Source organism: Thermobia domestica, chromosome 15 (assembly GCF_964235325.1).
Source record: "Thermobia domestica chromosome 15, izTheDome1.hap1.1, whole genome shotgun sequence".
Lineage (NCBI taxonomy): Eukaryota > Metazoa > Arthropoda > Insecta > Zygentoma > Lepismatidae > Thermobia > Thermobia domestica.
Genome location: NC_137468.1, coordinates 143,961,576 through 144,249,933, shown reverse-complemented (window position 1 = coordinate 144,249,933; position 288,358 = coordinate 143,961,576). Strand labels below are relative to the sequence as shown.

At 35.5% G+C, this 288,358-nt stretch overlaps 3 protein-coding genes and 1 non-coding gene across 5 annotated transcripts; 1 reads left to right on the top strand and 3 right to left on the bottom strand.

The window, feature by feature from the left end:
* Positions 1 to 10,231: 10,231 nt before the first annotated feature.
* Positions 10,232 to 46,798, bottom strand: Ost48 (dolichyl-diphosphooligosaccharide--protein glycosyltransferase non-catalytic subunit Ost48). The gene is made up of 7 exons (XM_081740237.1): positions 46,617 to 46,798; positions 37,929 to 38,093; positions 33,723 to 34,048; positions 27,968 to 28,102; positions 25,086 to 25,244; positions 19,757 to 19,987; positions 10,232 to 10,663 (listed from the first exon to the last, which is right to left on the bottom strand). The coding sequence occupies exons 1-7, from the start codon at positions 46,762 to 46,764 to the stop codon at positions 10,508 to 10,510; spliced, it is 1,320 nt and encodes a 439-aa protein (XP_081596363.1). The 5' UTR covers positions 46,765 to 46,798; the 3' UTR covers positions 10,232 to 10,507.
* TRNAQ-UUG (transfer RNA glutamine (anticodon UUG)) lies at positions 29,479 to 29,554 on the bottom strand. The gene has a single exon. It is a non-coding gene; the product is annotated as a tRNA-Gln (tRNA).
* LOC145671286 (uncharacterized) lies at positions 46,787 to 102,269 on the top strand. The gene is made up of 6 exons (XM_081740238.1): positions 46,787 to 47,263; positions 60,624 to 60,933; positions 64,228 to 64,347; positions 71,658 to 71,798; positions 85,126 to 85,278; positions 101,881 to 102,269. Exons 1-6 carry the CDS (start codon positions 46,959 to 46,961, stop codon positions 102,046 to 102,048), a joined length of 1,197 nt encoding a protein of 398 aa, XP_081596364.1. The 5' UTR covers positions 46,787 to 46,958; the 3' UTR covers positions 102,049 to 102,269.
* A 20,246-nt stretch (positions 102,270 to 122,515) lies between these two features.
* Positions 122,516 to 271,942, bottom strand: LOC145671284 (NECAP-like protein CG9132). 2 transcript variants are annotated; one of them, XM_081740236.1, is made up of 5 exons: positions 271,843 to 271,942; positions 150,856 to 151,061; positions 142,904 to 143,094; positions 134,077 to 134,360; positions 122,516 to 129,068 (listed from the first exon to the last, which is right to left on the bottom strand). In XM_081740236.1, exons 2-5 carry the CDS (start codon positions 151,016 to 151,018, stop codon positions 129,032 to 129,034), a joined length of 675 nt encoding a protein of 224 aa, XP_081596362.1. In that variant the 5' UTR covers positions 151,019 to 151,061; positions 271,843 to 271,942; the 3' UTR covers positions 122,516 to 129,031. The 2 variants fall into 2 exon arrangements, with proteins under 2 accessions (XP_081596362.1, XP_081596361.1); XM_081740235.1 differs by lacking the exon at positions 271,843 to 271,942 and adding an exon at positions 162,748 to 162,905.
* Between the last annotated feature and the right edge of the window lie 16,416 nt (positions 271,943 to 288,358).

Sequence of the window (288,358 nt, the reverse complement as noted above, 5' to 3'; positions counted from 1 at the left end):
GCTTATATTTCATAAATAAATATTTAAATCCAATAACCCAAGAATAATGTGTAAAACAAATTCTCATATAAAAAATATGCAGGAAAGATAATTTCCTCTTGGGGCTGTTTTTTTATGTTTATTTTCTCTAATACAGCATGCGATTTTATTGATACTTCCTTCAACTTGCAGAAATAACTCTGTTTGGGGTTGCAATACATCAAGTTTACGCGACGTAAAAGGGGTAAATTCTACCCCAAGTTGCACGTTTGAACATGCTCATACAAAATAATTTTCCAGTGAAACCTACCGAATAAATTATTCAATTTAATTAAAATATGTGTACATTTATCTTCTTTATCGCATTTATTCATTCATTCATTCTTTTATTCATCCATGTCGTACATTATTGGTCAGAGACCAGTATAGGACTTGTCAAATAATAAGAAGACATTTCAATATAATTGATATTACATATCACCCAAGTATTCATTAATATGATAATACATTTTGTTACACAAAAAATTAAATAGTTCATTTTTGAAATTCCGTATGCTTTTGATATCCTTTAAATAACTTGGGAGCTTATGCTCCTCACTTGTTGCGACTGAAAGTAGTAGGGTAAACGGGAACAAATACCCCAGACTTTGGGATTTCCATATTTAAAATAATATAATAAGAAAATTAATTTTCTGTGAAGACGTTTATCAAAATTGCTAGATTTTGACATAATAAAGAGTATAGTTTGTTTATGGCTTAACAAACATCCCAATGCATGCAGTTAAAATAGATCAAGACCCCCTTATTCTCCCGATTTTCTGAAAGTTATTTCCGCGATAACTTTCGTGAAAAGTATTCGCTTTTGAACAACATAGTATATATATATTGCTTGCGATTTAAATTATTGAAGAATGGGGATAATCATAGGTAGGTTATCCCGCTGGCACTTGAAAGTCTCTTCAATGGCAACTTTCGTTTAAAAAAAAAAAAAAAAAAAATGGTGCAATATGTGCATTGTAGTATATTATTTCTGATGCCTCAAAGTTGCCACGATTTTCTTGAGTTTAAAATCAATCAAGAATGAAGAAATTAGTCTTTTGAACATGACTTTAAAATACATTTTATGATAAGTTATATTCTAAAAAAAGTCAAAACATCGGAATCACAAATAAGAATACTGCATGTAATCAAAATCTTATTCGATATTACGGCAGTAAGGGGGGAGTCGAGCTGGGTGAGCCCCCCTCGCTATGCCACTGCCTCAAAGCATAATCATGGGACATTAAACTAAAAAAGACCGTGTCAGAAGAAAATCGGCGATGCTTATTATTATTATTTGCCTGAAAATGATTTGAACGAAAAGGAAGAAAAGTCAGGTAAATAAATTTGTCTTTCTCTGTAACTTAAACCAAAATATGAGTACCTTGCACTTATTTTATCAAAATGTAAATGGTATTAATACAAAAGAACGGTCTTTCTCGGACGAAGTAAACTGTGAGGATTACGATATCTATTGTATCACAGAAACATGGCTAAAGGAAACAAATGTGCATTTTGTACAATTATCTAATAAATACAATATCATTAGGAGGGATAGGAACCTGGCATTAGAAAACAAATCTAAGGGGGGTGGATATATGATTTTAATAAACAATAAATATTCATACTCAATGATACAAGTCCCTGACGATAGGTTAGACGTAATAGTACTAAAAATTTTAATCCCTGACCATAAACCACTTTTACTTTGTTTGCACTATTTTCCACCTACTTTACCGTTAAAGAATTTTACAAATTACTGTGACTGGTTGAGTTTACTTGTTAACAATAAACGGTAATTTTATAATATTAGGTGATTTTAACGCTGGAGGAATCGACTGGGAAACTGGGACTGTAACCGCTAGCAATTATTATGTTAAGAAAAAAGCAGAAAAGGTAGTAGAATTAAGCAACCTTCTTCAATTGAATCAGCTAAATAAGTCATACGATGTCATGAATAAGGATAAAGTATTGGACCTGTTGCTTACGAATATAGAAAATAGTGCAATAAATTTTAATGTTGAACCAATTACAAAAATTGATCGTTTTCACCCACCATTTGTGTACTCATGGAATATTATAAGAAATAATAACTTTCAAAAGAATACAAAACAGACCAGCAATTATGACTTTAAGAAAGCGAATTTCTTACAGGTTTATCACGGAATAAAGAATATAAAAGAAATTAATGATCCTACCAACAATGTCGATAAAATGTCTGAAACCTTGTATGACAATATATACGAAGTTTTTGATTCTTACGTACCGAAGAAGCTGTATAATAATAATACAACATATAGAGACCCGTGGATGACTAGAGATCTTAAATCATTGATAAATAAGAAAAAATATTTTGTAAAGGCTAGACAATCAAATAATAAAATTTGGTATCAGAGGTACCCCGACTTAAGAAAGGTGGTCAGAAAGAAATATCTAGAGGCTAGAAAAGTTTACTTCTTATCATTGGAGAACAGTATTTGTAAAGACAGTGTGTACTTCTGGAGATCTTTCAAAAAATCACACAATAAACAAATACCAAAACAGATGAAGTATAATGATACATCATTATTAGAAATTACTGACATAGCAGAATGTTTTAAAGTCGTATTTTATAATTCTTTTAATTTTGACTCCAACCAAAGTAAAAAATGTAAGGTTACGAAACTGACAGAAAATAATGATAATTATATGTCGATTTGTATTCCATCCAATACGCAAAAAGATGTAATTGAAACAATTAGTAAAATTAAAGGGAGTACTACACCTGGACCTGATAACGTTCCATATTATGTAATTAAAGGCTGTAGCAATGAAGTAGCGTCAAATTTAGTAAACATATAACACGTCGTTAAAGAGTGGAATATTTCCTTCAAAATGGAAGCAGTCATACGTAGTGCCAATATACAAACATGGTGATCAAAATGACGTTAAAAATTATACGCCTATAAGTTTAGTAAGTGTTTTCTCTAAGATTTTTGAAATAATTGTGCACAAACATTTATATTTTAATGTAAAGAATATATTAAGTGATATGCAACATGGTTTCTATAAAGGTAGATCAATTGCAACAAATCTTATCCATTTTACTGATTATACATACTTTGCATTAAAAAGTAATCTACAGGTAGATGTTATATATATCGATATGTCAAAGGCTTTTGATTCCATTGATCACAAATTACTTCTAAGTAAGTTATCAAACATTGGCCTATCATTGTCATATATTAATTGGTTTGAAAGTTACTTATCAAATAGAACTTTTAAAGTAAAGATAGGAAATGTAAAATCTAGTCAAGGTCAAATAGGGAAGGGATACCTCAGGGATCTCCCCTGGGGCCACTTCTTTTTTTCTCTATTTATCAATGATTTATCAGCAAAAGTCGAATACTCAAAAATACTTTTATACGCAGATGACATAAAGCTTTTTAGAGTAGTTAATAACGAGTATGATAATTATCTGCTGCAGAAAGATTTAGATACAGTAAATCATTGGTGTGAAAATAATTTATTAATGATCAACTCTGAGAAAACTAAACATATGACATTCACTAATAAAACTCAATATTTTGTTAGCAAGTATAAAATCAATGGACTAACAATAGACAAAGTTCAGCAAATTAAAGATCTCGGTATTTTGTATGACAGACAATTAAAATTTGCTAATCACATAAATGACATTGTACAATCAGCAAGAAAAAAAATAGGTTTTATATTTTATCAATGGCCTGATTTTATAAATGGTAGTTCGTATGTATACTTGTATAAGACACTTGTTAGATCTAAATTGGAATTTGGTTCAGTTGTCTGGAATAGTCTATCCAACACACTTGTTAACAAGATCGAAGCTGTACAGAAATGTTTCGTAAGAAATATTGACTGATAACTGACAAAGAAACAATAAAGGCTCTGTTGTTCCTGCACAAAAAAGACGATAAGCATTGCTTCTAGTTCCAGAAACTGTAGAATTTATTGACAGTTCTTCTAACGCAAACACTATTTCTATGAATGTTCAGAAAATTTTCTGTTGCTGCTGTATTTGGAAGTACAGCAGGTTTCAGAAAGAAGTATGATATTTGGAATATTTTTTCTTCTTAATGGGCTCTCGCGAAAGAAAACTGATTTCTTTGATAGTATCCACTGTGTTTCGTATATAAGAAACGGAACATAGCTTATTAACAAGATTATGCTTGTGTGATGCACAATGGTAAAAATACACTTTTGGGAATTGTCGTCTGATAATGCTTTGTACACCGTTACTACATCCAGCCATGGCGAAACAACTATCGAAACCCTACCCTACAAGTTCATACTGAGATAATCCACGTTCTTCCAATGCTTTTTAGAATTATTCTAGCAATATATGCGGCGTTTAACTCTCCTAATGGAATGAAACCTACGAAATCTTCTCGCATCTGATTTTCAACAGTATCATAAAACTGAATACCTAGAGACAATTGTTCTATACCCCCAATATCAGCTGTCTCATCTGCAAGCACACTATAATAGTGGAAAGAAACAATTTTAGGCTTTATATATTGCTCATACAAAGTGTTGCCTGCAACTGATATAAATTCATTTTGAGTCTGCACAGATAAGTATTTTGCATTTTGAGCAGCAGTTTCAAAGTGTTGCTTTAATGTTATATCTCCTGAATCTACTTTAAATTGGAGAAGATCGTAGAAATTGCTAGATTTAGCATTCTTTCCTCGTAAAGAAAAATCATGTGTCGCACAAAAGACAATTGTCTCAATGATTGATGACAGTTTTTTTCGGTTTTCCTCAACTTGCTTCCGAGCCGCTTCATCAATTTTCAAATCAACGGACAAACTTTTCGTAGACATAACATTCGAAAATAACTGAGCACGTTCTGTGGACGCCCGATGCCATTCAGATTGTTCGTGTTGTCGACCAGATGAAAAAAAAAGTTGTATTTTTTAAACGGTATTAGTATAAAAGACCCTTGCAATCCTCTTTTTACCTGAGATCGAAAAAGAACACACTGTTTGCACAATCCCCCTCGCAACTTTCTAGAATATGCTGGCCACGAAAATTCAACAAACCACTTATACAAAAAGGGGCGTTTTCCTGGCATAACATCTTGTTTAAAATCATATGTTTCGGTCGGGTGGCACGGTGATCAATATTTCATATCGACCAGTGTCCGACAAACTTGACTGCAAATTTAAGTCTACATAATTGCCAATGTCTTTTGGGTCACAGGACGTCTCCTCACCTAATAAAGTTGCACAAGGGGACATTTGGGGAGAAGGTACGCTAACGATATTGCCCTCTTTTTCTTCGCTCAGATTTTCAACACAGAATATCACGTTTGGTGTTTTCCAATTTTGAGGACACTTGCTGTTTTAGAAAAACACCGAGTTTCATTTGCTTATGCTTATGCATGATTAATTATTAAAAAGCAATTCTTTCTAATTCACTCACCTACACATGAGATATTAAATAAATTATAAACTAAGGGGAAAACACCCACTAAACTCTGAAAGAGACCAGAGATCGAAAACCACACACATTTATCTTTTTCCGACACTCCCGAGCAACTTTGAAGTTTTGAAAACGAAAACCGCCTATATGACACAGCAGAAACACGGATTTCCAATAACTGCGCACAACCAACTATGCAAAACTAAACCTTTCTCTTCTTGAAAAGGATCAATCTCCATCCTCCCCGCTAAAAATAACATTGTACTTTTAAACCGCAGGGTCTCATAGGAAAAAAAAGGCTCAATTTCTTTCTGCTCAGAACGCTAAGAACAAGGAAGACAATGTTTGACAGCATTAGAATCATTGTCCCTGCTGCCCCATTTGCAGTTTTGTCTTCTCGACCCCTTCCTCTCTCTGTAATCCATCAAGATTCTTGGTTTAAAAGGAGGTGGGGTCATTCAAGATCACCTTGCTACAGCCAGAGGGCATACAGGTGCAGAGAAGTCGGTGACATTATTGCCTTCACAAACAGAATTCTTGGGTCATACTTTTCCGATTGTTGCAAAGGTCAGGCAAATGAGTCACAGAAACACTTTTATTCTGCTTTACAAAGGAAACCACTGCAGAAGTATTAAAAGATGCGCCTCTTTATTTTCTATGGGAACGATTGAGGATAATTTGCTTGATTCTTTCACGGTTTGTGATTTTGAAAACAGGAATTATCGTGAAGTGCTACGGAGGGAACATACGATCCTGTCTCCGGAAATTCCTTCTAAGTTTAATATATATACTTGACTACTTCAGATTTCCAGGGGGGGTCGACCGACCCCTTCGACCCCCCTGCTGACACCCATGGAAATATTATATATATATATATATATATATATATATATATATATATATATATATATATATATTGGTCTAGGAATTAATTCGTGCGGTTGGTACGCACACATTGAAGCTGTAGTACAAACACAAAATACATAAATACCTTAAGAAAAATATTGTCCATCGCTAGCCACCACTTTCGCCCATCTGTCAGGCAATGTACGGATTCCGTGGCGAAAGAAGTCCTCATTCTTGGAAGCGATCCAGTCAGAGACCCATGTTTCGATATCTTCTGAAGAAGTAAACCGCTGTCCAATCAAATCGTTGTTCATGCAATCGAACAAGTAGTAGTCCGAAGGAGCAACGTCTGGTGAATACGGCGGGTGGGGTAAAACTTCCCATCCGACATTTTCTAAATAGGTTTTGACCGGTTTTGCGACATGTGGGCGAGCGTTATCATGTTGAACAATAAGTTTATCATGTCTGTTCTCCCATTCTGGTCAGAGCTTGCTTCAAACGCATTAATTGTCGTCGATAACGTTCTCCATTCATAGTTTCACCCGGTTGCAGCAGCTCATAGTACACCACACCTTTCATATCCCACCATATGCACAGCATAACCTTTGCACAGTGAATATCTCGTTTTGGTTGTGATGGACCTGGTTCACCTGGTTTCACCCAGGCCTTTTTTCGTGTAAGGTTCTCGTAATGGATCCACTTCTCATCACCCGTAATAATTCGATGCAGAAACCCCTTTCTGCTCTGTCGTTGAAGCAGCAATTCGCAAATGGTTTTTCGTCTTTCAACGTCTCTGTCTTTCAATTCATGTGGAACCCAATGTGACATCTTTTGAATCATTCCCATGGCTTTCAAGCGTTTGGAGACTGTTGTTTGATCAACGCCTAATGCTGCTGCAAGTTGTTCCTGCGTTTGACACGAATCCTGCTCGAGCAATGGTGTCAATTCTTGGTCTTGAAATTTTTTTGACTGTCCAGCACGCTCTTGGTCTGCCAAGCCGAAATCACCACTTCTAAACCGTGCAAACCACTTCTGACACGTTCGCTCAGCTAAAGCATGGTCACCATACACTTCCACCAAAATACGATGACTTTCAGTCGCACTTTTCTGCATGTTAAAGTAATGCAGCAGGACACCCCGCAAAAACACTTTATCAGGCACAAATTGCGCCATGTTCACTTAACTACAAACTGGTGTTGTTGACGCTTTAATCCACTGCCCTATACTACGAACGATACGCGATGACAGGGGTTTGCAACACATGTGTGGATACACGGAACTGTGGGACGCTCCGTTCGTTGCGCCATCTCTTGTCCACCCGCACGAATTAATTCCTAGACCAATATATATATATATATATATATATATATATATATATATATATATATATATATATATATATACAGTATATAAAATATGTGTGTGTGAAAAAGAGTGGAGAAATTTAGCTGGGTCGCCCGGAAAACGTATCCGGAAGTGTTAGAAATAGCAGGGGGAAAAGTTTTAGATGTAACTGAAAACAACAAGAGAAACTGGTTGAGACATCACGTAATTAATTTGGAATTGTATCATGAGCCTGAGAAGGTATGGTGGCGGGAAAAGGAGGGACGGGACCAAAGAGGCTATACATGATGGGCGATATTAAAACAGAAAATACTTAAGTGAACACGACACGGTTAGCTGAAGAGCGTGAAGCATGGAAACTCAATTTATGACAATAATCTGTCAATAATGACAGGATACCTACGATGAATAAATAACTCTATTGTCAGAAGAGATTGATAGTCACTGTTTTGTCCTTAAACCAGCCATTTCCTACTGCCCGATGCGAGACGTAGGGGCGTGTTTTTGTAATCAGGAACAAGACAAAGAGAATAAGTTAAGCAAACAAGAGGAAAGAAAGGTAGGGGAATGGAATGAAACAAATATGAATAGTCTACAATTAGTCATTACTACACGAGTAGTGCTTCTGCAAAACCACTGACTATACCTCGTCTCTCTGTCACAGCTGAATTTTGTAACAATGACATATTTCCTACTTGTTCCGTCTGTGTGGTTTACTGAGAAAAGGATCAGCAAACTATGACGTCACAGAGCAGTGTTAAAAATGACTGCTTTAAACAAACTACAAAGTTAGAGCAATTAATCTACACACATTCCACACAAGCTCCGCTAACGAAATCTGCACTCGTGGCCCCATGCAGTGTAGTCGCTAACGCTCTCGGCTTTAGTGCGAGCAATCCCCGGTTCAATTGCCAGTGGAGGCATTCGGTCGAAAGGGAGTAACAACTTTCTCACGTCAGCCATCTTGAGTAAGTTTTTTTTTTCTGTTTTCCTCATTCACCAGGAAAATATCAGAATAGTAACTAATATACAGATCCAAGACAGTTTACTTCCTTCCCTCTCCCATTTTCCCGGATAGTGTGCTCGTCGAGGGAGGGTCTTAAAGCCATAGATGCTGGTGATGCTCAGGAATATGTATAAATAAATACACAAAATGAAATCTGCACTTCTATGGATTCTGATAAAGTACGAGGGTCACTACGAAAGTTTTGAGATACGCATTGCTGTGGCACAGTATTTGAATTCCAACAATTGCGTTCGGTAGTGGTATCCAGAGTGAAGAAGCGAAGCAAGTTTCAACTTGCCTCGCTTATCGACGTGGCCGTATCGCCTTCACTTGTTTGTTGATGTGAGCAGTATTCGGCTGTCTAGAATGGAGTTCGAAAGGGAACATTTTCGGGCAATGATCCTTTACGATTTCAAAAGTAGTTTGATCGAGACACAAAGCCTTGACTGTTTGCAGGGGGCATTTGGGGACCTTGCTCCTTCCCGTGCTACAATTTTTCGGTGGTTTGGTGAATTCAGAAGAGGCCGGACATCGCTTAAAGATGATGAGAGCTGGACATCCGGCAACAGCTGTGTCAGATGAAAACATTGCCGCTGTGGAACAAATGATTCGAGAAAATCCTCGAACAACTTTCAAGGACATTGAATCTACACTGAACATTGGATCGCCAGCAGTAACAAAAATTCTTCATGATCATCTTCGGTTCAAGGTTTCATCTCGTTGGGTGCCTCACACTTTGAACAGTAGAAGCGCATGCGTGTGGAATGGTGTGAAGAAATGCTTGCAAGATTTGATGGAGACAATTCTCGACGCGTCTCTGACATTGTTACTGGTGATGAGACTTGGATCTATCAATCTGACCCTGAAAATAAACGCCAGTCTACAGTTTGGATCTTTCCAGACGAAAATCCACCCACGAAAGTGAAGCGACTGCGAAGTGTGGAGAAGAAGATGGTCGCAACTTTCTTCTTCAAATCTGGCCGTGTTGCAACTGTTCCACTTGAAGAACAAAGGACTGTTACTGCTCAGTGGTACAGCACTGTTTGCCTAACAAAAGTGTTCCAGAAGCTTCGGGAACGGCGTCCAAGAACTGGACTGCGTGGGATCCTGCTTCATCATGACAACGCGTCCGCACACACGGCCAACATCACAATTGAGTTTTTAGAATCTACGGAGATCAAACTTATGACTCATCCGCCGTATAGCCCTGACCTGGCCCCGTGTGATTTGTTTCTGTTCCCCAGGATCAAAGATCGCATGCGTGGGAAGAGATTTTGCAGCCCTGAAGAAGCTGTAGTGGCTTACGAGAATGAACTTTCAACACTTGAAGAAAAAGACTGGCAACACTGCTTCTAAAAGTGGTTTTCGAGGATGCAAAAGTGTGTACAGTGTAATGGTGAATACTTTGAGAAAATGTAAGTGTTAAATTGATTTTAAGTATGTAAGTTATTTCACATCTCAAAATTTTCGTAGTGACCCTCGTATTCCGCAGTTGCAAAATTCGTATGCGAATTCAAAATGAATAAATAGATACCCATGATTTGAGTTCCAAATATAACACAAAATGAAACAAAATATTTTTCGAGATCTTTACTCATTATATCAAACGCATTTTAACAATCTTATTTACAATTAGAATAATTCATACAACCATTAAGTCCCTCTCATTCGTCGTGATAATTATGAACTGTAAAGAAACAAATCAATCACACTGTATATCAAATGCAACAAACATTCAAAATTCTTATATTGTGTCCGGGAATGCACCTTTTTCAACATTTAAAACAACACTTCACACGAAAACAAAGAAAACAGGCAGACAAAAATGCGTTTAATAATGAACTGAAAACATTAGTCTGCTTTCGGTTTCGTTTCTTCTTTGTAATGAAGAAATACGATGCTGAAGAGAAACACCCCAACCATCATGCTGAATGCACTGAAGTAGTACGGATACGCACTTAAAATGAAACGCTCATATTGTGTATGTTCCAAAGGACGAACTGATACCTATGGGGACAAAATAGAAAAAGAATAAATTTAATATTTCACATTATATACATCACATAACAACTAGTTTTTTTTAAATAAATGAATATCTATTTTACTTTCATTGTTGTCCAATTTAACTATCTCTATTTTACAACGAATTACTCATCTCTCAGTCAATTTTTCTTGCAATATTTTCTCAAGCAGTCCCTCTGAGAAACACCCATAGGCTTAAACCCTTTTTCAAATTAACCCATTATTTTTGTATCAATAGTGATTTTTTTTATTATTATTATTAGGAATCGTTACCAAAATTTAATCAGTATTTGCGATCACTTGTCGTTTTCAGTAAAATTGTAAGTTGCTTCTATTATTTTACTATATGTAATGACTAGCCTTTGGCTACCTGGGGACTCCGCCCCCAAACCACCGCGTTTGCTCGGCATACGGCCTCGCCCCTCTTAAGCCCATAATTCTACTGATTTTGAAGTTTCTTTTCCTTTTTCAACACTCTAAAAGATAAGATTTTGTATCCCACGAGAACGCCCATTTAAATAACATGGGAATTTCTTCATCTCTCCATTAGACGCCTTAAAAACTAAAAATATTCACTTTTGGTCATTTTTCTGTGGGTTAACCTAGAAAGGCTACAATCATGCCACATTTCATTCTATTCCTACAGGAAGTGCCTGAACATTTTGGGATGTACTAGATATCCCATATAAATAATTTAGGAATGATTTTTCAGTTTCCCATAAAACCACTCTAAATTTGGAAATTTTTATTTTTGGTGATTTACGTAGGTAACCCTAACATATAACCATACCGAATTTTAAGTTTTTATTCCAATTTCAAGTAGCTAAAACATGAGATTATAAGTATATATATATATATATATATATATATATATATACAAAAAAGCCCATTTAAATAACATGGGGAATTTCTTCATCGCCCTTTAAACGCTCAACTCTAATCAAATCAACCCACCAACAACTAAGCATATACTACTAGGTTAGTGCACTAATCACCCTACCAGGGCTCATAGTGGTCTGCTCTCTTGTAAATAGCTGAAAAGTGCCCAAAAGCACACGAAAAAGTGACAAAAATCTAATCATGCCCCTTTTTTCCTTTGTCAATTTCTCCATCACCTCTCTCTTTGTCTGTTGTGTTGTTTCATCTTTTCTTCTTTACTTCTTCTTTTTGAGCTTCTTTCTTAGGTTTTCTAAGTATGCTTTGTAGTTACGGTAAGCAGACTTAGCAGATGTAAAAAGCTTCTGAGTAAGTGGAACCGGTTCTAGCCTATTTCCGAATTTCTTCATCCCAGACATTATATTGAAGTTAGCATTGAGAGTTCTCAAAGCCATGAAATATTCAAACCACACAAACACACACACACACGCAACGTTGAGCGGAGCGTTAACTAATACGAGAGAAAACTAAAAGACTATTATGACAGAAGAAAGAATAGACACAGAAGGGTTCTCAACCCCACCTTGAGAGCTTAAGTAACCACTGTGCTTTAGAAAGAATAAAAGCTGAAGTGAGAATAAAGCTGACTCTTTCACATGTGGCAGCAAGTACTCAAGCTTTCAGAATAGTAATGAGTAACAAATTTCTGCCCTTTTCCATTTATTTTTATATTTTTCTTAGAAAACTGCCAATGCAAAATATACATCACAGGAAAAAGTTACTTTACCTACCAAAAAGTAACTTTTAGTGACAAATTTGAAAGAAATTAACTTTTAGTAACCAACTTGAAAAAAAAAAAAAAAAAAAAAAGTGACTCGCTATGAGCCCTGCCCTATTAATACCCTTTCATATATTTGAGCGGCTCGTGCGGATATAATGGTACGTCACACTTTCTAACTTTCGAGTAAACGTTGAAAGGAAGTTCAACATTTCCATACTAATCCATACAATGACACATGCGAAACAAGTTTTCCCCCCTGCCATCTGCAGGTGCATTTCCAAAATTAGACTACCTACATACTGTTCCATAGTCCAATCATAATCCATTCGACCTAGTAATTCAATTTCACCGGAATTGGCGCTTACCATTACGTTCGCCCGAGCAGGTGTGTCCAAAAGGTACTTTACAACATCAATGTCATAAAGCTCTATTATAATGAACTTAGAGAAACAAAGTAAAATTTTACAATATCACAAAAGTAAAATTTGTCTGATATATCAATTCAAATATGTTTTTAATGTAAGGTAATGAATAAATGTTTTGCTTTTCCAGGTGACAGGAACAGCAAAGTGAAAAAAGTTTTTTCTCTGTTTTTCCAGGGTGACAGGAGCATCAGAAATGAATCGAAGAATGGCCTCAGCACAGGAAAAAGCAGTGTCTGGCTTGGTTTATTGAAACGAAGTCAGGCACCCTAGTTCAGAGAAATTTCAGTACGCGATACGGGAAACCACCACCCTATGGACATCCATAAGAAAATGAAATAGGAACTTCATGGAAACCGACAGTGTGGATTTGAAGCACCATGTAGGCAGGCGAAGGAGAGGTAACGAACACATAGAGAAAATTCATAGGTTTTCCAGCGTTCATCACAGAAATCCATTACTAAAGTACCAGAAGAACTGCGAATGCCTCCTACGACAGTGCACAGGGTACTCCAAAAGTGTCTTCATCCGTTTCCTTACAGACTGCAACTGTAACAGGAAATCAAACCAGATGACAAGCCAAAACATGCTGCACTTGCTGACGACATTATTGCACGTGTAGATTGGGATAAACAATTTCTGAGACACGTTGCATTTTCAGATAAATCAACTTTTCATGAGTGCGGGAAAGTTAGTAAACATAACGTACGCATCTGGGGCTCGACCAATCCACATGCTGTAAGGGAGGTTGTGCCTGATAGTCCCGAAGTTAAATGTCTGGTACTGCATGTGAGTTGACCACCTTAAATTATTTTGACATGCTTGAATTGTACCTAATACCCTAATTGCATGACCAGCAACCTCATGTTCTATTCCATCAAGATGGTGCACCTCCACATTGGGCTTTGCCAGTGAGACATCTCCTTAACAGGATTTTCCCACAAAGTTGGATTGGAAGAGATGTTCCGATTCTCGATCCCCTGACATTACATCTCTTGAGTTTTTTCTTTTTTCTGGAGTTATGTCAAGGGCTAGCGTACCGTACGCCCATACATGTTTCTGATCTGAAGGTAAGACTACTGATTTGAAGGCTACTGAGACAGTTTACATGTTAGAACGGGTTTGGACTACGAATGGGAAAAACCGGTTTTTATAAAAACTGAAAACTCCATTTCGGTTTTCTCCAAAACAGGTTCGGTTTTCACCGAAACTGGTTTCAGTGAAAACTTTTGGAAAACACACAAAACTATTTCTGTGGAAACGGAATCGGTTTCTGGAGAACAACAAAGCACTATTCTGGTCAGAAGTAGAAACAGTTTTGAGAAAACTGAAACCGGTTTTGGAGAAAAGCGAAACCGATTTCGGCGAAAAACCGGTTTGTTTTTCTAAAACAAACAGAAAAACCGGTTTTCGTGCCCACCACTAGTTTGGAGCGAGTTGGAATATCGACTAGATACTGTACGTACCAGTAGGGGTGAGTATATAGAATTTGATTAAAGAACCAGAAAAAAAAAATCAGTTGGTGCTTCAGACAAACTTTACTTTGTTGATCTAATTCGAATTATGCGATATTGAAGTTGTAAAGTACCTTTTGAGACACCCTATATATATATCAGGTTGATAAACAGATTTGTCTCTTGACAAATGATTAGCACTACGAATCGAATATATATATATATAAATACTGATAAACCTAGACAGATTACGATTTTACTGGAAACGTCAAGTGACGACAAGCACTGATTATAGTGATAAGGGTAATTTAAAATAATATGAAGACATTGTAACAAAGGACTAAAACCTGTATTTGTCCCTAAGGATGGGTGTTCGAGGGTAGTACTCAAAATATTGAAAAAAAAATTGACTGAGGAACATTAATATATGAGTAATTCATTATATTATGATGTGTTCCATGTACTCGACAAGTAATTATCTCTATTTTACCCAAACATATTTATAATGTCACACGATCAATAAATTAGTATTACTAAGTTATCTTTCGATGATCTGCACTTTTTATGAGTTGGTTTATTTTTTTTAACAATATTCAAAATAACTATAAAACGAAATATAAAAAATTGTAATCTATGGCGACTTAAGAATCCGCATAAAACAAAGTGCCTTTAAGAACTCCATTTATTATTGCGCAATTTTATCAGCAGTCAAATTTTACGTTAGATTACAGGTAGTTAAATGCTGTAGTATCATCAAATATCAGACATTGGCCACTTAGATTAGTAGTATTTTATCCTTATTGAACCGCTATAAAGTCCAAATTTTGGTATTGTTTAAATTTTATTTGAAAATTTTAAAAATTCACCGAGATGCGACTGACTTCACAATCAAAAGATAAAAAAAAAATAATATAAAATTAAAAACAAATACCATTTTCTTATATTTTAATTCATATCTGCTAAATTATTTGGCAATACTTTCAAATTGAGTATGGTAAGTATAGCAGGCTGAAAAAGGCAATCAGATGTGCAACTACTGAATTATTCAAACTGCTATCGGAAGTAAGTATAAGTATTTGACTGTATTGACGAAGAACATGATGGAAGCGCGTATAATTAATGGGCCTATAATTAACATCTTAAATTATTATTATAATATAAAAACATTACATGAGCTCGGTCTGTTCGTGACTCGCCTGCAGAGGACGCTATCTAAATTGGAATCCCTCTCCGCCCCCTTCCCCCCCCAAAAAAAAAATCTATGCGATACTATTGGAAGGATTCAATGTCTCTTGCGGCTACGCAGAAAACTCCTGTTCAAGTGCGTCAGATGAGGCCATTAATGGTTATCTGCAAAAGTGCCTATGATAGAGGTATCATTTACGATAATGTGGGACTGTGTTCAATTTGATTCAATTCCTTATGAATCCACGTAAATTAGATGCATTCTTTTCTTCTGTAATGCGAATGGAAATGTAATCCTATAAGAAGTATTAAAATATAGAACTGAAAACATTTTTCTTTTCTTTTCATCATTCTTTTTCTTCTTCTTCTTCTTCTTATTATTATTATTATTTCTAGAGTAAAGATGACTTGCGAACTATACATATGGAATTTCGATATTTTGCTTGTACCTATTGTTGGGACTACTTCCAGAATAACTAATTCAAGAGTTTTCAAAGCTTTCCTTCTCAGGTCTCCCTCATATGCTAAGGATTTCCCACGAAGGTGGTTGTCGAAGGAATGAAACAGGTGATAATCTGTTGGCGCAAGGTCCGATAAATATGATGCATGGCGAAGTGTTTCCCAGCCAAGATGCTGAAGCGTTTCCTTCTGCCGAAATGCATGTGCACACTTTGTAACTGCGGAGAGTAGAAGTTAGCAGTGATAGTCTGACCAGGTGGAAGGAGCTCGTAATGCACCACTTGCCGACAATTCCGCCATACAGAAAGCACAACCTTTAGTGGGTGCAGAGGTGGTCTTGAGGGTTACAAGGTGACAACCAATGTCTGGTACCCTTGGGAGTGTCATAGGGGTTCCACTTTTCATCACCAGTGAGCCAGCGTTCAAAGATGTGCTCAGATGCTGGCTGAGCAAAGAAGATTGTCACTCGTTGTTCCTTGTTGGATGCTGACAATGTGAAAGGTACACACTCGCTTAATTTGTGTGACTTTTCTATTCCACGCAGGTGCAATCTGACTGCTTCAGCGGAAACATGGAACTTTTCTGCAAGTTCATTACACCATAGAACACTGTCGTCCTTGATGGCTGCTCTCAGGGCCTCGTCATTCAACACACATGATCGTTCACTCCGAGATTAATTTGGAACCCATGCCTGGTAGTGTGTTCATTTATGGCATTTTCTCCAAATACATGACATATGCGGCAGCTGATAAACCCACTTTAAAGTCATACAACGAACACACGCAAACATGCTGCTTCGATATCTCCATTTCTCTTCGACATTGCGCACATACAGAAGTTGTAGCTCATCCAATGTTCATGTATTACTAGAGGTCAATGGTCAAGCTTGGCAGGGACGTGTGTTATTTCGCTTCCTTTCTGTGAGCGCATGTTTAATGGAACGTCAAAAGTGGCAAGAATTTTTCTGATTATCTTGTATTACGTCACTTTCCTTTTGTCCACTACTTGTAAATAAATTTAACCCATTTCCGTGTACACTATACCTGTAAAATTTTGTAGATATGTAAAGTCGATGATAATATTTTCACATAATCTTTGCTTTTACTTATCGCTTAACTGTAAAATTACTTACGTGATTACCGAATATTTAGACTAGTATATTTAATTAAGCATTACTTCAACAAATGGAAGACTGGTTCAGTGCTATTTGAGACGTTTGTGGCACTTCTAACGGAGAAGTTAGAAACTATTTATCGCCTTCCAAGTAAAATAATAATAATAATAATAATAATAATAATAATAATAATAATAATAATAATAATAATAATAATAATAATAATAATAATAATGAGAAGAAGAAGAAGAAGGAGGAGGAGGAGGAGGAGGACTTTTATAAATGCATTTTTTGTGGGGTAAAATGAAATAGAAGACTAATAAGAGCATCGGACGCTCCACGTAGATTTAGTAATTCATGAATATAACCTAAATAAATCTAAAATGAATAAAGCAACTTATCTGAACATTAAATCACGCCCAATGGTTTGAGTTTTACTTCATGTATTCTATTATACTCCACCAAAATAATATTTTTCTCTTTCTCAATGCATTTTATAAAAGCATTGTGTACAAATGCTCATTTATTTATTTATTAAAAACTTATGCAGTATCCATTTCAGGGCACGAAATTTCAGGTGTAAATCTGGTAGATATATCAGAGAATTTGGTTGTCAGTTGTTAAAGTATAGGTCAAATGCCTATCGCCAAACAAATAATATTTGATCACCGACGGCGATCCGAGGATCGGAAATTTAGGGCCCTGATGTGACCAATCTTCCGAATTCCAGGCATCGGAGCGTCTAATGGCATTGAAAATAGCTACTTTGTAGACCAAATGAAGCACAAAAGGAGACTTCGTAAACTAAATAAAGCAAAGCAAAGCAAAAAAGACTTTGTACACCAACCCGCCTCTGATAAGGAACTTCACAAATCAACTTTCAGTCATATGTTAGAAAATGTAACATTTTTTATAGTGATTTACTCCTACCAAGATGCCGGTTAAGTCCAGAAATAAAAAAAATATATATATATTTATCTATTTTCCAATCTTCAGAAATTATCCAAGGCATTAATTTTTGAATATTCTGTATAAAGACAACTCAATTGTAAAGATTTCAACAGAACAAAGCTTTTATTTCTGGTCCTGAATGGAGATTGGCTTTTTTCAAAGATACAATAACATCATTAAGATTTGACATCTCAGGAACATTATATATAATATATGTAACATAATATATAACAAAACCACTGCACTTTTACTACTTCTCTGACTGTGGATTAGTGATTTATCCCTACCAAGACGCCGGTTAAGTTCAGAAATAAATAAATATATTTATCTACTTTTCAATCTTCACAAATGATCCAAGGCGTTAATTTTTGAACATTCCGTATAAAGACAACTCAATTGTAAAGACTTCAACAGAACAAAGCTTTTATTTCTGGTTCTGGATGGAGATTGGCTTGTTTTCAAAGATACAGTAACATCATTATGATTTGACATCTCAAGAGCATTATACATAATATATTAAAAAACCTTTGCACTTGGATAAATTTCAGTTCTCTTTGACTGTGTATTAAAGAACGATGTAATTAGAGCATTTCTCTTCTTTTCAACACTTTTCTGAAATGTCCTTGTGCTCTTTGCATTTCTCTTCTTTCAATGACATGACACCCAACAACATCCCTTGAGCGATTTGTGCCTCCTTCAGGTCTTCTTTTTTAAGAGCCTTCCGAAGTCTATCTGTGGCTTCACCAAGCAGAGAATTTGCAGATTCTTTGGTCTCACTATACTTCCTCCTCCTTTCACTAAGCTGGCTTCCAATTTCTTCTATGTTCTTCTTAGCACTTCTTGCATTTTCCAGTTTCTGTTCTACTTTTTTCAACTTCTTTTCCTCTTCTCTAAGTGTGGCACTTCTTTCCTGGGCTAGTCGCTGTTCCTCCAGAAACTGTTGGTAATGCTTATGAGCATTTTGACCCAAGGTAATAATCTTTAGACATTGGAACGAGATGAGGCTTGTTGTCATAAAACTTTAAGGCATCTTTCACATTCAAAATACTGTTTACGGTTCTACAAGACATCTGAATCTTTTCCTCTGTCAGAGCATTTTTTGATACGGGTTGACTGCATGAACATTTATATAGTCGTTAAGCCGTAATATTATTTTCAACTCGGAATGTTAAAGCAAAAAAGTCTACTGTAGCGAAATAAAGATTTAGAAACTGGGTTTGAGAAGTATAAATCCATACGTAAAATTCTTTTACTTTGCCGGGTTTTTAAACGTTGGCTGGACTATGATCAAATTCCATGACTTTTGAGTTAGATGAATTCTCTCACTTTCCCAGTTTACCAGGTCGATGGAAACCCTGTTGAATAAAGAGAGATGGTAACCTGTTGCAAATTCCCTTGTACTTAACAAAAAAAGGTAGAACAAACACAGAAGGGCTTCCCTGGCAACCTCCTTCTACGGAGACAGAAATCCCTCCTACACAAACACACACACACAACTGACTGTATTTATTACCTTGTATTTATGTCATTTTCTATTCATCGTTATTATTTTCTTTCAGTTAATTACTGAAATTTTCTAGTACATTGGCCCTAACCCAAACAATATAACTAAGTAAGGATTAAAAAACCTTAGTAGACTAATGTTTCAAAAATGGAGACTGATAGAGACTTTGGTCAAAAGACTCGCTCCGATGCCTGGAATTCTGAGTTTGTGATCAGCTGAGTTTGACCTCGATAACTGAGTGAAATTAATGTAAAAGCAATATCCCTGGCTTATGGAGGTACCTTGAATCCCTTTTACCATATATATATTTTAAAGGAAAATAGCAAGCATACCTGCGTGGTGCTAAATAAGTGCGTGTAACCGATTCGGTTGTAATCAACTTTAAATTGGTACACTCCGTAGACATCAGGAATCTTAAATCTTGCTTCGTAACGTCCTCCTTTCACTCTCTTCAATGTGGTACGTATAAATGGGTCAATACGCACAAATTCCAACTGAACATCATCAGCGTCGAAAGGTACCCATTTACTGTTATCTAATTTTTCTATTTCGATTGCATACACCTGAAAATAAATATATAAAAAACAACATTAATGAATTTTGTATGACATACAGAGAATATTTATACGGAAGAGAACAATATCATTAATTTCAATGTAGATAACGTTTTATTATCAAAATTAACAAGACACACAATACGAGTAACAATAATTTTAATTAGAACTACGAAAAGGTAAATAACCAAGCATAATTTACTATTTACAGAATGGTTACTCATGAACATTTTGTTCTAATCTCATTTCATCTTCCTCAAAATTCTTCTACTCTTCCAATTCAAAGTAATTACTTTTAATTCTTGATTTATCTGCAGGATTTTTTTTTTTTTTTTTTTTTTGTGTGTGTGTGTGTGTGTGTGTATGTATACATCAATAACTTACATCCAAGTCTTATCCGAAATATCTAAATTTGTATTTAACTTTGCTTTTGTAATTCTAACGAACAACATTTCAAAAACCCATTTTTCATTTTGGGACATACATTTTCAATTACTTTGGTAAACAATATGTGATACCTACTTAATTTCTAATGTTTAAGTGGCTCATAAACAGGATCATTATACTAAGTGTCTCCTTTATGTTCTTTGATTCTAACATGTTAAGATTTATGGGTCCAATGTAAAATTTGATGTTGCTCCTGAAATTCAGCGCGACCAGTAACGTACAAACTTATTTCTTATCCTGCAAGAAGGTATCAATACACAAAACGATCGCAATATAGTTTAGTTTTTGAAGTTTAGCGTTTCTTTTTTACAACCGAGACTACACAAGACGTGGATCTACTTTTAGATGGAATCCGAACCACAGCAAGTGTTCAAATTTCAGTATTCTCCTACTGGGGAAACAAGCCCGGGACTCCATGTACCAGAGGTGCACGCGGTAGCCTCTCGACCACTAGATCCCAATCGCCTTCATATAAACTAGAACACATAAAAGATAGCGAAATGCTTCCACTGGTCCATCCATTATTTATTAGTTCACAAAGAACTACTGAACATAATCTGGTATCAATTTAGTATCCACTACAATAACTTATCCTATACAAGATCCAGAATTTCAATATCATGAAGACTACAACTTATTTAATATTACAATAATGGCAATTGTCAATAAATATAATTGGATCCACACAAAGTCTATTCACATTTTTAACGTACCGTTTCCTATAACCAGAATTTTAAACCAGATTTCCTTCTAACATGCATCACACCAATGTCCTAGAACGACAATGGTGGTATTGTAAATTCTTGTTATATCTCAAGTTCCATACCACGTTTCTCATATATATCAATCGTTTTATAGATGACAAACGTATTTACTGAAGATGTGGACAACCAACCAAAATACGTAGTAGAGATACTGAATATGAAGATGCTGAAAATGAGAACTGTTGATATATCCTAATACTTTGAACAAAGGGCAAAACTGTATACTGAAACATAAATCTAACTAAATTTCAATTAGTGTACATATTAAAATACCGTTAATCTTACATTTCTCTCGCTTAGACACCCTACCTATCTCTAGCATAAAAACAACTATAAAAGCAAAAGCTTAAATTAATTATGGCGTTTATTGTCAGGAGGCCTAGTGGAAAGGCAATGGAAAAATGCTGAATTGTGTTGAAGATTCAAGAAAATTACTTCGATCCGAAAAATCGGATTCAACCAACGGACACGACTCGTCACGAATTTTACACATCAGGCAGAAGGGGACCAGTTTTCATCGAAATACTGCGTAAATAAACCCATAAACTCGAATATTTTCGCAGAACCACCCCAAATAAGTTTAATAGATAACTACATCTGTATCACAAATATGTTTAGTAGAATTCAAATACATTTATACGCTGTAAGTAGGTGTTGTAAATTATATACACAACACACTGTGTAGATCTGAAGGTTTCCGAATTACTGCCATTTTAAAATATGTAATTTACTGTTAATAATTGAAAACTTTTTTCTTTAGTTCACAGTTAGGAACAAAGTGCAATGAATTATTTTAACCATAGTAGTTTTATTTAAATATTAATTAATTTTTATTTTCTACTTTTTAGTGTATAGTATGGGCTATGCCAAGTACCTAATAATAATAATAATAATAATAATAATAATAATAATAATAATAATAATAATAATAATAATAATAATAATAATAATAATTTAATTAATAATCTCTAATGTACTATGGATAGGTATGATGGTAAATTCCCTCTCTTTCGCTCCAATTCTATTGCTTTCCTTTCCTCTCCTTACAATATATACACATATATATTCGGAATACTGACGATGAGAGATTTTATTTGATGCTCATATTATACGAAAAGTAAAACAAATGTTTAGATAAACTGCAGCTGATTTCCGCCCTACTAACATTTTATGATGTCATATATCCTATATTACATGAACTATCAACACGATTCAAACGATATTTCATTTGATTCAAACGTTTGAGCTTCACGGTAGAACTTTTATTTTATTTTAGCCAAACATATTTCTTTCTGGGCATCTCCGGCATCTATGACCTTAAGCCCATCACGTATGAGGGATGACATCCCTCAATGAACACACTACGAGGGGGGCTGGAAAATTCATGAAATCACCAACAAGAAATAAAATTTGAAACATATCATTGTAGTTATTAGAAAGGTCATATATTGTGATGAGAACCTCTCATTCTGTATATGATCATTTTATCATTGTTATTTCCTTTGTTACAGGTTCTGTAAGAAGATATGACGGAGGATCTAAGGAGATTCGAGATGAACGAGCTTCGCAGTGTCATCAAGTTTTTTGTGCTGCGAGACAAATCATCTATGGAAATTCATAAAAATTCGCAGGATACTTTGGATAACACGCTACTGGATGTACAACAGTAGCGTTTTAAGACTGGTCATCGTGAGATTGAAGATGAACCTTGCTCAGGCAGGCCTTCATGTGCAGCGTCCATGGAAAACATCGACAAACTGCATGATATGATCATGGTCGATAGGCACATATCAATCAAAAACATTGCTGCGTGTGTGGGGATGTCGCGTGAGCGTGTGGGTGTCATAATAGCAGAATATTTGGACATGCGGAAGGTCAGTGCCAAATAGAACCCAAAATGTTTGAATGCTGACCAGAAGAGAACACGGGTGCAGATGTCACATGAAATTTTGCAAAAGTTTCAAAACCCTGTTGAGTTCTTGTGCAGTCTGGTGACAGAAGATTCAGACTACTATGATCCAGAGACTAAACAGAAATCCATAGAATGGCGCCACAGTGGATCTCGACCGGAGAAGTTCCGAAGCCAAAGATCAGCTGGGAATATGCTTGCATCGGTGTTTTGGGATACGGATGGTGTCATCCTTATCAAATACCTTAAAAAGGTGAAACCATCAATGCTCTTTATTCCAGCTATTTGATTGAGCTGAAGGGAAGACTGAAGAAAAACGTCGGGGAAAAGTGAGCAGTGGTGTTCAGTTTCTCCAGGACAATGCACCCTCTTACAAGGATCATCAAACCTGCAATTGCTGGTGGATCTGGGCTTCACCTGTGCACCTCACCCACCCTATTCACCTGATCTGGCCCCCTCCGACTATCACCTCTTCCCACATTGTCAAAAAACATCTCAAAGGCAAACATTTTCCATCTGATGAGGCACTCAATGCAAAGGTGGAGGGCTGGTTTGCACAGCAGGACAACAGCTATTCGCAAGGGTTAGAAATGTTGCAACATCGTTGTGAAAAGTGTATTGAGCTTGGGGGGAAGGGATACATTGAATAGTGTATTAAAATGGTTCTTCCAGGTAAATTTCTTCTTGGTGATTTCAAGAACTTTCCAGCCTCTCCTCGTGTTCGGGAAGGGGGAAGGAACGAAGTGGACTGGGACCTGGATGTTTGGTATCATTCCAGTATTTGTCTAATGTGAATGAGGAAATCCTAAGCAAAATCACACTCAGGATGGCTGGCTTTCCGACCGAGTATCCTCACTGGGAATCGATTTAGGAGTTAGATTTCTGGGCTTTCGGCGTCTAAGGCCATTGAGCCCGTCACGTTTTGAGGGATGACGTCCCTCGGCGAGCACCTATCCGGGGAAATGGAAGGAACAAAGTATTGGGGAAGGAAGGAAGCGGCCTGGGACCTATAAGTTATTCACACCAGCAAATGCCGGGGTGGTACCTGAGGAAAATCCAGGAAAACCTCATTCAGGGTAGCTGGCCTGAAAAAGCGTTTTACACTTTTTCGACTGAGTGCCCCACCAGGAATCGAACCCAGGACCGCTCACACCGAAGGCGAGAGCGTTAGCGACTAGGCTACGCGGGGCCACTCACTGGGAATCGGAACTTCACAGTGAAATTAATGAACATGAACATGAATACATACATACCCAGAAACGGACATGCCAAACACAATATCCTCTTTTTGGCTTCGCCGTAGTCGGGTAGTTAGACAAGAACCTTAACTTGTAATACTTTACTATGTAAAGGAACTTCGCCCACCCTATACATGCATCCGTTTTGAAATTATACTTTTTCTAGCAATTGACGCCATTATCATTATCCAATGTCTTTAGTTTCTAAAGGAAGCGTTTTTATTTTTCGTCAGAAGTTTACTTGAATTTCCTCGTTTCATTGGTGTCACGAAACATTTCTCAATGTTTCGCACTATCACCCGTATTCGCCTTGTATTTCACAAACGCTTAATTAAAAATTGAATTTGATATGTGAGAAAACAGCTCACTAAAGGATTACGTGGTCCGAAGTCATATTCTATCAACATATTTTCTTCATAATAAAATCCTAAAAGATAATACAGGATATGTCATATACTGCAGAAACAGAGTTTGCCCTTGGATTCCATTCTATTCAATTCAGTCAAAAGCATTGTTCCTACCGACCTTAAACTAATTTTCCATTTATCCTTCATTCTCATTATTGTTCTATTCAAAGGTCTCTCCGCAACAGATTTCTAACCAAAACTACCTACATCCAGTGCAATCGATGGGACCCACTGATCATTTTATTATCTCTATGTAATATTCAGTGGCTTGTATCTAATGTTATGTACGCATTTTATAAAACACAGCTGAAGATTAAAAAGTACAATAATTTCGTAACTTACCACATCGTCCATAATTGTGTATGAGTGAGGAGGAGCCTTTTCACCAACTCTGTGATGTGTTACTTGCTTAACACGAATTACTCCATGTTCCTTGAATACCCATTGGCTAAGGGCAGTAGCTACTTGCTGGTTTCCTGATTTTTCGAACCTCTTTCCACCCTATGACAACACAAAAGCAACGAATATATTGTATGTAATTTGACTAACAAGTTAAATGTTTAAGTATTACACTGTAAAATCTGAGAGATTTATATCTTGGCTAAAGTTTTCTCGACTTGTTCTCTCCATAACGAAAAAATCGGTAATAAAAGAAGAAACAAAGAATACAAGGAAATAATTAAGGAAAGAGCATTTTCCATATATTTAAAATCTTACAAAAATATACGCTATAAGAGGCTTGGAACTTCAATAGTGTCAACCACATACAGTAACAACTTGAAATCCCAATCTAATCAGTTTGACTTCCAAGACAATTTTGCCTTTTTAAAATAATAGAAACTGGATTAATCCGTTACCCTGGGTTCTACAAACTCGAATTTTCAAAATGATTTTAACAGTGAATACAATGGATTTTAAAGTACATATTAACAAACAATAATAATTCATTTTTTTTTTTCAAATATTAACAAATTAAAATACAGAAATGGCACCAAAAATAGCACGAACTCTTTTCACTACAGTTTCTTACAGCGAACTGAATGCCAAAGCATATGGATGCCTAGTCACTGGGGAAACATATGCACAACGTTCGAATTCCAACTTGTTCGAGTTCTGGAGCATTCAGATTCCGGAGATAATACATTTGACATCTATGAAACTTGCACTGCCCTTTGTCGTTGTAACCAACGTTGTGTACAACTCAGTGGCAGCGACATGAGAGTGGTAGTAAACCTGCAGCACCGCCAGTTCTCTTGATGGTTTGAATACAGTGGTCTACTGCCTAAGAATCTATTGAACAATTCCAAAACGAATGCTACGAAATTGTTGCTTGTCTTTGGAATCATACCATGGTCATCATAGCTTAAATCTGGGTGATGAGGTGAATGTTAGAACATTCCAGCCTCATCGAATGGACAAATCAGCATAGGGTAAACTACGTGCGTCCAAGCATTGTCCTGTATGATACAGACACTGGGTACAGGTTATATTCCTAAAATGAACAGTAATAGTGCGCACTGATGGTTTTACTCGTAGGGTACAGTTTACCTTAGCACAGCCCTATCATAGTCTTGTACATGAGAACCGCTACATTCTTCACATTGCTGAAGTTCAGACCAATTTTCGATCTTCGTGGTGATACGTGATTACACCATTCGCTCAACTGGCGCTCCAAATAAATAATAAAAAGTAACATCCAACCTTTTATCCTTTAGGATGAATGATCTCTAATATGAAAAGAACTGGTGGAAAAGAGAATGCGGTAGCAAATGGGAAAACCACGAAGAAAAACAACGCACACAATATTCTCCACCACGAACTCACATGACCTGGAGTCAAAGCACGCACCTCTCGTACTTCAATGGAGCGCTCTACCACTGAGGCATTGTACCCCATAGGTTATCGCTCCTGTTTTGGCTTCTACAACCTGGTCGTTCTCTCATACAGCGTAAATGATGCTGCGTAAAAAGTCTTATGTTTTCCGCTCATAGCGCTCCAAGTGTGTTTATCACATTATCATAGCCATCTCTGCAGGTGAGAGAAATAATTTTGTTGAAAGAGCAAAAGTAAGTTAAACACCGATGTGATGTGGCTTGAACCTTATGAGTCAATATGTGGAACAGAAGAAAATTTCATAGTTCAGGCTGGGCAGAAATATTTTCCACTTCTTTTCTAGTTTCCACTTGAAAAATTATTCAACCTCAAAAAAACTTCGGAATTTTTAACTCAACTGACAGAGATAGATAGACATATATATATATATTGAGAGAGAGAGAGAGAGACACGGCGAGTTCAGATATCTTTCCTACTTCTACTATCGATATTCAAAAATTGTGTTTCGTTTTTTAAAAGACCTAAAAAGTCTGCCCTTAATTTATGGTTCTGAGTATCATTAGTTTAATTTAATAAACTTAAAGTTACACAAGAAGTCCATTGATGAAAATCTTAACTCTGACTCAGTACTCAGCTTCCTCGCAGCTACTTTTGGAAGAAGAGAACCAAGTTTGAGTCATTATTTTTGAACATTTGGTTGGTATCTAACATCTAATACACCTTTTATTTTTCTATTTGTTTCTTGACGTTTACTGTCCTTTTTCACCACCGAGGGTATATGAGACATGAACTTACTATTTAAGGTGGAATCTAAATTGCCGTAATGCGTTCAAGAATGCTCTTCTACCAGAAAGGGCTAATAAGCTTTTGTGTGGGATCACAGAAGGTAAATAAATAGAAATACATGAATAAATTATTACTATTACATAGGTTTACATTGAGAAGAAATAAAGCTTCCTTGTGGTTACAAGATTACTATATGCGCTTTGAGCGCCAGAGGAATCCCCGGAAGGAATTCATGCTTTTGGATTCATCATACCCTTGGCTGAAACGAACGTTAAAATCATCCAACCCAATAAGAACAAATAAGGTACAACACGAACATTGACACTTCGATTTTATAGATGAAAGCAGCACGTGTTGAATTTGTTTTAACGTTTAAACGATTGTGAAGGCCATAAAAGCTGAGAGAGAAGGATAACAGAAGGATAGATACACACAATGGTATCTTCTACGTATTATATTTTCTTTCAAACGTTCTCTTGGCCTTGTAAAAATTTAGCCTAGAAACTACTGATTTAAAAAGGGCGGTAATTACTACTAACCCTACAGATGCTTGCAGGTTCAAGGAGCATTGGAATTCTTGGAGGTTAGTTGAAACCTTTACTTACCATTGCTTTCTGCACTGGTGCAGTGAATGCTTCATCTGAGAAGAAATACAAAGATCCTGAGAATACAACTCGAGCATTGTTCCTAGCTTGTAATGCTGCGATCAGAAGAGTGTTCTTTCCAACTGCATGAGGATACTGAAAATAAACATCAAAGCATCACTGAGCGTAAATGCAAAGATAGAATTACTGCCATATAGATTTTTATTTTAAAAAGGCGAAAACAATGCTCCTTTTTCACAGCATATTGAAAACGAGAGTATTAACATCACCTAATCTGTTCAATAAAGGTATTTTTCTGTCGCTTAACTTCCCACATCGCAACGCTACCATGTACAAAAGAAACGTCTGAAGGGTTTAGATAAAATAAAAACACTTTCCGGAAGCAGAACAGACTAATGCAGCTGCAAATATAAATTCCATGCTTCTATACAAATGCTAATGAACTTTCAAGGTTACAATTCTTATATTGTACACTGAGAAATACATAAGCATGTATAATGATTAAAATGAGAGGAAGTAAGAGTACCAAAAATAAATAATAAAAATTTTAAAACAATCCTTTAAGATGGTGTTCAAGGATCACCAACTTTAATACTATAATTTACTATGAAAGTAACGTGGTACAAAATAAATAAGAATTACATTAAAATAAATACCAATGCAATTTTTTTTTCTGACGTCTGCAGGCTATGTATAAAAGAAAAAAAAGGAGGAAAGTACTACAGAACAAACATACTTTAAATTTTAAATCTACATATCGGATCGCACAATAATTTTAAATATATATCAACTGCGGACTACTCCATCGCGAAAAATGAATTTTTACAATGAACAGCAAACTGACTTTTTGCAACTTAATCTGAACTCGGGTTACATATATCAAATAGAAAAAAATGTAAGAAATTACGTATAACCAACTACAAAATTAAACACTACACGAATACTACGTATTGTTAATCACATGTGTAAATTTCTCCCTATTTCTAAAAGTATTTCAATAAGTAAATAAATAAAAATAATAACCAAAGAATGGCTGGAAACATTAAATACCTGGAGCTACAGTACCAAATAAGAACGACAAAATGAAAATGAAACGAAATTTGTACTTTCACGTCCTACAATTATGCCCTTTAGGTTAAAGCAGACAGATGGTACATGAAAGTGAATGATTATGAAGAAATTGTGAAATGATGGTGTGGGAGGTAATCGAAGAACCCTGATAATACTACGGACACGATGCCGTTTACCAAACTCACATGGCCTGGGATTGATTTTATTTTTATTTATACATACTTCTGTGCATTACCAGCTTTAAGTCTGTCACGTATAAGGGATGAAGTTCCTCCCCGAACACACTATCTGGGGAAGGAGAAAAGACGAAAGGAATAAGAAAATAAGGACGCCACTTGAGACTTATATGTTAGGTTCCACTTCGCATTTGTCTAGTGTAAATGAGGAAAACTTAGGGAAAACCTCCTCAGAATGGCTGGCTTGAAAAGTTGTCAACTTTTTGACCCAATATGGCCTGGGATCGAACCAGAATCCCTCGCACCAAAGGTGAGCGCTCTACCACTGAGCTACCATGTCCACTATATGATATTCGAAATGACTGACGAAAAGAATAAATAATTCCCTAACAACTGTAAGAACAATTCATACAGGTTTCGATATTAATATCTCGATATACTAGTTTCGGCAGCATAACAGCTGCTACTTTCTACTATGAGATAATAATTAATAAATGATAAAAGGTACGGTGAAATGAAGGAAAATTGCTCACTAACCTGCGAATGGAAATAGAAAATAGTACTATAGTTAGGGGCACAAGTTTTTTGCACTAAGAATTTGGAAATTTTGCGTTTCGTTTTTCATATTTCGCGTTTTGTTGCATTTTCTAAATAAAATCTCGCATTTTGTAGCTCTGTGGGAAAGAATTCTATAAAAATAAACCATTAATTACCTAAAAACAAAATACACTGAATATTTCACTTGACAATGTCAATTTCATTTATAGAAAATTATATTTTTCAAATCAAACTGAGGAAAATCAGTGATTAAAGTTATTATGAGTAGGAAAGTTTTGCTGTCTTCTGAAAATATAGGCACAAGTTGCATTTAAGCATTAAATATAAGCATGCTACATGTCACTTGTCATCAGTACACACTTGGAAAAAATCTCTCATAATTGGCATTGCTTGTTGGAAGCTATACATATGTAAGTGCATTTACAACAAACTTCAAACAATCATCACTCCGGAACTCCCCATCCAGTGCGATGGTGATAGCTAACAGACAACATGTTCCCTATAGTCGTGTCCTAATCACCCAAAATGCACAGTTCATGTCACATTCTACCGTTCCGTCAACAGAAAACTAGCGTTTCTAAAGTAATGAAAACGTATTTTTAAAATTTCGCGCAAAACCGTCAATTTTGCGTTTTATCGCGCAGTGGAAACCAATGAAAACACACATATCATAAAACGTCAAGAAACTAAAAATTACTTAATTCTGACGTATTTCGTTTTATCGCGCATTGAGAAAAAATCGTGACTCTAACTATAGTAAACAAAACTTCACTAATCACTAAAGTTCAACAAATAAGGACAAGGTATCTCTGTGCTGTTCTTTCCCAGACTTAGTTTGTTCTATGTACGAGATGTGTTAGAAAAGTAACGAGACTGGGAACACTGTGCACGAACCGACAACGTTGTTGCTTCCACTTTTACAAGGCAGTTAACCCTTGCTACTGATTAAATACAAGTTTGAACCTGAGCCAGTGACTACACGATTGTTCAGAGCGTCTGAAGTGAAGTTGTGTTTGTGAGGTACGTTACGAAAATGAGCCGTGGAAAATTTGAACAACGTCATGCCATCAAATTTTGTGTAAAGATTGGCGAATCCAATATTGTGAAGAGCTTATGGCGAACATTTCCTATCCAGGAAACATGCATCATTCAGAAGGCCAAGAACAAGTGGAAGACGAACCGGGAAGACCTTCAACCTCAAAAATAGATGACAAAGTGAGAAGACCTTCAACCCCAAAACCACGTAACAATCTGGAAAGCGTTAAGTCTCCTGTGACATCCAATCGTCGATTGACGCTAAGAATGATTAGTAAGAAATTAAATTTTAACGTATTTACCGTCTATCAAATGTTAACAAGGGATTTGGACATGACAAAAGTGTGCGACCACACACTTGGATGCTGCACCACGACAACGCACCACGTCATACGACAGTCTCCATCAATGAATTTTTGGTAGAAAAAAGAATTCCGGTGGTTCATCAGCCCCCTATTAAGTCGAATCTCAGTCTCTTGCTTAACAACCACTTAAAAAGGCCGTATTCGTTCTATATCGAATTCCTCTATCTCGGATTTAAGCTTTTAACAGACATTAATAAGTTCATCACACTTTATCTTCCGTGCTTTAATTCTGGTTCTTAATACTCTTTCTCTACTTTTTAGCCTATGATTAATGAGTTTGAAAGAAAGAGCTTGTTTAGTGTTAAGCACAAGAGTTACCATATTTGTTTACCGCTGCTAGGTTTTCACGTGATCCATTCCTTTTCAATGGCCTTCTAGAGGTACTTAGTTCTCTCTCATACATAACTATATAATTTTCAAACACTGATGAAATTTGAAACACTATTGTTTAGTAGTTGCCTGCTGCAAAATATACTGAGATGGCTACCAGTGTTTATTATGAGATTACCAGTGCCAAGACTTGCTTGCGAAACAGCCTTTAACCGTTCGCTCTCTGAATTTATATCATACGAGAATTCATGAAATTATACCTATCTTTTTTTCTGGATTATTTTGCACCGAGAAACATTACAATAGACCGTGAAACAAATTACATACTTGCTATTACAGAGCGCAGCATCTCTGCTATGGCAGTACGCTAGCGCCAGCCAGAAATCGTAACTACTAGCAGGGCAGACACGATGAAACGCGAAATGAACAGTATTTTTAATATATGTGGTTCTAGTATTTACTCTTATACTTTACACTTTGCTTAATTGATTTTCTCATAGATAAGACGCATACTAATCGACAGATCACATCGAGTTGAACAAAAGGAATATTTAAGTGCAAATTCTCATGCTTAATTTTTAAGAAAATGATGATAAAAAAATTTATGGAGGTAAAAAGTATTCTTCATGTGAGAAATAATTGACAGTTTTTATTATGCTGATACTCTTTTTTTTTTAAATTTATATATTGTATAATTAATATTTTTTGACAGTGTACGTACTTCTTTATTAAAATTAAATTAATTTGTGATAGTTTCCATAATGTAACGTTATTATTTTAAAAATTTGTAAACAATCACATACTTAGCCGATTTTTTTCATCCTAGAACGTCGGAAAACTAATTGTTGTAGATATGTTATATTCAAATTTCTATTTGTTTCTGTAATTTGTAAATTTCAAATGTAAATTTGTATTTTTGAAATATGTTAATACTGTTTACTTGAAACAATAAATGAAGGCGAGACAACTATTTTAAATTTGTAATATGTAACAATAAGATATTGTTATAATTTACCGTTTCATTTTTAATTTTTCTTAATATATATATATAATCACTATTATTATTATTATTCTCTTTCGTTTCTTCTTATTCCCGAAGTAGTTCAAGTGCTAGAACGTTGGCTTCGCATTCGGGAGGTCATGGGTTCGATTCCCGCTGCCGACCATCCTGACTAGAGTTTTCCAGGATTTTCCTCAGTCCTACAAGGTAAATGCCGGGTTGGTAACTATTAAACAGGCCTGGCCGACACCTTCCCAAATCCTTTCTATTGTTATTGTTGTTGTTAGATATCCAATATAAAATGGTCTCTGAGCTATATCTGGTAACTGTTAAATAAATAAATAACTAACAAATATCAATTAAATTAAAAATTATCCGAGATTTTTTATTCTGCAATTCGTTGTAACAATCTAACCCATAATTCATTTATTTTAAGTCCATTTGTCCAATTCATTAATATTTCTCTCTCAATCCTTCGCGCTTCTTTCCAGTTTCTTATTAATGTTCTGTTCTCTTTCTCTAAACCTTGTACCCCTTCCCACTCGATATCATGTCCTGTTTCTTTTACATGTTTATATATCGCGTTATTCTCTCTTTTACGTCTCACGTCATTCTTATTTTACTCTTTCTTTAAGCTTTTTTCATGTTTCTCCAATATATATATATATATCACATTTCTTACATTTCACTTCATGTATTAATAAAACAGTTATAATATAAAATTTTAAAATGAAACGGTAAATTTAAAATTATATAGAAAAACAACAATTATAAATGTAAATTTATAACAATAATATAATATTATGATGCACATATGACAATTAACGTCTGAGGAAGATAACGTTACGTTATGGAAATTGTTACGAATTAATTGAATTTTAATAAAGTACAGAATTCAAACAGTGACGTACATACTACTTGTAATAAGACGAACGCATTGAATTCAACCCTTTTCTTCTACTTTCGTGAACGTGCGACACCATTAATCACATTTTCACCGGATAAAAAACGAATACTGCCAATAGGTTGTGTTGCCAAAAAAAAAAAAAAAAGTTACATTTCACTATCGAACAAACGAAAATTCTTTTCTCTTGCCATTTACCTGTTACAGTAAGCGCAATTGTATACTTAAGTATAAACAAGAGACCAAAGAAAACATATATATTCACTTAAATTATTCACATACACTTAAGTAATGACTCTGAAAACAAAGACCATACCTCTTTGATTGGCTGGTCTGGAATGTAGGAATACGCAGAGCTCTCTGCGGTCAGTAACTGTAAAACCAATGGATTGTCGCTGTCCCCTACGAGACCCGTTCCCTGATACAACAATGGTGGGATGTTCTTAGAACCAACGATCACTGGAGCATCAATCAAATTAGACGGCTCAGCAACAATAAGCGTATGCTTTCCATCATCGTTGATATCGTAATTGAGATGATCTATCACAGCTGCTCCTTCTTCGTCTACTTCGAAACCACATTCAGAGGCCAATTCCCTCATCACATCCCCGGACATCGAGCTGCCAGCAACAAGAACGTTACCTGAAAAGGTAACAGATATTTCATGAGAAACATTATATATACTACAAGAGTAGATCCAAGAGGAGGGCTATAGGGGCTATAGCCCTCTCCCTTTTGACGCCCAGGTATACACTGGATAAAATGGGCTTCAATCCTACTTTATTTACATTGAATGAAGCGGCAAACTATAGTTTAGCCCCTCCCTTGATTATATCCTGGATCCGCTGTTGTCTACATACATAAGCCCTTAGTCAATACTATCACAGTCCCTACAGAAATTAATAACTCTTGCTTATGTTATGCTCACTAAATTATCAGAAACCACGAACATTTTCTCAGCCAGCTCTAAATCATACACCGAAATTCCTCCCCCTCTACAAAATCTTTACATTCTCATTGCAAGGATTGGTTTCTTCAAACATTTCGTGCTTGCACTCAAGTGTAAAACTTGTCTTACATTCGAAATCAACTTAACTTTCCAACATTCCATCATATACATACCACATACTTTACACCACTTCCAAAAAGAGATTCTTTCAGCCTCGTTCACATCCACTCACTGTCCAACCTTCTACGCGGACACAACTCTAACCTCTCTTTCGATCCACATCAACGATTATCGACACCTGCACTGCCCAAATTCTCCACGTAACAGTCGCAGTGTCTACAGCCTATCAAACCAGTAGGCTACCTATGACTGGATCTTCCGCGTAACTGAACTGGAAATCCTTTCCCCAGACTTTGCTATGTCTCTCAAAACGACATTTACATTACCACCTTATCAGCGGGCCAGAACACTAGTCTTAATTCCTGTCAATTGGTACAGTAAGTTCGTTTCCCATATATCTGTTTTAGCTTTACCAATTTAGCTTTTATTTTTACTATCATTTTCTTACTATATTATCTCTTATTGTTTCATTCTTTTTATTCGTAAATTCTAAAGGAAAAAAATTACAAATAATTTAAACCTAAACAAGTCCAAGCAGACTACAACAAAGTTGTAGTTTAAGTAGCTGCTAGTGCTGCATTTGTCAAAAATGAAGTAAAATAGTTAAATAAAATAAAATAGTTAAATTAAATAAAACAGATAGACTACTTAAAAAACATTCCTCTTGTTTCGGAACTGGTGCGAAAATTTTTTTCGGAAGACACCATGGAAGGACACTGCATCGAAGTTCTGACTTTCCGTCAATGACTACAGATGATACGTACACAGTGAAATGTCTTGAGACATTAATTTGACATTTATAGATTTCTCCTTTTAAATGCTAATTGGTTTACTGCACGATTTCATAGCTAACCAGGAACTTTCGTTTCTTAATCATATTAAGTAACATCTTACTGAATCTCAATACTGATGTTCTGAGTCACTTCCATGAAAATTATTACTTTGTCATACAAAATGAGGAGTATCACTAACGAATATCACTGGCGTATATACAAAGCTACAATGCATCCATCAGCAGTGTGCTATAGTAAAATCTGAAAAAAAATAAAACCAATGCAACTTTCATTTAACATAAGACATCGACGAAAAGAACCGATTTTTTCACACACCATATTCTGTATCGATGATATTCAGAATGAAAAATGTACAAGTACATTAGGAGTCGAACACGGGTACCGCTCAATCATTACGCTACCCAGTCTTTCTATGCCAGTAACATTTTTACTTTTAGAGGTCGCTGCTCAACCATTGGTAATCATGTGGTCTGAATTAAGACACAAATCCCTTATCTGTCGCTACGCTATCTTATCAATACGTTGGGTTTCTACATAAGAAACTCAAGGAAGCACAAATGGCAGGGGAGTCATACGCAATAAGTTACTCACCGTTACCCAGAGAGGCACAATGACTTGCCATCGTCTCACGGTTCCAATGGTTCACGGCATCGTCGAATCCCTATCATCAATAATCATACTAACCTACACTGACGGAACTTCATTACACATCAATATTCTTAACCGACTGCCTCAGTTTCCTTAAATTCCTAAACATTGCCCTGATTCTCAAGTGTCAAGCACAAGCCAACCAGCTCAGTTTCTCTTAATTAAAAATAACTTAGCATCTGAAAATAGCCACCATACTCAAAAAAGAGCACTTTCATAGGTGCCCACATGGTCCCATCATACGCCAACCTATTCATGGGGCGCCTAGAACAACAAACATTCCTCTCAACATCACTCAAATCTTTATAGTATTTCGATTCTTACATACGCTTTTCCTAACATAAACCTACGGTCAACCAACATTGGTACTATTTCTACAATTCATACACAAATCGAGTACTGCATGTAACATTTAGGTGTTAACAACAGACGAGAATCACCTTGCACTTCTTCTTTTATCTACTTTCGCAGGGAAAGACCGTGACTAATATATATTTAACACTTACAGCATTTGGAACTTTCGTGTTCTTGAAGAATTATTTCCTTCAGATTTCCGTCTATTTTTCCATAAATGACTCTTATTTAGAAGACAGTGTACAAATATTTGAATCATACAGCTGTTATTCGCTTTTGAATCACACGGCAACTTCTTTACGGCCACAAAGTATGAAAATGACTTCTTTCTGTGCAAGCTCATGCGGTTTTGATTTCATGTTGAGCTAAAGGTCCACGTCTCATACAGCTTCAGTGCTAAAAAGGAGACGTCTAACTCTAAAACAATTAACCAAGAAAATGATTTCTCGAACTCAACTTTTGCTGCGGGTTGTGTTTGATGTATAGATTAAAAGCCATTTTAAACTGAGAATATTAGGGGGAAAAAAAAGAAAAGAAAAAGAAATTGGCCAAGATACAATTTCAGCATTATTCTTTTGCGACTCAGCAATAACTACAAAACATGAATAAGATGAGCGACAGTGAATTTCGAACACTGGGATTACGGTAGCTCAGTATTCCTAAACTTAATTAATTTATTATAACCTTCTTCCTAACCTAATTTCTTTAAATCCTCGTATACCATTATATATAATAATTAAATCGGGAGAGCTCACTTCTGTCGCGTGTGGTCCTTGATTCGATGCTGTGGTGGAAAAACACCGTGTGAATAAGTTTTCTCGGGGTTCTCTCGTTTCCTTTCACTATCGTTATTCCATCATTACAATTCATTCTATCACATCACAGTCTTCGTTAGCCTCGGTGCATCATCGCGGTACATTAAACTAAATAATAATAATAATAATAATAATAATAATAATCGAACCCAAACCACTTGATTGTGAAAGAGTAAGTTCAACATTTCTTTAGCTCATTCAGTACATATATATATAGAGAGAGAGTTTTATAAGTTTTTGTTTCATAAAACGTTTATCCAATGTTGCATTTTTTCGTTGGTCGTACTTAGAAAACCAAAAATTGAAGTGCAGCAATAGCATTTGGACTTTATACAAAAGCTGTACCTCATTGGTTGGACGTCATTTCCCAGACGTTGAAATGGGAGTACGTAGCTGTCGAATGGGCACCCCAGCCACCTCATGTTAATCCCATGAAGAGCTCTCTTGTGGCTATATGGTTAGCTTACGCACGCCTTTGGCGTAGGAGACTTGGGTTTGACAGCTAGTGGAACACCTCATATTGTTCGGATCCCACGATACGCTGTACGTTTCCTATAGCCTGACTGTTGAAAGGATATTGCACTTCAATTCAACCTATCAATCAACATAATGAAATTTGTGATCTGAGCCATCTCTGGGCGAGATTATGCTTTACAAATGGTTTGGTGAATTCCCCACAAGCTTAAAAAAAAAATTAAAAAATAAAATAAATAAATAAAAGCAACATAATGTAGCAATTGAGGAAGTACGTTAAGAGTGATAGCAGACACATGAAGGACATTTTGTATGGAGATTCACCAGGTCCCCAACTGGTTCCAGAGCTTATATTCCTACAGACTTACCTCCTCCATCAATAAATTCAGTGACGGCTTCAACGCTCAAAGCACCTCCAAATTCTTCAACTGATGGAGCAAATATAATTAGATGCTGATAAACAAATTCTCCATACTTGGACAAAACAAGACTTGGATCATCTGCAGATTTAAACGTCAACGTGTATCCTCTTTCTGGAATACAGAAAACCAGGAGATTGCAGAATGTATAATTGAATAATAATACACACATACATCATATTGTTGAGTTGTAATTCGTCAAATCGTTTCAGATGTTGGATCTTAGTAAATTTTAAGTTTATAAAGTATAGACTTACTAAGTAAGCTTAAACTATCTCAAATCATTTCACATCACTTCCTTTCCGCACCACCATTTCTCAGTGGAACATAGTTTGTATTCGTATTATTCATATAGACCTAACATATAAATTTAGTATGTGTGTGTGTGTTTGTGTTTATGAACACGATGGCTCAAGTGCGTAAGAAGTGTGGAAAGGGGGGCCCCTTAACAAGTCAGGTACGGGAATTTGTGTTTAATCTTAGGGAATATTTCGAAAAAGAACGTGACAACGACGGTCCTTTATTGCCATTAAATAAAGTGATTGAAAGAGTAGCTTCGGCTTTATACATTAGCCCTGCAACTGTAAAAATAGTCACAAAAGAGAAGTGTCCGAAAGATCTCGCTGACTCGACGGAAACTATTTATCCCAGGTAAAAAGAGTAATAGGCCATGTACAGTCACAAATTTGGATGATTTTGACATAGATTCTATTCGACGTCATATCCACGATTATTATAAGAGGTAAGAATACCAAACAAGATAAAAACTTTTGGTGTCTTTAAAGGAAAGTGGATTGTTCAAGGGAGGGAAAAGTAGTCTGAGCAAAATTTTGCACAACTTAGATTTCACTTGGAAAAAATTTTCTGAATGAACTGTTGAGGAAATAGTGTGGATTGATGAAACATGGGTGAATGCAGGACATGCTAGGTCTATGGGTTGGACAGAAAACTCAATTCGTGGTACTTCTAAAACCCCAATAGGAAAAGGCGGTCGTCTCATTCTTTTACATGCAGGGTCAATAAATGGGTTTGTTCCACATTGCATGCTTCTCTTCCAGTCGAATAAAACTGGACTACCACGAGGAAATGACATCCTAAAAATTTAAGTCGTGGTTTCAAGACTCTCTTCTCGTGAATATTCCCCCTCGCTCCACTATTGTTTTGGACAATGCATCGTTTCACAATACAAAGGTAAATAAAGCGTCTACCACATCTACAAGGAAAGAAGCGGTGTTAAAATGGCTTGAAGAAAATCGAATTCCTGGTTTTTGTTCTTAAATGAACAAAGCTGAATTACTTCAGATTGTTCGAAGTTACAGACACGGTAGGACGTTTTGAGATCGACGAATTAGCCAAGACAGCAGGACATAAAGTTATCAGGTTGCCCCCTTATCTTTGCCATTACAATCCAGTGGAGTTGATTTGGGCAAAATTAAAAGGTTACGTTGCGGAAAACAACAAGACATTCACCATGCAAAGTGTTCGCGGTTTAATATTGGAAGTGATTAAAGAAATTACTCCAGCAAAGTGGAAAAAAGTCGTGGATCATACTTGGCAAATAATTTTGAACTCCAAGGAGGAAGGTTTACTTGAAAGCACTGTAGAAGAATTGGTTATCTCGTTGCAAGACAGTGATAACAGCAGTGACGAAGACGCAACAGATGATGAAACTATGAGTGATAATTCAGAGACATCGTACGGAAGATCTGATGTACAAGCTTTGATGGACTACTGCGAAGTAGGATTTCTTCAGTAAATGGCATTAAACTGTCTACAATTGAATGCCATTCTATAATTTTCCAGTAAGTAGTTTTCAGTTTTTATTTTTTTAAGATATAACATTATGTGTTTAGAAGTAGTGATAAGTTTATTTATGATTTTGTAAACAATCTTAACACAATACTTTCTGATTGTTTCTTTTAACTTATACTTTCGTCAGTTATGATGTTAAACAACATTTTTACTGTAACACATAGGTGATTCTTCTCCCAAAAAAATCCCCTTGTTGTATTGATTTTTTTTTTTTTTTTTTTTTTTTTTTTTTTTTTTTAAGTTAGCTAGCTATGGTGTAGCTAGCACCCATTGCGAGAGATTTGATATTGTTATGGAGGAAAAAGAAATTTCTGTTGGGCAAAGAAATTCTATGGTTACAAAAGATAAATGTGGCAACCGCGCTAGATCTACGTGAGAGTTGTCAGAGCTCTTCTTAGCGCGGCCTCACTCTAGTACTAACAGTAAATATGTAAATATATTAGCAAAATTATTAGTATCATGTCTTACCTTTGATGGTACCAAAAGTATTCAGTAAAATTTGGTTTTCCACCAATAACAGTTTAGTTCAGTCATTTGTTGCTACTCTTCAAATAAGCCTTCAGTAGAATCAACACCAGCAATAGCGTAAAAATTCTTGTCAAAATTAAGAAGCTTAATGTTCGGAGCTCCGAAGACTAAGTAACGCTTACTATTTTAAGTGCTGAATTCAAACTTCAGTATTAATGGAAGTTCCGATGCACAGTAAAGCAAGCTGCATTTTCAGAGAAAACCCGTCGTGAAAGAAGTGTTCGGGAAATTCCCGCAATTGAACCCACAAAGCATCGGAAGTGAGTACTTCAACAAAAAATCTATTTACTTTACGCTGGGAGATATTTAATTTCATTTACGATATTTTGAAACATTTACTTTATAAAATATGAATTTTAGGCCTATCTTTGTTAATTGTTTTAAATTAATTTTCGGAAAAGAACCGTCTTGCAAATTACCCGTATTTAGAGATGCAAAAAAGCCGGCTTTTTTGAATCGATGGTTTTTTGCACATAAAAAGCCGGCTTTTTGGGAAAAAAACACGAGAATTTTGGAACTTTTGGCTTTTTTCATTTTCATGATTTTTCTATTTGAATAGCTTTCTTATAGTATACTCTAAAGTTAAATAAAATTTCATGACCTATATACCATATTTCGCTCTGGAATTCACCATCATGATGGATGGAGCACATGTTTTATGAATTAAAGTAAACATACAGTACATAGTATTTGAAGGAAATTGCAGTGGATATTTAACTTTATTTTAACTTCTGAGTAACCGACATTTTTTTCTTCTCTACGTCATTTCTTTTTCAGTCATCCGTGTTTCATTTCTTAAAGATTAGCAGGCCTACTCTAGCTCCTAGCACATAAGTTAAACTTATGTTTTTCAATATATCCGTCAGAGCATACGTTTGTCAGTATATCTATCAGAGCGTACTTCCACATTTTTGTTATACTGTAGCTGTGCAATGATTTAGCAATAATCTTTCGGATACAACCATGAATACAGTTTTATAGAAATAATCAGTAGCGGATTCAGAAAAGTATTTTGGGAGGTGTTTCTCTGCTTAATGTTTGTTTTTTCTAAAATTTCCTAATTTTTATTTGGGAGGAGCTTGAAGTTTATGAGTATAGGCATAACTAATATTTCGTTTTGTTTGTATCCAGCAATAATCTTCCGGATACAACCTTGAAGATCATTTTATACTGATAATTAGTGGCGGATTTAGAAAAGTATTTTGGGAGGGTTTTTTCATATTAATGTTTAGTTTTTCTAAAAATATCAAATTTTTATTTGAGGAGAGCTTTTCGATTCTTTTAGAAATTCCGTAATTTCGGGATACAGGATTCAATCTGTAAGACATCCCCACCCTAACCCCCTTCGCAAATCCGTCACTGCTGGTAATTAGTAATAACAACGATTTAAAAACGATAAAAGAAGTCGGCCAGGATTAACAGTACACGCACTATCTCTACATTCACGGATGGAATTTTAAAAAAAAGTTTTGTCAAAATGTTCGAATTCGGGGTTGAATCCTGGACTTCCCGATAGAAGTGCAAAAACTAACCACTCACTCATGGTTGTTGTGCAGTTGTGCTTAACTTAAATATATTCTCTCTATATATGGCTTATGGAATCCGAAGGTTCAATGCCGCGTTCACAAAAGCTCTCTACTGACATCTATCCTTAGCCAACTGGATCAAGTTTTTACTTTCTATTCCTATTTCTGCGAGGTCCATCTTACTGCCCTCCCATCTGCGCCTAGGTCTTTCTAATGCAAGTTTTCCGATTGAATTTCCAGTTAAAACTTTGAAAGCGTTCCTACCTTCTTTCATTCTGGCTACATGACCTACCCACCTGAGCCTCCTAGACTTGATGACCGTAACGATGTTTGGTAAACCGTATAAATTATGCAGTTCTTCGTTATGAAGTTTCCCCTCATTCCCGTTCCTCTTGTGTCCGAATATTCGTCTCAGGATTTTATTTTCAAATACTTTCAGTCTGCATTCTTCTCTCATCGCAAACGACCATGTTTCACTGCCATACAGAACAACAGGCATGATTATCGTTTTATATATTTTAAGCTTTAAATTCCTCGACAGAATTCGCGACGACAAAATACTTTGAACTGAATAACAACACGAATTTCCTGATTTCAGTCAACATTTAAGTTCTTTGTGGATATGATTTTGGTCTGGTAATATCGATCCTAGGTATTTGAAAGTATCCACTTTGTCGAAAGTATTGTTTGATATTTTAGCGCATCCACAATTTGCCGTATTACGATCCCGGTGAACTTCCATGTATTTAGTTTTCTCTGCATTTACTTCTAAACCCATGTCGCTGCAAGCGTTTAGTAAGGCCTATGCATTTCTTTCTATTGTTCTCCCATCATCCCCTATTAAATTTACATCATCAGCATACGCCATAGCCTGGTGAATACCATTCAGCTCTAGGGCCTGGTTGCTATCTTTAATTTTCCTTATAGCGTGCTCCGGAACAATGCTGAATGATAATGACGATAGTTCATCTCCTTGTTTCAAACCATTCTCGTCGACGTTGAAGCTCATGGATAAGAATTTTTCTACTCGGACTTTACTCTGGGATTCATTTAAACACATTTTAATTAATCTAACTAGCTTTTTCGGTTTTCCGAATTCTGTAAGAACGGTACAATACTTCCCCCCTATCCGAGTCGTAAACCTTTTTAAAATCAATAAACAGCTGATGTACTGGTAATATATTCCCATTTCTTTTCGAGTATTTATCGAATAGTAAATATATGGTCGATAGTCGATCGATTTCGTCTAAATCCACACTGATAATCACCAATAATTTCATCTGCGTATGGAATCAATCTTGTTAATATAATGTTAAGGGAAATGCCTCGCTAATTATTACAGTAAGTTTTGTCGCCTTTCTTGTGAATTGAAACAGTGATTGATTCTTTCCACTCTTCTTAAATGTATTCCTTTTTTTTTTTTTTAAACAAAAAAAGTTGAATTCCTGTCCTTAAAAATTCAGAAACCTTCAGGACTGGGTAAACTGTGATGGTGGTTATAAGCCTAGGAAACCACACGATAAGATGAACAGTCTATTACGCATATGATTCATGAACAGAAAATTCGGTACTTGCGCGATTCTAAACAAGCTTAAGGAACAGTCAGTGCAATATAGAATTCGAAATTTACCGATTTTGCAGATCCGAAGCACCTAATAGGTGGTAACAGATTATTACGTATGTGATCAATAATGAAAAATTTGTTCGAAATATCCATACAATGTATATGAAAGTTAAAACTTAAAGGTTTCAAGAATGTGCAGCACCATCCGAAGCCAAGCTCTTAATGTGCAGCCTTTAAGTTTATCATATAAATGTATTTCTCTCATGGTTTATTTTATTTTGTTTCAAAAGGAGGGGGTGTGATATTTTGAAGTAAAAATACTACATACAATTTTGCTAATTATCTGTGAATCATTTTTAAAAAATAAAAGTACTTACTTTTGTGTATAAGAGGTTAAAAAATTATTACATCTATTGGCTAATCCTTAGGAATTTATAATGTAAATTTGTTAAGATTTTTTTTAAAGAAATCTTTTCGAAATTCATGGTTTATTTTAGCTTTTTTATATTATTACTAGAGCAATCCAAAAGCATAAAAAGCATAATACCAATTTAGACATATGGTCGGTACCTTGAATATGGTTGTGGTTATTTACGGGTCCATAAGAAACTAATTTTAAAAGCATAATTTTAGAAAATAAAACATAAAGCATAATTTAAAATATATAGCACAATTCTTGGAAAATACTGTTTAACTGCAAGTTTAACACAAGCCTACTATATTATTTTTAAAACCAATATTTACAAAGCAAAATCATTGAGAACGTAACAATGCAACAATGAAAAGCTAATTTTTAATTCTGTAAACTTTTCGGTGTAATCCTCTGATGTGGAGGAAAAAAAAAAAAAAAAAGGAAATGAATAAAACTTTCCACCAACAACGAATAGTACACAAGAACTCCACTCTATATTGTTATGTGTATCTCTTGAACTTGAGCACTTTCTGTATTTTTTTGGTGATATCTTTTACTTTCACTTTTTGTATATACGATGCACCTCTAAGGCGCACACAAGTAAAACAAAAACTGACTCGAGTAAAGCATATCTCTTTACAATGCATTAAGTAGAAATTTCATTAAATATGAAATAAACTGGTTGCATAAAATATTAATAAATAGATCAAGATATTTAGAATATTTAATGTATAGTAAATATTTAACATTATACACCATTAATATAAAACAATGAATGAAATTAACATTAAAGCATAAAAAAGCATAATTTGGAAGAAAAATAAAGCATAATTACACAAAAAATAAAGCATAATGTGGGTTGCTCTAATTATTACCTACAACAACCACTAACTAAATGAGTTTTTGTGCTGTAGAGAAGCGAAACAAAGTCTGCTTTATCAATTTAAAGCACAATTTTGAAAAAAGCCCAAAATTTCCCAAGCAAAAGAGCGAAACAGAAAAAAACGAGTTTTTTTTCCCAAAAAAGCCGTTTTTTTTCCGAGCCCTTGCATCTCTACCCGTATGGGCCACTAAAATTAGTACAACACACATTGGGCCGCGGAGAACTATGCATCTGAATCAATTTTACACGAATCCCGAAGGAACACTTCGCGAATGTACCTTGTAAGTGTTATTATCTTGTTACTTATATCGAGTGTTAGATGTGAATTTATTTGTTATATTTATTGAGTATAAACCTTTAGTTTAGTTTATGGATATTGTTTGCACTTTAAGTAAAACACCCTATTAAGCATATTCGATGTAAAAACAGATCTTACTTTTACAATATAAATAAAGTTTGTTTTGTGTTCTGTATGCATTGACTTTGTTTAATTATTATTGGAATAATTATATTTTTAAAATTTGAGGAAATTAGTCAACAGTCCTGTTACCCTCAAGTGAACTTAGCTGGACCACATCATTTTCCGATTTTCCCCAATTTGAAACCAGTACACACGAAAATTTCTACGGTACAAACGCAGTAGAAAAGATTCGTACAGAAAAATCTTATGATTTGTAGAAATTCATCAGTAGTCCTGTTATGTTCACGTGAACTTAGCAGAACCACTTTATTTTTCGATTTTGAGACGATAGAAACGAAAATTTTTACGGTACAAACGATTCGTGCAGAAAAATCTTTAAATATGTAGAAATTTATCAGTGGTCCTGTTATGTTCACGTGAACTTAACAGGACCAATTTATTTTTCGACTTTTCGAATTTGAGACGATACAAACGAAAAATTTTACGGTACAACCCGACAGAAAAATCATCAAATTTGTAGAAATTTATCAGTGGTCCTGCTATGTTCACGTGAACTTAGCTGGACCACTTTATTTTTCGAATTTGAGACCCGGTACAAACGAAAATTTTTGCGGTACAAACCGATACAAACGCATGGTATGCAAATATTTATAATTTTCAAAAGTGGTCCTGCTAAGTTTACACTCGTCCAATTAGTCGCGGTTTCGAGTTCAAATGGAGGACAATTTCTCTCGGATGTAAGGCGAGAAACGGTTTGGATTCCGCTTTAAGCTTATGTGACCTCTTCCATCATAACCTGGTTGTTGCTTAATAACTCCAAGGCGAAACAAACTTATTTTTGTCCATATATGAAAAAATACATAGAGCAAATAATTTAACCAAAAGAACCTGGTTTAACCCCCCCGCCATTTTTTTTAAAAATTTTTTATTTTCAATAACAACCATGGATTTTGCCAACCCTGCAACCTTGACACACCAACGCTAAGCGAGTGTCTTAGCGAAAGGGAGTAGAATTTCTTCAGCCGATAGCAGCAGCGCTTCAAACGGAAGACAATGTGGTATATGTATAAAAAAGTTGTGCCACTACAGTGAAGCATTGAGAAATTTAATTTATACTGCTCTTCTACCGTGAATCAAACCTGGAACCATTTGAACGCGCTAGCGACTAATCAGTGGGGAGAGCTTTATCATTGAGCCACCGCACCCCCAACACATGTAATTCTACATGCAGTGAATAATATTACGTATCACTACCAGAAACGGGCAAATTCCGACCATTAGTGCAAGGTACTTAAACTAACGTTATCAGGTAGCTTTAAACGATTAAATAATTGTTATAAGCTAGTATATTATGTAATTGTCATCAATTTAACAAGTTACATAAATATATTATGCAAAATATTAATAAAAATATTATATAATAAAAATATTTCTAAAACTAATTGATCTACCGGCATTTGTTACTCCTAGTGACAATGGAAAATCACTCACGTTGCAGGGATTTAAAGAACATTGAATGAGTTTCCTTGATGGCTAAATTGTCCAGAAGTACAAGTGTATTGCCTCCGCCTAAAGACAGAGACACAAATTGTAAAACTGCAAAAATCACTAACACCACACATTTCCACACACTCGCCATCTTTGACAACAACAGGACAACACGTTGTCTTGATTTTATTGGTTAATTTGTATTATCATAAGGAACGTTGGAAAGGAACAGTCTGTGTCCACATTTCGCAATGCGCATGGCTAGATTCCGTTGTTTTGTTGTGAGTGTGATTGATAAAGGAGGGAAAGAGCTATAGAAAATTATAAACGAATAAGAAATTTATCATGTTGACCGATGTGCCATGTATATCATACATGGCTTTATATATTCTTTCCTTCCATATATTACAAAGCAATTCTCGGACGTCGACGCACTGGAAATTAAATGATAAAGAAGGTAAAATTGTAGAAGCAAATAACTTTCCATCCCTTGTAAACCTGCCAGGTATAGATAATAAGCAGCAAATAATAGATGATGATCCAATATTTAATATCATAACTTCAACTGTTCATTTTGGAACAACATGGACTAAAAGAAGTATGGAATATTATTGTACAGATTGCGACCAAGTTGATTCCAAAGTAGACAGGTGAGTGTTATTGTGTTATGAACCCTTAGTCCGGTGTAGTGGTACCTGTAATAGTATTGCAATGTTCTGTAGTGTTATTTGAGTTCTACCTTATTTCTACAAAGAATGACAAATATGAATGTGTAATAATAATAATAATAAAAACAATGATGCTTGTGCCTATTGGGAGAATTACGAGAGTACAAGTATTACTATGGTTTTTAGTACAAAGTTGTTTTGTACTACAAATGGCTGATGTTACATTGGTCAAACAAAATATTATGATGGGCATTTATTCTGAAGTTGGGCGTCCGCTTTCGTTAAGTTTTTTTTCGCTGTTATCTCCTTTCCACACTTTCTGCAATTTGTTATTAGGTTCATTAATCCGTGCTCTTCACAAACTTTTAAAAGATTTTGCTCGTTATCAACGTATTGCTTCACAAATGTTAAAACTGCTAGTTCATTGCCCTTGTACATTCGCCATGTTGATAACATAAATGCTCGTTTCTTTCCCACAATGCAACTGTTCGGTTACCTTGCGCCAAGTAGTTCCCTCCGCTCGCCGTATAGTCCCATGTTTATAACCGCTTGTATATAACAAATAAACAGGTTTTTCGAGACTCTCATATATTATCAAGCACACAAACGATCAAATTATCCATATCTTTCCTGTAAATTCTAAAAATTTCGCTGGGAACGGACGCCCAACTTTGGAATTTAACCCCACGTTTGTTCCTTATAACTTTGAATGTAGATAAGACACAATGATAACAAGTTTATTGCCCGCGTAATCATAGCTGCTGTATTGTGTGCTATATTCTTTTGCACATACATACTTGAATTATTATCAGAAAATCCACTTTCTTGACGAAATGCACTTACATAATATTTATTGTGGGGGGGGGGGGGAGGAATTTCATGTCTGAATACAGATCACTTAAGGAGTACGTACTTAACCGTTATGGGTATAAATACAGCATCCGAACATACTCCATAAAAACTAGTGCAGAAAACACAAACCTGTGCTAGGTTGCCCCTAAAAGCAATAAATGTATTTAACAGAGGCAGAGAAAAGTAAAGCTAGTGATCCCGCAATGGGGACCAAGCGCGTTAACGATTGTGGGGTATGTGCATAAGCGAGGATAATGGAAACTATGTTCCTTATGCTGCTAGATCCCTTACATGTAAAGAGCTTTATCGTTACAAATCATGATTTAACACTAGATTGACATAGGAATTCAATTTATGATGATTTTCTTACGTACTATGACATGCCTAGAAGCATACAGCTCATGTTACGTTTTCTAACATTATTAGAGATGTCAGACGTTGGGTCCGCATATATTTTCAGAAACATATATGTATGTTAAGGAAAATTAGGTATTCTGTAAATTTTACAAATCTGATTTTTTCGTCAACTAGGATGGCATCCGCTGTATTGGAGTCTCAGTATCATGTAGAATGTTTTTTTTTTTTTTTTTTAATTTTTTTTTTTTTTTTTTAAATATGTTGTCGAATGTTTACTTGACTGTGTACAAAATAATGGCCTATGTTTAGCAGAAGGGGTCCAGCACTTTTCTCTAAAACATTTTACAATTTTCGTAATTTCTGTTCACATTCGGGTAGTTTAGGGTGGGGTTGGTTACAGTAGTTTAAGTTAGGTTAGGCTAGTTTAGGTTAGTTTAGTTTATGTTATATTAGTGTAGGAGTCCCGCATAATTTTCTAAAAAAAAAAAAAAAAAAAAAAAAAAAAAAAAAAAAAAAAAATGATAGAATTTCGCTTATTTATACTAATATTACGTTAGTTTAGGTTAGCTTACGTTAGGTTAGGTTAGATTTGATTACGTTATGTTACGTCTAAGTACTTGCATAACTCATTTCTCCTGTAAATTTTGTGTTTTTTACGTGCTTCTGGACCCCTTGTACTAAACATACCCCAAAATAATTCTTGTGGTACCTACGTACAGGGCGTAAGTTGCATATAATGTAGGTGGTTTATAATAAAATCTAGTGAATTTAATTAACTGTATATTTAGTTATATGAGGTATATTTTGATATGTGAAGCAGTCATTTAAATATATAGGGCCTACATAGTATGTACACTTTCCAAAGAAAAGTAAATGACTTGTGATCTAAAGAAGCGCCGTGTAGTTTATACTCTGAAGTGATGTATTTTGTTACTTCGAAGCAAAATATTTAAAGAAATTGCAGAATTGACTGAATCAATACATAGTTATCAGCAGAAGCTGAAAAGTAGCTCATATCTTTTCTTATATTGGAAGAGAAAGTACGCAGTTAAGTTTGTATGGTAAGTGACCCACTGGAACAGTGAGTAAAATGTGAAAGAATAAAAAAAGAAACTTGTATAATTATTGCGAATAGTACCTGCTCTTGCACTCTGTGTTTGCATTTGCCTCCGCTTGCTGCGGCCGTGCACTCCTCAATAGATTAGGAAGCAAATGCCCTCTTTCAAAGCGTGCTTTGGTAAACGTGAAAGTAGGTAATGAAATCTTCTTGCTCACCTCAATCATAGGCTGGTGGGCAACATGGAAACTTTAAAACTTTTCTCTCCCTTGGGAGAGCTGTTTTATACTTTGATAAGGTCCCTTCTTCATAACTGCATCTAGATATTCTATCCATCGCCTTCTTCTTCCTGGTTTTCCTTCTGTCTTTCCCTCTGTCAACACAGTGATCCGATCGGAGTGCCAATTAAGATGGCCAAGCATGCTGTTTCTTCTTTTTCCTATTATCTTCATTACCTGTCGTCCTTCATTAGCTTCCTTTAGTACGTCTTCATTCCTTTTTCTTTCGGTCCATGATATGCGTATCATTCTACGCCAACACCACATTTCAAATGCTTCCAGCTTGGATATTTCAGCTTTTCTCAATGTCCATGTCTCTGATTTGTAAAGCACCACACTCCATACTAGTGTCTTAATAAATCGTTTACGAACATCCAGCGACACATTTCTTGATGTTAGTAGTCCTCTTTTCTTATAGAATTCTTGTTTGGCCTGCGCTATTCTGGAACTTATGTCTTTTTCACTTCTTCCGTCCGAGGATATTAGACTTCCTAAATAGGGGAGCGTCTTAACGTCTTCGATATTCTGTTCATCTAGCCATACGTTTGCCTCTTCCTGTCGTCCTCTTGTGCATTTTTTTTTTTTTTTTTTTTTTTTTTTTTTCAGTTGGTCGTTGAAGTTTGAAAGTGCTTCCTGCAAGTCCTCATCGTTCTCCGCTATCAATGTTATGTCATCAGCAAAACTTGTGCTGAAAACCTGAGCATTTACTTTTACGCCTTTCTCGTTTTTTCTCAAAGAGTTCTGTCATGGCTTCTTCTATATAGATGTTGAACGGGAGAGATGAAAGTCCACATCCTTGTCTCACTCCTTTACTTATTCTTGCTTCCTTCTGATCTCTTCCTATAACAGCTGTCTGGTTCCTATAAAGTTGGTATATTATTCTTCTGTCTTTGTAATCCACTTTCAGATTCTTCAATGCTCTGCACATGATATTCCAATGTATTTTGGCAAAAGCTTTCTCTATGTCTACAAATGCTGCCACAATTGGTTTGTTTAATCTGATGTGTTGTTCCATGATCAACTGTAGACTCAGTATTGCTTCCCTTGTTCCATCTTTTCCTCCTGAATCCAAACTAGTTCTTCGATTTTCCATTCTATTCGTAGTGCGATAATTTTACATAGAATTTTTGACGCATGGGGGAAAGCAAACTTAACGTTCTGTGCTCTTCGTATTTCCGTGAGCCTTTCCTCTTCGGGATACGGACCAATATGCTTTTCTCGAAGTCTCTTAGTATTTTTCCTGAGATGTACATTTCATTAATAAGATTAAATAATATTTCGTGGTTGCTATTCCGAGATTCTTAATCACTTCCGTTTGTATTTGATCTATTCCTGGGCTTTACCATGTTGCATTTTCTCCAAAGCATTGTCAAAATCGCACTGTAAAATTGATGGTCCTAATTCATTTTCATCGACGTCTTCTTCCTTCTCTATCTCTTCGTTTACTCTGTCTCCCTTGTAGAGTTCCTCAATGTATTTCTTCCATCTTCTTGTTATCTGGTCCTTTTCTATTAGCGTTGTTCCGCCCTTGTCTATGATAATGTATGTGTGTTTCTTTTTCTCATCAAACTGTTTTCTAACCTTAGAGCTCCTTCGTGGCTAAGCGGTTAGCGTACGCGCCTTTGGCGTGGGAGACCCGGGTTCGATTCCCGGCGGGAGCTCATGTGTTTCGGATTCCACGTTAATCAGTAGGTCATATAGCCTCGCTGCTGAAAGGGACGCTGAACTAAAATCAACTCAACTGTTTTCTAACCTTTCTATATGCCGTTTCTGTATTGCTTTTGACTATATTTTCCTCAATTTCTTTGCGCAAGTTGTTTATTCAGTTTTCTCTGACCTTATTTACTTCTCTCTTGATGTGATTTCTGCACCTTCTGTATTTCTTTTCTTTGTTTGTTATCTTGAACGGTCTTCTTTTCTCCATCATTTCCAATATTTCTGCTGTTATCCAGGGTTTATATTCAGAGTGTCTATCGGTCACGAAAATCAAAACGTTCATGAAAGTCAAGAAAAAGTCACGAAATGTAGCTTTTGGGTCACGATTAAAAAAAAAAAAAAAAAAAATGTACAAAATATAAGTACTTATAGACTGGAAAATTTTCTTCTATAAAACGTCAAAATTCATCCCCAAAAATGTCTATGGTCGGCTTTAGACGCTACCAAATCTCAAGCTTCTATCGCATGCATGAAAATTCGGCCAAATTCGCTCTTGAGAATGTTATTAAATTTATGGTTTGGGAAAGACCACGAAATTTCATTTTGAAATTTTAGTAGACACCCTGATATTGGGTTTCTCTTCCTATGTGCTTGTAGGCAGCTTTTATAATCCCTGCTTTCATAGCTTCTCATTTCGAGTCGATGTCATCACCTGCGAAAGCTACCTTAGGCGTCTCTTTGTCGCATTTGCAAATTCCCTTTTCATGTTTTCATCTCTTCTTAGCTTGATTGTGTTCCATCTTTTGTTTGGTACTACCACTCGTTTCCTCTTTAGTCGGATTTCGCTCTTCATCAAAACTAAATTATGATCTGAGTCAACGTCTGCTCCTGAGTAACTCTTACTGTTCTTCACTTGATTCCTAAATGCTTGTCGGACCAGGATATAGTCTATTTGATATCTTTCTTTGTCTACTGGTGTCCATGTGTATCTTCTTCGTAGTGATTGCTCGAAGAGAGTGTTCGTTACAATCAGATTATGGCTTTTGCAGAACTCAACTAATCGTGCACCTCTCGCACTCCTTTCTTCTAGGCCGAAATTCCCAGTTACATTCTGTTCTTTGCCTTCGCCGACTACTGCGTTCCAGTCACCCATAATGATTAAATTTTCCTGATCTTCAACTTTCTTCAATAATTTTTCTATTTGCTCATAGGTTTCTTCTACTTCCTCTGTGTAGCTTGATTTAGGCATATATACTTGGAATATCGTCATATTCCTCGGTTAAATTGCTCCTATAACTTTCATTGTATCTCCAATTGCCTATAACTTCAACTGCCTTTCATTGTATCTAGCTGCCTATAACTTTGTATCGTATCTTATTCAAGACAAAACCGACTTCTGCTGTACCGTTTACAGTTCCTGAGTAAACCATTGTGAAGTCCCCGCTCCACATGTCTCCTCCATCAGGCCATTTAACTTCGCTGATTCCCAAGATATCTATCTTCATGCGTTCCATTTCTTTCTTCAGGTTTTCCGGTTTTCCACACTGTGACAGCGATCGCAAATTCCAGGTTCCTATCCTGCAGAGGTTTCGTTTGATGACGACCGAAGAGGCCCTGCTGTGTTTCCCTCCACTGCCGGGGACAATGCTCTGTGTAACAGTAGTGTCGTATTCCCTAATATTACATTCTCTTATTTCTCTTTCCATGTTGTCTTCTAGGGACTGAGTAAAGTGGTGGTGTCCCAGGTCCTTCCACCTCGCGGTGAAACAGCCACAGAGGACATCCTGTCCCTGCCTGTTTTTGTCCACATCTGAGCCGTGCCGATGTCAATCATCTTCAGCCTCAGTGTGGTAATAGTAGAGTTGCTGCCCACTACCATAATTTCTCTCTTCATCTGACTCCTACCTCTAAAGAGCTGTCCGGCATGGGAACCCCTTTGATAGCGAAACTTTGCAATCTATCCTGTAGAGAGCAAATGTTCCAAATTGTCAACAAAAATTTGTATAGGCAGATGGAAGTCGGTATATAAAATCTTTATTGAAAGTAAGTTGAGACATGCCCCAGGGTTTCGAAAATTCTATCTTTAAAGAAAGAACATTTCTGTAATGTTTTAATTCCCTGTTTTGTATTCACAAAGTGGCAAAAGTAAGGACACGGTTGAACCGTTTAAAATGAATTTTCAATCATAACCTTGGTTGACCTGGATCGATTTCGAAGGAGGGAAGGAGTAGATTTTTTGCAAACAATGACGGCCGTACTATTGAAAGAATTTTTTGAAGATAATTAGCACTTGGGTCGAGTCGGGTTTCTGTCTTTCCATTTTGATTCAAATATGCATCCTGCAGGGCGGAAAAGGGAGTTGAAATATATCCAGGGTTGGACCCACCTTAAAACCCACCTGGGTTTTTGAGCTTTTTGTTTGTATATTATTGGTACAACTAAGGTGATCACATTGAAAGTGAATGTTATAAGATTTTATACTTTCTTTGGGCGAATTAGATGCTTTCATGTTAAGGTATACAACAATATTCAACATAAGACCTTTATAAGGTTCTGAATGCACTGAATGATTAAAAAAAAAAAAAAAAAAAAATACCTTACCTTAGCCTGAGATAATTATAGAACAAATTAATGTATGGATTTTACTTATAGCCTATTTGAAGTAAAATATGCAATTTTATATTTTAGAAAATACTTTCCGTGAATAGTGTGCTCGCCGACTTGGAGACGCCGAGGGACGTTATCCCTCATACGTTTGACGGGTTTAAGGCCATAGGTGCCGGTACTACCAGTAGTGTATTCGTGAAACTATTAGTATTTATTTTTGATTACCTTTGCTGGTAACACAAGTACTATTTCAAGTGCTGAATTGAGACTTCCATACTACTGGAAATTTCGATGAATAGTAAAGAAAGCTGCATTTTCGAAGAAAGAAAAAGTCGCAAAGAAGTACTTGGAAAATTTCCGCAATTGAACGCACAAAGCATCGGAACTGAATACTTCAACAATAAAACTATTTATTTTACGCTGGAAGATATTTAATTTTAAACATTTACTTTATAAAATATGAATTATATCTTCGTTAATTGTTTTAAACTAATTTTCTGGAAAGAACCTTCTTGCAACAAATTCCCATAATTGAACGCACAAAGTATCGGAACTGAACTTCAACAGTAAAACCATTTATTTTACGCTGGAAAATATTTATGTTGTATAACACATTTTGAAACATTTATTTTATAAATATGAATTATATTTTTGTTTTAAATTAATATATTTGGTGTTCATATTTGGCGAACGTCACTGAGGCAGTGCCGTAGCTTAGATTTTTTCTAGGGATCAAGCATTAATACGTGTATTTTGACCCCCTAGAAAAAAGTTGTTTTACTAATTCGTGGGCCCCTCTTTCCATCTTTCCTTTATTCTTTATGGGTCCCCCGGAGCCTGTGGGCCTTCCCGCAAGGCAAGGTCTGTGGGACCGGAAGTTACGCCCCTGGGCCCGTTCCATACAAGACAAATCAATTAAGGGGACAATATTGACCAATTTCAAAGCCATACGAATAAATATTATTTCTAGGACTCCTTATAGTACACATTTTTTTTTACTGAAATGGACCCATGACCCATTTTTCTTTTATTTATCTTTTGTGTGCTGTTTTATGTAATGTAGTAAACCTGTTTGATGCTTCATTTATAAATTCATGATCGTATCGTATATGAAGTAAGATAATTTTGTCTTGAAGTGGCCCCCACAAGTTACGGCCCTGCACTGAGGCTACTGGGATGATTTAATATACATTTGTTCGTTCGTCTGCCTGTATCATACATACTACAGGGTACCACTTTCGGTCTCGGAAGTTTAAAGTTTCAGGGTACAAGCACGAGCACATTTCTTGTATAGATTTTGGCGGCATACCAACGTAAAATTTCAAAATGGCTGTCATTTCTTTCAAAATAGCAGGTATCCACGTTACAAAGCGCAATTTTGGTTTTTTAGGTTGAAATTTTCAGAGTACGAGCACGAAACACTCTAAATTAGCTGTGTACATTTTGGCGGCGATCCAACGTAAAATTTCAAAATGGTGGCCATTTTAAAAAAATAGCAGTGAATACAAAATTGTTGCAAGTTGTGACGATGATAATCTTGAAATATAAATCACATTTTAACACTTTTTACCCCAAGGACATTAAAATATTTCGAAAAAAAAATTACCGAACCCAAAACCCGAAAAAAACCATATGGGCCCAGGTGGGTTGGGCTTTTTAAGAAAAAACCCGGGTTTTTTCAAATCCTGAATATACGTTTCATATATTTGCCATAAATTTGTTCTTCCCGTCCGAAGGAGCATTTCAGCTAGTTGTTAATACTGTAGTGTAAATAAGAAGTATACGTAACACACATTTGAGAACAGAAAACATTCTTGATTACAAATATCTTACTACCAAAGGGTCTTACCTATTATTGTATTATTTTTGTCTTATTGAGTGCAGATAACTTGAAATCAAAAATTTATATCATACACAATTCACGGTGATATGCATATTTACCATGAGTAATTGTGTAAATTTAAAGCAAATCATACTGATATTTCTTATGGGAAAGTTATGATGAAAGGATAATAAAGAAATCTATTCAATTTTTATATATATAACTTTTTAAAAGGAAATATATTCACTCTCACGGAATGTGAAATTTTTGCAATTTACAAAATAATAGCATATTTTGCATGCGCATATTTTACTGTTTCAAATGGTTAAAAAGAAGTACGATCTGATTACCATGATTATCTTCCTTTCGTCTAAATAGTGAATTCTGAGGATCACTGTTATCTCCCATTGTTATGTGCCTAGAGAACAATAATGTAGTTATTGCTACTGAGTAACTCTCATATGTGAGAAACATAAAAAAAAAAAAAAAAAAAAGACTCCCTTTTTCGTTTCTGTTCTAATAGCACGTAATGAAAGAAACTTTAAACACCGTAGTTTACTGGTTAAAAGAGAAATATTTAATTACTAGCAGCGTTCACCCCGCTTCGCTGCGGTCACCCCGGAACGCAATAAACTTTGTTACTTAGATAATTTTTACTTTTTCGCTTTCAAGTGATATGATAAAAACCATAGAAGATTGCAGTAAATCTTAACATTATATCGCCTGTCATTTATGTTAACCCGCCCCGCTTCGCTGCGGTCATCCCGGTGCTGGCATATTGTAAAAGTGTCTGTAAAAATAAGCAAATCAATTAAAAAATTTTAAACAGAAGATTCAAGCTATTTTCCGCTCTATATCGCCTGTCATTTATGTTAACCCGCCGAGTGACACGGTCATGCGGGTTGCATATAAATACGTTTATTTTTACCTATGATGAACTAATAACAAAGGATTTGTACGTTATGGACACTTGAATGGTCAATTATCTCAAGACACTGGTAATTAAAAATTAAAGTGATATGATAAAAACCATCTAGGGTCCAAATCCTAATAACCCCCCAAAAATGAAAGAAATTGGTTCAGCCGTATTAGCGTGATGAGCGGACAAAGGATTTTGTACGTTCTCTTTTATATATATAGATTTATATATATATATATATATATATATTATATTATATTATATTTAAATCAAGTAGAAGTGGTGTAAGTTTAAGGTTTCGATTTAAATGAATAAATAAAAAAAAAAAGAGACGAAAACAATTTTTAACAAAGTGACTTTTTTTATAAGTACTTTTTTTATAAGTGACTTTTTTATAACAAAGTAAATATTTTTTCAACCTTGTCCTGTACCCGATCCCACTTTTCTCAATATTTCAACCTTCTCTCCGACCATGTACTCCTGCCTATAAAATGTAAGTTAAAATATATTTGTCGTTACGTTTTGATACGTCTTCCTAGTTCTGGAAAAGAAGAACAGTCCAAAATATTCCGAGAACATACACTATGTCAATTCAACATTTGTAAGTTTTGTATCCAATTACTTTCATAGAACTCAAGAGAGCTTTCCGTGAATTGTTTTCTCATGTAAATTCAATATCACTTCAAGGATTCACAGGATCCGTTACGGTTAAACTACATAATCTCATCCGTCTCCATTAGCCTGACCGGCATAGCTGTAAGACGTAAAACTGAAAGTTTTTTTGTATAATTTTATAGAGTGAAGTAGTTGTAAGTGATATTGAATTTGTAACTAAAAACAATTCACGAAGAGCCTTCTTAATTTGTGTGAAAGTGATTGAATACATAAGTGTTTCGTGGACATAGTGTCAGTTTTTCGGAATATTTGCGGCTATTTTTCTTTTCCAGGACTAGGAGCAAAAGATCAAAATGTAACAGCAGTGATATTGTGGCTCTCATTTCATAGAGACGAGTACATGGCCACAGAAAGAGCCGAAATATTGTGAAGAATAAAATATTAAGTGGAAGCATCGATTCGGGTACGGAGTAAGATTTTAATTTTAGATATGATAAACATTTTTACAAATTCAAACCATAAGAATTCAGGCAAAATAGCCGAGTAAACGAATGATAACACAGCGCTATGGTCACGTTGACGCCACGCTATGCAATGTCTTGCTCCCTCTGTACGTGTGGGAGACCTCTGAATACTTGCTGCCGGGATTTAATTCATTTCCATCGACAGCAAAGATTTTATGTTGATTTATCTGTTATCCTTGTAAAAATAATTGTATATATACACAATATTTTTTATACTTGGATCTGTATTTTGTGTAGTAAATTCTTAAAACATACAGTACATTTCATTAAATAGAAGCATTTGTAAAGTACTGGCCTATATTAAAAGATAAGAAAATATGAATTACAGTCGGTTTTAGTGTAAGAAGTGTGTTTTTTAATAAGAGGGGCAGGAAGTGAATAATGTAGTCCTTCGATCAGCCCTTCCGCCACATTAGGCCAGATAGTCGGGAGTCTACTGTATATAAAACCCTACACATTGTGTCTATCGGTCACGAAAGTCATGAAAAAGTCACGGAATCAGAAAACTGTCATGAAAGTCAAGAAAAGTCACGATATTTACCTTTTGGGTCACAATTTATTTTTTTATCTATACAAATATAAGTACAGACTGAAAAATTTTCTGCTGTAAAACGTCAAAATTCACCACCAAAAATGTCTGTGGTCGGCTTTTGACGCCACCAAATTGCAAACAAAGCACGCTTCTATCGCATGCATGAAAATCCGGCCTAATTCGCTTTTGAGAATGTTACGAAATTTTATGGTTTGGTAAAGAAAAGGTCATGTTAAAGTCACGAAATTTCATTTTGGAATTTTAGTAGACACCCTGCTACAGCATCTAATAGTGATCTTTTTGGTGTTAGTTGTATCAATTACGCTGCCAGCGACAGTTTTTCTGTGTTTTGCGTTTTGTTTTGAAAACTTCTAGGAACGAGCGAGGCGACATGTTGGCAGTTTGTAGGTGATCCATCAACAATAAATGTTTTCAGTTGGGAAAGCTTTGAGGTGGTATATATACAATTATTTATTGTATGATACAATACAAGAAGAATTTTAGAAATGATCAAAAAACAAAATGCATCAAAAGTTTGCGATTTTGGCCCAAAATTTACGATTTTGGATCAGGCGCCACGAAATTTTTGAACGGCCCCTAAATCGAGTTTTCGTATTTTTTACGGAATAATGACATCATACTGAGTTAAGTGGTAGTTTGGGTGAATGAAGATGAAAGAATTGGTAGAATAAGAAAATAAGAAGGAATGGGAGTACCCCGACAGGGTGTCTACCAGTCAGGGAATTTGCAGGGTGAGGGAAAATGTCAGGGAATTTCATTGTGTGTCAGGGAAAAATCTTTTCCAGGCTGTGAGGGGTGAAGGAATGCCACTAAAATAGTCATAAATTTCGGGTAAATGAATTGTTTCGTTTGTACGTTTGTAAAATATTGTATAAGTTTATAAACCATGATGAAAACTTACAGTTCACTTTAATTATAAGTTATTTTTCATGAATTATAATAAGAAAAAAAGGAATGACAGAGTCAGGGAAAATTATAATTTTGTCAGGGAATTTGATTATGCTTGCTTGGTAGACACCCTGCCCGAGAAAACCCACGAACACGAACTAACTTGGTCGGGAATCGAACCAGGGACACCATGCTCCAGAGGTAAGCGCTCTACCACCGTGCCCTCCTGTATATAGTACAGTTGTTTGGGTTATTGATAGTTATCAGTATACAAGGATTGTTTTTGAAACAAAGTCTGTTTTGGAATAAAGACGAAACTAGTAAATATTGTGTTAAAGAATCTGAATTTTCGTAAAGTTCCCAATATTTGTTCGTAATTACGTTGCTGCTTTAAGCATTTATCGTAACGGACAACGAGTTTCTGGGTACCCTCCTCATAGAACCTTGCCGTCTATGATGATAGCCAGTACTTTACGATTGTTTCCGTTTCTTCATCATTGTCTAAACCCTTGCATCCAAGGAAGGTCTTCAGATGACGGAAGGGATTGTAGTCGCTAGGCTCGAGATCTTGACTATATGGAGTATGATCGAATTCTTCCCAGCTAAAAGATTTGATCAGATCTCAGGTTTGAGCGAGCATATTTTTCCCACCTGCCTTAACACTTTAACTGAAGCTCGTTCACATATTTGGCGATAAATATTCGCAGCTATCATCTCCCCTATTGTTAGGAATTAGATGATTAACCGTATTTCACACTAGCGGCTCGCTCAGTTTTTTTAGAAATATGTCAGGTTCACACTACAAAGCGTAGAGAGTGACGCTATGGCGCCCCCGTAGCAAAGGATGCCGGGAGCCTGCGCGCGCTCCCTCATTCTCAAGGATAGGTGAAATTTCAAACTATACGTATTTACAAAGGGACCTTACTTATGGAAATAATCACCGCATCGTGTCTTTGGTAGCTCAAATAGAACAACCACTCGACAGACGGAAAATCGGGATTTGAGTATCTATTAGTCGGACGGGCAGATTTATCTGTGGCTTTTCCTATATAATTTAGTAGAAATAACGCTGTATTTTTAAATATCACTCTGGGATCATGTATAATGTTCTTGGAGGTGGATGTCGCATCGAAAGAGAGAGAAAACTGCTATTTCACGTTGGTTTAATGGTGAATCAAGATAAATTCTAATTCTTTCTTTTTCTGTCTCCCTAGATTAAACAGTACAAACACAGATGAAAATATTAATTTAACTTCGCTGGAGGATGAAGCTATTATAAAGAAAAGTCTTCATGATACCTTGTCGGATGTTACAAAAGAAGATGATGAGAACGATGAAGTTCTGGATTGTGGAAAGCCCGTGAACTTCACTCATTATGATGAATTAGTAGGGGTTGCCAACAGACATAACCATCCTCACGTTCCAGAACCAAAGGTCGCAGCAATATTTAAACAGAAAAATGTTAAAAAGGGAGAAATAGACATAGATGTTCTAGAAAGGAGACTGAAAAAAGCTAAAAAAGAGGTAACTTTATTGTTAAGACTTTTTACCTTAATTACTTAATGCTGTAATAAATAGCATGTATATTAATAATTAAAAATAAAACTGTGCAAACGTAAGCATCCAAATAGTAAACAGCAGTTTGATGCAGTGTTTCAGTGATCAATAATGTCATCTTTCTCGTGCCTAGTCCTTAAGAAATTACACTGCTTGTAGAACTACACATTTTGGTCAGTTTCGTCCGTTGTAGAGAAGACGTTAATGTCTCTTGAATCGTTGTTGTTAAAATTCCTTGTCAGAAATTACTCCGTGCTTTTCTTACCCTACCCCTCTTTCCGAAAAAAAAGCCACGAACCCACAACTGCATTAATAAATAAAAGTGTTAACTTAAAAAAAAAAAAAAAAAAAAAACGTTTTTCTAAATACTTTCAAACCATGTTATTTTAAGTAAGATTTGAAGCTTTCCTGGCGGTGTATATGATAAAGTTCCTCTCGGGCAATCAGCCAAGTGAAAACTGGTGGATAGGCCAACGTTTCGAGAGCTGTCATCGTTCTCATCATCAGGGCGATTATGTAGAGATCAGTGGATATAAGTAATATATACTCTGGACTGGTGAAAATGCTGGTTCCTGATTGGCTGATTCAATCTGAAAACTGGAGCTGTGATTGGCTGGCTATGTTCCGTAGTCCGTGGTACTGATTGGCTGAGGGTTATCTGGATGTTTGTGTGTCGTTTTCTTTGCTGTGGTAATGATGACCAGGTTCCACAGGGGGCTGAGTTGAAATCCAGTGTCTCTATTAACGTTGTTCGGTTCATGAACTATGGCAAGAGATTCGGCTACTATCCTGGTCCAGTAATTGGTGCTCTTGGTCTTGAACAGAAGGCCATAAAGTTTTATTTAAGGACACATCCATCATTACCAAGAGCACCAATTACTGGACCAGGATAGTAGCCGAATCTCTTGTTATAGTTCATGAACCGAACAACGTTAATAGAGGCACTGGATTGCAACTCAGTCCCCTGTGGAACCCGGTCATAGTACCACAGCAAAGAAAACGACACACAAACATCCAGATAACCTTCAGCCAATCACAGCTCCAGTTTTCAGATTGAATCAGCCAATCAGGAACCAGCATTTTCGCCAGTCCAGAGTATATATTACTTATATCCACTGATCTCTACATAATTGCCCTGATGATGAGAACGATGACAGCTCTCGAAACGTTGGCCTATCCACCAGTTTTCACCTGGCTGATTGCCCGAGAAGAACTTTATCATATGTTATTTTATTCTTTCAGAATGTGTTTTTATAAATAGCGTGTATTAAAAGTAGATATATGGTAGGTAAATATATCCCTTATTTGACCTGAAGACCAGTAGCGTTGTTTTTTCTAACTTGGCGACACTAACTATACCTGTGCACCAGCTTCAATGAAACTGAACAAAATACGTAGTTTTACAAGCAACGTGATTTCTCAAGGAATGAACATGAGTAGGGCTCCCGGATTTTGAGAGTTAAAAAAAAATGACATCCTATGAAAATTTACAGTAAAATTTGAGACACCCTATGGAAGTTAACACTATAGTCATAGTTATTCATTGCTTTTGGTGGAAACGTCAGAATTAAGTAATAATTAAACAGTTTCCAAAAGTAAGTGACAAACCGTAGATTATGACAAATAGTTTTATGAGATCACACAGTGCGACTTATAAGATTGTATTGTTAGTATGTGCGTGCGTATGTCCGTTACTCCACACGATAACTTGAAGAAAGACTAATCTTTCAGTTCTGTTTTATTATCTCGGCCAGGTTCGTTAATAGAATCAATCTCTGAACAACATCTTGGATAACGATGACGATCCCGTTAAAAATCGATAACGTCCCCTAACTTTTATGCAACTTTCACATTAACAAAGAAATATATTTTACCTACAATAAAAGGATATGAAAGTGTTTTTTTTTTTTTTTTTTTTTTTTTTTTTTTTTTTTTTAATTGCTTGTTATTCTTTCTTTTAGGAATGACCAAAATTTTCCGAAATCGGAAATTTCACTTTCTGGATTTCGGAAAAATTCAGGTATTGGGAATATTTTAAATTCCGGATTTTTTCCGAAATCCGTAAAATTTTTCCGAATTCCATCCGTATTTTCTTTATTGTTTCATATGTTGATTAAACACATATTATTACTTACAAAAAATTACTAATAATTGAACACATGTATCGACTTCAAAGTCATTATTCATTTAAATAATATACACATCATAAGACTTTGTTAATCTTCGGTATATTTTCCTTCTAAATCCGCACATTTAGCGCAATGCTTATGTGGAAATTTTCTGTTATGTAGGTGCTTTGTCCTTGAATTTCCCAAATATATTTTGGTTTGATTTGAGTTTAGCATCACTTTCACAGTAGTAAGGCTACATGAGACATGGGCTTATAGCTTAACGTGAGATCGGAACCTCATGAGCCCTACCGAGAATCGAACTGGGATCTGCCGCGCAGAAGGCGTGTACGCTAACTATATAATCACGAAAGAACTCATTTCCAGAATGGAATCAGATCGTTAACCCATAGGTAGGATTTCCTTTTGTGGAGTGAAATGGAGTCTTCTTGTGCCGAATCTGGCTAATAAGGTGGATAGTTTAACTCGGTAATTTGTTTCTGTGCCACAAACTGTTGGACAGTTGCCTTGTGTCTTGGGTGTTCCTCCCTTTGCTCGTCAGTTCGAGCAGACTTGCTGGTACCTTTTCTTTAGATGCTGAACCACAATCTTATTATGTAATGTGTGTTCACTCCTACCGAGGTCTATAGCAATCATCATCGTGACTGTGCACGGTTTTCATTCAGTTTTTGGCAGACTTTTTTCAAATTTTGTCGTCATTTCGACTGGTTGAGGGACGACCCTCGTTTAGGTTACCCATCATATCATCCTGATCATCATGGTAACAAAGATGCAAAATGAAAACATTACTACGATGAAAAGCTTTATTACTAAATATTGTAGGCAATTTTTCAGCATTTTGACGGTTTCTGATGGAGTTTTCCGATTTTACACAAAATTTGATTGCCATATTTGTGCTTAATTTTCAAATCCATGATGAGGGTACAACACTGGACTGATTTAGAAACTGTAACTTCGTCATTCGCACCGAAACAGACGCCAATTTGATTGAACACTCACCACATTAGGCAGGATTTGTTTTACATTGTTGACAATCAAAAATACTTTCTAGACACATTTTATATTAAAATTTGGCAGGATTATTTGTTTATATTTCAGACTTACATGTATTAGTTTCACTTCATCCTTTCAGAAACCGAAGTCTGTCCAGTTATACAACAAAATAGGAAACTTCTGGAGGATTAAAGGTGATACAGAAAAGTCTATAGAATGTTTTAGGAGGGCCTTGGCAGTTTCACCCAATAATGCTGAGGTGGGTATTTACGATTTATTTTTCTTTTTGGAGATCAATGGTGTTCTGTATAACTTGTTGCACTTTTAAAGTGTAATATAGATAATGTCTGGTACATGTTTATTAAAGGGATAACTCATTAACCTGATTCATGCATGTATAATACAAAGTTCAAAATCGAAACAATATTAGCAGTCTGCTTGTTAGTTTTACCGGTTAATTTTTAAATAATAATAATAATAAAATTATTACTATAGTACTGGAGCACATGACGTTTAGATTAGCCCTCTCCCCAAATAAGAACTAAAATTGCTCAGTTAACCTAAAAAATAATTATTACACACGTAAAATATATATTTATAATACCGTAGTTATTCAACAAAGTCTTCACCATTAAAAGTCAGTAATATTCTTTATGTAGGAATGAAATGTAATCTACTTTTTACTATTACCAAATTACACACCTGTGGACAAAATGCTCCTTCATGCAGCCTCTGAGCCTAACCAGAAAATTCAGGGAACTATTGCGACTGAATACGTTGAAGCCCACATTTCTGAATAACCTGTTTATAACATTGTTCTAGTTTGTATCGAGGTTACCTTCACCCAGATTTACCGTGGCATGTTTAATCCAGATTTACCTAGTATAATACAATTCGAAAACATTTTTTGTCGATATACAATGAGTTTTTCGAAGAACTTTGGCTTCATTGATGTTATACAAGGTGTCCCAGACTTCTTTCCTTGGTTACAAACATTCATAAGGCACAAAATATGATACATAGACAGATACTTTTTATTGTTAAATTGCATGTAACGTATTCAAGTTTTTGTATACACAATTAATAGATTTATACATGTGATCCTTTCGTTGCTTGAATGATATCCAAGCTATATTTCAATTTCACCCTTCTGTTGGTCAGCGTTACGTAAGGGGTAAATGTTATGACCAGTAATTCTGCGCCGTAATGCTGCGATGTCCACTGGTGTTTAGTAAACCTGGTCCTTAATATAACCCCAAAGGAAGAAATCCAGTGGTATTACGTCTGGTGATCACTTAGGCCAGTATATGGAACCATCACGCCCGATCCATCTTTCCAGAAAAGTTGTATCCAAATAGTCGCGGTCATCTAACCCCCAATGAGGTGGCGCACCATCTTGTTGGGAAATTAAGTCCGGAATGTCTTGAATCTGTGGCACAACAAATAACATGGTTCCTACTGGTCACGGAAGTCGAGGAAAGTGATGCAGGTCAGGGAAGTTCAGCGGAAAAGACTGGAAATCAGGGAAAGTCAGGGAAATTGTATGAAATATGTTTTCTAAATTTAATTGTATACCAATTTCAGCTTAGCCAACTGTTATAGTGGACGTTGTGCAAATTTTTATGGAAGGTAAGTGGAATGTACGTATGACCAATTGATTACTATTTGTATCTATAGAATAAATATTCTCATAATATAAATATTAACTGTTATTTATTTCTTCTTTATATATCAACGTCATCCGATACCTATCATGAAAGTCAGGGAATTTCCGGCCAAAGGCCAGGGAAATAGATTTCTCCAGCTCAGTAGGAACCCTGAATAACTGCATCATATCAAAATAGATATTGGTTGTGATGGTCTTTTCACTGAAGAAGAGAGGTCCTATGATTTTATTGTGCATAAGACCGCAACACACGTTCATCTGAGGGCTGTCTTTGACGATCTCAAATAGCGTGGGGATTCTCGGATCTCCAGATCTTAGCATTGTGTCGGTTGACAACACCGTTGAAATGAAATGTGAAATCTGAGAAAAGGACACTTTCAGGTAGTGAACATCTTCCTCAATCTCAGATAGCATGGCAATAGCAAACTCATAATGAGCACTCTAATCCATTGGTTTTAGGAACTGCATGATCTGGACTTTGTACGCACGGAAAAGATGTTTGTGTAGGATGCGGTGGAATGTGCAACTCACGAGGCTCTGGGGACTAACTTCCTTGGGACTTCTCACGAAGGCGTCTGTCACTGTCTTAGTTGTCTGCGCATTAGGTCCAGACCTACTTAGGTTCTAGGGAGATCAGTGACGTTGGTTGTTTCCTTAAACTTAGCATACCACATCTTGATTCTAGTGGCTTTCTATGGTATGTCGTCTGGAATTGTCTCTGGACTGTTTTTGGTGACTGTGTCTCGTGATACCAAAGGACACATTGGGCTTTCTCCTGAGTACATGTTTCTGCAAATGGTGTCCGATTCCGCTGTTGTTACGTCACTTGGTTCTGTAACAAACAAAATAAAGGATTTTTCTATAGTCATATTTTGTACTTTATGAATCTTTGTAATCAGGGAAAGAATTCTGGGACACCTGGAACTTAGATGTTCTGTTAGGCCAGAAACCACTGAAGCTTTCTTCTTCACTCTCGCCTCTTTGTTCTTTCATTCTTGTTCTTATGAGTTCGTCTTGGATCACGGGGCCGCGGTGGGTCAGTGATAGAGCACTCACCTCTGGCGCGTGGAGTTCCTGGTGCTATCCTAGTTTCTTTGAATGGCTTTGTGGTTGACAAACACCGTGTACGTGGATTTTTGTTCAGGTTCTCCCGTTTCCTGTGACTCCTGAATTATTCTTGTTGCGAAGAGGTAGCGCAGAGCAGACTTCGTATCGGTGAAGTTTTCGGGTTTTCATTCAGGTCTTGAGGCACCATTTGTCGAGCGTTTGTCATTTTTCCCATTTGGTGTTGAACAACTGTTGAATGGTTAACGTTAAGTTCTTCTGTAATCCTTCTTTAACCTTATGACGCCAACCTTTCAAAGATTACGTTAATGTCAACCTGGGGTCCGTGCGGACCTCAACCAATAACGTTGTTAGTAGGCACTTTTCGTTAGGTTTTGTTTTTATTATATTGTTAAATACAGTTGCTTAATTTTATTTACTATAATACAGTGAAAATAAAAACAGTATATATATATATATATATATATATATACTAGAAGAGTATACTAAACACACAATTTTTACTCTCCTGTTTAGAGATCCTTGGTTTCCTAACGCACACAGCCATATTATATATATATAATATAGATAGGTAGATAGATAGATAGATAGATAGATATAGATGTATTGTTGAACAGTTGTTATACGATAGATTCTACTGAAATTTTCTATATAGTACATTCACTTTATTTCTACTTATTTTCTGATCGCTCACGGCTTTCAACCATTTCCCTGTTGATATTCCTTTTGCAACGTCTCATTGTACCAACAACTGTTGTTATCTGAAGACTCAACTCTCGGCGAGCCCGGTGTTTGTGAAATAAATCTTCATAGTTATATTTTCTCCCTTATTTAACCATGCCTTTACAAGTTACTTCACCAGTTCTTTTACATTGTCTCGTTGAAGCTCTACGTGCTGACAAACATTTATTTTGTCCCTGAATGAATATGATGTTTCAGTATTGTACACTCAGTAAATATTTATCCCGTATTTTTCGGGCATACTTGGAATGTAAACACACACAAAAATCTTCCACATGTAGGTATCAGATACTGATTATAGTTTAGAAATTTCCAGATCTGTACAAGTCATGGAAATTCAGAACGAATGTTTCCCAGAATTCACGGAATGCTGATATATTGTCTGTTTCGAGTTTCTCTTGACGAGTTTGAATGCTATGAAATCAACAAAAGCTAAGAAGACAGTTGAAACGATTCAGCGACGTCGTTGCATGAAATATTGGACGTCCATTTTCATTTGACCACAATTCATTGAAGCCATCTCTTGCCGATTTTTGCACTAGCGCCAAAATAATGAAGTCTATGAACGCATATATTTCAGTTTTATTCCTTTACTCTCTGAACATAGATTTGAGGTTGTGTTTCCTGCACAATCAGATTTACTAATTGTGGAGGTTGACAACTTCGAAGACACGTCGTTCAATCTGAACACTTAAATCCGCTGGTTTGAAGCCCGTTGATTCCTTGCCCACATTTGCTGCCAACATCTGGTGTTCTGATAGGTCCTGTACACTTAGTTTCTTCCACATGGAGCTGTAAATTTTGTTGTCTTTGAAATGAAATAAAATCTACGTTTTACTTTCCACGGTTATGCCTTTTAGGCTAAAGGAGACGGTTTTAATGAGAAATGAATGAAAAATGGTGCAAATGAAGAAAGTGAGAGGAAACGAGAGAACCCCGAGAAAAACCACGAGCACGTGTTTCTTCACCACAAAGTCCACACGGCGTGAGCTGGGATCGAACCACGGACCCCAAGCAGCAGAGATGAACGCTCTACCACTGAGCCACCCGCGCCCCCTCTGACAACACAACTCACTTGTCAGAGGAATATATATTTATTTTTATTTAGGTTGTCATTGTTAGGAACCGGGACAGGACGTTTGAGCGCGGACGTTTCGGCGCTGCCGTTTGGGCGCGAAGCCGTTTAGGCGCCAGACGTTTGGGCGCGAGGTACATTGTAAAAATCACAATTTACGAAATATAAAGTAAGCTAGGCTCTGAAAACTAAGCGCGAATCAAGATATATACATTTCCTACACTTCTATCTTTATCTCACCTCATTTCTCTATCTATTTTCTATCTTATTTATTCATCTAAATTAAATAGTTTAATGCGTTTGTGGCATTTGTTGCCTAACCTCGTCATGGATTGATTTTTCGCTTGTTCACGATTCTTGTACTTCTGATCTAATGTTGATCTAATTTTTGTATTATATAAGAAAGCTAGGAAATGAAGGAATCAGACGAACTGTTAATAATTTTCTTAATGTTAATTAAAACATATTGATTTAATTTTTGTATTTTTTAAAAAAAGTTAATAATTACATACGTATGAATATTAAAATTTTGCTTTCTTTCGTATTACGTTTGCCAAACTCTTCTCTTCCTTATGTCCAATAAAGAAGTACCAATAAAAGATTTCCGCGCACTCGAGTTGAGAGAAGTGGCCCCGCGTAGCGTAGTCGCTAACGCTCTTGCCTTCTGTGCGAGCGGTCCCGGGTTCGATTCCCGGTAGGGGCACTCGGTCGAAAAAGTGTAACACGCTCTTTCAGGCCGGCTACCCTGAATGAGGTTTTCCTCGTTCACACCAGGCAAATGCCGGGGTGGTACCTAATTTATAGGTCCAGGCCGCTTCCTTCCTTCCCCAATCCTTTCTTCCTTTCCTTTTCCCGGATAGTGTGCCCCCTCAAACGTGACGGGCTAAATGGCCTTACATGCCGAGAGCCCAGAAATCTAAAAATCCTAATCGAGTTGAGGGAAAGCTGTTAATACAGGGTGTCTAAGACATTGAGTTTAGGAACTGTAGTATGCTGTATTTCTGGTATCACTTTATTTTAAAAAAAATTAACATTCCAATATAAAAATCAAAACTTAATACACTTTCTTTTTTCGTCCCATTGTAAGCATTTAATCTGCACTAAAGAAAGTGGTGAAAGGAAAAAAAGAACGATTTCAAAGTGAAAAATAATAGTTAAGTGTACATATATTGGTCATTTAGCCACTAGAAATGTGTTTGACATTCACACTTATTGCATAACTACAGTAGAAGTCCTGCTTTAAGTTTTTTAATGGAATAGGCTCACTATGTACGTAATGCAGTCAATCATATCTAGTCTAGTCTACTTACCTTTGGCTTGAAAAGTTATCAAATAAAAAGCATACTTAACTTTGGTTGAAACTAAAATTTACAAAATTTAATTGTTAATTCAGTTTTTAGAATTTTAAAATTTCAGTATTTCTAGTATGTAAAACAAAATCCAGTATAATTCAAGGACTTCCACTACAGTAGACACCTTGTGATATCTTGATTCGAACTTAGTACTCAGCGCCTAACATAATGACTTTTTAATTTAACTCGCGCCCAAACGTCTGGCGCCCAAATGGCTTCGCGCCCAAACGTCCAGTGTCCAAACGGCGGGGCCCAAACGTCCGCGCCCAAACGGCGGCGCCCAAACGTCACGTACCGTTAGGAACTACCAATTAGCAAGCTTTATTTCTCTGTCTGCGCATATGGGAGTATGGAAAAACGTGGGGTCCGCACGGACCCCAGGTGTGCTAAATACGTTTTGCTTCTGAAATATTAATATAATTTCTAAATACAAAAGCGTACAACAAGTAAATTGTTATGAGTGAATTGAAAACATCTTAAAAAGAGGTGTCCTAAGTCGCGGATAAGAATATGATACAAACAGAGAAAATATATGAGCATAATGAAGCCTGGGGTCCGCACGGACCCCAGGTTGGCGTCATAAGGTCAGGTTCACGAGTCTGCATGACGAAACTTTTAAAATAAATGTTGAGCTGTACGTTTACTGATGGTTATCTGGCCAAATGCTTGATTGATATTGCAAGCAGTTTCTACAGCATTACTTCCCAGTTTAAACGTGTACAATAAAATTGCTTGAATTTGATTCCTTTCAGTCATTAATTAGACAATTTTAAACAAAAAGAACAAGCCTAATTGAAGCAATAAGCAGAGCGAACTTTGCTCGTGAAAATGGTGTATTATATGACCATTGTTAAATATTTTTTTCCCTAAAAATTAAACATCAAATTAGTATTAGTTTATTATTGTACAACAATTATTATTGCACTAACCAGATAGAATGAAGAAAGTAGGAGGAAATGGGAGTTCTGAGAAAATCACTGTTGATGTTTGTTTATCACAAAGCCGATTTGATGGGAGCTCGAATCGATCCAGGGACCCCATGCACCACAGGTGGGCGCTATACAACTGAGCCACCGCGGCCGTAATTATGAATATGATTCTTTCAATGCGGCCAACATTGGTAATAATAAAGCACTTTGTGTGGTAACAGAGTGAACAGTGACTTCAAATACAAAAAATGTAGAAGGAAAATCAGTATAAAGCATACTCTATTGGTAAAAGTCAGGTAAGCCGAGTAATTTCCTTGTCTCGTAGTTACAACTTTGTCCCGATGAGGCGAAACAGTTGTTTTATAGTATAAATAAGTGAACACACTTGGGAGTTATTCTGTAACATTTACGCGTATAGATTATTGTGTGTGTTCAGTTACCTATCCATTCCTCCTTACCTTCAGATTCGACTGAAGAGAATATCGTGAGTATTGAAAGCTTTTACCGAATTGAAACTAACAGCAGAGAGTAAGAAAGGAAAAATCTTATCATAACTTAGTAGTAACAGTACTTACGTGTCTTCTAGTTGGAATATCTGCTAGTGCTATTGTTCTATCTTTTATTAGCATGCCAAATATAATATATCTTGCACTGTTACTACTGAGAGAATATTAATTTCTGAATTGTAGTATTTGAAATTAAGGTGTATATGTATATCAATGACTGGATTCTTGTTTTCAGGTGTTGCTCAATTTAGCCAGAGTGTTGTTTAATTTACAATATTTAGATGATGCCATATATTTAACAAGAAAATCACTTGAAGTGCAGCCGCCTGATAAGAATGCCTGGCAACATCATTTTACCCTGGGAGAGATATTGAAGGTAAGTGTGTAAGGGAAAACACTTTAGTGTCTGGATTAAATAACAATAAGTGTATGTTTCTATGCATGTCAGTATTGTATAACTTCAGCGCTGAAAAGTGCCATCATGAATCATGGACATTGGTAAAAAATACTCGCTAAAACTAACTATGTAGTCTACGGAACCCGGAGGTTCAATGCCGGGTTCAGAAAAGCTCTCCATTGACTTCTGTCCTTAGCCAACTGCATCCAGTTTCTACTTTGTATTCCTATTTCTGCGAGATCCATCTTAATATTGTCTTCCCATCTGTGCCTAGATCTTCTTAATGGTCGTTTGAAAGCCTTTCCTCTTTCATTCCGACTACATGACCTGCCCTCCTGAACTTCCCTGACTTGATAGCCCTAACAATGTTTGCTAAACGGTATAAATTATACAATTCCTCATTATGAAGTTTGTCATTCCGCATTCCCATTCCTCTTGGGTCCGAATATTCGCCTCAGGATTCTATCCTCAAATACTTACAGTCTGTGTTCTTCCTTCAGAATAAGCGGCCATGTTTCGCAACCATACAGCACAACAGGCATGATTATCGTTTCATATATTTTAAGTTTCAAATTCTTCGACAGAATTCGCTTAGACAAAAGATTTTGAACTGAATAACTACACGAATTCCCTGCTTTCAGTTGACATTTAATTTCTTCGTAGATATAGTTATGGTCTGTTAATATTGATCCTAAATATTTAAAAGTATCCGCTTCGTCAGAAGTGTTATTTGATATTTTGATGTATCCATAATTTGTAATATTAGAGTCCGTCGAAATTCCATTTTAGTTTTCCCTGCATTTACTTCTAAACCCATGTCCCTGCAAGCATTTAATAAAACCTGTACATTTCTTTCTCTTGTTCTTCTATCATCCCCTATCAGATTTACATCATCAGCATACGCCATAACCTGGCGAATATTATTCAGCTGTATACCCCGGTTGCTGTATTTGATTTTCTTCATACCATACTCCAGAACAAAGTTAAATAATAATAGTGACTACGCATCTCCCTGTTTCAGGACATCCTTGACGTGAAACTTCATTGGCAAGTATTTTCCTACTGGACTTTACTTTGAGATTAATTTAAACTCATCTTAATTAATCTAACTAGCTTTTCCGGTATCCCAAATTGTGTAAGAGTGTTGTACATTTCTCTCCTGACCGAATCGTAGGCCTTTCTGAAATCAATAAACAATTGATGTACCGGAGTATGGTATTCCATTTCTTTTCGAGTATTTGTTGAGTGGTAATCAGGTTTGTCGCGTTGACATTTTTCACTCTTGTGGCAACTCCTTGTTCCAGATAAAGAAAATGAGTTTGTGTGTCGTGTTTCACATTATTTTTCTTTCTTTCTGGCTAAAATTAGCTCAGTGAATATTTCTTCTACACCTATAGATTTGTGTTTCTTTAATTTCTTTGTAGCAATTTCTATTTCTGTTCTGGTTAGTATACGGTTCTGCTGTGTTAGTTTTCCTTTCTCTAAGTACATTAGCTTTTGACTGCGTGTTAAAAAAAATAGTCAAAGAAGTCTTCTCATCTATTCAAAGTGTTATCTGTATCGGTAGAATTGTTCCGTCGGATTTAATGTATAAGCGCCTTTCGTAAATTCGTTGATGTCCTTATACATGTCCAGAATGGTTGGTTTTGATTTTACTATTATCTTCGAGTTCATTAATTTTAGCTTTCAAAATATCAGGTTTCTTTGTCCTGAAAGTTTTGGAAGTTCCCGCCTGATGTCAGGGAAATTTCATGTAGTTATATCGTTCGGATTTTGTAGCCAAAGAAGTTTTGCTTGTTTTCTCTTCTCTGCTAGTTTCGTGAATTCCTTGTCGAACCATAGTTTGTTCCTATGTATTTCCGCGTGCCCCAATTTTTCTTTTGCTGAAAATTAGATGCTGTCTCTAATTTTAACCCAAGTATCCTCAACACTAGTGCATTAAAAGGATATTCGCACCATTGAAAATGTTAGCTCTTTGTTTTATTTTATGTTCTGAGGCACGCTTCAGGCTTGAAGTTCAATATGCCTCATCCGAAATGTAAAAGTAAAATTTTCTAGACACTCGAAAGTAAATAAATAAAATAGTAATAATAACCTCAAGTCTTTATTTTGCCACGTATAGGACTTCAATATAGGATTCTAGAGGTAAGTTTAAAGAATTGAAAGAAGTTAAAAGTTGAGTACTATTGTGTAACTTCAGTAAATTTTATTTGCCATACTTCTTAGTAATAATTTGTAATTTTGTTTATTTTTTGTAACGACATTTTAATGGTTCTTACAGTATTATTTTGGATGAAGCTCCACGTTTTAATATTATCTTCTATACACCGCTTTACTTAACTCTCAAACTTCTCCTTTTTCACAATCTTTACAAATAACCGACCTTCTCTGTTTACTGACAATCGGATGCTCTGTTGACAGGTAATAAACGATGGAAGTTAAGTGGGTGTGAAACTACTTTGGTTTCTTGTATTGTAACCCTGCTATCCAGTACTAATTGGAATCCACAGGTAAGGTGGATTTATATTTTCGTGAACACAGCAAGAAAAGTGGTCTTCTCGCTAAGAAGTATAGTTAATGGGTATAAGAAAGATTTTGATAAAGGTGTGTTGTGTGAAAGAAGCTTTCATAAATTCTAAATTATTTATAATATTGGGTTGACGGAAAAGTCATGACGTATTTTCTGTTTTTACAAGAATACTGTATTTATATGAAGAACAAAGATCCATCAATTATGTATTATCCGTTTTGCTCGATAATAATCTTTCTGATAGCTTCATAATTTTTCATTCGTGAAAAAACTGTCTTTTATTGGCGCAGAAAAAAAAAAAAAGTGCTGATTTATAGTTTCATCTGAATTCAACATTATACCACGCATGGAGGTTTGAAAACAGCAAAACAAGTGGATGCCTTACGGCACAAAGACAGGAGAATATGTTTGATGTGTCAACACATCCCATTCAACCTTCATTAACTTAACAAGTGATCAAATCTGGTATGATTTCCTGTTTTGTGACGAACACTACTTCTTTACGATTAATGAATTGTAGACGTTTCTGGATGATGGATTCGTTCAAAGAAAACAGAACCTTCCTCTGATGAATATCTACTTCCGATGTCATTTGAGGCGAATAGTCACGTCTGGACCAAGACTGTTTACGCACTAAATTATTGTAAAAATTCCATTGCAGTCGCTTCAAGAAAGAATCGTTTTCATTGTGTTCAATGAGCATATCAAGCCATCAAATGAATTTTGAATTCATGAGAAAAGCAAACATCGAGCTTGTTTACATATCCCAGCTTCATCAGGTGGTTATAAATGATTGATATTCTATGTTCCTTCAATCTCTCCTGTCGAGTAACGTTGGCTTGACGCGATCAATACCTTTATTTTGTCATCATCAGTCTCGGTGAATCTCCCTAATCGAGAACATCCTTGAGATCGAAATCACCAGCACGTAATTTTGTGTACCGTCGTTGGCACTGACATTCTTCTAGAGCATTGTCACTGTGCACTTTACATAACTTTTCACAAGTTAACGCGCATTTTTCAGTTTACTGAAGCAAAACAGTAAAATATCGCGAAAATGCACAGTATAATCTTCCATCTTCAATGTATAAAATCTGGGAAACTCACCCAAATCGTACATTTTCTTAGAATAAGCTACAGCTCTCAGCTATTAAATTACATAGCAATAACATAGATGCGAATACCTGTAGTACTTCCCAAAAATGAATTAGGGTAATCTGTTACTAGAATGTTGCAAGACTTTTCTGACAACCCAATATATTGCTGTTTACTCAGTTTTTATATCGTGATGATTACGAATGGTACTCTAATCAAAGTTGATAGGAGGAAGTTTTAATATTCAGCAGCTTATTTATTTGATATAGAAATAAATGTTTTAGGAAGTACCTTAGAATGGAATGTGGTAAAGTCAGATTGGTAGAATGAAATAGACAATTCAAATTTAACATATTTTTCATTCCATGGCAGTACTCGTAACTGTGACAGCTAGTAACTTTGCAATCAACTGTTTCACAGGAAGAGTTATTTTGGTGCTGACGTACTAGTTAGTTGTTACAACCACAATGTGTGGTTGTCAAGAATTGTGTATGAGCAGTTAAAGATTTTGCAGTTGTTGAGTGTCAAAATATACCATATATTTATATTGTAAAGTTTTTCTTGTGTAGGTAGAGCAAATTACAGTCGAGAATCGTTTTCCTACTACGGTTTTTAATACAAAATCCACTGTAAACCGTATATTACAAAAATGTTGCTATAATGTAAATTCTCTAACACTGGGTAAAGAGAAGTAACCCAAGGCCCGAGCAGCCTAAGGCAGGATCTACACAAGAGCTCCGAAGCAAGCTAGGTGACTGAGGTTAGGATGCCCAATAGAGCTCCGAGCAAACTAAGAGGGCAGAGTGGAAGCCTAGAATTCCGAAGCAAAATAGAGGCTTTGAGATAGGTATCTCCTAGAGCTCAAGAGAAAACTAGAGGAGGAATGACCAGTCGAAGAGTGATATCTTCCCTTCGAATCCTGTCGGTTATATAAGTGTTCCACGTGAGGCGGTGGCGCTGCTGTTCCCTCGTCATGTGACCAGTGATGTCGCTGTTGTCTCTGTCGTCTGCAGTCATAGAAATCTATAATAAGACGCACATATTGGATGTTCGTAAAAACAATCATGCAGGATATTAATACTCTGGTAAATGGAGGAAAACTTAGTAAAATTGGAAGAGTGAAATCTGAGCAACTGGACCTGGAACTGAAACCGGTCTATCACATACCGTATCTGTTCGTTAATCATTACGCTATACAATCTGCTTCCTGACCAACCACCCATTGAAGAGTTGAGCAGCAGCGTGTGAATATAAGAACAGAGAATGTAAACATATAGCAAAGTTTTGGTAAACCAATCTCATCAACAAGATCTATCCCTAATCATAGTTGTTTTGTCTACAGCGTAAAAGTTGATCCCAGTTTCTATCCTCATCAGCAGAGCTGGATTTTGGGGCCCTAAGCTACTAAAGATAATGGGGCTCTTTATGTGTCCAGAGAAACGGAGGACCCTATATACAGAAATGAGGAAACCAATAATATTTTAGGAAGCAGAGTAGCAGAAGGGGCCCCATTACTTACATCATAGGGGCCTACATAAGCGAAGCACTGTTACTATATGTAGATCTTTATTTATTGTTTTCCTTATATTTTGGAAATGTACATTCAATTTTTTCCTTGAATTTTTGGGGCCCCCAAGAGTATGGGACCCTAAGCTACTCATCAGCATTCGAAAATTTGTAGAGGGGAAGTTATCCCTGCCAAAAATGGAAATTTCTTCAAGGGGGCATATATATATATCCCCTCTACAAAATTTCGAATGCTGATGAGGATAGAAACTGGGATCAACTTTTACTTTGTAGACAAAACAACTACGATTAGGAATAGATTTTGTTGATGAGATTGGTTTATCAAAACTTTGCTATATATTTACACTCTCTGTCCGTCCGTGAGACGAAACAGTCTCATAGATTGTTAGGAAGGGCATCTGTGGTCTATTTCCATACTGGGAAGAATAAACGCTTTCACTCATTTTAGTAGCACTATGCACCCTTTAAAATAAAATTTTTTTAAAAAAAGTTTATTCGTTTCTTGGGCGTTCAGGAAATCGTCAGATACAAACAATGATCAATTGTCGACTTTCTAAACCGTGTCTCCTCCTGAAGAAACAAAGAAGGAAATGAACTATAAAATCAGAAACTGTAAGGCAAGAACAGCGGAAAATTAAAAGAATAGATAAATAAATGTATCTAATGGGGTTAAAACCAGGTTCAAAAATTCCGAATCCCAACACAAAGAAGTTAATATGAACAGCTGTCGAAATAACTGTAGAATTACCTTTCGCGAAGGAACTCCTTAGAAACCCTCATTTTCTTTCACTTTTGTTTATTTGTTTGTTTTTAGTCGAAAAGTATGTGTGGTTTCTTCAACTGAAACAGAATTTTCTGCATTTGCTAAGGCACTATTTTGTTCTGAAAGTAACAAAATAGGAGGTGATTATTTGGAACGGCAAACAGCGAACTATGTTGGGAATGTCTCACTACTCCGACTCTCCCCCCTCCGAACGCACTGTTACCCAAACATTCTATTTTAAGGAACCTATTAAAATACAGCTGCGCAAATATAGTTTGAAGAAGTGTACAATTAGTTTGTCCGTTGCTTAAAATTCGTTCGAAGTCGATTTATGCTTTAGAAGTGAGAAAAAGGCTTCAAACAATCTGGGTCCAACTGACGATTACTGGTGTGAAACGAGACAGGTAAAACTGAATGTCAGTAACAATGTGTATATATGTAGTTATTTCCAGAAAGGCTGAGAGGTGTTTTGAGTTGAGTTGAGTTGACTTTGAGTTTTACGTCCCGTTCAGCAGCGAAGCTATATGAGACGTGGACCTACTGATTAACGTGGAATCCGAACCACATGAGCTCCCACCGAGAATCAAGAGGTGTTTTGAGTACCAGGAAGATAACAATATAAAGCGCTTTTCTGTAATTTCCAAAACATCTCTCGAGGATAAAATGTACATCTTTCAGAGATGAAACTTCAAATCTGTTCAAAACCACCAGTAAACGTTGCAAAGACAGTAACAGGTAATAGAATTATTTCAAGGATAAGAATATGCCGTTAAAGCAGGGCCGTGCCGTCGAAAATCAGCGCCCGGGGCGAGAGTATACGACGGCGCCGCCATACATATATTCCAAGCAATTTTTCCTATCTTTTTCCTTTTTTCTCCCGAATTTTTCGCCCCCCTTACTTCAGCGCCCGGGGCCGTCGCCCCGCTCGCCCCCCCCCTCCCACGGCACGGCCCTGCGTTAAAGTATATCAGATTACATGTGAATATGATGATACTTATATTAATGAGAAAACAGTAGAAACTGGGATTAAAGAGCACATGAGAAAATCCACGAATATCGAAACTTTCATATTTGTCTTTTATAAACACTTAAGAGAAAAGTATATTACAAAAATCTAAATCTCAAGGAAGAAATATGTACAAGCCGTATCACATTGACATTGTATCGCGGAAACTGTGGTGATCACCACGGTATCCACTAAACAAACACATATTTCCTAAATGATTAGTTTCCTAGCTACCTTTGCACTGTTGTGACCGCAATGATTCGTCAAACCTGGGCTCTACATCAATCATAGAACTGTTTTGCTTAACGTGCGACACATCAGAAGATTTCGGTACAATGCGTGGAGTTGCCTTCCGAACACACACTTGAGAAAGCGTCAAACATCAGAAGAGCACCATCAGTGTTGCCAAACATTGAAGAGAAGATGAACGAGCTACAAAAAACAGCACTTAAACAAACTATAATACGAACGGTAACAATAAAAACGTGAAAATATAAAATAAACAAAACAAAACTTAGCGACAGTTCGACAACAATATACCTTCAGATGTCCGTAAACCACGAGAGATGACACTGACAGAATTTCATGAATGAGGGTTGACGAGCGGAACACATCTCACGTTCTATTGAGTGTAGAAACCTGTAGATCTAGGTCAGGTTTCACGATTTCTTGCGATCACTATAATTAATCACTAAGCGAAGGGTGTTCGTTTGATAATCAGCCAATGCCGGACTCCGACACGTCCAGTCTGTTAATAACAATTTTGGCAAGTATTCGAAACACACGATACACCTAGTACTATCGTAATTTTAGATAACTATACGTACCGTGTCATATGTAGGTGTTTGAACTGACTAACGCTAAAGCAACTTAAGACGATGAAAATAGTAAAATTAAAAATCACGGAAAATTTGGTTTATGCAAATGTAATTGAACAGTTGAAACAAACAAACAAAACTAACTACTAGTACAGAAAAAATTACATGCATATTAATCTTTTAAATCCTGCAGGCTTTCTAACCCGAAAATATTATTCAATAGAAATTTATTGTAAACATCCAAATAGTGTAAGAGAAATCTTATTTTGATGAGTGGTCTGTTTGATTAACGTGTATTTTTTATGTACGTTTCTACGATCACTTTAATATTTATAACTCCCTTCAAATACGTTTTTACATTTATCGTCGCACTATGAAATTATCGTATTGTAATTGATGTTCGATCGTTTAGAGGAACTGAGTGTGACGCTGACCACTACCTAGTAGCAGCGATGATAAAGAGAAAGATTATCATTGAATAAGGGAAAATATTCAGCATCTGAAAACGGAGAAGTTTGGTTTAAAGAAATTAGAAGAGGGCCAGGCGAGAGTGGAATACTAGATTGAAGTGTCGAATACAGAAGGTCTGTCCACACTTATGGGAACGAAGTGTAACGTCTGCCAGGGGCGCTAGAATCGCAAAGACAGTAAGCACAGCAGAGCAATCAGAAACCAGTTGTGGGGAGAATTCGGTAGCAGGAAGTGAAGTGCTCCGAGTGTAAACTGCCTCCAAAAGTGACCCCATTCTGGGAGGGGTACATCACAGTTCTTTTCGACATCGGATACAGCTACAGTGTACAGTGGAAAGAAAACAACACCCCCGTCCCAAACGTACAATGGATGTGGTTCGACAAGTGCAGAAGTTGGTGACCCAGGAGAATCCACCGCCACAAAGAGACATTGCCAGGAGTGTTAGAAGATCCAAATCAACTATGCAGAGGGTAACCAGCCATGATTTACGCCTGCAAGTGAAGAATAAGCCACGTGTTCACACACTCATAGCCAAACACATCTGTGAACACAGGGTCCATTGCAAACGGCTCCATAAACGGTATTTAGCGGATGACAAATGGAAATATGTGGTCACGTTAGACGAGGCCTAGATCTATTTGTCAAACTCCAAGGGGATTCGAGCCATTTACTATCATCCAAAGGATGCCAAGGACCATGCCAATTGGGTCCGCACGTGCCGCGAAAGTTTTCCCCATGGCTTCATGGTGGTTGCAGGTTTTTGCCATAAAGGGAAACTTCCCTGCATAGAGTTGCATGAAATGTGAAAATTAACGCAGGATACTATCAAGAACACGTTCTGGAGCCATTATACCGCAGCATATTCCGTCGTTATATGGTGCTGAGGTGTCGAAAGTCATCATTCATCAAGACAAAGGAGCCAGCCACATGGCTCGAACAACTGTGGCATACATAGCCCGCAAAGCGCGTGAAACTGGAATCCATGCTATCCCATATTCAGACATCCCTGTCAAGTCTCCCGACGCTGCACCAATGGTCTTTTTTGCTTTCGGGTGTTTGAAGAGAGTGATTTCCTTACGTCGCCCACGCACATTGACTGGCTTGTGGAAAGTTTGCAAGGAGGAGTGGTCCAAACTTCATCAGATTTCTCTGAACAGAAGTCTACTCCAATGGAAACTTCGGTGTCGGGCTACAGTTTATATTCAGGGTCGTCATATCGAGTACAACCGCTAGTGGAAATATGGCTTTACGCTCTAGCGTAGGGGACAAAATTGTTTCTATAAATGTGGACCAACCTTCTGTATTTACGCTTCTATGACCACTTTAATATTTATAGCTTCCTCCAAATAATATTTTTTCACATTTATCATCACACTATAAAATTATCTTAGCGTAATTGATGTTAGGTCGTTTAGAGGAACAGACTGTGACGCTGACCACTACCTGGTATCAGCAATGATTTAGAGAAAAATTACAATTGAATAAGGGGAAATATTCAGTATCTGAAAACGGAGAGATTTGGTTTAAAGAAATTAGAGGAGGGCCAGGCGAGAGTGGAATACCAGATTGAATTGTCGAATAGATTCTTCATTTGAGAAGGCTCGGAATGCACTAGTGTTAAGGATGGTTCGGTTATTGAAAATAGCATTAAAATTACAACAAAATAAAAGTTGACACACGCGGAAATACATAGGAACAGGCAAAACTTAGTTGGCTATAAAATTAGAAGATATAACTACACAAATCACGGTGGTGGTGGTAGTAGTTATTATTATTATTATTATTATTATTATTATTATTATTATTATTATTATTATTATTATTATTATTATTATTATTATTATTATTTACACGTGTTAATTCTATCCCAGATTAAGTAATTATTTGGAGAAGTGTTTGTTATTCACAATAATTTATTGGTTCTTTTTTCTTTTTTCAAATAAATTATTTGAACCATCACGTGAGTAATTATTTTATAGGATATTTGAATTTTAACGGCATTAGAGATAGTATCTGCAAAGATCACGAATGTTCTGAAAAGAAAATTGTGTATGAGAAAAGCAACGAAGTTAATCTGTATACATATTCCATGCTTAATAACACAGTAGATATTTTCTGAATAGTCAATGTTATTATCTAAAAGGTAAAGTATAATAATTAAAGTACATGCATTGTACATAACTGTTTTTAGTTTTCTGTAGTTGTATTTGTAAATTATCCTTAGTCAAGTTCAGAATCGTTAAACGTTATGATTTTGCCTCGCGCTTATCTGATATGCTTCTGATCTGGTATTAGTTGAACAATATCTGGGTGCGAAATTTTCTTGGGAATTTCCCGGCGTTATCAAAGAAAGAAGAAGAAAAAAACGATTAATACAATCCCGCCTTTACCCAAGATCATGCTGGAAATTTTTCGAACTCAAATACTACAATTACTCGCCCGGCCTTCCATGCGAATTCAAAATGGTTGTAGCTTTTGTATGAAATGGCATTCTCTTAATTAACCCCTCAGTGGCACAGAGTTTAAATCGCCGTTTAACCGTACAGGCGGAAGGGTGTTTAAATTTCGTGTTCTTAATTCCTATTCCAGAAGCATGCTATTTGAAATAATAACCCTACGAGAATACGTTAAATAAGTAAGAAGTTAGTCTTTTTAAACACTGCACTGTAAAAGTCACTATGACGTAATGATCTCGGAAGCATATGAAGAAGGAAAAGTCATTATCACATAGTAGAACAGCACTGGCGATTAACTAGCAAGTAGTGGTAGAAAGGTTGTAGTAAGTCTTTTCGTACGAACTGGGTAGTATCGTGTCAGCAGCTACTTGTATCTACCATGCATCAGTTCACAATTGAGAAAAGTACATGGTGATTTTTATTTTAATGATACTGCTATCTGTGATAAACATTTCTTTTTATTATGATTAGAACATTACGATCTTCGATCTTTAATAGGTATAAGGTGAAGGAACCTTGATTAAAGAATGGTCGTAATAGATAAGATTACTTTGACGGCTGCTTTGTGTTGTGTATATATATATATATATATATATATATATATATATATATATATATATATATATATATCGACCCTCATTAACTTTTGAGCACCTACCTAATAACGTGTAGATCCTTCCGCCTTTTATGCAGCAACCATCCCAAGTAGCAGGTGCTTCGTAGGGTTGAGATGGAGTATGCTAAAATGGCAGAAGTCAGCACTGTGTTTCTCGAACCATTCCTGCATAGAACATACACAATGGCTAGATACGTCTTCATCTTCGGAGATAATATTACCATGCAGGTAAAAATGATACAATCACCCAGTGTGCCAGGAAATGCGATACCAAACACTATTTATGATGTGTACATCTAAAACCCCAAGGTGACCTAGCTCTTGCAATGTAAACATTTCCCATATCTTACACTTGCTTTGACAGTATGTACGAGGGCTCCAATGCTTCATAGGGTTCCCTTTAAACATGAACATTCACACATCCACGAAATGGAATAAAAATTGTGACTCAGAGCACGAGATCATCTTCCAGCTGTCTATCGTACAATTTGTATATTCTTTACATCAGGCAAATCGAGGCCTGATTACGATTGGGCGACGTTTGAGGCGTCTGCTGGAATAGCCCATATATGCTAGTTTACTGGGCATGGTTGTATTTGTAGGAAGATGCTTCATCGTGCTGAAGTTCGTGCCAGTCGCAGAAGGCAACGCTCACTTTGACAGTCAACAATGCGCTGTCCTCAGGTTCGCTGACTTTTGGTCACTTGTCCAAATTGAGATCAGTCTTGATACATTGATGATCTCGAACACCTCACTAATGCATCCTAGTGCTCCTCAATAGTGCTTCAGGACCCTATGGTCTGACTTTCGTCAAACATTGATAAAGTTTTGTGTTTATCCATGTCGCGCGAATCGTCACTACTGACCAGCGATGGCGATTTTAAAATCGAGGTTGACTCGAGCTTGCTAAATCCAAAGGAACTCGCACTCACTAATGTTAGCAAGGCTTTTGCTGGCTCAGACTCTCACTCATTTACTTAATTGGGCTCGCGCTTGCTAAGGGATTGACTTATCCTGAATCGAACTCGCGCTCGTTCGTGCTCATTAACCTCACTGAAGCTTATGCTCGCTATCAAGTAATAGCGCTTGTACTTAAACTTGTTCGCATTCAGTTATTGAGCGTGATGTCAATTGAACTGAGAACAAGATTCGCAAGTTTGGATATTTCTGCCACTGTCTGACTACCTAGGGTTGTAGCTAAACTACCTGGGTGCGCGATACACCATCACGAATCTTAATGTAGTAACAAAGTTGAATTTAATATTCGGAGGGCTGGTGACAATTTAGTGATTGGTTGGTGTATATATATATATATATATATATATATATATACACGAGGGGCAGTCAAAAAGTTCCTGGAATGATGATATAGTTTCGGTATTTGTGAATCAATCATAATGAATCTTGTACAGCACAGACCTTAGATTACCTAATTATGAATTTGACAAGTGTGAACGGGCCATAGCAGTCAGTGCATGAGCAGCGTAGCTGAACGGCGGAGTGTGTGTGTGGTGATCAGTTGTCGCAGTTCGAGCAACGCGCAAAAATATCAAATTCATGTGCAAATGGGAAATATCATATGCTTCGATAGCCTTAAAAACAGCTTACAGTGACAGTGCTTTAAAGAAACGGCACCGGTACCCGTTTCGCCACCGCAGAAGAGATCGAAACCAAGTCGACGGCTGAACTTTGGAAGATACCAAAAGAGGACTTTCATCCAGCAATGGGAAGAGCGGTGGAGCAAGTTAGTGTGTTCCGAAATTGCATACTTTGAAGGCGATTAAGAACATGTGTATTTATATTGTGATAATGAAGAGCAACCACAACATTCCAGGAGCCTTTCGACTACTCTTCGTATGTACACGAGGGAGGAGGGGAATTTCCTTTATCTCTTCCCTATAAATTTAAATTTGTGTGAAATATTTCCTTTTTTAAGCGAAATTAATTTCAACTAAAAGCAATGAGCTTAGATTGTAGTTTGGTTAAGAATACAGACTTATTAAGGCAGTTGTATTTGTTTGCAGGCGTATGGACATTATCAAGAAGCAGCGCTGTACTTACGCCATACTCTTGAATTAAAGCCTGGATTTCAGCCAGCAGTTTCAGCACTAAGGGACATGGAATCTGTTCCTGATAGTACAATTCATATATACACCCTGCTGATAATTGTATGTTTGGTAAGTATTAATCGATATTTTCTGAAATAATTATTTAAACTACCAAATAGCCTACTAGTTAGTACTTGCTCCAAGTTTTGGTTTCGATTCTCGATGGAAAAGAACACTTCATTAGCGTACCGTGCATAACCAATGGATATTGGTGTAACTAATGAATTTTACACATAGATTTTATATAAAACTCGTTTTTCTAAAGTTTAATGTTACATCTAATTTCTGACTAATACATAGGGCGTAGAAAACCTGGAATTATCATGGAATCGAACCTCAAAGCGTATATATTTTCTAAACTTACAATTTTCACTTATTATGTTCATTAGGAGAACATGTAAAATAAAATAAAATAAATGAAAAGTTTTAATTCATTAAAACATTCAATGAAATAGTTAAATTTTATAGTATAACTTAACTTCGTTAAAGCAACTGAACTGTTTGTTCCCAAAAAGGTTCTTGCGCGATCCTTTCTGACTTAGAAAATTCCCATTCTTTTTCTTGCTGAAAGGCCAGCTTAGTTTCAACCTTAGTTTGTGTAAACAACTAAGCTCTCAACAAATGGAGCTGAGACCATTTGTACATTTTTTTTTCTCAAAAAAAGGCCAATCACAAACGAAGAATTCAAGCCACCCCAGCTAAGTGCTTTATACAGTTCAGTTATACTTTTCAAATACTTTTATAAGAAAGTATAAGGCCCCGTTTTTTGCGCAGGGTGAATACCAAAGAAAACTTAAACGCGTGTTAATTATATTAAATAAAATGTGTAAATACCAGATTTCATGTCTGAAAACTAAGGAGATTCAGAGATGTGGTCATCTTATTATAGTAACTGTAACCCGGACCGCTTTTTATTCCCTCCTAGGTTAAGTTTCAAAAGATCCTGAAACACATGTTTCATTATAGTTTAAAAAAAAAAAGCTAAATAAATAAAAAGTTTCATATTTCAAAGTAATTTGAGATAATGGGCATCCTATTATAATTATTTCTCCCTCTTCTACGTCGAATTCCCAAATATCCATCCTTGGTGTTATGCTACGTTCCAAAACCTTGGTCCTGTCCAAATTTCAAGTTTGCAGTTTGTGCCAGCTGAAATGCTCCTTCTTTGCACTGGAGGAAATAGATTTATGTAAAATATTAGGATAAACATTTCAATGAAAATGTAATGACAAAAATCCGTAATCTCACCTTTACCCACCCCTATACCGATGGGGCCTGAACTTGTACTTAAACGGCATCGGGTATGTCACTATTAATCTCACCTATCCCGAAAACCATGGATTAGGCACTTAATATCAGTCATTTTGGATTATTTTTAATCTCGAAACTTTGTTTGTATGAGAGCTCAAGACAACTAATATGTGGTTTATGCTGATTCATTTTTTCTCTTTTATGTAATTTCATATAATACAGTGAGTGTCATAATCATGAATAAGCTGAGAGGCCACCCATAACTCCACCTTCTTTGCCCACTTTACGCTCATGTCTTGGCCATTTTCCGACAAAACTAGCTGTCCATTGAGTCTAGATAGATCCTTTAAATATATACCCTCGTCTACTACCGGACTGGGAAGTCATTCGGAGTTCTCTGTTGAGACTGCGACCTGCTAATTTGATTTCTCGCAAATATACTTATTACCTAGAAGCGAAATTATCAATACTTGGAGATGTTAAAAATCAGCATAGCCGAAGCAGACATAACCGAGATAATTTTCTACAAAACCTTAATTCTTAATCTTTCCTTAACCAACAACCTGTCTTTCTTTCTGAAAACATACTACCTGCTGTTCTCATTGTATGCCTACAAATCCTGCTGATCGCAACACGAAAAGACCCAAGAAAATACGTCCGATCTTAGTGTATGCTCTTTTGATCCAAGTCCCCAAATCACAAACTGACGGGGTCTGGTTTAAGTCGGAGGATTATATCCTCTGTTCGAAATATTTAAAGAATAGCTAATTTTTACAAGGGATTTCTGAAGTATAATATAGCAAATACTTTTGTCAAGATACCTAACTTCACTTTAGACATTCACAATAATTCAGAGGTTGATTCATTTATATTGTACTGATTTTAAATGTGCCACTTACCTAGGAAATACCGTTGTGTTTGATCTGAAGGTCACATCTACTGACTATTGCCCGGTATCGGAGTTTCCATTGCAGGAGACTACGTAGCAACTGGACCATGGGTATTGAATCTAACTCCTCTTTACAGGCTTTCCACTGACCGATGACGGTGTAGACTCGACGATAGGACAGGCACAACTTGAGGACTCCGAAAGCAATTTGGGCTGGCTTCTGAACTCTTGACAGGGATGTCAGAGAAAGGAATTGCCGAAATTCCAGTTTCCTGTTCCATACGGCGATAGAATTCCAATGGTGTTTTCGCTGTATGGCGGGATGTATTGGTGCAGTTCAACTTCACGCATTGTCCGTACACTGCTGAGATTTCATGCTGGTATAGTCCGCAGCAAAAAACCTGCAACATGAGCATGTAAGTTTATTGTGAAACTACGCCTAACAGCGCAGGGAATCAACATAACGTCTAAGTGGCACGAATCACGCCAGGAGAAGCCTCGGCGTCCTCCCCTGCACATTTATTTTGAAACAAAAGACTTCATCATTTCACAATAAACTTACATGCTCATGTTGCAGGTTTTTTGCTGTGGACTCTACATTTCAGTCGTAACATGAGTCTGTATGCAACATTGATTTTGACGTTTCACCCCACCTTTCGAAGATGCAGTTCCCCTGTAAGAGAAACTGGCCACAATCCTGAATCCTTTTGAGAAACGATTCGTCGTCGCTGTGATAAGCCGAGGACTCTGTGCTGCATATTTCCGTGTATATACGAAAATTACGCACTTGACACATTTCTATGATGCGCGACGTCGTAAACTTAGCGTCGGATAGTTCCACAGTGAACCCTCCCCGGATCTATTCAGTTTCGACGGCATCATACTGCGTTCTACCACATTGCTTCATTGCGTGACTAACGAGATACTGTTGTTTGCCTCATGGCAATCTCACAGCGGTGGGTTGCGCATGTACGGTACAGCTGCACATTGACTTCGGCTCAATATAAATGAATCAACCTTTGTATTAAAATGTTACGTGATAGTTCAATGATTTACATGGGTTTGGCAACCATTACTTTTTTTTAAAAAAAAAAAAAGGTTGGACAGATTTACAGGGATTTCCTCATCTAACATTCTCAACCATACACGTATATTTTTTCTTATTAATTATAACAAAAATAGTACTTCCACATGAATATATTATAGGAAACTACAACAAAAGGAAAAGAGTTGTTTTAGTTAGATGAATAAAATCTTGTTAAATAGAAATCCAGAAATTGCATAAATTTGATTCTTAGTACTTAAATTTTAAAGTTCTTTGGTTCTTTAGATTTGTCAGTTCTTTCTCTTCAATAAGTTGAAGTTCCCAAGTGCTGGAGGATTCAAAACGATTTCTTACACAGCAGTGTGCTTTTCTTCTGTCTAAGGATTTCTTTAAAATGTCAACACTTTTTCCTGGTAAATGTTTGTGTTTCATTGAAATATGAAGGGCTGCTGAAAAATTCGTAGCCCATCCCAGAAGTGCAAGTAGAATTATGTATAGTTTTAAAGAACATATCTCTGTCTGTACTAATGCAAATTTTCATATTAGTCATGGCACAAAATTTCCGGTCGGCAGGTCGCCATTTGCGACTAGAAATTTGGAGCTGGCGACCAGTGTTCAGTAAGGATGGTTTCTGCCTAAACTCACAGGGCTGCGAAGTTTCTGTTTCGCACTAAATGAGAGAAAACACGGAATGTGAAGTCTCCACAACGGAAATGTTATGCCCTAATGTAATCTTTTTCTTCGTCAAACCAAAGGCCGTGACTGGGGGGAAGGGCTCTTGTAATTTGTACATGAGAGATAACTGTTGACTATAATTTTTGGATTGGCGAGTGCGTGTGATTTTGAAATTTTGCGCCTTGTATTAGTAACGAAATTTTTATTGTATTTTCAAATCTGTGAAGTGATCATCTGTACCCAAGCAGCGAATTTCATAAACATCGAAATCAGAGCTGTCATCAAATTTTCGTTCCACCAAGAAAAGACACCGAAGCAAATTCATGAGAGCAACAGTGAAATGCTATGAGACTTCACTCTCATATTGCAGTGGTGAAGGAGTGAGTGGCACAGTGTAAACACTGCGATTTCTCAACAGATTAGCTTCTGTACGGGAAAACAAAAACAGTGACTGTCTGCGAAATCGTAGATGAAATGCATGACATTATTCTTGAAAATTGCAGAATCTCAAAAAATCGTGTGACAGAAATTATGAGCATTTCTCGGAAACGCGTCGGTAGCAAAATTGTAATGACTTGAGTATGCAAAGCTCTCGGTAAAATGTGTTCCCAAAAATCTGTCAACAAATCAAAATGATGAAAGAAGAGGGCATCAAGGGGTGTCATCTCCCAGTTTGACCGCAATGCCGAGCGATTTCTGTCACGAATAACATTGTATTACTGTGATCCTAAAACGAAACAACAGTCTATGGAATTGTCCCTCAGGTTGCTCTCGCCCCAAGAAGTTGAAGATGCAGTAGTTGACAGGGAAAGGTTTGCAACATTATTCTGGAATAAGGATGGAGGTTGTACTCATAGACTTATCTACCTAAGGGTCAAACTCTTAACGCAGAGTAATACTCTGCATTACTCACAAAAATAAAAGACAAATTGAAAGTCCAGCGCCGCAGAAAATTAGGAAAAAGGAATGGTGTTCCTTCAAGACTGTGTCCCTGACCATCGGGCACTGCAAACACGATCTACACGATACTACACGATCTAGGGTTTTAGTGTCAAGATTGTCCTCCTTATTCTCCAGATCTAGCTCCGTCAGACATATTCCCCAAACTCGACTTGAAGACTCCCTTCTGAATCTGATAAGGTAGTGATTAGTGCTACTAAACAGTGGTGGGAGGATCAGGTTTTTTACGTCTGCAAAAATTGGAACACCATGAAGAAAGTGTATTTAAAATTTCATCATTCCATGTGCATTTCTGGATTGAGCTACGAGCATTTCAGCAGCCTGTATCCCATGTAATGTGGGTTCCTGTCACCACGGCATGGCGCGTCCTCAGGTTGCGGATCGAGGAGACGGCCTCTAGATATAAAGGTTAGCTGCGAATATACTGAATAAGCAGTCGCGTCCTCCAGCTTGGGGGTTTGGGTAAGGCTAACAACCTCATCTTGTAAAAAAGGCACTTGTTCAGAAATATTCACAAAAGCCTCGGACAAAGACTAACTTGGCACGATCTCAGCAAAAGAAAATGGACATGAGATTTGGAACATGGAATATTAGAAGTCTTTATAGGGCAGGCGCGTTAAAATCCGTAACGAGTGAGTTAGAGAAATACAAGATGGGCCTAGTAGTTCAGGAAGTTAGGTGGGAAGGAAATGGATCTGTTAATTCCGGAAATTTTACGTTCTTTTACGGAGGAAGGAAATAAAAACCACCAATTAGGAACAGGGTTTTTCGTTCACAAACGAATATTACCAGCAATTAAGCGGGTTGAATTTGTTACTAACAGACTTTCTTTTATTACTCTTAAGGGACGGTGGTGTGATATTGTTTTAAATGTACATGCCCCAACAGAAGATAAGGATGACGATATAAAAGACAGTTTTTACGAAGAAGTGGAACGGATATTTGACCAACTCCCGCGATACAATATGAAAATTCTATTAGGGGATTTCAGTGCGAAGGTAGGACGAGAGGATATTTTCAAACCGATTATAGGGAACGAAAGTCTGCATAAGGAAAGTAATGACAACGGTGTTAGACTCGTGAACTTTGCAACATCCATAAACCTAATCGTGAAGAGTACAAAATTCCCACATCGCGACATTCATAAATACACATGGACCTCACCAGACGGAAAAACAAATAATCAAATTGATCACGTTTTAGTAGATAGAAGAAGGCAATCTAGCATAACTGATGTCCGGTCGTTTAGAGGGGCTGACTGTGACACTGATCACTACCTGGTAGCAGCGATAATAAGAGAGAGATTATCGTCGAATAAAAGAAATATTCAACGTCCGAAAACGGAGAGATTTAATATAAAGAAATTAGATGAGAGTCAGGTAAGAGAGGAATACAAGATTGAAATTTCGAATAGATTTTCGGCTTTAGAAGATTCGGAATGCATTAGTGTTTAGGACACTTGGACTGAAATTAGAGATAGTATTAAGATGTCAGCAAAAGAAAAATTTGGACACGCGGAAATACATAGGAACAAACCATGGTTCGACCAGGAATGCATTAAACTAGCAGAGAAGAGAAAACAGGCAAAATTACGTTGGCTACAAAATCCGAATGAAATAACTACACAAAATTTCGTAGACATCAGGCGGGAAACTTCGAAAACTTTTAAACAAAAATACACGATTTTTTTAAAGCTAAAATTAAGGAACTTGAAGATAATAGTAAAAGTAAAAATTATCGGGACATGTATAAGGGGATCAACGAATTTAAGAAAGGCTATCAACCTCGTGCTTATATATTAAAGAAAGCTGACGGAACACTTCTCACTGATACGGAGAGCATCTCAAATAGATGGAAAGATTTCTTTGACGATTTGCTGAACACGCAGCCAAAAACTGATGTGCGTGGAGAAAAGGAATACACACCGCAGAACCGTATATTCCTGAACCTAACCGAATAAAAGTAGACACCGCTATAAAGAAATTAAAGAAACACAAATCTCCGGGTGTAGACGAAATTCCGGCTGAGTTAATTTTAGCTGAAGGCGAAAAATTGTGGAACAAGATACAAAAAATTCTCCTTATCTGGAACAAGGAAGAATTGCCACAAGAGTGGAAAGAATCAATTAATGTTCCAATTCACAAGAAAGGCGACAAAACTGACTGTAATAATTATCGAGGCATTTCTCTTCTGTCAACATCCTATAAAATTCTTTCAAATATTCTATTAGCAAGATCGACCCCATACGCAGATGAAATTATTGGAGATTGTCAGTACGGATTTAGACGAAATCGATCAACTATCGACCAAATATTTACCATTCGCCAAATACTCGAAAAGAAGTGGAAATACAATACCCCGGTATATCGACTATTTATTGATTTTAGAAAGACTTACGACTCGGTTAGGAGAGAAACATTATACAACGTTCTTTCAGAATACCGAGAAAGCTAATTAGATTAATTAAGGATGTTTAAATGAATCCCAAAGTAACGTCCGGGTAGGAAAATTTTTGTCTACGAGCTTTCACGTCGAAAATGGCCTGAAACAAGGAGATGCGTTGTCCCCATTATTATTTAACTTTGTTCTGGAATACGCTATAAGGAAAATCAAAGATAGCAACCAGGGCCTAGAGTTGAACGGTATTCACCAGGTTATGGCATATACTGATTATGTAAATTTAATAGGGGATGATAGAAGAACAATATAAAGAAATGCAGAGATCTTATTAAACGCTTGCAAGGATATGGGTTTAGAAGTAAATGCAGAGAAAACTAAATACATGGAAGTGCGTCGGGACCGTAATACAGCAAATTATAGGTGCGTTAAAATATTAAATAATACTTTTGATAAAGTAGATACCTTCAAATGTGTAGGATCAATATTAACAGACGAAAATCATATTCACGAAGAAATTAAATGTCGACTAAAAGCAGAGAATTCATGTTATTATTCAATTCAAAATCTCTTGTCGTCGCGAGTTCTGTCGAGGAATTTGAAGCTGAAAATATATAAAACGATAATTATGCCTGTTGTTCTGTATGGTTGCGAAACATGGTCACTTACTCTGAGGGAAGAACATAGACTGAAAGTATTTGAGAACAAGATCCTGAGACGAATATTCAGACCCAAGAGGAACGGGAATGGGGAATGGCGAAAACTTCATAACGAGGAACTACATAATTTATACGGTTTACCAAACATTGTTAGGGTTATTAAGCCTAGGAGGCTTAGATGGGCAGGTCATGTAGCTAGGATGGAAGAAAGTAGAAACGCTTTCAAAGTCTTGACTGGAAGATCAACCGGAAAACGACCATTAGGAAGACCTAGGCGCAGGTGGGAGGACAATATTAAGATGGATCTCGCAGAGATAGGAATACAAAGTAGAAACTGGATCTAGTTGGCTAAAAATAGAAGTCAATGGAGTGCTTTTGTGAACGCGGCATTGAACCTCCGGGTTCCATAAGCCATAGAGTTAGTTAGTTAGTTAGTGATTGAACCATATCATTTGCTTACAATGAATACACTCATCCCTTGTTTTTACGGATAACGGGAGATATCGGTCTTGATGTTACTGATTGTTTGCAAGTTCCGACTTCCAAGTCTGTAGTGACTAACATATACAATTACATTTTATATATATTATACACTAACAGTACCAAGACGCGATTATTCAACTCAAATTTAGAATTGACTCATACCAAGTTAACCGGAGGTGGAGCATGACACATAGATCTCCAATTTTTACTTATTATTTCATTTTGGCCAATTTCTGACTTTATATGTAATTATCCAATCCGGCAGAGCAAAATACCTGTATACTGTAAATATGCACTATTGTTACGACTTGCTTTTCACAACTCGGAACATTGAACTATTTGTTCAAACATAGATACATTAATCCAATATACTCTAGCATTTGGGTACTTTTGAGGATCTTTGTACTCTTTGCACTAGACCAAAGTTCGTATATACAATGGTACATGTTAGGGAGACAACCGAATTTTACGTTTTGAGCATGATGAGCAGTTAGTCCTGCATGTAATAATGTATATGTCGTACGGCCATGTAATGATAATTGTAAATAACGTGCTATATAATCGATATAATACAGCAATATTATACGTAAATATAAACTGTTATTGAGTCTATTGTGGTTCATTACGAGCATTATAATCTACTTCAGATAACAATAGAAGTCATAACAAGTAAAATCCCCAGTAAGAAAGTTCAAGAACAGAAATACATAGAAAAATACTAGGCCTATGTACGATTTTTTTTTGGCAAAATGTAAACAAACACAGATTTCAGTTATGAAGCTGATTAAACGGATAAGACTTCATTGCATAGTACGTGATTAGTTTCTACATGTATGCAAAATAATTTAGTTTTAGAAGTTTCATTCGTAAAATATTTTGTTAATCGTCAGATCCTCATAAAACATCTTACTTGGTCTATTAAGCTTGGCTATTAACACAGTTGACGCCATGTTGAAAAATTTAGGTTCAAAACCTGGAATAGTGTTATTTAAAGAGTAGAATATTAAAATTGGAGATTTATTACTAAGGCCCGGATTTTTATGTCATATCAAACAGCAAAATATGTACATAAAAATGTAAGAAAAATGCCCAAAATATGTTATTAAATGTGTAATATCCATGTAATACTTTAAAAAAAATCGAAAATATATCCATATATCAGTAGTTTTAAGCATATATATATATATATATATATATATATTATAATAATAAAATAATGTTATGGTAAGAAGTAAAAATAACATACTGACATATTCTATTTTGCAACTTTACAGTTCAAGCTATAATACTACGAATTCTTTTGAACAGGTAACTTCCAAAGTATATATATATATATATATACATACATATATATATATATATATATATATATATATATATATATATATATATATATTTAATTGTACACAAACACACACTATCATTTAAAAACGCTGTTTATGAGTCACATATATGTTAAAAGCGATGTGTATTGTACAAAATTTCACTGTATAAATATATATTGCAGTTTTTCGTATGCAGAAAATCTTATACGATTTTGATTTACAGTGCACAAAGAAGTGCTTTTCAATGTTCTCTGAGTTCAGTGATAGCTGTTTGTCGCAGACTATGTTCTTATACGCTGAAGAGGATCTTTCAACATCACATGATATTGTAGGGGCGTATATCAACAAAGAGAATATTTTGGGGGAATATATCTTCTGGGATGGGAATCGCGACTTCTCCGCAGAGAATCTTACACACACTACCAAAGGCTTCATATCCGGAATTCCTTTCTAAAACCAGCTCAAACTTTGTAAATTTTGTCACCAGCTTCACCTCTAACAATTACAAGTTTTTTCCTTACACTGTTTACAATATCGAAAGACTCCTGCAATGAAAGTCCTGAAGTTCCTTTATGTTCTCTGAAAGGAAGCCAAAGTTGCTAGCAATGTATGCTATGCTTGAGACAATTTCAGGATCATTAAAAGCAGCTTGAGCTTCACTCACTGAAATCGCGCACTCTGATGGGAGCATGTCAACTACAGATTGTTTGTGCTTAAAATGTTGGTTGTAAAACACGACCGCCTTTATCCAAGTTCCTAACGTGTAACTACGGGTTCAGGAGGTAAAGGTAAACCTGAAAAGTGCAGAGGCGGATCCAGGTCGACTTCTGGGGGGAGGGGGGTTGTCATACTGCTACTTAGAACTACTTTTAATTGTGGGAGGGTTTTATTTATATATAAAAAATGAAAAAAGTTTCTTCTTCTGGGGGGGGGGAGCGATTGCCCCTCTCCCTGGATCCTCCACTGGACAAGTGTTGTCTGTAACATTGCACTCACTGTGGAGCTTTCACAAAAACCTTTTTTGTACTGGATATAAGTTTGTTTACCCGAGAAAATTGCTTCTCACTTCCTCCGCCACATATTGGAATGGGTGAGCAAAACAAGTGAAATAAATTAATTTCGGGTACAATATTTTTAAATCTCTTGCAGCTTTCAGCATATAAGCAGCAGCAGCAGCTCAGATAGTGAGTGTATAAAACCAACACTCTTTCTTGAACTCAATGGGGCCAAAGTACTTTCAACCCACTGTTCATAAATCTTGCTATTGTTGCATGATCTGTACGGTCTAATGTCTGGGAAGAAATTAAAAATGGTTAAGAGGGAGCTTCAGCGTCTAATTTGCCAACAATTAAATTAGCTACATAGCGGCCCGCTAAATCTGTAGTTTCATCTGCGGCCACCCAGATGTCCGAGTCCCCTATTTTACTCCGAATGCTCTCTATACTTTTCTGGTAACAAATATCAAGGCAATTTTTCCGCAACGTCGATTCATCTGGAATTTGACGCTTACAATATTTTTCTAGGAATTCCCGGTATTCGTGTACGTGAAGCTTATACCAGGGAATATTAGCAGCCACCATTGCAGAACACATGTCTTTAAAAAATTCGTTCGTTTTAGAAGCCTCCTGCTGCATTTGGGTCAGAAAAATTTGCTTTCTACCGGAACGCAGTTCCTTGTTTCGAGTGTGGAGAGCGTTTCTCTTATGTTGCTCTAACTGCGATTTCATAGAGCACCCGATTTTTTTGTCACATGCTGTACATTCTACGACTTTGCCATCAGTCGTAAATGCTTCATCTATTCCAACCCGCGATTTTAATTTCGCAGCTAGTGAAGACGCGGCCGATGCCATCTTGTCGCCGTTATCGGATAAACACTCGTTCAGAATGCCAGTCACACCAAATTCTGCACGTCACGAGTTCACAAATAATTTATTGTCTACTGTCTGAATTTCTTTGTTGTATATTCGAGTACAAAAATAAAGTCAATTCGTTTAACACTAAAATAAATAAATAAACCAACAACAACTTCAATACGATTGCGAATATCTTCTAATAGATGCTCCAACTACAATTACGATGAAGAAAGTGTTCTGCGTATTTAATTATGGAGTGGTTCTATGTACGACATTCTACCAGACACTATGAGACGATTTGAATAAACGAAGTCACTATGGGTGGGAAAGCGAACTGCACTTGCTAAACTAAGAATATACATCTATTCAAACGTGACCACATGAATAAACGTGCCAACAGTCAGTAAGATCAAAATAATCCGAATTTGGGTCAGTTTCCCTTTGTGTCTTCCCCTACATATGCTCTACACTGTCTGGCTGCCTATCAAATATTTTTCTTTGATAGTTATCTTCTTTTCTTGCCGTTCCAATGACAATTGCAGCGTTCTGTGCAAATTAGTCAGCAATCTTCGAATTCTATTTTTCAACTTGTTTCTGTCTTATCTGAATTTGACAGAAGCAGAACACGTTTCGGCTTCTGTGATCCACTGTTACTCATTCCCACGGTTACTATATATTTTACCCCATCTGTCTTTCCTCGAGTGAATTGGGTGAAAAACAAAGGATAAGAAGAGACATGCTTTCCCCTTATGTTGTGTTTCCTCCCACAGAAAGATGAAATAAATGTTTGTTCCAGTACGGTAAAAATAGCAAGGATACAAATGTCACTTCTGTCGCTTTAGGCAAGTGATTTCGGATACCTTGGTGTGTTCTATGCACCGCCTAAGAGAGAGGAAAGTCCATGGGTAGTGGTTCTATCAGATCACTTGGATTCTTTGAAATCCGCGCGAAAGCTGAAACATCCTAAGCACAAATCATTTCTTTTAACGGTATCGGTGAAAAGACAGAACATTCCATGGGATTAACTTGTCTATAATGTTGTCAGAAATAGAACAAATTTGAAGGAAGAAACCAAGCAACTGGCTTTTTCCGTTTGTTATACTATTAAGTAAACTTTAAAAATGAATATTCTTAAGAAGTTCGCGATAACGCAAAATATGTAGAAAATATGTACCATCATAACATATGTAATATGTAATTAACATTGTGTGAAATATGTAAAATATAATTTACATATATCAATGTAAACGTCTTGATCGATGTACATTTGTATTCTTATACAGCTACATACAGCCAATTAAAATATGTAATTACATAAAAGTCCGAGGCTTATTTATTACACATTAATTTTAGAAAATAGTTTAAATAACAAAGTAGAAGTAAAAATATACCGTGAATATGCAGCAATAAAAAAACATAGATTTTTGTCTCGGTTTTGAGCGTGAAAAATGTTTAGAAAGACTAAAATGCATATTGGAGACCAACTACCAAGATTGTATGTTTGAAATCTTAAGCTGCCATCTTCAGCTTCTGCGTCTGCTTATGCGAGATGTATTTCACTTCCTAATCGGTGTATACTCAACCAATCTAAGAAAATTTTGATTGTTACAAATTTCATGTTTCTTCTTCAATTTCTTTAAAAATATCTTAGCGTCGTTGGTACTCAGCAACCAAGTCATTCATATTCCACTCTACTTTTATGAACGCCATCTCGTTGAATAAAATAGAAAGTCTTCTGAATAATAATGGGGATCCTTATATGAGAGATCTCCTCTAATTCTTTATCGGTGTGTAACGTACCCAAAATGGCTGAAACGTTCTCCCGTTGAACGGTGATACTGATCGGTTGAATAAGGAATGATTTAGATCGTTTATCTCCCGATATAAGTGAAATACGATGGCCTATTTCATTGATAAAATTAGCTCCTTCTTGATCCCAAGTATCACTTGACTCGATGACAATTGGAACAAACCAATATTTATCAAGGAGATTAATATATTTATTCCTTTTGTCACTCTCCTTACGAGCAGTTACGAGACCTGCGCGTGATGATGAATATGTAAGATTGGAGGGAGCATAAGTATCTGTGCAGGTGAAGTCCCAAACTAGAGCTTTCCCTTAATTAATATTCACATTGGAGGTAAATGCAAAATACAGCTTCTTTCAATGAAAAAAGGGTATTTAGTTATTAAACATAATAATTGGAATTCGAAATTATTTGTTATCAAAGCCAGAATTATTTTATATTCTGGTGGCAGGAAAACACACCGTTATACAAAGTGGAGTGTTATACAGAGGTGACTCCCAAAGTGCGAATATATATATATATATATTGTAAGCCATAATTATTCCTTACACTATAATGCAGTAAATTCAGCCTTTTATAGTTTTAAGTTACAATTTCAAATTGAATCGGTTGCTCCAGAATTTTGTACATTGTTTCCAATATCAGTTAAAGGGAAATCCATAAAACCCAGGGATATATTTAGTTACTGACAGAAAAAAATAACGGCGTAATTGTCAAACAGAGCTTCAGATTCGTAGTTCCCGTTTTTCGCACGATAAGAATGATGAAAAATATTTAAGACATACGCGTATTTGTTCTTAGTGACTCAAGAAACTTGACACAAAATCGAGATCTAACTATAATTCTCGCGTATGAAAACCGTAGATTCATCCCATTTTCTTGAAATCAGACATGTCATAACCGAATTTGATACTAAATATGATTTCGCCGAAAGTTGAGACGTAGCTAAATCATTCTTGCCCCAGAAACAGTAGATTTATTTCATTACATGAAAATTCTTAGACCTTTAAGTAGAGTACTGTTCTCAAAGTCGAGATCTACCTAAATCGCTTCTTAGTATCCGAAAGCAGCAGATTCGCCCAATTTGACACACCCCTTCCGGAATCAACGTAATCAAATTCGCTTTTAGGTGTTTTTTCATCGAAGTTTAAATTCGTCTGAATCGCTTTCTTTGCACGGGAAAGCGTAGAATCAGCTTGTTTCATAGGATTTATTAACAGAATTGTTGTCACCTCCCAAAAAGTAGTTCAGAAAAGTCACTCATAAATGACCTTTCCCAATGTCGAGGCTTAGCTGAATCGGTATCTCGCACCCATACCATGAAATAGTTACACAGAATAATCTAATTTAATCGCCTTTCACTGCGGGTGCTTCTATTTTTACTCCTTGTGTCATACTAATTCATATAAGTGAATAAATTTAAAAAGAAAAAATGTCTTTTCTCTGAAACAGAAGCTCCATATTTCTCATTTTCAGCCTTCTTAGTGATTGAAATTAAAGAGTAACGAAGTTACATCTCATTAGGGCTTCGAAGATACAGTACTCAATCAATGGTATTTCGCATTAATATACATATATTTGTACATGTATTTTGTTTTCAGTGTCCAGAGAAATCTTATAGTACAGTTTAACGACAATTTAATGCTGTTAAAATTGTTCGAATAGCTTTTGTTATTTGTATAGCCGAAAATTTGTTTTCAAATATGCGAATAATTATTCGTTATTTGAACAATTGCTCAATTCCGAATAATCTTCATATATATTATAATTACATTTTGTGAAACAGTCGCATATATCATGTTTAAACATCTGATAAATGTAGAAAAATCTATTTCATCACACACTTCTACACCTAACACTCCTTTTTCGACAACGACAAACACATTCAATGTTACCAGAACACAGAACAGGAACTGGAGACCACAGTTTAGCACTTTTTTTTTTTTTTTTTTTTTTTTTTTTTTTTTTTTTTTTTTTTTTTTTTTTTTTAAAGAAAGAAGTCCGTCTAAGTTCAACATCTTACGCAAATCTTTTCGGAATTAGTGATAAAAAATTGAAATAAGAATTGTTTGAATATCGAAGAAAGAGTATTCCATTATTCAAATAATGAATTATTCAAATGTTACGGCACTGCTTACAATTATCCAGTCTGGTGAGTTCTTGACAGTCTAATCATTGGAGAAACTTTTTTTTTTTTTAACTCGCTTTTGTTTAATGAGAAGGCAGAGTTAATATTCAACACTACTTGCTTTTTACTTGTAGTAGTCGTGTTGCATTCTAAAATATAAATGATTTTTTTTCTTAAATTCTTAGAGAATGAGATTAGAAAAACATAGTGTCTCTGAAATTGGTGAAATTGACTTTGAATTATCCAAACATAATTTTCGAAAATTCCAATCAGATATACGAGATGTATTCAAAAAGTATCGAACCTTACTTTTACCCATGTAAACCAATGAAGCGCGGGAGACTTCCTTCATTGTAGATGTAGGGGGGGACACTAATGCTCAGTCGTGAGTTTTTTCCCGCCCACAGGAAGCGTCAGTCCCTGGCAGTCGGCCAATGAGTGAAGACGTGTAGTGAGCGGTCGTCCGATTTCAGTTTTTTGTAAAATGACAGAAAAACTTGAGCAGCGATATTGCATTAAATTGTGCCAAAAGTTTGGCGGTACCCAAGCGGAAACCATTCAGTCGGATCGGTACATTCAATTTTAAACGAGAATTTGGGCGTGAGGAATGTGTCCGCGAAATTTGATTCAAGCTTTCATCGACAAACACAACATTTTTGTGTGTCGTCAGGCTCCCTATTCACCTCCATGTCTCTTTTGGGTATTCCCCAAGCTGAAAATGCCATAAAAGGAATCCGATTGGAGTCAAGAGAAGGCATCATATGGAATGCGGCGTCATCACGGTTGCTCACTATTCCAAACACTGCGTTCCAGAAGTGTTTCCAACAATAGCAGGAGCGCTGGGAGAAGTGTGTGCATTACCAAGGAGACTAGTGTTTCGGATTTCCAAATCAATAATTGTATTTTTGTTAACCAAAGGTTCAATACTACTTGAGCACTCCTCGTAAATTTTAACGTTGGGTTAAATAAGAATTTCATGGAAATTGTATTTTTATGAACGAATACATACAATTCACTTTTATTTTTATTTATTTATTTATGTATATATATATATATATATATATATATATATATATATCGATCTGGATGACTGGAGTTCGGATAATTGTAGTTGCACGTATTGGTGAACTTTAGTATTAAAGTACATTTGTTTAGTTAATGATACTGAGTAACAGAAACTGTATTCGTTTGTTTCCAGGTATTGGGTGTATTACTAGTGATTCTGTCATCGGTTGATGGAAATTTGGAAGATTATTCCGAAGTGAAAGCTCAACGTCATTTTAATCGTGCCATGGCAATGAGGAGTCTCAAGATGGGGATTTCTCCTCGAGCAATGCGATCAAAGAGAAATAGTCCAAGTAGTTAGGTTGTGATTTTAAAAAATGTGTACCACAATTCTGCTTTAAAACACGTCATTTTAGATGCAGAAGGTGCCACTGTACAAGTGTTTTTAAAAAATACGCAATAAGATTTTAAAAAAATAATAATAATATTATGTTTTACCGAAACTTGTGTTGTTAATTGGTATGTAAATAGTTTGACCTATTTTTTCCTCTTTTTTTAATTTATTAAATTTCATATCATTCACATACGTGTTTTGTTTTGCAAGTTACCCCTATTTTGACCGAAGCAACTTGTATTCTAGCTGTCTCCAAGATTGTAGTAAGTTAATCCGAAGATCCATCACTCCGAAAACAAAATGCCGCCACCAGATGTTATTCAGTTAGGGTTGTGGGTATTTGTATCTGTATTATCCTTCCATTTTTTTTTTTTGGGGGGGGGGGGGGTACCCAAAGCTCTTAACCCCAGAGGCGTCACAACTAAACATTTATTCACCTTGCTCGTATTCCGTCCCTTATTTGAAGGCTTAACTTCACCAAATGACCGGGAGCGATAAGTAGCAATAAGAGACTTAGTGTCTTTTCGTCCTCAGGAAACGAAGCAATTAAAAAATAAATAAATAAATGTTATAGCTGAGTGGAAATCTTCATGTATTTGAGAGAAAAAAGATAAAACTAAGCAAGCTTGTCATTATGATGGTAGCAAAAGAATGGTATATAGTATGGTAAAAATGTTTAACGTCTTATGCAGTATGGTAAATGTGGTATACTCTTTACAGTCAGAATGATCAGGGAATAGTTGAATATGAGTCATCTCTCTGCTCAACTGTTGATCCATGAATTGGGGATGCTAAAAATCTGCTTCAAACTGGTTCCGAGAATCCTTATACAGGAGCGAAAGGACATGCAGGGGACATATGCATTGATTTTTTGAATTGATTACAAATGATCCACATTTTCTAGAACGTGTTCATCTTCAATTGACTCTCTTCCTTCTGACAATGCCTTAAACCAACGAAACACCTGGGCCCTTGACAAAACACTGTCTCCGTAGACCTGGCGTGGTTTTGTAAAAGTTTCCGTTGCACTATATCCAAGTCTGAAGCAAAACGTGATCGCACACCGTTGTTCGATATTCGTGTCACACATTGTCAGAATGCACAAGCAAAGCCTGCTTCACTGAAACAATCGCTACGGACAACCAACGTTAACACTAGTGAGTCCCACTTACATTGATGATGTGTCATGTTCGTCCACCTTCCCTCCAAGTCCCACGTCACCAGCGTCCCTGGTTCATGCGCAGAATTGCTAGTTTCATTATTTACCTACACTGTATATATAAACCCAAACTTTTCACCAACAACAGGTTGATTTCCTTGCGAACAACAGCAACAAGAGAGAATTCATAGATATTTTATAAAGTCACTGCCGAGAATCAAACATGGATACCTATGGAGTCAAATCTGGTGTCGCCAGTCTCATTTCATTGTCTCAATAGCCATAGATAAAGCAAATACTGGATCGAATATTGATCTTCCTATTGTTTTTCGCTGCAAAGTCACTCGTAGCAAAATATATTTGTTCAGACCATCTTCAAAGCATGGTAAAGAGATGGTTCAACATTCCGAATCAAAAGGCCGATGGGAATTTCTTGTTTTTGTTCATGCCGTTTCTGGATGTGATACCACTTCAGGCATCTACAACTCCAAGGCGGAATAAAAGCTCTAAACACTCTTCACAAAGATTCTGAACTTCGGTCGACTGTGAAGGATTTCGACTTGCCTTCGGGTTCGACAGATGAAATTGCTTCAGCAGTATAATTTTATTTCACTTGTACGGTTGCAAGGACAGCGGGAACCTCGATGACTTGAGGTATTATAAATCCAGTAATTTAATAGTTACACAATAAGTATATCTAGTTTTTAATCTTGGTGTGCTTCCCCTGACCATAGTGATGCAGCTTCACAACACTCAAGAGTCCATTTACAAGTGCAACATTGGCTGGGGAATATGCTGAACCCAATATTATGACAAAAAAGAATAAATTCCTAGTTCTGGTGATTTCTTCAAACCAGCCCGCACTACTGGAACTATTGCAACTAGTATTCTGTGCATGTAAAACAGCATGCTCTGACGAATAATGTAAATGTATAAAGTCATAACTGACCTGTTCGCCGATGCGTGTCAAATGTCAATTTTGTAACAATCGTAGAGAATTCTTCGATAATGATTTGGAAGATAATGGTACAGCCCGGACTTATATGGAAAATGCATGTTTATAACAACATACAGAAAGATATGGAAAATGTTTTCCTCTTTCTGACGAACTTGTAAGAATTCGTGAGAGACGCATGTGATGGTGCATATAAGTGCATATTTTGAGTGAATTTCGATATGCATGCATAGTTCGTAAACTTTTCAGGATGCTGCATATTTCCGAATTTTATTGCTGCATAATAGCGTATTTGAGAGTATATAACAAGAAAGTATGTTATATTTGAAGTGAACTGACTCACTTTGTAAACGCAGATGTAGAATAAAATGTTGTATAGTTGTCGTGTATCCTATCCTAAATTAGTCCACCTGACTTATCTTGCACACGGTCTTCATTGCGTAGCAGAAACAATCAGATGCTAATATCCAGCAGTAGACGCTTTTGTATCAAATGTTAAAAAAAAAAAAAAAAAAAAAAAAAAAAAAAAAAAAAAAAAAAAAGTGGGATCTCCATCGCACGTACTTATCTTTCACGAAGTTGCGAAAAATGTTTCAGTACCTTCTCAACCAGTGGAGCTCGTGGCTAGAAGCTGTGCCGTATTATGCAGATTACTTAAATCAAATGAAGACAAGTGTAGACTCACTCAGTCCCTATGATGCAGACGCTATTTATGTGTCTCAAAAATGTTTCTCTACAAGTTGCATTGAGAACAAAATTAAGTACATACACAACCACTTCTCGAGAATATCTGAAATTATCAGACAGTTGAAATCCCGTAAGAATGCTTTGCAGTATTCACTCTCCTTGTTGGGCGAATTATTGCCGACTTTGTTCAGTGAAACAACTCATGGTCCTGTGAAAATAGCGTCAGATAAACTTTGTAAGGTATTAGGCAAAATACCGGGTACAAAACAATGTGCCATTGCAAATGTACTTAATGGTGAAAAATGGAATTGGAAGAGAACGTAACACAGGAATTTATTTGGTGTTTTTCGTATGTACCAGTGACTTCTGCTGATGTAGAAAGAAACTTTTCGACCTACAAAACGTTTCTTACTGATAAACACAGAGGATTGACAGAAGAAAATCTAAGGAAGTTGTTAATAGTTCATTGCAACAGAGATCATTATGATAAGATATTTTCGTAAGAAACTGAAATTTTATTTTTTTAGTGTATATTCCAGTGCATATGTTAAATTTTTAAATGCATATTTTTTACATTTTTCGTAAATAATTGCATGCATATTTTGGGGTTTGTTTGTGCATGGAAATCCGGACAATAATGAGTCTCTACAAAATCATCGGACTAAGATATATGAACCAATCCGCGTTGTGTAGCCATAGTTCGGCAACATGTTGTGCAACCAAAATTAGTTATATATATACCATATATATAAGTAATACTATAATTTACCTACTTTTTGTCTCATAGATTTCACGTGGAAAGCAGTGAAACAAAATCATTTTTTTTTAAATATAGACCAAAAAATGACCTTATACACTCTCAATCGTCATTTAATTTTTCTTTCTTATATTACGGTACAATGACGGCTCGACTATGATCACCCTAATTGTTGCTCGTCTAATATGATACTTTCAAAATCAAGTTACATTGAATATCAGTATATATTTACAAACTTTTGGTCTTGTTTCCATGCAGTGCTGCCTTTTTTATAACAACAATAGTTCAAATAGACGGAATTTTTAGTTGAACTTCCTGAAAATTCCTTCCATTACTTTCCTATATCAAACACTACGATCTACCGTACACGAATTCCTGTTTTGATGTTACTCGAAAGATGTATATAAGCTGCAAACAATTCTGTTTGCTAAATGCTTTGTAAAGTTTCTTTAAGCAGTTTGGATAAGCACAATAATAACTGCAAATTATTATTCTCTTTGTTTTCAATGAAATAGTGTGTATATCTTTCATATGTATTTGTGTGTACTTCGACCATTTTTGGGGTTGTCACGTTACAGGCGAAAAAAAGATAAATTTGGGCATTAAATCTTAAAATATTTCCGCAATTACTTCCAGTTGTTAGACACTACAGACAACTGCTATGCATCGTGTGAAAATCTATTTTATTGTGATTCCGGAAAGTTATAATCTGATTCACTCAACCCTGACTCACTTTGCTATATCTGTTTAAACCTGCAACTTCTTCGAAAACGTTCGAAGTTAAGCCATTTTCAGGTGGAAGTTTGATCACAATTTCTTTCTATTTTTGGGAAATTTATATAATTTGAATCAGAGAGCTATATAGAATGTTCCTACAATCACCCTTGCTTCTTTTTTTTTTTTTTTTTTTTTTTTAAGTAAAGACTGGCTGTTTATATTTAGCACGCTTTCTTGGCAACATCCTAGAGCGTTGCACTTTTCAAACACTCGGCCGAAACTCAGCTATACATGCTTGGGAGCAGATTCTAGAACAACTCGGTACCTCCACGGTCAAGGAGATACGGTTTGCATCCCTTTCTTCCGCAATTTGTCGAGTTTTCTCAATTACCTAATTCTTACCATCCAGACAAAAATATCATTCACCCTCTCTAGAACTAACATGGCCTTTTCGTTGTTATAGATGTAATATTACTAGTAATGGGACTAAATTACTCATCATCGCTATCGCACGATCACTCCAGTTACAGGGTTCATAGTGAAATTCTGGTATTGCTCTCTTTGACTCTCCAGGAACAAGTAAATTCTCCCTGAACTACAACACTTGTTATTTATGGCTAGGTTAGAAAATAAATCATTTTTCTGATCGGTCTCCATCATTTCCATAGCCATCCAACACACACTTCTTTTAAATTTTTGAAATACAGTATAAGCTTACTTTATTACTGTAAATACTTAGTATGGGTCAAACTTCCTGTATCTGAAATCAATAAAACACAGGGAATAAACAATAATTATACACTGTCGATATCTTAATATTTCTGCAACACTCATAAATATGAACAAGCAAGCATACATCGTATTTTGACTTATCTCTATCTGCAACCAACGAATCAAATTTAATAATTTCATTTCCTCTGTAGCATTTGAATTTTTCATTTAATTTGTTGCTCTTTCAGAGCTTGAAGTTTAAACGCTTTTCAAAGCTCTTCAAGTTTTTAATGGTTTTCCTTCTTCGGCCTTTGTCTTGATAGTTTAAAGTGTTCTTTATATCTTCTGTGGGCAGCTAATGACTTTTCTGTGAAATATTATATAATAGATTTCCCTGACTTTTGAAGTCAGTGTAAGCACTGAGTTAGTTTGAGTGAATGTGTTAGCTCGTCCAGATAAGACAAAGTAAAATATGTGACAGTATAATAGAAGGGCCATTGGCTTCAGTGTGCCCGGAAAGAAGTAAATTAAGATATCACACTTGTTAGTGTATCAAAACAGACGTCCAACGCATCTACAAGGAATAGTCTAACACTATGTAAACCTATAATGTTTTCATACCCGACAGTAGCTAGAGAACAATCTGTGATGGTGCACAATGTCTTGGGCCCACTCATGTAGGTGAATGTGAATATACAGTAGAACCAGTATACTACCGGGTTTTCGAGACGAAACACCCTAATTTGAAACTTGTACTGAACATAATAAACAACCCAGACAATTTTGTTGTGTGTTGGACGGTAGATTAGCTCTGGAAATTTATAATGTTATGTCAAGTTGATTTTTATTTTTATTAGTTTTTATTTCATTTTTGTTTGAAGTGCTGAAAAACGAAGAAATTGAAAAATTAAAACAAAAAAAAAAAAAAAAAAAAAAAAAGAAAGAAAGAAAAGAAATGAATGCTGAAAACGTACAAACCATGTGGTGGTATGAGAACTAGGGTCCATTATTGCAGTTCAACAACGTTTCCGCATAGAGTACCACAGAAATCCCTTTGCGATGCCAAGAGAATCAAGGTGAAAGGCAGCATTTCTAGAGACAGGATCTGTTGCTAAGACATCAGAGATTGTTAATAGCATTTCAAATACGTTTGCAAGAAATCCGTTCGTATGGCGTCACGTGAGTTTGGTGTCAACAAGATCAACTATCCACGGTGTGCTACACAAGTGCCTAAAGTTTTATGATTAAAATGTGCAATTGTTACATGAGGTGAAACCCGACGATAAACCTATGCAAACAACGTTTGCCGAGGACGCTCTTCAGTGCATCGACATAGACAACTTTTCGGCCAAGATAGTTTTCCGATGAGGCAATATTTCACCTTAATGGAAAAATCAACTGGCACAATGTGCGAATCTGGGGTAGAGAACACCCTTGAGACGCCAGAGTATCAACGAGACAATCCAAAGGTCAACGTTTGGTGTGACTTAATGGGGGATGAAATTATAGGACGTTTTTTCTTTGTAGATACGACTATCACTGGTCAGAGATATCTTGATATGTTAGTTAGTTAATTTTGTTTTCCCTCAGATAAGACCTCGACACCCACAGCTGCTCTTCCGGCAGAATGAAGCACCTCCACACTGACATGTGGAAGTTCGTAACGCATTGAGTGACGAATTCCTACAAAGATGGATTGGGGAAGGTGGTCCAATGCGACCTTGGTTGCCTGACGTTACTCCCCTGGATTTCTTCCTGTGGGGGGATTTAAGGACAGGTTGTACTCTATCAAAAGCAAAAGAGGATTAGAGCTGCAATTGGGACAGTTATGCCACAGATGCTAAAGGACACCTGGAAAGAAATCAAATGCCATTTAGACCTCCTCCTGCCACTTTTGGGGCTCATGTAGAAATAATATGATTGAACAAACAAAACTTCAAAACTTTCTGTATCCATTATTATATGTATCGAATACATGTTGTATTCAAGACATTTCAAATTAAGTTTTTCGTCTCGGACACCCTGTATTTATCTAGACATCCAGGTGCTGTCATTTCTCGATCATGATGAATAACAGTAGACAATTTTTATCTTCCAATGACAGTTGCCCTGTTTACAGGGCTTAAAGCATTGCGTGGTTTCATGAATATTAAAAGCATCCTGTCCCACGTGGTTCTGCCCTGTAAAATCCTATCCAATTTTAATCCAACTAAAAATCTGTGAGATTAGTTGGAAGCATCGGGTGAAACATACAAAGAGCCTGGAAATACAGGGTACTGGATTCTCATTAACGTAACAACTTCACGTGGAGTCACTTTCAAAGAATCCAGGGAGCTTTCCAGACCAGATAAAATTTTACCAGATATTAGGAAAGTTCTACAAGAGGCCAAGGACTAATTTTTTACCCGATGTGCTAATATCTTCTTTAATAGACTATAAAAAATTCTATTATCTTCACATATAAAGAAAGGTAATTATATTATGTAATTTTCACCATAATAAACACAGTACAATTTATTTACGCTCAGTTTGTACTAAAACGTACCGAAAAATCAAACGAATTCCACGGTTCTAATATTAAAACTATGAGGGAGGATCAGCAGGGTGTCTACTGAGTTTCATTTTCAAAATTCCAGTATATTCAGTACAACCATCAGCAAAATTCCAGTACCTAATACAATGATTTTTTTAAAACTTCTTTAGGAATAATCACATTCTTGATGATTTCAAGGTTGTAACTGTTTTACCATCAAAAGAATATTTTATTTGTAATGTATTTAGTCAGACTTTTTTAAATACCAATGATTTTTTTTTTTTTTTTTTTTTGCATTTTTAAAGGGCCTCCCAACCCCTCACAGCCCTCCGCCCCACCCATTGCTTTAAATGTCTAATTACAAAATGTATACAACTCTTGCTTTGGAAAAATTTACAATCTCAATGGATACAAAATTGTTTCTAAGACTATTAAAATCATTACAAAAAATATTGTTGACAAATTACTAGTTTCATGATTTTTCCAGTATGTGGATCAAAATTCCAGTATATTTCCAGTATCGAAATTCAATTCCAGTATAATCCAAGTATTTCCAGTATCAGTAGACACCCTAATCAGAAACTAAGGTTACAAGGCCGATATTTCTGGAGTTTCGTCTGTTGGAGAGGAATGAGGAGTGTGCGTAATTTTAATACATGGAGTTGGCAAATGTGCACTTTCAGCCACCCGCTTCCTACAGTGCTAGTTGTAGGTAAACACACATGGTAAGTCGTTTCAAAAACTGGTCTCGCGAAATAGTCCGCTCAGTTATTCGATTTCTGTGGGCGAAATACAGGGCCGTACTGCAATTCACGGACCCACCGGGAAAGTACTTTCTAGGGGGCCCACTCACATGTACGTACTGCCCCCTCCCCGACAATAAAAGGAATCTGGGAGTGTTACTCGGATCAAGTATGCTGAAATATTAAAATGCAAATTAAAAAAAAATAAAAACCTTTTTTTAAGGCAGCAATTTCTCCCCTGACACTGATTGATCTGACGTAATGTCCAATCCCCCATTCTTCTCTTGCAACTGTACAATCATCTGCACAAGCTCGATTACTTCATGTCTCCTCCTAAAATAAAAATACCGCACTTGTGCCATTAATTTTTCATACGCACCCCTGGTGCATATGCAAATACATATATGAAGCACCAGAAGTAATTTATAATTTATACAAATGCTATCCATTGTCCTGTATTAGCAGAATCGTAGCTAGGGAGTGGACGAGAGAGGCCGTGGCCCCGAGCGCTAATGTTAAGAGGGGTCATACGAACAAGAAATAAAAAGTGTTAGAAATGGATAAACGACCCCGGCGGCTTTAAGAAAAAAAAAATTAACTACTTAAAACATTAACATATTAAATTTTTTTTTATTTTTTTTATTTATTTTTTTAAAATTTTTTTTTATTTTAATGACTATTTAAAGTCTTTTAACAATTCTTCTCTCTTTTCTGGAGAGCAATTGAACAACTTTACATTTGATAAATTTTGAGTCGGCACTTCTCTCCCCTCCAAATCTTTTAAAGAAACGGAATTGTGATGTACTTTCGTCACAACAAAAGGCCCTGCGAATACAGGCATGTACTTATGTGTGACCTTCTTAAATGCATCCGATTGAAAATGGGTTTTAACCATCACCAAGTCCATTTCCTTAATTTCAATCACATTATTTTGCGACTTTCGTTTTCTTTTTGATAACAAACGGGGTTCCACCTGAATATGCCGTTTAGAATTTTCTGTTGTTTTCAATTCAGAAGGCCATGGGAATTTTTCCCTGAATCTATCAGCAGCCGAGAAAGAAATGAACACTTCAGCAGGCGTACATCCAATGGTACTATTGTAAGAATAGTTTAGTAAGTCTTGTGCCGTCTTAAGCACTGTTTTCCACTTAGTGTGGTTATGGCTGCACAATAATCGAATGATTCGATTGAGTTCTCGATGCGAACGTTCCACGATGCCATTCCCAGAAGGGTTGTATGGCGAGACCAAAATGTGCTGAATTTGATGATCATTACAAAAAGTCTTCCACGTGTTCGAGAGGAACTGTGGGCCCTGGTCGGATATAATAAAATTTGGATAAGGGAAGAGGTAGAAATATTCTTTTTATAACGTCCGAACAATCTCAGCAGCTGTGGCAGTCCTCAACGGCAAATAACATAGAAACCGTGAATAGACATCAACAATTGAGAGGATGTAGTAGAATCCATAACTACATGGCAATTTTCCCACGAGATCTATGCATAATTTGATATGTGGCTTATCTGCCTCAATATGTAGATCCTCACGAGCAATAATTCTATTGGAGAACTTCGTTCGGGCACACAATTCACAATTATTGATAAAATTTTGAAATGTACGTTTTTGTCCTTTCCAGAAAAACAATTCCTGAACTAATTTCAAACATTTACTAACACCAAAATGCCCCGTTTCATGAACCTTCCTAATCGTCCTCTCAATTAATGACTGGGATTACTAGCAGCCAACGTTTCGTTTTTGAATTTTGAATATATACCAAATTATTTACTAGCCGAATTCGAGATTCGACATCGTCTGACATTTTCGCTTTTAATTCATTACAGTACTTATCACCCGCTTGCATTTGCATCAACTCATTTACAGTGAACCACGCACTTTCATCATAACAAATAAAATTAACATGATACTCTTCAGGTTCGGCAGGGAGTTCTGGAGTATTGCGACTCAATATGTCGGCTATTTTATTGTCTACTCCCTTAATGTGCTCGAACCGAAGATCGAACCTCTGTAACTTTAACAAAATTTTTTGTGGTTCGGGGATCTAAGTTCTGTAACGTAAAAGCGTATGTTACTGCGCTGTTGTCACAATGGACCGTAACTTTTCTACCTAAAATATAGTACGAGAAATGTTCGCACAGAAACAATACTGCCAGCAACTCCAGTTGGAAGATCGAATAGGAAACTTCATATAACTTTAATTTTCTACTTGCATATCCGATAATAAGAAGCTCTCCAGTATCATCATACTGAGCCAGATAGCCAGCCAAATTTTCTAGCGACGCATCTGAAAATAAGTGAAACGGTTGGTCGAAATTAGGTTGACTGAGCGCTGGAGGCTCACTCAACAATTCTCTCAATTGTTGGAATCTATTCAGCAATTCCTCAGTTAGACAATATTTCTTGTCTTTCTTTAACAAATCGAAAAATGGCGCTGTTAGAGCGGCGAACTGAGGAATGAATTTTCTTCGCCAGGAAAGAATGCCTAAGAAGGACCGAAGTTTCTTCTTAGTTTTCGGTATCGGAAAATACTTTATCGCTTCATTTTGCTTGGGATTCGGCTTTAATTCCTTCCCATTCACAATGTGTCCCAAAATAAAATTTCAGAATTGACGAACTGACACTTCTTGAAATTTAGCGCAAAATTTCCAAAGGTTAGAATTTCAAAGAGTCGTTCCAAATAAGTAAAATGTTCGTCATAAGTAGAACTAAAGCGCATCACAAATCGTAAAGAGAAGTGAACCTATTAATAGTTCAGCCTTCATTTTTAGCTATAATTACCGGTATACTTTAAATGTTAACTGGACACAAGTCGAGCTTAGCCGCACGAAAAGAATAAAAAAAAAAAATCCAGATATTATAAATGAAGAGATTCAGTTCAGCTCTTGTGTTCAGGATACATTTTATTTATATTTCGATTCGCGGTACTTCCTTCAAAACAAAGTACGTCGATAAATTTTAAACAAGGCAGTACAAAATTACTTCGTCTCGGAATGAATGCATTTTAATTTCAAAATATTATTTCGAGGAGAGAAGTTCAGTCGAGCACTCATCGCTTTCCTTTAATGACAACTGCTCAATCTGTTTTCCCGCATTAAGACCAAAATAGCTAACAAAATGGGAAACTTTATTGTTATTATTATTGTTACTAACCAGCTTCACTGCAACAAAAGAATACGGCGATATAACGAAGATGTGATCGGAGTCCCTATTAGTACGTTTGAAAAGACAGAGGAATCACTGGACCCAAAAGGAATTAATTGACAGGTAGGTTATACTGTTAGATTATACATTTCTGATACTGCATACTATACTGATACGTAAGCAAATCCTGAATATTAAAAATTAGTCCTAATAATTCCTTTTTCAAAAAAAAAAAATATCCTTTTCCGCGAGTTTAACCATTTTTTAAAAAAAAGCTGAAATTATCACTCCCACTGACTAAACGAATTTGACTCAACTTGCCGTTCTTTTACACAATTTCAGTTCTTAGGTTCAATAAAGCCACTAAAAGAGAAGTTTCTAGATCAAGATTCTAAATTCCCATTTTGTTATTAAGTATCTATTCTATAATATTTTACCTCCTACGTTATTTATAGAACATCATAAAGCATAACTTCAACTAATAAAAGCACAACAAACGAAAAGGAAAACAAAGTTCAAGGTTACAATTTCCGTTGTAGGAGGAGCTAATACAGGCGGTGAGATCTTTGCCTGTCTTATTCTATGGAGTGCTTCTAACCACTTCCTACAATATTTTCCAATCATCATATGTCTCCGCCCCTGGCTAGAGCAATTTCCAACTAACCACTTAAACAGTTTCGATCTATTTACATTAACATTAATAAGCAGTATCAAGTTAGTTTTTCCTATCTCTTTTCTCCCCTTTCGAGATCTACTCATTCTTTTCTCAACAGTATCGAAGAGATCATCAACGTCATCACCACTCAGTATGTGAATCTTTATCGTATCGACTATACTAGACTTCGCTACCTTATCATATTGCTTTCTTTCATAACCGACATACATAAGAGAGCTATCATTTACATCATCATGAATTACTGGGGTTTCGTTTATCACATATTTACTGACACGTACATTAAATCTACTGCTACATACTAAATCTAAACCTAAATCTACATTTACATCATCATAATAATCATCAGTCTCATCATTTAAATTATCCTTAGTAACATCCATATGAGACTTAAGTTCAGGCGCTCCTAACGCAGCCATATCATTTAAACTATTACTTATTTTATCTGATACACCACACAAATTATTTACTAGAAGTGTATCCGTGTCTTCAATATTACTGTTTGTACATAAACCCCTAGCTCTGATTTCTAGTTTAGTAGTAGCGAGTTCCATTACTTCATCATTCTTAACCGTTGATACTGGTGACATTTCTGTTCGAAAAACTAACATATTAGACGATAATTCATTTTTCAGCACTTTCATCTCATATGAATATTCATGCTTAAGAGCTTTCACCTCAGAAATTACTTCACCGAATAACTCATCCATAGTACTGACTATGCGTTGTTGGCATGGAACACAAACCCAGCATGAATCTACTTTAATACTTCGTTCAACTCCGGGCTGTGATAGTTTCAAACAGTCAAAGTGAACTTCTTTGCTACAATTCGCACATGCCATCGTTTTTACGTTACTTCGATCTAGGTTTTCTTTACAATAAACACAAACTTGAAATTCCTGATCGTCACTGGCAGAATCACTTATCATCATCTATTTACATCATATTAATTGGGTCACGCGTTTAGCAACTCATCATCGTGATATCCACTCATTATTTAACTTTCATCTCGGTTAACACACAAAACAGAATACTTTATCAAGTAAACAAATATCCTAAAGCTGAAGTCGCCAATTTATAACACACCATTTTTACGGTCATAAAAGAAATGAATACATATCAGGCAGATCCTGGCTGGGTCGCCAATTTATAACACACCAATTTTACGGTCATAAAAGAAATGAATACATATCAGGCAGATCCGGGATTGGATCGCCAATTTATAACACTTCAGTTTCATATATTATAGCAAAGGGGTCGCCGATTTATAACAGTCTTTCCAGGGATGAGAAAATCTCAAGAATAAACCAATTTATAACAAACCATTTTTCTTTGGTTATGTTTTAACTTAATGTTTAGGTTATGTTAGTTAAAAAAAATTTCAGTTCAAGCATGCGCAACAAATTTTATCAAAAGATTCCAAATTCTTGTTAAGTGGCCAATCGAAATGAAAGAAGACTCAACGTCGTTAATTTAAATTGAATGAAAAAAAAATAATATATCAAACTTACATATGCTTAACTCTATTAGCAGTATTCGAAATTATAAAATTGAAATTTGGTCGTGATTGTTTATTGGTGCCAATAAGTCAACAGTTACATTGTAGTTCTCCAAAGCAACAGAATAGAGTCTGTTAGATATTTGCCTACATCGCAGTACGTTCAAACAATTACGATATTATGTTACTACATTGACTTAAATTCAAAATTGTATCAATTTTCATATTTCAATATCTTTACAATACATACTCAGTTCGTGATCACTTAAGAATAACAGTCCATATGCTCTAATTATTCATTTAACAAAATGACATTATCATTACTAAAATTATTATTAAGTAGACGTTCATTGTTTATAACCCTGTCATTAATTTAAATGAGGCGACAACATAAGCCCTACATGACTGCTACTACATTCTCATTATACTTTAGAACAATCAAGTAGCATGTATCAATCGTGCATAATACATCTACAAAAAAAAATCTACTATTAATGAGATGATATATTTACAAATGAAAAAAAAAGAAAAAAATGCTCTACTTCTACTTCTCTACGCCAGGGTTTACATATTTTATGAGAGATTAGAACGTCATTATCAACATTATTATCACTTTTAACTTCACAATATAATGTCATTAATTTTCAAGAGCAATGGATACACGATAAGATTTCAGATTGTGTTTAAGAACGACAAACTTGATAAATGTAAATACGTATATGTTTATCAGTAAAGTCGAGCGTCAGTTAGCTACATAGACTTCCGATGAGGCAAATATGTAAGAAATTCGCATTAATGGCACCTTTAAACTAAACATGTGCCCAAGACAGACTTGCACGGAAACATATTCGAACAAGATTTTAAATATATAGGGAAAAAAAACTACAACTGGACGTTAGCTGAAATCTGCACAGATCAAGTATGCACTCGCATATCATGAGACAACAACAATGAAAACCGGTACATTTACTATCCTAAATTACCAAAAACCGTCTCACATTTAAGACCCGAGTTATATGTACGAAATCATTTTCAAAATATAATTTCTTAACCTACATAAAGCCCTAACCTACGCAATTGGAAATACATGAAAAAAAAAATAATATCGCGAAACAGAATAACAAGACATTATTTCACCGTAAGCACACAAGTTCAATTTACCTAACCTAAACACGCAATTAAAATGTATATTCCCCGAAATATATCACAAGACAACACTAAAGTACATTATTTAACAGCAAGCACACAATTTCAATTTACGTAACCTAAGCAAGCAGTTGAAATATTATGTTCCCGAAATATATCACAAGACAACACTAAAGTACATTATTTAACAGTAAGCCCACAATCTGATTTCCTAACCTGACAATCAAAATAGATGTATATTATGGGACACGTTAAATTTAAGTCTTACCTAACCTAAGCAACCTAAACACATTATTTAATAAGGCACATGTTAAAATGACATTTCAGAGCTAAGATATTACTTAATCTAACAATAAAGGAAAACCGTATCAATTCTCACATGGAAAATATTAATATCAAACGGTGCGCTTAAAGTAAAGTTCACCAACAATTTTTGATGTTGATCACATATTCTTATGATATCATTCTATTGAGTGGTAACGAGATGAGCTGTCTAAACGCGTAACGCCTTTTACTTTAACTATACATATTTATTTCGAAACACTCCATTTGGTAAATTAGTGAGTCTGTTTATGATCGGAACAAGAAGAAAATAAGATAAAATGGATGAATGTTACCCAATTGGCTGAGGTTCCTACAAAATAGTCCTCTCGGTCCTTGTCACCTGGATCCCCGGCTTCAAAGGACAGGATAGGTTAGTAAACCTATTTATTACACGTTGCAGTCAATCTCTTCGGGTATTGGTTCCACGTCCTATTGAATATGGGACTTGGTCCCGGTATCTGGTGAGATGAACTCCAACAAACCTACTTCCTGCACATTACGCTATCACTCGTAATGGCGGAAGTAACACTCGATGGCTTTAGCCAAAACTTGTTTTATGGAAATTTTCACTTCGGTCAGACTCCTCAGTGTTCTTTTTTTCCAAATAATTCAGGTTAACACCAATTAGTAATTTATACTAGGTTTAGTTCCGAGAGATTATACTTTTGGTTACAAAATTTCTATATTTTAAGGAGCCGACCTAGCCATCGTTCTTTTTACATTGTAAAACGGCGTTTCACTGCGTCATCATCCTCGCGTCACCAGACCTTAATAAACGCGTTTTTCAATATTATATGTTCGACTGTAATTAACACAATTGTACCATAAATACATATCGATACAAGAATCTAACCTTAAAGATCACGAATATTTATATAGGTTTCCAATTTCTAACTTACTGGGGATCACATTTGATAATTTAGAAATACCTGTTTACTTCTGTCTGGTGATTATTTCTCCTCACCATGGCTACGATTCAATCACAACTGCTAACAAACCGCCATTTTATACTTTTTAGCATTTCTTTTTCGTCAAAGTGATTCGAATGCCCTCTTGCGGGAATAACCAGAAATGATCGTTACGTTCTTAACAGAAGAATGACGGAAAACAACAAAATAACACGAGCAATTAAATTTTCTCTAGCCAAAGACTTGTTTTGGATTGTTATTTCAATAAGGTAAGGTAAATTGAAGCAGAATAAAAGTGTAAATTAAATTTTTTTACTATATTAAATTCTAACCTGAGTTGAATTATTACAGTAAAGCGAAAACATTGTAAAAAGAAACAATTCGAAATTTTGTGATAAACTATTGGTGTGTTTGCGTATCTCATATGTGTTTTGCATATCGCATATGAAACTAATAACTCTTTTGTGCCATTTATTTCATTGGCAGCGAAACAAATTAACATAAAAAAAAAAAACGAATCTTTGGAGGCACTCGGGTGCAGTATTACAATACGGGTAAACATTACAATCCGGGAGCCAACTCAAATAGAATGTAAACAACCGTTAATCGGTCTGTTACAACACGTTGCCCCGAAAAAGTATACGCGCCCTATTAATTCAATATTGTTGTGGGATTACAAAAGAATTTATTTATTTATATTTTTTTTTCAATTCCTCGCTTCGCTCGCAATCCAAAAATTTCAATAAGTCACAACACGCTTTTACTTACTACTTAAAGAAACTTATTATATGTGATTTGTTAATGACGATGTGATATAGAAGTCCGCAAGCTACTGTTTGGGCGAGAATTTTAAAAATAAAAGTAAACAAGGAGAATAATAACATTTTTGAACTTGAAGCAGCGGTAGAATAGGGACTAATGGGGTCAGAACTTAACGAATTTCGTCTTTTTCAAAAACTGAATCCTAACAGTGATCTTTTTTTTATTTCATTGACATGAAATGCTTCCAACTTAAAGGAATTTAATGGGATGATTTCACCATCAACTACTTGTATCGCCAGGATAATTTTTGTGCATACGCATCTAGTTGTGTGATATTTTTATTTAGCTACATGCATACAATCATATACCCACATTATATATTAACATGCGTGTATGTGTTGGTGTATTTTCAATATGTTAATTAATAAGTAACCTTAACTTCAGAACTTTCATTCATTAAGAAATTAAATAATTACTATAATTTCAGACATATGTAGTAGCCAAACTATATTGTGGATTTTAAATACAAACATTAAACATATTCTTCATCTTCATCGAACAATATTGACAAATTCGCAAAGAAGGCTCCTCCTGAATTTCCGTTATATTTCAAAATATATATATATATATTACCGCACAACAATCGAAAATAAAATGATATTTGTGTGGTCACATACAGAATAAAATTTCAAAAAGTTTACAATTATTACTTGAAATTAATGCTGTCATCCATTTGGAATATTTTAAAGGCACATATTTTCTAATGTATTGAAATTTCATTTATTATCGATAGTATGAAACGTTATAAATAGTTGTAAATTTCCACAACTGTTCTTCAAGTGAATTTGTTTACAACCAAAGGTAGTTTTGTCAAGTTTAACAAAACTAATATAAGCCTCTTGAAAAAAAAAAAAAAAAAAAAAAAAAAACTCTTATTTGTAAAAGAATGCTAATGATCGCTTTTGGCTGTTGCAAGGTTTTGTCCAAGCAGCTTGATAAAAATTTATCGTAGCATAACGACAAAAGCTGCTTCTTTTACACGCACGTACATTATATATATAAATATAAACTTCGTGAGAGAGTGTAGGAGAGGGAAGCGCTTCGTCCCGAGCGCCGAAATCTCTAGCGACGTCTCTAATTGACAGCGATCAAGGGGGACCCCAAAAATTTTAAAAATTACTGGAAAAATTTTCACCATAAAATGTAAACAAAAAAAGACATGAGTCACTCCTATATAATTCATGGATCCTTTTGAACATTTTGAGAGAGGGTCCCCAATGTCTTAATTCGACCCTTGTATATTTTCTATACGGAAAACAACAGTGTTGTAAAATGTAAATTATTATTTACTTTCAAATCATGACATCATTCGAGATTTCAATTTAGTGGAATACTTCAGTATTAGCAAAATTATAAAGCAGAGTGGGAAATCAAGAATCTTTCAAAGGTTCAATTACGTAAAATGTGAAAGGCTGTTTTCGCAACGTAATGGGCTGGGAACGCTGGTCTGGGATTAGCTGACTGTATTTCCGGTACTCCTGCTATCATCCTTAGTTCCCTTACTTCCATATGCGACGAGTGCGTGACGTGTCTCTTTTTGTTCATATACCGCTACTCACGATACGAAGTGGAGGCCCCGCTAAAAATTCACCGTCCAGAGCCCACTGGGATATTTCCCGGTTTCCCGCCTGGCCAGTACGGCCCTGGCGAAAACCGCGGCTGAAATTCACCGGCAGCTGGTAGAAGTTTACGGAGAGACTGTAATGTCTCGTCGGCATGTCGCAGAGTTTGCCTCTGGTAGAGAAAACAGCCCAGAAGACCACAACACTGTTGAAGCAGTTTCGCTGGGATATCGACTACCCTCCCTCCAGCCCAGACTCGGACCTTGCTCCAACCAACTTTCACCTGGTCCCGCACTTGAAGGAGCACCTAAAATGTAGCCGCTTCGCATCGGACGAGGAGATGAAATACTTCGTGACGACGTGGCTGAACACTCAAGGACAGGGTTTTTACGAAGAGGGAATCTTCAAACTCATCCCAGATGCGACAAGTACCTTAACCGATAGAGACTATGTCGAAAAATAACCTATCTGTTGGCTGTATTAGTTGTATGAAATAATATATACATGTTTCACTGTAGGCTTTGCAATCTTACTTTCTGATCACCCGTCGTACTACATGAAACTGTGATAAATACAGTGAAACTTGAATATTCGATAACTATCCAAGTTAAACAAAAATTGTTTGCTTTTAGCGTCTCTCTTCGGCATCGGTGTCACATAAAATGTAGAGCTACTGTTCTACAAGCCATCTGAACATGTACTTCCACCAGGAATTGAGCATGGATTTTCAGCTCAACAGGCGACAACGCTCGCTAAATACAAAAAAGCTTACAAATATTATAATTTCCTATGAACTCCACACAAATTCTCATTTCGACAACTTGTTTCCCATTTATTCTTTCGAGTAATGGTTCAGCTTATCGCATTTTGAGAAGAATTATAGTGGATGTATACAACCAACTGTGCTGTTCATCGCGCTCCGTTTCATTTAAAATATGAAAAAAACTTTCCCATGTAAATACTCACTTGATTCACTTACAATGCAATTTTAACCAACGCATATATATATGAAAGTGCATTATGCAAGACGACGTATATGGATCAAACTAAACACATAATTACAAATATTATTAATAACTACAATCTATAAAGGATGCAGGCCAGCCGTAATCCGCTTACTTTCATTCTCCCCCCGTCTCAATTCTTTACTTCTTAATTTTTTCCCTTTTTGGCCTCTCGACGCTAGGACTCGACTGAGAATTAAACCCGGAACACGAACATACTACCAATTACATTTCGCGTAATTAAGCCAAGGCCGGTGGCATGGTTCTATAATCCAGCGCTTCTGGAAGGATAAGACTATACTGTAAAGGTTGATCTTATATGAACCATCATCACTTGCCTCACTCAACTGGCGATGAATTTCAAGCGGTGTCACGCCACCCAAACGAAGAAAACGAATGATTATACGCTGTTCTTGTAAAGTGTCGAAAACAGTCATCACTCTCACCACTACCGCTAGAATTGTATGTGCCGTACGATGTTGCATCTCTGTTACGCATTGACAACGTGTGCTCGCGTATTTTAAAACAAACAGCACGTTTGTATCTGTTACCAGTCCTGAGAAAATAATAATAATAATACAGTAGAGCGTCGATTATCCGAACGTCGGTCAACCGAACGACCGCTTAACCGAACTGTGTACTCGCTCGCACCTGTTACTCTCCCACCCTACCGTCCATCATCCCCCTCACTCCCAAACCAAGTTTCCCACAGTAGTCGCCGCACTGAGCCACCGCTGGCGGAACATTGCTTCTAATGGAGCGTTCACAAGACGCTGCTGACCGGCCAAGCCGCCAGTCGCTGTGTTTCAACAATCAGCACACTTCTGTCGGTTTGGCACTGGCTGTAGAAGTACAGTACAGTACAGTTCTATTATCCGAACAAACCAGTTTTCCTAACACCCATGTCCCCCAATTACTTCGGATAATCGACGCTCTACTGTAATAATAATAATAATAATAATAATGAGGAGGAGGAGGAGGAGGTGTCATAACTTGAGTGCATCTCACACGATTACATGAAATTTTACGTTTAAACTGTGCAAAAAGGAACTGAAAAAAAAAAAAAAAAACAATGTAATAATATTGAGTAAGTTGTTTTAATTACAGAATAAAGAAAATTTTACGGGATAACAAATACCGTACAAAATTACAAATATTTTATAAAGTGCAAACACAACATACGAAGAAAGAAGCAAACAATCAAATAACAGTACACAAAATGAAACCTGTGCTAAATATATCTTATTTTAGAGACCTGGCCTATATACTCAATTTCAACTTAATGTTTCTTGTTTTGAAAATATACACATAATACAATTAATAACCTTTATAATAATACCAGAAAAACTGAAATTCATAATTTTCTGCTGTTTGACGCTAAAGTTCAGAATCTGTTTATTTTCCAGGGTTTTTTTTTTTTACAGAAAGTTCACAGACAATACAAGGTACTATCCCAACATTCTACTATTCAACTGTTTCACAGTGAAATAGTAGAACAGTATTCAGCTGTTCTAGTTTTAACATTTCATTCTGATACAAGTCTGTGGAAAATTCTAATGTAATCTGACTGCTGTAAAAGTACATATCCTCTTCAACTTCAAATTTAATTTTACAGATGATATTACCTAATATAATTTCTGTTAATAAATTATGAAGATATGTTGAATATTAGAAAACATATCCAATTTCAAAGAACATCTTATTGTTCTTACACTGAAGGATACTCCCAGTTAAATATCCTGTGGTTATGCACTGTAGGTCAATAAATGCCAATTAATGATGAGTAAAATAAAAAAATGAAGAACAACGAACTCCAAAATGAAATGAAATTTCTCGTTTAACGTCCGACGGTTATGCCTTTTAGACTAAGAGAGGCAGATGATTAATTAAAGTGAATGATTCTGAAATAACTGATGGAATGAGAATATGCGAGGAAACAGAACTCCCAAAAAAAAAAAAAAAAAAAATCCGCGCTGCATACGCTGTTGACCGCCAGAGAAAACACTCCAAGAAATCCCTGACATTATGCACAAACTTAGATGGTCCGAATCAAACTAGGGACTGCTCGCACGAAATGTGCCGTTGTACCACGGTCATTAAGACACTATTTCTAATCCAATCATATACAGCACAATATCAATTACAATCCAAGACACTCAAAAATACCAGAGCGCTAACAAGCGGGAACTCTGTTCCTAGCGCTCCGTTGTTGTTACATTGTTGTATATCCTAACGACAGTTGATAATTATGTACGTGGTACATTATTTCATTCTTGACTGAAAAATCTTACCTTATACCCCACTCAGTTGCTGCTCCTATTTAGGACATTTCAGTCCTCTCTGGAACCATGTCCATACGCACGTATATGACGTAAGCTGGACATTCTTTGTGTTTACACTACATATATATTTCCCAATAACCTGCGAAAGGAAAAATAGTCTTCGGGTATTCCATGATATGCTTTTGTCAATTCTACTTAACTTTGTACGTTTATTTCCGAACATGACAAACATAAATCTCTTCCGCAAAAATCATGTGTCCAACCACTTCCAATATCTTAAATTCCTTTGGAAATAATGTAAAATTGTAGATTAAATATATCCTGTAATATTCGGGGCCTATTTTTCTTTAAATAGGTTGTTGAATATATATGTATGTATGTGTGATGTAAACACAGTTTCCACCATACACGCGCGTAAACATGGTTCCACAGAAGACTACAATACAGCGACGCAATGTGCTAAACAACAGCCAGCAGCTGTGGGTACAAGGTAAGATTTTCAGTTTTGAACTACCCAAGAACATACTTCAGTAACCATATTTTAGTTTTTGACCGCACTGAGTTCTGATTGTTTCTACGACTTCGATTCAGTTTTATTTTATATTACAGTAAGGTGACTCTAGGTGTTCATTGAAAGAATGAGTGCTTAAAAAAAAAAAAAAAAAAATCCCTACAGAATGGTAACAGGCACTCCGAAGATCAGACTAAGGCAAACGCATTAAAGATTTATACAGAGTATGGTGCGACTGAAGTAACTGTACGAGACTGATGTCGAAACAGGAACAAAATACCATAGTTCTCATCTAGCAACTTTCGGAAGATTTAGTACATAGTTTAAGAAAAATATAAAGCTATATCATGGCTTAGTCGTAATAGTAAGTTAGTTTAAAAATAAACAGAACAGAGTTTATTTATACTATACAAGTACAAAATCAGTCAAATGAAAAATTTTGTTTCCTTCTCCGTATATCGAAAGTAGCCAAGGTTCCATCCAACTCGAATTATCAGATTCTACTCAATTTATTCCACGAAACAAATTATGTCCAATTTACTAAATTACATAAATCTTCCCCAGATCAGATTTCACTTTATTGCTCTGTTTGAGGAATAACACAAACCCTTCTTTCCTAAATTTATGAACTTGGTATTTATCTCATATGAATGAAAACATCAAGTACAGGGACCTCCCATGTCGAATATATTTGACCTCCCATGACGTACCTAAGGTGCAACTACCTGCTATGTCGTGTTTTTGACAACACTGAGTCGACACCGAAATGTTAATAGCATAACTGTACAAGTCCGAACCATGCGCTAATACATTAATATTATTATACTCAAAAAACCTTTATAATGCTATGATCTGCTGTCTTTTACTAGTTTATTTCAGAATGGAAGAGACCGTCTGTAGGACTTCAAAACTGAAATATGTTCCTTTCGTGTTCAAAAATATTTTATTACACAGCTTAAAAAATAAAAACAAGGATCAGTTCCTTTGAGACAAACTTGATGTGGAGAGTCTCGGTTGATTTCATGTGGACAAATATGTAATGTGAATTAAATTTCATGTAACCTCGATGAAGAATCGTGAATTCCAATGAAATGACAACGAGGAAGGACAAAATTACAATTATTCACAGAATTATGCACTTCCGCATATAAAAATCAATTTTTGAATTATTTTATAGAATTCCATATCTACATATAAACTAAATTTATTATAAGAATTAAACTGCCGTTTTATATAATTATTAGGTTTCGTCAGCACCACACATAATAAGAGTAACCAAAGTTTCTTACTGGGCTTGTGATATACTGATAATACACTATCTTCGGAACACAACATACTTTAGTTTGCGATACTACACACAGGAATGTAACATTTAAAGTTGGTTAAAAAAAAAATGTGAAAAGTACTCCTTGGATGGGACGTAAAACTGAAAAATTTCATTTATATTTCGAAGAGGATAGCAAGAAGAGACATCTCTTCGAAGAGGATGCTGCTTGGGGAAGTTCTATGATGGTATAAAAAAAAAGCTTCCAAGGATTAAAATTATGTTGCATCATAATATTGGACAATCAGCCAACGATGTACCAACAGACAATTAGATGAACGATGAACACCGAATTTCTGAATACCTACTAGGACTCGAACACTGACAACTGACAATAAATAGTAATGTCACTCTTAAAAAGTCTCTTGTTTTACTCGGAAATCTTAGTTGCCATTTGAATAAGCTAAGCTACCGATTTTCGAGTTAACTATCATTCATACATTCATTCATTTCGTATTTATAGCTTCTAGGAGACATTACCGACGTTTTGATACGCTTTTAACTCTTAAACGAAGCATTTTTGACCCTTGTTTATTCGAATATTTCTTTCGTTTGCGAATGCTATTTATAATTAGCATACGTACACGAAATATATGTGTAATAGAAAATGTGTACCATTTCCAGTTTGATACTAGTATATCCATCATAGTTCGACGAACTAGTAGGTGAAGTAGTGCATAATCATTAAAAGGCAAAATTTTAGAACTTTTTATCGCAAAGCAAAATTAATTTAATTTTCATAAAAGCACAAAATGTTTATACAGGCTTTAAGACAAATGTGACAATGCTGTACCACGAACAAACAAATTATCTTCAGAAATCACACCAAGAGGGAGCTTAAAGGTAGTTCGCCAAATAATTTACTTCGAAAAGAAGGTATTGTCCAGAGAATAACTTCGTAAATCTTTAACTTATAGTCTAAGTCTCTCGCTTAAGAAACACAGCGAATTAAGTCTAATTTCACCAGATCTTCACACTAAAACATTTTCATTACGAAAACAAAATCAATGACATACTAAATGCATGAATTGTATTAATAACATATAAATATAAATGTCCTCAAATGCAGGTCGTTATATTCTATAGTTACAAGAAAGTAAATGCGACCCATCTATACATCATTATCATCTTTTCTGTAACAGACCTTTAGGTGATAAGCAAAAAACACTGACACACACAATATAATTGGAAATACTTATTTGTTTCAAGATTTTAGCATAAAATTAGGCAATCTTAACAAATACAAGAGACTCACAACTGATATGTTTCCTTTCAACGACTAACAAATTCACTCACATCTTGTCATTAAAACCACTGAGAGCATATTTTTAGTTACAAACTAAGTACACAAGTAATTTACAATCTCAGCAGAGAAACAACTCTTTAACTAAAATGAGCCAAACCATATACATTTAACGTTGAAGCCAGGCCCATTTCGAAAATATCTTTAAAACATTTTGGTAGGTACCATTTCTTCACCAGGTATATTACAAATATGAATATTTTAACCAGGAAAGATGATTAAAACAGAAGGTCGATTCTCTGCTAGTTCAACAATTTCTGTTTGTCTGCTTTCTCAACAGTACATAAATGGTTTTCAAAGTTCGTTTCAGTGTGAAATATGCATAGTCTCTTCAAAATTGGGTTGAAATCAGAAACATATTAGAGAAGAGAGCGAAACTGTACTAATGTTCTTACAATTTAAAAATAATAATCAACATAGTAATAATAATAATAATAATTTTTAACTGTTCCGGCTAGTTAACCAAAATATACATACTGTATATTGTCGAATATTTTTTGTGTATTAGTCAAGCTGCTTTTAGTAATTTCAATAATATTCTCCTTATTCCTGGTGAAAAAAAAAACAATAACGACAAAAATTAGAATCAGTCCTACTTTTCAAAACTCATTTATGAGTTCACTCTCTTCCAGTTTGAAGTTCATTTTAATGAAAACCATAGAATACTTCTTTATATTTTTAAAACAAATAAGAAAATGAAAATAATCATTCACTGGATTCGCTTTTTCTCTCTCTCTTCTCCTTGACTACATTTTCATACTAGTCATTAAACAACACGAAACACAAACATTAGACTAATACACATTGAGACGTATACTATTTGCTTCAGAATTTAATTCTTAATACTCGAGAGGGGGAAAAAAGTACAAAATATCACACAGATACACGCACACATCCACGCTTCCATCCAGTGCATAGGGTGATCTGTAAACATTTAGAAACAAAACAGAGCGATGCTTTCTCGCTTGTCTTTTCATTTTAAATTACAGTTGGAGTTTAATTCACAAATATACATTAAATACTCATTTTATATATATATATATATATTATTACAATTTAATACGTGAATGGGCACATACAGATCTCAATTAAAAGAAGAAAAAATTCTCAATACAAGCCTGAACACTTACATCCTGTTAATCTATATGAAAAAGGCACTACAAAACCAGGTAACAATATAAACCTGATATCAATAAAATGAAAGTGGACTGTCACTCAAACTATGATTATCAATACACTGTCTATTTATATAATTAACAAATGCAAACCATTAGTTACTATCAAAGTACATACCAATAACTAATTATTGTCCTTTGCTTAAGATTCAGTGTTACTTTGTATCGTTAATAAACAAAGAAAATAAAAATTTTCGATTACCCTATTACATTAAGCTAAATTCAAAATGCCCATCATTACTTTCAAATATCATCTCTCTCTACTGGATCTGTTTTAAAAAATTATACGTAGCATTGTTCGCAAAACATTTGGACATCTTTCTTTCTTTTATGAAGCACTGTACTTTATAAGTTAGGAATTTCTCACAAAGATTTTTCATTTCCACCTATGAATGCAGCAAAAAAGCTTCACGAAAGACAAGTGGCCCAATTCTTTTTCTATGAACAAGCTGAACCATTAATCATTTCTTTTGAAATATGAATTCGTGCAACTTTACAAGAAGGAACCAAGAAAATATATATATATCTCCAACCAACAACAAAAACACCCTCAACCTTCATAAAAATAGGTAATGCCTCTTAAAACACTTCAGTATATAAATTCTATAACAATATTTATACATCTCATATATATATAATTTCTATGTACATATATAGTACGTATTTAACATACGCATTTCACTCTGTCATCCACACGTTTCGAAACAAAGCACTTGTTGAATTCATATATTCACTTCAATAACTGCCGGCAAACAAATCAAGCTAAATATCAATACATTAACACGCACTGCAACATCTTTTTTTCCTATTCTGCTTAGGACGTTCTACGTGTAACACACACATAATATTTATTCTTCATATATATATATATATATGTATACTTAAGTGCTATAATGCACTTATAATAAACTCAAACTACTGCACATACAGTAATATAGAGAATCATTTTTTTAAAGTTGGATCATGTTTATAAATTATAGAAGAGACTTCGCAGTGTTTCTAGAACTGTACCCAACTGGGGTTGCTTGGTGTAGTGCTAGAAAAGAAAGAGAGAAAAAAAAAATAACTTTAATTAATTATGCTACATTTATTGGAAAGTTTACACTTTGTATTCATGAGTTTCATCTGCGCAGGATTTATTTATGATATTATGGCAATACAATCTGATCCAGCATTTAACTATGTACGCGCGACTAGTAAAATAACACTGAACTGGATGTGATAGAGGAATGATGAATGATGTTACTCTTCACCAATTTCAATTCCAAGTCTATTTGCAAACCTCTGAGGCAACATACACCAACTATCATCAAAATAAAATAATTAATAAATAAACTCACCATCACTCTCCCCCATATATATATATATAGTACGTTAGTACATCGCTTTTACACTAAAAAAAAAAAGAAAAAAAAAGAAAAAAAAAGAAAGAAAATAGTGTAAATTTCGAGGTATAAAAAGGAATTTGAGAATGTTGTACTATCATATCCTGCATCCGTTCAATAACTTCTGCACGTAAAAACAGAGAATGAGATCATATTCAATACTGCTACATAATGTACAGGGTTCATATATTTTCGAGATCAAAGAAAAGGCAATTCACATACAAATGTATATACAGGCGCGGATCCAAGGGGAGGGCTATAGCCCCCTATGACGCTCAGGTGTACACTGGATAAAATGAGCTTCAATCCTACTTTCTTTATGCTGGATAAAGCGGCAAACTGTGGTTTAGCCTCTCCCTTGATATCCTGGATCCGCTGAACACACACACACATATATTATATATATATATCGCCCCGGAAAGCAGAAAGGTGCTAAGCGCCATTCTCCTTGATTTCCTGACTTCCCATTTCATGTTTAATGTTGACAGGAAGAAGACAAGTGGCAGGAGACAATATGAAAGGTCTGCAGTGAAAACTGAATTCTATAGAAGAATGAAAGAATCGGAATTAATTAGTATTTCATTCATTTTTACGCTCTCGTGAGAAATTTACAGTTTGGCGCTTAGCACCTTTCTGCTTTCCGGTGGCGACACACGCACGCACACACACACACACACACACACACATATATATATATATATATATATTTGGTCTAGGAATTAATTCGTGCGGGTGGACAAGAGATGGCGCAACGAACGGAGCGTCCCACAGTTCCGTGTATCCACACATGTGTTGCAAACCCCTGTTATCGCGTATTGTTCGTAGTATAGGGCAGTGGATTAAAGCGTCAACAACACCAGTTTGTAGTTAAGTGAACATGGCGCAATTTGTGCCTGATAAAGTGTTTTTGCGGGGTGTCCTGCTGCATTACTTTAACATGCAGAAAAGTGCGACTGAAAGTCATCGTATTTTGGTGGAAGTGTATGGTGACCATGCTCTAGCTGAGCGAACGTGTCAGAAGTGGTTTGCACGGTTTAGAAGTGGTGATTTCGGCTTGGCAGACCAAGAGCGAGCTGGACAGCCCAAAAAAAATTTCAAGACGAAGAATTGACAGCATTGCTCGAGCAGGATTCGTGTCAAACGCAGGAACAACTTGCAGCAGCATTAGGCGTTGATCAAACAACAGTCTCCAAACGCTTGAAAGCCATGGGAATGATTCAAAAGATGTCACATTGGGTTCCACATGAATTGAAAGACAGAGACGTTGAAAGACGAAAAACCATTTGCGAATTGCTGCTTCAACGACAGAGCAGAAAGGGGTTTCTGCATCGAATTATTACGGGTGATGAGAAGTGGATCCATTACGAGAACCCTAAACGAAAAAAGGCCTGGGTGAAACCAGGTGAACCAGGTCCATCACAACCAAAACGAGATATTCACTGTGCAAAGGTTATGCTGTGCATATGGTGGGATATGAAAGGTGTGGTGTACTATGAGCTGCTGCAACCGGGTGAAACTATGAATGGAGAACGTTATCGACGACAATTAATGCGTTTGAAGCAAGCTCTGGCCAGAACACGACCAGAATGGGAGAACAGACATGATAAACTTATTGTTCAACATGATAATGCTCGCCCACATGTCGCAAAACCGGTCAAAACCTATTTAGAAAATGTCGGATGGGAAGTTTTACCCCACCCGCCGTATTCACCAGACGTTGCTCCTTCGGACTACTACTTGTTCGATTGCATGAACAACGATTTGATTGGACAGCGGTTTACTTCTTCAGAAGATATCGAAACATGGGTCTCTGACTGGATCGCTTCCAAGGATGAGGACTTCTTTCGCCACGGAATCCGTACATTGCCTGACAGATGGGCGAAAGTGGTGGCTAGCGATGGACAATATTTTTCTTAAGGTATTTATGTATTTTGTGTTTGTACTACAGCTTCAATGTGTGCGTACCAACCGCACGAATTAATTCCTAGACCAAATATATATATACCAAAAGTGACCGTTTTGTTGTGAGACAGTACTACAAACGATTTGCGAAAAAGACTTATCTATAAAAACTACATGTCTTATTCTACTTTTTAACATAGCCACCATTCAAATTCAAGTACTTACAGCATAATACCAACTTCTCTGTACCTTCATTGTACTCCATTGCAGCCAATGTATTTAACCTTGTATGACAGTGTCTTTGAGTTCACCAGCAGTAAGGAAGGGGTTTCCGGAAAGAAAGAACATTCGACTACAGCAATTAGCATATTCCACTTACGATCCCTCAGTTCGACTTACGCAGACGTGAGCGCTATCAAATTGTGAGCGCTGAAGGTGTCCGACAACATTGAGAATCTTGCCAACTCTCAGCTCCCAAAACATTTCCCCACTGCAGGTGAGCTCAAACACACTTTGAATACAATAGTGATAACAGGGTCAAATGACGGTATAAAAAAAAAGTAGTTCAAATGACGGTATAGAAAAAAAAGTAGTATCATGTTATAACCTATATATTAAAATGCTAGGTTTATATGTTTGTGCTCAAAAAAAGTTTACATGTTTTTAGCCAATCCTTTTGACAGTGAGTTCTCGGGAACCATAGGCTCTAGAAAGATGCAGTTTTCACTAATCGATTGCAAATTTTGTGTAGATTGTTCAGTTCTAATTGAATATTTTTTTTAAAAATAGCCGTTATTTCTTTATTACATTTTTTGAGTACACTGGGAGTGTTGAAATTTTAAAAAAGGAAAGCATCATATCCTACGACTTATACATTCCAACACCATACGTTTGTATACGGGGTATATCTCTCTGGCGTTTGTTTCATGGCCAAATGATAATGAAAAATGAAGAATAACCATTTCTCCAGTCTACGATGAATCTTCATTGTTTGGAGTGTTTTGCCCAATGAACACCATGTATCACTGACATTATAATTAATTGTGTGTGTAATGTATTTGCTTATTACATACTGAATGGAAGAAGAAAGAAAACACTGATCATACAATGAATTAGAAACTCCAACCGGAAGTAGCTCAAATCTTGCAAACGGTACGATATTGAAAAAAATCTCGCCTTTATGGTATGCCTTGCTGATTTTTATCAAGATGTCTTTCACTTGTGTCTGTACAGGGACATGTACAGGATGTTGTGAGGAATGACAAGGAGATTCATGCTCATATGTGAATGATGCGCTGTGTAGAAAGGGCAGGTTCAGCTAGTAAGTGCTTCATTGCAATATTAAAGAAGTTATTTAAAGGTTCATGGTTCGTCAAAGAAATTAAAAACACTAAGAAAATACGTAACTTACGTGAAGATGTTGCTTAACATGAATTTTAAGTAATTGAGGGTAAGTGGGAAAAGTATATAACCTTTAAATTTATACAGCAATTCTACAACAGTAATTTCACAAATAGTTTCCAATGGAGAACACAAGTCTACGAAACTAATTCTACACTACATTTGTCGTTACAGAAGTTCTTGTGAAAGGTCTGTAGTAGCAAATAGTGTAACAAAAACAAGTCATTTGAATACAAGGGCTTTACATTAACAAGAATTTAATTCTCATCCTTATTGTACTTCATGAACAAAAGAAGTTGCGAAATGACATTCTAAGAAACTGAAGGGTTTCAAAATGTTTCCCAAAGCTAATGACAAAGGCTACAGAGATTGATGCACAATTTAGTATAATTAAGGTACATTTGGACGATATAAGTTGTTTAACTTTTACAAATTATATACTTATGCGGCATACATTAACTTTGCACGCTTATATATATATATATATATATATATATATATATATATATATATATATATGTATGTATGTATGCATGTATGTATGTTTTGGAGCTTTACTGGTTACCAAGAAGATACGAAGGCTTAACAGCATGTACACTTATGTCCAAAATGATTGTCGCATATCTATACCTTCTTCTTGTAAGAATATGATTTGATAATGATTTTGCAGGGTACTTTTAATACTGGTACTATGTGTATAATCGGGAAATGTATATTTGTGGTAAATTTCATAGGAAAAGAATTATAAATACAAAGATTAGAATGAATAAAACAAAATGTTGCTAAATGGACAAGAAAGTCTTCTTTTCGTTTCATTGTTCTTATTTAGCACATTTTTGAAATGAAATTTACCACATACATGTCTTTGCCGATTATACATTATATGAAATGCCGGGCGAATTCGTTATCAAATTATATTCCTACAACAACATATTTATAGATATGCGACAATAATTTTGGACGTAAGTGTACATCTCTGGCTTCTTTTTTTATGTCGTCTTCAGAGACATAGTATTCTGCAGTTTCACTTAGCCTGCAAGGTCTCTGAACTTGTATCCACCCAAACTTGTACTGTAGGAGCATGAAAAAACATTGTGCATTCGAATATTTCCATATAAGGAACGAATGAAGACCGCCATCCTAAGAAACAAAGAATTTAGGTAGTAGTGTACTGGAAAAAATCAGAAAAGATTCGGCGAGTTATTATGGGTATGAAGGTACACAGAAACCACTTGGTACACTTAATATAAATTACTTTTCCATTTTTATAGGTGGAGTTAATTTTATTAGAGTTGCACAGATAATCCTAGAATTAAGAAGGAAATTATTAAATAATGCACCTCCCGAGAGACTTACCTTGGTTGCGACTGCGCACTTGCAAATTCGCTCCAATTTTCTGAGGAATTAGAAACCCCAGGTTGTTGTGTGGCTGCCGCTTGGGCAGCATTTGGATTTCCAACATCAAATAGTAAATCCATATTGCTAGCAGGCTTCGGAGCATGAGATGGTGATGACGTAGGAGTAAGTTTTGAATTAGGAGGAGGAGCTATTTTCATTCCGCCCGGAGGAGGAGGAAGAATCCCCGTCCCAGGGCTTGACTTAGGCTTTGGTCTGCTTGTAACTTCACTCCCATCTTTTTTCTGTAAAATACACATACTTGATATATAAAGACACTAGTACTTATATTAATTTTTATAAGATAAAAAGGATAAAAGTATTTTTATACACATGAATTAAAACTAAGTAAGTAATAGTATATGACAGGAACTTACTTAATTAGTAAATAAATGGGACTAGCTAGCGCTAATCCGGAATTTACATTTTGATAGTATTATGTAAGAATCACTATAATTATGGCAATTTCCATATTTACTGCAGATAAATATTGCTATTTATATCCTTTCTCAGATTTCCAACATAATAATTTATCTAAATACCATTTTCAACTGCATTTGCGGGCAATGAAAATTAAGTCTTCATATATAGGCCCACACACAATTTTCTCAATTCCTTCCAAAATTAACCGACTGATTTATAGTTACCTTCACTGTCACCAACAAAATAATGCAGAACGCGACCTACCAGTGTAGAATTTGAATCACTGTACTGGATCAGTGGTAGACCACTCACTTCTGGAGTGGGTTTTGTGGGGGAGAAACACCGTATGCGTGTGTTCTGTTGGGTTTTCTTCTTTCATCACGCTTTCTTCATTCCACCATTTTTGTTCATCATCATCACCGTCTATTTTAGCCTCGGAGCATAATTGTAGGATGTTAAATTTAAAAAATGAAACCCTGTAGTACGCTCGCTCTCTCACCTGGAAACATAAAAGACACACGCGCTAGTGACTAAACCGTTAGAGTGATCCTAATGTAAACGAAGTAAAACTGTATCCCTCTACCGTTCCTTGAAGTGAAAGGGATAGGGAGGAAGGAAGTGAATTACACAACTGTTAAAATTTTTCGTTAATTCACTTTATCCTAATGATGAATGAATATAATACTTTTTACCACTTCCGTGTTTAGTGTACTTAGTGGTCTATTATAAATTCTTCAATTTTCTGCGACGACTTACGAAAAATCCAAAAAGTTTCTCAGCATTTTAGTAATGGCGCACTAAATTATAACAAAATTTTCAAGCACATAAAAGTAAAAAAGTCTTTACAATTCTATTTTCCTATTTTTTAATCACTTATAGTATTTTTATTTGAAGGAGAAATATACAGAGAGCTTATTGGTTTTATATAACCAATCAAAAATCTCCACATATATTTACTCAGAAAGAGGTATTTGGTATTTATCCCTCTCGGGGGGATAGAAACATTACACTGTAGAAGGAACGAGGGATGTTTTGCATGTTAAGTGCCGCGCGTATTTCTGGCGTGAATCTCATTTTCATTTATTTGATGACTTCTTTTTTCGATTTAATACCACACAATGAAATATTCTAGTTTTACGTCCAACTTTTATGCCCTTTAAGTTAAAGTAGATAGATAATCAGTGGCATAGCAATAGGGTAGGCAGGGTAGGCATTGCCTACGGGCGCAGAGCATTTCGGCATATTAGGGGGCGCCCCAAGTTTTTAATAAAAAAGAAGCAAATTATACAAATGGAGCCCCAAGTTTTCACGGTCTTCATTTCCGAACCTGGCAAGAATAAAAATTTCCTGCTCACTTCGCCCACAGTTTATTACATTTGCGTATCAAATTATTTGCATTACTGTAAACTTGTCGAGGTCATAGCACTGTAACCGTCCTGTACTAATAAGATATCAGTCCTATATTACATGTACTGAGCTACTAACTTTAAATAAAATTCCTCTGCGCAACAGGCTTTCAATATTAATGACAAATTCTATGACCTATAAGACTGGATTAAAACAAGTTAAAAAGTGTTGCCATGATTATGAAGCACAGCACAATTGCCACGTATCACGGCTACACAGAATCAAGCACAAGCACCAAGGATCGGACAAACCAGGCAACTGCTCGGGGCGCCAACGTCAGGGGCACTCAAACGAGTACCCAAAAAATAAATTTTCTAACGTATTTTCTAATATAACTGTAATAAAATGTGAAATATAGGCCAGGACTAGGTAAGGGGGGCGCCAAAAAGACACTTTGGCCAGGTGAAAATTTTACCTTCGTCCTCTCCTGACTCTGACTAACAAGGAACCCTAGTTATCGATCAGAGCCTGATGTTCATGAAACTTTATATATAGAGAGAGTGCCTCGGAAAACTCGCACAGCCAAAATTGTAGCTGCAGTTCTAAGACGTTGGGACAATAGGGTTCGAGAAAGATCAAAAGTGGAACTTCAGTACATTAAGGACATGGTGAGAAAATGTACTTACGCACGTTTTTCTTTAAAACTGGTCATTGTAACGACACGAATTGACCATACATGGATACGAGAGGGTAGATATGATCTGTTAAAAGTGATAAAATGAATATCCGCCATCTTGAAAAAGGCCATATTGAAGCTGGTTCGATTGGTGTAAATGAGAAGAGGGTCATACGATGCATCAATTTGAACGTAAATTGACGCAAAACCTGTAGGCGAAGTCTGTTGTGGGATTACATTATTCCTGTGGCTCTGGTAGAATGGTTTAAATACAAGATGAGCAAAGTGTATCTCATGACAGTCGAGCAGATGGAGGGTATGGAGCGCTATGATTGGGTTCAGTGTAAAGGGGGCGGATCGAAAGGAAACTTTCTTATTTTATATATGAATAAAACCCATCCCGAAGTTTGGAGCTCTTAAAAGTAGCTCTAAGTAGCAGTACTACAACGTACCTCCCCCCCCCCAGAAGTACGTCCTGGATCCGCCCCTGCAATACAGTATTCCCAAGAATACATATCTCCGGAAAATGAAACAACCCTGAACAAACTCTCTCAAACACGCTGGGATTCAAGTCATAATGCCGGGTTCGCTCTAAGAGGTGTGTCTTACTGGAAAGGAAAAAAACAGACAGAGCAGCTCATTATAAACGGAAAAATAGAAAGGTTCGATTTCGTTGTAATGCTTGTGTTGTGGGAAAAAGTTCTACGAAGCATTAATGCTGTGTCAAAAAAGCTGCAGCACCCTAGTGCTTGTCAGAGTGTCAACGAGAACTGAAAAAATGCTGTACAATGGTGTAAGATCTTAGAAAGAATGTGTCTCAAGTATTCGAGGAAGCCAGTGCTTGTACGCGCAAATTTGGTGTTTCAGATGAGTTCGAAGAAAGAAGGAAGCCAATGTCGAAAATATTCTTTGAAGAATTGGCACAAAATACGAGATTTACTGACCGAGTCAAAGAAAATGAAAATGAAATGAAATCTTTAAATTTTACGTCCCACGGTTATGCCGGTTAGGCTAAAGGAGACGGTAATGATGAGAAATGAATGAAATGGTGGAATGAAGTGGGTGGAAACGGGAGAACCCCGAGAAAACCCACGAGCACGGCGTTTGTCCACCACAAAGTCCGCACGGGGCGAGCTGGGATCGAACCAGGGACCCCAAGCACCGGAGGTGAACGCTCAACCATTGAGCCACCGCGCCCCGCAACCGAGTCAAAGAATTCGAGATCAAAGTGCTATTGTCTATCCTTGACTCCGAAATAGTAAACATAGACCAAGAGTACGCACGTCAATGTTACGAACTACTCCTAAAGAAGAGGTCACCAAGTAGTTCTATGACTTTGCACTTCTGTATGCTGACGATTTATCCAGTGACTTTCCACGAGAGGTGTTGACTTTCAGAGACACTTTTCAAGACAGACTTTCAAATCTTTCAACCCACGAAGAGATTCTTCATTTTATTACAGAATCTGACCTCAGCTCAGCATTTCCAAATCTGGTGACTGCGCTTTGTTTATATGTAACTCTTCCTGTTACAGTTGCAACTGCTGAGTGATCATTCTCTAAGTTAAAATCAATCAAGACATATCTTAAAAACAGTACCAAGGAACCTAGGAACAGGACTTAAAGAACGCCTTTGGTGTGTGACCATGCTGAGTATTGAACGAAAAAGAGTTCATGAATTGGACATAACTGATCTGATAAAACAATTCGCAGAAGCAAAAAATGAGAAAGAAACATTTCTGATTTTGTATGCAATATGTCAATTAAAAAAAAAAAAAAAAAAAAAATGAAAATAGAAACATGCTTATAAGCGGTTTCACGAGGTTTATTATTTATTTTATAATTATACTATATATATATTTATTTGAAATCCGTTTGGTAATATTGGTTGATACATTACTGTTTATTTACACTACCACTGCAAAAAAAGTCCGAACTTTACATGAGTATATCTTTAATGAACAGGGCACACTGTGCAGTTTACTTTTAAGACATATCACAACAATATAAAAAGAAAAACATCAATACCTTCCCACTGATAATTTTCGGTTTATGGCTGTTTCTGCGTGTACGCATAAGTTACAAGTCATGCATGGGACCTATTCGATGGGTGAGGGGGGGCGCCGCTAAAGATATTGCCTACGGGCGCCAAAGACCATTGTTACGCCACTGTGGATAATATTTGAAAGTAAATGATGACACAATAAATGGTGGTATGAGAATGTGGGAGAATCAAGAAAAGAAACAGAAACGATTATGTTCACTATAAACTTACTTTACATGGAATCGAACCAAAAGTGAGCATTCTACCGTCAAAACACCGTGTCCCTCATGTTACTAACATGTCAAGGTTCTTGAAAATTATTCATTTGCTCCATATTATTACTACTTATTACAATTGTTCTGTTGCTCCTGACGAGAATCTCATTTCATTATGTATGTACTCTTCATCCAATCCCAGACTGATTTTAAATGGGTATATAGTGTTATTCTAGGTCATTCTAGGTCACTTTGAAAATATGAAGTTTTGTACGGATTTATCTTCTCTTTTCTAGCAGTTAACACATGTATTTTGTTGTCTACACTATCGAATCAAGATTTGTTAAAACTATCACAAAACAGAATTTTGAACTAACCTCAGGAATTCATTTTACATAAGTCACTACTGCTACAGAAACTTAATACTCATCGCCACATAAACAACATTCCAACACTGAATTATGTTCTGCACATGCGTTTTGAATAAATATCTTCGCCAATAATACATTCTGTCTACAACATCTGAAACCGAGTCTCACATATTTGCGGTGAAACTAATGTAGTTGAATGCTTATACAAAGTAAAATAAATTAAATAAATAAAAAAAGAAAAAAAAAAAAAAAAACGGAAAAGCATTCAAACGCCCAAACTACAAATCAGTTGTTATACTGAGCATGTCAGGGGATAATGTTACTTGTTTCCTTTTAACATTTAATGATTTCTAAATAATCATTGGATTTCCAACTTTCGGATCGCCGCTTCACAGCCTTTTCAACACTGTTCCACCGAAAACGTTTGTGGAAAAATAAAAGTGAATTTTAAAAGGCTACTAAAGTCAGTACCCTTTGAACAATTAGAAGGCAAATAGATTTAATAATACGAACGATAATAAAAGTTTGAAGGTTACATTTAACTTTCAAAATCTAAGAGAACAACCAATTAACCCTGCTGGAAGCTAAGAATAGTATTTAATTCGTTCTTATGCAAGGTCTAGAAAGAAAGAAAGAAAAAAAAAAAAAACTCAAATCCTTAATTACTACACGTGTCCTTTGTTTGGAATTTATTGGCCTTTTTTCAGCACCTAAAAGAAAATATGGTAATTTCTAATTCCCTTAGGGTTTTCGTAATCAATAGAACAGAAACCAGGGAAGAAACAGCAAAAGAGACATATCATTAAATTAAAGGCTAGAACTACAGATGCTACACATTTCCTTCTCTGCAGACATTCATCCAGAATAATCTAGTTCCAAACTTTTACAGTATCTCTAAATTGCAATCAGATTATTTGTCGAAGCTCTGCTGTCGCGAGTCCTAGAGGCCTACATATAAAATAATGCACACTAACATATTATAAATTACAATTATAGAGCACGTCAATGCTTTCCATATACTAGCAACAGTACGTTAAGGAAAGAAACAAGTCTACACACAACGAATTTTACTGCTGATAATTTTCTGTAATCAAATACAAACTTTGGTGATGGTTCATTTTACCGCACAGGTGAAAAATGATCAGTGGAGGGAACTGATAAAATATTTAACCAGGTATGGTTTTGAAACATACAAGGAACGTTCAACGAAAATATTTATTTACAAGCTTTGCTTAACCGATTTCATTTTCTTCAACATCTAATAACACAAGCAACGAGCAATAACAAACATCTTTTTCTTACTTAACAAACTAAATATGTGTCCTTTTATGTTCACTTCTTTCCTTAACAGGAACAACCGATTTTTTTCTCATACTATATCCTCTGAGAGTGTGAATTGAATTACATTCAAAAATCGAAAAAGATAGACAACTGGATTGAATCGAACCCGGTTTCCAGCTTACCATATCGTTGCATTAACCAATACGCTAGTTAGACGATAACGCACCGGTACTTAAGCTGGAGATTCGAGTTCGATTCTCGGTTTAGTCGTACATTTCTTTCCGCTCTTTGAATGCCATGATAAATCTTATTGGAAACCATCTTCGATAAACCAGAAACTGACGAGGACAGGTATAGTCGACTATCAATAAACTGAAAAAATGAAAAACTTGCTCTTATCTACTGTCGTCCGCACAGCTATCATTACTGGTGTCAGGGCCGGTTCTGGGTATTTTGAGTCCCTAGGCGAGAAATATTCCGGTGCCTCCTTCCCCGTCTCTTTCGCTGCAAAGTTACCAAACTAGTGATATTATTTCTTTTCTTTTTGCAAAGGACCTTTACCTAAATTAAAAATATCTTCCAGACCTGTACATAATTTAATGTCATTTCGATTTCGATCAAGTATACAGTGAAGTTTGCTACATATAGTAGCATGTTTTAATGCTTTTACATTGTTTGTTGTAATAATTGATCATCCTATTAAAGCTACAAACTGCGCAAGGCAAAAATCACCCGACGCGCCGCCGTTAAATTTGCCGCCCACAGGCAGGTGTCTAGTTGGCCTATTTATGCAGGTAAGAATTATATACACTAACATATTATTATAGAACGATAATGATTTCATCTTATTTATGAAATATACAAAGGTAATAAACTGATTCCAAAGATGAACTGAATAACGCAACCCAAGGTACAATAGTTTCATTAAATATTATTATTTATATACACAAGCATATTCAGTGTGGCAGCCGTTCTGATCAGATGTCTATAAAGAATATGATACACATTCAACTATGAGTCTTTTCCATAGACCTAGTAGCTAGAGCATGTAATCTCGGCTTTGATTCCCGATGAGAAAGCATTAAAACTTTTAAAGCAATTATAGTGGTTCGGATTCCACCTTAACATATTCAGACCTGTATTCCTGTTTCGCAGAATCCTGTTTCGTAGAAAGGAGTTCAAACTGTTTTTTCACGTTCAGTGGATACACACAGCTCAAAGCTATCATTCGGAATATTTTTCTTCGAGGAGAGTATTAATTGTTGATTGTTAATATTGAATATACTCTAAAATTATGTATGTATTTAAGTTGAAAATACAAGAACTACCACTCATGCGAATGTTAGGTGTCCACTGTTGAATGAATTTCTAATTGCGCTTTTACATATACTTGAAAACGTGGATTCAATTGATCTTCAACTGTAGGTCTACGCCTCCTATAGTCTTAGTGCTGAAAAAGTCCTCCCCGCTGGTCTAGTGACTACTGCATATACTTCTGGTGGGAGGGGTCCCAGGTTTGATTCTTGGTGGGAAGGCATTATCATGGTTCGGATTGCACCTCAAATTGTAAGCCTACGTCTCATATAGCCTCGGCACTCAAAAGCACCCAATCTCCAATCCAAGCAAGCAAGCAATTGGTGCTGAAGAGGTGATAAATTTCAACAAACATTCGATTTGGTATCTGTTAATTCCTAGCCTGCCCTGTACGTCCACGGGTCCAAGAACCTTTCATGCAAACTCTTATCATACTCTTGGGACGGACCTAATGAGCTTATTCGTTTAGCATCACACAGACAGAGTCCACAGCCATCACACAGGCAGAGTCCTGTAATATAATTCCCTATTTGGCCCGTGGGTGACTTTTGTAACAAATTATAATGAAATTTTGTTTTGGCGTTACTTCTGACTGCTTTTTGACTAATTCCAACACACCCAATGATCTTCGTTCATTTCTATATGCCAAATTCAACCACTGTAGTTGTTAGATTTACTGAAGAAAGTTGAACGTCCCATTTTAGCATCAAGCTTATATGAGGCGGAATTTATAGTTTAAAGCAATATCTGGGGTCTGTATCCTAACCAAGCATCCCCTTCTCCCTTTCATGGGAATCGAACTCTGAACCACGCATAGAAAAAACATGCACGTCAACCACTTTGCTCCGTAGCATCACGCTCTTGTTCTACAGAAACTTGGTTATTTTCAGGTTTTATTATTCGTCGTTTTGCTAATTATCTGTTTTATTCACCTTTTTACTGAGTATGGAAATCCCGAAAAATTATTACTTATCCTGTGAGGCGCAAACGCACTGGAGATTGAATCCGGACTTGTTAACCATAAGCTATTTGAAATTTCTCTAACAATGATGATAATTATAAGTTACCCGAGCATGAACCTTTATCGTGATATGACTCTTATGTACTAAAGTACTTACCGTTATCTTCATATTGATTTTGATCGTCTCCCCTTCTTTGAAGCGAAGATCTAACTCCGGCTTTGGTTCCTCCTTCTCCTTCTCTATTTCTTCATTCTTCTTCAACCATTTGAAGTGATCTTGCAAAGCAACGTTCAAGTCGAAGCTATCAGAACGATCCGAAAAACCTAAACCTATGAAAGCAGATCTCCCTGAAAAACGAACAATAAAAAACAAAATAGTTAATTTCCTTTCGACCGTAATTTTATCTGTGTTAACACGCTCATGTAGCCGCCATGAGGTAACAATTTATTTAATCAGTTTTTATTCAGTTTCATATGTTTGTTCTCAGCTTTATATTTAGCATCTTAGTACATGTACAGGCAAGTGATAGTAAGTAACTAGTAACTAATTAATATTGTATTCCCGCTTTGGAATTCCTTTTTTGAACAGAGCTTGAAAGAAAAGCCTGTAATATGACAGGAAGTTTCTCCAGGAACATCGTAAAGTATTTCAAGTAAAATAAAATCCATATATATCACGATAATGTTCCAAGGCTAAATGAGATGATGATAATGAACAAAATGGTAGAATGGGAAAAAAAAAAAAAAAAAAAAAGAAAGAAAAATGTGAGGAAACGGGACTTAGGAATTAGATTTCTGGGCTCTGGGTTTTCGGTATCTGGCCATGTTAGCTCGTCACGTATAAGGGTGACGTCCCTCGGCGATTACACTATTCGAGGAAAGGGAAGGAAGAAAGCGGCCTGCGACCTATATGTTACGAAAATTCAGGAAAACTTCACTCAGGGAGGCTGGTCTGAAAAGCCTTTTACATTTTTCCGACCGAGTGTCTCCATCGGGAATCGAACCCGAGACAGCTCACAGGAGGAAACGGGAGAACCAAGAAAATCCACACACACGTTGTTTGTCCATCAACACGCCCACTTGGACCCCATATACCGGAGTCAGTGTTCTACTACACTCAGCCACTGCAGCCTTAAATTAGTGTGTTCCACCATATCATTATCAAGATTTTCTTTTCAGCATTTGTCAACCACAGTCAGTTCTCAACCTTATCAGAAATCAATTTAGTTTTCGAACCACACCACTGAAAACAAAATAAAACAAACAAACAAACAAAAATTATCAAATTCAATACTTCCAGCTTCTATATTCAGTACAACCCAGCCTATTCTCTACAGAAATTTAAGGATCTTGCTTAACCTATTCTCACGAAGAAGCGCTTCCCGTAGTACCATTAATAGTTTTCTGAAGGCAACTAATCTCTATACCCTCATAACGAGAACTGGTCCCTTGGAAGACCCCACACCTCTACCGAAGAAATGCTTGAAACCAGGATGTGAAATCTATCCGATATTCGATATCAAATTGACTGTCTAATACTTCACATAAATATACATACACTTTCTATCACTCCGGTGATTGCGATTCTTCCAACCCTATTTATATACTCAACTTATTTTAAGGGAACTTGTTTTTCGATTCTCCTCAACAACTACTGATACTTCTGCAAATACCCAAAATCCCACGTACAATGTCCCAATAAATAACACATCATAGCAGTTATTCTGACATCTTTTGTATAAGTATTGTCAAACTCTTTCTCTCAACTCTTCCAAACTTCAAAAAGAGAAGGAAATATACTTAGATTACCATCCTGTCAGCCAACTGCTCTTCTAATCTTAAACGTCTGTAATAACCTGCTTCACTACATTCACTAACTTCCAGTACTTTTTTTTTTTTAATCTTGTGATAATTTCTATTACTTTTGTTAGTTTCTTTATATATTTCATTTCTGAATTCTTTTTCCCTACCTATATCATTTTCTTTCTTCATTTATGACTTCTTTGTTCTGCACTTCTACCAACCCAACCGTCCTTTTACTTTAATCTAACTCAAACATTAGTAAGTTCCACCTAATTAGTCTAATAAATGAATAATGCTACCTGATGAAGCATTCTAGCGAGAGAACTCATATTGTACTTTTAAGTGTTATGATTATGGTTTTACTACCCTTTTCGTTTTGTTTTAACGTCCCACGCTTATAAACCGATGGTAAAGGTGACAACGATAATGAGATGGATAATATGGTATTCGTAGAAGCTGGGATTGAATCTGTGACCGCGCGAGCCAGAGAACACTCTAGCACTGAGCTACCGCGGCCCCAGGTTTTACTACCGTCTTGTAAATCATTATACAGGGTGTCCCGCATAGAAATCGCGTCTCTTTGCGAGGAAGGTCATTCTAAGCAAAAAAAAAAAAAAAAAACTCCTATGACCATGCGTCCTATTCTCAACGGTTTGAAAGCTACAAATTGTTAACTATTTTCGATTTTATATTGAATCAAGTCTTTATTGTTCATCCTGTGATTACTTTACATATGATAAATAAAACGTAATTTATTTGAATAGTGATAGAATGGGCTTTTCAACGGTACGCAGTCTGTGGAAATGATTGAAAGGAAGTAATTGAGGGAAATTTTCAGCGCCAAAGAATTCCCTTAATCTTGAAAAGCGGAAACTTTTGAGGGACACCATCTAGTTTTCCTCAGTAATTTCTCTCCCAAAGGCATGCTGCATGCTGTTGGAAAGGCCATTCCATCACTATTCAAATGTGCTGTCTCACCGCTGTACTGTCTGACATACCGATATTTGAAAGTAATATTCTCTCATACGATTTCTTCTTTTAATAATCTCATCATTCAGTACCGTAGTATAGTATTACCAGAATATAGGATTTCTTGGTTTTTCCACTTTTTACTGCATGTTTCCGACACATACAATACTAATTTCATTGTTAGAGGGATTGAAAACTAATTTTCATTGTTCACAGGTGATGTCAAACACAGGCAGTGTTGTCAAATTTAGCGAAATTTCTTGAATCTGCATATGTTTTTTAAGATAACACTAAGATAAAAAATGAATTAGTTGTACCTATAGGGTTCATATATATATATATATATATATATATATAATCTCTGACTCTTCATAAGAATTTCTCGACCCACGACCACATGAAATTACTGTAATTTTTTTTCCTCCACTACAGCCGATCTTTCCTCACCAATCTGACAATTTCACTTCAGCAGGTTTTACTGTACTGACTTTGCATTTACTTTCAAATAACATATTGTCACTAATTTTCTTCCTTTTTTTATTAAAGAACTACACAAATATCACGTATCTCTACATAAAATACGTACCACTATGAGCAACAGTTTTATATACAAACGAAAAACAGCAGTTTATTTGAATTTAAACTAATTAAACTATGATTAAAAATACGATTAACGCAAAATTGTGACCAAACACTAACTCTCGGTCCAGGAAGTTTCTGAAATTTATATCAAGCAAGCCCTTTTCTTCTTGATTTCGTTCTGTTTGGTATCAATGGATAGTTCATCATTTTGCCGTTTTAGACGCATCCTATGTTGCTCCAACTCTCTCAGTTGAGCGTCCCACTTTCTCTTCTCAGCTTCCTTTTTATTGTACTCATTTATCTCTTCCTTCTGCTAGTTTAAGTACTCTTCCTGACGTGTCTGAAGCATTTAACGTAAGGCATCAGCCTTCTGATGGTTTGCACTGTTCAATATGTGGTCACGAACATGCATTTATGCTACAATAGTCTTTCCATGCGAGAATGACAGCCCAATTTTTACTACCTTCCATAATTGTTTTTTTCAGTGCCAGCAAGAAACCTGCTCTAAGCAGCGTCAAGTACTAATTTCTTACTATTCTGGAAGGCTCCTTTAAGTTCTGCTGTGGAAGGCTTCTTTAAATGTCTGGACTGGAGAAAGAGATGTATTCTTCCCTAGAAGTTTCAGCAAACAGATCATTCATGATGTCAGACATATGAAGTTTGTCCAGAAAATGAGAGAACCTCCTTTGACCTACATGTGGTGAATGCTGAATTACCTGATGATCTAAGACAGACCATTAACTGATTTGTACTTTAAAGGATTCCTTCGTTGAAGTTTGGCAATCATACAAGTCAAAGGACAGTGGTAGTCATGCAAAAATTCCAGTTTGAGAAAATGTCTGGGAGCAAATCTTATGTCCACATTTTGGCTCACAATATGATTTTCTGTTTCTGTCACATCAACACTTAATAGCACATATCGAATCATGAGATCTCCTCAAATCAAAGACGAAAAAGGGCTGTTGGTCCTGAAGTCTGAAACTTATGCAGAAAAGGTTTGCATACAATCTTGGAGAAAGCCAGTTTGCACTTTATAAATGGATCACGTGTTGCCTTCTTCAGGGTTTCTTCAGGTCTGGTAATTGCAGCTTTGCTTGTTAAAAGAATTTAATTACATAGTCCCAAATTTCCAACGTCCTCTGAAAACAAGTGGCATTTTCCAAATAGGGGACGCCACAACTTTACAGGAAATTTTGTGAAATGTCGAGGATCACAATAAACTTTCCTCAACGAGATGGAAAGTCACTGGATACACTTGAGTCACTGGATAAAGGGTCAAGTGATTTAGTATTACACATAATTAAATCTACCGAGTCAAAATCAGTTTTCATTCACACCATAGAAAATATGTAATCTGCATGTAACAAGAGTTACCAAGCTTTTCCTTGCGTTGCCGGTAACTGTCCTCATGTGATCCTGGACACGAGAAAATACCTTTCAATTAATGCCTGGAACATCCGTGAAACTTCGTAACAATTTTGTCACTCGCAAGAGAAAGTTCCTTTCAGAAACTGGTTTAACAGTTCTGCGGAGCTTTCCGTCAGGAATACACTAGTTTACGTAACAACTTTTTGATTGCCGTTATGAGTGAACCATGCAACCATATCGACTTGGCCTTTCTAAATAGCCTTATTTGAAGTCCTATCGAAGCAAACAAGAAACACGCAAGCTTTCGAGCGGTCTAGTAGCTGTTCTTCAAAAAACTGTCCCAATCCATGTACAATTAGATATGAAGCCTCGTGTGGCCCAATAATGAATGCCTTAATAATTTGGTTATCGGGAAACATAATCTTGATCATTGAACTTAAATTGTTGCACAAATTGAATGACATTCTTTAGCACACAAGCTCAGAACCTAAAATAATTTTCGCTTTGCATACTTCACCTTTTATAATTAAACTGATGGTTTCCTGGTCGTACACTGTTTTCTTCACATCTCTCTCTCTCTATTAGATACTGAAGACTGGAGATACATGTCCTGTTTGACATTCTGAGCTTGTAGAAACAGAGGCACTTGCTTTATTTAAGCACTTGCTTTTACTGACGAAGTGTGCTGAGTAGTCATCCTCTTGATATTTTGCAAATGGGTTGGTCCTTTGGCGTGGGACTGCAAAGCTTGCTTTCTTTACTTCTTTAACTTATAATCTTTTTACACACTTTGCAATATACATTAAGCTTATCACTCGACACATGTTCCTATTCATGACGAAAATTCTGGGCAATGGACTTCTTGCTTTTATGTTTTTTCACATTACTGTTATTATTATATCTCCTGTTCACTTAACACTTTTCATTTGAGTTACAGCATCTATGAGTGAAAAAATATTAAATTCAATGAGTTTAAGTAATTAGTGCCAAGTTTTAATGGTACTGAAACGTGGTAATTCTAAAACACAAATCAAGATAGATAGAAGTATCAACGAGTTTGGACAGAGGTGAATAAAAGGCAACAAGCACTGTATAAGTAAGTGACGCCTATTCCAGATTCAGCTCAGGTACACCGTAGTCGGCTCCATGCACTCCCATGATCGTAAGCTTTTGAGGTACTTGATATAATAAATCAATGATTCATAGTGGTGTTATGTGCAAAGAATTTGAAGTTACATTTCTGTCATTTTAACGAGTTCTCCATTTCTCAAAATATCACCTTCGACCGAAGAAACTTCTCAAATTTGCCCCTGGTTTTAATCAGTTTCAGAAAAATAAACACACTGCTGAACAAGACTGCACTTATTTAATATAAAAACACATTTACATATAAATAAGTACAGTCTTGTTCAGCAGTGTGTTTATTTTTCAAATTTTATTTGCAAGATGTATGACTATGATTGTGAATCAGTTTCACTAACCATCTTTCATTTCCCTGACCTTGACTGATTCTCCAGACTTTCCAGTTTGCACGAACCCTGAATTCAATTTTTTGAGAGCAATCGTTTACATAGTATAAATTATTTTCAGCTGAACTTCGAAATCAACTTAGAATGGGATCAAACAATAAACCATTCAGATAGCTGCTAATTTAAGTGCCCTATATGAAAAAAGAACTAAAATATTAAAGAGCATTTTACAAAGCTTTTATGCTAATACACTCAAGGTATAAAGTTTTTCTTTCCAACAGCATTTCAATTTCTTAATATGGTTCTTTCCAGTATTGGTCCGAGTTACTTTGTGTGGCAATTTTTCTGGTCTTTCCATTTTTCTCTTAAAAACACAAACTTCACTTCAACAATCGTATACAGTAACAAAACAAAAGAAATGAACTGTCTATTGTTTTTACTGCTCTTATATTCTGGCCACTCTGAAAGCCACTCATATCTTCTCTCCCAACGCTCCTTTTACCCAATAACATCACATTAACACAAAAACAGCTAGTCTATAAAATCAAAACAAAAGGCAGTGACTCAACGGACACGTAATACATAGAAACGTTAGTATTTTCTATAAAGACTCTTAGCAAAATAGCCAGTGCTTTCCAGACGTTTTTTCTATTCCAGGCTCCTCCTTTTTCCTCTCCCAGAATTTAAATCAGACGTAACTACAAATTTGCAAAATGAACCGTTCAACGCTTGTAAGCAATGACAGTCTTAATAAGTATTCCTGAGAAAGTACTGTCCTGAATTTTGAATGAATGTCCTGATTAGGTTTCAACCTATTTACTTACTGCTACGAGGTCACTAAGCTACCAGATATGACATAGGATGACAAGCTTCTTTCTCTTAAGGTTAAAAAAGGTATTAGGGAGCTTGAGTGAAGGGCTAGACAGAATAATAATAATTAATACACACACCACATACAAGAATTATAACATCATTATAATAAGTAATTATAACATCATTATACAGATATTTACTTACGGTACACACATTAGTTAATATTTTTCGGACGTATGGCACTCATCCTCTAGAGTCAACATGTTGACACATGTTTTTAAAGTACTAGAAAGTTGTAAATATATGGCAGCTGAAATTCACTGAATAATAACAATAAACAGTAGTAGTAGTTGTTTGTTTGTTGAAGTTTTGCGTCCCTTCTTAGCACGGAAGCTATATAAAACATGGATCTACAGTTTAAGATGGAATCCAAAACATTGTAATGCGTTCAAACTTTAATGTTCTTGCACCGAAAATCAAATCCGAGAGCCACTAGACCAGCGGTGAGGTAGTAGTTGTACATAAAATCAAATTTCTAGTTTAACGTTCCACGATTATGCCTTATAGATTAAAAGAGAGAGAAGAATGAAAGCGAATGATTGATAAGAAAGTGCAAGAAAGGGGAGATCCCGAGGAAAACCCACCGACACGATGTTGTAGACCAAAAATTCTTCGCATCAGAGATGAGCCAGTACTAGAAGAAGATTATTATTACTGTTATTACAGGATGATACACACACACGCGCGCACCATCACAGGAAAATTTGTTTTCGCGGTAATACCCATACTACCACCCAGTTACAGGATCTGTTACTTTGAGTCAATAAAAAAAATACATGAAACGGATTTTACTTCTGGAGAGTGTTATGTATACCACGGAACTCCGTATATTGTAGTTCTCTGATGGGAAAGCAACTAGTACGATGACAATCATATGATGTAAGCGCATGCATCATGAACATGCCAGGTAACAATTTACCTCTTATTTTTACCAATAAACTTACCTGTACTAATCCCTCCTGCCATCATATCTCAATTTGTCGCTTACAGTGTCCAACTCGTCGAAGGATCACAATAGAAAATACATTATTCTACATAAACCTACCATTATCATCTTGAACTCTGATGACAAAGTAACGCGACGAGTCCATAACAGCTTCCACTGCAATACCAGGATACTGATCAATGGGGCATTTTGCAAATAACTCGCCGCTGTTCTTATCTTCAAGTTTTAAAACACATTCTTTCCCTTTGGAGACCAACCTCATCCTCCCAGTCCATGTTGGTTGGGACAAATCCCAATCTGCTGCTCTGAAATAATAAAGATTTTTCTACTACACAATCTCATAGTCAGGAAAAAGAGAAACAAAAATATTCGCCAAGTACATTTATTGGCTAAATTCAAAGAAATTTAAATACTGGTTTAAATGAAAAATAAATAAATACGTAAGTGATAAAATCATATTTTTAGTTATGACCACAAGGAATACATACTGAATAACTTAAAGCTTGTATACCTTAAAAATACTTCACCCTAAATTACCTAAACTTTAACATTTTGCCAAAAACATTATTGTCTTCTTCAACACAATTTTTTTTCTTCGAAAATTAACAGTTTATGGAACTATATTCAATTAATTACGAGGGCCATCCGGAAAGTAGTATCCGTTTGTGCAATAAAGACACAGTAGTACACATTAACAAATATACACATTTTTATTGGAAAGAGCATACTTTGCACTACTTCTCCACATAATCACCAAGCAAATTGAGGCATTTGTCATACCGTGTAACGAGTTTTTGTATTCCAGCGTCATAGTCCTCCGCCGCCAGCGTATTGAGATACGTAGTCACGCCTCGTTTAAGTTCTTCATCGCTTTCAAATCTTTTTCCCGCCAGAAAGTCTTTAAGCATCGTAAAGAGATGAAAATCCGAAGGGGGCAAGTCCGGGCTATACGGTGGATGGCCGAAGGTTTCCCACTTGAATTGCTGCAGAAGTTGTGTTTTCACAGTTGCATGGGGCCTGGCACTGTCATGGAGAATGACGCCTGTAGACAACAGACCTCGCCGTCGATTTTGTATTGCCCGCCGTAATTTCTTTAATGTTTCACAATACGCATTAGCATTAATTGTCTCTCCACGGGCCATAAAATCAATGAACAGTACACCTCGTCGATCCCAGAATATGGTTGCCATGAGTTTCCTGGTGGACGGAACTGTCTTGAATTTTTTTTTGGTTTGGTTTGTTAATGAGCGTGATGCCACTCCATGGACTGTCGTTTACTCTCAGGTGATGCATAACAAACCCATGTTTCATCCCCTGTAATGATGCGATTCAGGAAAGTCTCTCCTTCATCGGAATAACGTCCCAGAAACGTCAGTGCTGCAGCCATACGCTTGGTTTTGTGCTCATCTGTGAGCATGCGAGGGACTCACCTTGCACAGATTCTTGAATAATGCAGATGGTCTTTGACAATTTCATGAACAATTGTTCGAGACACATTAGGAAAATGTTCACAGAGTTAATCAATTGTGACGCGCCGATCGTTCCTCACGCATTCGTCTACTGACCTCAGAATCAGAAATATCTTTGGTATCTATTTATGTACAAATGGGTCAGAGTCAAAGTAGACTCAAATAATTCGTATCTTTATTCACTTTTCTTACTGATACGGAAATTAAGTCTTTGAATTCCTTTAACTTGAACTAATAAAAGTCATAGTGAACTAATTTGGACTAAATTAGTTCTTCTATACTCTGCAGTACTTTGAAATTGTCCATATTTAATTCTGTATATAATGGTTTCACTTATGCAATTGTTTATCTTTTTGTCCTTTTGAAATGACTCTTGACAATTATATTAACAAGTACGTAAAGATCAGTACAACATATTTTTATCATGAATCCTTCGTGAGTGAGTCGCCAGACGTATTGCATTTGTGGCCAATTAGTCCCGGTTTCGAGCTCAAATGGAGGACAATTTCTCTCGGATATAAGCCGAGAAGCGGTTTGGATTCCGCTTTAAGCTTATATGATCCCTTCCAGCATAACCCTGTTGTTGCATAATAACACCAAGGCGAAACAAACTTATTTCTGGTTATGTGTGATATAAATACATAGAGCAAATTATTTAAACAAACAAAAAACAAAAAAAAGTTTAAACCAAAAAAGCTGTTTTTTTTTTTTGTTTTTGTTTTTTTCAATAAAAATCATGGTTTTTGCCACCCCTGGTATTTTTTCTGACTTGATGAATTGAAGTCTTGGGCGTATTGCTGACACTTCCTGCAATCATTGCTGACCCGATCATCTGCTGCGTTTTGTCCGTAACAAGCTATGTATGACTTATGCTCTTGTAGACGATCCAAGACCATTCAATACCTCAAATTTACACGTTCAAAGGAGTATTGTTCAAGACACTTGAACAAGAGTCTCGAATGGTCTTGAAACAATTTTTACACGATCACAGAGATATTGAATCATGTTTTATATACTTGTTGATAGGTGACAGTTTAAAACAAGTGACTGAAACTATGAAAACAAATGAAAGCGAAACTGCGATCAGACCTACGCATGAATAGCTATAATATTAGCATATCTTTCCTATCTTTCTGCAGGCATTTGGAATTTAATAATTACCGGTATAATAAATCATTTAGAAAACAGGTCTATTGATTTTCTAGCAAGCCCTTCGAATTTTCACTAAGTATTTTGCCCCCTTTTAAATTAAAAGCGGGTTAGGTTAGCTTAAGTTAAAAGAGTAAAGTGCTGCTTAGATATTAAATCCCTGTACTAAGCTTTTAAAAAATCTGATTCTTCAAATGGCGTACTGATGGCAGAATCACAATCAAAAAGAAAAAAATCGAACTGTTTCCCAAAATTGTACCACAAGGCAATGACTACCTTTTGATGTTATTTATGCTATGGCATCGAAGGCTGTTTAAAGAAAATGTTGAAAACGCAGGAAACCAAACGAAGCAATGATGATAAATTTCTTCAGCCACCGAATTTACCGTCCATATCTGCATCCATCAGACTTTCTTCACAAACCTATTCCATATGTGGTACTGGTTAAGAATAAACCGTCAAACAAATAGTAATTTTACTGTTAAAATGTGAGAGTTCGTACGAAAGAGGATCGTTTGGGATAATAATTTCCACTGTCGGAACATGCCTGTATAATGTAGGATACAATTATGTTTAGAAGTTTAGTGTTACTAGTATCAAATCATTACAAGGGCTATAGTTTAGTTCAAATGAGTGATTATGATGTCAAGGGTTTGTTGCACTATTCTTATTCTTGTTTCTTGCACTATAACCTCCGTCGTTGACGCGCCTGCTCCCGACGGACGTACTCTCGCGTAGGCCCCTTTCTATGTTCCTGCCCTGACACTGTTAAATAGCATTCTCGATTTTAGTGATTTTTTTTCCACTTTCGTATAAGTGGCGTATGTCTGGATACGCATTTGCACCTTACGGGCAAGTCCTCATAAAATTAACCTGCACGCATTAAAGCAACTCCTACCTTAAGAAATAACTCCTGAAATACTACGTATTACGTAATAAAATAATTGTATATTTTATAATAGCATAACATGTAATAATTTCCACGGTACTTCAGTTTGCGAGCATATCTAGCTGTACGCAATTATTTTTTTTTATTATCCCAGATTAACAAGAGTACAAAACGTCCTATTAAAGTAAGAAAAGTCTATATATATATATATATATATATATATATATATATATATATATATATATATATATATATATATATATATACATTTTTATTTGATGAACTCTTCTTTCTTAATCTACACCCGATATTCTTGTATATCAAATTCTCAAATTAATACTTATATCTATCAATGCCTCAAAATTTAACAATAGTTATGGGTATGCAAGCACTGTAACTACATAAATCGTGTATATTATCAACAAAAATACAAACAATATCTTCGAACCCACCTAATAGTTTTTGTTTATTTATAAGCACATTTTGAACATCAGATAATAATGGAAGAGTAATAAAAAGATATTTATTCAACAACTGCCGCTCTGTCTCATGAAGCCATTATAGTTGTTTTGTATTTTTCTGTACTCAATTCGAGCGCTCATTGGCTATTGAATGCTCCTGAATTGGATTGTTTAGAACAGGACCGAAACGAATTCTCTTGAACGAAACTATTGAATTCAAGACAAAAATGACGTCAGTGCTAACGTCTTCTTCATCAAATAGTCCTGAATGGTCTTAAATAAGACTCTTGTTCAAGCTTTTTTGGATCGTCTACAAGCAGTATTAGTCTACTTTGTAATTTTTAGGAAATATTAAAAATACAAATTTTCCTCCTTTATTTGGTCATCAGTTTACTGGTACTTAAAAATTAAAAGTTGGCGGTGATTCTGTGGCACTCTCTAGCTCCTAGTCCTCTTACTGCAGCAATGATTAACCATCCCATTGATACTATACTTTAATTTTGAACCGAGATCTAACAATAAAGATCTGGAAGTTACAACTAGTAAGTGTTTAAACAAATCTTACACAACAATGCATTTAAATATCTAGGAAACAACTACAATAGCTATAATTTAAATATTATATATACACCAATCGTTATCGACATAAAAAGTAAAAATGGTTAATGAAGATAGTGTATTCCCTGAAATATCTCGTAAGTAGTTTTAAATAGATCGGATAATGTAATAACTATATATAGTACGAAATTATAAAATTGAAATTAGTCGTTATTTTGAACTGAATAGGATTGTATTTCCATCTTTATTATAATCCATGCCGTTTAAGAGACTTACTATTTTATCAGTTCTTTTAACAATATACCAAATTTTACTCTTATAATATTGTTTTGACAGCGGAGAAATGTACCCATGTTTTGATTTAGACTGTTATTTGTATCTTCCGCCATGACTTAATATTGAAAGCGTTCTGTGTTCGATTGTAGGCAGACCCGTGGACAGGGGGGCTAAGATTTTTTTGGTGGGGGGAAGAGGGGCGATGACTTGAGTTTACCTGACATTCGTAGTCTATAAATACCAGACTGTCCCAGAAATCCTGCACCATCAGCACACTGACCTGCATGAGGTAAAACTTTGAGAGAACAGGTGGCGCTACCAGTGAAAACTGTTGGCAGGCATAGAGAACAGGTTCGTGGGATCACGTGAAGGCAAGTACTGCGTGTGTAGTGAGTGTTCCCGTAAAGTCAAAAAGGGCAACATGAGGAGGACCAAATTGCAATTCGAGCTGTGCTTTTTTTTTTTTTTTTTTTTTAATAAAGGATTAACTGCAAAAGCTGCAGCGGAGGAAATTTGTCGTGTAGGGAACAAAGCAGTACTCGATCAATTGACAGTTTCCCGTTGGTCCAAAACATTTACTTTGGGTGATTTAAGCCTCGGGGGCAAGCACCGCACGGGTAGACCTCTGATGAATATTAACAGTTCTCTAGAAGATGCTATGAGTACTGAACTACAATTGAGCACATGTGTTAGCAAGAATGGTTGGGGCATCCAAATCGACAGTAAACTATCGATTGCATGATATGGATTATGTAAACAAACAGCCCGACGAAGTACCCATGAGCTGACAGAGGAGCAGACCTAGCGCAGAATGGCAATTTGTCAGACTCCTGTTAAAAGACCCGCATGATCTTAGTTTCTGAAGAAGAATTGTGACAGGAGATAAGAAGTGGGTATTTTTGAAAAATCCTGCACACGTAAACAGAGGGTGACAAAGAACAGGAAGCCCTACTCAATGTGAAACAAGACAGATTTGGGAAAAAAGCTCATGGTACCATTTGAATATTGACAGGATAATTCATTTTGAATTGTTTGCTGTGACAGGTGAACTGTATTCTGAACAATTACGCTGAGTGTATGCCACTCTGAACGAGAAATATCGGGCATTAACGAGGAGGAAGAGGTTATTACTGCAACTTGATAATGCTCCGAATCATCGATCTCGAAGTGTGACCAACAACCTGGCTGAATTAGACGGGTTTGAGTTGTTACCTCGTCCTGCCTATAGTCCGGATGTTGCACCCTCAGATTGTGTGGTCGGCAATTCAATTTACACGATGAGGTTCATGCTGCCTGTCGCAAGGTTTTCAATTCTAAACTGCCACCTGGTATCTCCATAAGATTAAACTGTTGTCCCAAAAATGGGTCCGGCTTTGTTTCTGATATTCGTATTTAATTTTCCTCCTTGTGTGGTGCAAAACTTTTGGGACAGCCTGGTACATAAATGCTATTATGAAATTTGATTTTCCTATCATTTGATTTTTTTTTCGCTATTCAAATGGCTAGCGTTAGCAACAACTTTGGTACATGAGATCTTGGGTTCGATTCCCGGTAGGTGAGCATTAAATTTTTGAACGTATTATGGTGGTCCGGATTCCATCGTAAGCTGTAGTACTATGCCTTACGTAGCCTCAGTGGTGAAAGAGCTCTAAACTTGAATAGACAAACAAATGCATTTGAAATACAAGAGTATATTGAACATTTATCACATTTTAATGTTATTTTAACAGCTTCTGAAAAATTCTTCTGACAAAACATTTGGATTTCTGGTAACAAATTATTAAATCCATTCTCCTTCAATGATGCAACAAATAAACCAATAAGGACAAACATCCACGATAGTCCAGCAATCTACTTAAGAAAAAGAAAAAAAAATGTTTTGTTTTGGGTGATAAATTCTATTATTCTAAATTGAGTTATCTTTTCCGCCCCATAATTATTATTACTGTTTTTTTATTATTATTATTTGTATCTGCAATGAAATAAAGTAGAAAAATATATTGATTTTTTGTTCATCATATATTTATCTAAACAAACAACTGAAACTTTCAGAGAGGAAAGTAAAAGTGGTCGCAGGGAGCTCAACCTCTTCTGACCACTCCAAGCTACGGGCCTGAATTTAGGTCATGTTATTTTGTGGTGAACAGTTTACGTCAATGTTCTTTCCTCGGAGTACTACTATTTTATACCACTCCAGTTCTTCTATCCACTCGGTTGGTCCTTTATTTTTTCTTAAGCCATATGACTAGGATTCCCACATTTTTAGACTAAAAAGCAGGGATATCCTAGAAAATTTGCAATATATTAATAGTTACGCACTTTCTTTTTGCTGAAATATCAGAATTAATTAAATACAGAGCCTTATCTATTTAATGCAAACACGTAGAGTTGGAAACACGTCAGTTGTCTGAGTTGGTAAGAGCAAACTCCATACTACGTGAGGAGCAGTAGAACAGGAGTGTGCAGTGAATTGAGCATATGGTGATACTGTGAAATGAACGATCAATATGAGCGAAGATAGTTTTAATGATTTATATTATGTGTCTGTCCTCAAAATCACAAAACATAGGTAGTGGTAATTTAATTTTTCTATTAATTAAAATTTCGATATTTCATTCGATTACTTTTATTCGCTACGATTACCTTCTTGTATATGAGAAGTGCATTTTAAGGCATTACTCCTGATTCCATATAGTCTATGCAATTTTCTACATGTAATATCTAATAGCAAGTATAATTATATGTTTAGGGGACTCCGTAGTTTAGTGGTTAGAACGTTGAACTCACGTCCGAGTGGTTGCGAGTTCGTCGGTGTCCACCCAGCAAACTGGAGAGTCAGGTGAAAACAAGCCATGACGACCACCGGGTCTAGAAAGCTGGCTGATGCACCTGGAAGAACAGGGCATCACAGCGCTCGTCACTAGGCAACATGTAGTTCAGGCGGTCGCTAGCAGACTGCGTTGAAGTAGGCTTAAGCCCACAAAATGGGCTATTACGCGAAGTTTTTATTATTATTATTTTATTTTTAAGGGATGGTCATTTCCGGAACCCGGAAAGTAAAATTGAAACATTCTTATTTCTCAGATAATTTCCTCCACACAAGGATAAAAAGGGCTTTTTCACAATTATATAGTACTTTTTTTTAAATTTCAGAAATAGTTTTAATGATGTATTTTCCAATAAACCAAACTTAAAAAATGACCATGAATTCTCAATCTATGATATATATCGATCATATGAAACAACTACAAGCCAACAAAGATGATAAAATCTAACAAACCATTTAAGCATATTCAACAAAAAACAGATCTTAATAGAAGAATAACTCACAATTTAAAATATAACTCATCAACCGTAATTTGTTTCTTTATTTCAAACGCCACTCTACCAAGCAACATCGCCAAAGAAGAAAAGTAACGACAAATAATTAAATAATCAATATTATAAACATTAACAAGAAAAACGAAGACATTAACAACCTCTTCTGTATAAATGGTTCAACAGAATGAAATAATCTCTACAGCTCCAAGATTAAGTTTGATATAATTAAAGAAGACAAACGTGATTCTACATATAAGTAACTGCAGAGGACGAGGACTGAAGTCCTGAAAATCCTCGCTTCTATGGAATCCAATTAGGAGGAGGACCAGGGTCTAATGACTCCTCATTATAGAAGCAATAAGGACGAGGGCAGGCGTCCTGAGACTCCTAGCTTCTGTAGAAGCACATTTGGGTGAGGACAAATGACCGAAGACTCCTTGCTTCCAGTTACTGCATTTCAAGAAAGAAGAGGATACATTGTAAGAAAATAAAAATTGTATTAAACGAATATTTCCTGAGGACAAGGATTGAGATCTAGGGGTCTCTCGCTCTTGCAAAACTGAATTAGAAGAAGAAATAGAAGATTTAACGTTTAAGTAACTTAGGAACACGCAATCAAACATGTTCCAGGAGTAAACTTGGTATAATGTAAGTATGTAATGTTATTTTCGTTTATGATCTTCTGTCCCATATTTTCAGTTTCTTTATACGCGTATTGCTTTAGGAAATATATATGTCTCACGAGAAATATACTAGAATATTTTAGAATTAGAAATATATTAGAATAGTGGATCATTAACTGATCTGACTGAGGAATGAATCAGTCAGAACTAGCAGTGACTTTCGTTCCCTTTTTAAATCTCTTTATATCTCAGAGGTGCTCGACAGAAACGATAAGCCCGGCAAAAGCTCTCATAACCTCTGGGATACAACAGTCGGAAGTGCATTGTGGGTAACCTAGGGAAGGAGCTGGCCGCCTTAATTATAACCCTAGGAAAGAACATACCTGAATTCAAACCTCAACTTTGGTTAGAGGTTCAGTTCTTCCCACGTTGCATGGAGATTGGGGTGGTCAGGGCTTTTTAAAACCCAGCGAGCCATTTAATAACTCAATGAATGAAACATATTCAAGATTCAATATATATATTTAAATCTTGAATATGTTTCATTCATTGTGTTATTAAATGGCTCGCTACAGCTACAACTTGCGATATTGTGTTTGTATTTAAGCTATGAAAGAATTTTCCTACGAGACAAGACAAAGCTTTTTCAAATAGAAAACGTTCTGACGGGTCACAAGAAGGGAGGATGGAATATTACTTTCAGAACGTTTCAAGTCCTTTCATGTAGAGGTCCCCACTTTCAAACTGATTCCAAATTTAACAGTGACTTGCTCTTCAGTCTCTGTAACGAAAGGTCATCCCCTGCTTGCTTCAAGGTGTAATTTACTATAAGTCAATATATAGTCATGAATTCTTACTAACATTCACTCTAAAACTGTCCATTGTGTATTATATTAGAAATATATTAGGGTCAATCCACGCTAAGTGATCGAGAAAAAAGAAAAATTGCCGCGCTCGACATTTTCAAAAAACTCTATTTTGTTCAGAAATGTTGAGTCGATATAAGAGTACGGTACTTCAAAACCACAATTAATTACTTTTTAAAACATTTCCTAGCGACGCAGCAGCTGCCGCCATTTTTTTTTTTTTTTTTTTTCTATTTATCGATTATTCAATACCTCCACATGAGTCGGTCCTACCAAAATGAAAAGTGCTGGGCGCCTCCTACTTGTGCAGAGCTAAAACTTTGTCCTCTTGAACATTTTTGCCTAAAACCACTTGAAAGGGGTGAAATCAGGGCCTACAGTAGCAACATCTTTGGTAAAGACATGTTTGAGAAGAGGAAACAATTGACGTAGAAGTCTGAATTTGTGTGTGCTTGTAGTCCGGGGTCACAAGTTTATACACAAAAATTTGCAGACCTGTAACTGCTCCCAAAGGCATGAGAAACAATCGTAAAGTTGGGGAATTATGCCAATTTGGCATATTTCACTTTCCAATATCTCCAATGGGCCTGGATTAAAAAATAAAAATAAAAAAATATATGAAACTTTGGGTATAGTTACTTCTTTAGTATACCATAATACACAACAGAGATGGAGTGGGTCAGTGGGTCGTGGGTCAACAGCATGTGACCCACTACGACCCACCACCCACCGTGACCCACTGCGATCCACCACCCACCATGACCCACTGCGACCCACCGACTCAATATGATCTACCGACCCTCTCTGCTCACTGCATGGTAGACAGTATCTTCTGAAGACTGGTAAATTTGTCTTCATTTTACTTTCAAGACCTTCGTTTCCCTTCCTTTTCCACTTGTTTCTGTCTACTTACCTGAGGTGAGTATATCTAACCAAGTAAAAAAAGAACTTCAGGCACTTTTGGATATTGATATTTTTAATTGTAATAATAGCAATAGGACTTATACTACTACTTGGCTTTCGAGATCTGTGAGCTTTTAGAGGAGCTAACTACTGGAAAAAATACATTTTTGAATCACTGTAGTTGGTTGGTTGTCCGTTTCTAGCAAAATTTTGAAATTTTACCGGTAAGAAATGGAGAATTTGCTCGTTTGTGTGTTTGATAATATGTAAGGAGAGCGGAACTTGTGTTTATTTTTTTTTTTTTTCGCAAGAGGATATAATCATGGGGTTATCTGCTGTATCGCCGGGCCAATTTTAGGAAATTTACCGGGTCAATTGGAGAATTTATTCTGTATAATGGTTTCACTTGTACAATTGTTTATCTTTTTGTCCTTCTGAAATGACTCTTGTCAATTAACAAGTATGTAAAGATCAGTACAAGGTATTTTTTATCGGGAGTCCTTCGTGAGTGAATCAGCAGATGTATCTCATTTATGCCCAATTAGTCCCGGTTTCGAGTTCAAATGGAGGACAATTTCTCTCGGATGTAAGCCTAAAAGCCATTTGGATTCCGCTTTAAGCTTATATGACCCTTTCCACCATAACATGGTTGCATAATAACACCAAGGCGAAACAAACTTATTTCTGTCCATATGATATAAATACATAGAGGAATTCATTTAAACCAAAAAAGCTGTTTCTTTTGTTTTGTTTTTTCAATAAAAACCATGGCTTTTGCCAACCCTCGTCTAAACTTACCTAACCCTAACTAACCTGATCCTACCCTACTCTATCCCCTTTTTCTACCCTACTCTATTCTATCCTTTTAAAGTGGTCCTGAAAATTGACGGTTTTTAAATTTTCGTAGCTGTTATTACGCCTTTTTGTCGAAAACCAAGCGGATGACCAACTTCGGAATAAATGCCGTTTCATTTTTCCGAAACATTTAGTGACCTCGTCCACTCCCATCACTTTAGAAATTATTTTTCTACAAATTTTGACTAGTCCACTCCAGTATTATTTTATCTCGTCTTCATACGATTCAAACAACCACATACATAGAAGTGGCTTTAATGATAGCAAAATTAATTTTCGGATGACATAAATGTGACTATTGTTACATAAGTGATTATTTAATAGGTGTAACTTAATTAGTCACCTATCCACAAAACAATAACAAAAGGGTTAAAAGAATATTCTCGCGGTTTCATCTTACACTAATTGTATTACTATTTTGACAGGCTTTCAGATAATGATTCACTCGCTCAGGAAACGGCGTATCAATGGGAACTTCCGCTCATAGCAAAAACTTGAGTTATTCCACGTATTGCCCTAAAGGTAGCTGGCTGTCAAAACAGTGTGGCATTACAAATATAGAATTTACTGTGAAATCAATACAATTATATAGCAGTATTTATATTAAGAAGAGTACTATACCTGTATCCTCTATTTGTTGTTCTTGGAGGAATTTTGAAAACGAACACTTCCGACTTCACAAGCAACACACTCTCGTATTCCTCCATCTTTACAGACAGCTGTGCCATCTACTCGTGTGAATCCAAGCAACCCTACAAATTCGAAAACAATTGACAACGTTACCTCGTATGTTCCGATTCAAACCCGTTTTACTCTGGAACAGTTATTCTAGTTCAATCTGAAATATTTAGGATCGATTAAATACATATAATCTCGCAACTTTATAATCACAGCGCAACGCGATTTTCCTTTGCGTGGAATTAAATATGTAGATGTTAATAGCAGCGCAACTGATTTCAATAGGTTTGTTGCAAACTAATTGAAATAATGCGTTGCGATCACATAAATCAATATTTTATCATCATCATCATCATCTTCGTCTTCATGGGTGGACGCGGAGGCTCAGTGGTAGAGCGTTCACCTCCGGTGCTTGGGGTCCCTGGTTCGATCTCAGCTTGCGCCGTGTGGACTTTGTGGTGGACAAACACCGTGCTCGTGGGTTTTCTTGGGGTTCTCCTGTTTCCTCCCACTTTCTTCATTCCACCATTTCACTCATTTCTCATAATCACCGTCTCCTTTAGCCTAACCGGCATAACCATGGGACGTAAAACTCAAAGATATCATTTCATTTTTCTTCGTCTTCATGTACCATTTTTTTTTCTGTTTTGATATCGTGCATTAATTGTAGTCTTCTTCACTCCCATCCATCTTTTCCTTGCCACCATACTCTCTAGCACTACTCTCTAATACAGTTCCTTCTTAGCCATTGCCCCAATCAGTTTCTCTTCCTCTTCTTAATAAATCTAAAATTGTTCTTGTCTCCTCCACCATTTCATTCGCTTTTTCTGCTCGACTCAGCTCTCTCAATCCCTCTCCATACCCACATTTCGAAAACTTCCAGTTGTTTCTAATCATTTTTGCGTAATGCCCATGTTTCTGTCCCATATAATACAATACTCCACACGAAGCATTTTATGAGTCTTTTCCCCAACTCTCCCAGGAAACAGACTTCCTCCTCCTAAAAGGTTGTTTCACCATTCCTATCCTTGCTTTTATCTCACGTTCGCACTTCATATAATCACTAATAATACCTACGTATCGAAAACTATTCACTTGTTCTATTTTCTCCCTTGCTACTTCTATATTTGACACTGACCCCTTCGTTCCAATCACTATGGTTTTTGTCTTTCTAACATTTATTTTCGTACCATATTCTTCACAACCCTTCCTCAAGTTTTTAACATCTTAATTTTCTTTTAGATTTCGCAACAAGCGCCATATCATCTGAAACCATATACACCTAAACATTCTACCTGCTACGAAATGCTGTCTTGATTATGTAGGCTATTTTTCACTATCTCTTCTAGATAGATATTAAATAATGTTGACGAGAGACAACACCCCTGTCGAACTCCCGTTCCAATTGCACTTTCCTCTATCATTTCCTCCTGCTAGTTTAACACTTACTTGTCGGTTCATATATAAGTTTCTTATGAGTCCTCACTCTTTCCATTCTAACCCAACCTCCTTTAGAACTCTCAAGAACAATTCCCAATTCACGCGATCAAAAGCCTTTTCTAGATCAATAAATACCACATACACCTCTTTCCCTTTTCCTGGGAACCTTTCACCGATCACCTTTAATAATCCAATTGTATTTCTTATACCGTTATCTCTCCTGAATCCTAACTGTTCCTCCACAACTTTTTCATTTATTCTTCCATACAATCTTCTCTTCAGAATTGGAAGCAAAATTTTTGCTCTAGAGATATAAGACTAATAGTTTTATAATCCTCACATCTCTCTGAGTTCGATTTCTTAGTCATCGATATTATGATCATCTTCAGAAAGTCATTTGGCCAATCTCCTATTTCCAGGCCCGGATCGGCCCAGGTGGCTAGGTGGGATGGGGAGGGGCAAAATCAAAAGGGGGTTAAATGAAAATTTTAATAAATGAGAGTAGGTCACATAAATTTGAAATAAAATTATGTAAATCGAAGTGAAAATTCACTACACCAACTTCTGGTATCAATATTAATTACTATTGATAATGTCTTTCCTGATCTTTTATCAAGTCGCAACCATAGTAGATAATTCCATTACGACCATCCTGTCGGGTTATACTGTAGGTGCACACGATTTGCATAAATACACACAATCTGGGTATTTGGCATAGTTCGTGGGTTACAAGTGCTTACTGATATTAATGTCCTTAAGAGAAGATTTTGTCGTGCTTGTTCCGGAAGCTATATCCCCTCCCCTGGAAAAATATTTCGGGCTACGTGCAGTGGGCGTTCCTTTGCAGCTTATCATACGAATACTGAAACCGCCAGTGCTAACCTTACATTAGTTTGTCCGTAGTTCTTTATTAACAAATTACACATTTCAGCCATCCCAAGGCGAGATGAAAAAAAAAAATATGATTACTGTCCCTGTCATTCTCATAAATTATTACATAACATATACCGTGATTTTATATATGATCTTAGTGGTATAATGTTCAGTGTAGCTACTAGAGAATAGTGTGCCTTATCTAAAATAATAGTGTGATTTTATCGTGGGAAAACAGTGGGCAGTAGGGGTAATGGTGGTTGGGGAGATTCGGGGCCAACTAGTAGCCAGTCCGACTCTGCCTGTTTCATATATTTCATTGCAGAGTTGGAACAATTCTTTTTTGCCCTTGTCTCTCATATACTTAATGAATTCGATTCGTTTATTGTCTACCCGCTCGCTTTTCCATTGCTACTTTCTCTTATAGCTTTATCAAACTCATCCCGAACAATACTAAACCCTTTATCATCCTCGCTTACTTTATTTACTACTTCAACATGTAGGCCACAAGGTCTATCCCTACTCTCATATAAATCCTCAACATATTGTTTCCATCTTCCTAAGACTTCAATTCTCTCGTTGACATTTTTTTCATTTTTATTTTCTATTGTAAACGTAATACACCGTTGTTTCCTCCGAAGTTCTATAGATTTCACCTCCTTGTACATTTCCTCATATTTCTCCGCTCTTTCTGATTATTTTATGTCCTCACATTTTATTTTGTAAAACTCTTCTCTTACTCTGTTTCCCTTCTTAACTCGTTGTTTAACTTCCTGTGCATCTTTCTCCCCTTCTGTATCAACTTGTTTCCACGTCTTCCTTTTCATCATTTTCTACAACCCATGGTGTCTTAGGCGTTTTGTGTTCGCGGTAACTTACTATTTCTTCTGCAGCCTGCTGTATGCAAAGTTTAATATGCTCCCGGCGCGGCGCACTGTTAATAGATCCTTATGTCTGTCACTATGATTTCCGCGTTTCAGTATTTTTTTTTTTCGAATTTTACGACGAAAAGATTTCTTACGGTATCTTCTCGTTTATCAACTTTTCAGTATTCAACTTCTTGGTGCCATGGGTGGAGGTATGGGAGTATAGGGGGCATTGCCCCCTAACTTTTTAACAAAATAATAAAAATGTCACCTATAAGATGGACACCTACCACGACCTATCAAATTCTGTCAAAGGTCTGCTCCCCCCCCCTAGCAGACAATTCCTATCTCCGCGTATGCTTGGTGCTGACTTTTCTCCTGCCTACATTTTTCAGTTGAATATCCGCTTCGGCAAGCACAAGGTTATGATCAGAGAAAATGTTAGACCCGGGAAGGGTCTGTGCGCTCTTCAAACTACTCCGATTCCTGTTCTGAATCATAACATAGTCTATCTAAGATTTTCGACCGTCTATTGGAGATTTCCATAGATTTTGACTCGACATCCCGGTTATCTAAATGTTAAAATACAGTGAGGATATGCTTAGTTACGGAGGAGAGGACATGGAGAGGTTTTGCACCCGCCAACAACTTTCAGAAAAGTAAAAGCAATATCCCCTTCTGTTGTATTATAGAGAATTACAATACGAAAATGCTCAAAAGCAGAGTTTTTATAACAATTTTTCAATAATTTCTCGCGGGAAAAGTTCCGAACTTCCACTCGCCTGAGAGACATTCCAGACCCCCGTAAGGTTCTTCCTCAACAGCAGACAATCCCTAAATGAGCCCATGCTCAAATTTTAAGATTTGAAAGCACTCGTAGGTGCCTTTGTACTAGTACATATTGAAAACCAAATCCACCATTATTGTATGTCAGTTACGTATGTTCTTTAAATTTGGTCTCCGATTAGGGATGGTATCGAGACGAGACGAGACGAGACTTTATACAGTCTCGGTCTCGTCTCGGTTGATAAGTAGCGGTCTCGGTCTCGATCTCGTCTCGAATCAAAAATCGCCGTCTCGGTCAACAGATGCCTGTCTCGATCTCGGTCTCGAAGGCCAAGTCTCGGTCTCGTCTCGGGTATCGTCTCGAAAGTCTCGAAATATATAGTGTGAAATTAAAATTGTGAAAGTATTATTATCGTACAGTCTGTCGTTTCCACTTCTTATTTTTGCCTTCATTTTTTACTTAGAATTATGTATGGTATGATGTACCTCTTCGTAGCTAATTTGCTAGCGCTAATGCTTTTCATGTGTGTGTTCCAGGTTCAATCATCAGTGGATATAACATACCCGGGATAAAACCCTAATAGTAACTCATATTTCACTTCCAGCAATAGAGTTTGTCTCAAATAGCTTCAGTGCTGCCTATACAATTAAACTCTATTAAATTAACCCCAGTACTATACAGTAGTTAATTTCCTTCCTTTGAATCAGAATTGTTCAATACCTCCTAACGGATAACGCAACACGTAACAGCACATATGCAATACATTCTGCTTTGACTGTCACTTTAAAAACAGAATATCATATTCATTATCTTAACAAATAGGGTAAATTATTACTACAATATATATTGTTTCAAATTGATCAAATGCTTTATTACCGTTTCACATATCAGTGTTTAACTGACATTTTAAAACAGGAACTTCCTTAACCTTATGGTGGGAGCTACGACACTCATCTTTGCTACCTGTGGTCTCGGGTTGGATCACCAAACAAGTTACATTCAAAGTCCGATGTTTCGTATAGTTCGCGTCTCACTTTCAGTACATTCTGTTTCTTATACAAGTTCATAAGGTCGTAATGTATTACATAAGCATATATCCAGTGTCGTAACATAGATGAGCTCCCAGCGGCTTATTCCTGAGCTCTCAGCGGTGCATGTGATCTTTATTCGAGAAAACTAATCGTGCGTTCATTACGTTGAAATTTTATATTGATTGAAAATTACTTGCGTAACATGGACATACATATTATATAAGTATATAGGTAATTCGAGCTATATGTATCTATTTTCTCTGTCCCGGCAATACGAGTAATTCTAAACTTTCTAGTTTTCTGTTCTATTAATTTTCGTAGTTTTGCTGCAATATGAAGTCAAAAATATATTTTTTTCGTTGTACGAATTTCGTTAAATTTTGGATCCGTTTTTACAATTCCTTATCCAGTAAAAGTTGTATCTATATATCTATATCTATATCTATATCTATATCTATATCTATATCTATATCTATATCTATCTATCTATCTATATATATATATATATATATATATATATATATATATATATATATATATATATATATATATATATAAACTTTAGATGTAGACTATGCTTCGAAGTGAAGTCTTTAGAAAAAGTTAAATTTTTCATTTCTTGTAACTTTGATCCTTCATTCATTCGAAATATATTATACCATGATCATAGTATTTGATACTAAGATAGAAATGATGCGCATTGCACCGTTTATACCGTTTGAGTTACTAGAGATCTCCAAAATGTTGATGTTGGCGTATTGTCCTTTGTTAAACTGAATAATGTATGTGGTATCGTGGCTTTATTTAATATCTAAATTAGAAATAGGTAATACCTTACATAGTGCAATTTGAGAAAATACAACTTTATTTTGCGTTGGTAACACTGCTTGTTTATCTAGTGGTATTGCAGAGTATCTAGAAGAATTTTCCCTTCAATATTTCACACAACATGGTACAAATTTTCAGCATTATATATATATATATATATATATAGGTGTGGATCCGGGTGCACCGACATTGCGCAAATTTTCCCACGCTTATCTGTTGACATAGATAAAGCCTTAATGAGCAGGCAACAAAATTGGAAATTGCGAAAAAAATCTTGTGCAACGTTGCCATCATTACCATCAGTATATCGACTAATAAAAACAGTCACCAAAATGCAAGTCGTTTTAACAAAAAAAAAAAAAAAAAAAAATACAAAGTAATGGATAACAATAGCATTTTCAGTCATCTATATTATATGTGTGCAATGGCGTCGTTAGAGAGGGTGACTGGGGAATGTGTCCCAGTCATTCATTTTCCGTATCATATCTAACTGTAAGATTAAAACTGTAAGAATATAGTTATTGAAAGCAAATAGTTTTGAAATACTGTAAGGAAAACAAACATATATAAAATAAACAATATATATAAATATTTCTAGAAGTTCTCTTGAAATATCGTGAACAGACGTTCGACCAATCAGAAATAAAGATTTGTCTATATCTTCCAGTTTTGGCCAATCAGAAACAAGCACTTGTATACATATTTCAGGTGTGTCTACCACATATCTTAATAACTATCCTTTCACCTTTCTATAAATGATACTTAGATTTGCATTTGCGTCTTAGTTGTTCTTAGGTGCTGTGAGAAACATTTGTTATATATTACCTAGGTATTATCGTATAAATTGTTACAAGAATGAGTGGTCAGTGTATTAGAGATAAATAGGGCCCCTTGGCAAGAAAGCTCGCCCCCTTGAGTGATGCAGCAACTTATATCTACGTGTACCTCCTACATGCAGTTAGAATTCTAAAGCAGCATGTCGAATGTTGTGTCTCGCCGCGGTTTTCAACGAACTTAAAGAGTTCTGGTTTGGCCAATGGCCACCAATTAATATTGCTACCAAAGTGTTTACCATCCTCTTAGGTATTGATTAAGACCAATATCGTCTCTCTATGAATTACCGTTCCCATGATATTGGCCAAAAATGGCCGATTTCCAGAGATTTAAGGAGCATTATTTGAGGAACCGTAAGTCATAGAGAGGTCATATTGGTGTTGGTCAATATCTAAAAGGGTGGTAAATATTTTGGTAGCAAATAGTAACCGGTGGCCACTGTGCAACTGGCCATCAATTAATATCAGTACGAAAATGTTTAATGTTCTATTAGGGATTAACACTGATATCATCTCTCTATGACTTACCGTTCCCGTGATACTGACTAAAAAAGTTCGAATTTCTAGATATTTAAGCAGTCATATCTCGAGAACTATAAGTCATAAAGAGATGATATTTTGTTAATTTTTGCGAGAAAGAGAAGAGGGTGCGGATAAAAAGATTTACCTTTACATCTAGGAACAATTACAGCTATCCTTCCCGCTAGATCTCTCCATTCTTTTAAAGTTCGTTCTGGCAATGCTCTTAGAGCATTCTCAACTGTTTTATCCTGAAGATATTTACCGGACAGTGTACATTAGAAAGGTTTTGGACCTGAAATTGGTTTGTGGGCCTGAAAAGGGCCTCAGTTCTTTAATTACTGTGTATTTGCTTCACTCCCAGAGAGATAACAAAGCGTTTCCGTTAGCCGACTGTCGGCAAAGCGTGTTCAACGTATATGGCCAGAGCAAATGTTGAAAACATTCTCAAGATGGGTGCTGGTCCCTCCTTTGTTTGGACACGAATGAGGTTCGTGAACTGTACGTTTTGCTGTTTTAATGCATCTCTGATGTTATCTATGTTGGTTGTGGTTGGAACACCTTCTTCAGGAAAGCAATGCATCTCAGCAATTCTTCTCTGCAAAGCTTATTCTTCTCCGTTGTGCACTCTCCCAAATGTCACCAGCAACTGTATGTCAGACCTCCTCAGGTTCTGTTAAAACCCCGAACGAATTGCGGATATAATAAACCAATAATAGAACAAGCCAATGAGGAACGAGAATCACAACGAGCCAATCAGGATCGAGAATTAATCGCAAGTTTTAGTGAGGAGGGTAATATAAACATGAAAATAACGTCCATATTAAAAGGAATTTCAAAGGCCCAAAGACCAGCAGAAGTCAAAAGGAGCGAGTTTGTCATGAGGAAGTATGCTGAGTTCAGGAATTCGCAGAGAAACTATGAGAAGGCACGTATGACATTTTTAAAAGCTGTAGGATTTAAATTTCAAGCATTCAAACTGTAAAATGAAATTTTCTGTAAATAAGTATGTTGCTTTGTAAATATTAGAATGCAATAAAATATATCTCATAAAGGAATAGCTTTATACATTTCATTTCGATGCAAAATTTCACACAATTCCTTAAATCCTGTTGTTGGCAACGTCGCGGCGGAAATTTGCGCAATTTCAGCACTTTCTGCTCCTCGTTAATAAGACATAAATTACTTAGATTATCAACGATCTAATCTTTAGAAAAATTTGCGCAATGTCGTTGCACCGGTGGATCCAAGGGAAGGGCTATAGGGGCTATATCCCCTTTAACGCTCAGGTATACACTGAATAAAATGAACTTCAATCCTGCTTTACACTGGATAAAGAGGTAAAGTATGGTTTAGCCCCTCTCTTCATCATATCCTGGATCCGCGCCTATATATATATATATATATATATATATATATATATATATATATATATATATATATATATATATATAGAGAGAGAGAGAGAGAGAGAGAGAGAGAGGGAGAAGATTATATACAACAGCAGTAGATTTTGTTTCGGGGGAAACTTGAGGAACGGGTAAGAAACATTTGTGTTATACGTGCAATCCGAAAAAAATTATCACAAATTTATTTCGGGAGTGTCTTGAGCCCGACGCCTACCCCCTAAATACGCCACTGTACATCAGTCAACCGTTCCCATATTATCTCACACAACAGCGAAACAAATTTTAAGTAAAGGCAAAATAACTGTCAATATTCGAGACGAGACCGAGACTTTGGAGACTGACCAAGGTCTCGTCTCGGTCTCGTCTCGATTTATAGAGGTCTGTTTCGGTCTCGGTCTCGTCTCTGTATGTAAAAGTCCGTCTCGGGCTCGTCTCGGTATAAAAAAGTCCGTCTCGGTCTCGGTCTCGTCTCGATAATTCGAGACAAGACCGAGACGATACATAGACTAGTCTCGGTCTCGGTACCATCCCTATCTCCGATCGTGCTTTAGTTAGAATTAGGAAATGCAGCAAAATTCATGTCAAGAGGATTAACTTCCTGACTGATAAATAATGAATTTATAGGGGAAGATATAAGAGAGTTGGAGCTACAGTAGTAGTGTGCTTTATCACCTTTCTGTTCACTGTCTTCATCTGAAGACTTTTGCTTCCTTTATTTTTACTAAAATCTTTTACATATGAAAATATTTAACATCCACGCACACAGATAACAGCTATACACGCATTCACTGTTGTCCAGTTACTAGAAAGACGCAAAAATACGTTTTAATGAAAGCATATAAGCTGTATCAATTTAATCTTGACACACCATACATATGTATGTATGTAAGTATGTGTGTGTGTGTGAGAGAGAGAAAGTAGATGGGTCTTAGGAAACAAACCATACAAGGTAGAGAGAACCAAAGTTTTTACTGATAGCATATGAAAAATGCCGACCTACACAACATCCTAATACAAGGTGGCAGTGGTGCCCACCCCCCTTATGTCCATGACGCACCCCCCAATTGTCTATCCGTAGGTGTTCTTCCATGAAAAAATATTCTTTTCGATTAATTTTTACACCCTCTCAAACATATTTATTTAGATTTTACCCCCCCCCAATATTTTAATGACGTAGTTTGCGTCATATCCCCCCCATCTGTGGGCACCCCTGCAATGTGGTGTGGCGAAATTATGTAGCATGCTAGTATATTGGGAACGAATTGTCCGAGATAGATGGTAGTCAAATAGTAATGAAAATACCTTCATCCAGCAATGGATCAACACATGTTGATAATGACTTGTATGTGTTTCAAATATAATAACGCTCACCATTTCACTCATATGATCCCAGTTCTCATTCTTAATATCTGAGCATTTGAAATTAAGGAATAAAAGCTTATACCTTGTTCTAAGAAATTATATGTTTAACCCTATATGACACCTAAAATAAAATTTACCGTTCCCCCACCCCGCCATTAACCTTCTGATATATACAGAGGAAAGCAAGGTTCTTTAAATAGGACAATTGTTTGGGCTGTCGAAAATTTGTATGCAGCAAGTTTTCCCTTCCAGCTGCGTGTGTGTATGTGAGTGTTTATGTTCTGCAAACTCGAAATATTTTAACAACCGGTTCAAGCAAACCGGTGCGAACCGGCTGAATAGCATCATTGTATACAATAACCGAACACAAGCATAACAACAGATTTTTATTGCATATTTTTTCTCGTAAATACCGGGCTCAGTTATGTATTTAGTTATCATTGTAGACACAAAAGAAGTACCGGCGAACTCATAACAATACTTTCGATTCAGTTTAAAAGTCACCTCAATACACTGCTTTTTTTAAGAATGAGTCCAAAATTCATTCCTGTCATCCTTATCGCTTTCTGTCATGTGCAACCAACACGAGTTCTTGCGTAGGAGCAAGGGATGAAATTCTTTGTAGACACCTCATTTTAAAAACAAAAGGTAGGGAAAATCTAACTTGCCAAAATGTTAGTGTTGGCAAGTTAGTAATTACATCTACGTAAGAAATAAAATCGTTGCATAAAAATGAAAGTATTTGAGAACTAGTGCTCTCAAACGGGTCGGGTGGACCCGACCCGACCCGACCGAGTCGGGTCAGTTGGGTCAGCTCGGGTCGGGTTGTCGAGTCGGGTCAGTCGGGTCAGCTCGGGTCGGGTTGTCGAGTCGGGTCAGTCGGGTCAGCTCGGGTCGGGTCAATCGGTCAACTCGGGTCGGGTCAATCGGTCAACTCGGGTCGGGTCAGTCGGGTCAGCTCGGGTCGGGTTGTCGAGTCGGGTCAGTCGGGTCAGCTCGGGTCGGGTCAATCGGTCAACTCGGGTCGGGTCAATCGGTCAACTCGGGTCGGGTTGTCGGGTCGGGTTATTCGGGTCGGGTTGTCGGGTCGGGTCAGTCGGGTCAGCTCGGGTCGGGTTGTCGAGTCGGGTCAGTCGGGTCAGCTCGGGTCGGGTCAATCGGTCAACTCGGGTCGGGTTGTCGGGTCGGGTTATTCGGGTCGGGTTGTCGGGTCGGGTCAATCGGGTCAGCTCGGGTCGGGTTATTCGAGTTGGGTTGTCTGGTCGGGTCAATCGGGTCAGCTCGGGTCGGGTTATTGGGTCGGGTCAGCTCGGGTCGTGTTATCGGGTCGGGTTGTCGTGTCGGGAGTAGTACGAAATGGATCGATCTGGGCCAGACCTGGGCCAGACCTGGAACAGCGTTTAACAACTCACAAGCCCCTGGGAAAATGACCACCGTGCACCGTGAGCCCACGGTCTTTTACGACCTCCATTTTAGGGGTGAATTTATTCCCTTTTATGAGCACTTTTAAGGGGGTGTATTCGTTCTCTTTTACGAGCACATTTTAGGGGGTGAACTCATTCCCTTTTATGAGCATATTTTCCAACCCCTATGAACAAACAGCAGAACATCAGACTACGTAACATAACGAACATACAGAAGAGTAAATTGAACTCGTTCTATTTTATGAGCACATTTTTAGGGGTGAACTCGTTCCCTTTTTCAACCCCTATTTTAACATAGCAGAAATTACATAGCACAGCTAATAAAAGAACATGGTTTATTTCAGAAATTACACTGAGACTACGTAACACACAACATCCTCCATTTTAAGGGGTGTACTCGTTTTCAACCCCTACGAACATATAACACTACGTAACACACAGCAGAACAGATAACAGATAAGAATATGAAACATAGAAGGGGTGTGTACCCTTATTTTAACATAGCAGAAAGTACACTGAGACTATGAACAGATAATACTTAAGAATACGTAACATAGCAAGGGTGTATTCATTCCAACCCCTATGTATGTTAATTACGAACAGATAGAAGAGCACATAAAACTACAACCTCCATTTTAAGGGGTGTATTCATTCTCCAACCCTTACGAACACACAGAAGATTAGATAATACATAAGACTACGTAACATTTCAAGGGTGAACTCGTTCCCTTTTCCAACCCCTATTTTAACATAGCAGATAGCACAGCTAATAAAAGAGCATGGCTTATTTTTCAACCCTTATTTTAACATAGCAGGCCTCCATTTTAAGGGTGAACTCGTTCTCTTTTATGAGCACTGTTTAGGGGTGTACTCGTTTTCCAACCCTTATTTTAACATAGGAGAGAATAGGGGTGGTGAACACACAGCAGAGCGGAGAATACATAAGATTCATTCCCTTTTCCAACCCCTATTTTAACATAACAGAAATGACATAAGAATACGTAACATAGCAGGGTGAACTCGTTCTCTTTTATGAGCACTGTTTAGGGGTGTACTCGTTTTCCAACCCTTATTTTAACATAGCAGAGAATAGGGGTGTATTCGTTTTGGATTCCACCCTTATTTGAACATAGCAAAGAATAGAAGTGTACTCGTTTCCAACCCAACATTATTTTCTTTTACGGGGGTAGGAACACCCCCAACCCTCCTCCTTTCTCATCCAGGGCTTGGGACTGGCAATGGCGGAGTTTAAAAAAATAACATCATCATACTCTCATAAATGAATAAAGCATAATATCATTAGCATCAATAGTAGTGAGTGAGAATTTGTTTAAAAAATCCTGCATCGAATAACCAGATGCACGACATGCTAAATATAGGAAACAGTAATGTCCACAAAATTGAGATAAATCACCTTGAATACGTCTATTATTCCATGTATAATACAGACAGTTTCGTTTTAAAAACCTTATATGATGTTGTATATAGGGAGGTATACCATAGCTATCGAAATACTCTCCCACACACATATTAGATATATAAACAGCAACCCAATGTTCACCAGGCTTATCACTAGAATCAGTGTTTATAATTATGGCGGCTGGAAATGTATGAATAAACAAAGGTAACTCATCAGCAGCATACACACCAATAAAATGATCTTTAGGTAAATTTTGTTGTAATGCTTCATAAAGCTCAATTGTATTTAACATTTTCTTTAATTAATATATATTTTTCTCTGGAAATCAATTTCTAATTCTGAAGAGAATTCACCATAAATAATTGTTGTTACAGGAGATGGCAGTGCTTCTTTAAAATGAACTTCTAAACGTACACTTCCTTGCCGTTGTGGACTAGTATGAAATGCAGCACTTGCGCTTGAATCAGGAGTTAAATCAAACACCAGTAGAGTATAACCATTAGGATATTCAGCGAGTGAAATATTATTACCTTGATTAGAATAATAAATACCTGAACCTGTAAATAACGTAGAATATGCTTGTACATATAGCTTATTATCAAAATCTGGCTGTAAAGGTTTGAAGGGCATTGGATTTCCATCAACATACAATGTAAAAAATGACATACTAAAATGTTGAAAATTGAATGGGTTTGTTTGATAAGTACCATTGAAAGCAGCATTAGTAACAAAACCAATAATAATACGTTTAGGCACTATGCCTGAAAACAGATCTGGAAGTGTACTATCAATAATTCCTTGTGGCAGAGTTTCTGTCTTCATCTGCACTTTTGTTATAGGATATTTTATTCTAAATTTAGGATTTTGTAATACTTTATTTTGTGCTATTTTAACTGCTGGTGATACATCAACCTTTTTCACAAGCAATGTTGCATCTGTAATTACAACTTTTCCATCAGCATCTGCGTCACCCATTAGACAAAATGTAGGTTTAGCTGGAATTAGTTTAATACGCAATTGTACACCATTCAGTAAAAATTTCTCCTGATTGAAAATATCAGCATGAATATAACCCAATAATTCAAATGACTGACTTAAAGCAGTGAGAAGAAAACGTTGTTTAAATCCTACATTAGCATCAGCCACACTGTCCATATGCCCTGCAGTATCTTTAAACCACATTGATGTTTGAAGATGCATTGTTTTAGCTTCAGTATTATAATTTAGTAGTTTTTCAATATACGATCGATATGGATATGTATGTGAAGAGTAGGAAATAATTTGATTATTTAAATATAATTGCACTTCACTGAACATTGCATTGAGAAAATCATTTACGGGGCCGATTTTCTTATCGGCAGAAGTTAAATTAGAACCATCTGATTTAGTAATTTTACCTTTAACATATAACATTGTGTGCGGTAAGTCAATATAGTCATCCCCATGACCGGGGACTACAAATTCTATTGGTGCATTATCAGCTATTGAAGTCACAGGTTTATATGGAACTATTTTATTACCTATAATACTGGTTTGAGTGGGTAAACCAGCAAATAAATCTAATTCTGATTTCATACACTCACACTGCATTTTTCTCTTACTATTAATATTCACACATGGTAAAATTTACAATACCATATTACGTCTACGAAAATGTAATTTTACACATACACTGCCATATTGGAAAGGAAGTGGATTACCTGTACTATCTCTTAAATCAATAATAATTTGATCAAATTGTTTACGCTGCACAGTGACATAATGAGGATTATCAAAAATATGTACATTATTAATACCATGCTCTGTAATATTTGTATTTATAATACGTAACAACGGAGCTACGGTGTCACCCACCATTTGTGGTTCTACAATATCACTGTAAATATACATAAGTGTAGGTAGCGCTTTTTGTAAATCAGGTGGATAACGAGCATGATGAACAACTGCAATATCTTCTTGTTGAATATGATCAAAGCCTAGTATTCTGGCTAGTTCAGGAGATAGGCGTACTTCTATATGCTTCTCTTGATCTTTTATTACTCTATTAACCTCAATTCTAGCCCAGGCAACGAACGAAAAATAGGAAAAAAAATCGTGTAGTTCTGAAATTTGGCACAAATGTTGGGGGAAGTGTCTTAAACAACAAACTAAAAGTCCCCGTGGGTGAGGGGTCGGCAACAGGGTGGGGGAGGGATTTAATCCTTTTAACAATGTGATTTTTCCTGGAGTTTGGAGTCTTTGTTAAGTAGCTACTGCGTCAGCACTACTCACCCGAATTGCATGATTAGTACGTCATTCTCTTCAAAACAAAGCAATCTGCTAAATGGAACCTTGTCCGCCCTATGACATACACGGACAGGGAAATTTGTAAAAAAAAATTGGGAAAATTTTCTTTAAAAATCCCTTTGTAGAAGTTTAGGGCCTTCTAGAGCAGCCCTGGGTAAGAGCACGCGGCCTTAATGTACAGTACCATGGAAAATATTAGGGTATTGATGATAGTTTTGTATAATTCAATTCCCATATATTTTATATTCACCTGGGAAAAAATACTTCCCTGTCCTATTTGATTATATACGAACAGGGGAAAAAATAGGGTTTAAACTTTCTGGACAAGGTACTTTTTATTCGAATTGTATGGTTAGTATGTCGTTCTCTTTAGAATAAAGAAAGCTTTCAAACGCAATATTGTCCATGCCCCTATGACTGTGCTGAAAGGGAAATTTGGGGGAATTGTGGAAATTGGGAAAATTCTCTGAAAGTGACTTTCTGGACACTTGGGGCCTCTTAGAGCACCCCAGGAGAAAGTACACGACTCAAATGTACAATGAAAAATACTTTTGGGTATTATTGTGATATAAAGTGACGTGGGAAAAATATTCCCCATCCTGTTTGAAAGTACAAAACACATAAATATATAGTAAATACATCAGTGCAATTTATTAAATATATGAGTAGTGGGTTAGGTTAAAATGTCTTGAGCAACATACTAATAGTTCTCGTGGAAGGAGCTGTCCAGGCAACAAAAAGACAGTTTATATAATACACATAATATAGAATTGAACAATTACATTAGGCAACATGAACAGGCTCTCAGAACAAATGTTAATTTGTCCATTTAACATGTTATGTACATAAACCATTCCGACACCATATAATTAAAATTCAACTTCTTCTGAGACATGATCAAGTTCGAAATCCTCATTCCCTAAACGTACACCGTTAGTCACGTACCGTGACAGGTATCACAAACAGATGAGTATTCCATACCAGCTTTCCGGCACTGACATTTTTTACCACATACAGTTGTCGTACAGTAACAAAATATGGATTTTAGAATTTTGTCTGGGGCTACCGGGTCGTTTGTTGTCACTGGGAATAGGGATCCATTCTCTCCACGGGCCCACCCCCACTGATCAGGAGGTAAGTTGTTACCAAGCCACTGCTGTATCTGTAGGTACACTCTAAACGAATGTTGCTGCACTGCGCCTTTAGTTGGAGGAAGTGAAGGGAGGTCAGTTTTGATTTTGGTTGATGATTTAAGGTATACTGAGTGTCGGTGATGATTCAAATCATGTTCATTATCAGCGGCTTTGTATAGAAAGAGGAACATCTTCTCGCCGGCTTGTGATACAGCATCTGGTGTCGATGAGGAGGTATAAAAGATGTCAGCAATGTCTTTTACCTGACTCGATTGATTTCTGAACAAAGAAACCATTGTTGCTTTGCTTTTTTCGTAAATGGCTGACGTGGTGTCGCATCCACTGAATGCGTGTAGGAGGAGGATACTTTGTGAAAAAGGAAGTTCTTGCAGTTTTCTCGTCGAAAATAATTTAGTTTCTACCTTTCCCCTCCCAGGCTACATTCATGAAGTAAATGTTGTTCTCTGGTGGTGTGAAAGCAACCATTCGAACGATTAAGTCCACATCTTCCCCTATTATGATAACAATAGGATGAGAAGTTGCTTTCTCTATTCCACATCTCACAATTGTAGTATCAGCATCCGCTGTAGTGACTCTTGTTTGAATGCCTCTTGCAGCCATTGTTTGTGAATGTAAGTGAATAAGTTTAGTTTTATTCTTTTCATTTGCAAGAAAATCCTCCTTTTTAACCGTGACATTTACATTCAGATCACAATTTATATCAAGTGAAGTTTTCGTTGTGCCTCTTCGCTTCTGTTCTGCGCGCTTCGTACTGTTGACATCGCCGTAGCCATCAAAGATCACAGTGCAGTTTTCACCATAATGATTGACCAGATAGGCCATATACTGGTCACAAATGGACAAAAAAACTGCTGCCAACATCCCATTTTACACAGTGGAGGAGGAAGCCACCGTCTACAACACTGGCACTCATTTTGATGTTTATAGTTGTATCACACTCTACAGGAAGTACATTGTAAAGAGATGATTTCTTTGACTTCCTCATTCCACCTTCATTAAAGAGAGCTAGTGGGAATGGGGATAATTCATATTGTAAAAGATCCGCAACATAATCATCACTCTTTTTGGCAATCATAGCTCTTTGGAAGATTATTAGAGGGTCAACGACCATTGTCTCATTGTTCAACTTGATCGCATTGTTCACAGAGGCCAGTGACATCACTACGTTCTATTTGATTGTTTTATGATACCAAAGTTACTTCCAATAAAACTTTTCATGGTTTCGGTTTCAACTTTTAGTGCTTGGTGACAATTTGTTTTGGAGTTTCCGATGATACCTGTCGACATTGAGATCAGCGAAACCAATTTGGGAAAAGGGGGATGGTTACTGAACCACTCATAAACTTTTAGACGGTCCTGCTCATCTCTGTTTTGTCGTGATGCACGTAAATCAACATGCTGCTCTCCACTTGAAAAAACTGTTCCAGCAAATTCCTCCAATGAAGAACAGATGGCAGAAGCCGCAAGTGACCCATCAACCCACTTTGCTAACACAGTATCGCTGATTCCTCTTCCCCGTGTCAGTCCGTCAGAGCTTTTCATGGAGCGCATGAGTGTCTGCTCAATAGCCATGTCAGACCAAACTCCTGCCCATGGTGAACCACTTCTATTTATAGTAAAATATCCCTTTTCTACAAAGTCTTCTAACACATCTGGATGGTTAGTTGCCAATTCAAGCATATCTTGCACGTAAAGATGGGCGCATTTTGCATACTGAAAGTGGCCACTTGCATGGAAGAACGGAATCATTTGCTGGACACAGGACAAATGGCTATTGCAGTCGCCACAACGTTCCGCAACAATGAACTTCTTAATCAAGGAAACCATATTAAAATACTGCACCCACAAAGCTGCAGTAGGTCCGTTTTTATTTACACGATCAAGCTCGTTTTAAGTTTGTTTTTAAGTGAAGTCAGTGAGCATTCTTGCTGAGTTCATCCAAGGTTAGTTGTTCTAGAATGCATAATGTGTTGATGATCATCTCCTGCTCTTCTGATGAAACACTGTCAACATCCAGATTAATTCGAGCCAAAGCAACCTGTACAAGTAAACGCCCTCTAACTGCTCTGCTATAAGCATGACCAATCAACATTTTATCAACTGAATTAGGAGCAAAAACTGTGGATAACACCTCTTTCAATCTACTTCTAGCCATTGTCTGACCTATACACCCCATATAGGATAGTAGCATATGAAATCCTCCCAACCTCACGACAATTGTTCCAAACAGAGGATCATCCGAACAAGAAGCCACGATTTGTCGAGCCTTGATATACAGAGGCTGATCGAACGTGACAAAACAAGTTTTCGAACCTTGCTCATCACTATCTTTGGCAGCAAACTTCAGAGCGGTGTACACTGTGTTTAAATTGCTAGGTGGTGAATTTATGAACGGAAGGGGTTTCACACACTTTTATCAGAATTCACTGATTCACAAACCAATTGCATGAATTTCTTCAACTCTGGAATGACTGGCACTTCTGGGATGTTTTGCAGTGAATACAGCCATTTACCAGACATCCATAATATATCTGGGAGGCTGGGTTCAAATATATTAGACGGAATGGGGTTCAAATCCTGAACAACAATTTTATGTAACGCATTCTTTTTCACATTTTCAAATGAAGGATGCAGGGGAAAAACCAACTGAGTCAAAAAAATCAAAAAATGAGGTTATGTTGGCAACAGGTAGTGCATAGCTTCTATTTTAACATGCCGAAATATGCAGGCAAACAGGCAACTCTGTCAAGAGATATAGCAGTCGAAAGAAATGTCATGCAGGGGAAGAAACAACTGCGTCAAGTTGGCACAGGCTAAGAAACAACTCAGTCCGCTAACTGCAAACGACTAACGCATGCGCGAACTTGTGAGGTCTCCCATTTTGAGGTTATGTTCTGCACTGTGTAGTGTTGTGAGCTTACTGTGTGTTTCGTTACTTGTGATTTAAATGCGTACAGTGTGTCAAAATGATTGATAGTGAATTTCAAAGTGATGTTAGTGATTGCGAACATTCAACTCCACTGAGTGAATATAAATCTACAAAGAAACGTAGAAAGACTGGTAGAATAACTGATGTCATGAAGAAGAGCATCATCTTATGAAACTGGAACTGACTGCCATTGTAAAATGTACGAATGCTTTAAAAATATCAGTATTGAGGAAAGAAAATATTTGATAAAACAATTCAACGAAATAGAAGCTGAAGTAGGAGCTGATGGTCAAAGTAGCTACCTTGCTGGCCTGATTTCAGTACTGCCTGTTGCTCAAAGGAGGCCTAGGAAGTGTGAAGATGAAGCTAGGAAAAATGATAGTTCTTTTGCCTACAAAGTTAGGGTCGTACGGGAAGATTCCGCTGTCGAAGTCCCAGTTTGTTTCAAGGGATTTCAATCCATTTTTGGAGTCAAACCTTTTAAGTTGCACACTATAAAACTCTCTTTCTAATGCTAACAGGCCAGGCCCCTAAAGACCATAGAGGGAAAGACGCAAACCGACCACATAAAATTTCCCAGGACACACGTAAACTGGCAATTGATTTTTCAGGATCATTGAAAGGTTGCCAGACTCACTACATTTTAAATGACTCCAAGAAAGTATATTTGTCTGAAGATTTAAATATTAAGGTATTGCTAGGAATGTTTTTAAATAAATATCCGGGTCTTGAGATGTCTTATGTAGGTTTTCGTCAGATATTTGTTTCTGAATTTAATATTGGATTCGGGTATCCTCGCACTGATACCTGTTCTTGGTGTGATGAGCTAAAAACCAAATGAACTGAAATTTATAGGAAAATAACAACCAGTGCAAATAATGATGAAAAACTAGCACTACTAAAAAACAGGGAAAAACTGTTAACGGAGAAAGCTCTTCACTTGAAACAAGCCGAATGGTTTTACAAGCTAAAAAATCTAGAAAATCTCATGAAGTGGAAGCTATATGTATTCATTTTGGAAAAAAACCTCCCAACCCCAAACATATCAATTGGTGAAGTGTACTTCAGACGCCAGCTGACATTTTACATTTTTAACGTGCATGTACTGTCGAATGATGTTTCTGTGATGTACACATATGACGAAACTACTGCAAAAAAAGGTGCGTATGATGTTGCGTCGATGCTTAGCCACTTCTTTGGCATTTATTGAAGCAAATCTGTCAAGACACTATACATATTTGCAGACTCATGTGGTGGACAGAATAAAAACCACACCATTGTTAAGTTCTTGCACTACGTTTCTGTTATGCAAAATAAGTTTGACACTTTTGTTGTAACATTTCCAATACGAGGCTACTCATACATGAAGACTGACAAAAGTATGGGTCTTATACCAAAACCTGCAAGAGCCGAAACACCAAATGGGTGGAGGAAAGTTCTTGAGGAATCACGAATTAAGCCAAGCCCTTTTGAAGTCACAAAATGTGAGTAAACCTTATTTAAGGATTGGGGCAACTTTGTGTCTTCTAAATTCTACAAAAAGAAATTTTGTTTTCCTGTCAGACCTGTGAAGCAACTGCGATTCACTAAGTCAAAGTCTCTATCAGTTGAGCATAGAAACGCCTACAACGGAGCATTTTACACGTCTAACGTAAGGCAAACCGATGTTGAAATAGAAAAAGAGAAGAAGAAGAGAGAAAGAAAAAATGTACTCCCCGTCGAAGTTTTGACTGTACCATCCCCAAAGTACGTAGCTCCAATAGCCTTGACAAAAGAGAAGTGCAAATGATATTAAAGTGCTAATGAAATTCTGTAAGGAGGAAGGTTCAAAGGAATTTTATGAGAGTCTCCTTGCTGCCAATGAAATTGCTGCGGTCTTTCCAGATGTTGATGTCCCAGATGCAGAACCCGATTTTTAAAAGGTTGGATAATAATCTTTTTACCTAGTGATTAGTTCTTGCACTGCTCTTACTTTAAAATAAAATTATAGACGACTTGTGGCCGAATAGTTTTGCATTAATTTTCAATGAATATTAACAACAAACCATAATAAAATCATAACTTGTCGCAATTCACAAAAGTAATGAAACGTAACAATTACCCTTACAACAATCAAAGTTCATATAACAACAATAGTTTTAGCAAAACGAGCTATTATAAATTTGGTTCATTTACAGTACTACTGTATTTTGTGTATTTTGTGTCTGTCTGTGTGTGTGTGTGTGTGTTTTGCAGCATGCTACAAACAAAGCTCTAAATTCAAGAACTGTTCTAAATTCAAGAATTTTAGTAACTATGGGAGCAGTTTTATTTTTAGTTTCATCAAGTAGAACCTTTTACGTGTAATGCTGTATCTTATTATTTTTTGTATGTTCAATACATTAAAAGGCTTTAAAAACATAATCTCATTTACAATTTATAAATATACAGGGGAAAAAACAACTCAGTCCCTGATCACTAATATAAAAGCAATCATACTTATGTTGTTAATATAGTTTACGTAGTAATTATTTAAAAACATAATAACAATGAACCAACATGCTAAAATGAACCGTAACCATTTTCGTAAAAATTCTGTGTTTTATGTGAAAACGTTTTGAACTTTGTTTTTGCTCTCCTGTAAAATTTCAGTTTTGTGACTCAGTTGGTTTTTCCCGTGTGCCCTTCAAATGTCAGCAGTTCCACAACACCTAGTTTTCCTACCTCGTCAGCAGGAGATAATTTCAGCCTTTTGATCTTGTTTGCAGGAGGAAGAACCCGAGCTGGTGTGATACATTTGATACCTCCCATGCTGTGAAAAGTATTCAAACCATCAAGGGTGGTAACATTAAAATCTGCATTGTCAAAAATATATTGACAGAATGTTCCTGTAGCAATGGGTTGTGTAGAATTGTAGATGGTCGACAGTTCCAATTTTTCCCTGTACGTCATAGAGGCAATAGTGTCGCCAGGTATTCTGCTTATGCTTTGAGGGGGCTTGAACTATAACTCATTCCCTTATATTAATATAATAATAGTTGCTTTGACTTCTCAAAACAGTAAATAGACACGCTTGTTTTAAAAAAAAACACGACTTTTGCTCTTTATTTGGAAATAATACGCTCATTTTAGTTTTTTTAGTGTAATTTTAATCCGAGGAAAACTAAGAGTGTTCTTTCTTTCGTACATGTCTTTGCTCAATATAACACGAAAAATTATTTAAGCGTTCTTTTTTTTGGGGGGGGAGGGCTTGAGATCTGATTTGAGGGGCTAAAACCTCACTAAAAAGGGCCTGCTGACGCCACTGCATAGGGGCATGCACAATATTGCGTTAGAAAGCTTTTTTTATTCTAAAGAGAACGAAATACTAACCATACAATTCGAATAAAAAGTACTTTGTCCAGAAAGTTTAGACCCTATTTTTCCCCTGTTCGTATATAATCAAATAAGATAGGGAAATATTTTTCCCAGGTGAATAGCAAATATATGGGAATTGTATTATGCAAAACTATCATCAATACCCTAATGTATTTTCCAGGGTACATTAAGACCGCGTGCTCTTATCCAGAGCTGCTCTAGAAGGCCCTACTGATGTATTTACTATATATTTATGTGTTTTGTACTTTCAAACAGGATGGGGAATATTTTTCCCACGTCACTTTATATCACAATAATACCCAAAAGTATGTTTCATGGTACATTTGAGTCGTGTACTTTCTCCTGGGGTGCTCTAAGAGGCCCCAAGTGTCCAGAAAGTCACTTTCAGAGAATTTTCCCAATTTCCCCAATTCCCCCAAATTTCCCTTTCAGCACAGTCATAGGGGCATGGACAATATTGCGTTTGAAAGCTTTCTTTATTCTAAAGAGAACGACATACTAACCACACAATTCGAATAAAAAGTACCTTGTCCAGAAAGTTTAAACCCTATTTTTTCCCCTGTTCGTATATAATCAAATAGGATAGGGAAGTATTTTTTCCCAGGTGAATATCAAATATATTGGAATTGAATTATACAAAACTATCATCAATACCCTAATATTTTCCATGGTACATTAAGGCCGCGTGCTCTTACCCAGGGCTGCTCTAGAAGGCCCTAAACTTCTACAAAGGGATTTTTAAAGAAAATTTTCCCAATTTTTTTACAAATTTCCCTGTCCGTGTATGTCATAGGGCCATGGACAAGGCTCCATTTAGCAGATTGCCTTGTTTTGAAGAGAATGACGTACTAATCATGCAATTCGGGTGAGTAGTGCTGACGCAGTAGCTACTTAACAAAGACTCCAAACTCCAGGAAAAATCACATTGTTAAAAGGATTAAATCCCTCCCCCACCCTGTTGCCGACCCCTCACTCACGGGGACTTTTAGTATGTTGTTTAAGACACTTCCCCCAACGTTTGTGCCAAATTTCAGAACTACACGATTTTTTTTCTAATCAGGGTTTTTTGGCCTTCGTTGACTGGACTATTCGTTTCACTGATGCTTTGACTTTTAATTGTAAATTTAATATATCACTTTTATGATTAATTTGAGATAGAATATCATCAACATGATAATAGTGGCCTGGTAAGATTTGAGTTATGTTCCAGTTTTTTGTATTCATGAGATGATAATAAATATTATTTGTATATTTTGAAACATTCTGAAATGAACTTGTATAAAGTACTTCAACGACAGCTGTTTCCCACACTCCTTTCTCCAGTACAATAGGTTGATATAATTTAGTAGTATAACAAGCAAGAGTATTTTGAGGAAAATATTCCATAGAACTATTGCTAGGAAGTGTGAGATAAAAACTATCACTTTGCTCCATAATTAATCAATCAAAAATATCTTTGGATCTTTTTATCCGTTTCACACCAGCACCACCACTAAAATGAACTTTCTTTCTTTTTCTTCTTCCAGATCCTTCCAACACTTGATTTAATTTATTTTGAGCTTTATTTTTTAAATTTGTTTTAGCTTCTTGCCATCGATCATGCAAAGACTCTTCAATAGGTCTATTATTATCTAGTACATCTCCTGCTACATTAATTCCTGTACGTATCAATTCTTTACCAACAGTTTTTGCACCTTGTTTTAATAAAGGAAATACAGTACAAAATAAACCTCCTAGAAAACTACCAATGCCATAACCTTCTTGATATGCTGTACCTCTATACACGTTATAATTACCTCCTGCTTGATATATGTAATAATTGAGGTAGGGCTCATTCATCTTTCTTTCTTTCTATATACTTAAAAATATCAATAGATTACAATAGAATATTATTATTATTGCTTATAAGTACACCATTTGTGTTTACGGGGTGGAGGACCATCCTCTTCGTCCTCTTCGTCTTCTGTTAGTTTTCTAATATAATCTATTCGTTGAGGATTACCAATGTACTCTAAGGGTATATTGGCTTTTGCTAATAATGTAGCAAAAGGTTTCCAGCCGGCAACTGAAATATTTTTCTTACGACATCTAACAAAATCGGATATCAAATCCACTATATTTGCACCTGGAATTAATTTATTATTAATATTCACATTAATATTAATAATATTATAATATTATCGTCTCATTGAATATTTGGATTTTGTTTCAATTTACGTAATAAAGGTCTCGCTTTACGTTTACAAATTTCAGGGAGAGTAGATATTATTTCATCATCTTCCTCATCCTCCTCCTCGTCCTCTTGTTCTTCTTCCTCCGTAGTAGTTGTTGCTGTTGTTGTAACTGCTGCCGGTTTTTGAATTATATTTAAATATTTTTGTAAGACTTCTCTATATTTTGTCCATTTTTCTTCTGCATTTAAACTTTTATTATTTAAAATTTGTTTCATTTCATCATCAAGATTAGATATCGTTTGATAATGATGTAATTTTTCTGGTGCGATTAAAATAAGTTTTTGTGCGTTTTGCATAATTATTTAATTAAACTAGATAGTATACCTCCAATAATAGGTGCAAGCAAAGCAGTAAGAAAACCACCTTTTTGTATAATTATTCGTTTTTTCTTTTGTTTTAATGACGGACCTTTTTTCACCAAATATCTCAGTTCCTTTTTATATTTTTTTAGCTTATTTATCTCTGTTTTATTTAATGGAACATTTCCCTGTGATACGTTATAGGAACATTCACAAATAGAGCGAATTAAATCAGGATCAGCATTTTGTAAAATTGCCTTACGTGCTTTCGGTTTTAACTTTGCTAAAAGTTTTAACATATGTGCATTTTCCTTACTAATCATTTTTTACGGCTATTAAAGCACAAATAGTTGTTAGAATATAAACCATATTACAATTATTATTTTTTTACAGGTACATAAACATAATTAAAAGAATCTGTTGGAAAGATATTAGAAACGCTTTCAAAGTCTTGACTGGTAGACCCATAGGAAAACGACCATTAGCAAGACCTAGGCGCAGATGGGAGGACAATATTAAGATGGATCTCGCAGAGATAGGAATACAAAGTAGAAACTGGATGCAATTAGCTAAGGATAGAAGTCAGTGGAGAGCTTTTGTGAACGCGGCACTGAACCTCCGGGTTCCATAGGTCATAGAGTTAGTTAGTTGGAAAGATATTTGTTCGAACTCGCTGCTCATCAGGAGTATTTTGTTTTAAATCAAAGAGTAAATAACCATGTGCAATTCGAGTTGCATCTTGATATGCTTCTTGAATAAATTTTGTATTACCTGGATACAATTGTCGTGCGAGATAATTAATTTGAGCTTGGTCTCTAGGATTTTTAAAACAAACAATATAATGACAATTTAACGAAATATCCCGCATTCCTTTTTGTTGATGAAAAATATTCTGTGTGATAAATATTACACTTATATTTCTATGATGGCTACCCTTAGTAAATATATCTACAATCCGATGGTCACACTCACGCATTAAATCATCTATAATGACAAGATGTGGACCCTCATGTGCTTGAAATTCATTATTTTGAGGTAAACCTTCTTTAAACGTACAGTTTGAAAGAGTATCATACAACGGTTGCCATTCACCATAACACCATACAATATTTTTAAATAACTTACTATAATGGTCAAGAAATGTTTTAACAAAATATGATTTTCCACAACCTGTAGGACCTGCTACCATACATGTAAAAGGAATTTTCCATTCCATCTCTATTACAGATATATTGCATTTATTTTAAATAGCGTTTTTAAATATTTTGCTTTCTTTTCTCCTTTACATAAAAAAACAGCGTTTGTGGAAGAACAAATTTGATTTAATATACTTTTTACTTGTGATACTGATAGACCTCGTGATGATGATGATGATGACAATTTAACTAAGCAACGAAAATTTACAGTGTTGCTAGAATTTAAAATACTTGTGACGACATGCTTCACCTATAAATTCTTGACTTCTCTTTTTTTACAATATAGTATGTTTTAAATCGATCCAAGAATTTTCACTTTTTGGCTGACCTAACCATTTCACATAGGCCTTATTATTTTTCTTTCGCAAAACTTTTTCAATTAAATATGTGTTTGGAAATTTCGTTAATTGTAATTCGTGTCCGTAAAATCTTCCTTCAATAGGTTTATTATTTGAGTCTACTAAGTGATATGTCGGAGGATTAGTGAAGAAAACTTTAGCAATTCGAAAAATTTCTGTACTCCAATTGCGTGTAAAACCTCTATCAAAACCAGGACGCTTAAGTTTACTAATTCTTACATATTCACCTATCTTAAATTTACTTTTTCTTTTTATCACAGAAAACTTTTTGCAATAGATGTTTGTCAATAGATGTTTTTCATTTTCTTTTTTAATAGCGTCGATAGGTTTCATTTTAATAGTGGAATGAAAAGTATTATTATAATTATGTAGTAATTCCGGTAGAATGCCAATCCATTTATAATTTCCCTGCAGTGTAAATTTTCTCCACATTAAATTACGTAATGATCTATTAAATCTTTCAATAATACTTGCTTTCACATCACTGTACGTGGAATAATGTTTAATGTTATTTTGGTTCATCGCCTTCTGAAACTCTGAGTTATAAAATTCTCGACCCCTGTCAGTTTGTAAAAATTTAGGGTTTTTGTTTGCTTTTCTCAGTACTGTTATAAATGCTTGTGTAATTTCTTTCCCAGTTTTATTTTTCACAGGAATAGCCCAAGCATATTTAGAGAATGTATCTATCACAGTTAATAAATATTTGAAATTTCGATTAATTTTTGCTAGACCTTTCAATTTTCCACTATTCATTTCAACTAAATCAGCTTGCCATAAATCATGAATCCCTTTCGTTATAACGGGTATTCGAGGATAGTTTCGTCTTGCACTTTTATGTAATTCTGCAACTATTTGTTCTCGAACTGATTGTGACATATTTTTTAATACTAATATATCCAAAAAAAATTATATCGTATTTACAATATACAAATCGTACATTTTACATCTTTATTATTATAATACCCCCAAGGAACAGTGTGTATATTACAATTTAAAATTTTTCTTTTGTCATCATACGGATCTAACGCTAATTTTCTTACCTGATTTGTTGTTAAATTATGGTATTTACTTTTAATTTCAAATTGTGTTTTATAGATCGTTTCGTTTTTAAATATACATGATTTATAATCGTTAAACGTAATTTGTTCTTTAACTATATTTTTCTTGATCCCTTTACATTTTTTCAATTCTTTATTTTCACCAGTTTTTATAGCATAATATTTTGCTCGTAACCCAACATATTCAATCATAGGAACTCCACCTAATTCGTCTTTCATTTTACCCAAAACGTGTTTATTTTGTGTGCTATATAAAGAATTATTTTCAGGATAATTTGAGGTGTCAAAATACTCATTCATATCTTTTATATCGTTATAAATATTGATAGTTTTAATTTGGTAAATGAAAGAGTCAGTATCCATATATGCAATTCTAATTTTAGCTCCATATCGCGGTTTCATTATATTATAATGGAAGTTATATATAGCTAATTTTGATAATTCTAAAACTGTCGCTCCTACGTAAATTGGTTTATTCAGTTACCGATTTTTTTACCATATGAAACAATGCCAAATTATCAGCCAATTTTACCCAATTTTCAAACTGATTTTGCGCTACTAATTTTTTACACTTTTTTCATTGTTAATTTTATATCAATTCGTTTTCGTACATTCTCCATTGTCTTTCCGTATACAGAATTATTTAATAACTTATAGAAATCTTTTTCAAATTCAATTGTAGCATTTGCACGGCGTTGAGTATTTTCTTGAATATAAGATGCAAGCCATTTAGATTGACGAAACCATAATATTTTATGTACTTTTACCAATATTAAACCTTGTTTTAGATAAAATTGTAATACTCTATAATGCAAGATATAATTCGATTTCGATTTAAGTGTCAATAGTAATTTTGAATATTTACCATTCGGTGGAACTTCATTAGTTGGAGCACACGGAAAATCAGAATGGTATTCGTGTAAATAATTTGGATACTCTAAATCCACTTCTAGAAAAAATCCCCATTCACTATCCGTGGGCCAATTGATAATTTTATGTTTGTCTTCCCAATTGTCAATTTTATCCTCCCACCGAAAACCACCATATGGTAAATAGTCAATCATTGATAGTCCGTACAGATTGTTCATGTCAATATACAGTAAATAAGATTTTTCTTTTTCCGCATCAAAATCATGTACGTAAGGATTATTAGCTTTGGCATATCTTAACACAGCTTGAGTAATACCTCCGCGAATCGATTTGTCTACAAACATATACATATTGATATCTGATAAAAGTTCAAGTTCAATTTTTGTTCTATATAACATGGCTTGCCATGCCAACCCAGGTGCAGTAAAACAATTAATCGGATCAATACAAAAAGCATTTAAACATGTCTTTCTAAAATTCTCCAACACATCTGCTGTGAGAAGTACATCACATTTTAAATATAGATCGTAGTAGTCCCCTAAATTTTCACATTTAAACACACGCCAAATCAGTTTTGCATATTGATAATCAGTCTCGGAAATTTGTGTTCCATTCAATTTGCTACTAAACGCCTCTCTTCCAGGAAATTCAGTTTCTTTAAATGTATCTAAATTTGTTATGTATTCATAAAAATAAATTCCCTTACGGAGAATTAAAGGAAACTTTTCATCAGAAAAATATTGCTTTGTATAGACAAATTGCTCAGGTTTTAATTTTGACACCAAATTTTCAAGACTATACGGTAGGAATTTAAATAAGTCTACAAAACGTAACTCGATAGGTCTACCATTAAAATTAAAGTGCTTAGAGAATGTTATGTATTTCTCAGTGCTTTCAGCAATTACAAAAATATTTCCAGGGGTGCAACCTAATTCTTTCACAAATAAATGTGCATCATACCCAGACAAATTATGGAAGAAGACAGGGATAAAATTACTTTGACGCTTAATTTGTAAATTACACTTGTTGCACACCGTGGCAATAAATTGACCAGTTAAATGGTTATGATGTTTCACTTTTCTATTGTTACTCGTATATTTACTATCACAAACTGAGCATTCAGTGGATAGGTTAAACTCCTGTAACTGAGAACTATTTAATGGTATTAATGGTTTTTCTTGATCTAATATGTTTATGATTTTTCTTAATTCATTCTCCATAGCAGACATAAACTTCATCGATACATTTTCTCCCCGATAAATAACTAAATCTGATTTCATATAGTTGTTACTCCAACATACAATATAACCAAAACTGCATGGTATATGTTGGTGAATTTGTATTGTATGAGATCCACTTTATTTATAGGTTTTAATAAACTTTCCATATCTGCAATTATTATCACATCATTCTGTAATAACAATTTCAATTTTCGAAATTTTAAAACTTCTCCTTGTTTCGGCATGTTAACTTTGGTTGGAGTGTGTTCTTTACATAATTTGTCATGTTCATCTAATTTTGATTTGTTATAAAAAGATATTAAACATCGTCTACAAATAAATGTTTGATGACTACCTAACTGATGTCTGACTAAACCATTTAAATTTTTAATTAAACAATAATGAGAGTTTAAATATAATAAATCAATATGTTTAAATACACCTGTATTTTCGCTTATACGTAACGGAAAAATAGTTTCATGATCATAATTAATGCCATATATATTAATAGAAATTTGTTCCTTAGTAAATACAGAATTATACATATGTTCAAATTTGCTTATGTGTGCTATTTCGACTGGAAATTTTTCAAATAACGGTAATAAAGTATTAATATATTGTATGTAATTATTCATACGATGTGGATGTTCTTTTGCGGGATGCAACGCAGCTAGAATACTATACATAAAACTTCTATTATCATTATTTTGAATATTTAAAACACATTTTGTGGATAAAATCCATTGAGGCAATTTTATATGACTCTTCAATAACGCATTGAGATTTTTTATTAAACAATAATGAGTGTTGCAATTTTCTTCACAATACAGTAAATCTATACGTTTATCTACACATGTGTTTTCGCTTATACGTAACGGGAAAATAGTTTCATGATCATAATCAATGCCATATATATTAACGGAAATTTGTTCCTTAGGAAATACAGAATTATACATATGTTCAAATTTGCTTATGTGTTCTACTTCGACGGGAAATTTTATATTGTTTTTTTCAAATAATGGTAATAAAGTATTACTATATTGTATGTAATTATTCACACGATTTGGATGTTCTTTTGTGGGATGCAACGCAGCTAGAATACTATACATAAAACTTCTATTATCGTTATTTTGAATATTTAAAACACATTTTGTGGATAAAATCCATTGAGGCAATTTTATATGACTCTTCAATAACGCATTGAGATTTTTTATTAAACAATAATGAGTGTTGCAATTTTCTTCACAATACAGTAAATCTATACGTTTATCTACACATGTGTTTTCGCTTATACGTAACGGGAAAATAGTTTCATGATCATAATCAATGCCATATATATTAACGGAAATTTGTTCCTTAGGAAATACAGAATTATACATATGTTCAAATTTGCTTATGTGTTCTACTTCGACGGGAAATTTTATATTGTTTTTTTCAAATAATGGTAATAAAGTATTACTATATTGTATGTAATTATTCACACGATGTGGATTATCTTTTGTGGGATGCAACGCAGCTAGAATACTATACATAAAACCTCTATTATCGTTATTTTGAATATTTAAAACACATTTTGCGGATAAAATCCATTGAGGCAATTTTACATAAGTTTTCTCTTTATGACTCTTCAATAACGCATTGAGATTTTTTATTAAACAATAATGACTGTTGCAATTTTCTTCACAATACAGTAAATCTATACGTTTATCTACACATGTGTTTTCACTTATACGTAACGGGAAAATAGTTTCATGATCATAATCAATGCCATATATATTAATGGAAATTTGTTCCTTAGGAAATACAGAATTATACATATGTTCAAATTTGCTTATGTGTTCTATTTCAACGGGAAACTTTATATCGGTTTTTTCAAATAATGGTAATAAAGTATTAATATATTGTATGTAATTATTTACACGATATGGATTATCTTTTGCGGGATGCAACGCAGCTAGAATGCAGTACATAAAACATCTATTATCGTTATTTTGAATATTTAAAACAATTCTTTTTGGATAAAATCCATTGAGGTAATTTTATAAAAGAAGAAGCGGAAAGAGGATCATATTTACTGATTTTAATTTCTAAGTGATGGTTTGGTTCAGAACATAAAGACCACCCTGATTTCTTAATTGCTCTATTTTCTTGTTCAACTAAAATTTTATTAAATAGTTTTTCTATTATAGAATTCACATCTGTACTCGGTAAAATAATTTCGTTACCACTATTTACAAAGAATCGACATGTTTCTAAATCTACTGGTTTTACAAAAGTTGTAGCCAAAGAAAAATTTACTTTAAATGCTGAATTATCTTGTTCCTGTTTTAATATATCTAAACAGTCTTTTCTTTTATTCTTTAAAAAACATCCACTATCCTCATTTAAATCAGTATCACATTTTAAAATAAAATTGTTTAAATTATTATTAAATAGAGTATCAGAATTGATAATATTTGATTTAACCTTTTTTGTTGCCATTTTTTTTAAAAAACTAACTCTTCAAAGTTACTATAATAATTCTGAACTGAGTCTTTATAATATAATATTATTATTATTATTATAAAATGTCTTACTTACAAAAGAAAACAAAACCACACTATTAATAAACCACACTAATAATATAAACGCACACACACAAAAAATATCTGAACTTTACGCTTCACACGGTAAACATGAAGTGATTACAAAAAAACATGTCGGTCAGTTTTTTATACCTGTCTGACCGCATTACGTCATATTGCGCAATAGTATGAGTCATCCTCGGGAATTCACCTCTTTTTTTATACCTTTGTGATTGATTACATTACGTTCAGGGATTCCTATCGTTGAATGACAAGTTATTGTCTGTTAAAGAGAAAAGTAGGTCAATGTTTTTTAAAATCCGGATGAATGACGTAATGAGAATTATCTACATATGGCGGAAGTTATTATGTAACTGATAACAAAACACGGAAGTTTCGCATTCTATAAATAATCATCTCTGCTATGTTCAAATATAGGTTAGAACAAGTTCACTCCTTAAAAGAATCTTTGCTATAGAGTTCGAATGTATTATCTGTTATGTTCAAATAATGGTTGAAAAATGAGAACGAGTACACCCTCCCTCAGTAGTCTTATGTCTGCTATGTGTTGCTGGAAAATAAGCCATGTTCTTTTATTAGCTGTGCTATGTATTATCTGTTGTGCTGTGTGTTCATAGTCTCAGTGTATTCTCTGTTATGTTAAAATAAGGGTTGGAAAAGAGAACGAATACACCCTTGCTATGTTACGTATTCTTATGTCATTTCTGTTATGTTAAAATAGGGGTTGAAAAATATGCCATGCTCTTTTATTAGCTGTGCTATGTATTATCTGTTCTGCTGTATGTTCATAGTCTCAGTGTATTCTATGCTATGTTAAAATAAGGGTTGGAAAACGAGTTCACCCTTAAACAGTGCTCATAAAAGGGAACGAGTTCACCCTGCTATGTTACGTATTCTTATGTCATTTCTGTTATGTTAAAATAAGGGTTGAAAAATATGCTCATAAAAGGGAACGAGTTCACCCCTAAAAATGTGCTCATAAAAGAGAACGAGTTCAATTTACTCTTCTGTATGTTCGTTATGTTACGTAGTCTGATGTTCTGCTGTTTGTTCATAGGGGTTGGAAAATATGCTCATAAAAGGGAATGAGTTCACCCCCTAAAATGTGCTCGTAAAAGAGAACGAATACACCCCCTTAAAAGTGCTCATAAAAGGGAATAAATTCACCCCTAAAATGGAGGTCGTAAAAGACCGTAGGCTCACGGTGCACGGTGGTCATTTTCCCAGGGGCTTGTGAGTTGTTAAACGCTGTTCCAGGTCTGGCCCAGGTCTGGCCCAGATCGATCCATTTCGTACTACTGTCGGGTCAGTCGGGTCAGTTCACTTTGGTCAACTGAGTTTAGGTTGAGTTTAAACTCGGCTGGAGTCGAAAGCTGCTGTTTTTCACTAGCTGCCTAATTAAAAATAGCAATTTTCAATTGATTTTATAGAAACCATAAATCTATTTTGAACACTTGCAGCTAGTGTTTTTATGATAAATGCTTATTTTTCTACTTGTGTGTACTTTAATTTTTAAATGTGGAAGATTGATTTTACCAATCGACTGTAATATTAATATCTACGCCAATATGGAGTTTGGATTTAGATCAAAACTAGAAGTTGTTTAAGCAACGCCAAAAGAGAGATTGGATATGAACGACCAAGCCCAAGCAGGGCCGCAGTGGCTCCGTGGTAGAGAATTTATCTCTGGTGCATGGTGTCCAGTAGCGTAGCTAGAGTTTTTTTCAGGGGGGGAGCCAATGAAGGGCCCAAGAGGATTTTGAGGGGGACATCTCCAATATATATATATATATATATATATATGTGTGTGTGTGTGTGTGTGTGTGTGTATTCAAGGTGAATGTTTCCATCTTTATTGTTCATGATTTTACTCTTTGGAAAACAGTGAAAATATAAGAATTTAGTACCTCAAACAACTAGGATACATTAATGCAATTGATTTCTAATATAAGTAAATAGTTATTTAATCATGGCGTTTAAAATATGTGTAGCTGGTTGACTTAAGTGGAAGCAAATACACTTTTACAGGTAAAGAAGATAACTTATAGGTTCATGCCTCTACTTGAAGAGGATCTTTCTATTCGTGTGGGCAGCAGCAAACATATCCACAACTTGTTAAAGATCTAACGATTTAGCAATTTTCTTCTCAATACAAAGTAACACTAAGTTTTTCAACCTATCATGAGTCATTGACTTGCGTATACAAGTCTTTAATCTTTTCAAAGAAGAGAATGACCTTTCACATGTAGCACTAGAAACTGATATAATCACAGAGATGATACCTAGCTTGTAGGTTTCTAGGAATGCGTTTTTGTAGACACAAAGAAGATGAACGAAATTCGTTAAGGAATCAGCTTTCGTTTTCTTCTCGTCTTCATACAACTTAATTATTAGAGCAACCCACATTATGCTTTATTTCTTGTTTAATTATGCTTTTTTTAAATTATGCTTTATTGTTAATTTCAATGATTATTTTACATTAATCGTGTATAATGTATATTTATTATACATCAAATATTCTAAATATCTTGATCTGTTTATTGATATTTTTTTGCAACTAGTTTCTCTCATATTTAATGAACTTTCTACTTAATTCATTGTAAAGAGATGTGCTTTGCTCGAATAAATTTTTTCTATCATTTGTGAGCGCCTTACAGGTACATATATACAGAAAGGGAAAGTAAAAGATGCCACCAAAAAGTACAGAAAGTGCTTAAGTTCAAAAAGTAAACATAACAATACAGTGATGACGCCAGAGGGGGGCAAGGAGGCGAGCGCCCCCCTAGTAGCTACTTCTACCCCCCTGACTGCCACCTAGACTGCCCCCCCAGACTCGTACAATCTTTAAACATTCTTCATGTAGTATTATATATCAGTATCATAACCAATCTCACTGACAAATTGTAGTCTACTTTCCATGAATTTACTATGTGGCAGATTAATCCTTAAGCTTTCTTTCTTTGAACGTCTGGGCATGCACGCATACTTCTGTTTTATAATTTAGCCCCTTTTGAGGTAAATTTTAGTTATACTTCTTTCTTATGATTTTTAATAATTGTGCCTAGCGAACAATAGTAGATTTGGTCGACTTGTTTTCTTCTTATTGGATCAACTTCGATTGGAAACAAAAGAAAGGTAAAACCAGTTACGTAACTTGTTTGTATTTGTCCAGGTTTGAAGTTTTCAGTTTCATATTTTGTTTTATTTAAAACTTCTTTTCTTGAAACATTATTATCGGCTTCCAATATTCAGAGGATGTGCATATAACAGCTTAGTTTACAACTACCAGGGCTTAATTTTTTGAAGGAGATAAAAAGAGCTGTGTTTTCCCTTCCTGCAAATGATAATAATAAAATTATGGAATGAAATTGATTCCCAATAAAATGTATTGTCAGAGTGCTGATCTTTAGTTAGTAATTGGTTTATACTAGTGCTCCTTTACTTATTTTGTTTTAAGGTACTGACGTGACGTCTACTATTGACTAGGGCCATATTGACTAGGAACTGCTGAAAAATTCGTAGCCCAACCCAGAAGGAGTGCACATGGATTGGTGAAGTTTTACTTCTTCTTCTCTTCCCCCGAGAGTCAATATACTACCTTGTACAGTGCTCCAGTTTTTGCAGAAAAGTTAAAAAAAATCTAGATTTCCTCGCACCACTGTTCGTAGCACTACCCCTATCAGATCTAAAATGGCGTCTTTCAAGTGTTATTTAAGTTTGGGAAATAAGTACACGTAATAGTTAGACGGAGCTAAATCTGCGGAATAAGAATGGTGATCTAGACATTGAAATCCTAGATTATGCAATGTCAGTTATGTTCGCAGGGGCTTGATGGACAGGTGTATTCCCATGAAGGAACAGAATTCCTTTCTTTTCATTTTCCGCAGCGTTGAACTTTGAATTTTTCTTTCAGTTTTGTAAGTAATGTAGAGATTCTGGATTAAATATCTGACCATTGAGGAGGTAGTCTATCACTCCATACTTATACCAGAAGAATGTTCCAAACAGTTTCTCAACCTACTTCTGTGTCTTGAACTTCTTGAAGCAAGGGAGAAATGAGTGCTACTACTCCATTGACTGTTGTTCCGATTCAGGATCATAGTGGTACAACCATATTTCATCTATGGTTACTATTCGTCAGCGAAATTGATCAGCATTACGGTCAAATTGGAAGAATACTTCTATTAATGTCGTTACCCTTTTATTCTCCTGACATATATTTTGGGAACCCATTATGCCGAGAACTTGCGCATACCCAAGCCATTCTGAATTATGCTACCGACGAGTTCCAAAGAAATGCCCAGAATCCCTGACACAAGTTTTGCTGAGAAGGTAAAAACTGAGAAAGCGGGGTGCAGACCTCAGACTATAAATATAAATAGCTTAAATTATTTTTGTCACACAACAACTGGGGTGGCCTAGGCCCTCCGGCCCCGGGCTATATCCACCACTGGCTGAAATGCTGCAATTTTCAAGAATAATGTCACAAATTGCATCCATGATTCCAGGAAGAGTCATTGCTTTTAATCATCCTGGATGTAAAGCATAATTTGTTGAGAAATTGCTACGTTTATACTAAGCCACTTACTTCTTCACCACTATATATAACGGAGGAGAGCCCCGTGGTGTTTCACTGATTTCCTAAATAATTTACTTCGGTGACTTTCCTTGGTGGAACAAAAATGTTATAACAATAAGGATCTGGATGTTCGTGAAATTATCTGTTTGGGCACGCATAATCACTTCAGAGGCCTGAGAAACAATAAGAATTTCATTATTAATATGAAAATTTATATTTGTACATACAGAGATATGTTTTTCTAAACAACGGTTTCATTTTTCTTTCCTAGTACCTACACTCCTTCTGGATTGGACTACGACATTTTCAGCAGCTCCTCGTAAATTCTCTCTCTGGCTCTCTCTCTCTCTCTCTCTCTCTTTACATACATATATATATATATATATATATATATATATATATATATATATACATATATATATATATATATATATATATATATATATATATATATATATATATATAGAGAGAGAGAGAGAGAGAGAGAGAGAGGGAGAGGGAGAGAGAGAGATACGTAGCATATAGACGAATGTGTTACTTGTAGCATACGCGAAAGTAATTCAATTTATGTTTAGGCTTCAAAAGTTTCATTGAAAAATATTTCATGTGCAGACGTTACTTATTTGTTAGTTACAAATTTCATTTGAAATAAGTTTAATTTATAATTATATAGATCTAACATAAAAACAGCAACGAAATACACAATGTAATGTAAAATAAGTCAAACGTAATAAATATGTCATTTTTGGTATGGCAAATAGCCGCCCCCCGAAAATGTATCTGCCCCTCCTTTGCCCCCCTAAGAACTTAAAGCTGGCGTCGTCACTGTAACAATATAGTATGGAGTTCTTGCATACTATTCATTGTTTGTGGAAAAATTTCTTCTTTTACTTTCTTTTCTCCACATCAAAAGATTACACCGAAAAGTTTACAGAAATGAAAATAAGCTTTTCATTGTTGCATTGTTATGTTCTCAATGATTTTGCATTGTAAATATTGGCTTTAAAAAAATATTAACACAGTATGTTAAACTTTCAGTTAAAGAGAATTTTCCAAGAATTGTGCTATATACTGTATTTTAAATTATGCTTTATACTTTATTTTCTAAAATTATGCTTTTAAAACTAGTTTCCCAATGTGAGTGCATTTTGGCGTTCACCCAGTGTCGTGATCTCAAACGGGTCGGGTCGGGTCAACTCGGGTCGGGTTGTCGGGTAGGGTCATTCGGGTGAGTTCGGGTCGGGTTGTCGGGTTAGTCGGGTCAGCTCGGGTCGGGTTATTCGGGTCGGGTCAATCGGGTCAGCTCGGGTCGGATTGTCGGGTCGGGTTATTCGGGTCGGATTGTCGGGTCGGGTCAATCGGGTCAGCTCGGGTCGGGTTGTCGGGTCGGGTCAACTCGGGTCGGGTTGTCGGTTAGGGTTGTCGGGTCGGGTCAGTCGGGTTATTCGGGTCGGGTTGTCGGGTCGGGTCAATCGGGTCAGCTCGGGTCGGGTTATTCGGGTCGGATTGTCGGGTCGGGTCAATCGGGTCAGCTCGGGTCGGGTTGTCGGGTCGGGTCAACCGGGTCAGCTCGGGTCGGGTTATCGGGTCAGGTCAATCAGATCGGATCACGGTTCGGGTCAGTCGGGTCGGGTCGGGTTATCAGGTCAGGTCAATTAGATCGGATCACGGTTCGGGTCAGTCGGGTCGGGTCGGGTCATCGGGTCGGGTCGGTCTTCAACCCGACCCGACCCGACCCGTTGAGAGCACTATTGAGAACACGATCCTAAGACGAATATTCGGACCCAAGAGGAAGAAGAATTGTGAATGGCGGAAACTTTATAACGAGTAACTACATAATTTATTTCGTTCATCAAACATTGTTAGGTTAATCAATTCTAGGAAGCTTAGCTGGGCAGGTCATGTAGCCAAAATGGAAGAAAATAGGAACGCTGTTTCCCAGTTTTAACTGGAAAATCCAATCGGAAAATGACCATTAGGAAGACCTAGGCGCAGACAATAAGACAATATTAAGATGGATCTTGCAGAAAAGGAATATAAAGTAGAAACTTGATCCAGTTGACTAAGGATACAAGTCAACAGAGAGCTCCTGTGAAAGGCATTGCACATCCGGGTTCCATAAACCGTAGACAAAGAGAAAGATTACCCTTCCACATTTATCAGAAATCAGAATTAGGACCATCGATTGTATCTTCAATGTCATATTTTTATTGACTGACTTTCTCGGAAAGGAACTGGAAGACATTGTGGAAGTCCATACAAGAAGTTACTAACATACTGCGTTACTGAAGAGCCAAAATCGGGACTCTTATTTTAAAAAAATGGGACAGTTTGTGTCCGTTTGCATGTTTCTCGGGTCACCGGACGAGTTTATAACAAGTAAGTATCGTTTGACAATATGAAACCAAGATTTCCAAACTATGCGAATTCAATACTCAAACTTGAAGTAGTGGATCTATAAGTAGGATGGTTTGCAACAGTGTAATAAGATCAAGTATAGAACCTGTTCCTCGAACGCTGAATCCATATCAAAAAACCATTACTCGATATCACCAGGGCCGGCCCTAGACAATTTGTCGGCCTGTATAATGGCATCATTTTCCACCCCACCTTTCTCAAGAAAGAGCACATCTTAAAAGCCACGATTTAAAGTATGCTACCCCATCATGAGAAACGAAGGGGAGGGAAAGAGCACTCGCACTCAGTACGGTCTAAACACTACAAATAAATCTCGTTTTGTCTTTTTTCTTTAAATAATAATCTATTACGTTAGTGAAACTATATAAAGTGTAACCGCTTACCGGATCTGCTCCTGACGTCCCACCAACAGGTATTTTCAAGAGATTTGAACTTATCTGGTTGAGACATTGAAGAACATTTCCAAAAAAGCATTACAGAACTTTTAACGGATCGCTCTCAGTTCTCGACAGTGAGATGAGCATAAAGCACCGAGAGGTTCGGATGTCTCGTCTCGAAATTCTCATGGACATCCAGACAATCGCTTAGACTGCGACACACAAAAATACTATTCACATATGAAACGAAAACACTTTGAATAAAATATTACTATCCTTATTTATTAGATGCGCTATATGTATATAAAAATATGAAAAGGAAAAGTAATCACAACACTAAAGACTAGTATGGATGTGACAATTAGACCTAACTACTTCAATAAATATAGATTACACTTCACATTTCACGATAGCCCTTTGAAATTTGCGTCATATATATATATATATATATATATATATATATATATATATATATATATATATATATATATATATATATATATATATATATATATATATATACGAATGATATTTTAGAGAACACCGTCCCACTAAATGTTGCACATTGGGGTTAACATTGTAGGGTAACACTGAAAATAATACCACGACGTAAGTTCCTTGCTGCTACGCTGAGAATTCACCAAAAAATTCAAAGTGGCGTATCCACGGATGGCAGCACGATATAAAAATCGAAAAGTTGCTAGGAATCGTTAACTGATTCGAACTGGGTCAGTGGACTAGGGACTTCACTAAATAGGGCTACCCGCTGAGAAAGTTCTTGTGCGACTACTTAACTTATGCCTCTTTGCTTAACTGTATAGCAAATTAAACTAACATGTTAGTGTGTCAACGCACGAACAAAATTCCCGGAGTGGAAATACTCCGAGTATGAGCTGGGTTGACCAACTGGACAATGTTGGTAGTTCATTTTAAAATGTAAAACACTTGAATGGATATGCAAATTAAATGTTGAAAGAATTTGAGTTAATTCACAGTTCACTGGCCAGAATGTAAAAGAAGACGACAGTAGTTCGAACGTGAGAATTTCAAAATAAGAACTGGCTGGACAATATTGCTTGGCAACGGCCCGGCTAGTTAACATCTGTGCTCTAGTACGTGCATAAGTAACTGAAGAAAAAATAATTCAGTTCAATTTAACTATAGAAATTAGTCTTTGCATATTAATGAGTAGGGAAGAAACACTGAAGCATCGGAATAGACGAGGTACGTTTCTCACGCATGCAGTGGCGGATCCAGGGGCGGCGATCGCCCCCCCTCCAGAAGAGAAATGTTTTTTTTTTTTTTAATTTTATATATAAATAAAACCAATCCCAGAGTTTGAAGCTCTTTCAAAGTAGTTCTAAGTAGCAGTGTTACAACCCCCCCCCAGAAGTCCGTCCTGGATCCGCCCCTGCACGCATGTAGCTCACAAGATGAATGTGGTCTTTGTTACTCACTCTTCTCACCGTGAAACAACGTTTCGCATATATGTGTTGGTGAACAATGAAAGATTCTATTGTTCTAATTTGTGGGAGAGAAATCGAGTTACTAGAAGTTCCCATCGAACAAAAGAAATGATTTTCGTTGCAAAAGCAAAATATAAATCAAAGAATGGTTTCTATCCTTCCAAAATATACAGAGCGTTCCAAGATATACGTATATAACCTGGTAACGGTTATAAAAGCAAACACACCTGCAGAGAAAAGATGTTAATCCGTTTTCTAGAATTCAATATCGACCTTTAATCTCAATATATCAGTTTGCAATTCCAGTGCAATTAGGCCTAGATCTTTAATCTTTATTTTTTGATTTGTTTTCTACATTTGTTTTCATAAAAAAAAAAAACTTCTGTGCACCTTTAATGATAAGAAACTTGTTTGTGACAAAGACCAGACTAGTTTTTATATTCAAACTGTGATAACTAACTAAATGAAATAGGTGTTCGCTACTGCTGCAGAATTGAGTTCTTGTATTTGACAACAATCAAACAATTTGTGCTGGGATTTCTTTGACCATTCTCCCTAGCACTGTTCATGTGACCTTAAACTAAACCGACCTAAACATGATGTATGAATGTAGTATTCAAATAGAAGGTTAACTTTATAAAGGTAACCAAGAAAGTTATGTCGCTTCTAGTGGAGATATTTGTTCCATTGCAATCACGCCGTGAATTGAATGTGAATGGAGATAATGCGAAGGTCAGTTGTTGGTGTGGGTATACTACCTGGTTGTGGCAGTTCAGTTATATCATGAACTTGGGTAAGGAGAGTGAATATGGGACCTCCACAAAGTGCCATAAGCTCTGCCAGTTCAAACTGGGGTCAAACGACTCTGCAGCGGGGCGGAAGATGTGCCAGGCCTTTGGTGAGGGTGTCGTGATTTCGCGGACAGTGAAACGGTGGTTTGACATGTTTAAGGATGGTGACGAAACACTCAAAGACGCACCACGTGCTGGAAGACCAACACATGTACAAAATGAAAATCTTTAGGCAGAAATTGAGACGAACAGTGGCCAGACATGTGAGGAACTGGGACTACAATTCAGTGTGAGTAGAGAAACCATTCAGCAGCACCTCAATCAACTTGGGAAGCATTACAAGTTGGATCGATGGGTCACACATGATTTTACTCCGGGCCAGAAGGTAACGCGAGCAGACACCTGTGTTTCTGTGCTGTCTCGTATGAGGAAGGAGCTATTTCTGGACAGGGTGTTGACATGTGAAGAGAATTGGGTCCTGTACTGCCCTGAACTCAGGCCCTGTTAGACACCCAAAATTTTCATTGGAGGCTGGGTTCTTCCCCCGAATGATCGACCCATATTTTAATTGATTTGCAGGTAGGACTATTGTTAATAGTTTCAAAACTCAGCGCAAGGCTTTGTGTTTACTTAAAAAAATAACCTACTACATATACCGCATAATATATCCGTATATTATTTGATACGCATATATGTATAGTCATTTGAAGTAAGTTAACTTGTTTATAATCCCCCCATTTGAGTTAATTATAAAATTATTTAAGTCCCCTGACTGTTATCTACTCATCGGCGCCTCTGGCGTTCGTAAATTTTTTTCTGGTATTGTGCTGTTTACTGTGAGTACAAGTATCCAAAGACTCTTTTTTGTCATTTCGTCAGCCAATGTTTCTCCTCACTCCTGCACAAAAACACACTTTACGATTTGTTCTTTTAACCGTTGGAGGCAACTTCATGCTGCTGTTCTAGCTACTCTACCAGGCGTAATTAATCTTGGAGCAGGCGTTAGTTGGGTTGCCTATCTCGCGTACTTTGTACATCAAGAATTTGTGTGGCCCACTGTACACCCTACACAAGAGGAGAGATGTAATAGGGCGTATACCTACCTAATATTTTTACAGTACACCGTATACTCGCCTTAAATTCATAAAAGAACGAGCGTATACGAGCATGGTTATACGTTATATTTTTGAAAACTTCCTTGTATATATCCAAAAATTCTAGCATTATATCCCAACTCAAAAGCAGGCCCGAAACCGGGATTTTGTTAAGGGGGAACACAGATAAATTCTTTCTCTGTTTGTCTCAAACATATAAGCCTTCTTAAACGAGTTATTAACACGCCTTTCGCACTTGGTACGCATGTTTCTGGGTTTAGTTCTCGTTAGAGAATCAAGATTTTCGGTGCTGAGACAGTTTAAGAGCTACTTACAAAAAGAATTCACGAATTCCAGTTCAGAATATTAGAGAATAACGGCTTAGTAACAACAGTTACTTTAATAATAATAATAATAATAATAATAATAATAATAATAATAATAATAATAATAATAATAATAATAATAATCTATATTTGATTTCACGTTTAGTAAGAACTCTTTTTATTAACATAAGAAAATATTCTCCGAAGGAAATGTTTTTACAGAATCACGTGAATAAATAACCTGTTGCATGATTCTTTGGGTCTTAAAACCTGTTGGGATAATGAACTATGAAAAACATTGAATAACATAATATTTGTACATATCTAAACAATATTTTTAGTCCACAAAATTAAGTTTTTAGTCCCTAGAATTTATGGGAACAAAAACGATTACCGGGTTCATCCAACTTCCAGAGCTGTTTTCCATTAAAAAAAATGCAGGAAAAATTTTATGAATCAATTGTCCTATACGCAGTGGGGTATTTAAGGGTGCCTTCGGGCTTAAGCTCCTCCCCGAAATTTTATTTACTGTTTTAAATTAAATTAAATATTTTGCAGAATTTTCACATTTTCATTGATAAATTTAGCAAATCCCCTCTCGAAACAAAATCGTAAGTATGTAAGCATGGGCAGCGATTAGGGGGGCAAAGGGGGGCAGTTGCCCCCGCACTTTTTTTGAAGTAACTCATTAATGTATATAGTTTCATTTGGAAATCTAAAGTTTTTGTTTGTGTTACTGGTTCATAGAAAGAATGGTGCCATATAATATTTGCCGTTGCGTGAATGCGTATTGGTTGTCTTCCCGTGGAGTAAAGCAAATTACAGAAATTGCGTTTTAATTGTCACAGAAAATAATCCAAAAATTAACCTATTGGAATATAACAATTCCAGCATACTTTTACTTCTTACAAGGGCTCGATATGTTAGCCACTTTGAAACTAATTGAGCGAACATTTCACACACACACAAAAAAAAAGAAAGAAAAAAAAAGAAAGAAAGAAAAGAAAGTATTATTCACAAGTTATTCTTTAATTGCACAAACATTGCAAGTTCCTAAAATGTCTTTTCTTTCTAAAGTAAGGAATATTGGTTTAAAAAAGCGTAAGAAGAAACAACTACCTTTACCATTGTTTTGTAGTGTGTTACGAGTGAAGTGGTGTGTTAAGAGGTGTACGAGTGTATATACAATTTAAATTTAATGAATTCAACATAATTCTAGGATTTAGGGTTATTTTGTATAACTGGAGTGTGGATAAATTCAAGTATTCTTGTGTTTTGATGTGTTCCAAGAAAGTGAAAACTGCACCGAATGGCAACCAACATGTTTAGAGAAGTTGCAAAAGCAAATATTTCTTTAAATGTCGTAGCATACGTAAAGACAGTGTCACTGTCTTTCATTTTCTAAGAGTAATGACATACATTTAATAGCATATGTGGAATTAAAAATTAAGTTGTTCATTAATCCCCAGTTTCAATATAACTTTTGAAAACAAGCATCATTATTCATTACTATGATTAATATTATCCTTTCTATTTATTTTGGAAATTCGTTATTAAATAATCTGATCACACAACTTTTCAGACAGAATTTTAAGATGTTCATGAGCAAGGAATCAAATCTCTTCTTACACTTTCATTGTTTACGAGCACAAAGAGCTGGTACCTTCTTGTGTTGCTCTTGTCAATTTACTTAATAAACTATGAAATACGATTTGCGGTACTTTAACTGAAAAAGATAGTATCCTATTAGATATACAACATATCGTCAAACAGTGTTAGGAACAACCAGGAAAACTAACATTGATATGTAAATATTTAGATCATGTCTTACCACCCCACTTTTAACGTCCAACCGCCGCCACTGTACGTAAGTAAGCACCCACCGCTAGCTAATGTTACAATTTTGTGTTCCTTATATATGTTATGTTCATTATTCCTTTCTTGACTTTTGTTTACACATCATTCCATCAATAATTCATATATACGATCCTGTCTATATTGAAGGCATTTAGCCCTATTTATAATATATACATGTAATTCATAATTGCACCTTGATCTTCATCCATGGTTGCTGCGTTGTGACACGAGAGACCATTACAATGTTAGCAGATAGCTGAACAATTCATATCTAGCTTCTGACATTTACAATAATCCCCACAATCAGTTTTGCAAGAATACGACACTAAATACAACAAATCATCTGGTGCGAAGGACTTTGAAGAGGTAACTGGTTTAAGTACTTTTCTCCCTCCTCCATTTCCTCTTACGGACTCTAGCTTCCATCCCCATTCAATAGCTGACAAATTGGCTCCCAACTACCTCTGTACTTGCAAATAACCCCTCTTGACCTAACCCACTGGTCGGCCGACATTATCGGCCGCATGTGCATCCAATCATAAGAAAACATTGCCTCCGACAAAATCGGTGTCGGCGATATCGCCAACAATATCGAGGGCTTGACCGACAGCATCTGCGTGTCGGAGGATCGGCCGATAATGTCGGTGGCGTGTGCAAGCTACGATTTGAGTACATTGAAGTCGATTTCATCGCCGACATTATCGGCGCTTCCACCGATATTATCGTTGCCGTGTGCAAACGCACTTAGTAAATGCTGTTGACATCAGTAGCGTAGCTACAATTTTTTCCATGGGGGCCAATGAAGGACCCAAGAAAATTTTGAGGGGCCATCTCAATGAATGAAAAACTTTATTCATATATATATATATATATATATATATATATATATATATATATATATATATATATATATATATATATATATATATGTGTGTGTGTGTGTGTGTGTGTGAAAGGTGAATGTTTTCATCTTTGTGGTTCATGATTTTACTCATTTACTCTTTTCAAATCAGTGAAAATGATGTAAGAATTTATTACCTGAAACAACTAGGATACAATAATACAATATAAGTAAGTAGTTATTTAATTACGGCGTTTAAAATATGTATGGCTGGTTGATTTAAGTGGAAGTAGGGAAATACACTTTAAATGTAAAGAATATAACTTTTGAATTCATGTCTCTACTTAAGAGAGTATTTTTGTGAGCAGCAGCAAACTCATCAACAACTTCTTCAAGATCTAACAATTTAGCAATTTTGTTTTCAAGATATTCCCAATAGCAACTTTATTCCAATTTCAACCTATTATCACTCATTGAATTGCGTTTATGTCTTTAATCTTTTCAAACATGAATGATCTTTCACATGTAGCTCTAGGAACTGGTATAGTGACAGAGTAGATACCTAGCTTGTGATTGCCTTATCATTAGTAGGCAGAAAAATATCTCTTAGTATATTATCTTTAGAAAATTCGTTTTCTGCCTCCAATGAAGGAAGAGATTCATCCAAAATGAATTTTTGATATTTCAATGGGAATTTTCTAGTTCGTTTCCACGAGGACCCCCTATAGCCAGTGGCGTATTTAGGTGGGGCTTCCGGGCTTAAGTCCCCCACCCCCGAAATTTTATTTACTATATTAAAGCAAATGAAATATCTTGCAGAATTTTCACATTTCCAGGACTAAAGTTAGCAACCCCCCCCCCACGAAACAAAATCGTAAATACGCTATCCGACCTACCTATCTGTTTCCGGCTCTGGAATTTCAAGATCATTTTCTTTGCACATTCCCGAACATTCTTGATAAATTTGTTCCAATGTTGTTCGTTGAAAGTCATTCTCCAGACAGAAAGTCTTCTTTGACAGCGTTTGAACTATCGAATCTGCAAGAATCAAACCTTCCGACATGTCTGCATCTACTTGAGATAAGGCGAAGCTCAAAGTTATAGCATGGTAGCAGTCACCTCAAATTTTACATTTGAGCGGTCGAAAACTACTCTTTAGAGATCACACTATACAGATCACTCTCTTATTTCGATCTGGCTGTAGTTCAATTATGTTTTGTTACTTTTATCCTTGAGCTTTAAAACTGAGTAATGAATTTGAATTTACTTCATTAAAATGATAAAGTGGACACTCTTTGAAGCAAAGAGAAGAAATATGTTTTTCTTTTCCTAATATGGAACAGTGTTAGAATCAGTGGAGCAACAAGAATTTTATTTCGGAACTGCCAAGATTACCTAGTACAGTACTACAGTAGTCCAAACAAAGTGCTGGACCATATGATATGGACAAAATTGAAAGTTTGAATTTTCACCATTGCAAGAAATTTAGTTATCCTTATTATTAACATGCTGAAAGCACAAATTCCCTGTTATTAATACTTAGAATTTTTAAAACTTGAACTGTAATTATTAGTTTGTACAACTTTATTTTTGCATTTGATTACGCACTTTTTACTAACATTTATTACTCTAAGAAATCCATTTAGGGGTTTCACTGGGGTTTTCCTTTTATACAGTGGTTTGACTTAATTTAATATTCATTTATACACGTGTAAATTGATCTATTTTAGTTTTATTGGTACATTACAAACTTTGCAATACTATTGAATAAACTGTATAAAAAATACACTACAATTTATAACGACGGACTCTAAATGTAATCGTGAACTAATCGAAATTTTCAAACCCTATGCAGGTTGTTTCCAATATCAAACAGTTTAATAGTGCTACAATAAAATTTGTATGCAGCGCTGCTGTATAAGACAGTCCAAGTTAGTTTTGGAGGGGCCTGGGAATCCCGAGTTTATAGCTGCTTGCGCCACTGATTAGAAAAGACAGTATTACATTGGAAAACTCTAACGGTACGTTTTCTGTTTCAATGTCTCTGTACATGATAATCAGATGGTCATCATCGATTGGGACCACACTTTGAATTTCATATCTTGCCGTGGTTAAATACCTAAGAAACGTGACCTCATCACTAACGATTACACTCTGTGACATGTCTTTGCGTTGCCCCACTTTCCATACAATGAATTGAGGTATAGTTTCGTACATTGCCTCAATCCCGGGTTCATCTTAATGTTACCATAATTTAATCGTACGCCTTCATGGGCATAATATTCTTCGATATATTTCTGTTTGTCTTCTTCAGTAGTACAGTAAGCGGGAATGCCAGAGGCTTCCTGCTTCATCTGAAGGAAGTGAAAAGAGAGGAAGCGTCGTGAGTGGTTGGGGGGGGGGGATGTGAAATGTCGCAATACTTTTGAATTTAAATTGAAATCCTTTGTAATTTTGATAACTTAACCAAATATAAATTAAATAAATGAATTTTAGAATTCTAACTTCAGAATGTTTGTGTTATAGATGACTTATTCATATCGGACTTCCGAAGACACATTAAAACAATTTAATGACTGTGTCAATAGCGACAACTCCCAGTCACGGCCCCTCTTATCAGTTTTTTTTAGTAGAAATAGGGAAAGAAAGAGTGAGAAAGAGAAAGAAGAAGGTAGGAGAGAAGGAAGGAAAAGGAGGAAAACAAGAGGAAAAGAGGAAGTTAGAGGAGAAGTAATTACTGTATAAATATGGGAATATGGTGAAGAAACTTGAAGAGTTACTGAAAGGTAGTTTGTATTCAAAATGCTATTGCTTGAGGATCAATGTTGAAATGATTCGGAAAAGACACATGTTCACTCATACAACCCTGACCTGAATCCAGGCAACTACGCAAGTGGGAGTTGCCCCGACCCAGCCCGGATGACGAGAAAGTTTAGTGTAATTGTTTGTCTGTTATTTTTGGAACGACGATTAACCAGTATCCAGTGTCTGAACTCCAAAATCAGAGATCGATCACACATTCGAATCACCCAGAAAAAAATTCAAGTAATGCATATATTCTTCACAAATCAGAAATTTTGAGATTTCTGAAAGATTGTCGTTTATTCAGAGTCATTCTGTTATCTTCGCTTTTCTCCCAGAGCCGATTTAGATTAGTTTAGAATTTATCTTCAATGGTCTTCGTCATGAATTACGAACACTATCACAGTAAGTCGATATTAATACTACAACTTAAGGCTAAAGTTGTCACTCAGTCACGCACACATACACACGGGACAGCATATAAACTTGGATAATATAGTCTAAAGCAAACCATCTAACTAGAATTTACTGGACATTTTATTACATCTATTGAAAAAAAAAAAAAAGAAAAACAACACAAATTGTTAAGAACATGTTATGAGCATATATAGGAATGTGGCAATCTACATATGAAATTGAACAATAAAGTCGTGATGACGTGTATATACCTAATATATATAAATTAACAGAAAGATTAAAAGAAACATTTTATATTTGGATATCTATATACGTATTTACATAAATTTTGGGAACACATGGTACGAACAAAACAATTACATATATAAATATATTTTTTCCATTTTACAAGAACATACAGAAAAAAAAACTATGTGAGGATTTAAATGTCTCTTTTCTCATATATAAAGATTTTTTTCTTTCAGTAAATTTAGGAGTCCTATCTCGTTATTACCGATGAGCGTCAATATCACATCAACTGTCAAGCACTTTTTATAGTGTCCATTTGTTTCGCTCTATTGTATTTTCATATGCACACATGTGATTATGTTACTAATTATAAACAGCACGTATTCTGTTCATAGGTGAACTCATAAAACACTTTTCCCAATTTTGGGATTATAATAACTAAGTTCTGTCTCCGCAATCACGGAGACTATTTCACTTCCTTGGTCATTTGGTCACTAATTAGGTTCTCGACCAGCTCTAAATCATTCAATCACTAATTAGATGCACACACTGGTAGTCTAATTATATCAAATTTCGACACGTGAGAATTTTTATGTTCAAAGGGAATTTCGTTTAAATCGACACACATATGTTGGGGTAGAAAACACTGATCTGATTGGAGTTTTCGGATACGAGGAAGGGACTTCAATTGTAAATTTTGGACAAGGATTTCATATTTATAAAATCAAGAGTTGATTTGATGGTAATTTAGGGCTACGAGTACGACCTGCCTTCATCTCATATTACATGCAGTTTATATTATGACAACGATGTCAAGTTACCAGCAAAAGTACAGAACACAAAGAAAATTATTATATATATATATGAACCTAGAATGTTAATCCTACTTTTTGGCCCAACTACTACAACATTAACATTTATGAGACTCAACGGAAAGAAAATTGAAACACCCGATAGTTCAACGGAGAACTCCAGATGGATAGAAATCAGTGGCGGCCGGTGGAGTGTGGTTTCGGGTGTTGCAGTACGAGCGATAAGAGACAGAAGATATAAAGTTGACTCATTGACTAATCAGCATAACTTTAGATGAAAATGCTATGTGACATGTTAAATTAAATAAAATTCAGTGTTTAAAAAATAAAAAATGCAGAACATTTTATCCGATTAATCACCTTAATTAATTAGTAAGTTCATTCTCCTATCTTTGATTGGAGCAAATCTATCTAATACATGTTGGTTGAACTCTGGTATTCTTATTGTCAGGTCTTTTTCGATGGAAAGCATAACCAATGGTGATAACCTTTCTTGGGACATTCAATTCCTTGAAAGTGTCAATTCTTTCTCATGTGGAAAAAAAACTTTTCGTCTTTTGCTGACGCCATAGGTACCGTTAATATTAATTTCAAAGCTTTGTAGATTTACTAAATATTTTTTCTAGATTATTGCGAACGATTCATTCTAGCAAACTCAGTCCTTGACAGTGATCCGAATTCCTCTTCAGCGTTGACTGAAGAGAGTTCGTAGCAGAGATTAGTGTTATAAAAAATGTACATTGAACACGCTTTATTCACAGTTTATCCAGGAAAATTTAAAATAAATTGAGGAAATGTATCTGGTGCAAACAACACTACTACATAAGATATCCTGTAAATTTAAACTGGATTTTTTCGAACACTCTCCTGAATTGCCCTTTGCTTGTTTTGTCTAAGCCTTAATTGCAAATTTTTCCTCAAAAGCTGGTCAATGTTTATTGTAAGTTATTTACAGAAGTCATGGTATACAATTCCATTAAAGCACACACAATAAAATTAAACCTTATAATTAAAAACCAAAACAGCTGATACAAAATAGGTACTGGTATATGAATGTCACATATTCATATATCAACACACACACACATGTGCGTAAAAGAAAAAAACTACATTCCAAATCACCCTTCTTGCTTGTTACGCAATGCACGATGAACACAATATACTTCCACATGAGGCGAAATAATGCCTACCAATGTGATATGTTCTGGAAAGGAAACCTCGAAACCCGTCAGATGAAGGATCAGCATGTGACAGAAGCCAAAAAAATCAAAGAACATCAAAACAAACAGCACTGCCAGTTCTACACCCAGAAATATTAACTGGGAGGGGTCCAAAGTATTTGAGGGAGGTCCAATACGTCTACATAATATGGAACCTGTCTTATACTGCACCCGAAAAGACGATAAGTAATTCTTACTTACTGTCACCTATATTTTTAGAAAAAAATGATAAAACGATTATTTTTATAAGAAAAGGAGAGTACATGATGAGGCGTAAAATAAAATATTTAGCCTACATCAATCGTTTTTGTCTTAGAAAAGTATAGTTTATTAAGAAACTCTACAAATGTTAGTCAAGTTTCGAAATTTTTGGGAGGTCCGGACCCGGTGGACCCCGTCGTTGCTACGCACCTGAGAATTGCTAATTAGTCCCAAATTCAATGTGGCGTTCCCCATCATACAGTTTTATGTGGAAATTATCAAGAGTATAAAATATACTTATTTTATAAAAGAAATATATTTATACTAAAATACTATCCACAGAGGGGGGGGGGAGCGATTCTACATACTGACTTATTAATATTTGATTCACAAATTACTGTAAAAGAAGCCTTCATTATCAATATAAGCTAAGAATTAACTTGTAAATGTGGGTCTAGTTCCATTTGTTTTCCCCTCTACTAGATATTTTCTTTCTTATTTTGTAATTTTGCAATCACTTTTTTGTCATTATATTGATTTGCTTCAGTATGGTCCTGTAATTTAAAAATATGAATGCATAAAAACAAGTTCCATTAGTTAATTGCTAGTGAAAGAAATCAGAAATCTTTTTTAGCGTGAAAAACCTTCTCGTTCACTGGAAATCGTGCTGTGTTGCAGAAGCACTGCAACGACCAGTCCCTTTAACTCCTGAGATAGGAGAAAGGTGACTTAACATTTGCTCCAATTCCCGCGCTGAAGGAATCTGGTCGTTGCATGCTCGCTGCAACACAATGTAAATTAGAGACTCTGTGACGGATTATTTTTCGCTTTTTAAAATGGATTAACGGAACGGACAGTTACAGAAGTAAAAAATATGTTATTTAAAGTGTATATATGCAAGTATTAAAAAGTATTTTTCTGTTCTTTACTACTATTGATAATAATATTTTTTTCTTGAAATAGTTTGGTCGTTGCGCAACGCCGCAACACTAACATTAGCCGCCAATGATAGAAATGAAAGAACGAAAATAAAACATCATAGTGCACTGAACCACATTATCACATACACAGCTAACCGCTTTATTACGCTTTACATGGCTCTCAAAACATACACCCTCCGCAAACTCTCTATTGCATGCATTGCATTTAATTTTGTTAGTATAATCACGTTTGTGCGTTTGTTCGCAAAAAAGACGAGTTTTACTCCTGTGTGTACGGCATCTCTCATCAGACGCTTCTAATCATAACAATATTTCCGAACTGTGAGGAAAGTTCTAATGTTACGAATGGGCTCAAAATGACCAACAGTGTTACCTGTTTGATAGTGGAAAAAGATTTTGTTTTCTGCCGGTTCTCCGGGGTAACAAACTATATATTCCCGGTTATTATTTTCATGGTCCTCATAAATCACGATTTGATACTCTCAAATATGATTGGAAAGCATCAACATCTGAAAAGTTACAGCATCCCTTACTTTGCACATTAACTCCTGCCATCTAACCGAGAACTGCTTTCAGAAGACGTTTTCCAGTCTCTTGTTCTTGAATTACACGAACTTTGAGCACTTGACGTATGTTTGGTTATCCAATATACAATAGCCATGGGGAGACAGTAAATATTCTTATTTTCAATGCGTATTAAAAGCTTTTCCAAATAGTCCTGGTATTTTGAATATTTCTCAACGGCACTCGTTATATTATATCTTCCCTGGACATGTATGCTGTCGGCTATGTGGAATCGAAACAGTACTTCTTGCCCCAAAAGGAAAACCTCATTCGAATTTAGTACATGTTCAATTGAAGTGAGGACTGTCCTAGCAAAGAAATTGCTTTTTCTTCTCCACGGGACATACACTGGTTTGTTGTTGGTACTGTTCCTACTATCTACGTATAGCCCAATATAGTCCGAGGGGAGCGCATTGCAGATCACACGTTCCAACGTAAAATCGATTAAACTTTCGGTATAGGCCTCTGGGTTATTAATATTCCGTTCATCACCCATAGGTCTAACGGCAATTTCATGGCCCGTAAGATGAGATTTACGAAACCTTTGCTTTTTATAACAACTTCGAAAATACTATTTCTCTGATTTTGCCCGTCATTATTATTATCACTACTACTACCACTTGTACTACCGCTATTAGCACTATGAGTGGTTCCACTTGTAGTATTATCGTTAATGTTGTAACGTCTAACTATTGCTGGAACACTAGCATCTGACGAGCCAGGCTGAGGGTAAAACATTTGGTTCCCATAGTCATGATCATCCTGTACACAGTGTTGAGGTACTTATATAGAGCATTTTCTCCCTGGACTTGTTGCGTGGGTATAACCACAGGGTTGTCCTAATTTTGAACCAAACTCCTCATTTCTTCAACCGATATTTCATCGACATTTAGATTACCTATCCCATCTATTTCATCTAAGAAAGCTAAATCTTCATCGCTTAATTGATTTATATTATTATTATGACAAGTTATGATTTTCTTGGGGGATCACGACTATGGTATTATTTTCATATAGGATTTGGCGTGGTTCCGAACCGAGTGCCAAATCAAAAAGTTCGATAACTTATCTTTTATCCTGTCCACCTGACCTTACCCAAAAGAAAATAAATAACATAAGTTTCTGCTGAGCTTGATCATAAGATTCTTTAGTACGGAAAAGCTCACACAAACAAATCTAGGACGCTGGCACTGGATACACAGTGCTGGAGAATTAGTATATCATTACCTTGAAAGGCACGAAGGGCATGTAGGAGTGCATCTCATCTCTCCGACCCACGATGTCCCAAACGTCGCATCTCCATGATACATTTCCAGGCAGTGAAGACCCTCGAGTAGTCGTTTAGAACGCGCACCAATTCCTGCAGGTAGATTTCGTCAACCATGTTAATTTCCTCAGTTGGGCAGAAGGAATCCATCTGAAAAAATAAAACAAACAGCTATTTTGAGTTATGAAGTTCATTTTAATATATCACTTTGATATAAAAAAGAAAGAGAGCAATAAATTATTTTCAAGTTTTAGTTGAATGCAAGAAATAAGTCGACTCAGCGTCGTACTAAGGCCTGTCAACAAAATGGTTGAATTTCCTTAATGCTGTTACCACCACACAGGGTTCCGCATGGCTTCTTTTTCTGTAATATAATAGGGCTCAATAAATAGCTTTTTATTTCTCTCTAATTTTTATATATCTATACGATTTATTTTAACTGCTTAGCAGGCAAGGTGAGGTTCTCTATGATCTTCAACGTACACTGACGTCAAAGGAAATGATGCCCGCACACGCCAAATGCAAGTTATATCATGTCCTATCATGTATTGCGCCACTACTACCAGTGACAATTATCTGCAGAATTCTAAATTAAAGCTTAATTTGATGGTGGATATTCTTCAGTGCACACGTATATGCGCGATTGTCCCGTTTATTTCTATATATTTTAAGGTGAGTATAGTATATTTGTATTACTTGTGTCCATTATGTGATAAAGCCCTAGCTCATATTCGCTATTCCAATCTTAATGTGAGGAAGTAGTTATTACTAACGGAAGAAAAACATGCCTTCCATGCGTTAGGTTTTCTCTTCCCACAAGATTCAGACATTTTCAATACTCCCATAAATATGCATGTATGCTCTAGTGATCTTAATATAAAATTTACTATTGGCGATGTTAATATTCAGTTAAACTAATGGTATGAATAAGGGGCATAAAGCCTGGTCTTTCAGTAAAGCAAAAACTATTCACTTGGGGGTGCCTACTAGCATCATTCGCGGGCATAGATCCCTCTCCTAGTATTGCAGTAAACGTTTGTTTGAAATCCTATTACCAAAAAGATGGAGTGAATAGTCTTTTAGTAAAGCAAAACTATTGAGTTGGGGCCTACTCGCATCATTTATGGGAATAACTTTTTCCCGCAGAATTGTTTTAAACGTTCAGTTTGCAATCCTATTACCAGAAAGATGGAGTGAATAGCGCTCAATAATGCCGAAAGTCTAGGGGGAATTTACTGTTAAAAACTTGGGCAGAGCCTCCTCTCTCTCAGCGAAATGGAAGTGTTCGCTTTCCAGTATCTCTTACGTCTTGGAAAACAAGTAATCGTTCATTTCTTTTCTCAAATTTTAAAATTAAAATACTGATCCAGCACAAATTCAAAGGGATTATGGCTCAACTTTCATGATCAAAAATAAACGTTCGTGTTTCTTTCAAATCTAACTGTAGAAAACTGCCACAAATTAAAGGAATTCCTGCACATCTATGTTAAAATAAGGAAACGGAAACAATTTTTCGAAAATCAAATCTATTTCGGTAAAACTGCGCGCCACAAACTCAAACATCTTTTCTTTTTTTGTTTCTTCCGATCCAAGTTAAAATAAGCAAACGCAATTTTTGCGATGTACAATCTATCTCGGGAAAACTGCGGGCCACAAACTGGAACTTCTTTTCTTTGTTTCTTCCCATCCACGTTAAAATAAGCAAAATCAATTTTTGCGATGTACAATCTCTCTGGGAACTCCCGACCACAAACTGGAACCTCTTGATTTGTTTCTTCCCACCCACGTTAAAATAAACAAAACCAATTTCTGCAACGTACAAATCCATCTCGGGAATCTGCCCGCCACTAACTCAAACCTCTATTTCTAACGGGTTACCTCATTATATCTACATTTTCAGCATAGGAACACTTTTTAGTAGGATCACAATTTAAAAATTGCTCATTGAGTAATTATGAGAAAAAAATCGAACCAATTAATTATCAGAGTAACAATATTACCAAACGAATCTATTGAAAATTTAAAAAAATTAAAAAGTTTATCGAGAGCGCTTGGTTTTGAACATGCTACCTTCAGTGCAGAAGTTCGGTACTATAAGCACTAGACCACAATATGCTTTCACTCAAATACAAACGTCTTTCCCCTTTCTCCCCATTCATTCATTCTTTCTTGTTCATTTTCCATGTGTAAAGTAGTCATTTTTTCGGAAACACTTCCCAATATGGTCACAGATTCTCAACAAATAGTGAAGAGACATTGTATTTACATACTATCTACAAATAATCATAAATGCTGGTCAGTACCCTATTCGATTTAATCTGTCTTTCAGGATTACTTAAAAAATATTCAGTTATAATGATCAAAGAAATTGCAGTTAGATTCAGCATTTAACTATGAACTATGATCTCCACTAAATCATTCCCTCCATCATTAGGAGCTCTATGGTACATCACCAAGCATTTCTAAAACAAAAATGCCTGTTATCTTTTCGTAACTAGTTAGACATTTAAGTGTAAATAACACGTTAACTTGTTCAACATAATATTTCTGTTCATGAACAAATAAATATTCACAAAATTAATTGGTAACGCGGGCCTGCTACCACCCTCAACTAATCTTTTCAAAAAGCAAATATCTCTCGTTCGTGGGGACGCGATGGCTCTGTGATACTCTAATCGTGGGGGCACACTGGTTCAACGCTGGTTTTCCCACGTTTGGGAAACACAGTGGTTCAGTGGTAGTTTGGAAAACACGGTGGCTCAGTGGTACAGTAGTACACCTGCGATCCACAGTTCGATCCATTGTGCATGGGACCCACAGTTCCATACCTGGGGCAAATAAGTTTGTGGTGGACAAACACAATCTGTGTGAATTTCCTATGGGGTTCTCTGTTCCCTCTCTCGATAAAAATATATCAAGGCAATAATAATAATATAAAACTCACTTGGATTTGATATCTTCTTGAAAAAAACACCGACAAAAATATGTAGAATAAAACACAAGTATTTTAGACTGCGCGATAACCACAACTTAACCACATCGCAACAGTAAACTAAATTTTTCAGATGGATATGCAGTGGATTTATATATATATATATATATATATATATATATATATATATATATGTACCTTATTTATTAATGTTATAGGGGTGGAATATAGCGCACATAATTTTTCCTTTGTAATGAAGCTTGGGTAGTAAGACAGAAAGGAAGGGATATATCGTTTTTAGACATCCTGTCGGATCTATAGTGATCAATTCACAATTTATTTTTTTATTTCAATAATATGACAATACATTCAAAGATAAGTGATTTTCTTTCTTTCCCATAAAACTAGTTGGTTAATAAATACAAACTTCTTCAAAATAATAACCGATTATTAGATAGTTTTAATGTGTGCTGAAGAACACTCGTCGCGACAAATTTATTTGGTAACGTCAAGCATGTCTGAAATCGTGGCAAGCAACGTTATCCAAAGTGAGACGTTATCCAAAGTGTTAGTGCTCTTAATGATACATGTCGCCCTACAAAAGATTCAAGCTGAAATATACAAAGAGTAGCGAACATTGTCGAGGCTGGGTGCGACCACCAATTTTTTCTTTTTTCAGTACACCGCAACGGTTTCATACTAATTTAAGTTTCACAAACCATACATTTCAGTAAAGGAATACTAAAACTGATATCAGTTTTATACTAGCTTAAATTTATTGATGGAACCAGAGTTGTATTCTTGCCGAAAAAAGGAAAACATACACAAAGAAGCGATAATCCGTAGCCATGTAGTTCCATTCAACAAAAGATGAAGTGGTCTGAAATACTGTTTTATGACCACCAATTGGTCACCTGGTACAGAGAACCCAAGCATCCATCAGTTTATTGATATTGGAAAGAAACAAAAGGGGCCAATAAATTCAACCTTCCGCACCCTTTCAGTTGTGTCCAGAGACAAAGCTAGTCACTCAGTGGGGTGGGATGGGGAGTAAGGTAATGCATCCATCCAGAGCGTTCACCAAGGGATGTAGTTTGTCAGCGAGCGGGAAGAAAGGAGGGAGGGGGAAATTCAACGCGCACAAAGGCTTGTCGGCATATAGAAATATCATCAATCAGTGAAACGAAAAAGAGAAATAATGCATTCCTTTATTCGCAACAAGAAAAGTGTGCTCACCCAGCGGGAAAGGACGAGAGAGGCTGGGATTTACTTGTCCACAACAAAGAAAATGCAAGCATTAAGGGGGAACAGGTAGGGACGTGATTTGCAAGTGTCTACTTTAATATCAGGTGATGGTGTGGCGTGTGCATGCCCTACCAACCAGATAGGATACTTGGTTTCTGCACGGAAGAATTGGTAAGCCAGCGTGTCAGTTGAAGAAAAGCATGGCTGGAGCACGGGTGGTAGTGTCTGTTTCTCCAGAATGAAGTTTTTCACGTCTCGCAAAGTCGCAAGAAAAACGATGAAAAATAAATAAATAAATATTCATTCCTTTTTCCCTTTCTTGGACATCTTAGTTCTCTTCACACATTTTAGTACGCACAAACATGTAGCTCAACTTTCATAAAAATTTTCAGTTCGCAAGATTTTAACAGCCAAATTATTTGTAGAATCATTGCATATCTCTTCTTATAAGTTTCCTAGAAATTTTTCTAAGTTCATAGCGTAGCTCCACTTAGAAGTTTACCTAGTAAAGCGATCCAGTTAATAATTAATATTGTGTTTGTGTGACAACCAAACTAACTAAAATTGCTATAAAAGCAATCCATTAAAAATCATTCGTAAACATAGGAAATCCATGAATAATGCCGAAGTTGAAGGGTAATGTTTCAGAGGATGTTGTAATCATATTAATTATTTTTAATTTAATCACAAATTTTACAACGAGTTCTTTATACGTTCACACAAAATGTTTGAGTAGTTACGAGAGAAATAATTTTAAAAATACAAGTTAAACAAGAGTGTTCATGTAGTTACAAGTTTTTCTAGTAAGATCAACGATTAAATTAAGGGGAAAAGATTCAGGGAGCTAGGGGTCGTGTTTCAAGGATTATACTGATGTTCAGATCATATGAAACACATTTCAATTTTAATTTGATCATAATTTTTAAAATTTCCTTTAAAGAATAGTGTAGGGTCATGTTTCAACAGCAAAATGGACATTCACCCTTCCTGCAACCCTTCCATCGCCCAGATAATAAATCCTCCACCTCCTAAGGCCCTCTGGGAACCTGTCCGGCCGCACCTAGCACCCGGCGTATCACCTATAGCGACTCGCGTAACACCAATTGTACGCGTACCATAGGTTCGAAAAACTCTGCCCTAGATCATATTTTTTTTGAATGCAATTTCTTACAAACAAATAGATTCCTATTTCATCAAAAATTAAATAAAAGTTTATGTATGGGTCCATTTTCTTTCAAATATATCATGGCATCATATAACTGGGAGGCAATTTCTTGTATGATTCAAATCATTTTACATAATGGCATAAGTTTATATGAATAATTAAACAGAAATTTCGATAGAAATATAAGAAGGAATATTAAGAAAGAAAAAACTTGTGATATTCAATCGTGTTGAAGGTAATTTTATATAGAGGAAGTACTGTTCATGACGATTATTAAGTGTATTACCGAAATATTCCTGTACCTGAAGAAGATAGATGAAAATTTATGAAAATATTCAGTTGAGTTTATCTACCAAACATAACACGTGTACCCTAAGAATACTATTTCTAAGTCAGAAGCAACCCTCGAAACTATTAATAGTGAAGAAGAAAGAAAGAAAGAAAGGTATTGCCATCTCTAGCAGCATTAAGAACGTGTGCTCGCGCATTTTAAAACACATTACGTTTCTACCTGTTAGAGATATGTAACTTGAATGTACGTGGTAGTTTCCTACAGTAGTAGCTAATTTATTCAACCATTGCAAATAATATACTATGCAAAAATGACAAAATTATCAAAAATATATTATGATTATTCAAATCCTGATTCTTTATCAAGTATACTAACACTACAACGCAAAACAAAGTTATCTAAAAAGAAAACTAAAATTGTTTGCTTCTCAAGATGCTTATACATTACATGCACCAGCTCGTAAATTTTTTAAACGTAAAAAGTATTATGTTAGTGCACCGAATGAAGCATTACAAATGGATTTAGCAGATATGCAAAATATTGCAAAGTATAATATGTTGTATTGATATTTTTTCACGTTATGCATATTGTGTTCCCTTTAAAACAAGGAAAGATCCTCAAATGGTAGAAGCAATAACAAAATTTATTAAAAATTTCAAGTATTTAATGTACAAACAGATTTAGATGGTGAATTTTATAATCGCCATGTAAAACAATTTTTTAAAGAATATGAAATTAATCATTAGTGATGATTCCGAAATTAAATGCGCGTTAGCAGAAAGTTTTATACGCACATTAAGAGAAATAGTTTATCGTTATTTTACGGCAAATAATACTTATCGTTATATTAATGTAATAGCTCAAATTGTAAATAATTATAATCATTCATATCGTTCAAGTATTAAAATGACACCTGCACAATTAAATGATTCCAATGTGAATCAAGTGTGGGAAACATTATACGGAAATAAAATGAATAAAAACACTATAACTTGTAAATTTACTCCGAGTGATTGTGTCCATGTTAGTAAGTATAAACATATATTAGAAAAAGGATATTTACCTAAATGGTCACAAGAAATATTTATTGGTGATAAATGTATTAAATCAGATCCGGTAACTTATAAATTAAAAGATTAGAATGGTGAAGAAATTAAAGGAATATTTTATGCACAAGAATTACAAAAAGCAATTATAAATTCAAAGAAAGCTTATCTCATTGAAAAATACTTAAACGTCAAAATTGGTTAATGTATGTAAAATGGTTGGGTATCCATCAAGTATGAATTCGTGTATTAGATCAGATTCTATTCAGTCTGCAAAATGAGTTCAAACTTTATACACGACTTTTACGTTACTCTTCCTTCAAATGCAAGTAACTATCTTTTTGATAATAATACTACATCATTTCGAGTTAAATTAGCACAACCTACTGATTTCACTGATGGGGAATCGGTTTTTGCACTAACAGAAATTAATATTCCGTGGAAATTTTAAAATGTTGGTGAAAATGAAGAAATTATGATTACTACTGTTATTGATGATAAATTGAACGTCATTATGTTCAAATAACACCGGGATATTATTTATCGAAATGAATCTATTCTACAGTTGATTCCTGAAAATGTTCGTAGGTTACATTATTTTCAAAATAAAAATCAAATTGTTTTCAAACATTCTTTAAAATTTGAAGACCAAAATATGATTGGCATTACGCCAGGATTACATATTTTTAATTTTTTAATGAAACTACATTTGATATTAAATCTTTGTGTACACAAAAGTTAGAAATGTTGAATTCATATTAACACGTGGAGAATTTCAATGTGATTTAGATTATAACATTACTAATACAAGTAATGTGTGCGTTGATATTGTAAAACAACAACAAAATATAGGACAATTAGTTCGAAAACTTAGTGTATATAATGTACAACACGGTCATGTAAAATTTATTGTTTCACACACCACATTATGTTAAAGTTGAAGAGAAATATTCTAATATGATAGAAGTAAACTTACAAGATGAACACGGGTTAAAATTACCATTTCATTTTAGAACTTCAAACCTAAGACTTAACTTTAAACGAAAATGATTTCAGAAACTATTGATGATAATTTTACTTTAGTTTCAAATGCTAGTGCAGATGTATATCCTAAAAGTGGTCCAACACATTTTATTAATTAATCAAGAATAATATTCGTTTATCAGAGTCCGATTGGCATGTAGGATTAAGTGAAGTACATATTCCATTAACATGTTATATTGTTATCGAAGGTGATAATGCTATATGCTACACATTTAAAAATGCAGAGCCTATGAAAAATAAAATTATTGTTGGATATTATCCATCCATTCATCGTTTACTAGAAGAATTAAACGTAATATCAAGTTTTATATGATTTAGTTTTTCAAATGTTGTAGATATTCAATGTGATGAACGTGTAGGATCAGTTATATTGTCACCTACATTAGCTTTACAATTAGGTTTTTCTGAAAAATCAGATCGTTAAAGAATCTCGTGGATTCAAAAAAACATACCTAGTTATCGGATATCCACATCAAATTTTTATTTGGGCCGCGGTGGCTCAGTGGTAGAGCGTTCACCTCTGGTGCTTGGGGTCCCGGGTTCGATCCCAGCCCCCGCCAAGTGAACTTTGTGGTGGACAAACACCGTGTGCGTGGGTTTTCTCGGGGTTCTCCCGTTTTCTCCCACTTTCTTCATTCCACCATTTCATTCATTATTCATCATCACCGTCTCCTTTAGCCTAACCGGCATAACCGTGGGACGTAAAGCTCAAAGATTTCATTTCATTTTCAAATTTTTATTTATACAGATATTATACAATATTAATTTTAGGTTATACAAAAGCACCATTATTACGCATAGCAACAATCTCTGATGTTAAGTATGCAAAAGCTCAAACAATTATCTTCGAAGATATCATTATATACCACTTGAAAAATTTTGTTTTAACACAATCGAAATACTATTAAAAGATCACGCAGGGCGAAAATTGTCATTTCGATCTGGGACATTGACCGTAACACTACATTTTAAACGCTCTCCTGCATCTGCTAAATAATAATAGTAAAGATGAGAACAAGACGTGTTATTTATCATCGTGGACGTGTAATAACATGTTTTCAGGACGTGTATATCGAAGGGGAAATGGGAGAGGGAGTTTCTCTTAAGGCTTATTTCGTTTTGCATTACTATTTCCTAAACTACGTGCATAAACTGTAGGACATGAGGCATTACAAACGGGTATACAAGTTGCGGGTGATGTATTAGAAAATCATCCATTTAAGGAATCTGTTCGTGCGGGTGTAAAAGGTGCGGAAGCTGGTGATAGTTTAAAGACAAAAGAAGTTAATAAATTTGGGCAGTTGCTAACTGGTAGTTACAAGAGACGGTCACGCAAGAGAAAGGCTGCTGCAATTGTAAAGTTTGGACCACCAACAAAACGTGAACATTTTCACGACATCTTTTCATAATGGCGCTTCTAAATTCAAATAGTTCTGAATGTTGTACCAATGAATTTGATTTCTTTTCTATGCCAATGGCACAAACAGATATTGAACCAACTACAAATGCTGAATATCGTCTTATTTCTACATTAACCTCAGAAGAACCTATTGAATTTGTTATTCCTGGAGAAACAGGGGAATTTATTCATCCCGCATATTTATATCTTTATGTACGTTGTAAAATTACAAAAGCTGATGGTACAACTTTAACTCAAGATGATACTGTTGCGCCGGTAAATAATTTCTTACATTCATTATTTAATCAAATTGATATTTCGTTAAATTATAAATTAATTATTTTTTCATTAGGAACTTATCCTTATCGTGCATACATTGAAACATTATTAAACTATTTTTATGATGCTTCTGAAACGCATTTAGCATGTGCCATGTGGCATAAAGATACTGCAAAACATTTTAATAAATTAGATAATGAAAATGCTGGTTTTCAAAAACGTGCTAATAAGGTGAAAAATAGTAAATCTTTTGAAAATATATGGACGTCTTCATACTGAAATTGTAGGTTTAGATCGTATGCTTCAAAACAAAGTAAGTTTACATGTAAAATTACATCATATTAAAGATAATTTTTGCTTAATGTCTCCTGAAAATACAAGTTAAAGTTGCACTTGAGGCAGTTATTCTTTATGTGCGTCGCATTGATGTAGCTGCAGAATTAGCTATGCAATTAAATATGCAAATGCTTTCTGAAACGGCCAAGTTACCTCTAACAAGAGTAGAAGCAAGATCTTATACTCTACCTGCATAACTGAAGTCTTACAACATTTATAATCTCTTCTTGGGTAATATTCCTAAACGCCTGGTTATTGGTTTCATCTCCAACACAGCCTTCAGTGGGAAATATCTTAATCCCTAAGAGTTTCGAAACTTTAACATTAACAAACTGCAATTACAAGTCGGTTCAAAATCATTTCCTCCGAACCCCCTCATCCTGATTATAATAACGATTTATACCTTCTAAGTTACTATACTTTGATTTAAGATACTGGTATATATTATCAAAATTATTCATATTGTTTTACTCTTGATGAATATCCAAACAGGTGTGTTTTGTACGATTTTATTCTATCTCCAACAGGAACTTTAGATAATAATACATGGGATGAAGTATCATTTTCAGAAACTAACTGAACCTGTTACTTGCATTGTGTATGCACAATTTGATTCCTTAGCACCAGTAGACAAAGATAGAAATATTTGTACTGATAACACCTAATTTATTCAGTTGCGTACGATGAGGGTTGCTGTACACTTCTCTGCATATCACGATAATTATGATGACTTTATTGTAAACAAGCTAGCCATTGTAAATCCCGACGTTTAGTTTCTTCAAAGCTTGACTTTTAAACCAACATTTCGTTTAAATAAGTTAGCTAAGGCGATCATAACTACAAACAAGTATCTAGGTGAGAATGCGTATGGCATTACCTGGCACCAAGGCGATGTAGAATATTCACATACTTAAAAAATATTGTTCAAATACTACAACCATATACATATACGGAATAACTAGAAAGTGTTTTCTTTCTAGAAATTCTTCAAAGGCATGTTACAAATTTAGAAGAAATAAACTGTCCAAAGTATACTGCTTTAAGTTTTCACGTTCATAGGTGTGCATATAATAAACATCGTTTCGGACAATTTGGTTGCAGTCTATATCGATGAGAAACAACATGGTTATACTTTGATAGTCTTGCTAAGGACATTCCCAAGAAAATTTTAAAAAAAATCTATCAAAAATACTAAAATATATTTTACGAATAATCATGAATATCAACACGATAATTCTGTGTTGTGCGGATATTGTTTTATTCTTTTTGAATCATATTATTCGCACACATTCATTTCAAAAATGTTTAAAAATGTTTAACAATAAAAATTTAAGAAAAGAAGAATGATATTGTTTATAAACACGTAAACATTTTTTCCAAAAAAGGCACGAGTAATTTTTTAAAATTTTTTTATTTCTTACTTTATATTTACATTTTTAATTTTTAATCATATATACAATTTTTTAAAGAATCATTTTTTAAAACTTAGATTCCTGCATTTTATTTACAATTCTAAGAAAACATTATAATCTTGATAATGCATTAGTTAATGCTTTTGATATTTCATATTTCTACCAATAATTTAACTATTGTGTATTACGATATGCACAGCCTGATTTCTTTACAATATTTGTGTGAAAAGAACAATATTCATTAAATGTATTTCCATATAATTCACTTAATGAAGGACAATGTTTTATTTATAGATCAATAACATTATCTAATGCAAATATTCTTTTAATCCAGAGATTTCTCTAAACCTTTACAAGAAAAGGTTGAATTGTTTGCACTTAATTGATATACAACGTTCTGTATGCATAATACAGTATATAGTAGTAATGGCGTGACCTGATGATAACTTTTGGCCCCTGGATTCCTGCCTCAGGACCCATGGTCCCTGGCCGAGGTTAATGACCTAGGGATACTTAGGACCACCCCTCTAGATTTTGGCAGGGGTACCTTGGCCCACTCCCTAAATTTTGGCAGGGGTACCTAGGACCATTCCCCTTAAATTTTGGAAATTGCCAAATCTAAAAATTTGGTATGGTAGCCTAGGACCATAGTATGTACCTATATCAGAATTGGGGGTCTATGTCGTTCCCTCTCATGGGTAAAAAATGCCAAAAATTCAAATTTCGGAGATTTTTGACCTAATTTATCGCCTTTGATGAGGTGTTATTACCTTATATGGTTATATGGGCGTGTACAGGGGTCCATTACCTTTTATAAGACATGAGTATATTAATGCACCCCTGAAAATTTTGGGAGGGATACCTTGGCCCACACCCTAAATTTTGGAAATTGCCCAATTTAAACATTTGGTACAATAGTATAGAACCCTAACATGTATTATGATAAATTTGGGTGGTCCACCTCGTCCCCTTTTAGGGGTACAAAATTGCCAAAATGTAAACGTAAGCAATACGTTGTACCACGTGTTTGGTCTTTTGGCCCAATTTATCCTCTTGAATGAGGTCCTATTACCTTATATGGTTATATGGTTATGTATAGGGGTCTATTCCCTATCATAAGACAAAAGTACATTTGTACACCCCTTTAAAATTTGGGAGGGGTTCCTTGGCCCACCCCTTAAATTTTAGAAATTGCCCACTTTAAACATTTCGTATAATAGTAAAGGACCCTTTTGGGTGGTCCACCTCGTTCCCTTTTAGGGGCACAAAATTACCAAATTTTACTACAACCACGTGTTTGGTATTTTGGCTCATTTTATCACCTTGGATGAGGTCCTATTACCTTATATAGTTATATGGGCGTATACAGGTGTCCATTTCCTATCATAAGACATAGGTAGATTTGTGCACCGCTTTAAAATTTGGAAGGGGTACTTTGGCCCATCCCTTAAATTTTGGAAATCGCCCATTTTATATATTTGGTATTATAGTATAGGACCCTAATATAGATTACTATAAATTTGGGTGGTACACCTCGTTCCTTTTCATGGGTACGAAATTGCCAAATTGTAGTACAACCACGTGTTTGATTTTGGCTCAATTTATCCCCTTGGATGAGGCGCTATTACCTTATATGATTATATGGTCATGTATATTGGTCCATTTCCTATTATAAGACATAGGTACATTTGTGCATCCCTTTAAATTTTTTGGGAGGGGTACCTTGGCCCACCCCTTTAATTTTGGAAATGGCCCATTTTATATATTTGGTATTATAGTATAGGATCCTAATATAGGTCACTATAAATTTGGGTGGTCCACCTCGTTCCATTTTAGGAGTACAAAATTGCCAAATTTTAGTACAATGACGTGTTTGGTTTTTGGCCGAATGTATTCCGTTGGATGAGGTCCTATTACCTTATATGGTTATATGATCATGTATAGGTGTCCATTCTCAATCATAAAACATACCTACATTGATGCATCCCTTTAAATTTTTGGGAGGGGTACCATGGCCAATCTTTTAAATTTTGGAAATTTTTCAGTTTAAGAGGTTTATTACCTTCATATGTTTATGTTCCCTTTTAAATTTGGGAATTATCAAATAACAAAATTCGGTAAACGTTTTCAAGGACCCATTGTAATTGTTGGTGTTCCTCTTATGCCCAAATATTCAAAATTTAAAGGTTATTGACCGGCTTTATTATTGAATAAGTACAGGATTTATTACTTTTTCATAAGACACAGGTGTATTTGTGTACCAATCTTAAATTTTGGAAGGGGTACATTTCTTATTGTCGTATAAATAATTGGTAATTGTTCTTAAAATTGGATAGTATCTCATTCATTGGGTAAATCATTGTCAAATATGAGTATGATCACGTGATCAGTTATTGACCTATGATGGGATTAGGAGTCCAGGACATTGGTACATTGAAATTTTGTAGGATAATTTGAGAATTGTCAAATGAAATTGCGTCATTGGTTTTGATTATTCCAGCCTCTGGACCAAATATAAACGTAAGCAATACGATGTACCACGTGATTTACCTTGATGAAGTAGTGTACAGGGATTCATTTCCTTTGTTGTGGTACTTCTTAAGTTTGAGTACACACTTGCAGAAAACAGTTGGTTCTACTCAGGTAAACAATTGACGGACATTATTGACCTTATTGAACATATAATGATATGATTAATTCTAAGACTTAGGTATATCAAGAGAAATATTCTTTAAATGTTCTTAGACTATGAGAACAGAACTTTAACATAAGGCGCGAAAATTGAAACAATACTTTGAACTTTAGTCACAACTCATAGTCTAAGATCATTTGTGGTGATTGATTTGACCTTGAGCTTTAGAAATCTGATAGCTAACCTTATTGAATCTTATGACTCATAGTCTTAAGGGAATACATGCTACAACACTGAAATTTAGTCACAAGGTGATGTAATCTGACACTAGCAAAGTTATTGTTGATGCAATTTGATTGGTTGATCACTATCTTTCATGCAATCTGATTGGCTAATCACTATCTTTCGTGCAATCTGATTGGTTAATGATTTTCAAATCTTTGCTGCATTCAGTTTTGTTTTAACATTTAAAAAGTTTTTGAAATTTTTGTTTAAAAATTTTTTGTTTGAAACTTTGGTTTGACATTTTTTCGTTTGATATTTTTAGTTTGAAAATTTTTGTTTCGAAATTTTTGTTTGAAAAATTTTTGTTTGAAAATTTTTGTTTCGAAATTTTTGTTTTAAAATTTTTGTTTCGAAATTTTTGTTTGAAATATTTGTTTCAAATTTTTTTGTTTGAAATTTTTGTTTCAAAGTTTGGTTTTGACATTTTTAAAAGTTTGTGCACTCGTTAGTAAAGAACCGTAACTGTTTAAAGAAAAAACCTCTTGCAACATTGTTTACCATGGTGCAATAGTACACGTCAGAACATGGGGTTGTACTTGAAATGAAAAAATACAAACCATTGAAATGGATCATTTTATTACATTGCACTGGTTAATCACATACATCCATACCAGATATAGGATCTGGATATTGTCGATACAATGTATTTTGAACTTCTCGCACTAGTTTATCTTTAGCGTATAATTTTAATTCCAGTTGAAATCTTTTAAGGTCTATTGCAATATCAATTGGTGGAAACTCAATGTCCATTTGATCACAAATAAACTGTTTATCAGTAGTGTCATTGATACCAGTTCTAGCACACTTTCCCCATCCAACCCCAAACCCGCCACTGACCATAGTACTTAAACAAAGTTACAGAGTGCAAAGTAGATTGAGTATTGTACCTTGTGCACTGGCTTTTATCACATTTCAAATGATAAAAGCTTACATCTAAAACTACTTACATCTAAAACTTACATCTAAAATTACTTACATCTAATTTAACTCTTCTATTCGTTGTATTTCTCTTTCTTGTCTACTCTTAGCATATTGATCATATAACTCTTTTAACTTGGGAATCAAATCTTCTTTCCTTAATTCTATATTATAATGACCCCAAGCTAGAGTATGTATACAATCATTCAATATATATCTTTTATCATCATAAGCACTTAAAGCTAACTTGTTTTCTTCTACCGAGTATACATTATGCTTTTTACTAAGAATATGATTTTGTATTCTATATAACTCTTTCTTTTCTAAAACACAGTTCTCATAATCCTCAAATGATATATCTTTTATAACTACAATTTTTTATGCCCTTTGCTTTTCTAATCGGTTCATCCTGATCTCCTTTCTTTTTAATAGCATACATTTTTGATTTCAGACCGACAAACTTTTCTATTACAACACCTTTCAATTCATCTTTAAATTTTCCTAATACCTTTTTATTAACTAATTTCAATTCATATTCATTGTTTTCTTTATAATCAGAAGTATCTAAATATTCATACATATCTTTCATATCTTCGTAAAGGTCTTCTGTTTCTATATGTGCTATAACAGAATCAGTATCAGTCATTAACAATTTTACATTGTCTTTATATCTCTTTTTCAAAACATTGTAGTAAAAATCATACAAACATATTTTAGAGATATCTAGTACTGTCATTCCTACATAGATAGCCTTGTTAAATACAATTTTAGTTTTATACATATGAATAGCAGCTAAATTCTCAGAGAATATCGTTCTGTCTTTAAAGTTAGGTTTAGCTACTAAATCCTCTAACAAATTTTCATTATGTACTAATTTTACATTTATTCTTTTTCTTATATTTTCCATAGTTTTACCAAAAACGGCATTATTAGCCAACTTGTAAAAATCCTTCTCAAATTCATTCTTTGCTTGTGACCGTATATTAGTATTTACATCTATATATTTCTTTAACCAGGCTGATTGTTTAAAAGTTATTACCTTATGTATTTTCTTAAGCTTCATTCCTTGTGACAAGTAGAATTTAAGGTTTTGATAGTGTAGTATATAATGCTCTTTATATAAGGTTATGACGCTCAGGACTCATTTTTTCTCCTGTTAATCTGTTTGTAAATTTGTCTGGAGATAATGGAACAGGTTCCTTTAACTTTTCCTTAGAATCAACATAATCATATGGATAATCACCTTTTGTAGTAACTAGGTCAAGCTTATCAATTGGAAAAAACTTTAATGTTTCTCGAAATTGCTCTGGCTTTAAATTCTTTGCTAACTCTGCTAAGCTTTTTACTAAAAATCTAAATGAATCAATGAATCTTAACTTGATAGATTTATCTTTTCCTTTTGCATCCTTATATTGAATGTTTTTTGAAAATGTAATGTAGTTTTCTTCAGTGTTAGCTATTACATCTATTTTTTCTTTCTCATCTCCACCTCCTAAGCTTTTTATAAATAAATGTGCATCATACCTAGAGAGATTGTGGAAATATACAGGAATAAATCTTGGATTTGTATATTTTAGATTGCAATAAGAATGAGCAGCACCTCTAAATTTACCTGTTAAATGATCATGATCATGCACTTTTGTTTTACATGACTCTCTACTATTTTTAAGCTTTTTATATTCATTCTCACAATCTACTAGAACTTCTTTTATCTCTTTTCTCTGCTCTTTTATCTCTGTTATGCTATCATCCTCCTCATCTTCTATTTTGAGATGATGTTCTTCCAAGTGTTTAGCTCCTTCTTTTATTTTCTTCTTTAAATACTCAATTTTAATCTTTAAACCTTCTATTTTCTTTACTAATAAACGTGGTAGATCTTCAAGACTTCCTTCACATATATGACATATTGTGGCTGATTCATATATTTCTTCTTCCTCCTTAGATAATGGAGTCATAGGTGTATAAGTATCATATATTTTTGCTATTTTGATTGCTTCTTCTGTTAACCATTTTATAAGCTCTTCTGCTACATTATCCCCTATGTATTCTACTGGCTCACTTTTATAGGATTCCAAAGTGCTTTTTACATAGTAAATAAAACTATTAGGTTCATGTAGTTGATAAGCATTTGAGTAGGATCTTTCAGGATCAGGCTGACATGTACTTATCCCTCTTAGTAATGATTCTAAGTCTGCTATTATTGTGAATGGTATTCTTAAATAACGTCTATCATTTACAAATTCTAATATCTTATTCCACTCTCTAGGCAAAATGATTTTAGCAGCAGAATGTAAACAACAGTATTCTTCATGTTGTTTTAATAATTCTTCTGATTCAAAATGTTTAGCTAGACATCCCTCACATAAAAATCTCTTATGTCCATCTTTTGTTATTTGACTTCCAACAAGCTTCCATAAATCTTTAATCAAGCAATAATGTGTTTTATCTCTTTTCTTTAGATATAAAAGACGAAAATGATTTTGTTTTCTTTCTTTAGGTATTCTAAGTGGGTATATCTTTTCATTATCATCTAGGGTAAAGACACTGGTAGATATATTAGCTCTATTTTCAAATTTTGGTATATCAGTAATTTGTACAGGAAAGGGAATATCTTTAAAATTTTTATCCAGTTCTTGCTCATATTGTCTAGGCACCCTTTGTGGATTTCTATCAGTAGGATGTAATGCTTTTAGAACAGACCATAAGAAACATTTTTGATCTTTGTTTTTAATATTAATGCATGTTTTTCTTCTTTTAATTGTTTCTGGAAGTTCTATATATGATGATCCATTCATTGCTACGTATTTATTAATTCTTAACTCAAGATAATTAACAGAATGCAAAGTCCAACCTGAACCCTTTCCTTGAAACTCTTCCATCTCTGTTCTAATTTTTCTAGTTGCATTTTCATAATACTCATTTAGATCGGTGAATTGAAGTATAATTTCATTTGATGTTTTAAAATTGTTCTCGAATCTGCTTATCTTTTATGAAGTTACATGTGAATGACATATTTACCTTAAGTGCATTAAAATATTTAAATCCATTTTTAATCATACTTTTAACTGGTTTGCTAATTGAACGTAGAAATTTAGAAGGATCTTTATATTCACCTGTGTTTTTTTATTTTGAAAGTGTGTAATCTATGTTTAAATGCTGTTTCTTCTAATTCTACTTTGATGGGTATACGTGCTGGTTTCGGTTCTTCAATTACTTCTTGTTTAAAGGGGAATATATCTCTAATCTGTCTTCTGCTTTGTTCATCGTCATGTTGTTTAAGAAGGTCTATCAGTTCTGCTTTTCTTAATCGGGAATATCTTCTGATTCCCCTCTCTTTACATTGTCCTCTTAACTCTATTACAGTAAACTTGCTATAATTACTCATCTTATTTATACTATAGAAAATCTTTATACTCTTCAATTTTTACCTACACCAAAATTTTTTACTTCATTTTCGTCCATTTTTTAACACGTCGTTCAAACATCTGCATGTTCCTACATATGTTTAAACTGCGTGTTAGTCTAGAACTTTCATGGGAATAACCCATCAAAGTTACATATACACATATTAAAATTAAATCATTTTTGTAAACTTACTCATTATCATCATCATCATCATAATCATCACTACCATATTTATATTCATCATCACTACTCAAATCAGATGTTTTCTGCTGTGTTATTAATAATTCTTTTTCCTTTAACAGTATTTGCTTCTCTAGTAGTGCTGCTAAAAGTTTAAGATCTTCATGAATTAGTTTAAGTTCATCATGTAATAAATCAAATTCTTTCTCCATATTTATTATATACAAAACCAACAAAAATGAAGTAAATTTAAAAATCTAAGAATAAAAACGAACATGACTAGTGCTAAGGAAATATTATCTTACAAGCCTATATTTGATTGTGTATGTAAACATTTAGATATTGGTGGTTATAATGATGAAGACAAAATAAATTTTAGCGTGTCCATAGGTATGTTAGATCATTTGTTCAAGAAAGCCACTAAAGAAAACAACTCATTTCTCATACAAAACATTCTCTATGCAAACGTTATGAACTTGTCTGATGAGATATTAGATTCACTGACTGATGAACAATGGTTATCTATAGGTTATGATGATTATGAGGAGGAATATAACTATGATCACATTACAGAAGATTTCATACGCAAATATCAGGAGAAAGTTAATTTGACCGAAATATGTTTATGGAAAAAGTTATCGGAAGAGTTTATAAGAGAATTTGCAGATAAAGTTGATTGGGAGATTATTTCAGGAAGCCAAGACTTATCAGAAAACTTTATAAGAGAATTTGCAGGTAGAGTTGATTGGGGAGAAGTATCGTATAAAAACCTATCTGAAGAATTTATTAGTGAGTTTATAAAGTTGATTTTGATGCTATATCTTATAGAAACAAACTCTCTGAAGCCTTTATACGAGAACATGCAGATAAAGTTTCTTGGGGGTGCTTATCTGGAAATCAACAATTATCAGAAAACCTTATAAGAGATTACGCTGACAAAGTAGATTGGGAAATGATTTCAATGTCTCAAAATTTAACAGAAGGATTTATTGCAGAGTTTAAAGACAAAGTTCATTGGGATAACATTTCAACTTATCAAGACCTATCTGTAGAGTTTATATATGCATTTAGACATTACGTAGATTGGAGAGTTATAATAAGAAAATATCATAATAATCCTGATTTAGGTGATATATTGAATTTAGCATTCGATGTTACAACAGATAGTTTGTTTAACGCTTGAAATTGTACTTTGATGGATTAAACCATAAAAGCAATAGCATATTTAGTTTTTCGTACTTAAATGTCTCTTAACTGAATAAACCTGTCACCAAGATCTATATCAGTTTAATCTGTGTTCATATGCGAACCGTGCCAAGTTATCTTAACATCATAGCGTTCTTTAGCTCTGTTGTATAAGTTGATAGAGTTTGGATCGTCGACGTTAAGCAGAATACTCATACTTGGATACTTAAGTTTGAGTTGTTTAATCCTACTTTCGTAATTGCATGTTTGTACTCTTCCAACCCAATACTTATATCGTTCTATTCTTTCTTTTTGATCTCGTTCTTCTTCGTCATAGTAAAAGAGTATATTTTCAAGTTGTTCTTTAGTAAGGTTTTTCTTGATAATGAATAGCCTATGTATCTTTCCTGGATCTTCTGTATATGGTGCTGCAACTGTTTTAAGATAATCAACTTGCTTCCTAGTTCTTGATTGTACAATCGTAATTGCTCCACTTGTTGTTCTATCTCTTCTACTCTTGATTGTAACTCTTCTTGGTCTTCTTGAATCTGTTTAAAATTAGAAACGAAATAATCTTCGATGATTACAGAACATTTTTCGTAAAAGTCATGTGATGTCCAAAAAACAATAGCTAGGAAAATTCTTTTGTATACATATGTGCCAGAAATTAATAAATCTTTCTCGTTTGTACCTTTTGGTTCTATATAATACGTTAAATTTAGCCTCCTACAATTATAGGAAGCTAATTTTTCATTGTAGTATTCCAATAATTCTTTATAATCTTTATTTTTCAGCCAGTTGTCAAACCTCTTACCACCACTCTGACACATCTTAGTAGCATTGAAATATCCTGTACTCTTATCTATAATCAACTTGAAATCACCAAAAATACCATACCAATAATTGTCTTTAATCTGTTCGTAGCAAATATCATTTAGACTGAGTGAACTATCCATAGTACTCATATTTATTATATAGAAAATTTTTATTTTTAACTTCATTTTCGTTACCATCTAGTTTTACTGTGTAAGATGAGTTTTTGAAGTTCCTAGAATCCGAGGAACTTTGAATTTTGTCAAATCAGCCTTTTACTAGATACTTAGAACGACCCCTCGTATATGAGGAGTCGGTTATTTTTTGATCTTCAGAGTAGATTTAAGGACCTGGAAACTACGAGTGTCCAAAATACTGACACATTATTATCGACTGTCATTCCATATTTCTCCTTTACCACCTGCTACTTTTTTGAGAATTTCATCGGCTCGAGCGCTGGAAATGTATGCTATAAGAGTAACGTTTCATTATTGTGTAAGATGAATTTTCAAAGTAGCCCGAATTCGGTCCACTTAGTGTTATTATATAATACTATCCTTTTATGGAATAATAACCATAAAAGACAACATTTATATTTACACTACAACATTACTTTTATCTACCCAACTATTATGTGAATCATCAATTCCTAGCCATTTAACGTATACTTTGTCACCTTTCTTTCTTAACACCTTTTCCACTAAGTATTCATCTTTATGTTTCGTCTTTAATAGTTCTGGTTCGTAAAATCCACCTTGTACATCCTCTTCTTCTAAATCTTTAATTCTATATGTAGGTTGATTAGATGGAATAACTTCACTAATAACAAATACTTCTGCTGACCAATTAGGTGTATACCCTTTCTCAGATAACCCTTTCGATTTACTTATACGAACATGATCGCCTAATTTGTATTTGGGTTTAACACGTCTATATTCTTTCTTATACACTTTCTCCAATATTGTTCGCTCATTCTTCTTATTAACTTCTATAGGCTTTAAACCAATTGTTCTATGAATTTGATGATTATACTCACTAACCAATGATGGCAATATCTCTATCCATTTGTAATTCCCTTGTGTTGTAAACCTTTTCCACATGTTTTGTTTAAGTGTTCGATTAAATCTCTCAACAACAGAAGCTTTCTTACCACTATAGGTTGAGTAGTGATTAATCTGATTTTCCTCCATCAACTTCTTAAACTCTTTATTGTAAAACTCTTTACCTTGATCTGTTTGTAAGTTACTAGGTTTTCTCGTTCTTAATATGGATTCGAATGCTTCTGTAACATTCTTCCCACTCTTATCTTTAACAGGAACAGCAAACGCATATTTCAAGAACACATCTATAATCGTTAGCAAATACTTATAACCTTTATTTAATTTGGAAACACCTTTTAATACTCCACTATCCATTTCCACTAGATCAGCTTGCCAAAGATCATCGATACCTTTTATAACTACACTTAATCTGTCAAAGTTTTTTCTAGATGGTTTGTGAATTTCTTCTATAATGTCTTCTCTAACACCTTTACCTTCTTCTAGTCAATCAGGCTTTTTAACGAATTGAGTTTTAGTAACACCACATACAGAACAAATACCTTTCTTTAGATATCTTCCATTCTTTGTTTGCTCAATTCTAATGGTATCTTTCTCCGTATCTGTTAACTTCTTACACTTAACACAATACATCCTGTTTGTTATATAGAAAATCAATAACTATCGCTGTTTAATATTATGCTATCAACATTCTCACCATCATCATCACTATCTTCGTCTTCTCTTTCTACATGCATAAGGAGCAATAGTAATTTACCATGTTTCAGATCAGAATCTTTAGATGGTCTAACTGCTAATTTATCATTTATATTAAAGTGTAATGGAAAAGTTTCAACTAGAGAACCATTTAAATATATATCTATAAAATACGTATTGTAAGATGATTCTATATGCATTATCCTACCTTTATAAAGAAATTTGTATGCGGTAGATAGATTATGTATTAAAAAGAACGGAGTTTCAACCTTTTCTGATATCAATCGACTTGGAAGCTCTATAACATAACTCCGTTTGATGAAGTTAAGCTCTTCTTTTAACATGACAATATCTTTTCTCACAACTGTATTATCTAACTCTGATGTCATTTTAACATTACCAAAGATATCCATATTTATTATATAGCAAACGTCTTTAGGAAAGCTCTCTTTCTATGTACATTACAACAAACAATAATTGTCCTTCTTCCATAGCTGAATTTTTATTTGGTTTAATCGTAATTATATCGTTCTTCTTAAAGTCAAAAGGTATCTCTTTAACCAAAGTATCACCCAAATATATATCTAGAAAGTATTTATCCAAACTTAAATCCATGTGCATTATTTTCCCACTATAGAGAAATCTGTAACCATTAGAGAGATTAAATATTCTAAAGATTGGCTCCTTAACGTTTTTAGCTCTTAATCGATATAATAGAGGCATGGTTTCTTTCTGCATAACCAATTTAGTAGTATCCATCCTAATCTTTCCAATATCTTCTTTCTTGACGTATGTGTCTTGTAACGTTTCTAATGCATCTTTAAATCGTTTTCTATCGTTCTCTAATTGGGCTTCTATTGACCTAAGTTGACTTACGCTAACAACATCATTTAAATTCTCCAACAATTTTAATTTTTCTTCACTAATATCAACATCACCTTTTCTATCTTTAACAATACCAAATATATCCATACTCATTTATTATACAGAAAATGTCTACCGCAACGGATTCATTAACGCAACTAAACTTTGTAAGGATGGTGGTAAAGACCTTCATGATTGGTCAAAAACGAAAGACTCAAAGGCTCTAATACACGCGTTTAACGAAGAAACACAAACAAACTCCCGAACGGAAGATTTTCCGGTTGCAAAATACACCATCATGACACAAAACAAAACATCAGAAGACAAAGTTACATACAAACAAATACGGGCTCCGTTTTCAGGAACCCCTGTTAATCCACAACCACATACAATCTTCATTAACGAGTCTGGACAAAAATCTATTGTGTATAGCTTCCATATTTATCTTAAAACAAAACTTTTATGGATACAAACCATAAAAGCACTTAATCATTTTTAATCATATACATAACATCACTAAAAGAATACCCTTGATTTAGAAGATTTAAGACCTTAACACAAAGATGACCACATATAACTGAATTAAAGTCTTGTATTCGTTTGTCATTGTAAAATAAGTTTTCAGTACCAAGATATTGTACCAGTTGTTTAGGAGGAACACCACCATAAGAATCGAACACGTACTTTATGTTGTTATCTATCCAATAGCATATCCAATGAGTACCAATGTTTTCTGATTTATCGAAGTTAACTACACCACACTCATGTACATGGGGTTTTTGTGGAAGTTCATCACTCATAAATACACCTCTAAATCGTTTTATCTTTAATTCTTTAGCCAACCTCTCTATATCGAAGTTGGTCAATGGTTTTAGTTTTTTGGCTTCTTTGGTTTACCTGCTCCCTGCTTTTCTTCCATAGCCATATTGTGTCTCTTTTGTTCTTCAAGTTCTTGTTTATTCTTCTTAGCATCCAGTACAGTTTTAGTAATCGCTGCCGCACCACCGGCTAATGAGCCAACTGCTCCTAAAGCTGCTAGAATGGCTGGAATTGTAAAAATAAAACCACCCATATGCTCTTTCTTAATCTTTTTCATTTGTGCAGTAGTTAAAGTTAAATTCATTCCTTTACCTTCTTTAATTTTCTTAGATTTATCACTAAGTTGTTTCTTTGTTAATACATGATCGATATTTAAATCCTTTAGTTCGTTATAAGGAACGCTAAACATACAACCTTTAATAGAACACATCTTCCTATTTATTTAAGAGAAAATCTTCGTTTGTAAAAGTATCGTTGTTGTAGCTCCACCAAAATCAATTAAGAAATCATTCTCATCTGTTATCCTTATCTCAAAATTGTCAACCTTGTCTTTGGATATAGGGAAAAATAATGGATAAGTAGGCTCGTAAATAATACTATGTTTGAACTCAGCATCAGTTTTGAATGACGCTATAATCCCTGTTTCTCTATGTGCATATTCTGTATCTTTAACAAACATACCATCTGCTATATTACAGTGAACATTTATAGTATCAAACGGATGAAACTTTGGCAACTTACTTCCAATATGTGTTTTGTTCTTTTCTAAAACTTCAAAACATTAAACCCGAGGACAGTGCCTATACTCCCAATTGTAACATCATTACTATCAGTTTCAATTTTAACTCTATTTCTTAAATGATCTTCTGATAATGTTATGTTGATGGATTGAGATTTTAAATATTCATTAAGACTGTTTAAGCTGTATTGCCCTTCTGGTATAAAAACTTGTCTATCACCATATGAGAAACTGTTTTTTTCTGTTGTTATGTTTGGAGTTAAATATGTACTGTAAAACCCAACTAGTCCTATACTTAAATAGTTGCTCCTGTTGTCTAATTCGTAATGGAGTTTCTTCTTTAAAACTGAAGTATCACTCGTTAGCTTAAATACCTTAGCCATTTATTATATAATAAATGAATGAGTTTGATTTACCTAGAGATATTCCAAGAGAGAAAGTAATCAAGTTAATTGAAGATGTCATTCAAAAGTTAGAATACAGTTTAAAGAAGAAAAAGAGAAAACTACGAATTGTTAAATATGCATACTACACTTTGATCACGTTATCGGTTATACTTTCTGCAACAACTGGGTTTATTAATATTTTTATACCTGTAACAATTTACTCGATATTAACAACGTCTCTTGCAACTGGAAGTGCTATTATAACAGGTTTGTCTTCTAAGTTGAACATAAGCAAAAGAAAGGATGAATATAAAGTCATTGTCACGTGTATTAACTCATTTAAAGAACAGTTAGAGATAATAACACTAAATGGTGAAATGGACAACGAATATATAAAAGATACGTTGCTTAAGATCAGAGAACAACTTAAAGATATAAGATCATAAAGAGTAGATTTGAAAACCTGGAAACTACAAATGGCGTCCGTAATCCGGACACTCTTCCAAATGAACAACCTCACACAACCTTCATCAACGAACCGGGTCTGTACTCTCTAATCATAAAAGAGTTGATTTTCTCTATAATAAATGAGTAAGAAAACTATTAATTGGGATGTAAAAGAGATGATAAAAGAAACAACAGCTAAGAAAAGAAATGGAGAACTTATACCTGATGATATTCGTTGTCTTATAGTGGGTCCGTCGGCGTGTGGTAAAACTTTTTTGTTATTTAACTTCTTATTACAGCCAGGTTGGTTAAACAATAATTACTTCTACATATATTCTAAAAGCATGAATCAGCCAAACTATGAGCAGTTAAAAGATCGATTTGAAAAGGCAGAACTAAAGTTTAAGAAGCAAATAGCAACGTTCTTAAGCGGTAATGATTCTATTGTACCTATTGATGAATGTGAAAAATACTCTGTTGTTGTGTTTGACGATTACATTTTGGAGAATCAAGATACTGTTAGAAATTACTTTACAAGAGGTAGGCATAGACATTTAGACTGTTTCTATCTTGCACAAACATATTCAAAAGTACCTAAACAGCTTATAAGAGATAACGTTAACTTCCTATGCATATTCAGACAAGATGACACTAATCTTAAACATGTGTATAATGAGTTTGTTGGGGGAGATATGTCTTATGATAAATTTAAAGAGATATGTTCAAAATGCTGGCAAGAAGATTATGGTTTTATAGTAATTGATATGACAAGGAAGGTAAACAATGGTAAGTATAGGAACAAGATAAAACACTTCTTAAACGTTTGATGTTTTTTCACGTTTTACGTTTTAACGTTTGACGTTTATTGACGTTTTTCACGTTTATTGACGTTTATAGACGTTTGTTCGTTTTCTATACAATAAATGGATGAGAAAGAAATTGATAAGAATATTAAGTTGAAGGAGTTCTTGATAAAGGGCTTCAAATCTTGGAAGAAAGAAAGAGCAGGTATATACGATAAATTTAAAACACAAGAGCAACCTGTAATTGATGTTATTCAAAACTTGGGGAGTGAGATCAAAGAAGTAGCAGAACAAAATAAAAATCTAATAACTGAACTTGTTCCAGTTGCACATAAGACGGCTTCAATAGATCCTAGTCTACTAGAAACACCTAAAAAGATAACATATGATAGTTCTCCAAGTAGTAGTGATACGCCTATAACGGGAGAAATAAAGCAGATGAGAAAACAAATTAAAGACAAAGTGGAAGGAGTAGAACCTTTAACAACACCACAATCATTTGGTAAGATTGCAACGAAATATTATAGTAAAAGAAATGATAGTGTGTTTGAAATAAGAACTGTAGAAGAAGATGGGAAAATAATAAATAAGGTAGGAAATTTTGAAGTTAAAGTGAATGGTGATGATTTGATAATTAATGGTAAAACTTATAAAGGAACAGAAGGTCTATGGGAATTGTTAACGACGAATACTAATAAAACCATCGAAGATTATGACGATGATGATTTTGAACAGTACAAGGAAATAATAATAGAATCAGATGCTGCCTTCCAAAAATATAATCGAGATAAAAAAAGTAGCATCTAGTAGAGGTTCTAAGTACATTAATATTATCAAGCCTATTTGGGATAATTATATTAAACCATCTTTACCTCCAACACCACCAAGAAAGAAAACACCAAAGTCTGGGGAAGGAATTAAACAATATACCGAGATACCTAAAGAATATGTATGGATGGATGACGTGAGAAAGCTTATAGATAGGTTAATAGTTATAGATGGAGAAGAAAAGGCTGGAAATGATAACTTTTATAATGAGAAAGTAAGTATAGTGAGTATGATTAATAATAAGATTTCACAATTTCTTCCTAATGATCCGAAAGGTATGGGTTATTTGATTAAGATCTTAAATACATTACCACCACGATTTTGGAATGATGAGAAGCTTGGAAAAGGATTAGTAAATGATTTGATTAATAAACTCCCATTTGAATTACATATTCCTGGATTTTCATATTGTGGTCCGGGAACTAAGCTTCAAGAAAGGTTAGAAAGAGGTGATAAAGGTATTAACCCATTAGATGAGAATTGTAAAGAACACGATATATACTACAGAGACAATAAAGAAACAGAGTCAAGACATATTGCAGATAAGGAACTAGAAACTAAAGCATGGAAAAGAGCATTTAGTAGTGATGCGTCAATTGGTGAACAATTAGCTGCTCTTGGGGTTGGTACTGCTATGAATGCTAAGGTTAAGTTAGGATGGGGATTATAAGAAGGTCGAGAGAAAGTCCAAGACTTCAACATGTATATTTTTGGTAGCACCGATCGGAGCTCCCTATGTGTTAAGTATTTAATTGTTATTATGTATGATTCCTTTATGGGTACATCCCATAAAAGCGTTGTTTCAAGATTTTCTTTATAATAAATGGATAGTGTTGAGAGTTACGAGTTACAGAGCTTTAAGGCTAACACAAGAACATTTAATAATTTGAATGAAGCTAACAAAGATATTGAGTTTGATTTCGATGTGGGGGATGGTTTTATACATCCACACAAAGCAGATTGTCACATGACTTTTGAAGTTGTTGGTGCATCAGTTGGAGGAACATTTGGAGCAAATGATACTATAAAACTTGTAGATAACTTCTTACCATTCTTCTTTTCTCAAATTGAGGTTAGAAAGCATGGAGTTGTTATAGATAAGATTGAACTACCAGGAATAACATCTACAGCTATCGGAACATTAAAGACTTCCAAACCAGAAATTGAATATCTAAAACAAGCAGGATTTCAAACAGATGATAAACTTGGTCTAAGAAAGGACTTTAGTGTTTTGTATCCATTAAGATTAATTCCAGGCTTTTTAAGTGATTATAAAGAGGTTATGTGGAAAGGTGGATTGAGAATAACATTTACAAAAGCTAACAACAATAACGATGTCTTGTACAAATGGGCTGGATCAGGAGCAGCTCCTCATGATGGAAAAATAACAATAAAAAGTATGGAGATAAGAATGCCTATTGTTGAATACGAATCTAATTATGCAAACAAGTTAAAGTTGAATATTCTTAAGGAACCTAAAATCATATTTTCATTCCATACTTATCAATGTGTTCAAAAGAGTGTTGTAGGTTCTTTCTTGGAGTTTGATGTTACTACTCAATTTAATTCTAGACAATTTGATATGCCTGATTTCGTAGTTGTAATGTTCCAAACTGATAGAAGTGGTAAACAAACAGCAGATGCAAGTAAGTTTGATCATTGTAAGGTAAAGAATATTTATCTTAAGAATGGGAGGAATGAGGTATTTCCAAAACAATCAAGAAACTTAGATATTGCTAACAGGGATTATTTTAAGATGTATGAAGATTATACTGCATTTAAGAGAATAACATGTGGCAATACCGAAATGTACTATGATCCTAAAGAGTTTATAGATAACAGACCAATGTATGTGATTAATTGTAGTAAGAGGAAAAATGTATCGGCAAATAAGAGAACAAACATAAAGATTGTAGTAGACTTTGCAGAAGCTGCGGCTGCTAATACTATATGCTATGCGATTTTAATTGGACAAAAGAACTTTACATATGATCCTAAGAATGAGAAAGTAGTAGAAGAGTTTTAGATAGTTAAATGCATGTTTGTATTGTTTTATGGAAGTTTTTCCATAAAACGAAATTGATAAAAAATGATGAAGATTGTATCTGGATGTGTTTTTGGTAAGGGCGGTGAATTGCTGCCCTTAACTTCTGAAATTTTTTTTATCTTCTTCGTCTACATGATCTTGGATGGCTGGAGAATGTCGTTGGGTTGATCTAGTTTGTATTGGCCTATTCGTCTGATTGATGGTAGTTCTTCGGTTGTTATCCATCTCTTAAACTCTTTAGCTTTGGGCTTCTTTGATGATAACACTAAAGAGTACAGACCAGACTCATTGATGAAGATTGTATGAGGATGTACACTTGACAATGTCCTGGAAAACGGGACATTGATTTGTTTGTATGTAACTTTGTCTTCTTCATCTACGTGTCTTTCAATGGCGTTCGCGGTTTTAGATAGTAATTTTCACTGTCCTTAACCCCTAACCTTGCTTTATAGACTTAGTCTATCAAGCGCTTAATCAAACTTCAACACACTAACGAAAATGAACCACTTGAGCCTTAAACAACCATACGACAACCAGTTATCATGAGCGTGTTTAAATATCAAGACCAAGAGCTTCTAACTGTGATCGATGATAGCGGAGCAATATGGTTCAAAGGTAAGGACGTTGCTAAAATTTAAAGTATGAAAACACCAATCAAGCCATAGGAGACCATGTAAGAGAAAAATATCAACGACAGTATTCTAGTTTAAAGGGTATCAAAAAGATACCCTTGCATCCTCAAACTGTTTTCATTAACGAACACGGTCTCTACTCATTCTTACTAAGATCAAAAAAGCCTAAAGCCGAACCGTTTCAAGATTGGGTGTTCGAGGAAGTGTTACCAAAGATTAGACAAACAAGTAAGTACGAACTAACACAGCCCAACAAGCTCTTTGAGATCATTACCAGTTTTCAAAACCAGCTAGCAATCAAAGACAAAATCATTGCTCAAAAAGATAAACAGCTCGATAAACAAGTACAAACCATAGTCGCGTTAGCAGAAACAGTTCAAGACAAGAAAAAGACCATAGAAGAATTAAAGCCAAACGTAGTACCTCAGACCAAAGACGAGTCTAAGAGGAATATGTTTGTACTACTAGAAAAGAACGTTACAGATGACAGCTTTGATTACTATGCGTTAAGAGTCCAACAGTGCAACTTAGATCAGCGCCTTGCCGACCTTAAAGAAAGATACCAGAAGATGAAAATTGTTTTGCAGATGTATGATCCTAACTCTATCAATTTGTTTAACCGTCTTAAGGAACAACCAGGCATCACAACACAAGGTAACCACATCAAAACTATCATGACATTAGAAGACCTCTCAGAGCTAGTTTGCAAGTTGAATAAGAAAGACGACAGCGACACTGACTGATTCTTTGTTTTTTGCTTCATCAACGAATCTGGTCTATTTAAATGTATGTTTGTAATGTTTATGGAAGTTTTCCATAAACGAAATTAACAAAAATGATTAAATATTTTTGTAAAGATAAAAAATGAGGAGTGTTGATTGATTTTCTATATAATAAATACGATGGCGAGTCATATTGAACTTTTAAACAAGGTTGGAAGTCTTGAACAAAAACAGGTTATTGGATTAAGAGAATTAGAATTAAATACAGAATATAAGATTGTGAAAATGGAAAAGATTAAAACTAAGTATGGAAAGAGCATTTTAGTTGAATGTGAAGAGTTTAAGGTATTTCTTCCACCTAGATTTACAAAACACTTAACAGATAAAATGATTGATGAGATCGTTAAAGATGGAATAAAAATCAAATACACTGGTTTAAAAGATAATTATCCAACTGTTGAGTTCTGTATGTAAATTTCAAATGAGGATCGGTTTTGCGAATCCAAAAAATAACAAAAATGAACAAAAATGTCTTCAGAAGTAAAAAATGGAGTGGTTAGAAATGGATCCCCAAAAGAATTTCATTCTTACTAATAATTTCAATGTAATTGTGAAAAATGTGCAGACCGAAGTTCAAGTTGTTTTTGATATTAACGGTTGTCTATTCAGCTTGAATTATGATCAGTGGACGGAGCTTAAGAAGTCATTGTTTCCTATAGAGAACGAGGTTAACAGAAGATTCCATTATCAATATCCGAACTTGTAATTTTAAGTATGTTTTAAGTGTATAAGTTTTTTTATAGTATCAGACTATAAAAACTAAGAACTTTGGATAGACAGAACATAATGTCATTTAAATTTTACAAACAAATACGGGTCCTGGAAACGAGGACCCACGTTAATCGGAAGGCTATCCGTGCGACGTATGTCTGTTTCCAGGTCTTCAAATCTACTCTGAAACTTTGGTCTAGATAGGAAATTTATTTGTCTATTGATTGCCGTTTGAATTTTGAAAATCGATTAATATTTGACGAAGTTATAACTAATTCGGGAATTTTTTACGGGTTTATTTTTGAGTTTTCGGGAAAATGTTATTCTTTAGAAAAGTCTTACAATTTTGTGGTAGTTATGCTAGTATTTTTTATTTTTCAAAAGTAACAATAATTAGTGAAATTATTAAAACTTGGAATCGTATCCTTAAAGGTAGGCAACCAGTTATACATGAGAAAATAGTACTTTTAAGTCTCTATCGATTGTCGTTTGAATTTTCAAAATATGTCTATAAATAAGGATGGTATAAGCATTTTTCATTTTGCCCCTGAAATTTCAGAAGTTATGCAACCAGCAACAATTACCCCTGAAATTATGCAACCCGCAACACATATATGGGCTATCCAAAAATGCAATCAGATTGCCAAAATATTCAATAGGAGCCAAGATATAGATAATTTTATTGTTATATATTTTGAATTTACCTCTTCTATACTCATGCTCTCTCTAAAGGACTGTATGATGGTAAGAGAACCAAGAGATTCAATGTATTACGTTTTCTCCCCGAAGGAGACTACGTCACGGATTCAATGACGTCATGTATGATGTATTCTCCCCAAAGGAGACTACGTCATTGTACAGCTCCCTCTGTCCACTGCTAGCTAGAAGCTCTGTTGAAGGAAGAGGCTAATGCATATATATGTATGTTGGTGTGGGAAGAAGGAAAGAGAGAGGCTGTATACTCTTTGCTTCACTGAACTGAAACTGGTTTGTAAGCTGAATATATGTATGTGCGTCTGATGTAGCCAGCGAATCAACATACTTAACTTATCATCATTCAGCCATCTGTGGACCGATTTCGATCAAACAAAAACTATTTTTTCAATCAAAGGCAGCGCTATAAGTTATAAGTTTTCGATGTAAGCTTTTATGATTTTAAATGTCATAAAAGCATATTCAATCTCACTTTAACATTGTAGTTATGGGAATACTTTTGCATTAGTTTCTTGGGTTCTTATGTGCTAGTCAACTAATGTTAAAGCAGAAAAAAATATATATATATTCAAAGAAAGTGCTTAGTAATTACGTTTAGTCATCTAGTGGCGATTTGTAGTTAGTGATATTATATCCCTTTTCTTTAAATTCTGGCAATCTTTTTTGTATCCAATCACGAAGTTTTATATGGGATATGGAACAAAAGTTCTCATTATAATATGCAGGAATTCCACATACAACACACTTATTATTAATATTTCCTTCATTAGTTAAGTCATAACAAGATGTAGTTTCGCTCCTTCTAGAAAGATGTGGTAGGAAACCAACACGTATTATATCTTTAAATAAAATAACTTGTGGTGCTGGTAATGTAAAACCTACGGGGTTATATGTTGGATCTACAAACTTACATTCTGATAATGTAGCAGGTCTTAGAATCATAAATGGCGTATCTGAATCCTTAAAGAAATGATACATTATTTTTATAAAGCCATGCTCTAACATTTTATTATGTATTTCCATCACTCGTTCTATTGATAAGAGTGAATAATCTATCAACGGTCCAGAATAGTTTAAACCACGTTCAATTTCTTCTCCCTTTGCTCTATAACATCTTTTACACTCATCATGTCTTGTATTTCCATTTCGAGCAAATTCTTGATATTGCTTTAATTCTCCACAAATTATGCACTTTTTCATGATTTATTAAATATAAAATATTCAAAATAATTAATTCATTTTTTGTTATAATTACATTTGATTCTAAATGTGATAAAAGCCAGTGCACAAGGTACAATACTCAATCTACTTTGCACTCTGTAACTTTGTTTAAGTACTATGGTCAGTGGCGGGTTTGGGGTTGGATGGGGAAAGTGTGCTAGAACTGGTAACAATGACACTACTTTTATCAATACAGGTATGCACCCACGACGATGTTGATAACCATCACAACATCTAGATACATGTTGTACAATATGCATGATACATTTCTCAAAATAGTACTTTAAGGAATATACTTGTTTTGTTGCACACTTCCACTGCATGTTTAACACACTGGAATACGTTGATGAATTTGTTCCATTCCGTTTGCGTTAGATACACCATGTTGCGAGGGACATGCAATGTACTCTTTTTACGTAACATCACCATCTTCTCTTCGAGGACTGTACGCAGTACCACTTCATGATTTGAGCCTAATGATTTGACTATGATCACATTTAGCTCATCATGAAAATAATCATTCATTTGGTCGATTCGTGAGCATAATATTTGCCATCCTTCAAAGTTCAGTTGTACACCAAATTGTTCTGCTTTGCCCAATCGAATTACTGGTTCAAATGTTCTAGCACTGATACCAATCATCACATGTTTTGCTTGAAATATATTTATTGGATAATAGCTTGCGAAGATGAATTCTTTATCGTTAGAAGTACACATCTTTCCTGCTGAAACGCACTTACGCAAATGATTTCATGGGATAACACTGTATTGGTTGATTTATAGAACTACGGCTGACGTCATTGGAAAGAAATGTGCTGACGTTTGAATTCATGATTTCATCACAGTTGCTGACGTCATTCTGACCAACCAAATTCATAGATCGCATTCAGCATCAGGGTTGAAAAAAACGTTTTTAAAAAAATCGAAAACAACGTTTTTTATGTTTAAAACGTTTTTTGTTTAAAACGTTTTAAACGTTTAAAACAAAGTACTTTGTTTGAAACAAAAAATGTTTAAAAAGTTTATTTTGTTTAAAACAGTAATCTAAATATGCATATATATATTACATTTTTACACTCTTAGGTACTGCTTACCATCTATATTCAACCGCTGGATCAAATTTCGGGAACTTCCATAATCTCAGTCCGCCCAAATGTTCAATTCCGGAGAAAGAAATCGGGATTTTCCCGATCTCCGTTCACAGAATATGTAGGTTAGTTTCTTTGTGTTACGTTCTACTGGTCGTCTGCATTCTTAATCTTTAAACTGCAGTATCAGGGCTTTAAACTTCAATGGCTCAGTCTTAAACCTCAAATTAAGGCTGGAAGATGGTTTTGGTACCAGTTTATTCCTGAAAGATGCAGCTTTGCTGGTGCAGATTAGGTATATGGGAGGAGGGTAGATATCGTTTTTTAACAGTTTTTTGGGGGGCATTCCCCCTCTTGGGGGATAGATTCATAAAAATTGTTACGTGAAGCAATGAAGTAGACCACTACATGGTAATATCGTGTATTTGTACTTCTTGCTTATATGGGGTAGCAGAGAGGGGCAAAGTTAGCCAATTTTTGGAGTTTAAGTTTTTTTACGTAAATTAGATTTATTTTTAAAACAAACATCAATAGCTCAGCCTCTAATAAGCTAGAAAGATGATTTGTTACCAAAGTATTTTTGAGGGATAAAGCTTTCCGTCAGTTGCATTTTATGTATATAGGGGGTACGTATGTACGGGCGAGAAAGGGATAATGAAGTTCGTTTTTTAATTTTTCATCAAATTTTTTTCATCAGGTTTTGGCGGGTATCCCTCCCCCCTTTGTGGTATATCAATAAAAATTGTTATTTGAAGCACTGAGATAGTCCCCTACATGATAGTAACCTGTATGTGTACTTCTTGTTTATAGAGGAAGAGGGGTCAAGTTTGGTTAATTTACATTTATTTTCGGGACGGTCCCATATAACACAAGATATATTTCACTGGTCTAGAAGCATAATTCTTGTTCGTATACATGATGTGTGCAGCAAATATGATTTGCATATGGACGTGGTACTGTAGTGGAGGAGGGGAGAGAATGTCTAATTCAATGAATGTTTTCTGCGCATATTTTTTTTGAAAATATTTCCTACATAAAACGAATTCATTACGCAATGGCAGCAATGGCTACCATTTCTTATATTATTGTCACAAGTATGTGACCTAGAACATTCATCATTTTGTCAGCGTAGGGTGACTGCAAGGGTTGCCAGGGCCCCGCAAAGTCAATATTTTCATATTTTTAATGATTTTTATGTCTGTTCTTTTTCTACGAATACGGCGGGAATTTCACGAATGTTATACCTCATTGGAAATTGTGGTCTATGAGCTTTCCAAGAGTATAACTCATGACTCTGTGATAATTAGGGGGGTCACCAAAGCCCCGACCGTGAGAGTCTACTATTTTGTTAAAATCATTGGCGGGCATCTGGAGTAAATTGTGTTGTTATGCCGTAGACATTAATCATTATTAGCTACCTATGATGCAGATAGAGATGTATCTTGAAAACTGTTTAGTTAAAATGTCATTTGCTCCTTGTAGGCTTGTCACTGCTCTTTTCTATGAGTTGTATTGTATTTGTCAGAGCATTTCTTCTAGCTTATGATGTGAGAACTCTTCATTATTATGGAAATGATAGTGATCAAAAAATATCCAAGTTCCGAATTTGTGAATTTGGATCTTAGAATAGTGTATAGTGTGTTTAACTCCGTTATTCATACTTCATTTGAATTTCTGTTGGTTTAGTTATACGCACATTGATGTGCAGAATTTCGTTCAGTAATTGCTGTTATAATAAGAATATAACTCTGCTTGTAATTTACTCCATGTACAAATCCTGCGAAGGATGGGTTGTTTGTTAGAAAATTAAATTAACTTACTCAATCTGATATTTTATTTGTTTTAAACATGTTCAACCACCATCGAAAAAAAAACACGTTTAAAACAATTTGTTTAAAACGTTTAAAACAAACTAAATAAAACAACAGCCCTCGTTTTAAACACTTGTTTTAAACATATCAACCCTGTTCAGCATACAACTACGTAATGTGTTGACGTTTGAATTCATGATTTCATTACAACTGCTGACGAAACCGGCTGAATACTAAATTCAAATTGATGACTTCGACCCAAGAATCCTTTGTAAAATAAAGATACAGATTCAGTATTTAAAAAACGCAGCAGTTCTTCTTGTTTTGATGCCTCCATGGGTAAATATCTTGCTGGTAAAATTATATTCTTATCATTTTCAAGCTTCACTACGATTCCTAATCCAAACTTTGTAGGGATTTTTTGGCTAGCTAAGATTCTGTAAGGTACATTCTGTTGTAAATCAGTAACCTTGGTAAATGATTTCATCACATCACGTGTGTTTAGAAACTGCAGACAAGTAACCATGATGACGTTATCATGAATACTAACTCGAACGGTGATGCAAAACAGATGACGTCGCATTATCACGTTCTGACGTGTACTATTGCACCATGATAAACAATATTGCCAGAGGTTTTTGTTCTAAAGAGTTACGGTTCTTTACTGATGAGTGCACAAACTTTTAAAAATGTCAAACCAAACTTTGAAACAAAAATTTCAAAAAAAAAATTCAAACAAAAAATTTTTAAACAAAAATTTTGAAACAAAAATTTCAAACAAAAATTTCGAAACAAAAATTTTTCAAACAAAAATTTCGAAACAAAAATTTTCAAACTAAAAATATCAAACGAAAAAATGTCAAACCAAAGTTTCAAACAAAAAATTTTTAAACAAAAATTTCAAAAACTTTTTAAATAAATAAAACAAAACTGAATACAGCAAAGATTTGAAAATCATTAACCAATCAGATTGCGCGAAAGATAGTGATCAGCCAATCAGATTGCACCAAAGATAGTGATCAACCAATCAAATTGCATCAACAATAACTTTGGGAGTGTCAGATTACATCACCTTGTGACTAAATTTCAGTGTTGTAGCATGTATTCCCTTAAGACTATGAGTCATAAGATTCAATAAGGTTAGCTATCAGATTTCTAAAGCTCAAGGTCAAATCAATCACCACAAATGATCTTAGACTATGAGCTGTGACTAAAGTTCAAAGTACTGTTTCAAATTTCGCTCCTTATGTTAAAGTTTTGTTTATCATAATTCCCAAATTTAAAGAATACTTCTCTCGATATACTTAAGTCTTAGAATTAATCATATCATTATATGTTCAATAAGGGCAATAATGTCCGTCAATTGTTTACCTGAGTAGAACCAACTGTTTTCTGCAAGTGTATACTCAAACTTAAGAAGTACCACAACAAAGGAAATGATTCCTTGTACACTACCTCATCAAGGTCAATCACGTGGTACATCGTATTGCTTACGTTTATATTTGGTCCAGAGGCTGGAATAATCAAAACCAATGACGCAATTTCATTTGACACTTCTCAAATTATCCTACAAAATTTCAATGTACCAATGTCCTGGACTCCTAATCCCATCATAGGTCAATAACTGATCACGTGATCATACTCATATTTGACAATGATTTACCTAATGAATGAGATACTATCCAATTTTAAGAACAATTACCAATTATTTGTACGACAATAAGAAATGTACCCCTCCCAAAATTTAAGATTGGTACACAAATACACCTGTGTCTTATGAAAAAAGTAATAAATCCTGTACTTATTCAATAATAAAGCCGGTCAATAACCTTTAAATTTTGAATATTTGGGCATAAGAGGAACACCAACATCTACAATGGGCCCTAGAATACGTTTACCGAATTTTGTTATTTGATAATTCCCAAGTTTAAAAGGGAACATAAACATATGAAGGTAATAAACCTCTGTACATACCCATATAACGTGTTAAGTCCTTTTCAAACGGGGTCAATAACCTCCGAAATTTGATTTTTGGTAGTTCTTTACCCAGGAAAGGGAACGAGGTGGACCATCCAATTTATAGTGATACATATTGAAGTCCTGTACTATGATATCCAATGCTTATATTAAACAATTTCTAAAACCGAGTGGATGAGCCAAGATACCCCTCCCAATTTTTTAAAGGGTGCATCAATGTACCCATGTCTTATGATAGAAAATTAACCCATATAACCATATAAGGTAATAGAACCTCATCAAAGGGAAGAAATTGGGCCAAAAACCAAACAAATGGTACAACATATTGCTTATGATTATATTTTGGCAATTTTTTACCCATGAAAGGGATCAAGGTGGACCACCCAAATTTATCATGATACATGTTGAGGTCCTGTACTATAATACCGAATGATTAAACTGAAAAATTTCCAGAATTTAAAAGATTGGCCATGGTACCCCTCCCCAAATATTTAAAGGGGTGCATCAATGTAGCAATGTTTTATGATAGAGAATGGAGAGCTATACATGATCATATAACCATATAAGGCAATAGGACCTCATCCAAGGGGAGAAATTGGGCCAAAAACCAAACACATGGTACAACATATTGCTTATGTTTATATTTTGGCAATTTTTTACCCATAAAAGGGAACAAGATGGACCACCAAAATTTATCATGATACATGTTGAGGTCCTGTACTATAATACCGAATGCTTAAACTGAAAAAATTCCAAAATTTAAAAGATTGGCCATGGTACCCCTCCCAAAAATTTAAAGGGGTGCATCAATGTAGCTATGTTTTATGATAGAGAATGGACACCTATACATGATCATATAACCATATAAGGTAATAGGACCTCATCCAACGGAATACATTCGGACAAAGACCAAACACGTCGTTGTACTAAAATTTGGCAATTTTGTACCCCTAAAATGGAACGAGGTGGACCACCCAAATTTATAGTGACCTATATTAGGGTCCTATACTATAATACCAAATATATAAAATGGGCCATTTCCAAAATTAAAGGGGTGGGCCAAGGTACCCCTCCCAAAAAATTTAAAGGAATGCACAAATGTACCTATGTCTTATAATAGGAAATGGACCAATATACATGACCATATAACCATATAAGGTAATAGCGCCTCATCCAAGGGGATAAATTGAGCCAAAACCAAACACGTGGTTGTACTAAAATTTGGCAATTTCGTACCCATGAAAAGGAACGAGGTGTACCACCCAAATTTATAGTAATCTATATTAATGTCCTATACTATAATACCAAATATATAAAATGGGCGATTTCCTAAATTTAAGGGATGGGCCAAAGTACCCCTCCCAAATTTTTAAAGGGGTGCACAAATCTACCTATGTCTTATGATAGGAAATGGACACCTGTATACGCCCATATAACTATATAAGGTAATAGGACCTCATCCAAGGTGATAAAATGAGCCAAAATACCAAACACGTGGTTGTAGTAAAATTTGGTAATTTTGTACCCCTAAAAGGGAACGAGGTGGACCACCCAAATTTATAGTAATATATATATTAGGGTCCTATACTATTATACCAAATGTTTAAAGTGGGCAATTTCTAAAATTTAAGGGGTGGGCCAAGGTATCCCTCCCAAATTTTAAAGGGGTGCACAAATATACCTGTCTTATGATAGGGAATAGACCCCTATACATAACCATATAACCATATAAGGTAATAGGACCTCATTCAAGAGGATAAATTGGGCCAAAAGACCAAACACGTGGTACAACGTATTGCTTACGTTTATATTTTGACAATTTTTTACCCCTAAAAGGGGACGAGGTGGACCACCCAAATTTATCATAATACATGTTACGGTTCTATACTATTATATCTATACTACGGTTCTATACTGCTCTGCAAGAAACACCCAATCGTACTGATAATTCCCCCGAGGCACCTGTCATTCAACATGGAAAACAACAGAATTCCAGAACCCAACCCTCCTCCTGCTCTGCGTTAGTGAAGCGTAAACCGACCAGAAACCAGTGACAATTGTGTTCTCAGGAACTGCAACATGTAAGTAGAACAAAACAATTGATCACCTGTAGCAACCAAAATAGCGTTCCTCCACCAAAAGAAATTCCAGGAAATACTGAGTGTAATTCGAGATCCGGATTCTGTAAACATAACATGCATGAACCCTCCTCTCAGAAAGTTAAGTCTCTGAACCAAATATGTATGTTTTCGGTGTTTTATGAAAATACTTTTGGTTTGCGTTCCAAAGCTCAAGAATTTTATACAAATGTACTCTCAAATAATTATGATGTTATTATAATCACTGAAAGTTTCTTAACCGAAAATCATTTCGATACAAAGTTCTTTGATAATAGATACAAAGTCTTCCGCCAGGATAGAAATCTCGAACTGTTTAATCAATGTAAGGGAGGGGGAGTAATAATAGCAACACACTATAATCATAATATATATCTTGTTAATTCGTATGACTTGTATTTTGAATGTGTTCTTGTCAAACTTGTAATTCACGGTTTTAAATTATTCATATGTACAGTGTACATTCCTCCTGAATCAAGTTTAGTAATATATGAACAATTCTATCAATTTATTGAGACTAATTGCCCAATAGGTAGCAACATTCTCTGCATAGGGGATTTCAATATTCCTGAAATAACAGGTTGTGCTTTTGATTTCTTATCATCAACAACAAATTGTAAAAAATTATATAACTTTATGTCCTTATATGATTTAGCGTCATTTAATAATATTCGTAACAGTAACGGCCGAACTTTAGATTTGGTATTATCAAATATTGATAAGGTTCTCGTTGAAAGAGACTGTCCTCTTGTTACTAAGGAAGACAGACACCATCCCGCAATAAGTGTCTCTATCCCATTAAACGTTACAAAGAAAGAAAACAGAGAAGCTAAAGTATCTGGTTTCAACTTTAAGAAGGCTGATTTCAAAAAATTATACGTGGAACTGCACAAAATAAACTGGGGCTGTCTTTCGCAAACGAATGATATCAATAATGTGCTATCCAACTTTTACAACATGATTAATAATGTATTTAGTATGTGTATTCCCCGTAAGAAACATGTCAATGGAAATTATCCGAGCTGGTTCACTTATAGTATAATTAGAAAAATAAAATCCAAATCATATCATCTTAAAAAATGGAAAAGTGGAACAACTGCAAGCCTATATCATCGTGAAAAATTTCATGAGTTACGTAAACAGATAAAGACCGACATATCAATTGCGTATAAAACATTCATTCTAGAATCTGAACTTCATAATGATCCGGGCCAACTTTGGAGTTTTGTCAAAAGCAAAACCAAGCATATGTCATCAGCCTCCTTTACTTACAATGGGAAAGAACTAAATAAGGACAGTGAGATTGCTCAGGCCTTCGCGCATTACTTTCAATCTGTTTATAACAATGTCTCAGCAAAATATGACGTAGACAGTTTTATATCTAACAAGACGGAATGCATTAGCCTGTTGGACAACTTTCAACTTGGAGAAATACAACTGCGAGAAATTGAAGTGGCTATAAAGGCACTCAAACCAAAAGCGTCATGTGGACCGGATGGTATTCCTCCGTATGTTGTCAAAGGCTGTATTGATATATTCAAGCATCCGCTCCATACTATATTCAATATGTCCATAAGAACAGGCACTTTTCCGGACTTATGGAAAGAAAGTTTAGTGTGTCCAGTGCCAAAGTCTGGAAATAAAAGAGAAATACAAAACTTCAGACCTATAGCTATATTATCTCCTTTTGCCAAAATTCTTGAGAGTATTTTATATGCACGAATTCTGAATCACGAAAACCAATTATATCTATACATCAACATGGTTTCTTACACAATAGGTCTACTGCAACAAACCTAGCAGTTGTAACAAATTTTATAGCAACGGAGTTAGACAAAGGCGGCCAGGTAGACGTTATTTATACCGATTTCAGTAAGGCATTCGATGTCGTGGATCATGATGTTCTAATGGCGAAATTAACAAACCTAAACTTTTCAAAGTCGGCAATAGAATATATTGTATCGTATTTATGTAACCGGAAACAATCCATTGTATACAAGGGGCATGTCACCGAAAAGTTTGTTACTCTGTCTGGGGTTCCTCAAGGATCTCATCTGGGTCCTCTGCTATTTCTCCTACTTATTAATGAAATTCCACTTTTTATTGAAAACTCTGAGATTCTCCTATTCGCTGATGATCTCAAATTATATTCTAGAATTAATTCAACTGAAGACTGCATACAACTACAACAAGACCTACAGCGAGTTCAAACATGGTGCGATGACAACAAATTAGTAATAAATGTATCCAAGTGTAAATCTCTGTCTTTTACGAGAAAAAGAAACCCTATCACTTTTGACTATACACTGAAAAACACTAAATTGTCTAATCCAAGTACTGTCAAAGATTTAGGCGTTATTTTTGATCCTGAACTAAATTTCAATCAACACATAGATATGATAACAAACAGCGCATATAGAAACTTAGGTTTAATTTACAGAATAGGGCAAGATTTCTCCAGTGAGACAACGTTTACAACACTTTATTTTACATATGTTAGATCAAAATTAGAATATTGTTCTACAATATGGACCCCCAATAATAAAAAATACTCTCAAGAAATAGAAAACATCCAAACAAAATTCTTGAAAATGCTTACATACAAAAAAAACTAATTATTATCCCAAATATTATTCCTACAATGATCTAGTAAACAACTTTAATTTTCAAACTCTAGAAAAAAGAAGATGGATGTTGGACTTGTTATTCTTATACAAGTTATTAAACAATAAGATTGACTGTATGGAGTTGGTCTCGAAAATATCATTACGGATTCCCACTTGCAAAACAAGAGTAGAAAATACAGGGACATTTTATTGTGCAAAAGCCAGGAGCAATATATTATATAAATCCCCTATGTGGAGGCTGTGTAAATTATACAATGATATTGTAAATAAGCTTGATAAAGTGGATGTATTTAGTCTTTCAGAAAACAGATTCAGATCATATGTGAAACAAGAAATTTTCTGTAGTAATAATTAAGAAACTTATATATGTAACGTTTGCTGTATGTACACAACACTGTAATTGGGTATTAAGCCTGTTGTGTTGTATATTAAATAAATAAATAAATAAATATCAAATGTTTAAATTGGGCAATTTACAAAATTTAGGGAGTGGGCCAAGGTACCACTGCCAAAATCTAGAGGTGTGGTCCTAAGTACCCCTAGGTCATTAAACCCGGTCAGGGACCATGGGTCCTGAGGCAGGGACCCAGGGGCCAAAAGTTATCCTCAGGTCACGCCATTACTACTTATATCCAGTTTTGCTATTCCATTTCAAACCGTGTAATGTTAACCAATTAATTTGTTTTTGACAACCTAGTGATAATAAGTTATAATCTATTGGTGATTTTACCAAGCAATGGAAATTTAGTGTATCATCGCATGCAGTTAAACAATACTCACGAATAATATATTCGTTATGAGACATTTTGAAAGCTTGAATATGGATAATATACTGATTTACACATGGTGAAATTTCATTTGTGTGATGAGTAAAAAACGGAATAATCTGTCCAACAAATTCTGTATTTGTAAAAGGTCACAAGTTTCACGCATAAACCATATAAATGAGATTTCACTATATTCTTGTTCAAACACTTCAAACAGTTCACTAACAAAGTACATTCGCGAAGTGTCCCCTCGGGATTCATGTAAAACTGATTTAAATGCAAAGTTCTCCATGGCTCAGTATGTATTGTACTAATTTTAGCGGCCCATGTAGGTAATTTGCATATTTATGAGTCTTCATATACCTGGGATTCATTCATACACTACTATAACGCTTGGTCACAAAATTGCTTTTAGTTTCTTTAGTTGTAGCAGGAGATGAATATGGGCATATGCAAAACAAATTGGTTCAACTACTGCTTCTCTGACACGTGTTATCCACACCGGCCGCCATCTTGGATTCGCCATATTGGATTCGACTTTCGGTTCTTCAAATGGAAATAGGTGCATCTGATACATCAAACTCATATAAAATTCTCTCGGAAATCCATTGGTGTCGTGAGTTCTACGGTATCGAGTGTTCAATTTGCGAGACATTACATGTTAAATCCCTCTATGCACTTCGCGAATAGACAACGCAGAGTAATATCAGTTACGCTTACGTTTTTGATGTTGACAAATCAAAAAATTTCTAACTGGAAAAGGACCGTAGGTATAAACAAACTCTCTACAACATTGGTGTCATAATCTTATATTTCTGTGAGTGATTTTTATTACTTCCATTTTTATGCTATAACAAGGGAGTATTGTATTACGAACAAAATGCCTAATGTAAATCTAGATACCACCAGATTTCGGTGAAAATCTACCATATGCTATTTACGTCTGTGTGTCTGTATGTATGTACGTTGAGAAAACATTTCGTCAACAATAAATCATGTAAAAGATTACATATACATACGGGGCCCTGCACAACTTTTTAACGGTTGAATTTGTGAAGTGCCTTAAATTTAACATGCAATATCTTACTAATGGTACAAGCTACCGTAAATTTCACTACAGCACTGAATTTCGGAGATAGTTTTGTATGAATTTTGATGTATCACATGCACCTATTTACATTTAAAAACCGAAAGTTGAATCCAATATGGCGGATCCAAGATGGTGGCTGGTGTGGATAGCACGTGTCAGAGAAGCAGTACTTGATCCAATTTGTTTTGCATATGCCAACATTCATGTTCAGTTACATTTAAAGAAACTAAAAGGAATTATGTGACCAAGCATTATAGTGGTGTATGAATTCCAACAATACGAAGGCCCATAAATATGCAAGTTGCCTGTATTGGCCGCTAAAATGAGTACAATACACTTTGGGCCGCGGAGAACTTTGCATTTAAATCAATTTTAGACGAATCCTGAGGGGATACTTCGCGAATGTACCTTGTAAGAGTTTTATCAAGAGATAAGTAATTTGCTGCAAATGTTCCAGTATTTTGAAGATGAGTACAATCATGAGGAAGCTTTGGCTTTCATTCCACGCATTCAACTTGATTATTGTTACGTAAATATATTTTTATAATTTTAATACACAATTCACATTAATGTTTTCACCATTACATAACACATAAAACACTAGCACTATTCGAATACATTTTTTTCAATCTGGAATGTAAGATTTCCGTCTGTCTTTTCTTTGAAAATGTCCAGTAATTCCGGGATATAGTCTGTATCACTTAAAAATTCCGCATATGCTTCATAGAATTTTTCTCTTTTTCATATTCCAATAAAATGTTTTTTTGCATACACGTCAAACATCTTCTTCAACATTAGGGCTTGCTATAATACTCCAGGCACGGGTTACCAATGACTTTGGGTGCAGATTCATACAATCATGGGCAAAATCATGATAGGATCCTTGTCTACATCCGTTGCATAGTAATCTATCGTTGAATTCCCATTTTTCAAGTCTTCTTTATAATTCACGATCCACTTTTTGACTATTACAATAACAATCTAAACCCCAAAATCATGATGTTATTGATAATACAACTGGTGATGTTAGTGAGGTTGGTGAACCTCATAGCACTGGTGATTCCATTGCATCGAAATTATATACTTCATCTGATGACTCGTATATTTCTGTTTCAGCATCAGATAATATTTTAGTATTAACTTCGCAGGGTTCCTCTTTCTCAAAGGAACGCATGATGTCTCTATATATATTTCCCGCTATAGTCCGTATTTAAAGTATTTTCATACCCGCATGGAAATCACGTGTTCCCCATTCGTGGTGCCAAACTTCTTTTCTATTCTCAATAGCTATAGGGGCATGTTTCAAAATGTTCACCGACCGAAACCCTAATCTTCTTTTGTATTCTCCGCTGACAATGTCTTATGTTCACCTGCAAGGTCATTTTACGACAAGGCCATTTTTCAATCCCACCCAGCCGGTTTCCTAAAAAGCCCGCGAAAATTTCAGTTCGTCTCTTGAGTTCACCAGTGAAAGATGTACGAGAACGACGCTTTGTATATGTACCAGTATGAAGATTTTCTACAGGTTCTTAACAACGAGATTTTAGTACGCTCACACAGTGTTTCAGTAATCATACGAGGGATTAAAAGTTACGATTAGTCAAATTAAAAAAAAGCAAGTCCCGCATTAATAAAGTTTACTCTCTCCCCATCTTTAATATGATGACCTGTTCTATGGAGTATGTATAACATACGATCGAATTAAAATAATATGGCCATAATCAGATTTAGCAATAAGTATGCTATGCATATTTTAACGAGTATGGCATGCATACGAACGAATGAAATGCAGTAATATTATGTAATTAAATAATAGAACTCTCCGATAAGTAATCTGAGTTCGAGATTAATTTTATTTTTAATATGATCAAAGCATAGCTGTTCTACGGAATATGATTTAGCATACGAGCGAGTTACATAAAATAAAATAATATTATTGAATTAAATAAAAAATAATGTCATTTTGATTTTTCCCAAAAGAATTCTAGGCATATTTTAACAACCTTTCTACAAATTACACCATCCCCCCTAACGATCAACCCTTCCAGGAACCAGTCTGACCACTTAACAGTCTAGCAACAAATTTTTTCCCTTCCTAATAACCTGTCCGACCCAGTGTTAGGAAGTAACGTAACGCAAGTAACGCGTTACTTGTAACGCGTTACTTTTTAAGTAACGTTTCCTAGTAACGCGTTACATTTTTTCCAAAGTAACTGTAACGGTAACGCGTTACAAATTTTTAAATAACGTACCTAGTTTGCGTTACTTTTTTCGCGTTACATTTCCGATGAGTAACTACAATATATGTATATTATTTTTCGGAAACAAACGTTTCTTTCCTGTAAGTGAATTTCTCGGAATGGAGCAATGGAGCATGAACGATGTCACTGACCGACAGTCAGTCACTGCCACTCAAAGAATCAGATAAGATCATAGTACCACTTGCTGTTTTTGGAAGATGAGGACAGCCTCAGGGAAATCACGTGTACTCATTGCAAGCACCTGGAAAGTTTTGTCATAGATTTTGACAGCTCCAATGCATTCACTGAGTGAACTACGAGTGCCATTATACCGATAGTCTATTTTACTTTGATTGGTGTTGTTTTTATAAAGATGGAGAACGAAAATATTTTACCGTTCGAACATTTGAAAGATACTTCTTCTTAAAAACTCAAGATGATGGTGGACAGAATTTAAAAGTAAAGTGGTGCCCCGGCGGGAAATTTTGTCAACAACTAGGGTGCCATAATTAATGATATATAGTAAGAGTATGAATAAACTGTGTTCTGATGAGCAGACTTACTTTATTACTAGAAAACGAAGGGGGCGCGGTGGCTCAGTGGTAGAGCGTTCGCCTCCGGTGCTTGGGGTCTCTGGTTCGATCCCAGCTCGCACCGTGTGGACTTTGTGGTGGACAAACACCGTGCTCGTGGGTTTCCTCGGGGTTATCCCGTTTCCTCCCACTTTCTTCATTCCACCATTTCACTCATCTCTCATCATCACCGTCTCCTTTAGCCTAACTGGCATAACCGTGGGACGTAAAACTTAAAGATTTCATTTCATTTCTAACAAACGAAAAGTAGGACACAAGTATATGGTATATGGTATATGGTATAGTATATGGTAGTTTACTGCGTCGGCAATACGCATATCCTTATTTCATTTAATGTTAACCTTAAGTTAATCATCATTTTTTTTTTAAAAGAAGAAGCACTGAAATAAAGTATTCCAGGAATTCAACACAACTCCAAATGCTTTGATGAATGACAAATGGTTTATTTTTACGAACATACAGTGAAACTTTGTGTTGGGCTAAAAGAAAAAAATGATTTTCGAAGCGTAGTATTATTTTAAGAAATGAGAGAAAATTTAGACCGGTGTCACAGGGATTTTTTACCCCTGGAAACTTTTACCCCCTGGAAATCTTTACCCCCTTGTCGGTTTCTGGTAATTTCAAAGTAAAGGCAGAAATTACATTAAAAATTCATATTATTGAATGTGATCTCTTAATGTATGCACTCACTTTGGGCAAGATAGCTTTCAATTTGAAGATTTAGTAGGGGGGTAAAAATTTCCTAGGAAATTATTACCCCCCTCTCGATTATTAATTACTTCAAAGACAAACTCAAATGTTACATTATCAATTGATATCACTCCATAGTACCTCTTAACAGACACAGTCACTTTGGACAAGATGGCTTTAAATCCGAAGATTTGGTAGGGGGGTAAAAATTTCCTAGGAAATTATTACCCCCCTGTCGGTTATTGATTACTTCAAAGACAAACTCAAATGTTACATTATCAATTGATATCACTCCACAGGATCTCTTAAGAGACAGAGTCACTTTGGGCAAGATGGCTTTAAATCCGAAGATGTGGTATGGGGGTAATAATTTCCTAGCAAATTATTACGCCCCTGTCGGTTATTGGTTACTTCAAAGACAAACTCAAATGTTACATTATCAATTGATATCACTCCATAGTATTTCTTAATAGACAAAGTCACTTTGGGCAAGATGGTCTTAAATCTGAAGATTTGGTAGGGGGGTAAAAGTTTCCTTGGAAATTATTACCCCCTGTAGGTTATTGATTACTTCAAAGACAAACTCAAATGTTAGATTATAAATTGATACCACTCTGTGGAATCTCTTCAGAGACACAGTCACTTTGGGCAAGATGGCTTTAAATCCGAAGATTTGGTAGGGGGTAATAATTTCCTAGGAAATTATTACCTCCTGTCGGTTATTGGTTACTTCAAAGACAAGCTCAAATGTTACATTATGAATTGATACCACTCCATAGTGTCCCTTAACAGATACGGTTACTTTGGGCAAGATGGCTTTAAATCCGAAGATTTGGTAGGGGGGTAAAAATGTCCTAGGAAATTATTACCTCCCTGTCGGTTATTGGTTACTTCAAAGACAAGCTCAAATGTTACATTATGAATTGATACCACTCCATAGTTTCTCTTAACAGATACGGTTACTTTGGGCAAGATGGCTTTAAATCCGAAGATTTGGTATGGGGGTAAAAATGTCCTAGGAAATTATTACCTCCCTGTCGGTTATTGGTTACTTCAAAGACAAGCTCAAATGTTACATTATAATTTGATACCACTCTGTAGTATAGCTTAACAGATACAGTTACTTTGGGCAAGATGGCTTTAAATCTGAAGGTTTGGTAGGGGGTAAAAATGTCCTAGGAAATTATTACCTCCCTGTCGGTTATTGGTTACTTCAAAGACAAGCTCAAATGTTACATTATAAATTGTTACCACTCCTTAGTATCTCTTAATAGATACAGTTACTTTGGGCAAGATGGCTTTAAATCCGAAGATTTGATAGGAGGGTACTATTTCCCTCGGAAATTTTTACCCGCGGTCGGGTTTGGTTACATCAAGACCAATTGCAATGTTACATTATAAATTTATATTATTTCGTGTTATGTCTTAAGAGACGCACTCACTTTGGCCAAAATTGCTTTGTATCCGAAAAATTGAGAGAGGATAATCCCCTTGTCCGTTCTTTGTTATTTCAAAGAAAATAAATCTATTGTTACTTTATAAATTGATATTATACCCTGTTATTTCTTAACAGACGCACTGTCTGTCGATATGATGTCTTTATATCAGGAATTTTATATGGGTGCTTTTTCCCTAGGGAATTTATTCTCTCGTATTGGTTCTGTGTTATTTCAAGGATAAAGTCAATTTTTTACATTATAAACTGATGTTATACTATTTTATGTCTTAACAGACGCACTCACTTTGGAAACGATAAAGGATGGTTTTATTTTTGGAAAGTTCATAGAGAGATAATATATAAAGAAAGCTAAAACTTGTTTTTATTTTAACTGATATGTTGAAATTCTAAATTTTATGACTGGAGTTTAATAGAGTCCGAAAATATACTCGTTATAAGATAATTTTCTCCCGTATTCTTCGCTTCCACTTCGAAATTCCAAAAATCGTTTCTTTGTGGTATCTTACGTCTCAGATCCTATGTACTGACCAAGGTTTAAGTTTCCAACTCAGCGGTTGTACATACGACTTGAGAATCTTCTTTTTACAAGCCTTGTACGTTGTTCTGGTGGCTAGCTCGCGCTAGCTAGTTGCGCCATTTTGAACAGTGTTGACAACTTTATCAATGTTTATTATATCTCCGGTACGGTTTGAGATATCGAATTGCTGTAAAGCGTAAAATAATTTGAACGTTCATTTCAAACCATACATGTAACTAGATATAATATTTACCTAAGATTTTTTTAAATAAAGACTTTCAAAAAATTCAAAATTTTCAACCCCTATAACTTCGTTTCTATTCATTCGAAAAACGTCATACCATGACCATGGTATTCAGCGCTAAAGTTCATTCGATGTACATTATCCTGTGCATCTCTGTTGTGCTGTGTCTGAGTTAGAAGCTTCCAAACTTCGGATGTTTGTGATACCATAAAATGTTTAGCTTGTAACACTGATTAATAAAAGTGGTATTTTAAGTTTACATTTGACATGTTGGTTTGAAATATGAAATAAACTGACGTAGTGCCATTTGAAAAAAAAAAACTTATATTTGGTTGGGAACACTGGTAAACTTATATTTGGTCAGAATTCAACTGTTGTGAATTTCTGTCTAAACCCGTTATAGCGGCTGACATGATAATTTGTCTACCATATGTATAAAAGGAGAGACAGAGGAATAAATTGCAATAACGTTGTTTGTAATTGAAAGATGTGTTTTATGTTTTCAATCATTTATGTTATAAACTGTGTAATAACAGTTATCAAGATTATAAGGCAACTAATATCTAATATTTTACCTGCAAACTAGGTAATATTTTGGAATCAAATTCTGCTTTCACAGTTGCAAATAACATAATTTAAAGTTAGATTTACTTACCTTTGTTTCAAAAGATTGTTTATTCTCAATATATTTTTCTTCCCGTGTTCCACATTGTCAAAAGAATCAAGTCGAGTTTCAAAACCAATATTTTCCTTTTGACGCAACTGAATCCTTAAATCTCGACCAATAGTAGAACAAGTCAAAAGTTGTTTTCACGAACGAAACTATGAAATAATTTTTTAACAGTGCAGTGTTTCGGAGGAAAATCTCTTCCTCCTTTTATACTAAGCCGCTAAGGTGTAAGATTTGAATTGTTCCTCTTGAAGAGCAGCTTATACAAATTTCATTGAAATAATAAGAAAACAATTAATAGAAATTACCACTTTGACACTGCAACCATCTTAAGACACCTGCGGGGTGCGGTGGCTCAGTGGTAGAGCGTTAACCTCCGGTGCTTGGGTTCACTGGTTCGATTCCAGCACGGACCGTGTGTAGTTTGTAGTGGACAAACACCGTGCTCGTAGGTGTTCTCCCGTTCCCTCCCACTTTTTTCATTCCATCATTCATCTCTCATGATCATGTCTAATTTAGCCTAACTGGCATAAGCGTGGGACGTAAAACTAAAAAATATAATTTCATTTTTTCTTAAGACAACCTCGTCAGACAGCAAATCACGTGCAAAACTGGAAAAGCAATTATTTCCTAGAAAAACAATACCAACTATCAAGTTTTGGGTTATGAAGCCAAATTTTCGGACATAAAGCAATCTCGGCCAGAGTGATTGTGTCTATTAAGAGATATTACGGAAGTGGTATCAATTTATAATGTAACATTTGAGCTTGTCTTTGAAGTAACGAATAACCGACAGAGAGGTAATAATTTCCTAGGAAATTTTTACCCCCTACCAAATCTTCGGATTTAAAGCCATCTTGACCAAAGTGACTGTGTCTCTTAAGAGATTCCACAGAGTGGTATCAATTTATAATCTAACATATGAGCGTGTCTTTGAAGTAATCAATAACCGACAGGGGGGTAAGAATTTCCTAGGAAATTTTTACCCCCCTACCAAATCTTCGGATTTAAAGCTATCTTGCCCAAAGTGACTGTGTCTGTTAAGAGATACTACAGAGTGGTATCAATTTATAATGTAACATTTGAGTTTGTTTTTGAAGTAACCAATAACCGAAAGGAGGGTAATAATTTCCTAGGAAATTTTTACCCCCCTACCAAATCTTCGGATTTAAAGCCATCTGACCGAAAGTGGCTGTGTCTGTTAAGAGATACTACAGAGTGGTATCAATTTATAATCTAACATATGAGCGTGTCTTTGAAGTAACCAATAACCGACAGGGGGGTAATAATTTCCTAGGAAATTTTTACCCCCCTACCAAATCTTCGGATTTAAAGCCATCTTGCCCTAAATGACTGTGTCTCTTAAGGGATACTACAGAGTGGTATCAATTTATAATCTGACATATGAGCGTGTCTTTGAAGTAACCAATAACCGACAGGGAGGTAAAAATTTCCTAGGAAATTATTACCCCCCTACCAAATCTTCGGATTTAAAGCCATCTTGTGAAAAATGACTGTGTCTCTTAAGAGACTCTACAGACTGGTGTCAATTTATAATGTAACATTTGAGTTTGTCTTTGAAGTAACCAATAACCGACAGGGGGGTAATAATTTCCTAGGAAATTTTTACCCCCTACCAAATCTTCGGATTTAAGGCCATCTTGCCCAAAGTGAGTGCATAGACTGAGAGATCACATTCAATAATATGAGTTTTTAATGTAATTTCTGACTTTTCCTTTGAAGTTACCAGAAACCGACAAGGGGGTAAAGATTTCCAGGGGGTAAAAGTTTCCAGGGGTAAAAAATCCCTGTGACACCGGCACAAGAGAACTTCTACAGTACTTAACTTGATCATCACTAACATAAGTTGAAAAATAAACTTTTCCTACGTTACCGATATCTCAACAAGCCCTTCTCAGTAAAAGCAATGTATTTTTAAAAAATGGTTTGTTGATTGTTCTCCATCCCTAGTCTTTTGAGGAGTGTTAAAAAACACAGCGGTTCATCATTCAGGAAAAGAGTGCTTTTGATTCAAAATGTGAATAAAGAATGAAACATTAAGATATTGCAAATAAATTAACTCTGGACATTTCGCAGAACATTTAAAAGAAGAATATTTCTGGATTTTCTTGGCGTCTTCGCAACACGCAGGACAGCTCTTTGAAAACAGTACTGTACTGCGAAAATCAGTACGTCTGATCACCGTAGCCCATCCCTATGAGTAACGCAGTATGGCATTGTAGTCAATGTTACATTATATGAAAATGTTCATATAGCTGTGAAGTAAAAATTTACATAAAGCAATTCAGAAGTGCAATAATAATAATAATAATAATAATAATAATAATAATAATAATAATAATAATAATAATAATAATAATAATAATAAAATAGCGGTAGTAATAGTAGTACGGAAAATTGAAGTAATAAGATTTTTTCACATATTCAAAGGTCCAGACCTAAAAGTAATGCGTTAGTAACGCGTTACTTTCGAAGTAAAGTAACAGTTACTTTTTGGGGCAAGTAAAACGCGTTACATTTTAAGAGAAAGTAAAGTAACTTGTAACGCGTTACATTTTTACAAGTAACTTACCCAACACTGAACTTTACTAATTCAACCAAACAATGAAATTTTTGATTTAAAATAAAATAAAGATAAATTAAAGAAAATGTTAAATAATTAAGTTGTATTCCTATTCGTAGCATAGCATAACTTCCGCGAGTTTTTCGAAAGAAAATCTGTTGTCAGAAGCTACCATGATGCACGTTCAAAATATATCTGTACCAGGTTATCGAAGTAAAAATAATACATAACTGGAAATCGTACACGTTTTCTTCGGATTTCTAATTACCAAGTCAAAAGAGGTTTTGAAATTTAAAATTTATATTTTATGAGCAGTATTTTTGTTCCCAAAATCAATTGTAGTTTCGAGTAAACTTGGTTTCTTTTATAGAATTACATTACTGAAAAGTTGATATATAAGGTTGGGATGAGACTTGCACTCACAAGGAGCGCAAACCTATCTATTGCGACAATCAAGTCATTTTGTTTGTGATTCTTTCCCGACTAATCCGGGTAATATCCGGGCTCACATGACAAATAAATGTGATTGCAGTTTCTGGGGAAACTTAACTTTAGTTTAAAACTGCATGATGATCTTGCACACGTACAATTCACACAAGCAAGCCATTATCGTCTTCCAAACAGGATTTTGAATTGATAGAACCAAACCACTATAAGTTTCGTTGCTTCCTGTCAGTTTTACTAAATCATCATAACTCTAATTACTTACTTGATTTTTATTGTCTGCACCGATTTTCGGAATGAAAATCTTCTGGTGCTTTAAAAAAAGAAAATTTCACCCTACAGTAACTGTCCTGGCATTCTGCTGAATTATGGCTACCACCACTGTTGCCACAGCCCTAGCTCCGGAGTGGGCTGAAAAATAGTACCAAATTGAAACAAAAAGGGCTGAATTCATTATTGTATACCAGTGTAATACATGGCTCTATAACATGAAACTAAAAGAGGTAAAGTTCTAGAAAACTCCTTCCCTCCTCTTCCACGAGTCCAAATCAAGAAAGTTTTTATCTTCGTCAATATGGAGTCACTAGTAAACAACTTATCCCAGTAAGCCGGCAACTACGTCAATGTACTGTATTTTTTCGTTGCTATTATTTTTTGGTGTAGAATCTTTGCAACGACACATAAATTGTAGACTTAGTTGAGCACACGCTGGTCTTCTTAAGAATTTCCAACACTTGATTCAACGCTTTCTCTTTTTTGAAGATTTCAAGCTAAAATTTCCACCACACTGCTTCTTTCTCGTCTCCTTCATGCACCCATCTAGCGTCATTTGTTCCCGATATAGTTCGAATTACGAATTTTCGTAGTGTTATTTGCTGCAACGTTACTGAATGAATGTTCAACAGCATTTTAAGAGTCCAACACACAGTATGAGTAACGTGAGATGTAAGAAAAGTCTTAGTGACACTTTTGAAAATGTGACAAGTATTTGTTAAATTGTGCTGAATTTGGTAGAATTGTACCAAGTTTTTCACAAAAGGGGCTGAAAATGCCAGCGTGGTACCAACGGGCCGATGAATGACAAAAAGGGCTGAATTTGGTACAATTGTATCAAGTGTGGCAACAGTGGCTACCACCAATCAGCTTCCCCATGAGTTTTGCTTGGGTACTCTGCTAACTGTCCATTGAGGTTTTCCAAAATCAAATTTTCAACACTTCATCCAATTTAGTCAGCCACTAATCACACAATTTCCGCTAACTTAAATCAACGTTATTGATGATTTATAAATTTTTCACACTTTATGGACGAGGAACTGAAATGCCTTTCCTATCTTCAATACAGCTTCAGCTTTTGTAGAAAGACAAAGAATGACAAGGAGAAGAGCTCTAATTGGCTCTCTGATGACGCAACAAAAGGATAGTACCTTAATCTCGACACATCAAAAGAAACCAAACAAATGATGATATCTGGAATGAGCCTCAAACGAAGCTGAGATTTCTCTGCTCCAATGAGAAAATAATTACTATCTAAACAAAGGGATGTGTCAAAAGACATCATGGCTGAATTTTTAAATTATAATTTTTGAAGAAATTACAGAATTAAAATTTTGAGTTTCCTTGCGAAGATCCCCTACGTTAAACTTTCCTTGAAAATAATACAAAACCTATGAGAACTTACACAATATACACTTTTGAACCCACATAACATGATAATAATGACAAAATATGAAATATTACTAAAATATCAGGTTATATATATAATTTTATAGACACTACTTAAGTATGATATTATTTTGACCAAATCTTACAATTGAAACTAAACCTTAAATATAATGATTAATATCAAACAATTCTCAATTGTATTCTCGAAGCTAAGCATGAACAAAAATATATAGGGAGTTCCAAATTTTACGGACTATGATACATTATACAGAGCGCGAGAGATAGCATGAGCTATGAGAAGCGGGAGGTAGGAAGAACGCTAATCCCTGCGAGGGTGACAGTGGAGAGAGAGGGAAGATTTTTTGGTAGTGTTTCTAACCCATGCCGATACTAACCTCCAACATAAGTAACAACAATGGATAATAACTACTTAACGCAATTTATATATATATTATGATAGGCTAACCTGTAGCTTCAGGTATTTATAAAGGTTCAATACCGTCCATACAATCCATCACATCATCATCGTCTTCCGTCTCGTCGTCACTTTCTTCAGAAGAGTCACTATTATTGTCACTGTTCTCGGCTAAGTTTATTGTAACGTTTTCAGTAAGAACGTTTAACTGAGGTTCCATTTGCAAATATGCTTATTCACTTCTTCGTACTTTATCACACCTAGCCTTCCAGTCTTCCGCTGTTATCATTCTAAATTTCTCTTCAGTGAGTTTTATCGTATCGATAATGGAAAAAGTGGTATTTCTTGCTGCTACATATTCTTTGACTGCAGCCTAAATCAACTCTATCGGGTTTAGATCAGGATGATACGGGGACAAACGAAGAACTGTATGTCCATATTCAGCAAGGAGCTAATCTACTTTAAATGTACGAAAACGAGCTTTTTTAGCTTTAATTAAATTATAAAGTTCTGGTTTGTACATATTTTCTCTGAAAGGAATATTGTGTCTTACAAGCCAATTACAGCTTTACGAGATGATGATGTCGGTGAAGGAGCTAAACAGATATTGTGGTATAGTGCATTGTCTATCACAAGAACTAAATTACTTGGCAAGTTAGGAATTAGCCGTGACTTCAACCACTTTTCATAGTTTTCATAATTCATGTCGTCGTGATAACCGCCAGATTTCGTTCCAGATTTGAACATGACTAACGGAGTAGAAAAGCTCGTTCCCGTGATTTTGTTTTTTCCAGCTTACTAAAAACATATTTTAGGGTACTTACTGAAACACCGGTAGTTTCAGATACTCGCTTTCGCACTTGTTTTACATTAATTGGATTTCCACTGTCAGCCTCTCGCTTCATAAAATCATAAACATTAACCAAAATCTCTCTGCTTTGGCTGTGAATTTCTTTCGATCCTCCAAGTTTTCCGCTCTTCTTACCCTCCATTATGATTTTAAAAAAAGGAACAAACCAGCACACAACACAGACTAAAACACCACAGAACTATGCACAAAGAACCACTCTTCACTGAACACAAGAACACTGTGTCCAGTTCGGCTTCTGCATGTGTCTCTTAAGATGCATCTGTGTCATAAATAACCACCCCGGGAGGGAGGGTACTAATAGGACCACTTTGTTTTACCAGAGAAAATGACAAACTTTCCTGTATGAGAGGGGAAGGAGTTGGCAGGTCTGTAGCCACGATTTCCCTAAGGCTAGGACATGAGTCGTGGTCCCCAGAATGAATGGATTGCAAATATAGGTGGTGTTATGTGATATAATTTTTAGTTCTTTTAGCTTACTTTATGATCATCATGTATAAAAATAAATAAGCGAGTAAGGAAACCTTTAACGGACCGAGTGCACTTTTACATCTTATTAAATAAATATGCTACTTTATTGTTCAGATTTTTCTAAATGAAGATGAGAAATACAGGTTGCAGATTGATTCAAAGTGTCTTTGTCATCCCTTCCTCGAAATGCTTCAAATTGGCAAATTCTAGTTCACCACTGTGGCAGTTAGCAACACTATTACGATTGCCTGATCCTTTAAAGTAGGGATGCGCTCGAGTCGAGACATGTCTCGAATCTCGACTCGACTCGACTCGAATTCGAGTCGAGACACTCTTTGTAAAATTCGAGACGATTCGAGACAAACGTATTTCTCGACTCGAGTCGAGTCGAGACAGCTGGTAAAAATCTCGACTCGACTCGAATGTCTCGAAAATTTTTCTATAATTTTAAATATTATTTTGAAGAAAGTACTCGCTCAGAAACACTCGGCACGAGAATTTCGGAAACTGCAGGACTTGTCAGGTGTTCGAGGAGTGCTGTGGTGATTGTCTTCAACAAGTGGCGAAACCAAGAGGAAAAGACGTCGAAATGCCGAGGGGTTGGGCGCCCCCTACTTCATTAAAGATGTGGAGAATAAGAACGAGGACAGAAAAAGAGAAAGAGAACGAAAACAGAAAAAGAACGAAAATTTAGATGGCTCACTGACCGTTGGGAATTATCCCTTAGTTGAAACGATGGTTGGAGTAATAAAACCAGTTAATATTTCCGCTGTTGTATTGTTGATTTCACAGAAATGTTCAAAAATAAGCAAAACGTGACTCTGCACAAGATGTTTACTTACCCACAGTCTTAGTATTGTCAACTGAACCCTGAGTGTCTGGGATGTTTCTGTCCCTTCTTACATTACAACTTGAGAGGGGAGGGGGTATTATCATTCGGGGTACCACTAGTAGTACATCGCTAGAAGAAATGCTTTAGCGTTTAGTCGGAAGCGGCATGTTTTGTATATATTTCTTAAAATGTTACCCATTCATAAAATATAAATTTCCCCTTCCTCCCCTCATTCTGTTTCCAATACAGAGAACCGACTCTTTAAATGTAGAACGAACCCTGAACCTTCCCGAAAATGCTAAAATGATTGATGCGTACAAATAATAAATCTGTGGATGAATCAGAAAATGCAGATACATGAGTAGATGATAACGAAGATAACAGTGCTTGATGCAGTGGAGTCCACCACATGTAAATAGATTTGGAGTGTTCATATTTGTGTATGTGTACGTGTGTATGTGCTTGTTTCTGAGTATTTAAATGCGCGTGTGTCTTGTAATTGTTGTATTAATATCCACTGGATTAAGTGGAAGTATAAAATGGATTTGATGACTGCCAAATTGACGTCACATTGGTAAGTCATTATTTTTTAATATTTAGTAATATTAAATTAGATTATAGTTTAGCGTCGTTTTTAGGAGCAAAGCTCTACAAGACGTGAACGTACAGTTTAATGTCGGATTTGAAACACATGAGCTCCTACCATGAATCAAACCTCGTTCCAGAAAGGAGCATCGCTAACAACATAGCAACGGGGAGCTAAACATTTAGTAATATATATATATTAAGTTGTAAAATTATATTCGTTTAATTTTCACTAATATAATTTTCACAATGTAAAGCATTCGCTAGACACGTTATCTTGTTTAAAAACAAAAAGCCCATGTTTCCGTCTCGGGGTTGGACTGCGGGATGATAGAAATCCGAAAGAGATGTTTTTATTATATTTTGTACAATAGATCTGCTCCTTCATAATCTCCGTGTTTGATAAGAATGAACCTCCCTGGCTCACGAAAATGTATACGTAATATAACAAACCATGCACATTAAATGCCAGACTAATATAGCAAACATTGAAGATGCCCCCCTAGAAAACTTTCTTCGGCCGTCCATGTCTGGAGGTAAACAATTTCGCAACTCAGTGGATACGATGTGGATATATTCAAAGTCCACTGATTTACCCATCAAATTTAAATTTTATAAAAATATTATCAGTGAATACTAACCTGAGGAGAACTATATTTTTTTTATTCGATCGCAAAAGGAATTTTTTTTTTGTTCACTAGGTCTCGGTAATCGTCCGGTACGAAAACTGAAGTTTGTACAAGTGTTTCCCCAGCAATTTTTTCGAGAAAGGGGTCCTCCAGGAACGTTATTTATGGGGCAATTCCTGCGTTTGTTATACCTAGGTATACATATATAGATATAAATATAGATATACTGTATACATATAAAGATAAGTAGGAGCGGGTCTTTAAAATTAGTTCGGAAAGATAATATGAAAATCTGGTATAATTTGCAAGAATCTATCTAGTCTAATATAAATAAAATAAATAGTTTGTTTGTGTGTTTGTCTGTCTGTATGCGGCCTGGGGACCAGACTAGTGGACCGAGAGTTATCAAATTTTGGTCAGGGGTACCTTGGCCTAGGCCCGAGATCAAGACGAAAAGTTGTTTTCAAATTTCGAACCAGGGGAGTCTCAGGGGGTCGCGTTTACCGGAACCGGCTTGGGAACCAGACAAATTGACCGAGAGTTACCAAATTTTAGTCACGGATACCTTGCTCCAGGCTCCAGACCAGAGTTAAACGAATTTGTCAAAATTCGAACCAGGGGGATCTCAGGGGTTGTTTACCGGTACATGTAAAAGTAGTATAAAATAACAGATATTAGTGTTGAATTCATAGTTTTCGAGGTCGCTGAAATCAATGGTGAAACTCCGATCGCATTAACTTCCAAATTCATGCTATGCGGCACCGGATCGGGGGTCACCGGGAAGGAGGAGTTGAGTTATCGAGACATATAAAAATAATCCACAATGACCGATATTAGTGTCAAATCCATAGTTTTCGTGATCGCTGAGAACAATGGTGACACTTCCATTAGCGATGATTTGCAAATTCAGCTACCATTGTATGCGGACCGAGAATCAGCGGGGGGGGGGGGATATACCGAGACATGTAAAAGTAATCCAAAATGATCGATTTAGTCTCAGATCCATAGTTTTCGCGGTCGCGGAAATGAGGGTAATACTTCCACAGGCCTTGACTTCCATGCGAAGAATGGGTATATTTAGCTAATATATATATAGATCCAAAAAATTAGGGAATCAGATGAAAACACATGTAAAACTTCTTACGAATAATGTGAGAACACTGTATCTTGTCCAGTTCAGATTAAAATCATGAAGGCCCAACGTGAAAACGAACCGTTTGAAACATCTGTGCACGTGATCAGTGACGTGGCGCTAACAGATATCATTTTGTAGTGTGGCGCTGCCAACACATTCCAGCTCCAGGATACCTTTGTCATCATTGTGTTTAGTGCGTCACAAATCTACGTAGTGAAATTGCGCAACAACGTGATTTGCCATAATCGTTGGCATGGCGAGCTGTCGGCAGGTTGGAAGCTGGTCAGTTACAACGGGAGGTGTCACATGGCATAGGAGTGGCACAAAGTGTGATTTCCCGATTGTGGAATCGATTTCAAACAACTTGAAGTGTTCGAAGAAGACAAGGACAGAGCCGTCCACTAGCAACCAAAGCCAGAGACGATCGTTATCTCTTGTTAACAGCCCGTCGAAACCGGCGTCAGAATGCAACTCTGCTCCCGTAAGCCTTCCGAACAACAACAGGACGCACAATATCCACTCAAACGGTCCGCAATCGCCTTCGAGAAGGTGGTCTCTACGCACGTAGGCCTATGGTGTGTGTCCCATTAACTGCACGACATCGTGTTGATCGAAGAGCGTAGGCAGAGGAACATCGTGGGTTGGGACGCAATGAATGGGGAAATGTTTTGTTCTCTGACGAGTCTCGATTCAGTGTGGAGCCTGATAATCGACGTGTTTTCATCTGGAGAGATTGTGGAACACGACACAATCCCATGTTTGTGCGAGAAAGATTCCAGTATCATGGTGGTGGACTGATGGTGAGGGCAGGAATCAGCATTGGTGAGCGTACTGAGCTCCACATCATCCGAAATGGCTCTTTGACGGCTCTCAGATATAGGGATGAGATCATGAAAACTCTTGTTCTTCCTTATGCTGGTGCCATTGGTGATTCGTTCCTTTTCATGGATGACCATACTCGTCCTCACAGAGCTCGGTTAGTGGATGAGATGCTGGATGCTGAGGGTATCGCTCGGATGAAGTGGCCAGCATGCTCTCCGGATCTCATTCCAATTGAGCATGTCTGGGATATGCATGGCAGACAAATTGTCGCTAGGCCAGTAAATCCAACAACCATTCCAGAGCTGGAAGTCGCTCTTCTGGATAAGTGGCACAACATTCCCCAAGAACTCACCGATAATCTGATTGAATCCATGCCACGCAGGTGCGAGGCTCTGTTGGCTATTCGAAGGGATCATATGACATATTAAGGAACAATCAGTTTTGTTGCCTTGCCTGTTTGGGAGCAGTTCGAGAGGTACACACATAACCGTCTTGTGTCATGAGCCATGTGAACAAGGTTTTCCGTGCCCCAACACCAGTATGTGCCCCATTTTTCTAGTGTATCTTAAAGCATTCTTTCTTGTATGACATATATATGAGTCAAACACAAGCTTATTCATACACTATCTTAAGGTCTTGTGTGATGTTTCAGCTGAACGCCTAATATTTTTTAGCATTATATACAGTATAGTGGTGGATCCAGGATATGATCAAGGGAGGGGTTAAACCATAGTTTGCAGTTTTATCCAGTGTAAAGCAGGATTGAAGAACATTTTATGCAGTGTATACTTGAGTGTGAAGAGAGGGGGGCGATAGCCCCCTTGGATCCGCCTCTGTATATATATATATATATATATATATATATATATATATATATATATATATATATATATATATATATGATCGAAAATGGCCTCGAATCCATACTCGCTGAGATGAACAGAAGATACCGTTACAAATTCAGCCCCATTAGTACTCTAAGGGGGATGGTGACATGTAAAGATAATTAAAAATTATCGGTATTAATGTGAAATTCATAGTTTTGGGTCTCCACAACTTCATTGGTGACAGTTTTGGTGCCCTATGTGTCCAAAAGAAACGTATTCTCCCCGTGCGAAGAACGGATATTCTGCTAGTCTGTAGTAATAACTAACGGAAGTTTCACTTAATATATTTCTCGCTGCTCAAATTTACTCATTTGTGCGGTATATGTGTGTGTAAAGTAGAATTAAAACCTGTTGCTTTAAAGTATTTTTCCGTTAGCGAAATAAATTGTATATATAGTAGGACGTCGATAATCCTAACGTCAAAAATCCGAACGCGGTCCCTAGAAGCTTTTTACATTTTGTCTTAACGCTAGCGATAAACAAACAATAGCGTGTCCATCGACGTTATGTGAAGTCAGTGGTTTTACAAAAGTTCATTTATATGTAATTGTTCGTCATGTATTTTTATTTTTATTTTTTTCTTAGGCCTATAAGTTTTAAGTGTGACTTACAAGAACAGTGTTATTTAGAGTACGAGCAGGTTCTTCAGAAACATTAAATGTAAGTAGCCTTACGTATGGTATTGTAATTACTGTATGTATTGAATAATCACTGTATCGATAGAAGAACATGCCGTACAGTATATGTAAGCCTAAATGGCATTTTCTTGGTCATTTTCAACAATTTGAAAATCCGAACTACCTGTGGTCCCAATTAGTTCGAATTTTCGACTTCCCACTGTATATGTTGCAGACATGTTACAGCAAGTAAGATTACTAGCATCAGGCCAACAAATAGTTTTTAAACTATATTTTCCTGTTTTTGCCAATATTTCCGAACAAATGATTTTTTTCTAATGGTTTCAAAATTTCCGGGAATTTTACATAGAACAATGAAGATATCTCTATGAAATATGTTTGATTTAACATATTAACTAAAATGATTCTGTGATTAACAAAAATGATGATTCTGATAATACCCAAATTTTCCGTTCTTTCCCCAGCTCGGGAAAACCGTAAAAAACTGGTTTTTTTACCCAAAATTTCTGTTTTTTTCACAGATCTTAACAACACTAGTCTGAACACACAGTGCACCGAACACTCCTAACGATGGCGAATATTAACACAACGACATCGGCAACTACAACTGAAAAGAACACGTTACCATCGCCACTAGAGCTTGGCACAATGGCAGAGCGTTGCATTATCTGATGAATCCCGATATCATCTTCATCATGACGATGTGAGGGTGCGAATCCGTCGTGTTCCAAGGGAACAGCTCCTTGACATCTGTACTGGGGGGCGGAGACAAACTGGCTGCTGCTTAATTATTATTTGGGGAACATTCAGGTGAGCATCCATGTATCTATTGGAGCTCGAGCAAGGCACCATGACGGCCGAGGCGTCGCACGCTGCTTGCAGACTACGTACATCCCTTCATGACGGCCATGTTTCTAACCGGTAGTGTCATTTTTCGACAAGATAATGCACCATGTCACAAGGCCAGGAGTGTGATGGAGTGGTTCGAGGAACACAGGAGCGAGTTCCAAGTGATGTGCTGGCCCCCAAACTCTCCGGATCTGAACTCAATCGATCACGTCTGGGATGTGATTGAACGTGACGTGAGGGCGCAGCACCCCCTCCCCGGAATTTACGGGAATTAGATGACCTGTGTGTGCATATGTGGTGCCAACTCTCTCCAGCGACCCACCGAGGAACATTGAGACCATGCCAAGACGCGTTGCCGTTGTTATTCGTGCCAAAAGGTGGACATACTAACAATTAGGTAGGTAGTCATAATGGTCTGGGTGATGTGTGTGTATATTTTAACTCGTATATTTTGTCTCGACTCGAATTTCGAGACGTCTCGACTCGAATTCGAGTCGAGTCGAGTCGAGACACGAGTCGAGACAACAACATATTTTCGAGTCGAGACAACATTTTCTCGAGTCGAGTCGAGACAGGCTTAAATCTCGACTGGACTCGACTCGTGCGCATCCCTACTTTAAAGTGTGTTGGTGGCGGATTTCAAGGTCATATCTCATGCTATATCTCGCGCCCTGTAATTTTGAGTAAAGACTAGCTCGTTTCTTATCTATTGATATCTTATTATGAGAATCGTATATCCATGGTAATCGGCTGAGGTAGTTGGGATCTACTTTACTTTAACAATACTAAATCATATTCTAGTACGAAGGAAATATTAGTGCACAATGGAAATATTACAGTTATACTATTTAAGTGAGTACTAAAACTACCTAAAATTTAACAATTTGTATTATTCCTTTCAATAATAGGATATTTACCTACAAAATTTCGTATTTCTAGGTATTCTGGAATTTCAGGTTTGCCATTCTGATTGTGAGAGAAAACACCGTTTGGGAATTTCACAGGCACATTATATTAGTCCACCCCTTTGAGCAATGGTCCAACTGCCTACTACGTTTCATTTTCCTAGGACTTAGGGATATTGTTCCCTAGGTGAAGGACAGTGGAAAAGACCATTTCATTTTTAAATATAAATATAAATCAATCCGTAACCTTAACAAAGACCATGAAAATAGTATTATCATTACGTACAATATAATTCTGTAAATTGCTATTGTTTGAATCAATATCAACTCATATATAACAGTATAATATTTAATACAAAATTTAACAAAATTATGATCCACAATGGTCCACTATAATTTGTTTATACGTAAAAATTTTCGCACGTAAAAATATGTTATTATACACAAATCTGCTAACTGGTCGTATGTTACGAGTTAGTAAAAGATTAACATCATCTAGTTCTGCTTCTTATGGAAATATCACATATGTATCTAAAACAGTGCACTACAGAGTACTTGGAACCTTATAGTTTAAATTCTGTATCTTTTCGGCCACTAAACACTGAGACCATATGTCGTTGGTTCCGCTTAACTACAGTATCAACTAACTCCCTGTTTGGCGGTGGATAGTTTTCTTTATCCACAAGTAACGGCACTTTTCGGAGATTCGCTCCTCCGTTCCGGCTTTTCTGATGTACTGAGCGGGTTTCCTTTCTTGACCAAAAGAAACAATGACAGTTTTGATTATTTAACGATTAAAATTACTAGACACGATGACAACATGAAATACACTTATATATGTACGCTAGAATAAATTTCTGACGTTTCAAAACAACTATATCAAAATTCCATTGATTCAGAATGCCAAAAAAAAAAAAAAATCTTGGATTTGATTTGTTTTCATCCCGCGTACATTCACCCTCACGTGATTAGTGGTGCCGCCTGGTAGCGACTTTCCTAAAAACTCATAGTGTGGCGGTTGCTACAACAAACCATTGTTTACATCACAAAACAAACAAAATACAAACAAACGAATCATATTATCAAATACATACACAGGTATATGTGCTCCTTTACCTTCATTTTAATTTGTTACATACTGAAAAAGAGATGTCATGCTATATTATTATCAAAATATATGAAATAACAGATGTTTGTGTCATAACCGTCTGCTATGGGTAGGCAGTAACCCACGTGTAGTCCAGTGTTGTCTACTTGTACGAAAAGTATTAATTAATTAATATAAAACAGAATTTTGATGGGAAGAAACTCGGGGATAAAACATTAAATAATATGGACAAAATATTCCGATGTTCTGACTGCTCTTGAAATACTTTGTTTGATACACTTACGAACAATTAGTATTATTTTGAAAAATTTCAAAAGATAGCGTCGCTTGTGATAGCTTCGCTAGCCAATCTAACTCTATGTATATATACATACACAGTAAATATATACTTTTTACCGTTATCCACTAACGCTGCGGCAAATCCGTACGTGACTTAGGAAGGATCGTATGAATTTCACAGCTATTGTATTGAACTTCCAGAAACGCAGAATCTTGTCTCCAAGTACAGCTTAGCAAACCCAATAATTTTCCTAGTCTTTCAGTAACTCCTCATGTTATAACCTTCTTCTTTTTAAAATAAAAACTTCATTTTTAGGCTTTACTGTACTATGAAGTATGCAACATTGCTACAATAGACATCTGTGTCCGCAGCTGTGTAGCTAATATTTCCTCAAGTCTTTGTATCTTTGTGAGTTGAAAAAAGAGGAACTGTACTATTTTTGAGACTTCTAAACCATACTTAATATTACAATAACATTTGATATATTTATTTGTTTATTTAACTAAATACCAGTAAATAAGATATGCTAAATATACAGAACACACTTGAATATACTAAATTTCAAACTTTCTAAAGCTAAATATTCATGGATATAATTAATACAATAAACAGAAAATGAGATAATATAAAAATTAGTTATATGTAAATTAATGAATAATTAATGACATGGAAATAAGGAGAGGTGCAACTGTCCTTCTGCAACGTTCATCAGAATATTGGGAACTATATAACGATTTATGCAAGAACAAAAAGTACTGCTTAAGATCAAAGTTAGTGCACTGCCAAGGTTTAATGTATACAAAGTGAATAATGTATTTTTTACAATACTTCGTTTGTGAATATATTTCGAATCTATGCTACATCTGTTGTACTTGCATATTTTTTCCAAGATCTTTGAAGTACATTCAATAATCCATAATTCCAATGATATTAATGACAAGTTATGTTTGCTTAGATTGTGTTAATATGTGTATTGGTCTATGATAATATTTTTATGTATTGTTCTATGATACTAGGTGCTATATTTAGAGAAAACTTACTACCCGATCAGAGCTGACCCCCACAGTGTATTTAAAGTCAGAATCTACGTCATAACACTTCACATGATGTTAGCTGTGGATTTGCTGCGATTCCTCGTAAATTCTTGACTGTGCGGACTTGATTTCAAGAGTTAGCATCTCTACTGGACTACTAATGAATTATTGACGCATATGGAGTGTCATGTGTTGGAGAGCCTACACCGTGCGTAGCGATCAGCAGTATTGTGATTTTTAGTTGTATTGTATTGATGTTATAAACGAATAGCGGAAGGAAAGAAAATTTGCTGGCTTTGCTGACAACATAACTTGTCATTAATATCATTGGAATTATGGATTATTGAATGTACTTCAAAGATCTTGGAAAAAATATGCAAGTACAACAGATGTAGCATAGATTCGAAATATATTCACAAACGAAGTATTGTAAAAATACATTATTCACTTTGTATACATTAAACCTTGGCAGTGCACTAACTTTGATCTTAAGCAGTAGTTTTTGTTCTTGCATAAATTGTTATATAGTTCCCAATATTCTGACGAACGTTGCAGAAGGACAGTTGCACCTCTCCTTATTTCCATGTCATTAATTATTCATTAATTTACAGTGAGAAATTGATTGAAATGAGGTTTGTGATTTAAGAGTCACACTGAACGTTAAGATCATGTTTTCCATCGTTGTAGCAGGGTGTATTAATTTTTTTCACTTCAGTTCGCACTGAAAATCCAATGTTATCAAGTCTTGATGATAAAGGGGAAGATCTTAGCTCATGAAAACTCAATTGAGCTATGTGATTTGAAAGGCACATCAACTGTCTGTGACTTTTTTCAATATTTTTTGAATAAATATGAATGGAGTTACAAACAATTTACAGAATTCATTATGCTAAATGTTCAGTTTTTTTTTTTTTTTTTTTTTTTTTTTTTTTTTTTTTTGTAATAGTAATGCAAACGTTTGGAAAAATATATTTATTACAACTTATTAACTGTTCTCGTGGATTTAGTTTCATTGATATTGAAGCATTATTTTAAAAAATCTACTTTATTTTTTTTTCTTTTTGGAAATCGATCAAAATATATGGTTATTGTCCAGAAAGACAAAGTAGAAATGTAATTTTTTTTCTAATTCTTTTGAAATACATTGTATACAGCGATAATAGTTTTTGTGTACATGGATTGATTTCGTACAGTTTAGAACTCTCTTTCTTACAAGACTGTGACATGGATCCTAAATATTTTTATGGGAAGTAGGAAGAAAAAACATTACCTGTACAAAGTGATGATTTCGATTTTTGATAAGATAATAGTGACGCTGACCCTGTTTTATAGTCCGGCCAAAGATATGAGTTCAGGTACGATTCTTTGCTGTTTACTCTCCTTTACAATAATTGCCTTAATACACGCCTCCTTTTCGTAACTTTCTGTATTCTGATAATTCCCTCCTCACATTTTTGTAAAGATCTCTTCAAATATGTATGTTTATATTACTTGCTTTATGTTTTAAAATGTATTCACACATCCAATATCGCAGTGTATTCGAGCTACAATAATACATTTCTTGCACTTTATTATATTTGATTGTGAAAAACTTTTTTTGTTCTTCCGATACCTTATTTATCATACGAGTAAACATCTTTGGTCTAGGCTAACATATAGGTCTATAAATTACTTTTACTTACATAATATGATAAAGACTCATGAATCAGGCTGCCTATTAGCAACAATTGAAAATTAGGAATCTGTTGTAGTTACCTGTTGTATGCTTCTCACAAAACTGAAGTGTGTTTCCTATGAACAAATTCATACACTTTGTATTCGAATGAAAAGTATAACCGGTTGTTCATTTATTATTGCAGATTCCAATAGCGAAAGTAATGATCTCGATTCTTCGGAAATATCAATTCACAAGCCAGAAACATCATTCCAGCAACCAAGAACATCAACCCAGCAGGCAGGGAAATGGAGCAGCTCAGTGTACTGCGTCATCAACAAGAAGTCCTATTTAGCGATGCATTTTTGGAAAACGTTTCTGAAATATATATCCTAGAAAATGTTCCTGGAATATGCTCCTGAAACATTTTTGGAATATATTTCTTTTACAAATGTACAAAGAAATATTGTCCTGCGTCTCTGTATTTCTATATTTTGTTGTTTCAGCATATAAAATGTGTACTTTTTCAAACATAAATAAAATTTATGAAACGTGTCCGTATATGTAGATTTACCTTTATATGTAACCTTACCGTCCGATGTGATTTTCAATACATATAGTTTTTTCTGTAAAATGTGCATTCATTTTTTTCCAAAATGATAATTTTTTAGTTTCTAGGGACAAACTTATACCCTATAAACACAAAAAAGAATTTTTTGAGTGCTGTTAAATAATTTGGCCGGTAGAGGGTTAATGGAACTGATTAAAGGGTTTTTGCCGCTAACAAAAGGACACTATATTGCATTAGTTTGTAAATAGTAATACAATGATAACGAATATTGTATATTTTATAGTATTTATTTTTCTAAATTTATAACTATTAACCGCTTAACGGTCGAATTTATTTTAGAGAAACGTCCCGAAAAGGTCATATTTTTTTAATTCATATTTTTAATCTATCATAAATGCGTGCTAACACGATCTATTTTAAAAGTAAATAAACCAAAACAAAAGACGGTTAATTTGCTTGCTAAGATTTGCTGCCTGCACCTTTTCTTCTCACAACGAAACATTACGCTTAAATACAGATTCGAACGGAAAAATATAGTTTCAACGTAATAACTCGGGATAATCCAGATTTACATATTACCCTTGAACGTAATAATTCGGGTAAAACCGTTAAGCGGTTAAAGAGTACTTAAATAAAGTTGGTAATATAATGAATATATGTATTCATAGTTTATGTAACATATTTGAAGAGTGTAGACGTTTGTTTTGATAGTCTTGTTATACATGTTTTGTGATCAAGTGAGTATTATAATAAGAAACATTTATCAAAAGATCAGAAGAGAAACACTTACGATATATACAAAGTGAATAAAAGAGTTTTTTCGTTGCAAAATAAACCATAAATTATATGTGTGTAAACTTTGATCTAAATGTCAAATATTACCTAGGTACACTAGTTTTTAAATGTTAATAGAATGATGTTATAAGTGTTGTAAATTTGGTAGTGTTTCGTTTTCTTAATTTATAATAATCAAACAACATTTGTATATACATATTTTATTGTTTTGTTTTATTTTGTACTAGCTGAATATACCATTCTTCGCATGGGGGCTGTATTTGGAAGTCAACGCCTGTGCGAGTATCACCATTCGTTTCAGCGACCACGAAAACTATCGACACTAATATCGGTCATTTTGGGCTATTTTTACATGTCTCGGTATCCCCCTACGCTGACCCCCGGCCCGCATACAATGCTAGCTGAATTTGCAAGTCATCGCTAATGAAACTATGGATTTGACACTAATATCGGTCATTTTGGATTACTTTTTTATGTCCCGTAAACACTCCCTGGTTCGAATTTTGACGAAAACTCTGGGGCCTGGACCAAGGTATCCGTGACTATAATTTGGTAACTCTCGGTCAACTTGTCTGGTTCCCAAACGACCGATTTTGACAAGGTGGAAGTCTAAAGTTTAGAGAATCCCACCATTTTGTTTT

Bases quoted from the DNA above. Each gene is read 5' to 3' on its own strand.
- LOC145671284 (XM_081740235.1), bottom strand. From the start codon at position 162,854: ATGGCACAGCTGTCTGTAAAGATGGAGGAATACGAGAGTGTGTTGCTT. The intron at 143,095-150,855 runs GTAGGTTTATGT...TTCGTTTTTCAG, and splicing joins CAGAGTTCAAGATGATAATG to GGAGATCTGCTTTCATAGGT. The intron at 134,361-142,903 runs GTAAGTACTTTA...TGTATTTTACAG, and splicing joins AAATCAATATGAAGATAACG to AAAAAAGATGGGAGTGAAGT.
- Ost48 (XM_081740237.1), bottom strand. From the start codon at position 46,764: ATGGCGAGTGTGTGGAAATGTGTGGTGTTAGTGATTTTTGCAGTTTTA. The intron at 19,988-25,085 runs GTAAGTTACGAA...ATTTATTTTCAG, and splicing joins ACACAATTATGGACGATGTG to GTGTATGCAATCGAAATAGA. The intron at 10,664-19,756 runs GTATGCTTGCTA...TTGTCCCCATAG, and splicing joins ACTTATTTAGCACCACGCAG to GTATCAGTTCGTCCTTTGGA.
- LOC145671286 (XM_081740238.1), top strand. From the start codon at position 46,959: ATGTTGACCGATGTGCCATGTATATCATACATGGCTTTATATATTCTT. The intron at 64,348-71,657 runs GTGGGTATTTAC...TCTTGTTTTCAG, and splicing joins TTTCACCCAATAATGCTGAG to GTGTTGCTCAATTTAGCCAG. The intron at 85,279-101,880 runs GTAAGTATTAAT...GTTTGTTTCCAG, and splicing joins TGCTGATAATTGTATGTTTG to GTATTGGGTGTATTACTAGT.